The sequence below is a fragment of the Talpa europaea genome (assembly GCF_964194135.1).
Source record: "Talpa europaea genome assembly, chromosome: 15".
NCBI classification, from domain to species: Eukaryota; Metazoa; Chordata; class Mammalia; order Eulipotyphla; family Talpidae; genus Talpa; species Talpa europaea.
Genome location: NC_140083.1, coordinates 57,238,885 through 57,527,242, shown reverse-complemented (window position 1 = coordinate 57,527,242; position 288,358 = coordinate 57,238,885). Strand labels below are relative to the sequence as shown.

Here is a 288,358-nt window from a genome sequence, read left to right as displayed (position 1 = left end):
ATTGCCATTAATAGTCTATCTAGGTTGAAAGAAAGTAAATCCTCCTCTTAGGTCCTACTTGTTTTATGTCCTTAAATTAACTAACTCAGGATGAAGACCTAACAGAAATTTTCTTTTTTTTTTTTTTTTAAAGATTTATTTATTTATGCATACAAGAGCTGGGGACAGGCCAGAGATTCAGGGAGTGAGAGGACCCACTGGAGACAGAGTAGGGAACAGAACAGGCAGACTGACTGAAATACACTGCTGAAGGGAGCAGCGGGTGAGACAGGAAAGGTCTGCCTCGCCATGTGGGTTTCTCCCTGGCCAGCCGGGAATCAAACTCATACTGCAGAGGCTGTGGATTGCTTCATAGTGCAGTGCTTAACCCCTTGCGCCACCAGGGAGGCCCACCTAACAGAAATTTTCAAAGTCTATTCTGATGTGTAGGGCTCCAGTTCTCATCAAAGTATTTATTGATGTAATTTTTCGGATACACCAACATGTAGATACAATCAAGATCTGATTTGTCCAGTTTCAAAAAGAATAATCTTCGGGCCTCCCCTGGTGGCACAGCGGTTGAGCGCTGGGCTGCAAAGCTGCCAGCAGCCTCTGCAGCGCCGGTTCCATCCCCAGCCACCCACGAGGGTCCCACATGGCGCAACAGACCTCTCCTGCCATGCCCGCTGCTCCCCTCAGCAGTTTATTTCGTCAGTCTGCCTGTTCTGTTCCCCGCTCTGGCTCTGGTGAATTCTCTCACCCTTCCGTGCTTCTAACTGTACCCAGTGCTTGTATAAATAAATAAATAAATCTTTAAAAAAAAAAAAAAGAATAGTCTTCTACTCCCTTAAATCTATAAACGTATTACCTTCTTGGGCACACCTTACAAACGTTGTACCAAAACCTGAAGACAAGACAGTATCTAGTGTGTAGGAGATTTTAGGAAACTAGATATTGTAAATCGGTTCAGTATATCTAGAGGGCAATTTGTCTATAAATATTAAATTATGCACTTCTTTTAACTGAGCAATTTTATTTCTAGCTATTTAACTTAAAAAGCTGATCTCTATGTAATTTATCACAAATATGTTCACAACAATATGTTTTTAATATAACCAAATCAGCAACCACCAAATGTCCAAAATACCAAATGTGATATAAACTGTGTTAGGTGCACATGAGTCAGCAGATGATAATAATAGTGACTAAAATCTTAGTATTTGGAGCGACACAAATGTAGTTACATGTGTGATGGTGAGAAAATTAATGAAATTTCCAAGCCTCAGCTTCCTCATGTTAAGGGAATCTTGCTGAGTTGCTGGGAGGATAAAATAAACATTTACAGTTTATCTAGTTCCAGTACTTAGTAAGTGCTCAGTGGATCTTAGCAATTCATATGACTGCTATTTAATTGAATTATTGGTGGATCATTAAACATCATTTTATCAAAAAATCATGTTGAAACTAAACATTAAAAAATAGAATTGATATTATAATTCAAATTTGTGCAGGCATTCATTTTCACATGGAAAAATAGAAATAGTAAAAATAGAAAAAATTGGAATGTGATCATCAAAATGTTAACAATTATTGCCTCTAAATGCTCAAATTCCCAGTGATTTTCATTTTCTTCTTTTATATATAGTCCAAACTTTCTACAATGAAAGATTTTTTATTTTGTATGCAGAAACACAAAACCACTATTTAAAAACCCTTATTATCAGTTCACTACTCATACTGTTGCCTGAGTTTTTGCAGATCTGTTTTCACGTGAGGAGAAGTAGCCCCCACTGAGTCCCTATTGAATGGGACGTCTCCCTCCCGAGAAGAGATCCTCCACCCTCAGCATAAAACATGCTAAGGTCTTTTTATTTTTTATTACCCTTGGACTCTAGACAAACAAAGTTTGGGGACTCGGAAACCAGTATTTTAATAGTTTAATAAAATTTGAGTAGTCAAATAATTTCCAAGGACATAGGACAGAATTTTGTTCTGGCCCCCTTCCTCATTCTTTTTTTTTTTCTACTTTATTAATAAGCACATGTTGCTTGACTACTCCTGGTGGGGAGATGGCACCTTGGTTCTCAGAAATAAATTAAATGTAGTTTTTACTATTAAAGGACTTGTACTTTTTTCCTTTTATTAATTTTTTATTTTTTTTACATTGTTTTTTTCTTTTTAAAGATTTATTTATTTGTGCATACAAGAACTGGGGTACAGGCCAGAGGTGCAAGGATGAGAGGATTCACCAGAGACAGAGCAGGGAACAGAACAGGCAGACTGACTGAAATCACTACTCAGGGGAGCAGCAGGTGAGACAGGCTGGGGATCGAATTTGTGCTGCAGAGGTTGCGGATAGCTTCATAGTGTTGTGCTTAACCCCTTGTGCCACCAGGCAGGCCCTGTTCATTTTTGTACAGTGTTTGATTTCTCCCCTCTGGTGTAGCCCCTGTAGATATCCCATCATCACATCAGCTGTGAGCCATCACCACAATCCCTTGTGCTCTTCCCACCCCTGTTTTGATCCCTTTTCCTCTCCCTTCCCTGCTTTAAGCCTCAATCTATAGTTGTCTATAAGTTTTGTCTTTTTTTTTTACCCTTTATTCAGTTCCCTATATTCCTCCTACAAGTGATATCATCCAATATTTTTCTTTTTCCTTCTGCCTTCTTTCACTGAGCATATTCCCTTCCAGCTCCATCCACGCTGCTGTGAATGGCATGAGTTTATCTTTTTTGATTGCTGAGTAGTATTTCATTGCATACATATACACCATATTTTCTTGATCCACTCATCTGTTTTGGGGCATTTAGGTTGTTTTCATATCTTAGCTATTGTAAGTAGTACTGCAATGAACATAGGTGTACAGGTTTAAATGTATCATATTTTAGGGCCTCCCTGGTGGTGCAGTGGTTGAGCGCTGGGTTGCGAAGCTGCCCGCAGCCTCTGCAGCACCGGTTCGATCCCCAGCTGCTCCCCGGCCACCGGAGGAGGGTCCCACATGGCGCGCAGACCTCTCCTGCTGCCCGCTGCTCCCCTCAGCAGTGTACTTCAGTCCTTCTGCCTGCTCTGCTCCCCGCTCTGGCTCTGGTGAATTCTCTTACCCTCCCGCACTTTTGACTGTACCCAGTGCTTGCATAAATAAATAAATTTAAAAATAAATAAACAAATAAATAAATGTATCATATTTTAAACGAATAGCATTATGTAGCAATTTACAGTTTACCAAGCACTTTGCACGTCCAGCCTGTTAATTCTCATAGCAACACTGTTTGGGATGGGAGCTCATATTATATTGGTGACTGATTTATGGTTGAAAATACAAAGCAAAAGATATTTATTCAATTACTGGTGAACCTGGGACAGATCCTAGATCGCCTTATATTTCAAGTCCACTGTTTTTTCCCACTACTAAACTACCACTTAGTGTATCAGTTCTGTATATATGTATCTTTAGTTTTTGTCAGCTCCTGTTCTGTTTAAAATCAGCTCAGAGGCTTCACGAACAAATCAATATATCAGGGTGTATAAATTCACTACTATAAGTTGCTAAGGACATTGCCACCTGACTCACTGTCAATACAACAAATGCCATCGAAGCATTTTTCTATAAATTTAGTTCTAGACAAAGCTTTACTTTGCTAGAGGAAACTCTGTTTTTCCTACTATAGTAAGAATTGCATCATTGATGATATCTTCCTTGTTTACTTGGCTTCCCAAGAAACTCAAAGCCAAATCTGAACTCAGGGTATGCATAGTAATAGTAGGTAGCCACTAAATCATTGGTGACTAAATGAAAGAATGAATAATTGAATGCATAAAGCAACTATGTCTATCCTTATGATTTATACATCTATATCATTTTCCTTAGTCCTTTGATTTCTGTTTATCTGTTAATATTCTTTTATTATATGTGTTCTTATTATAGTCAGCTTCAAATTCTTGGTGAAATGAGCCAAGAAATAAATCAATAAACGTCTTTAGCCCATGCTGAATATTAAGTTCTTTACCCAAACTTCCAGTGAAGTGTTCAACACATTGTAGAAATGGGGCAGTCCCAAATAGCACCTAGACAATGACTCATAATGCTCCCACAAAATAATAAATCAGAGTTCAGTTTGATGCAGAGAAAGAGATGGCCATGTCAGTGGGTGCTAAAGACATTAAAGTTTATGCATATTTTAAAGGTTCATTTACTTCTGCTCTTAGTCTCCCCAAAGCAAAGATGTGGACTTGCCCTTCAACCCTTTACAATCACATACCTCAAACTGTCCTTCCTTCTTTCTGATTTCCACTAAAGGTTGTGCACACAGTTCCAGTGTGTGGGTACTCCCTACCTCATACACACAACATCAAGGAATTTTTGAGACACCAGCTGGGCATCTTACAATTCAATTCAATTTTGACACTATCTATCTGGAGCTAGCATCAGCTCCCACAGGGTAAGAGCTCAGCTCCACAAGTCTACTTCCTACTTCACATTCTAGTCGCAGGCCCAAGTTGTCACCTGTGCACCTCACCAAAAGGCTATGAATTGTATGTTCCAAGACCCCTTCCTTGGATTTAGTAAATTTGCTAAAGAGGCTCAGAGAACACAAGAAATGTTTATTCACTGTATTATCCATTTATTATAAAGGGATTTAACTTAGTATCAGCCAGGTGGAAGAGATGTATAGGGCCAAATATGGGGAAGGGCATATTCCACGCCCTCTGTAAACACGCCACTCTCCTTTGGTCTCCTTGTTCACTGACCCAGAAGCTCTTTGAACCTTTAGGTTTTTATGGGGCTTCATTACATGGTCACCGTTGATGAAATCATTGACCAGTGGTGATTGAACTCAGCTCCACAAGGCCTCCTCCCCCATCTACCCCCCCTCTTCACTGAGGTCAGGAAGATAGCACTGAAAGTTCCAAGCTTCTAATCACACTTAGGAAATTCCAAGAGCTTTAGAAGCTCTGTGCTAGGAATGGATGAAGACCAAATACATATTTTGTATTATAAATCACAATAACACATAGATACACTTTTCTTTGCCTGATTTCACTCATGAAAAAACTGTAATGGGAAATGTGGTCTTTAAATCAAGGAATGACTTGTCTAGATCTAAGATCCTCCCAGACACCTGACCACCCATTCACAATAACCTTCATCATGCATGTATCTCTCTGATTCCGTGCCACATGGCTTTATGACAAATCACTGTCAGCAAGGAGTTCACAATCTTGGTGTTCATGCTACTGAAGTGGAAAATGCAAAGAAACTATTTCTTCTATTTATGAGGCATAAAGTGTTTAGGGGCAGTGACAAGAAAATTTCCTAAAGGAATAGACACCCGAGCTGATTTTGAAGAACACAGAGAGGTTAGCCAGGTCGGGGTGAATGCAGGGCATGAGAATTATGTTGTCTGGAAACAGAACACTGTGTGCAGTGGCCACACCAGAACCATTGTACTGAAATGGCTAGCAGCCACTCCTCCAGCTGCTTGCTGGTGTCTCCAGGATCCTCAAATAAGAACTTAAGGCCAATGGACATGAAGCAGAAGACGGCATATTTGAGCATGTGCTTTAACAACTGACTGCTCCATGAAGGGCTGATGCAAGAAGAGAAAACTAAAAATAAGAAGAGGGATTGAGGGCTTTTCAGAATTTCAGATTATAGAGAAAGTAGGCCTATATTAAGTCAGTGATGGTGGCCAAAGAGAGGCACAGAAAAATTCAAAAATTTTGAAATTAAAATGAGTAGGGGGCCTCCCCTGGTGGTGCAGGCAGTTGAATGCAGCACTGTGAAGCTGTCTGCAGCCTCTGCAGCACTGGTTCGATCCCGGGCGGCCTGTGAGGGTCCCACATGGCAAGACAGACCTCTCCTGTCTCACCCGCTGCTCCCCTCAGCAGTGTATTTCATCAGTCTGCCTGTTCTGTTCCCCACTCTGTCTGGTGAATCCTCTCACCCTCCCGCACATCTGGCCTGTACCCCAGTTCTTGTATAAATAAATAAATAAATCTTAAAAAAAAAAGAGTAGGATTGGTAAATGCTCAGATGTAGGAAGAAATAAAGAATGAGTATTCATTCCTAGGTGACCCCCAAGCCTTTGGGGTGGGCACAGGAAGATTTTAGTATCACCAGCTGATGTGCAACATTGATGAGGTGATGGGACTTAATGTTAGACAGCGTGAGTTGACAGTGCCCATGGGGCCTAGGGCAAAGATGGCCATATTGATATACAGCTCAGAGGCTTGGAGGAGATAAGAGAAGGGCTAACTGCAGAAGTCACTCGGGGATAACCACCTAGGGAGGCTGGGGAAAAGTAAGAGTGACAAGATCCCTGGGTTCTGTTGGCCACCAGTATTTACCAGTGAAGAGGAGAGTTCATGATGGAAATGAAGACTGGTAAGGGATTGTAAGGAAAACTGAAAGACCAAAGGTTTCAAAAAGAAAGATTTCAGTATCAGTGTGAAAGCTAGCAGTGGATCCCAGCACAATAAAATCATCATAGGTTTTGTAGTTAAAAGGCCAGAAGTGAGTAGAAAACATAGTTTCAATAAGTAGCATGGTGGTGGATGGGGACTGCAGAAAGAGGAAAATGGGCACTTGCTATTCAGTAGATATAATTTCAGTCATGCAAGATGAGAAAGTTCTAGAAATCTGATGTGCAGCAATATGCATGTAGTTCACAATGCTGTACACTGAAAACTGGGTTGAGTTGAGATTTCATATTATGGGTTTTTACCATGATTTTGTGGAAAGAAAAAAATTTCTAAAATAAAGAGTAAAATATAATAATAATAAAATGTCATTTTTTAAAAAAAAAAAAGAAAAGCAGCTTCTCTTTCATTGTGATAGTTTAAGTCAGATTGAAGTGGACCAAAGGATCATGAAAGGATAGTGGAGATGTGGATGGCAATGGTGAGTCTTTTTGGAAAAGGTGTTGGAGAAGGGAAGATGTGAGGCTGGATGGCAGACAGAGTGGAAGCCTGACTGTCACTGCACTTTGTTGTCAGCATTTTCTTTCTTTTTTTTTTTTTTAAGATTTATTTATTTATGCATACAAGAACTAGGGTACAGGCCAGAGGTGCAGGGGCTAACAGGATTCACCAGAAACAGAGTGGGGAACAGAATAAACAGATTGACTGAAGTACACTGCTGAGGGGAGCAGAGGGCAAGACAGGCGAGGGTCTGCTGTGCCATGTGGGTAGCTCCCTGTCTGGGGATTGAACTCATACTCCAGTGGCTGCGGATAGCTTCATAGGTTGCTTCTTAACCCCTTTCACCACCAGGGAGGCCCGTCAGCATTTTCTTATAATCCAAATAATCCACTTTCTCATAGTCTAAACCCATGACAGGCAAATTGGTTTTGCTAGCAACAAGAGTTCCTCACTTGTCTCTTACAATGGCATCATGCAGCTGCTTAAGTCATTTTCAGCACATCGTTGAATTGCTCTGCTTATGGTCCACATTGTCAACTTGTCTGTCACTCACCTCCTCTCCAGTACTCTACCCAAAGATTGATGCTTGGTCTCTGTAGCCTACATTGCTAGGGAGTGGCCTTCTTTTGGAGATGATGTCTGATTTGTCCATGGCAAACTGGTATTTCTTGGCAGTTGTATTTATCATAGTACATTATCCTTATAACTATTTATGAACATCAATATTTATTTGAAAGATTTGAGAGCCCCACTTTGGTAAAAAGTTGTCAGCTCTATACTGACACTCTGTTATTTCTGAAAAAATAAATTGTATAATTAAAAAAAATTGTATAATTTTTCACTGAGCTAGCATAGGTTTACAATGCTGTATGTGATTTAAGAGAATAAGTTTTGGGTCATTCTTCAGAGTTTAAGTGATGTAGGTATGATAAAGTATGACTTATTTATTCAGCAGTGCAAACAAGTAGGAAAATATTCTTCAAAACTTTTAGAATAAAAACTACGTATCGGACGTGCTTTATAAATAATCCTTCAGTTAATTAAAACATTGATTGAATGTCTATGCCATAGGTATGCCCAATGTTGTACGGGAGTAAAGAAGGATTGACTACCTAGCTTCCCAGGGATTATCACAGAAGGCTTGATCAGAGATTGAAAGGGTAAATGGGAGTTTTCTAGGTAGACCATTTGGTGAAGGGTGTTTTTTAATGAGGCAGCAGCTTTGTGCAAGCTGTATCAGGATGGATAAACCCAATGTAGAGGGAAAAGGTAAAGGCAATAGATGACTGTCATCTTCACTAGTTCGGGGAAGACATGACTACTTTACTTTGTGACAGTCCTATACCAGGACTGGACAGCTCACAGTAATCACTGTAATCACTAATCTTAAGAAATTCATGATCTAGGAAAGAAAAAGAGACAAGTAAATGCTTCTATAGAAGATGAGACAAAAGAAAGAAAATAGCAGAAAGTAGGAATGGTGGGAAAACAATCTTCTCCTTTGAGGTGTGCTATGATGAGTTGAATTATGGTGCCGCCTACCCCCAATCCATATGTTGAAGTGCTAACCCCAAGACCTCATGTGACCTTATTCAGAAATACAGCCATTGCAAATGTTATTAGTAAAGTTAAAATGAAGTCATACTGAGTATAGTGGGGTCCTAATAAAGTAAGACTATTGTTCATATGAAAAGTGGAGATTTGGACCCATGCACAGGGATAATGCCTTGTGGATGTGAAGGCAGAGATTGATGTGTTACTTCTAAAGCTAAGGTAGGTCAAAGATTGCCAGAAAACACTGAAATCTAGTGGAGAAGCATGGAGCAGATTCTTCCCTCACAGAACTCAGGAGGAACCAACCCTGCTAACATCTTGATCTAGAACATTTTCCCTCCAAAACTGGGACAGTAAATTTCTGTTGCTTAAGCCACCCAGTTTGCAGACTTTGTTGAGGCAGCCCTACCAAACTAAGACACTCGCCATAAATGGTTTCATTTTGTCAAGTTGCATCAGATTCATAAAAGGTGCTATGAATGCAATTCCAAGTCCATTAAGGGAACTCTACACAGAATATTCTGCCAAGTACCTTAAAGTTTAATAACCATACCCATGTCACACCCATATTTTCTATTTTAGAGAGTTCACAAGTAGGCTATCAGTAGAAAATCTTTTTTTTAATGTCAGTTTCAAAATCCTATTTTTCCATGTCCTAGAGCCATACACCAAATCATTACATTAGTTTGTAATGATTCACTTCACTCCTTTCTGCTAGTCTTCCTATTTTGGGCCATTTGTGTTTGATCTATAAGTTCAACTTCACTCTAAACCTTAATATTATGGATATTCCTAGTCAGAGAATATTTAATAATGGTGGATTAAGCATCTAGTCATCTTGGACAATGGTCAAATATTGTTCTAATATATAAGCTCTCCTTTTGTTCTTTATGATCAACTCCAGTTTGGGGGCCTCTTTGGCCACCACTAAGTCTCTCTGACTAAGACTATGTTCCTTGACTTTCCTGGTGGCTCATTCTATAGCTGGCACCTCCCCTGACAGTCTACCAAGTTGGTAAAGCTGGTCAGTCCCTGGATTCTTGCTTTGTCTGGTCCAGCCTGTATAACCACTGAATAAGCTTTGATTTTGAACTAGATTTCTTTCTACTAAACAATGAAGATTTTATCTTCTGGTTTTAAAAATACAACTTACTCTTGACTGTTTGGCCCAGCTGTCCATGTTGATAACATTATTCTGTGATAAGAAACAACCCCATATCTCAGCAGCTTATAAGACCAAGTTTCTTTTTTATGCTTGCTTCCTTGCTTTTCTATATGTTCAATAAGATTCAGCTCGGAGAAGGGGGAGCTGCTCTTTAATCCCCTTTCTACTCTCCTTATCCTGGAGCCCAGACTGACATGGAGCCCCCACCTGAAATATGACCAAGAGTTGTCAAGAAAAAGAGAACTAAGGCAGTCTAAACTGTTATGGAAATGCCATAGCTTATAAGTGACTCACATCATGGCCACAAAATTCATTGACTAAATGGTTCAGTATTTGATATGCCAGGAAAGAGACAACTGGATAAATGGCACCAAGGGTTACACACTTGACACTGATGGTTAAGCTTGCATTTTATCTAGTCCCTCTTTTTTTTTCTTTTTAACCAAAAGATATTTTGAGATTTTACAGGTCCATTTTTCTTCTTTACAGACTTCTAAATAAAAATACCAAAATAGTTACATGCAGTGTGCATGGCACTAGACTTGAGAGCTATCATGAGAATAATGTTATATAATCAAATAAAATTTACTAGGAACTACACTTACCTCTTAGATATCCATTTAATATCTATCATAGTAAAATCTCTGCACTATTTAAAAAAAAATGACCCATTTAATTTTATTCAAACCAGAGTTCCCCTAAACTATTTAACATCTTCGGTCTGTCTGTCTGTCTGTCTGTCTGTCTCTCTCTCTCTCTTTATCTAGGCAAAACATTAGTAATCTGAGGAAAACACTTAGGTGAATGTAATATTATCTCAATTATATAACAACCTTGCAAAGTGAGAGAAAGTGTTATATAGAGTTTTTCCCTTCTTAATTGTTTTTCAAAAGGTTTCATAGGGAAGAATGCTAAAATTTTGGTTTTGATAATCTATAAATTCCAGTTACTTATCATTCATTACCTAAGGTTAATTCACTCTGTAGTGATCATTCTTTTGAAAAGACAAAAACATTTCTCTGCATAATGAATGATTTCCCACAAATTATGACATTGATTTAAATTGCCAATAATTTTTTGAAGAAGTTCTTTGTAAGAATGTTATCAATGGAGATGAAAAGTTGTGATGAATTTCAGCTTGGGACATTTATTTTTTCCTTGCCTTTCCTTTTTAATCCTATTTTAATCCTAAAATCAACTTCAAAGAATAGCTTTTATGGAAGAACATTTTATAAATTAACTGCATTTAGATTAACAATGTTTTTCTATTATTAGATATAATTATTGATTGTGATTTACTGCAACTTCACTTAAGATAAAAGCTTACATCTGGAAATAAAATTTATTGCTCACTGAAAATAAAAATAATAATAAGCTTTGAAACCTCTACCATATTTTTTGCAAGTAAAAAAAAAAAAAACCTGCCTTTTAAAATTACAAAGTTGGGGCCTCCCTGGTGGCACAGGAGTTAAGACACAACCTATGAAGCTTACCACAGCCAGTGCAGCATGAGTTCGATCCCTAGTCAGGGAGCAACCCACATGGCGCAGCAGACCTCTCCTGACTTGTCCACTGTTCCCCTCAGCAGTGTATTTCAGTCTGTCTGCCTGATCTGTTCCCCTCTGTCTCCAGTGAGTCCTCGCACCTCTGGCCTATACCCCTGTTCTTGTATGCATAAATAAATAAATCTTTTAAAAAGAAAAGAAAATTACACAGCTGGACAAAATCCCTTAGGCCATTCACTGAAAAAAAATCTAATTCATCATTCATGTAAGATGAACTCTGCTTTTATTGGCCTATTGTTTGCAGACTTTTTTCTTAAATGTGATACCACTTCCAAATCTCTGCTCTTTCTTAGTTCCTTTTCTATTTAGAAAAGATTAGGTCACATTTTTTTTAGCAAATTACACATTTCCAGTCTTAGACGTTTGTTTTTCTATATCTATTCTTCTATCTCAGGGTATTATTTTCTTCCAATATTCTTATTCCTCCCTTGTTTCCCTAGTCGAACTTCAGCCAGTGCATTTAATTTTATGTCACATGTTTGCTATCCAAGGGAACATTTCTATGACAGTAGCCCTGTTCTCCTTTTTGAAAAAGGGACATTGCCTATAAAATTCTTCCCTCTTCACTGGTTTACCTAAACACACACACCTATACAACCCCCAACAACAACAACAAAACCAACAACATTAAAAACCAGCTCTTCCAGACCATATTACGATTCTGGTGTCTGCAAAAGTCTGCCCGGGACTGGAGCAGAGCATGGCCCGTGTTTACCTGTAGTAACTAAGCTGATTGGCTGCTGATTTAGAACAGACCTAACCTGTGTTTCTGGAAAAATGAAACAAAGCTTCTGTAATTAACAGAAGGTGGTTGTTACACCCTAAACTTCATAAGGAAGGTAAAGGGCAGGTGCTATTGACGTAGTTCTTACTTTAACCAAGGGGTACTGTAGAATTTCAGATTTGCTAGACAAAATGAGATTTCTTTGAATTAATGAAACTGCAGTATGATAGGGCTGATCTGATACATCTCAGGAGAGCTAGTACCACTGCTTTCTCTTCACCTCCGTGAAATATGGCAAATTAAATTCCTCTGTGTGGGGACCTACCTTAGCAGAGATGGGATCCAGTATGAAGAAGTCCATTTGGTTCTTGAGTTAAGGTTTTGTTGGTAGTAATGGTGATGTCTGGGCCTTCTGTCTTATTCTTTTACTTTACTTCTTAAGTTATTAAGAATCCAGAAGAGGAAGAAGAGCACTCTATGGTGGACCTTCACCAAAAAAACCCAAATTTGGTAAATTGACAGCTAACATTGCAAAATAAAACAAAAGACGTGGCATTGGAAGGGAGAGTATATACACACACACACACACACACATAGAGGAATGACTTTGATAGGGTCAGGACAGGCAGCTTCGGACTTTAGATTTTATGGGAGGAAAAAAAGAAGGAAATTAAATGTAATGTAAATGCTATAATTTTAATAAAATATAGCTTTTTTAAAAAGGCAATTTAGGATCTCAAGGGAATTCATTTAGCTGTACAGAATACTGCTGTAAGGGGTATTATTATACCATTATGTTTCTATAAAGCTTTCCAATGAACAAGATAAGTTTCTGTATCATACTAGTTGGCACTCTTCACCCATTGCTTCCTTTACTGCTTAAAATTGCCAAGTCACTGAGAGCTGGGCTGTAGCAGGACATGCATAGTGACTACAGAAACAGTTCCGATGGCCCCACGAGTCTACAACCAACATATTTGCAGTTTATTATCCTGGAGATGCCCTCTGAACCTATCTGAATCCTAGATCTAGAATGTAATACACCTAACCTCAATTATAGGGATTGGTATCCACCTTCACTTAATTCCATAGCCCTCTGCCAAAATTAATCTTTATTTCCAAAATGAATGCACAGTATACAGAAACTAGTTGCCTTCCAGAATCAACTCATAAGAACTCGTCTAAGCCTAGGCAGAAATATTCAAATCAAGTCTTAACACATGACCTCTTTAATGATTCATCTAAACTGATTCTTATCCTGGAAAATAAGGTCACCCCCGGGGAGAAGTGGATGAGTGCAGTAACTTGCCTTAAGTAAGACCTCAAGAGGTACCGCTGTAAACATATGTCCTACGTCGGCTATCACACACCTGCCCCACTTCATCCTCCTCCTCTGCTGAGTACTGACAAACAGGAGTATCCCAATGATAACTAGACAATTCTGTAGATAACCCTGGCCTCTCCACTCCCTCTTCCTAAATCTGATCTCAAAGTAGTCACCATATTCTTGCCCTCCACTTTTTATTGTCTAGGGAGATATGTCCTGTTGGAGAAGTAAAATATGGGTTTCTGTACACACTTCCTTTGCTCTCCCATAGCATCTCTCTATTTGTAATGCAAATTAGACTTTATAATGGTGAACTTTTCCAGTTCAGGGTTATGTTTCTACCTTTTCTGCATATCCCATATCAGGCTGAACAGGGGCCTTTTGTAATTTTTATTAATGTGAATCTTAATGTGATTCTTTTGGTTCACAAAAGAATCACATTGTTTTTGCTTTCCTATGGTGTTGGTTTTTTGGTATATATCCATACAGTAGTAAAGACACCCTGTTTAGTGAAAAAAGGCATAGACTTTTATATTTAAAGCTTTCTCTGTATGCCTTCCAAGTTGTTCTGGGACTGAGTGACATGATCTGGTGATTTTACTGCCATATCTAGTATATCAGGGTAACATAGGATTTTATTTCTTTTATTCTTATTACATGAATTATATCATACACATTCTCTAGCTTTGCAAGGTCACCCTTCTCTTTAATCTCTAAATAAAGATCAGAACCTCCATCCAAGGGAAGGTAGAGAGCCCAGCTTCTCTCTGACTTTATGAAGATACTCCAAGTTCTTACATTTCACAAACTCATTCTGGGTGTTATGTGTCATCTCCCTCTGGGCTTCAGCTTCAGATTTCTCCCCTGATCACCCTGATGGTATCTCTTATTAGTTTTCCTGAGTGTGGACACAGATTCCCCCCAAGGCATAGAATTGGATTCACTCTACCTTGTATTAGGAAAACACAGCTAACACAATTTAGCATACTTTACTAAGGTTTGAAGAAGCTATAAGATATTGTAATAAGGCAAAAGAAGATTTGAATATTGTGATGCTCATCCTCGACCCCAGTCTGTTGTCATATCTTCTCGCGGGCATTTTCTCTTAGTAGACTTGCATATGGTGGCCCAGTCTGCTGGTGTGTTTGCAGAATTCACTAAATCCCTCTGATCAAAAGTTTCCTTTTTGATCTTTTCCTCTACCAAGTACCATATCCTGAGTCCCATGTCAGATTCAGGTAAAGGAAACAGAATCAGGTCATATACATAATCACATTTTCCTCTGAAAAAGCAATGAATGTGATTAGTTTAAGGATCTATCAATGGGCTTCCCCAAGAATAATGGTGGCACAACAATCAATTATAAGAAATTTTATTTACTTTTTTAATTTAATTTTAATTTAATGTTTAATTTAATTTTATTTAATTTACAATAACCTATGTCATAAATATCAGTCTTCCTAAGACAAAGGAGAATGATACCCTAAAACAAATTTATCTTCCACTGTTTGTGAAAGACATGTAGGTGGAAATGTTCCATGGTTTAAAACACTTTATGACTCTCCAGGCATAGACAATTTAGAGCTATCAGAATCTACATTTGATGAACTTGTTTTCTTTTAAGCATAGCTATTTCTATATGATTTTTCCCTTTCTATGCAGAAGAGCTTCATAAACTTGTATTTCCCTGGTTTCTTACATTTAAGATCTATCCTGTCATGGGCCTCCCCGGTGGCACAGCGGTTGAGCGCTGGGTTGCGAAGCTGCCCGCGGCCTCTACAGTGCCGGTTCGATCCCTGGCTGTTCCCCGGCTACCGGAGGAGGGTCCCGCATGGCGCGCAGACCTCTCCTGCCGCCCGCTGCTCCCCTCAGCAGTGTACTTCGGTCCTTCTGCCTGCTCTGCTCCCCGCTCTGGCTCTGGTGAATTCTCTCACCCTCCCACGCTTCTGACTGTACCCAGTGCTTGTATGTATAAATCAATCAATCAATCAATAAATAAATCTTTAAAAAAAAAAATAAGATCTATCCTGTCATGATGAAACTTTCTAGAAATTCCTAAGAGCTTCCATACTTGTATTTTTAGAGTACTGAACTGCTGGTAGCTTAAGATATATTAAGTTAGTAAAAGGATGGGCTTATGAACCACTTAAATAAACTTCAGAAAAAAGTACTTATTTAGAAGAAGGGAATGAGGTCTGTGGCGTTTGGTTGGCAAAAGAATCACTTTGGAAAAAAATATGAGCAACTACTCTCGGGGAAGTTTGTGCTTATCCATTCGCTGAACTTTGCCTTCTTCTCAAGGGTGTGGTAGGTTTAATCAAAAAGAAAGAAGGCTCCTAGAAGTTTCTCTACCCTCATTTTGAATTCAGGTGTTTCTGCGATACAGAGATAGTATTCAATTATCTTATCTACTTTCTGTGTGCCCTATAAATGCTGCAATATTAGAAACCTTAACTAATTCAGGAAGAGTTATATGTGTGTGTATACATGCACATGTGTGTGTATGCATGTATATTTGTGTTCCTTGAGAGATTGCAAGAAATGAAGACAAAATGTTTGAATACTATTTGTAGGGTAAAGAGAATGTCAGGCTTTTCTGCCCTTCCGCCATCAGGAGAGATGATGGATCCTTGTCCTGAATGCATGCCTGATGGCGGGCACCTGGAATAGGGTGTGGGCATAGGTAGATGGGATTCAGCTGAGCTAAGACTGTGCTTTTAAGGGCGGCGTCACGGGGGGACGCCAGCAGCACCAGCAGCAGCAGTAGCAGCCCCAGCCAGCAGCAGCAGAACCTGAAGGAGAAGCCGAAGCAGAAGCAGAGAACGCCGGAGAGCCCAGATAGAGTAAAGACTTGCTGGGGGCTGGGAGGCCTGCCAGCCTCCCAGCCCCCCAGCCAGCACCCTGCCTGCCATATGCCTGGTGAACCCCAAATAAAAGACCTGCAAAACCACTGAGGACTCTGACTCCTCCTTTACCCGGTCTGCATGGGATCAGAAAACCTGCACTGTGTCAAGCCCTGCCCTTACACTATTTCACAAGTTTATAATATTTGAAATGCTACCTAACAGTTTATGTGCAACAGTTGATAAATTCCTATATTTCTGATAAAACTTGATTACATAATTTATTTTAAATTTCAGCACTAGTGGGGGAAAAATAGACACCTATTGGCAGAGTTAATTTTTTCTTTTCAGCTAAAAATTAACACTTGAAAGCATAATCTAAGGAAGTGCCATTTGTTTTGTGTTCATATATGTAACGTTTAAACAAATCTTATTCTCATTTATCAAAAAGAAGTAATTATACAAAGACTAGATATATACAGTGCCAAGTGCTTAAAATCCTGCTTGTAATTATATCTGAATTTCTGATGAATACCCAGGGACAACCAAGACATGTCAGAACAGGTAAATCAGCACCTAATTAAATGACATCTGTGTCCTGTGTATTGCAATCTTATAAAGCTCTAACTATGATTACTTTCTATTGCACAATTTCTAGAGCAGTATTTTTTTTTAATGTTGCACAAACATGATAAGGACCCGAACGACTTATTATTCTTCCTGTGGTCACTGAACTTTCATGAGATTGTTATGAGAGCCTCATTTCTTACCACATTTACCACCACCCTTAACTGGATTGCCCAATAAAGACCGGATTTTCCAAATAATATGTACTAGCTGGGTTTGCAATAATCTTAAGTCGGTCATTAGGAATCCTCTGTACATGGCAAAGTTTATCTTAATAGTATTTTGAACTGAATATAAGCAAGCACATTTAATATTTTAATAACCAAAAATCATACCTCAATAGCTTGATTTTGTTTGCATGCTACACAGTGTAATTAACCCTTTTGGGGTGGACTGAGATTCTTTAAGAAAAAAGTTGGAGAGGGGAGGACACTTTATTCTCTGTGGGTATTTTTTTTTTTTTTTTGCTTCAAGTGGGAGAAAAGTGCTTCTAGAATGATTTTACACACCTCAATAACATGTTGACGTATAGAAAGCAAAAGATATATGCAATTATTGAGTCTGTGTATGCATGCAAACATGAAAAAAACAGCTATTATGTTATACATTATTCTAGTGTTTTGTCTTTATTTTCAATATCTGAAGACATCTTTGGCTAAAGTATTCCTTTTGTTACATAGTAAGAGAGATTGTTATTTTTAAAAAGGTTGTCTATTTCTCTGCTAAAGAATTTTTTTTTTTTTGCATTTTAAAAAGACAAGTTTTTAGGAAAAAAAGAAAAGGAGTAGAAGGCTCCTGCATAGACACAGCTAGACAGTCTTGGGACAAGAACTGGGAAAAATATTATTTTGGTAAAGGTGTTAATAATTGTAATAATTACAATCCAAAACTCAATTTATTAAAATTTTATAGGAAAAGTTTTGATGATGTCCAAAAGAAAAGATTTGAGTGATATCTGAATGATTGCTTATTACATAGATGCAAAAATATATTACATTCATTTTAACCAAGGCAAGACCACTGAGCTAAAGTATATGACTATGGCATTTCCCATTCAAGCATGGTAGATGTTCTCATCTACCCCCTAACATCTCCCATGTCCACACTAATTTCCAGACATTTTCCCAGCATGATTTCTTAGAGCAACATGTCCCCTACTCTGAGACAGGATGCTGTGGCTCCCTTAATGTTAAGTCTATTCTCTGGGGTGGCCAGACCTTAGCTGAGGGCAGATCATTCTCAGAATCAGCGCTCTGTTCCCATGACCTGGACCTGATTAAACAAATTACAGTGGCAAACCCAGAAGTAGTCCTCCAACCAGTTAGGCAGAAACTTGGGACCTAAGCAAGAGACAAGTCACAGAGGAAAGCAATAGAGATCATTTTTTTCAGGCATAAGAACAGAAAACCGACACTAGAAAGAAGGGATAAGCGTCTATAAGCATGGATGGTAATGGTGAACAACAACAGGAAAAAAATAAATCATCATTTCATGATGATTTCATGACAAGCATTTATAGACTCCGCAGTGTATAAGCAAACCTGATGTATTAACGGTCCAGTACAGAGTCTATGAACCTAACAAAAGTAATGGAATAATAGGGGGCCTCCCTGGTGGCACAAGGGGGTAAGTCTTAGCACCATGAAGCTATCAGCAGCCATTGCAGCACAGTTCAATCCCCACCCAGGGAGCTGACCCACATGACACAGCAGACCTCTCCTATCTCACCAGCTGGTTCCCTTAGCGGTGTATTTCAGTAGATCCACCTGTTTTGCTCCCCACTCTGTCTCTGGTGAATCTTCTCACCCCCCTGCACCTCTGGCCTACATCCCAGCTCTTATATGCATAAATAAATTAATATTTTTTAAAAAAAGGAATAATAACTAGTGCTTAAAATCCATATTAAAAATTGCCCTCCCATACAACTCTATCCTGCCTATGTTTTGTTTTCATAACTAATTTTCTGTGTTTATAGGTCAAATTGGCCATAGCCCATCTTGTTTAAAAAGTTCATCAACCCAGATCAATCTCACGGGTCAAAATAAGCAATCTTTCCACAAATTGTAAACATAAAAACTTTCTTGGAAATAGCCTGTTTGATTTTGCCTTGTAAAATCATTACTGTAGGGTAAAGAAAATGTCAGGCTTTTCTGCCCTTCCGCCATCAGGATAGATGATGGATCCTTGTCCTGAATGCATGCCTGATGGCGGGCACCTGGAATAGGGTGTGGGCATAGGTAGATGGGATTCAGCTGAGCTAAGACTGTGCTTTTAAGGGCGCGGTCACGGGGACGCCAGCAGCAGCAGCAGCAGCAGCAGCAGCAGCAGTAGAAGCCAAAGCCGAAGCCAAAGCCGAAGCGGAAGCCGAGAAGCAGCAGAACGAACTCCAGAGAGCTCAGATAGAGTGAAGACTTGCTGGGGGCTGGGAAGCTGGCAGGCCAGCACCCTTGCCTGCCATATGCCTGGTGAACCCCAAATAAAAAACCTGAAAAACTACTGAGGACTCTGACTCCTCCTTTACCTGGTCTGCATGGGATCAGAAAATCTGCACTGTGCCCATGTCCTGCCTTTACAATTACCAAGTTGGCAGCATAGGTTGAACTTAATTCAGTTTGCTTAGACATGAATTCAGTCAACTTTAAGATTAAAAATGCTAAAAGACATATTTTAATCATTAATACAAAAGCGGAGATGGACATGGTTTTATCTATATTCAAAGTGGATAAGTGTTCCCAAACAAAGCAAGTCACAAGTGTTTGATTTAATAGTATTATTCTATGCTGCAACTACTTTATATAGGGAGAATTGTATCCATAGACAATTTCAAGGTCAAAGTCTTTGTGATATCATTTTTATACAGCTAAGTGGATTACTTAACAAAAAGATATTTCTCTCTCTTCTTGATGATACACTAATTCAGTCAAGCTGCAGTCAATCAGCTTATCCACTCAATAGTCATTTATTGGGTACCAGGCCTCTGCTAGAGCCTGAAAATCAACATAGATGAATCCAACATTTTTTATTTCTTCATTTCCCGAAGAAATACTGTCAGCTGCAGAGAAACTTGTACTTTCCCACCACTTGGTGAGGAGTTAATTCTCATTTTCACTAAATGGCAGTACTTAAAATCATCATGGAGCGGGAGTGCACGATCAGCTATGTTCTTTCTTCTCTCGGAATTCTAACAAAATAAGAATAAGAGATGAAACAGTGGCACAGTTTGGAAATCAGACAGGGAAGCCTCAAAGATTCCTCGTCTTAATAAAATAATAACCATGGGGGCCCAAACTGGCACAAATACTTTTTCACATGATGACTCAAATTCCCCCGCCAGGCCTTGTGTGCTTTCTGTTCATCTTAAATGATCCATTAAAAAATAATAATAAGCAAGAAGAATAGTTTTGCCCTTAAAGGTGATATAAAAAAGCAATATTCGCTTCAGGAGGATTATATTTCTTTGAATAATTCTATCTTTTTATCCGGTACCTCTAGCTTACAGTCACCATCAATATAGCTTTGATATTCTTTTTTTACATATTAACTTGATTTAGATGCATCTTTTACCAGACAACAGCAAGAAGAATCTTGTATTTGTGGAGTGTTTCATAGTTTATAAACAATTTTGTATATATTGTCTCATTTGATTAACAATCCTGGAAGGTGGCCAGAACATACATTTCTTCTTGCTTTATAGAAACTGAGCCTTAGAGAACTTATGAAGTTACAAAAGGCATCACAATAAATAGAAGGGATTTAAACCTAGACCATATATGTCTTCAGGCTCACACAATCCAGACTGAATTTTTTTCTCCTCCATGCACATTATGAACAGGAGTGGATTGACAACATTCTCACAGTTAGACATCACTGCTAGGGCTATTGAAAATAATGATGATTTTATACCATACATAGTTAGCATCATATTAGTGATAGGTAATAAATTAAATCACTAACTACGACTGTGCATAAAGCAAACTGCAAAGATTAAATCAGCTTGTAAAGGGTATTTTTTTTTTTAAGATTTATTAATTTATTTATACAAGCACTAGGTACAGTCAGAAGCACGGGAGGGTGAGAGAATTCACCAGAGCCAGAGCGGGGAGCAGAGCAGGCAGAAGGACCGAAGTACACTGCTGAGGGGAGCAGCGGACGGCAGGAGGGGTCTGCGCGCCATGTGGGACCCTCCTCCGGTGGACGGCCGGGGAGCAACAGGGGATCGAACTGGCGCTGCACAGGCTGCGGGCAGCTTCGCAACCCAGCACTCAACCACTGTGCCACCGGGGAGGCCCTGTAAAGAGTATCTTGAAAGGCCTAAAGAGAAGCATGAAAATCAAAGGGTAATGGTGCTTTGTAAGAGGTTTTTAAATTTTTATTGTGCATTAGAAGAGAAGCATTTAATCAGAAATTTTATAAAAATAATCCCCCTCTCAGTGACTGGCTAATCTATTAGCCTTCCAGGGGTCATTTATGTATTTTTTTTTTTTTTAAGATTCACTCATTTATACAAGAACAGGGCATAGGCCTGATTCGCGGGAGGGTAAGAGGATTCACCAGAGACAGAGTGGGGAACAGAACAGGCAGACTGATGAAATACACTGCTGAGGGGAGCAGTGGGCAGGACAGGAGAGGTCTGCCATGCCATGTGGGACCCTCACTGTCCTGGCGCTGCAGAGGCTGCGGCCAGCTTCACAGCCCATGCTCAACCGCCTGCGCCACCAGGGGAGGCCCCACTTGTATATTTTTTTTTTAAATAATAAATTTTATTTTTATATTCCCCCATACAATTGCAAACCCCCCATTCTGACCCCAATCCCTCCCCTCCTGCCCCCCACCCCCCAAAAAGTGTCTCTGGTTCATAGTTTTTTGTTGATTTTGATTTTCACTTTCTTATAGTTACTCATTTTCCTGGTCCCTTATTTAAGTTTTCTAGATTCCTGCTATGAGTGAGACCATCCGGTATTTTTCTTTTTCTTTTTGGCTTATTTCGCTGAGCATGATCCCTTCCAGCGCCATCCATGTTGCTGCAAATTGCATGTGTTTATCTTTTTTGAATGCTGAGTAATATTCCATGGTGTATATGTACCACATCTTCTTGATCCAGTCATCTATTTTTGGGCATTTGGGTTGTTTCCAAAGCTTAGCTATTGTAAATAGTGCTGCTATAAACATAGGGGTGCAGGTGCTCTTTGGAATTGATGTTTCTGTGTCCTTTGGGTAAATACCTAGGAGTGGAATTGCTGGATCATATGGAAGCTCTATGTTTAGTAGGTCCAGAAATCTCCACACAGCTCTCCATAGTGGTTGGACCAGTTTGCACTCCCACCAACAGTGTAGAAGAGTTCCTTTTTCTCCACAACCTTGCCAACATTTGCTGTTGCTAGTTTTTTTAATATGTGCCATTCTCACTGGTGTAAGATGGTATCTCATGGTAGTTTTGATTTGCATTTCCCTGATTACATCCACTTGTATATTTTTTAAAGATATCTATTTGGGGCCTCCCTGGTGGCACAAGGGTTAAGACGCAGCGCTATGAAGCTATCTGCATCCACTGTAGCACGAGATCGATCCCCAGCAAGGAAGATAACCCACACGGCACAGCAGACCTCTCCTGTGTTGCCTGCTGCTCCCCTCAGCAGTTTATTTCAGTAGATCTGCCTGTTCTGCTCACCACTCAGTCTGTGGTGAAATCTCTCACCCCCACATCTCTGGCTTGCACCTAAGCTCTTGTATGCATAAATAAATAAATCTTTTTTAAAAAGGTATCTATTTGGTGAAACATGCTGAAGAGCAACTATGTAAGCTACTTTTAATTCACTGAGCTTTGGGGTGACCCTTGTCTATACTAAGTCAATGTCATTCACTGTCTGATTCCTTAGTACCACAAAATCCAAAGCGCAATAAAACTTGGTTTATGAACTCAAGAAATTTGCAAGAGCAAGTTGTATGTGCAGAGCAAAAGATCAATTTCTAGCCTAAATTTACACATTCTACCAGACTGATTATTTGGTTATATCCCCATAAGCCCATTGTGTGTCAAAATTACTGTAAGTGGAAAACACATTTGATACACCTAACCCAGCAAACGACATAGCTTAGCCTAGCCTGACTTAAATGTGCTTAGAACATTACGTTAGTCTACGGTTGGCTAGAATCATCTAACCCATGTGTATTTGTAATAAAGTGTTAAATATCTGTGTAATTTAATGAATACTGTGCTGAAAGTGAAAAACAAAATGCCTAAAATTTCAAGTAGAATTTCCACAGAATATGTATTGTTTTCACAACATTGAAAAGCAAAAAATCCTAAGTTGAAAAATCCAAAATTGAACCATTTAAGTGAGGACTATCTTGATTTGGTGGGCAACATTTGGGCTCACTCATCAGCACCTTCCCCGTTTCTCACAATGCTTCCCATCTATAGAGATGGACCAGAACTGACATCCATAATCATCCACAGGGACTGGCCAGCCATGCTGAACTAATTAGATTCTCCTGAGTTTTTAATAGGGTCACAGAAACTCCTGTAAATTTGTCCTAGTTATGGGTCAGGTAAACCCAGAAAATGAGAGCAGTGATTTGACCAGGCATGATATTAGGTTTGCCAGGTAAAATATAGGCATTCCATATTTGTATTGGTTAAATATAGTAGCCCAACATGCTGTGCCATGTAAAAGTGGATGAAGAAAGCTACTCTGGAAAAAGAAAAACATAAAGATAAAGAAAATCAAACACCAGGGCCTCCCTGGTGGCACAAGGTGTTAAGCACAGCACTGTGAAGCTATCTGCAGCCTCTGCAGTATGAGTTCAATCCCCGGCCAGCCAGGGAGCTACCCACATGGTTCAGCAGACCTCTCCTGTCTTGCCCGCGGCTCCCCTCAACAGTGTATTTCAGTCAGTCTGCCTGTTCTGCCCCCACCCTGTCTCTGGTGAATCCTCTCACCAACCCCCACACCTCTGTCCTGTACCCCAGTTCTTGTATGCATAAATAAATAAATCTTTAAAAAAAAAAGAAAATTAAACACCATGTGAATGTGCAGTGTGGGAAGGGATGAGATAGGGGGAAAGGAAAAATATGTCAAGAATTGTCTTGGTCACTGACAACTTTTCAGTCCTCAGTTCTAGTCCCTTGGGAGATCTGGCTGTATTTCATGCCTTTGAATTCTGTGAGATACCTTCCTTCTTTATAAGAGAATCTTCTTTTCTTCCAGTGGCTCAAAGGAAATGTTTCCTATACCAGATATGTCCTCAGGCATGTATAATACGCTCATGCTTTGAGAAAAAGGTTTTATTATTTCACAAACTTTAAAGAACTCGTGGGATTGATGAGAGATGTGAATAGAAAATGTGTTTCTTATTTATCAAGAGCAGGGAAGTTTGCCTCTCTGTAATAAATACCATGAAATGTCTAAATCAATACATATAAAAAATTCTGTATCTGGAAACAGGAGGTTCACAATCGATATCCTTGGGTTCCTTCAAAATATCAGAGTGAACTCTAAATGTGCTTCTGCAGATGTTATTCTAAAATGCCCCCAAAGTAAAAACTATGAAATGGCTAAATTGTGAGGTCCATAGGTATTATCACTTCTACTTATGCTCATTCCACCTCTTTCTTTTCAATGCCTCTTTCTCTCTACTTTACTTTTCCATCTATCTCCTTCCTCTCCCTTTCTCTAGCCTCCCTGCCTAAGTTCCTCCCCCAGGGGGTGGGGGGGGTGTTGGGGTAAGGCCATTTAAAAAAAAAACAAACACCTCACTAACACCTTAGTGTAAATTAGTCAAAAGTGCTATTGCACTTGAAGTATTTGCATTTTTAAAAGTCCTGAAGAGAAGGGAGCAAGAGGAATATTTCTGGGCTTGCTGTGAGCAACCAGCAATCTGGAAATTATATTAAAAAATATTAGTTCATAGGGCCTCCCTGGTGGTACAAGGGGTTAAGCACAGCACTATGAAGTGATCCACAGTCTCTGCAGCATGGGTTTGATCCTCAGCCAGCCAGGGAGATACCCACATGGCACAACAGACCTCTTCTCTTTCATCTGCTGCTCCCCTCAGCAGTGTATTTCAGTATAATCTGCCTGTTCTGCTCCCTACTCTGTCTCTAGTGAATCCTCTCACTCCCCATACCTCTGGCCTGTACCCCAGCTTTTGTATGCATAAAAAATAAATCTTTAAAAAATATTATTTATGGGTTGAGGATTCATGCTCAATGTTAAAGATAAACCACTTGGTCGGGTTAAATCTCCTAGCTGGGATTGGGGCTAGTGCTGGAGGATCTCTGGGGAGAATCTTGGAGGAGGACCCATGGGGAGATAAGCTAATAACGAGAAGGCAATAAATTCATTAGCTACTACCAGCGTCTGTCTGAAATGCAGTCTTTTTTTTTTTTTTAATAGAGGCATGCTTTTCTTATTTATTTATTTGTTTGTTTTGTTTATACATGCACTGGGTACAGTCAGAAGCGCGGGAGGGTGAGAGAATTCACCAGAGCCAGAGCGGGGAGCAGAGCAGGCAGAAGGACCGAAGTACACTGCTAAGGGGAGCAGCGGGCGGCAGGAGAGGTCTGTGCGCCATGCGGGACCCTCCTCCAGTGGCCGGGGAGCAGCCGGGGATCGAACCGGTGCTGCAGAGGCTGCAGGCAGCTTCCCAACCCAGCGCTCAACCGCTGCGCCACCGGGGAGGCCCTGAAATGCAGTCTTGATGACATTTAGTATCTAAGACAGTAATTGCAAGACCAGCACACACACAAAAAAAAAACCCTTTAAATCACGTTTTTAAATTTAAATTATAATTTAAACCTGATCCATCCCACAGAATTACTGCTAGAAACCAGAAAGAAAGAACAATATATAGTACCTTCGTACAAATTGCACCCTTTCCACCAGCTGCAGCTGGGTGCAGCCCCTCTCCAGAGTGATTAGCTCAGTGAGCAGGGAGGGTGTGGATTCCCACCCCCTTCTCATTTTCTGAGCTGGGGACTCTTGTGCACAACATATACAACTGCATGTGCAAAAATTCTCCCCAAACCACCACTCTACATCTACATCTACATGGTGATTATGCCAGCAAGGCACAGGGCAGGTTCTCTATGGATCCAGGCAGACAGGTAAAGGAAAGTCCTGGAGCCCTCAGTGGTTTTTTCAGACTTTTATTGACCTTTCTACACCATTAGTTTTTAAAGATTTATTTTTATTTATTTATGCATACAAAAACTGGGGTTTAGGCCAGAGGTGTGTGGGGTGAGAGGATTCACCAGAAACAGAGTAGGGGGCAGAACAGGCAGATCTACTGAGATACACTGCTGAGGGGAGCAGCAGGCAAGATGGGAGAGGTCTGCTGCACCATGTGGATCAGCTCCCTCTGTGCTGCAGTAGCTGCCAGATAGCTTGATAGTGCTGAGACATAACCCCTTGTGCCACCAGGGTGGCCCTCTCTACACCATTTCTACTGAGGCAACTAGGTATAGGGCAGGCAGAGGAGCAGGGGGGGACCGGGAGGGACCAGGAGGCTACAAGCCTTCCAGCCCCTTGCAAATCTTCACTCTCTCTGTGCCTGGTCTGACTTACTCTGGTAGTCTCTTCCTCTCGTGGCCATTCTTAACTGTTCTCTGCTGCACCTTCCTCTGTTGCTTATATCCTCAGCCTCCAGGCTCAGGTGTGCCCACTTACACATGCCCACACCACACTCCAGGCATCCACCAGGTACCCCGAGCCCACACTCCCAAGTGCCTCCCGTGTTCAAGGCCACAGGTGATAGCCACAGGGGCCAAAGCACAAAATTCTCTTCATTTACCTATAGTGGCACTCCTGAAACATGACTCATCAAAACCCAGCCCAAGTACCACTCCCATTGTGGTTTTCACAGAAGAATCCTCTCTACTGCCTTGAACTAATTCTAGAGAAGCATCACTGACTAGACATTAGCAGCTAGACAGTTCCCAGCTCTGAAATCAAAGTACCTGTATTCAAATCCCAAATCTACCCTTTATTAGTTGTGCAACTGTGGACTTGTTCCCTTATCTATAAAATGGGAGTTATTAAGTCACTAATTAATTCCTAAGGTTGTTCTGGATATAGAGCAAGTTAATATATGTAAAGTGCTTAGAACAATGTTCGGTACATAATGAACATTCAGTAGATATCTGGAATTGTTATAACTCAGCTGATGCTGCCTGTCTATCACTAATCCCATTGCATTTTTGTTAGATTCATATGTGTCTAGCTTTCCTAATCAAGGAACAAATTTTATTTATATTTGTATCCATAAGGCCCAGTAAAGGGTAGGTTTTATTTTTTATTTTTTTAAGATTTATTTATTTATTTATTTATACAAGCACTGGGTACAGTCAGAAGCGCAGGAGGGCGAGAGAATTCACCAGAGCCAGAGCGGGAAACAGAACAGGCAGACTGACAAAATACACTGAGGGGAGCAGCGGGCACAGCAGGAGAGGTCTGTCATGCCATGTGGGACCCTCGGTGGCGGCCGGGGAACGAACCGGCACTGCAGAGGCTGCGGGCAGCTCCGCAGCCCAGTTCCCAACTGCTGTGCCACCAGGGGAGGCACAAGGGTAGGTTTTGGAAGTTATTTCATCTAAATGTGATGAATTAATGAATAAACATCTGACACATGGAGGCCAAGGAGTTTCTTCCCCTAAGAAAACTGGATTGCAAAGAGAGAGGAGTCCCAAGGAACAGTGTACCCCATGTTTTCAACCTGGAAACCACTGATTCTCTTAAGAAAGGTAGAGATACCAAAGTGGAATCACCCTATGATATGAACCGGTGAGGCTGGAAGAGAAAGCAAACTTCCTATTGTTTAAGGGTGAAGGAGAAAATGTCCTTCAGATAGTAAGTGAACCCCCTCCTCCAATGCCTAGGCCCTGACCAGCCCAAATTGAAAATGTCCTCTTCTCTCATCTCTTTTGTATAACAAAGTGAGACTGAATCCACGTGAAGCTGAACAAGTCTTTGATTGAATAGATTCTGGGGTAATTGTAAACAAAACGTAGTTCAGATTATTCATATCTAGTCATAGAAAGTTTACCAGGGGCAATGAATGGCACTTGTCATACTGTTTGGCAATACTGGAACTCAATAAATCAGTGTTAAATTGACTTATTATAAAGACAGAAAGAATAAAATTATGAGTGAATGAATGACAAGGGAATAAATGAATCAGTCAATTGTGAAGTCAGTCCACAACTTACACTATATAGGTGAGTGGTTAAGTGTTCTCCAAATGGTATCCCAAGGAACACTGGGTGAGGACTTGAAGCTAACATGTTTTTGGTCATTTACATTTGAAAAGAGCAGCAAACTACATCACAGATTTTTTTTCTTCAATGAGCATTAGATTATTAAGGTCTTTCTAAGCTTTGTTTGGCTACAATATAAAACTTTTTTCCTTGCAGAGTGTCCAGTGGTCTGGCCCTGATTAGTGAGGAATTTGAAGAAGTGAATAATCTCAAAGTTTGAAGAACACATAAAGCTAAAATTGAATTATATGCTTAAGAATTTTAAATATTATGTATATGAAAAACAAGAGCCATATCTGATATTAGACATGGGCATTTTGCAAAATTTCTGTGGTGGTTAAATTCTGTTAGTGTTTGCCTTTTATTTTTCATTGAATAACAGTTGACACATAACATTCTATCAATTTCAGGCATGTTAGTTTGAGGTGTATGAACCAGTGATTTAATGTTTGTATGTACTGCAAACAGCCCACCACATTAAATCCACTCATTAACATCCATCAGTACACATTGTCACAAAATTTTTTTTCTTATGATGAGAACTTTTAAGATCTACTCTCTTAGCAATTTTAAAAGCTGTGATACACTATGATTAAGTAAGTCACCATACTGGACTTTCTATCCCCATGACTTAACCTATAACTGAAAACTTGTTCCTTTTATTGGCAGAGTGGGCAAAATGGGGGAAGGGGCTTATAAAAACAGCATTCTTGGGCCTCCTCTGTGGCGCAGCGGTTGAGCGCTGGGTTGCGAAGCTGCCCGCGGCCTCTGCGGCGCCGGTTCGATCCCCGGCTGCTCCCCGGCCACCGGAGGAGGGTCCCACATGGCGCACAGACCTCTCCTGCCGCCCGCTGCTCCCCTCAGCAGTGTACTTCGGTCCTTCTGCCTGCTCTGCTCCCCGCTCTGGCTCTGGTGAATTCTCTCACCCTCCCACGCTTCTGACTGTACCCAGTGCATGTACAAACAAACAAACAAATAAATAAAAATACATGCCTCTTTAAAAAAAAAAAATTTAAAAAAAAATAAATAAAAACAGCATTCTTAGTTTTTGTATGACCATATGGTAATTCTATCTTTTTGTATTTTGAGGAATTGCCATACTGTTTTCCATAGTGACTCTACCATTTTACATTCCACCAATAGTACACCAAGGCTCCAGTTTCTCCATGCTTTTGCCAACATGTGATTTTCTCTGCTCCAAAATCAAGTACTGTCACTGCCTATTTAATTTCTATAGCATCTAATACTTTTATGTCTTCTACCCTGCTTCCTGGATGCTGATCTCCTAGCCATGTGGGTGACTTTACAAACACCAATCTACACCGGGCACTGTACCTTGAGGAAATTCCTGGTGAGACTCAGCTCAATGATTTGCTGACAACCTCCATGGTTATGAGTACTTTTTCATCCTGGATTCCTCATAAATGATTCCTCCTGTCTTTCAGCCCACCTCTGGGAAATAAGCCCACCTTTCACTGCCTAGTGGACCGGCAGGTTTTCCATGATACTGTCTCTACTTCTGGGTACGGTCTAGTAGCTCAGTCCCCGTGATAGGGCCCCAGGTCAAGTGCTCTGAATTTTCTTATTTGTGCAGGGTCTCTGGTGAATGGTGACTAAACTCTCTAGACAAAAAGAACAGAGGTTACAAGTCAGCAATTCAATTGGGATGGATTTTTCACAGAGCATCTTATTCAGTGACAAACTCATTCCTTCCTTTACCAAACATGACTATACCTAAAGATCCATAGTGATGTTCTATTCCAGATGGGCTGCTCTTTGTTATCAGTTAGTTGAGATTCAATTTTCATGAATAAAAAGACTCTACCTCTAAATTCAGCAAGTTTAGTTCTTATGTCAAAGACATTTTCAATTTCTACTTGAGTTGGGATATTTGATTATACAGCCTATAAGAATTCTTTCAACTCTAAAGGGAATAAATATTTCAATTAGTCCAAGTTTGTAATATACATTTTGTTTATACTATCATGAACATTCATGTATGAGGCTTAATCATTAAATTTTTACAAAAGTAAAATGTAGAATTGCTGTTCTATAAGCATTGAAGAAAACATAAATTTTCAGTTTGATATGGTAGAATTTAAAATTTTGGTTTTTTATTAAAAAACACACTCAATAAAGAAATATTGATGTGAAATAAATATGATACTATATGTCAATAATAGCCCAATAAAAATATTGACAAATACAACTAAACACAAAAATTAATTACAAAAAAAATCACTGTTAATATTTGGGTAGGTGTACTTTCTACTTTCTTTTTTTTTTTAAAGATTTATTTATTTAGACTTCCGTCCAGGCCGGAACCCAAGATGGCTGCGCTCTTGTTGAGACATGTTGGCCGTCATTGCCTCCGTGCCCATCTTAGTCCTCAGCTCTGCATCAGAAATACTGTTCCTTTGGGAACCTCAGCGAAAGAAGAGATGGAGAGGTTCTGGAATAAGAACACTAGTTCAAACCGTCCTTTGTCTCCCCACATCACTATCTACAGTTGGTCTCTTCCGATGGCGATGTCTATCTGCCACCGTGGTACTGGCGTTGCTTTGAGTGCAGGGGTCTCTCTTTTTGGCTTGTCGGCCCTGTTGGTCCCTGGGAACTTTGAGTCTCATTTGGAATTTGTGAAGTGCCTGTATCTGGGACCAGCACTGATTCACTCAGCCAAGTTTGCACTGGCCTTCCCTCTCATGTATCACACCTGGAATGGGATCCGACACTTGATGTGGGACCTGGGAAAAGGCCTGAAGATTCCCCAGCTATACCAGTCTGGAGTGGTTGTCTTAGTTCTCACTGTGTTGTCCTCTGCCGGCCTGGCAGCCATGTGAAGAGTTGAAGCTTCCAGCATCATCTTCCCACAAATCACACAACCTAGCTTCCTGATTGTCACTTTCTCCAGCCAGGCCAACGCTCCCCTGATTTGTTTAGACCGCTTTGTGTTTGCGGAGGCCCCTAGAGCACAGTAGCTGTAGAGTAGCTTATGGAACAATAGTAGTAGAAATGGGTCCAATTTCTTCTGTTTCCAAAGATAAAATGACTGTAAAAACTCCCTTTTATTGCCCCCAGCTTTCAGCCTGCTCTGGCCTAGGAACCCTTATCCTCTCTCCATATTCAGCCTTAATTTGTGCTGAGGGTCAGCTTTTGGCTCTTTCTTCATGAGACAGTAGAAACAATGCCAGCTCTGTGGCCTGGCCTGGGTCTGGGAGTGAGGTTTTGGGTGCCTCTGCCTGTGGGTTGCTGGCTTAAAGGACAGTTCTGTTCATTGGTCAGAGCCTAGGGTCTTCAGCACCCACACAGTGTGACTAAAAGAAGAGGGTGGGGGTGGTGGGGAGATAGCCTGCTCTAGAGGGAAATGAGAGGGCAAGTTGGTTCTTGGAACAGGTGGTTTGGAGAGAAGATAAATAGCTTTTGATGTGAGGAGATGACCCAGAAAATCATCATCAGATCTAATAAAGGTTATTTTTTTTTCCATGCATTTCCAAAAAAACCTCTTAATGTCATGTTTTCTAATCTAAATTCATGTGATATCTTTTTTCTGAAACTGAATTAAAATACTCATTTTGACTTTGAAAAAAAAAAGATTTATTTATTTATACATACAAGAGCTGGTGTGTAAGCCAGAGGTGTGGGTGGTGAGAGGATTCACCAGAGAGAGTGGGGAGCAGAAAGGCACTGAAATCCACTGCTGAGAGGAGCAGCAGGCAAGACAGGAGAGGTCTGCTGCACCATGTGGGTTGCTCCCTGGCAGGGGATTGAACTCATGCTGCAGTGGCTGCTGATAGCTTGATAGCGCTGTCTTTACCCTGTGCCACCAGGAAGACCCAATTATTTCTACTTTCTTAACCAAAAAAAAAATTTTAAAGGTATCATGCTGTACACACTATTTTCAATCTTGATTTTCCACTAAATGTATATTACAAATATTTTGCCAAGTTATTAATAGTCCTTTTTTTTTTTAAAAGATTTATCTTTATTTATTTATACAAGCACTGGGTACAGTCAGAAGCGCAGGAGGGTGAGAGAACTCACCAGAGCCAGAGCAGGGAGCAGAGCAGGCAGAAAGACCGAAGTACACTGCTGAGGGGAGCAGCGGGCGGCAGGAGAGGTCTGCACGCCATGTGGGACCCTCCTCCAGTGGCCGGGGAGCAGCTGGGGATCGAACCGGCGCTGCAGAGGCTGTGGGCAGCTTCGCAACCCAGCGCTCAACCGCTGTGCCACCGGGGAGGCCCTATTAATAGTCCTTTGAAGCCACATTTTTACCGGCCATATGTTAACAGCATAGGTACATCAAAATATGCCTTTAAAAAAACCCACACTTTTTGGGAATTTATGAGAAAAAAATCACTATGATGAGCAACTGTGTACATATAACTTTCCCCACATTTCATGGTGTTATCTTAGGGTAAATCCCACGAGATCTTATTCTTGAGACTCTTTTGTCTCTTTGGCCAAGTGACCCTCCTGAAATTTAATCACCATTTATCTCTCACTAGCACCCATACCAAAGCTCTACTTTCCCCACACAGACCAGAGAAATGAATATTTTTTCCTGAGATCCTTTTTCTCCACCCAGCATTTAAGTAGTACTTATAGAAAGGGATTGTCTTATAATTGCTTTCTCAAGTCTTAATAGAGTACTTGCCGCATAGCCCGTGTTCAAAATAATAAAGAAAGAATAAATAAGTACATATTCTAAGCTAACCTTGAAGTAAATATGGAGAAATGATAGAATACAGACAGAAAAAGGAAAAACTGAACAGATTTGAGAGGCTAGCTCTGCTCCTAGCCAGTTTTGTCACCTGAGGCAAACAGTTCAACCTGCTGACCTCTTCTGGGAACTGGCTTCAGGGCTTGTAACCTGGACTGTCACTTGTTATGATTGGTTGACTGCTCTCCTCTCACCATCCTGAAATGCCTAATAATTTTTTTAACAAGGGCCCCATATTTTCAATTTTTATGTTTTATGTAGCTGGGCCAGGCTTTGCTTCTTCATCTTTGTATAAAAATAAGACTGAGAAGCTGAGCCCCAATCAAGTCACAGCAATTCTGACTCGATAGGTTTTTATTCCTAGCACTACACGGGAAGCTACTGTTGAGGCACATAAATATCTTGGAGCAATTTTCGGAGCCATTCTAATTGCTTGATGAACATCCTTTGTTTTGTGAGTCACTCAGCCATTTTCTCTAACCCATCTCCATCAGTGCTATCCTTCTGCCTCATAATTGCATTGGAATATATTTACTCCTGCAGCGCTACAACCATTAACCTTTAAGTATGAAGAGACTGGAAAAGAGAAAGTTACTTCTGATGATAAATTCTTCTGGTCTGAAAAGAAAGAATCATCCCGTTCAGTTTTCTAGAATAGGGACATTAACCCCTTCCCCCATACCCACAGAAAAGAAAGGCTGACTTTGAAATCTCAATTTTGGCTTCTAAGCAAGAATTCATATTGTCAAATCCTTCTGTAACATGGTTCCTTTTCCTTCTCCCTTCCTCCTATCCTTCCTTCTTTCCTCTGATGTTTTGGTTTTTTTTAACCATTTTTTTTTTTTTTTTAAGATTTATTTATTCATAGAAGAACTGGGATATAGGCCAGAGGTGCAGGGGGGGGTGAGAGGATTCACCAGAGACAGAATGGGGAGCAGAACAGGCAAATCTACTGCCATACACTGCTGAGGGGAGCAGTGGGCGAGACAGGAGAGGTCTGCTGCGCCATGTGGGTATCTCCCTGGCCGGGGATCAAACTCATGCTGCAGTGGCTGCGGATAGTTTCATAGGTTGCGTCTTAACCCCTTGCGGTAGCAGGGATGCCTGTTTTTTTTTTTTTACTCATTTCTAAAAGCCACTCCTCTCCATCTCCTAATTCAGTGTAACTACACAATCTCATACACGACTATTCAGAAGGGCACACAAATGCTGCCCTAGTTTTATTTTTGAGTTATCTTTTTGAAATAAGTGGTGGATTTAAAAGGAAAAATCACCCCCATTGCAATTGTATGGGGAATATAAAAATAAAATTTATTAATTAAAAAAAAAAAAAAAGGAAAAATCACAAGAAGCTACCAGAGGTGGGAACAGCATGCAAATTAGTACTAATTCAAGTTACCTTTCTTTTCTACGGGAGAAAAATGCCATCTTTAATTTAAAACCTTTAGTCTGATCAGTTATCTGCTTAAACAGATACATGTGGTGTATAATACATGTGGTGGGTAATACATGTGGTGGGTAAACATTCTACCATTTTACAGAGAGACTGAAAGTGAAAATAACCATGGCAAATTACACAAAGCTTCCATCTCTGAGTTGACTGCTCTTTGTAGTATCGCCAGATGTTAATATAAGTTCACTACCAAGTAATGGAATAGAACAATTTGGAAGTATTTTTTTTATGTATCCTAAAATATTTACTCTTTAGACTTCACTCATAGAACAAACTCTATGATATAAATCTTCTTAAGACCTTGTCTTGACCCTAATAAGTAGTGCTTCTCTACAGAGGTTGTGCTGGGCAGAATTTTGGCAATCATCCCCTGGGCCTCTTTCCCTGAAAGCTGGGTAGCGCAAACAGGCCACATGTTGGTCAGCGCATAGTAGATAAAAGTACCTATTATTTTTTAAAGATTTCTTTATTATGCATACAAGAACTGGGGTACAGGCCAGAGGTGTGGGAGGTGAGAGGATTCACCAGAGACAGAGTAAGAAACAAAACAGGCAGATTGACCGAAATATACTGAGGAGAGCAGTAGGCATGTCAGGAGAGGTCTGCACAATGTAGGTCACCTCCCTGGCCGGAGATCTAACTTGTACTGCAGTGGCTGCAGATAGCTTCATAGTGCTGTGTCTTAACCCCGTGCACCACCAGGGAGGCCCCACAGAGATGTATTTTGGTTCAAGTTTTCTGTCAATTTTGCTTTTTGTTTGCAAACATTTGATAATACATTGGCGTTGTCTAATCTATAAAAAGACCAAAGTAGTATGGCTATTTGGAAAGTCAACTAACTTTAGACTCTTATAATGGAAATTAAGATATCAAGGAAATGAATAGTCTAATTATCAGAATGAGTTAAAGTAGCTTTTGGACCTACCTTTCTCTCAGAAAATAGCAAGGTAGGCACTAAGAAAATCGGGTGCATCTAAAAGGATGATCAGAAATTATGGAGGCATGAAGTAAATCTGTATATGTGTTATTGATGTATGTGTGTAGATTTGTACATTTATTCAAGAAAGAATTGAGTGCTGACATGTAATAGGCATTGTGCTAAGTGCTGGTGAGTAAGACAGACACAATATGTCAAATAAAATTAGATTCAGCAGAGAGTAGCACAAGTTCTCCCTCCCCCGTTTGCATTAGTTTAATCAACATAGAATTTGATTCCTCCTTCACTTGTGTGAAGAAATCAGCTCAAGCCTATTATGCTGGCTCTGCTGCCTGATGTTCTCAGAGACCCCAGCCACATCCAGGTGTCTACTTTGCCATCTGTAGAGTGTAACCTTTGTCTTCTTCATCCAAGTTTGAGCCACCACTGTGCCATAAACATTCTAAAGCAGAAGGTTGAAAAAGGAAAGAAGCAAGACCAAGTAATCACCAAGTATCTTTAAGGAAATTTCCTGTAAGCTGTTATATATTTTTCTGTCTACATTCCATTTCCCAGAGCCCAAACCAAAGGCTCAAAGATAGGTAAAAGCCTAGGAAATATGTCTTTGTGAGAGATGTGTTCAGACACCCTCATGTCCAACAGAAAATTACCCTCTATTAGAGAAAAAATTTGGGGTAGACAACTATCACCACACATGACCCTGACCTCTTGCATCCTATATGCTTGCAGGACCATAGGAGGACAGAGTCTATTTTCAGCTGTAATTTACCAATTTCAAGAAATGCATCTCCAGTCTCCCTAGCCTAGCATATGACATACATTTGATCCATGAAAATATCTATTATCTAAATCGTATGAACCAAAAACCCTTGTACCTAAGGATCTCTCATCAAATACAATAAAGCTGGTAACACAGAGTAATAGTATAAAAACAACTTTTCCAGCTGTCAAAATATTTAGCACCAACTTTTTTCTTGTGAACACAAGTGATTCTTTTATTTTCATCAATATTTAGAATATCTTCTGATTTTTCTGAACATGTTAAAGATTGCTGACAAACAGAATTAATTGCATTTTGTCAATGATGAGTGTTATGATAATTATAAAAATTAAAATTACCCTTTTATTAAAATTGCCCCCCAAAAAGAGTCTTAAAATATGCTAGTGGAAAACATAAATAGCTAATTCACTCTCCTCTACTCAAATGGTAAAGTTGGGTTTGGAATGACATCATTGGAAATAGAATAACACACTTGAAGTTAACCACTATTGTCTCATTGGTTTAGATTCTTCCAGAGGATTAGATTTTCAGCGTCAACAAAGCTCCCAGTAGAAGGGGTTCTATCGATCATGCTCAGCGAAATAAGCCAAAAAGAAAAAGAAAAATACCGGATGGTCTCACTCATAGCAGGAATCTAGAAAACTTAAATAAGGGACCAGGAAAATGAATAACTATAAGAAAGTGAAAATCAAAATCAACAAAAAACTATGAACCAGAGACACTTTTAGGGGGGCAGGGGCGGGAGGGGAGGGATTGGGGTCAGAATGGGGGGCTGCAATTGTATGGGGAATATAACAATAAAATTTATAAAAAAAAAAAGAAGGGGTTCTATCTACATTTTCTCTCCATCCCTCTGCACCCACATACAACCTTGCAAAACAAGAGAAATTTAAGCTGATGTGATTCATTTCTTAGCTCTTTGCATCTGAAATCTGTTCATTTCCCATTGTAATTATTTATAACTTTTTCTTGATTTTCTTAGGCCAAACAGGCATGTTCTCCAGATCAAAATTCAATTGACGAGACACTTCTGAAATTACAATTGCTTGGTTTTAAGAAAAATGTGTCCAAAATAGAAGAACTTTGTTAAAAAGCCTCCAGTTTTTTTTCCCTAGCACTGTACACTGTTATTTTATGATTCATTGAATTACTAAACATTTGTTGAATACTAACTATATACAAGGCAGTGCCAATGATAATGCAAAAATTTGCATTCGCATTACATTTTCCTTAATTTGAACTATAGGATATATTACAATTAGAAACACTATTTTAGATTACTATTTATTTAATTCTATGTGTAACTGAATTATAAACAACAAACAAATTGGAAGCTGATGAAAACAGATATTTAAAATCAAATATATACATATACACATGTGTTTGTATATAAATTTCTATATAAAGATATGAATTGTCATATGGGAAACATTTCTTGTTTTAAACAAGTATGACTCAAAACAATCAAGGAAAATTGTCTATTCGGAGAGCACTGGTACACTGTGTACAATGCTAACGATGAGGGAGAAAATGATCCCCTCTTTCATTTGTTTATTCCCCTGGTTTAGGTCATGATATCTGATAACTTTTATTATTTAGAGTCATACATTCAGTTTATTTGTTTTAGTTTATTTACCGTTTTCTCCCAGTCCATCTAGCTACAGTATTTGATTTTCTAAATGCTACATATTCTTTTTACCAATATTACTTTCTCTAGGAAGAATTTATATTCAAGAGGCCCTGTAGATCACTTTAACAAGAGAAATATATCTCCCAAGTCCTTTGTGACCTTCAATATCTCACTAACTGAAACTACAACTCTTAGTATTCTTTAATACCACGTGAAAATTCTACAGAAAGTAACTATTTTTTAAACATTTATTTATTTATGCATACAATAACTGCGGTACAGGCCAGAGGTGTGTGTGTGGAGGTGAGCGGATACACCAAAGACAGAGTGGGGAACAGAACAGACAGATCTACTGAAATATACTGCTAAGGGGAGCAGCAGGCGAATCAGGAGAAGTCTGCTGCGCCATGTGTGTAGCTCCCTGGCTAGGGATCGAACTTGTGCTGCAGTGGCTGAGGATGGCTTCATAGGTTGCTTCTTAATCTCTTGCGCCACCAGGGAGGCCTGAAAGTAACTATTTTCATAGGATGCTATGCAGCTCCTGGGTCCATGCCATTTTTCCCTCTTCTATATAGACGGCCTGTAAAAAACTAAGGAGAATGTTAAATCTGGGAGAGGCTAGAAATATGAGTCACTGGCAAATTGTAGCAACACAAACAGAAATAAGTATGAACTAGGGAGTCCTTTGTAAAATATCAGGTATGATATGCATGTAAGTACAGTTATTCATTCACTTAAGTAGTGCCTATTGGATACCAGATGACAAAGATATATGTTTTCACTTAGGTAGTTTAGGAAAGAGAAAGAACAGCAGATTATCATAACACTTCAGTGAAGATACAGAGGTATGGGAGAAGGAACAACCGGGGTGGCCCAAAGGAATCAGGGCTGGGTGTTATAGCAGATGTAACTTTTGAGCTAAGATTTTAAACATAAGTAGGAGTTTGTTAGGTAAATAGGGAAGAGGGAGTTCTGGAGAGTGAGTAGTATGTACAGAAACTTCAAAGAGCCTGGTTTATTCGCAGAACAGTAGGCATTCCATATGGCTAATATGCAGGTGGGCAGGGCTCAGATTGAGCAGGCCCTTGAATGCCAGGCAACCAGCTTTGGATCTTTCTTATCCTCCAAGAGTTTTGAGCCATGAGAGGATTTTATGCAAGAAAAGAACATAATCAGATTTGCATTTTTAAAAGATCATTGTGGTAGCCATGATGAATGTCACATTAGGATATGGGAAATGAGGGAGAGATAACTGTGGTATATTTAATGGCCATTTAATATAATTTACAAATCAACTCGTTGGGGAGGATGATTCTGATGTTTCTGATGTGGATGTTGGTTTGCATCCCAGCACCCTTCAGGAAGAGGAAGACCATGGGTTATGGGGCAAGTATTTGGAGGAAAAGTGGTTTATTTTTGGAATGTTGAATGTGATTGGCTTGGGGAACATCCCCAAGGAATATGCCAGAAGGAACAGACCTAGGAGGAAACTTGTTATAGGGTGTGGAGCTAAGAAGAGAGGTGTAGGCCACAAATAAAGACTTAGGAATTATTGTTGTGTTGGGCAGTGTCTTCTGTTTAAGTGAATCACCCAAGTGCTTTTTCAATGCGTAGTCGTTGGCCTTATCCTCAGACATTCTGGCTGAATGGCTCTGGGGAGAAGCCCAGGAACCAATATTTAAATAAGTGACCCTAGTGAGTGGCTGTGTTGCAGATGGAGAACTTGAAAGCCATGTCATGAAACCAAAAAGCAGAACGTTTTGAGGAGAATGGACACTATGTGAATACTGCAGGGAGTTCAAGGAAGCTTGGAAACTGAGGTATCTCCTGGACTTTGCAGAGAACTTGGTGACCCTGGAGAGCAGATGAAATCTATTATCAGAAGGACCTAGTTTAGGCCCTAAGTCGGCCCCTGAATGGCTCACAGCGGACCCTCTGTGTCTGTGTATTTTGGATCCAGGGATTCAACCCACCTCAGATCAAAAATCTTCAGTGAAGTCAGGCCCATGAGGGTGTATCTGCACTGAACATGTTCAGATTTTATTTTATTTTTTGCCATAATTCCTAAACAATGCCATATAACAATTACTCATGTATTTACATTGTGTTAGGTATTATAAGTAAACTAGAGATGATTTGAAGTGTACAGGAGCATGTAGATAGGTATATGCTAATACTAATACACCATTCTATACAAGTGATTTTGGTATTCATAGGGGTCCTGGTGTTGTAGAGCAACCCCGATACAAAACGGGGTGCCTGACTGTGGGTCCTCACCCGCGCGCTTAAAAGGACTTATCAATGCTCTACTGCAGGCACATGTGAAAGGTTAATAAAAGGTTTATTTACAAGGAAAGGGGAAATGAGGAAATGTACAGCTCTGGGAGAAAAGCGGGAGACAAAGTTTTAAATGAGTCCTACCCGATCCGCCGATCAGGAATCCCAAAATGGCGCTCTGAGAGCTGGCCGCCAGCCAGGAGCGGTGAAGCCGGGAGGCGAGCGATCGCGAGCCAGAGAGAGAGCCCAAGGCCCACGTGTTTGGTTTTTTATATCCAATCTGGCTGCCCAACTCCACCCTCAGGTCCCAGCCACCCTCCCTTGGTGGTGATGGGATTTGTCTTCCCCAATGTCCTGATGGTTTTAGTCTGGAGTGGAGGTGGAGTCCACAAAGCCTGTATGGGATTAACTCAGGACATCACTTCCCCCTAACACTGGAACCTGGAATAGAGGGATAACTGTATTCTATAATATCCTCAGGCAACCCATTATCTTTTATATAATGTCTTAATGTCTATGTTACTGAGTCCTATGTATAAGTTACATATATCACATGTGAAAGAATGTTGTAAATTGCTCTTCTAAACTTTTCTATTAACAAACCATCTGTTTGGCAGTAAGTAAATCCAAAACTATTTCAGACAGCAGGCATCTTACTTGTGTCTGTCCACGGTAACAAAACATCCCCCGTTCAGCCAGTAGAGTGCTCACCTCATAAAAATAAAGGAATTTAGAAGGAAAAGGAATCTTAATTTAGTTATGTTTTAAATAGACTTTACTCCACAGGTGAGGATCCAGAGGTCTGAATGAGGGACGGAGGTTAAATGATTTGCTCAATTAGTTAAATAATTAAGTAAACCAAATAATTTGCTAATTAATGGCAAGCTCGAATATAAAATTCGGCCAGTCGATAGACTGAATGTGTCCCCACTCCCTCAGCCCCCCACTCTGTCCAGACCCTGCCCCTGCATAATAGCATGCTTCTTTTCTTAATTCTCTGCCATTTGAATTTTAGTCTTTTTCTTTTATAGTAAAGAGAAGTTGATGATCAGAGCTTTGTTTGTTGAGGCAAAGGAAGAGGTGTTTAATTTTAAGTTCAGGATTCAGAGGTAAGCGCCTTGAAGCCATGTTTGAAATGCTTCCCTCTTATTTTCCATGCCTCCAGGCACCATAAACCCAGTCTTGAATCCCAGCTGGGGAGTACAGGGATCAGCCAGCATCAGGGTAAGTAGTGCTGTCACATATTTCTTTCAATTATCCCTTTCATAACTGAAGCACTCTCCAAAACATCAACATTAAGACTGTAGTTTGAGGTAGGTCTGAGTGATTCACAGGACACCCTTGCAAAATAAATATCATAAAAGGTTTATTTCCATGACAAGGATAGAGATCCTCCTTCTCCACTACACTTAAATATTTCTATCTCCATCTCTTGTTTTAAGTTGCCCAAAGCAGGCCAGTTCTTTTAATCCTATCACTCAGCAGAAAAGCCACGTGAAGTAGGGACCCTACATATGTTTTTTGAAATAGTTTTATCCACACCTAGCTTATCAGTTTATTCCTTAGCAGAAAACAAACAAGCCCTAATTAATTGTTTTCCAAATATTATTTTTCTTCCTATTTAGCTTCTCAGTCTCCATCCTTTCTGACTAGATTTGCACTAAGCTAATTAGATTTTCACTTTTGCTCTTCCTGACAGCCTTTCAAGGTCAGTAAGACTCTACCGTTGACTACTGAAATGTTAAAGGAACTGCTTATAATAATCTTTATTTTGGGAATAAAAATCTAATAAAACATATTACCACTAATATATTTGGAAAGACTAATCAAAGTCACAAAAAACTTTGTGGGTAGATTTTATTTTTTTATTCTTTCTTTTTCTTGATAGATTTTAATAAACAGCAATGTCTACATATAAAAGAGGTTTCTGGACAGCAAACGGAATTTTTTTCCTCTCCTTCTAGAGCCTCTTTCTCCACTTTCTAGGCCTTTCAAAAGGGAAAGAACTGAATGGCTGTTTTCTAAGATGTCAGCTTGTTCTCCTTCCTTTCACCCATTTTTAAGAAACTTTCCTTTGAGCTTTCTTTGTCACCATGTGTAAATATTTTTCTGTTATATTTGAACTGGAAGCTCTTTGGAACACGGCTTGTCCTTTATGGATAGAGTGATGTTTATTTTTAGTGCTCCACACTTTCTAAACCTCTTCTTTCTTTCAGAGAAGTTGCAATAGTCATAGTGTTAGTGTGCAGACTGAAGGGTACCCTGGTACCCCCAAACTTCAGTGCTCTAAATGAGTCCTGTCATCCACCTAATAAAGACAAAGCATAAGCTTACTGTGAAACAACATTGATAGAATAGTGTGAATTGAGAGAAGGTAATAGTTTCCCAAAGAAGCACCCAAAGTTGCCCATCCCTTCTTGGGTAAATGCCCAGCCAAACAGGGTTGGTACAAAGCTGGGCCTGATGAGGCCTAAAAACTTGCCACAAGTCTCAGGCAACTTCTGGCTGCAGACCCCAGCTGAGAGGCAGAAGGAGCCAGGCCTGCCTGAGATGCAAGGAGCAAAATCAAAGTATAAATCTAGTTAAAGGCCCTATTGTTGGCCTCCCTACTTGTCTCTCTCCCTCATGTCTCTTCCAAGTGTCTTTACATGTCTTGACTCCATGTATCTCCTTGCATGTCCCCCAAGTTCCCGGTGCAAGTCCAATGCCAAGAAGCATATGTCTGCTCCTTGTGTCTTCTCCTTCAAGTCTTCTCCAAGTCTCCTTCTCACTACTCAGCTCCAACCTTCACTAGGTGGCACAGGGAACATGGAACCTCCCTTTTAATGGAAATTACATGCTAACAATAGGATAATATTCCTCTAAAAGATAATCAGGACATAAGAATTCAAATAGTCTCATAGGCTAGAAATATGGGGGGAGGAGATGCAATAGAAAACAAAGGTTAGGAAACAATTTAGGTCTGAGTTAGGTATTGAAGAGGTATGGGGACACAAATAGGGGACAGGTTATGGGAAATAACTGTTGAAAGGTGACAGCATTGGGAAGAAAATGAAATTCAATTATCATTCAAATGTCAGCTCAAGGTCGAGGAGGATTCGGTGATGGGAAGGACAGGATCCCTCACCTCCTATAGTGGAGGTGCCAGTGTACACAAAACTAGAAGGGAGAGCAGACCAGGAAAAGGCATTAAAATTACAGAGAGAGGGACTTCTTGAAAGACCTTAAGAAAATTACTATTTTATTCATTAAGGCTGAAAACTCTCCTGAGTGCTTGCCATCCATAAAGCTGGTTTTATTGGCTGCTGGAGGTGATGAGGGCTATTGTGTCCCCCAATCAGAAGCCTGCCTTTGCATGTATGTTTCTAAGCATTTTATTTAAAGTTTTTCATAAATTTTAGTATTTATTATAGGATTGTATCTAAAATTTGAGATTACCATTTAAGAACTGGGAATGTGATTTATTATATACATATTTTAAAAGTAAACTTGTATCATTTGTTGACATATGCCTTGCACTAGTGAGTCTTGTAAAATCAAGGCTGAAGGGGATCCCCATATAACACATGGCCAACTTAAAGACTTCTGACTAGGATGCAGTCAAAGAGTGAAATGGTACTAGATTTCTAGTTATTATCATAGTAAAAGGATTCACTTTAGATTTTTAATTTTTTTTTTAAGCTCTATCTATCTATGCACACAAGAACTGGGGCACAGGCCAGAGGCGTGGGGCGGGGGGGTGAGAGGACCCACCAGAGGCAGAGCGGGGAACAGAACAGGCAGACCGCCCAAAATACACTGCACAGGGGCGCAGGGAGCGAGCCAGCAGAGGTCTGCTGCACCACGTGGGTATCTCCCTGGCCGGGAATCGAACTCTCTCCTGGCCGGGAATCGAACTCGTGCCTTAGTGGCTGCGGACAGCTTCATAGGCTGTGCCTCAACCCCCGCGCCCCCCCCCCCAGGCCCTAAATAGTTAATGATAGTACAAGATAAAGTCATAGCTCTTGGTTTTCTTCCTGTTACATCCAGTGACCACCGATGGTAATGTAGAACATTTCCTGGTAGTTATTTATTGATTAAAAAAAGGCATTTTTTCCAGAGACTGGGCAGGAGATAAGATGTCAAGAGGTAATAAGTAGTGAAATGAAAGAGGAGAATGCGAAGGAACCAAAAAGAGAAAACATTAAAGTGATGTTATTTTTTTCCCCTTGTGTATGCAGATGGACAGGAAAATTATAGCAGTAATTGCAGACTCCTTTTCACCAAAGACAGAATGGCCTTGGGGAATTAGAGCCTGAGAGAAAATGTCCAATGAAACTGCATTCTCATGCAGGCCCCAGGGCTTGCTGGATACACTTGGGCCAAGGTCATTTACCTTTTCTTTGCCTTTGTTTCCTTAAATGTTGAAAAGGATTATATTCCTCTTTGAGCTACTGGGAAGATGAATGAAATACTGCTTCGGAGGCACCCAAAAGTGGTGGGGAAAAGGTGCTCTAAGAATACCAAGGAGTATTATTATTACTGAACTGTGCATCCTGTTGGAATGAGTCACTGACTGCAAAGATGCAGTAGCAATTCCATGTGTGGTGGAGGACCAGGACTCTCTTGAGGATGCTCTTTAGGGAGATGTCAGTCGCAGTGAAATCTGCCCTTTTATTGTTCAAAGATTAATAAAAAAAAATTTTAAAAAGTGTGCGTGCGGGCCTCCCTGGTGACACAGGGATTAAGAACCGCACTATGAAGCAATCCACAGCCTCTGCAGCAGGAGTTCGATCCCTGGCCGGCCAGGGAGCAACCCACATGGAAAGGCAGACCTCTCCTGTCTCGCCTGCTGCTCCCCTCAGCAGTGTATTTCAGTCAGTCTTGCCTGTTCGGTTCCCCACTCTGTCTCTGGTGGATCCTCCCACCCCCCTGCATCTCTGGCCTGTACCCCAGCTCTTGTATGCATAAATAAATAAATCTTAAAAAAAAAAGTGTGCGTGGGGGCAACTTTTCAAATAAATGTAGCAACGTGTTTACACAAATACTTTTGAAATACGAGAGCCAGTTTGAGGCCAGACTTTGCCACTCACTCCTGTGACCTTGGACAAACTGCTGTTTCTTTAAAGTTCCTTTTCCATCTGTAAAATGGGAAGTATAGCAGTATCTATAAGGTTGGTGTGGGGATTAAGAAATGCCCACCCTTGCAAGGGCTCTGTCCAGTGAGCTATTTTCTGTAATTTATGGGCGGGGGGGGGGGATTGGGGGGGGCAAAACTCTAGGTTGATAAGCAAATGTTTTTTCAAAAGGTTAGCGGGGACAGGCAAGTTTTTATGTTACAAAACATAAGATTTCAGGGGCCGAGGAAGAGGGAAAACTTGCTTTGTCAAGTGAACCCACTCATTTCACGGGTGCACGGTAACTAGTCAAACCTTTGATAATCTGGCACACCAAACACAAACAGGAAAAGCCTTCGGTGTGCTTTCAATAAAAGCAGCTTGCCATTTTAAAGCGAGATCTAGATTTCGGAAAAATCTCTTGGCTCTCCAGTCGCGCTTCTCAAACAAAGCTGAGACGCGGGGTTTCTGTTGTGTTGGAGCGAGGGCCGTCAGGGGCGCGGGGATCGCGCTCCCCGGGAAACGCGCCGGGGCGGGGAAGCCTCCGGGCAAAGCCCTGGGGGCCGGACGCGGGATCCGGCTCCGAGTCGCTCGGGTCGCTCCGCGCGGGCGGGGGGCGGGGGGCGCGAGGGAGGGGTCGGGCCGCGGGGCGCGGCGCGGCGCGCCCATCCCCCGAGCGCGCGGCGGGGCGGCCGGCGGCGGCCGCGGAGGATGCGGAGGGGCGGCGACGCGGGCCGGGCCAGGCGCGGCGGCGGGGCGGGCGGCGCCCGAGGGGGTAGGGCGCGCGCGGGGGCGCGCCGGGCCGGGGAGGCGCGCTCCGGCCGCGCTCGCTCCGCGCTCCCTGCGTTCGCTCGCTCGCTCGCGGGCTCCCTCCTCCCTCGGCAGCCGCGGCGGCAGCGGGAGAAGGCGGCGGCGGCTGGGGAGCAGACATGGCGGCGGATCTGAACCTGGAGTGGATCTGCTCCCTGCCCCGCGCCTGGACTTACGGGATCACCCGGGGCGGCCGCGTCTTCTTCATCAAGTAAAGAGCCGGGGCCGGCGGGGCCGGCGGGCGGCGGGCGGCGGGCGGGCGAGAGCGCTCGGGGCTGTGTCGCTGCAGCCCCCTCGGCGCCCCCGCGCCCCGCTCACGCTCCTCTCTGCCCCTTCTCTCCCCGCAGCGAGGAGGCCAAGAGCACCACCTGGCTGCACCCCGTCACCGGCGAGGCCGTGGTCACCGGGCACCGGCGGCACAGCACAGGTAACGCGGCGCCCGGCCGGGCCCGAGCGGAGCGGGGCTGCGCCGGGAGGCGGCGGAGCCGGGGCGCCGGGGGACCTGTCCCGGGCGGCGGGGGCCGGCGGGGCGGGGGCCGGCGCGGCGGCGCAGGTAGGGGGCTGCCGACCCGCCGCGGGAGTTGTCCGCGTGCCCGGGCGCCCGCGCGCTCAGCCTTTCTTCACCCCCTGGCCGCCGCACCCTCTCCCTGCGCCCTCACCCCCATCTCCACCTGGACACCCCCACGCCGCGCGGTGGACTCGGCCGAGCCCCCTTCTCTCTGGAGACCCAGAATCCCGGCTTTACCCTGCGCGACCGCACGCGAAGCCTCCCACCCCCCAGTCGCAGCTGCCGGCACCTCCACAAAGTCCTTCCCTGCTCCCCGCCCTGCAGCCCGGACCCCGCTCCTCGGCCGCCGGCTCCTGCGTCCTGCTCCTCGCCCTCCTTTCCCGGGAGCTGCCTCCGACCGCGCAGCTTCCTCCTCCTCCTCCTAGGTGGGACTGGCGGGTGGGTGGGCGGCTGAGGGAGGAGGCGGAGAGGAGTTTGGGGGTGCTCGGTGTGACAGAGGACGGCCCCGGAAACGCTCGGCGCCCGTCCTCCTGCGCCCGAGGAGCCCCTGCAGCTGCGGTGCGGGCCGGCCCGACCCAAAGTCCCCGGCCGCGGCGCGGGCTGCCCAGCCCGCCAGGAGGCGGTGGGCGTGCAAGGGGGTGGCCCGTGGGTGGGCATGAGCGGGGTTCGCCGAGGAAGGGGGGCTCTCGTGCCCTTGGTGGGCTGCTTAATGCTAAATGTGAGTGGAGCTGGACAAGGGCTGGTCTGGCACTCTTTTGTCATTCTTTGTTTACATTCGTGAAACTTGTTTGTCTTTGAAATGTAACATGTGTTCTCCGACTGGCCGGCCTCTCCCTCTGGAGGCTGGAGAGGCTCTGGCGCACTTTGGGTCGGAGGTGGTGAGGCCGCCTTTCAACAGGGCTGCCCTGCAGATAGTTTCTCTCCAACTCTGAAATGCTGTGAGCTTCTTAAATAAAGTTGCCAGGATTTTTGGACAGCCTGCCTTTTCTATTAAATCCTGGAGTTCAGCGAAGTGACTAATGCCTCCAAATTTGCAAAAAGGTGGAGGAGGTAAGGCAAGACTGGTGTAGCGAGCAGGATGAGGTTACATTTTTAAGGCATTTCTGACTAATGCACCGTCATATTTTGTAGCTCCCCAGTGCAGTCTTTGATTTCAGTATACCTTTCCAGTGTTTAACATGCTTGCTTCAACTCTGATCCTTGCCTTGATGGATAGTAACCGATCTCACGAAAGACAAGATGGCTTTGAAATTACTGAGCCTAATCATCTTGTGGAATTAGTTCACACTTATTTTGGTTTGTGTCCTGACTACCCCTACAGATTTGGTGACATACACATCATGGAAAATTTTTATTTTATTAAATGATTTCAAGTTAATTTTTTTTTTTTTTTTTTTACTGACATGGTCATGCTTTTTTTCTGCTTTGGTTACTTTGCTTTGACACTCTGGTTTTATACATGCCACATTTCAGAGAAGTATTATGACTAAATCCAAGCCACTGGTCATTTGTGAGTAAGATGTAGCACATAAAGTTAGCTACCATGGTTTACCTGAATCACTCCCAGGTTTGTTACTTGAAACGTCACATCTGCAAAAGTGAAGTGTGTAGAAATACACATGCATAGAATGTCAGATTTCTTTCTCCCTCCTTTAGTACTTAGGAAGTTTTTTCTCATCAGTGACACTTCTTAGGTGGATTCATTTCTGTAGCTGAAAGGCGTGGTAATACAGATACACTGTACCTAGATTAACTAGGCCTTGCCTTCTATGATCTGTTGGGTTCTTGTGTTTATGTTTTTACCCACACTGTTCATGGGTATTTTACCTAGCATTACAGGACATCCCTTTTTTTTTTTTTTTTTCCATGCCAGGGCCTCGTTCCTCTCTGATCCTTAAAGTGTATAGTCTTGTCAGATAATCTCTGGTTTTGTTGGTGCTTTTCTGATGGCTTTAAATTTGAATTGTCATTTTCCCAAAAATGATGTTTCCATGAATCTTACTAATAGTCCAACAGTGGGGGGGAGGGAGGGAGCTCCAAAACCTTAATAAATGAACATAGCTGATATGAAATGAATAATTAAAATGAATTAAAACTCACTTTGCTATCCCATTGATATGATACTAATTGTGAAATATGTTTTTTAGATTTGCCAACTGGTTGGGAAGAAGCGTATACTTTTGAAGGTGCAAGATACTATATAAAGTGAGTTTTTTTATTGTGATTTTTCCCCCCTTGGTAATTCCAATATTGTGGTTAATTTTCAGTCGGGTAGTGGTGTGTCTATGGTTTTTAAAGGTTTATCATGTAATGTTGACCTTATCCTGTATATACTGTTGGAATTTTAAGAGAAAACATGACATTTAGCTGCCTGTAGTATTTGCCTGGACATTTATTCATTTGGAAATTAGATAATTTGTCAGCACAGTTAAACTTTTGGGGTGTGTGTGTGTGTGTGTGTGTGTGTATGTGTGTATATATATATATGGTTTTTAAAGGTTTATCATATAATGTTGACTTTATGCTATATATAGTGTTGGAATTTTGAGAGAAAACTTGACGTTTAGCTGCCTGTAGTATTTGCCTGGACATTTATTCATTTGGAAATTAGATAATTTGTCAGCACAGTTAAACTTTTGGGGGGTGTGTGTGTGTAAATGTGTGTGTGTATATATATATATATGGTTTTTAAAGGTTTATCATATAATGTTGACTTTATGCTATATATAGTGTTGGAATTTTGAGAGAAAACATGACATATAGCTGCCTGTAGTATTTGCCTGGACATTCATTCATTTGGAAATTAGATAACTTGTCAGCACAATTAAACTTTTGGGGTGTGTGTGTGTGTATATATATAGTTATTCATTCTTGGGTGAAAGGACATTATAGTATTTGATCTTTAGCGCTATAGTTCTTGATTGTCAGTGCTAAGAAGAGAGAGCAAGCAAAAAAAAAAAAAACTTGACTTAGGTTGCCATCTTTTTTTCTTATTAAGTGAATTCTGTTCATGTATATTTTGACCAGAGCTGAATAAGGAGTGGCAAAAGTGAGGTAAGCTGGGTCACAGTTGGATGAACAATGACAAGGCTGAAAGTAAAACAAATACATATTGAATGTTTCTCGAACATCTATGGAAGCATTGTCTGTAATTTGCTTTTGGTTATTTAAATATATCTAGTTTTTTAAAGATGTATGGAGATGTTTTACTAGTGCTTGCATAAAAGGCTTTCAGTAGATCGGTCTGTTCTAACCATTAAACTAATTGTATAGCCTATTGAATTAATTTCTATTCAGAGTTAACTTGGTAATACTTGGAGACAAATACAATGCTTAGGGACAATATTTTGTGGAGAATTTTTTAGCTGCCTCTCCCATGGGAATAAAGGTGGTTTTAGCTTCATTTTAAAGTGGAAAATGTTTACTTACAAGGTTGTTCTTGTTGTTTCTAAAAATTTGTTCGCTATTGGGGAACCAAGGCTTGAAAGAGAGCGCTTTGGTCAACAAGATTTGGTTGAAATGTCAACAGTTTATCAATATAACATATCTTTAACCAAGAGTTCCTTTATTTCATAGGCCCCAGTCAGATCTTTTACTGAGTGGTGATTTTAATATCATACCATATTTCTATTAAATTACAATTACTTGCCTGATGTAAACATTTTTTAGAGTGGTATTTATAGAAAATATAAAGGAATCTTTGTAGACATTAGGAATGCCTGATTTTAGATGTAGAAATGGCGAAAACTGAAAACACAGGAATGGTTAGTTTCATAATGTGGCTCTTCTCTGGTTATTTTCCACTTTTTTTTTTAGATGCTACACATTAGAAGATGGCTAAAAGCTGGTGATGTGAGTACTAGGCAGAATCACTAAGTAGTTTTCTAGTGGTTGTTTTCATCCTGAATGAAAGGGAGCTTGCATTGCCATGAGTTTGGACATATTATTGCTGTGTCTGCAGAAAGAGTTTTTTGGTGGAATTCATTTATTTTTACCCAATATAATTTTAATTACTATACATTAAGCCTAGCTGGTTGTATACAAATAGTAATACTATAGTTCTTAATAATTTTATTATCTGTGATTGTGTACATTCTTAGATGAATGTTTATTTGACAGTGCAAAATGTTGTATATTTCTGTGTGGGTTGAATATGTATGTTTTAATTTAGAACTAAGCTGTTGCAAAGATTTTGAGTTTTGTTTGCCTGGCCATTTTGATGATTTTCTTTTATGTTGACTTAAACAAATTAGAATCTTACTTGAGTGTTATGACTAAGTAAGCTTCCCAGGAAACTGATGATAATATTATGAAATCTGTAATAATTTTATTTTAACTCTGAAGACACTTTTAAATTAGTGGGTTTTAATCATGGGGTATTAATAGACTATCAGTAATTTTGTCCACAAGTAGCAATAATTTATATTACGAAAGTAACTTGTCTTAAAATTGAGCATGTTATAGAAATATATTACTCATTCAACTTATTTTAGGTAAAATAACCATTGACAAACATGATTTGTTAGTTTTTAGGTGTTACTGCTTTTCCTTTGTGGGTTATATCAGAACATTAATTTCTTTAAAGATTAGTTAAATCCCTAATGTAGAGTGTATTTTCCTAGAACATTTTACTTGTATTGTTATGAGTCATTGGGAATGCTTTATCATTCTAATATGCTAAGGGCACCACTGTTATCCTAAACTTCACAAAGTGCTTTCACCTATATTATCACCCCTGAATCTCATTTTAGCCTTGAGAGTAGTCTATAGAATTATCATTTCCATTGTCTCACCACCACAGTAATAAAATAACAGAAACAAGCCTTTGGAACTTTTAGTCTGCAAAGACAGCAAGATGAGAAGCTGCAGGAACATGGACTATATTTAGAATGTTCAGCGTGGAAGGATAGGAGTCTGAAGTAGGAAAGTGATTCATGGTGATGAGCATATTTCTCACTGTGCTTTCAGAGAGTTGAAGAAAGGAGGTTATTGATCAAATCAAAAGAAGAAGAGGTGATAGAGTGAGCTGGGTGGATTTTGGTCACATGAGAAGAAGGAAGATAGAAAGGGCAATAAAAGTTGACCCTCTTGCTCTTCCTAATCCTGTTTTGCTGGGAGGCTCCCTTAGTAGGAAGGGAGACCTACAGAACTTGAGTTGTTTCTACTTCTGTTCCCAAGTGAGGTACATTTCACTCTTCAATTTCTTGAATGAATGTTGACACCGCAGATTGTCAAAGCAAGTTTGTCTTTGGATATTGTGGTGTTGATAATGCTGTGGTGATGGTGGCAGCTACGTCAGCCACAGGGAAAGGAGTGTTGGCCTGGGGAAGCAATGGAAGAGCTGGCCCCTGGGCTTGGCCTTTTTAAGAGACTTTGGAGTTCGGGCTTCACTTCTTGAAATTGGATTTACTCAAAAGGCATCTTCTGAATTCTACCCCATTTTCAAACTTCTTTGAAGTTTATACTCTTGGGTATTTTCTTTATTCTACAAAATAATGAACTCAGTGCTGAGAAGAGATGATGTGGGAACTATGGAAAGTAACTTAGCTTGCCTGTCCTGCTCAGCCATTAAATTTCTCTCTTTAGGCTTTGTGTAGATAGCCACAGAGACCAGTGTAGTAGATATGGATTCTCTTTGTGTTGTTGCTGCATTTTGTGTTTTGTGTTCATATCTCCCCAACACAGCTGCATGGAAACAGCAAATAATAACAATGTCAACAAAGCCCTGATGAGAGTAAGAGTTGTATAGATTTGAGTTACATCAGTTTACCTTATACACTGTTTGAAATTGGTTCTTTAATAACATATATCAGAAAGTATGACATTATATATCAGAAAATATAATGTAGAGATTGCATTTAAATCCACTTGACCAAAAATGTTAATATCTGAAAATTTATTCTTTATTTGAAACATAAATATTTAAGACTTTAATGTTTATCTGAGAAAAGTCATTTTTCTGTTCCTCATGCATCCATCCTCTAAATTACAGTATTGTGTGTGTATGTACATATGTGTGTGTGTGTGTGTATGTATATACACATATATAAATACTTACAAACAATTTGAATTTGATTATTGAGTTTCCATGTTGCTTTTTAAAACTTAATTCAGGCTGTTTGTCTTTGGGAAAGAATGCAGACAATTATCAGTGAATTTTATAATTTATAAAGTGTAGCTTTAAATATTTAAATGACTTAGCCCATACAGAAGATAATCATATATTTTTGGAAGTTATGAAGCTCTCTGCTTACGCCTTGAAAATACTGCTTAATGACTGTAATGATAGGTCACGGTAGCTGAAAATGGATGTGTCATTGACTCTTCCTCTGCTTCAAAGCTTGAAGATGGTTAACTTACGTGTCAAGTAAATCTTAAAGCAGTCCGCTCTGAAAATTCAGAAACTTTGTTCTGATTATTTAAAGGTCATTTTCATATGTGGCAGGATTGGGATCAAAGACAGTCTTCCCAGACTAAAGAAAGTAGTAATGTATATGCAATGAGGTTGTATTTTCATACTGCTTTTTTCTTGACTTACAGTTTTAAGTTCTGAAAAGTAAACTTTTTCTCAGATATGCAGATGGAGCAGTGTTTGATTTTGATGAATAGAGTTTCATGTCCCTATCTGTGATGGCTAGATCCTAAGAATTTCATACCCGCAGTGAGGGGATTTCTAGTGTGGAATGACCATTTCAGGTTGTAGGTGAAACGTTTCTTCATAGATGATCATCATTCAACATGTAGTAAAGATGGAGAATGTAACTACTCTGAGAATTTTGGAGTGTATTATAATGAATTTTTTTTTTTTTAAGATGCGTTGCTATGTTAGTTCTGGATATCATGACTGGATTTTGCTTACTACTGCAATATAATGCTTCCAAACAATTCATGGGGATTGTATTGCTTTTTCACTTTCATGTCAGAGAGACTGTAATATGTAATCCTTAAGCGTGGAAAACTCTTTCTGCTAATTCATTAGGTACAACTATGAACTACAGTCTAAACTTTCAAGGAGTTTATAATATATGGGAAGACACACATTGTTAAGGGAGATGGAGTTGGGCATATGGAGTCATTTAGTGCTAGGCACTTCAACATGGTGTGAAACTAATTTATCCTTCACAATAGCCTATTATTTATTTTCCAGAAAGAGGATAAAGACATCTTTAGTTGGTTGCTTGCAGCTAGAGATAATCATTTCATAAAAACAAGTAGGTCAGCCTACAAATAAAAGCTTGATCCACACCCTCAAACCCTGGTGACTGGTATTATATTAACTGCTTCTTGGCATTTGGTTATCCTCTTACATCCACTCAGGAGTGACTAGTAATTCCAGACACTGTTCTTGGTAATTCATCAGGAACTTGCCCAACAGGGACCCTGCCTTCCTGGAGCCTAGTAGGAAGAACAGACATTAAAACAAAAAATCGGGGCCTCCCCTGGTGGCGCAGCGGTTGAGCGCCGGGCTGCGAAGCTGCCTGCAGCCTCTGCAGGGCCAGTTCGATCCCCTGCCACCGGTGAGGGTCCCACATGGTGCAACAGACCTCTCCTGCTGCGCCTGCTGCTCCCCTCAGCAGTGTATTTCTTCGTCAGTGTGCCTGTTCTGTTCCCTGCTCTGGCTCTGGTGAATTCTCTTACCCTCCCGCGCTTCTGACTGTCCCCAGTGCTTGTATAAATAAATAAATCTTTAAAAAAAAAAACAAAACCCCCCCCCAAAAAAATCGAACATACCAATAATTAAAAAATGGCATCTTCCTAAAGGACAAGTGGGTGTTCTGTGACAGATTTGGAAAGTTGACCATAAATAAGTGTTTCAATAACAAAATGCCTTTAGTGTTTCATGATCAGAATGCCAGGTCTTGTCACCACAATGAATTTTATTGTGGCATCCCTTTCTTTGTCCTTTTTTTTTTTTTTTTTTTTTTTTTTTAAGCCCCAGGATCACTGCTCAGGACCAGGCCTGCTTTAAATTCCCTTGTTTAACCCAATGCCTGGCATCTAGTCAGCCTCTACATAGGTGGTGTCTGTGATGCTTCTGGCTCCTAGTCTTTGAAGGAACTAATTGGGTAGAACAAGGGGTCCCCACAACCTAAGTGGTTACATTTTGATTGACCCTTTCTGGATTTCTCAAAGATTTTTCTTCTACTCTTGATAGGCCTCTTTTTCCTTTTTTTAAAAAATTGTCAAAGCTAGCGTGTGTTTAGGAAGGGAAGAAATGAAGGCTAGACAAAGATGAAGTCGGGAGAATCAAGGAGTTGGAGCTGGCCCAGTGTCAACATCCCTGTCTTCCCAGCTGTGTCTACCCTGTGCAAGGCCCAGGTTTCTTTGCCTTCATTGGCAAGTGCTCTGATTCTATGGTCTTTTCATTTCTCTTGAGCCGAGAATTTATAAGGTGGGTTTAACAGTTATGTGCTACATGTACAAAATGTGTACATTGGGATTAATGGTGAAAACATGCTATTCGTTGTCTGTCAGGTGGGATCACAGAAACAAGGAAGAAGAGGCAAAATAGCTCAGACTGTTCTGGAAAGGCTTGAAGGGGGAGATGGGAAATGAGCTAGGCCTGGGGGGGTGTGCCTGGAATTCAGCTGGGTTGATATAAATTCATGGGGGTGGGCATGTATAGAATGTGTGTGATGAATAGTGGCAGCTGCCCAACTGGTAAGTGATGGCTAGGAAAATGCTGGGATAAAGGGAGGTAAATGCTATTTGGAGCTGTGTTGTGACTGGTCCCTGAATGTTGGGCTGAGGTTTTCATTTTCCAGGCAAACCGTTATAGATGCTCCTTGGTACTGTGTTGGTAGCCTCCAGTGAGGGTTACACAGGAGATTTTAATAGAGAATGCGTGGATTAGAAGTGGGCAGGCCTGCAATCAAGGGGGCGAATTTGGGGTGTGTTGCTGTAATTTGGGATTTAGCTGCTTGAACATAGTTAGGGGCCATGGGGATGAAAAGGAAGGATGTCATTGATCAAAATTGAAATAGGAGTTGACTGAGCAAAGAGGTTGGAGAAAAAGAAAAAAGCTACTCAGAGCCTTTGTGTTTGAGGGACTCCAAGAATGGTTGATGCCCTTAACCAGAATGAGGAGTTGGTGATAGGAGAGTACCTCTAGGTGGAGGTCTTCATGTTGGTTTGGTTTTTGAGCTGCTTGTCTCCAGAGGACATAACATTTTCGGTGGTGAAAACTTTCCAAAAGGCTTCCAATATTATCTTCTGTTCTTTCCTCACACTTACAAAGCATAGTGCTCTTCCCCCAAAATATCCTATGTCAGCTACCTAAGTGGCTATTTACATATATAGATCCAAGCTGGGGATAGCATCCTTATTCATGCGTCCAGTTATTCATTCAACAAATACTTACCATTTACTCACCAGTATGTTGGGTTTTGTGAAGGAAACAGACATGGACTTTACTCTTAAGGACATAGACTTTACTCTTGCAGTTAAAATAGTGAGAGCTAGTGATGAAAGGTAATCACACAGATTGCAGACCCTGATAAATGCTGTGAAGTATATCTGTGAAATTAGTGGGAGAGACAGTAATAAAATAATCACTCAAATTGTAGACTGTGATAAGCACAGTGAGGATTACATCATGCTTTGACCAGCACTGCCGGGCGGCCTTGCCCAGTAGGAGAGGTGCTGGGAGAACCCTTTCTCACAAATATAAGGAATAACAGAAAGAAGCCTGCCTCTGAAAGTTCAGGGTGGAATTCCCAGAGAAAGGATGGGAACAGAAGAACAGTCCGGTCACCTTAAAAGCAAAATCTAAACAACACCTGGAGCTTGAAACTGAGTGTTGCCACACCTGAAGACAGGGCTGGGCTGGTGTGGTGTGGAAATTAAGAACAAGGAGGAAACTGCCACCAGAGCTGTTCCATACCTATTCCTAGAGGAAGTTAGGCTTAGCCAACTGATTTTGATTTACCATGTCAGCCCTACTGGCTAAGACTTCCCTTTAGTCATTCATGGATGATGCATTCTGACTTAAGTGCTCTTCAACACTTTTATTTTTTAAATGGGATAACATGTATCCTATTTTATTTTTTTTAAAGATTTATTTTTGCGTAGAAGAACTGGGGTACAGACCAAATGTGTGGGGGTGAAAGGATTCACCAGAGACAGAGAGGGGAACAGAACAGGCAGACTGACTGATGTACACTGCTGAGGGGAGCAGCAGGCGAGACAGGAGAGGTCTGCTGCACCATGTGGGTTGCTCCCTGGCTGGGGATCAAACTTGTGCTGCAGTTGCTGGTTATAGCTTTATAGGTTGTGTCTTAACCCCTGCGCCAACAGGGAGGCCCCTCTTCAACACTTTTGAATGCATGTTTATGTGCCTCTGTGATTAGGAGACACAGGTCAACAAAATGGACCAGGAAATGCTTCCCTTCTGGGTGGGCTGGTGGGGGAGAGGATGTCAGGCAAAGTAACCCTGGTAAGTAAATGCCATCCTATGTAAAAATGTGTAAATGCTACAGGGGGCTAGAGGGCCAAGAAAGGAGTGCTGAGGAATAGGTGTGGGAGAAAAAGGGGGTGAAACCAGAGCAGGAATGGCCCTGTGGGCCTCACTGTTCATATGCAGCTGGCATTCAGGGAGATGCGGAGGCATCCAGGTCCGAGCAGAGACACATGAGCTGGCTTCACCCTTTGAGGCGTCCCTCTGACTGCTGTGCTGATACAATATTTTGGGGGCTAGCAGAATCCCTCTAAAGTAAATCTGTGCCCCCATGAGATTTTTCTCCTAATATTTTTCCTTAGCACTAACAGAATTGGGACGAAATATTTTAAATTGTATAATTACTGTATTTCTTTTAATCAGCCAGTGATTATTAGTTACCACTGATTTAATAATAGCTTTGCAGGGGGAAAGAGAACAACATGACCATATGAAGTCACCCCCTTAATCCTTAATCTCAGGGACATATTTAACCTGGAAACATTTGAGGTGCAGCCACACGTAGGACCCAGGCAGCACCGGGTTCCCCAGTGTGGGTGTGCTATGTGAAAGCACCTTATTCTTCCCGGCTGTGCTTTCAGTTCCTCGGCCTAAGCCTTTCTCATAGTAGTTCAATAAATGTATGTTTATTGAATGAATTTTGATGACAGTCAGCTTAATTCTGTGCTTACTCAGAGACCTTCTAATACGGCTCTCTCTGTGGGACTTTGCCCCAATGTGAATGCTCAGGTCGGCTGTTTGTGGACTTGGGTGTATGTGGTTCTCTGAGAGGAGGGACCTGCTCGGGGGAGGGGTGCAGGGCCTAATCCTCAGTAAAGCCAGGATAATGCAGGGCCCTGTCTGATGAGAAACAGTGACACCCAAGCTAGCTGATGACCAAGCCATGTCAATTTAGAGATTTTCACGGCTCACGTTACTGTGGTTTCAGGAGAACCTCTGTACTGTGATGAATTGTATGGCTAAAGCAAGTGTACACCAGATCTCTTTACACTGGGTGATAGAAAATCCTGAGAGGAGCAGAAAGTGGTCCTCGAGAGGTACAGCTGATAGAAGTTTCAGGGCCCCTTGGGGAGCTCCCTGGCCACTCGAGGTCGCTGCTGAGCTCCTTGGGAATTGTTCAGAAGTAGCCAGTCACTAAAGCAGCTTTAGAGAGTCCCTCCTACTGTTAAATCTCTAATGGCTGAAACAGCCTTCCTGCTGCCCGTGACCTGTACCATGCTGGGACTTCTCACTGACCTCCCTTAGCGGAGGCAGCTCTCCTCAATGCCCCCCACCTGCAACCATGCAGGCCTCTCTTAGCAAACCTGTCCCTTTTGGGGCAGCTCTTTTCTGCCTGCTTGGGTCTATGCAAGTGTCTTTTACTGTCCTATCCCTTTTCTAATAAACTTGCTCTTTAAAATTAAAAAAAAAAAATTTCTGATGGCTGAATAGTGTCAGGGTCATCTTCACGTTTGCAGCACCCAGTAGGATGTTTGAACTGAAAACCTGAAGCAGATTGTGAGAAAAGCAAGTGTTTACGCAGTTCTGAACCCCTGAGGACATTTTGCTGCTTCTAACTTGCCATCCACTCAGGACTCAGTGAATTCTTAAAGACTTTTCCTCACCCACCTTTCTTCACTATAGAAAGCCTCTCTCCACTTAACCACAGAAGTGGTGACCTGCAGCCCCAAATTACATCCATTTGGTTTTCTATCCAAAAGATAGGGTTACATCTCTGTTCCCAAGTGGAAGAATCTGGGACAGAATTTTATCCATTTTGGATGAGAAGCCCATTGCTGGATCAAGGACTGATGCAGTGATTTTCTGTGTTTGGCTAGAGCCAAGATTATTTCCAGATGCATAAGCCTTCCAGAAACCATGCGATTAGAGAGAAAGACCCAGTTTACTGCAGGAAATTGGGGTGTGAAAGATTAAATGATCAGAAAGCTACTGCCCCACCCTTGTAAAATAGTGCAGAGTGCCAAAGGCCACCAAAGACCTTGAACCTGCAGACTTGTAAGATATCACAGCATCAGTGGTCTTCAACAAAGCATTTTGCTTCACATCTCAAAGGGAGCACTTGAAGATATGCAGCAGGGGAGAAGAAAGAGGAAGTGCTGAATTCCGAGGCAGAATCTTTAGAAACCAGTCATATGCTGACCTTGGGGAGAAGGGAGGTTGAGGAAGCCTATATCACTGCTATTGAATTTCCACCCTGCCATGGTGGGGCAGGGATTCTTTTGAAGTTTCTGACCACATCAGAGAATAATTCTCAAATAGTATCAATGCTTGAATAATGCTACCAAACTTACCCCATTTACTCTTCCCATAGATGTTCTGTGCAGCCCCAGCCCCTCCCGATGACTTGGGTTCTTTACATGTATCATTTCTTTGCATAGTCATGGTCTTAGGGAGAGAATTTGCCTCTGAGATCAAAAATAGTGCTGGCTTTCATATTTAATTAATCCCAACAGCTTTTGCTGAACTTGGTTGAAGGTGCATATAATACCTGTTATATTAAATATTTATTATAAAGCTGTTCAGCCTAGAATTTGAAATGGCAGAGTCTTGAAAAGGAATAAGGAACTCCTTGCCTAAGTTTGATAGTACGAAGTAGACATTCATATAGGGAAAGGAACAAGTTAAACTTAGTTTTTTCCCTCTGTTGTACTACATTTATTTTTAAAAACTTGTTCCATCACAAAATATAGACGCATTCTAATAATGGCATTGAACATTTTGATGGTGGTGGGTGTACTGTGGCAACAACATCTGAAGGTGGGGTATGGGGGTTTCCTGCACCTATAATACAGGCAATGTGTAAACCAGTGTTAACTCATTAAAAATATTTAAAAAAATTTTTTTTGATAAAGAGAATTATTCTAAATCAAATAATGAGTTTTTTAAAGATTTGGGTCTTATTGCCAATGCAGTTCAATACTTTTTTCATTAAAGTTATATTGTAGGTCCTCATGTCATTATATATTCATTCAGTAGAAGATTTTTAATAATTGTATGATCTGTCTTATGAATATATAATAGTTAATCATTCTATTTTTAGATGGTTATGTTGTTTCTAACTTTGCCATGAGAAAAATGTTTAATATTTTTATATATACAGTGATCATATATAGACAGTTATATAGATAGTGATAGTATATATAAAGTGATAAATCAGAAAAGTATACCTTAGCTGTTTACTACTTAGCAATAACAGATCACTTTGACCGCCTTAACCTTCCCATCACACTATAATTAGGCTTCCTAAAGGTTTTACTTTATTCACTCATTTACTTATTAGCTAATATTTCAGCTCACATGTTAAAAACACTGCCTCTATAATTGTGTAGAGGTTTTGAACTCTCTAGTAGAGAGTTCAATTTAATTATTACAATAATAATAATTTCTTATATCCATATCTGTTTACTAGACTTGGAATATTGGGAAACAATATGCGCTTTTTAAAAGGTTCATCACCCAACATTTTGCCAAACTGTTAGAAGGAACAGATTTTTGTTCCTCCCTCTATTGAATGAGAATATTTGAAAGTGTCCCCTTTTTTCCATACCTGCAATAAATACTCTTGATTGGACAGAATATGTCCAGTGTTATGAGTGTTATGAGAATATTATGAGTGATTCAGATGGTTTGAAAATGGGGCTCAGTCTTTAAGTGATCTGTTACTTCTTCACCAACTACCCCGAAATTCAGTGGTTTAAAGCAACAGTTGTCTACAGTTTCTTACCTTTTTGGGAGTTGACTGGGTTCTGTGAGGTCATTTTTCTGTTTCATGTAGTTCAGTCAGATCCATTAACCTGGAACTTAGCTGAAACATCCAGCATTTCTCTCTGAGTAAGTGCCTAGCACTTAGTGGTCTATCTAGAGTTTCTTTATAACTTGGCAGCAGATTTCCAAGCAGGAACATTTCAAGAGGACGAGCCCTACTGTGCCAGTGCTTCTAAAGCCTCTGCTTTCATCATGCTTGCTTGTGTCCTGTTGAGCAAACAAGCCACGTGGCCAAGACCAGAATGTAAAGTGGGAGAGGACTACACAAGTCTGTGAGTACCAGGAGCTGTGGTTCATTGCAGACCACTGATGTAATGGACAGCCAGAGGTCGTAAATAAATTTCAACAAGTGTTGCAGCTAATTCATTAGCAGTAGCAACAGTTTAGAGGGATGTATTCAGGAGAATTTGGAAAGCTACTTCTGAATCAGTAGGCAAGCATATTATGGTAAGCCAGTGACTTTGCTAGGGCTTGGGTGAGGAGGTAGGTGTATTGGTATGCTAACCATCTTTACCTTAATACTTATGAATTTGTGTCATAAAATTGAAACACTCCAAAATAAAAGCAATCCGCAAGCTTGCGTGTAAGGCCAAATAGTTAAAAAACCTGCATGTGCTTGAGTAAACTAAGCTTTTCATCGTGGTTCTACAATGGCGATTCTATAATTGGTAGTGTACCAGTTACTGTAGACCTCCGGATAGATGGATAACTTGTGTGTGTGTGAGAGAGACACAGATTTTTAAATGCTTGATTGAATTGTTAACTTGGTCTTTGGATTAACCCATGCAAATTAAACGGTAATTGTCACAGGCAGTATTTACAAGTGGGCTCTGTACAACTCTGCATTCCCAGGGAGACTTGCGGGAAATGTTGTTCTTCCTGCTATCATGGTGTGGAATCTCCTTTCATGCATTCCCTCTCCAGCCCTTTCTTTGCATTACCTACCTTTCTTTGCCTCTGTGTGTGTGTTTAACAAAAACAAACTGTCCTATGTACTTCTTATTTAATAAAGATTTTAGGTCATTTTCATTTTAGTAATTAGAAGTCAACACTATTCTTTAGTAGCTACAAAAATAGGTTTTCATTACTTAGGACAACTACTGTTGTACGTTTAGTTTTTTTCTAATCTTCTAAAAGTGTGGTAGTGAACTTGTACATAAATTGTGGTCATATGCAGAGATTTAAAAACATTTGCTAGCTGGAATTGCTGTGTTTGACTGTGTGTACATTCTAGCTTTCCTTAAAGATAGTGAAGTTCAGCGAAACAGAAATATTGAAGTGATTAAATGCTGAAGTGATTAAATACTGAAGCAATAAATGAAAACAGTATTTTTTGGTAAGTCCCTGAAGTCATAAAAACATAGAAACGTGATAAAAAGTGGCACACTGCACAAAACTGTCTGCATAATGAGTCAGAAAGCCCCAGTGATAACGGGGTGCCTGCACTTCCTAAATTCCTGGGGAGCTGGGGTCGGGCCAGCTCTTGGGGCCATTTGACAGTCACATTCAGATTAATTTACAGCCTCGCTTTTTCTAGTTTACAGTCAGGCGGGCTTCCTTCCACAAAATCTTTTCCATTTCAGGCAGCCTTGCCAGTGTGCCAGCTCTTGGTGTTGCCAGGCTTCAGTTTTGGCTACTCTCACGGGCAGAAATGATACCTTGTTTGGACTTGTGCTCCTGGTCTCAGCCACGCTTGGTATCTTTTCCATTTCTGGTTGCCAGTTTGAATCTCTTCTGCAGATTGCCTCTTCCATATGTTTTAATATCTGGACCAGTTATCTTACTAGAGACCTCTAGAACATTTGGGTTGTACGTCCTTACAAGTAAAAAGTTCTTCTTGACTATGCACGTGTATATGTGTGTTTTAAAATTATGTACATGTATTGCTGTCAGTTCAAGTCTTATATATTAGTAAATGTTAATTTCCCTTATTCTAGGGTGATAAGTAGAAATAGAGGTGCTAACTATTGCTTCCCACAACCCAATGGGGAGTCTAGTGTGCATCCTCCTAGGAAACCAGTAGTTGAGAACACAACATGATTTAAGTCCGCCACAGACCCCTGAGGATTGCCAAGAGGAACATGCTCTGTCTTGGGTGACCACAAGGTGCTTATGTGTGAGCCTTTGGGCCTAAGCACTGCAGAGAAGGTAGTGGTCAGGCCTGGTAGCAGGCTCTGTTTACCTCTATTAACCATATCACTTCAAGGAAATTGTTTATCCCATTATATACCATTTCTTCCTGGATACAATGGAGATCATTCTTGTCCTGCTTGTTCTATAGGCCTGTGATGTTGTGGGTTAATATATGTGAAATAACATTGAGAAATTACATTTGTCAGTTATGAAATGCCTGGGTATTTGTTGTGTTCAATACAATGGCTCTATAGGAGGGCATGCTTCGGAGATGTTCATGCTGGGAAACAACTTAAAGTGCATGCTCTATTCACAGTGGTTCAGAGGTACTTTTAAGTCTTCATTTCAAATGAATATTAAACCTCTTGAAGGGCGGAACTGTTAATCAGAATAGCCAATATGATTTGTTGGTCATGGTGTCATACACTTTTAACAATATACATATTTTACTTCTAAAATGTTCCTTTTGAAGAAAGTCCTGTGGTTAAGGATTAGAATTTGTTTGTTTGTGAAATACTCAGTGGCACCAAGGAAGAGTCGGTCCCCCCCCCACCACTGCGTGGAGATTAGTGGCAACTGTATTATAATACAAATGATAAACTTGATTTGTATGTGAAAATACTGTAAACTGCTGTCCAAATCTGACATAATTAGCTTTCTCTGACATTCAGTATTCTGAATAGCCCATGCTTCTTTCTTTTTTTGCATCAAGATGGATTCAAAGCAAAGCAAGATGTACTCTTCTTTCTTTCCAAATGTTAAAACTTTTCAACCTAAATGAGTAATAAAAACAAATAGTAGTAATTGACAGGATAGGCTTAAATCCTTCACGTTCTCATTTTAGAATATTTTTAGGGAGATTTTCTTTAAAGAGTAAAATAGGTATTGTCTACGACTGCAGATAAAAGGCAGGACCTAGCTTGAATATATTCTCCCGGTTAGTGAAAAATTCAAGGCATTGTAGGATGAGGGTCTATTCTATAGGCGCTGGAGCTGAGTAAAGGAAGATGGTGGATAGTGTCAGGTACCCCAGGGTGACTATGAAAAGGCAGCTTGGGATGTAGGTGTTGCTCTTTTAAAAAAAAATATTTTATCCTTTTGTTGTTGTTGTTGCAATGAATGGATATCACTCTAGGATAAATTATCATTGTCCATGGAAAGAGGTCAATGGGGGGTAGGGGGAATAAAAGAACTGAATCCCTTATCATTGACAAAGAGGAAAATTGGAATGATGCTGTGTAAATACATAGGTTTGAAATATTTAAGATGATTTAATACTCAGCTTCTGTGGAGCTGCTAGAGAAGGCTCTCAGGCACATGCTTGGCTGGCATGGGCAGAACCCATGACCAGCAGCAGCTTGAGTGGGGGGGGGCTAACCCCGTGGGCTGAGGGCCGGGCAAGGTCACATTCCTCCTGAACGTACTCTCCTGCCTCTCCTCCTACTCTCAGAACTACCCTGAGGGGTAGAAGCAAGGCCCTTCAAGTTACTAAACCTTCTGTAGTCACTAAATCTATGCTTACCCAGATGAGTGGGGAGAGGATGATACATACTTCATCAACTTTCAAAAACATAGTCACTCAAAGTCTTCGATGAGGAAGAAGACTTTATGCAGGGGAAAAAGTGAAAGCCTTTTTTTTTTTTTTTTAAGCTTTATTTATTATTTATTTATACAAGCACAGGGTATAGTCAGAAGCACGGGAGGGTGAGAGAAATTCACCAGAGCCAGAGTGGAGAGCAGAACAGGCAGACTGACAAAGTACATTGCTGATGGGAGCAGCGGGCGCAGCAGGAGAGGTCTGCGCGCCATATGGGACCCTCGCCGGTGGCCGGGGATTGAACCAGTGCTGCAGAGGCTGTGGGCAGCTTCACAGCCCAGTGCTCAACCACTGCGCCACCAGGGAAGCCCAAAAGTGAAAGCCTTTTTGAACTTAGGGAAAAAAGGTGTTCCTCAAAAATACTTCACACTGAGAAAACTCCCTATTACAGAAGAGAATGATAGAAGGACATCAGCTACTTACTTTTTTCTTATACAAAGGAATCCCAGGTTCATTTTGAATGTTTACTAATGAATCCTACTTTTTAGCAGTATCAGGGCTGACCCTGTTATTCTTAAAGGAATGCTTTTCAGTCAAGCTGCTGCCCTTTTTCAATAGAGCTGCAAAAGAAACTAAATTGAAAGTATTACTGGTGGGTGACTAGCATCCTTTGGTGGGGTTCTAAATCCGTTCTGTATGTAGCAGTTCTTGCCTGGCCTGCTAGCAAAGCCTCATTGCAGAAGATCCTAAAATTAAAATATTTCACAATTTTTGCCTTCAATGCCTTGAAAACAGTTTTAAAGGAGCAGTGTAATAGGCAATCTGTGTTGAACAGATACGATTCATTGATCTTGCTGGATCTGTTGTTGCTGTGTAACAGAACACTCCAAAGCTTAGTGGCTTAAAGCAATATCTGTACACAGTTGCAGTTTTTGCAGTGGTAAAAAGAATTATTGCTCAGGTCCCAGGTTGGCTAGATGATTCCTCCAGTTTGGGTGGGTGGGGGGGAGTTCTTATCTGAGATGAGCTGTGGGTCAAGTAGGAGGCTGTGCTCGTCTTGGCTGTTCTGTAGTGGACCTGGCTGGGATGGGGAGAATGAATCGGCCCTCTTTCCTGTGGACTCTTATCTCCTGCTTGCATTATCCAGGCTCCTGTGGTGAAGGCAGGTGTCCAGCGAGTGAGCAGAAGAGTTGCAGGTCTCTGGGGGCCTCAGACCTGGAGCTCAGACCTGGACAGTTCTTCCTGGGCTTCCAGAGCTTCCTTTTGTCCAAAGAGACTGCCAGGGCATTGGAAACTCACATTGTAAAGGTTGTGTACACGGTGGAGAATCAGATCTTTTCTGTAATCCGAATCACATACTTGCCCACCCTCCATGACTGAACCCAGGTTAAGCTTATGTTCCTCTGTGTCACGTATGGAATTAACACTTAATCATGGTCACACAGCTGAATCGGGAACTCCCTAAACAACGAAAATTAAGTGGACAGATATGAGCGTTTCTTTCCTTTATTGGTTTGTTCTTAACTCCTGGCACAGAGGGTTGTTTTTCTCTTTGATGATATGTTTAGTTGGTTTGGTAGTCTCATTGGGGCTTTGTCAGTTAATGGTTCAGATGGAGCCCTCCTCCTTCTGCTGTGAGGGTGGAGTAGGTTTCAGTGTGTTTCTAAGGCTTTGAAGTAGGTGATCTGCCCCCTGTACTCTATACCCCTGTGGGCCAGGCACTTACTGTCATGCTACCATGTTTTTTTTTCCTCGCATGGCCCATCTCATAATCTCCATTAGAATTCTTGTCCATTTACTCCCAATGGGAGGTCAAGAAGGGACCTTCTCAGACCCATCCATTCCTGAATCATCAGGGCTGGGAATAATGTCTTCCTCTTCTTAGGAAATGCTCAGTAAGTAGTTGGCGAGCATTCATAGTAAAAACTTTGTGATGAATCAGCAGCTCATTAGAACACACATTGTTACATGCAATGTCCCTGTACATTGTGGACACTCATGAAGTATTTATGGAATCTTTAGGGAGGATCGTGGGCAGTGCGAGCTAAGAGAAAATGAATAGTTGGAGCCACCAAGAGTTTTTTCCAGTAAATGCCGTGAAAGGCAAATGAGCAGCAGAGTGTAGGGTGTGAAAAATTTGTTGAAATTCAGACCATTCGACTTCTGGCTGAGAAGCATGCAAGTGGAGCAAGAAGAAATCTGATGGTTTGGGATGGGACATGTCCCAGGACCAGAGGATGAACAGGGGCAGAGTAGCTTGTATTGATGCAATGTGATCATGAAGCAGCGCTTTGAGGCGTGCCAGGTTGCAGGCATGGCTGGGTCCTGGGCAGAGTGGGAATGAATGGCTCAGGTGCCTGAAGGACCTGAAGGGGCAGGGATTACAGAGCTGATGTGTGAGAGAGCACAGCAGAACAGCATATGTTCCCAGAGGAAAGTTCTAAACAGTGCTTTGAGATGAGGTTGAAGATGTAGGGGACTTTGCTACTTATGGAGGAACCCTCCCAGAGGCAGTTTAGTTCACAAGATAGGGATTGAGGCAGGCAGGTCTGGGGCAGAAAGAACACAGCCTTGCAGGGCTAATGCCTGGCCAAGGGATGGACTGGGGATGGGGGTGGGATGCAGTGTGTGTGTGGGGGTGGGGGGGGAATTATTGACAGCTTTGGTGGCTTTAGTTTCAGTAGATCTTAGAGGACAGTGACCATGGGTCTAAAGCCCAGAGGCCATGACTTGTTTGGCCAAAGAGTGATCAGTCCAGGAATTTCTGGGCTCTGCCTTTGTGAAGATTAAATCCCCTTTAAACATACTGTGAACACTATTTTTTTTAAAGATTTTTATTTATTTATTTATACAAGCACTGGGTACAGTCAGAAGCGCGGGAGGGTGAGAGAATTCACCAGAGCCAGAATGGGGAACAGAACAGGCAGACTGACAATACACTGCTGAGGGGAGCAGCGGGCTGCAGGAGAGGTATGTTGTGCCATGTGGGACCCTCGCAGGTGGCCAGGGATCGAACCAGTGCTGCAGAGGCTTCAGGCAGCTTCGCAGCCCAGCGCTCAACCGCTGTGCCACCAGGGGAGGCCCACTGTGAACATACTTTAAACATACTTTAAATATACTGTGAACTCTAGGAGTTTGCTTACTAAACAGGTATCTACTCAGTTGATAGCTACATTATTTTCACTGTAGGTTTTTCAGAATATTTTAAGAAATATTTAATAGAAATATTTAATAGAAATGACATTTTTTAAATGTAAACTATTTAGAAATGTGAGACATTAATATATGCAAATACTAGCATCACAGAAGTAGATATTTTAGATGTGAATATTTAATCTCTGCATTTTGCTGTTATTCACTTTGAAAGTTCAAATGGTGTGGTGAACCAGAACAAAATTTCATGATCTTTAAACTGCAAAGTTGCCTAATAGGCAACAAAGTAGGAATGACAGTAGTGGGAGAGTTTACAAATTCCCAGAACCACCTGGAAGTAATTTCAGGAAAAGCACTTGACTGTAAGCTCATAAACAGGGACTCTGACACATGATGAATAATTAATAGTAATTACTTTCTTGCCTTTAATCCTTCCGTCACACTTGTTCCCTGGAAGGGGCAGGGCAAGTTACTATACTTTCTGTGATTGCTCATGCAAATACAGGTGAGTTTATTTCATGCAGCCAGCAACAGTCTTCAATCTGAGTCAAAGAGTATTTATTTTTTGGGCCTCCTTGGTGGTGTAGCAGGTTGAGTGACACGCTGCAAAGCTGTCCGCAGCCTCTGCAGCACTGGTTTGATTCCCTGCTGGCCAGGGAGAAACCCAAATGGCACGGCAGACCTCAACTGCCTCGCCCGCTGCTCCTCTAAGCAGTGTCTTCTGTCCGTCCACCTGTTCTGCTCCCCGCTCTGTCTCTGGCCTATACCCAGTTCTTGAATAAATAAATAAATAGATCTTTTTTAAAAAAGATCTATTTATTTATTTTTGCTACTACTTAACATCTGATCCTAAGAATGTTTTAAACCTGTGTTTTGAGTATGTGTTCTATTTCCTTAGGAAAAACCGAATACATAGCAAATGAATATAACCTTTGTCAGACATAAAACGAATGAGAATGACCACTGCATGTGGCCCTCAGCTTTAGAGATAGAACCTGTCTGGGACCTTTGGCTCCTGTCTTTCCTTGACACCCCCACCCCCCTTTTCCCCAGGCTACCAGTATTTTATACCAAAATACAGGCATCCTGTATTTTGTGTTTATGATATTCTTATGGTTTGCTTTATAATCTTGCTGTCTGTGTCTGAACTCATGTCATTCATGCTTCAATTGCTTATTTTGATAAAGGTAATTATTTGTGAGATCCATCCAAAGCTGGTGGAATTTCCTTTTATGAGTGTGTAGTATTTCTAGTGTTAGTTTTTCTACTTCAGTGTCCTGGGTTTGGATATTTTGTTTCCTATTTTATCTTCAGGCTGTTAGCAGAAGTGGATTGGATGTCTCCTCAGGCACAACTGCAGGAATTCTCTAAAATATATGAAGAGTTGTGGTTTATAGTTACAATTGTAAGGTATTGGCATTTCTAGCTTATTGAAGAAATGTAAATTATTTTCTGAAGTGGCTATGCTAGTAACACAGAGAGTAGCTGAAATCTCATTTTAAATCTTTCCCCTCATTTAATAGTCCTACTTTTATGTTTTTGTCAATCTGCTAGTTGTCAAATACGTTTCCATTGTGGTTTTTACTTTGAATTTCCCAGATTAATAAAATTAAGTGCCTTTCACTAGGTTTACTGTGTATTTTTGTTTCTGCCTCTGTGAAACACTTGTCTTTTGTCCATTTTCTTATGAATTATTAATAGGGAATAATAGATATTTATTATTGTAAATATTTATAATTACATTTGTTTATTAATTATAGAGATTTGTCTTTTGCAAGCCCACTTTCATAGTTTATAGCTTGCTTTCACTTTCTGAAAGATCTTTTGATGAACAATTCTTAAAATTTTAAAGTAATTATTTAGTAATCTTATACAAGTTGTGATAGCCTTTTCCCCTTTCTGGTCCGGAATCTTTTTCCATTCTAGGCCTGTATTTCTTTATGTTGTTGATCAGTGTCTCCAGTATTGTGGTAAATAGAAGTAGCTAAAGCTCTGACTTTAAAATGACTGCTTCTAATTTTTCTTGTCAAGGGTGATACTTGATGAAGATTTTTGGAATGTATCCTTTCCAGGTTAAAAAAATATTCCCTGCTTTACCTGGTTTGGGAAGAACTTTTAACAGTTTTATCAATATTTTTTCTGCATCCATTGAGATGATTTTTTCCCGTTAACTTTGCTAACTCAGTGAATTACTATAAATTATGTTAATACACTTGTTAATAATAAACCAACCTTGCACTTAACTTGATCGACTTAACTTGATCATGATGTACTTTCTTTTTTTAGACTTTTCTCCATTGGGTTTCTTATACTTTGTTAAGGACTGTGCCATTATTATAATAAGACAAAATGTATAATAGACTGTCTCGTTATCATCGCCAGCCTTTGACATCAAGGTTATTGTAACCTCAGAAAGTGAAATGGAAGATATCCCACTTTTCATATTCTGGAAGAGTTTGCATGAGATTGGAGTCAATTACTGAGAAAGGTGTATTAAAATTTTTGACTATGGTGATGACTTTGCTTTGTGAGGGTACTGTCTTTAACATTTTTAAAAATGATGCATTTAAGTTAAAATGTTTTGTTTACTGTAGAATATGTTGGTAGAATGAATTCCAACTTTTATCATTAGGAGAGGACTTCTGTCTCCTTTCATACTCGTGATTTTGCCTGTTTTGTCTGATTTTAATATATCATTCCAACTTTCTTCTATTTAATGCTTGTCTGGCTTAACTTTTCCAACTCTTTCTTTAAAAAAACAAAAACAAAAACAAAAACCCACCAAACTTTTGTTTACCCATATACCTTGGATATTTCTCTCTTAAATATCATATTCTGGATTTACATGTAGTATGACAAAATTTTTTAAAATTTAGTCAGCTTGCAGTTCTTGTGATTTCTGGTAATAGAATCACTTATGCCTTTTTATTTTGTGCATTCCTCTTTCTTACTTCTCTTGCCTTCCTTGGTTTGTGATAGGGTAGGGTAATCTGTATAATCATTGATTGTATAGCTTCTCAATACTTACAAACAGTAAATTTTACTTTCTGTAAGTAAGTTGACTTGCAGGAAATATAGATTTCAATACATACCATGAGTTTACTAAGAAATTATTAGAAGAAATGTCTGATAAAAGACCTTCGTAATTTTCGAAGCAGTAATTCTAAGGAAAATAACTGATTTGTTTGGATGTTGCATGAATGGCGAGATATGCTGCTTAAACCCTTCTCACTTTTTGTTTGTATTCATCAATGGAAGAATGTTTGGTTTGGCTTTTAGACTTAGAAAGCTAAAATCTTCTAATAGTTTGGTAGTCTAACTTACATTTACTTCTAGTGATTTAAAATAAAATGTCTTTTTTCAAGGAAGCAGCCCATACCAAGTGCCTCTATATTATGGTCTTTAGCTTGTGGACATAGAGAAAAACTGTGGGCTTTGCTCTGAAGGGGCGTGTGTATGCCAGTGTTACTTGGTGAGGCTAAGTTAACACCAGCCAGGAGTCAGTATTGGGGCGAGCCTCTGTGTTCATGCTGACCTGTCTCAGGCTTCCAGAGGAAAATGAGGCCTAGGGAGATGTGAGAAGCGATAAAGGAGTCACAAAAGCTGGAAGGAGAACCACTGAGGTTTGCAGGTGGGATCAAGTGGCCTGACAGTGTCCTTCAATCCTTCAGTCTTTTGATAGGTTTTTTTAAAACATCTACCTGGGAGCTCTTAGTTCTTACCTGAAAGCTCACATACTAGGAAGACCTCACAAGTTCTGTGTAAAATAACTTAGGTCTATTTCTATAATTTCAGCTGTATTACCTAGCAAGAAGGAAATCCAGACAATCCTAACCCGTTTTGATCAGGAGATTAAATAAAAACACTTACTAGCTGGTTCTAAATAATGAATCTAACTCTGTCTAGTAAAGGCACCCTGCTGGGAATGGAAAAAGCAAAATTCTTTCCTGTTAAGTCCCTAACCCTTAGTTTTTCTTCAAATCCCATTTGCATGTTCTCTGACATCTGCATGATCTAGTGCAGTTAGAAACTTGTAGGTTTTTAAATAAGCTCTCACATGCCAGCATGCTACCTACTTAGGATCAAATGAAATATGTTTTCTTCTGCAAAAGTAGATAATGATTTAAAGGTGTAAATCATAGTCTTGAGCATACAATATTATTACCTTTATCTAAAATTTGTTACTGCTCAGCACTCAAGATTGCAGCAGCCTTCAGCTAGGTGACAAGATCCTATCAGAGATAGAATAACCTTCCTGTAATCCTAATAATAAATCAAAAGCTTGGAGTGATGGTTTTTGGCCTCCGTGGAACTGGGCTCAGTGACACCTGACTCAGAAATTCTGATGTCCCCTGAAACAACAGAGGTCACTCTGAAAGTATCTCATCTCTGATTGAAGATCTTATTTCTCTTCAGAGACATTCCTTAAAAGTACATACTGAATGAACTGTCTGATCCTTTTCTTAGTTAAAGTTTATATAGGCAGACCCAAATGTACAGAAAAGATCGCTTTTACAATTGCTAAATGTTATTTTGTTTTGCTTTTCTAGAGAATTGTTTGAAAACAGTTCTGTAATCTTGGTTTTTAGGGTTCCTGTATAGTTATTATCTCTCAAAGTTAGCAGTGCAGGGATTGGCAGAGGGTCAACAAGGTTGCATAGGACCATTTCCTTGTTTTATTCTTTTCCTTTAGGCAGTAGAGTCCAGCCAGGCATTACAACTTCTGTGAAACGGAAGAGGAAATAGAGATTTTTTATAGAGCAAAGTGAAAGTTGACTTTTAACTTTAGACAGTTGATTGTATGGAGTTTCTCTGGTTTAAAAAAAAAAGCAAAAAACCAACATATATTAGTGGTGAAACAATGTGTGACACCGAATTTTTGTGTTTTAGTTTTGGAAAGAAAGCACATTCACGTTCAGGATGCCCTGGAGAGTACCCGTTCATGTGACCCCAGTGCTAACCTGTCCCTGGCTGTGGCCATCCCGACACTTGTGAGACTTCTTTTCTCCTTGTTTCCAACTTCATTGAGTGTAATTGACATCTACCAACACTGCTTGGTAATTCTTTCATAATGTCGTCTTCTCATGTTTTGTTTGGTGTGCACTCTGGTGAGGAATTACAGTTTAGTTTCTCTCGTTCTAGAGAACACGAAAAATTCCTTATCTTTTTCTCATACGTTTGAGTGCATGAACTCATGCATTGTCTATTGGGAATAGTGTAGTGATCCAGAAAGATGTGTCCCTTGCTCTTGTGTATGTTATAGTCCAAACACAAGATCTTACACTGAGTTTAAAATTAGAGGTGAAAAGTTTTAATCCAAATGCATTCAATTTTTTACAATTGAGAAAAGATGAATACTCTTAGGTTACACAGCCTACCAAACACCGGGATGCAAAGATGAAATAGGTGAGGTCTGTAAACTCATAATTCTCAGACCTTCATAATTGATTTTCATGGTTATTATTTAGTAATGAAGTAACATTTTTATCGTCCCTGTTTGTTTGCTAAGTATGCTGCTAAAAGTGAGGGATAGCATATTGCATACTAATGGTCATTTTGGGGCTAAATTTTGAGCAAACAATTACTTGAATTAGGAACTACTTTCAGTTTTATTGGTTAAGTTCGTATCTACTTGTTTTCTGTCCTGCCTGCTATTTGTGGCACATTTCACTGTGTTCAGGCTCCCTGCTGAACGTTTTGTATATGCTTTGTCACTTGCTGCTTATGCCATAGAGACCTCTCCAGCAATGGTCAGGCATTTACATGTCACTTCATAAGTATCCATCTGCTTACAAATAAGGGACTTAAATCTTGGAGAACTGGCGGAGCTGGGATTCAAACTTAGCAAAGGTTAATAATCATGGGTCTGTCCTCTGCTTGAAAAGATCTAGCAGTTGAGCTTCATAGTGAAACTTGTACCTACTCCCTGTAAGTAACAGGGAGTCAGATTATTTAAACTTCACCAAATCCAGAAACAGAGGCAACAGATTTGAGTGATACCCAAGTATGGCAATTGTTCTTCATTTTATGTAAATTATTTCTATTATGACTAGCTTCCATAAACCTCGAATCAAGTTTATAATGAAATTAAAAAATAAATCTGTTAGGACCACCCCTGGTGGTGCAGGCAGTTGAACGCAGCGCTGTGAAGCTGTTCGCAGCCTCTGCAGTACCCGTTGGATCCCAGCCAGCCGGTGAGGGTCCCACATGGCGCAGCAGACCTCTCCTGTCGTGCCCGCTGCTCCCCTCAGTGTATTTCGTCAGTCTGCCTATTCTGTTCCGGCTCTGTCTCTGGTGAATCCTCTCACCCTCCTGCGCATCTGGCCTGTACCCCTGTTCTTGTATAAAATAAATAAATCAATCTTTAAAAAAAAAATCCGTTAGGTTGAAAATTACTTTTTTTTTTTTTTACAGTTAAGTGTCCTCTGTAAAAGTATACTGATGGCATTAAAAATTGGTGTCTTGAAGAATGTCTGTGTTTGAATTCCCCCTTCCCAATTTCTTATGTGTTCTGAGCGTCAGTTGATTTGACAGGTGTTGTCTCCATTTAAAACAGAGGGAAAAAAGCAACAACGTCTAAAGTAGTTATAATAAAGTAGTTATAATAAAGTAGTTATAATAAAGACATTGATTTGCTGTATAACTGCCTCAGCTCCCTCTGAACATACCTGGTTTCTGTGGCTTTAGTAGAAATAATGATACAGTTATGAAGTCTACAGAACAGGACTATTTGCTGTTAACTCACTGGTATGCAATGGGACACATTTCTATCATCTCCAATTATAAATGGCATTAAATCAGAATTAACCCCTGAGTAATTCAACTGAAATTGTACAACTTAGAATATAGACAAGACAGTAAGTTACGGAGCCTGACATTCCAAGTATTTTCCAGTTTGCCCCTCGCTCGGAACACATATGGGACTTCTCAGCCACTGACTCTCATAAAAAGGGTTTGTAACTATTTAGTAACACAAATTAAAACACAGCTGGGAACTAAGTCATTAGCCCAATCTCACAGACATTAGCCTCCCTCTGTTTATTTCCTCCTGTTTGTATTCCTAGAAGCAAACAGCTGTGCATTCAATTTTATATGTTACTCCTTTACTTAAAATCTGGATCTTAAAAGAAACAAACTAGGCATTCATGACTAGAAGAATTGCCTAACCTCTAAGTTTTATAGTCTTTTTCCAGTTCCCACGATGATATATCAGTAGTATTAAAATATTTTTTGAAGAAGAGTTACCCACAGTTTTACCATCTCCCACTGTCATAGCTGGTCTGTCTTTTTTCTAGGCGGGTGCTATGGCCTTTTCTCACACAGGTCCACAGTCGTGATTTTAACCTCTGCCCAGCATTACATGGTTAAGCATTTCTTTTAAAACTCGACTGGATTATTTACTTTGTTTTCGTTGAGTCTCATCAGCTCTTTGTAGATTTTTGTGACAGTCCTTTATCATTAGTGTTGTATGCAAAAATTTTCTCCCAATCGGTGGGGTTTCTCTTTGTTTTGGTTACTGTCTCTTGCTGTACAGAAGCTCTTTAATTTGATGTAGTCCCAGCTGTTTATCTTTGCCTTCACTATCACTGCTTTGGGTGATGTGTCTTTAAAGATGTTACTGAGGTATGTGTAGTGTTTTGCCTATATTTCCTTCTATATATTTTATGGATTCAGGTTGGTACATATACATAATGGAATATTACTCAGCAATCAAAAAAAGATAAACTCGTGCAATTTGCAGCAACATGGATGGAGCTAGAAAGATTATGCTCAGCGAAATAAGCCAGAAAGAAAAAGAAAAATACCAGATGGTCTCACTCATAGCAGGAATTTAGAAAACCTAAATAAGGGCCCAGGAAAAAGACTAATTATAATAAAGTAAAAATCAAAATCAACAAGCAACTATAAACCAGAGACACGCAATGGGGGGGTGGGGTGGGGGTAGGATCAAAACAAGGGGGGTGGGAATTTGGGAATTGTATGGGGACTATAACCAAGAAGAAAATGCACACATTGTGCAAAAATGAAATATGGTGTAAATATATAAAATAAAATAAAAATGCTCATACATAGAAAAAATAAAACTTGACACTTCATTTAGTTCCAAAGCAGCATCACTTTGAGTCCTGAAAAATGTCCATTTTAAACTTTACTTTTAAAACATTTTTTCTGGACATTGTACCAATTAAATGTTAGTGTTCTCCTAAAGCCGCTTATGCTGTGCAGATTCGAGTAGGACACAAGTTTCAGTTCAAAGAACAGCAGGTATGGATCAATGAGAACTTTACTATGAATTTGAAATTACCACCTGAAGTACTTGACATATTTCTCAATCTCAAATCTTGGCCAAACCTTGAGGGATGCGTCAGAGGTCTTAGTGAGCTCCTTTTTGATGTGTATCTGGAAGTTCATCTTCATACACAGTGGCTTACATACAGTTGGTAATAGGAAGCTGTCGAGTATAACAGGCAGATGTGGCTTCCTCCAGATGACAATCCGTTTGTAGTGGCATTAGGGCCACCTTCTGGTAGGTGTGTGACATCCAGGGGCTATTTTTACTGCCTTATGTGTCAAGTCAACTTTTTGTAATGTGTTTTCTTCTAAATTTTCTTATTATGAGACATAGAAGTAAGTCACAATTCTACTGCTGTGGATTTTATTTTAAGATAAAGTCCTGGTTATTGAACTCCATTAATCATCTCCCAGTTCCTAACATTGTCATTATCATTTACTTACAGTATTTATATGACTTTTTAGGCTTAGTTTATAAGTGACGCCTTCTTTTTCAAACCAAGGAATGTTAAACTTGTTATATGGCAGCCGTAAGGGGAATAACAATATCTTCTGTAAAATATTTTTTTTCCTTGAATATAAGGGAAATATACATGCTTCTACTGGAACATATGAAAATTACACCAAAAATACCTATGTTCTCACCCATGGTATAAACTATTGACATAAATTCTTTGAGCTTTCTTCCTATACCTTTATATACATAAGCACATTGGGAACCCAGTATGTATGCTCATAACTCAACTCACTAATGTATTGGAACATTTTCTATCAAATAGCTTTTTGCATCTTTCTAGTTATTACTAAGGACATATATATAATATGCTGATGATAAATTCAGGCCGAAGACGGCACGTGAGTGGATGAAGAGAGGCTTGGCTATCCTCACCTACTCTTTCAGCTCCCTTGTTTCCCCGTACTACTGGTCACTGCTTTTTGTTCTGTGGTGACTATGCAGTATTGTATTATATAAATATATCATAATATAGTCCACTAATCTCCCACTTAGAATGGTTACTTTCTCTAATGCTTTTGGTTCCTAAAATTATATTTTGTGAAAAATGTCCTAGAACTTTCCTTAAGGATTTTCTTCAGATAATTCTGTCCACAATTACAGAATTGCTGGTTCAATTAATATGATTTTTAAATTTTTGATGCTGTAGAGTGAGGTATTTTTAAATAAAACTTTAATTTGAGGGGAGCACGAAAGCTTTATAAGGTTAATATTGCCCTAAGAATGGTTTTTTTTTACTACTAAAAAATGATATGTATAAATATGCAAATGAAATCAGCAGTTACAGTATTAATAATCGTAGCTCACATTTATAAAACAGCAGTAAGATTTTTTTAGTTCATTTAAATCAAAGGATTTCTTACAGAAACACTTATCTGGCACTCAGTTTTCTTGTTTTCTTGTTTTTTTTTTTTTTTTAAATTCTCACACTTTTAGAAGCCCAAATCCCTTCTTGGGAGGCACATACTAATGTTTTTTATTAAAAATGTTCAGCTCATTCCCTGAGGAGAGTAGGAGAACTTAAGTATTTTTATTCAATTTTTTTCTTTCACTCAACCCCCATTTTTTTTTAAAGAAAGAAAAAGCAAAACCTCCCTCTTCTCTCCTCACATAGCTTATTTGAATCAATCATTGGGTTTTCACTGGAAAAATGTTTCAGTGAGTGTCATAAAACTTCCATCTGAATTACTCAGAATGTGTTTCCCTGTCTTTCCAAAGACTGAAATGTTATTGCCTCATTTGTAAGGAAATCCTCTATGTATTAAAAGCTGGCAGGTCTAGTAGTTAGCAACATGTTAAAACACACACGTGCCTCCCCATCTCCCAGTCTGTGGTGCTTACGTGTATACAGTATCAAAACTACTATTTTAACTTCTCAGATTTAGCAGATAGGAGCTCGCTCAAAGAAAGAGTCTGCCTTTTATGGATTTAAAGTGGAACCTTTACTTACGTGTGTTGGCTGCTCCTGTCTCTGGGATTAGCAGGTATTGAGACACTGATATGTTGTGATTGTGCCAGTAAAACAATTTCTAGGAGCAAAAACTTTCTGGCACTGAAAGAAGAGGATTTACTATAACATATGTGCTTTTGGAAATTAACCAAGATTTCCTCAGTGGGTGCCAGCTTCGAAACAGAATTGAAAATGTTCTTTCCTTCAGGGCAAAGGAAAGAAATATAATCTTGATTATTTAAATTAGATATTCCTTTTAAAAATAAAATGAGTAGATTTTTCTGGGGTCATAAAGCAGTCTTACTTTTCTTCCCACAATACGAATTTGCACACATCAGTTAAGCAAAAAGCCAAAAAAAATATTTGTTATCTAATGTAAATCAGACGTCTTTTAACTTCTGAAAAGCAATTATACTATGATGCAATCATTTTTGGGAAAATGGAGGAAGTTCACGATTGGGTTTATTGCTTTAACAATTGCTTTGTGGAACTCTTCTGCACTGTTGGTGGGAGTGCAAACTGGTCCAACCACTGTGGAAAGCTGTGTGGAGATTTCTGGACCTACTAAACATAGAGCTTCCATATGACCCAGCAATTCCACTCCTAGGTATTTACCCAAAGGACACAGAAACATCAATTCCAAAGAACACCTGCACCCCTATGTTTATAGCAGCACTGTTTACAATAGCTAAGCTTTGGAAACAACCCAAATGCCCAAAAATAGATGACTGGATCAAGAAGATGTGGTACATATATACCATGGAATATTACTCAGCATTCAAAAAAGATAAACACATGCAATTTGCTGCAACATGGATGGCGCTGGAAGGGATCATGCTCAGCGAAATAAGCCAAAAAGAAAAAGAAAAATACCGGATGGTCTCACTCATAGCAGGAATCTAGAAAACTTAAATAAGGGACCAGGAAAATGAATAACTATAAGAAAGTGAAAATCAAAATCAACAAAAAACTATGAACCAGAGACACTTTTAGGGGGGCGGGGGCGGGAGGGGAGGGATTGGGGTTAGAATGGGGGGCTGCAATTGTATGGGGAATATAACAATAAAATTTATAAAAAAAAAAAAAAACAATTGCTTTGTATTTATGTTTGAAATATAAGTTTGTTTTAATATAAAATGGAATTTTTATGCAATTGTCTTAGCTTAATAAGTTCTTATTACAGAATTTAAGTGATTGAATGCGAGGGACAAGTTGCTGTTCCAGCCTTTATTACCACTGAAACATTTTCACATTAAATTACTTTATTCAACAGATAGATGTTGAGTGCCTAACTGTGCCAGGCAAACTCTGTTTTTTTAATTCCTTGTTAACATGTTGGTCGGTGATTTGAAAAACAATGGCCACTAGTTTTTTCCATTATTCTTTCACTAGAAATGGGTTTCTATTTAATTTAAATTCTTTCCTCCATATAAGTGTTAAATGAACATTTCTGGGGAAAATATTTTCTGTTAAGGCAAATAGGCAGAGAAGATGGGTTATTTATGAGTAAAACCAGTTTTTCTTGAACTTGAAATTGCTATATGTAATTCATGCCTTTTGGCTCATTTCCATGAAGCCAGGGCTTTTTCCTTGTAACATTTTAAGATTTAAAGATGCCTATGTCATAAGAATCTTTTCTATATGCACTTCCTAGTCCAGCCTTTCATTTTTAGGATATTTATATATCCCTTGTCAGATTGCTTTGAAGAATGAAGAACAAAGCACTTAAACATCTCATCTTATAAGTAAACATCTCATCTTATAAGTATGTGGCCCGTACAAACAAATTCAGATAGAAGTTTTACTTGAAATGTTGTCTTGCAAGGTGGTGATGAGATAATACTTGAAATCACGAAGGAAGTAGAAATTAGTATAATTTAGATAAGTTACAATGTGGACAGCATAGCAGAGTCCAGATTCAGTTAACTTTGGAAAAATGGAGTTGGCTTTTTTGATTTTCTTCAGGTGTTTTCAGTCTTGCTGTGTCACTTCATCCCGGCCTGTTCAAGCAGCAGCAGGGCACTGCACCTTAACTTGAGTTTTAGATATTCTTCTTTGAACATCGATTGCTAGAATAATAAAATGTTTTTCTTCAGCTAATTTTTATTCACAAGTCAGAAGCAAAAATTTTTTTATCTTTTTCTTTGTAAGACTTGTAACTGCACAATTTTTGTTTCAAAGGATAACATTTTTTTATAGCATGCAAATATTAGCCCTTGTATGGAGACTTTTATGTAGGCATTTTATTGAAGGGCTTTAAAAATGAATAGCATAAAAAAATAGCCCATTTGTATGTGTTCTAAACCTGATTTAAACATTGGAATTTATGGGGCATCCCTGGTGGCACAGGGGTTACAGTCTTAGCACTATCAAGCTATAGCGGTCACTGCAGCATGAGTTCGATCCTCTGCCAGGGAGGTGACCCTCTTGGCGCAGCAGACCTCTCTTACCTGTCCTGCTGCTCCCCTCAACAGTGTATTTCAGTAGATCTGCCTGTTCTGCTCCCCACACTATCTCTGGTGAATCCCCTCATCCGCCCACACCTCTGGCCTGTACCCCAGTTCTTGTATACATAAATTAATAAAAAAAAATCTTTAAAAAAATTAAAAAATAAAGATTTGCATTTATATACTGAGTTTAAGCTTGACTTCTGCTATATGCATCCTAAGTTTTGGTATCTAACCATGTCGTCAACTAAAATTAGTATAAAACAGGGAAGTAATCCCTATTAATTTTTTTGAATGGTATTTACCACTTTCTAGTGTTTTCATCATTGCTTAAGCTTTGACTTTCTTATTTCCTATAACCATATTTGTCATTTGTTTGGTGTTTGGGAGGATAATTAATAAAAGTAGCTCTCACTCATGAGTTAGGTTCAGATTTTTTTTTGTATCTTTTTTATTGTGTTAACTTTAATTTATAACACATGCTCAGAGTTTATATAAATCATTTGCTTAGAACTTGCAGTACATTTTCACATGGGAATAGTAGTGTGTAGGTAAATCTGTCCTTCAGCCAGCTCATGATATGTATAGTACTGGAAAGCTTAAATTCAGCCACATGCTTCTGTGGATAGAACATGCCTCTTCTTCAATCTTGTAAAGACTCTTTTTGCCTTCCCCTTGACTTTTTAAACAAGTGTGATGGAAATTTTTCTCTCTCTAAGCTCTAGGGCCTGCCTGGAGATTTCCTTCTGAGGATTGGAAACTGGGGAGAGGAGCTGAATCTCCAAGCATGTACTACAGTGAACTAGTCAGCCATTTGTCCACTGACCGCTCAGCTCAGCCCATTTGTCTCTTCTTCCTGGCCCACTTCCTCTGCCCTCCCCAAAGCCATTTCACATCGCTTGTGTGCTCTCTACTGGTGTGAATGTGTGTATGCTTTTCTTTATTCAGTTTTCTTGTAGTTGCTAGCAGGTGAGAAATACAAACATTTTCTCCAGGTCAGTTCCCTTCCCCACCCCACCCTGCACCTCCTCACCCTGCACCCTCAGTCCTGGCCGATAACCTTTTTTTAATTTTCAGACCATTTTCTATAGATTGTATAGCCACACAGATGGCGGGTCTTATAATAATCGTTGCACCCATATTTGAGGGAAGAGAAGAAAAGGGTTGCAGAATTGGCCATAAGTCTTAGTCTTCACCCTCTTTCTTTTTCTGAGCTCTTTGCATTTGAAGTCAGGCTGGGTGGAAGAAGGAGGTGAAGAGTGCAGCCTAGGAAAGGGGAGAGAAGGGGAGGAAATCAGATGGAAAATTGCAGTGCTAACACACAATTGCAAAGCAGACCAATTATATTGAAATATAGGTATGATAATTTAGAAGCTAATTTGTGATAGAGTCATATCTGCTGCTTTATTAACACATGTAATAAAGTCTAGAAGTGAGTCTAACAACTATGGTAATTTTGAAGTGATGAGTGTTTAAGTGGTATTTCAGGATATTTCTAATAATTAAATATGATATAAAATATCTGAATCCTGTTGGTGATAAAAGTTAGAGGCACTGCTAATACAAATGTGGCTTGTCTGCCTTCGTAATTGAAGGAAATAATAAATTTCAGTTAGAGATCAGTAAAGAAAGAATTTTTTCCCCATCTAATTTAATGGATTTTCTGAATTCCGATCTTAGACCCTTCTTTCTTCCCCCTGATTCTTTGGAGCACCATTTTGTAGAGGGGATAAAAGTAAATTAGGGGCTGTCTTTATGCAAAAGTTGTAGCCACTCCCAGGGAATTATATTGTACTTGTAAAATAGAGTGCTGAGGTGGATTGTCACATGTAGTGAATTATTAAGGGACTTTTAAGCTTCTGTCAGAAACTGTTTTGCTTATCACCAAACATCTGTTGGGTCCCTACTAAGCCAGATACTGATCTAGGTACTTTTATATGATAAGCTGGTTTTGGAGATTTTCTGTTATTTATGGGTAGCATTTAACGTGTGCTCTCTAAAAAAAGACTTCAGAAATGATTGGCAAATTAAAGCACAATATGAAAGAAGATGTAAAATGAAGTCATTTATCTTATTTTGATAAACAAATTGCCAAATTATATTGTAAAGCATATGGAACCGATTTTAATAGAGGAACAGATTATCTTTCTTTTTAATGTACTTTAGCAGTCCTATGGAACAAAGATAACCAAGTGAACAGTAAATTGACCCACAAGGAGTCATTTAATCTCCTTGTCTCTCAGTTTCCTCATATACAAATTGATGACAGTTAACTTTTCTGTCTAACTCAAGGGGTAGTTGTCAGGACTAATGAGATCATGAAAGCAAAATCTTTTTAAACTTCAGAGTACCTTGCACAGATGTAAGATGATGTCATTCTCTTTTGTGGTCTTGATGTGGATGGTAATGCACAAATTCAAGAGTATAGCCAGCACAGCTAAATCTAAGAGGAAATTTTTTTTTTAAGATTTATTTATGCATACAAGAACTGGGGTACAGGCCAGAGGTGCCTGGGGAGTGAGAGGATTCACCAGAAAGAGTAGGGAGCAGAACAGGCAGATCTGCTGAAATACACTGCTGAGGGGAGTAGCGGGCCTACAAAGCACCTGTCTCTTCTCTCACTCGAGATGGGAGGCAGCCTCTCCTGAGAACTTTTTTCTCCCCCCAGCCGTCAACATCAATATATAGTTTAATCACGTCTGTACCTCCATTTTCTCTGTCAAAGGAGTGACTGTTCTTTGCAGCCAAGAGAAAATTGTCATCCTCTTGTGCTGTAGATCCCTCCACCACCCTAAAGTCCCTTTGGGATGTTGCTTAAGTGACCACTTTTTTCTGCCTTCTGTTTCATTTCTTCAAATCAGAAAGGACTCCCTTCCCTTGCTTTTCCTACTTGGTATTTCTTGCTCCTATGTCCCAAGTTGTTTTTTTTTTTTTTTTTTTTTAAGATTTATTTATTTATGCATACAAGAGCTGGGGTACAGGCCAGAGGCATGGGGGGTGAGAGGATTCACCAGAGACAGAGCAGGGAACAGAACAGGCAGACTAACTGAAACATACTGCTGAGGGGAGCAGCGGGCGAGTCAGGAGAGGTCTGCCGTGCCATGTGGGTAGCTCCCTGGCTGGCCGGAAATCGAACTCATACTGCAGTGGCTGTGGATCACTTCATAGGTTGTGTGTTAACCCTTGCGCCACCAGGGAGGCCCCCAAAGTTTTTTTTTTTAAATAGTGAGATTCATCCGCTCTTTGTCAGTGTGTCTGCTCTGTCATCATTCTTCCTGGGCACCATTTCCCACTTTTAAACTCCCTTATTTGCCAGCCTGGGGCTGTTCTCACTGGCCGTTGGTCCCGTGGCCCCGCTGGCTTGTATACTTCACATCCGTTTTCTCTGTGTGTCTGCTCTCCCCTGGGATCTTCTCCTGTCACTGGACCATCCATAGCCACAGTTGATACCTCTGAAGTTTTTATCTCTGGGTAACTTCTCAGAAGTGTCAGAATCCACTAACAGAAACAAGTGACCTTGCTGCGTCCTCAGGAAGCCCTTGGTCTTTGAACACATCCACTTAAACACCTTATAGGTTGAAGTTTGGGGTTGCTGAAAATTCCTGCCTTGGTGTGGGTGACCATGATGTTCCTGTCTGGGAATATATTGCAGGTCTTGTAAGACGTATCATAAGAGCTTCCATTTTCCTGTCTCATAACCTGTCTGTGGCACACGTGATGTCACACTATTTAGGTCAAGCTCACACATGTGTATCTTTGTAGTACGTTGTTCAAGCCTGATGCACAGTAAATGTTTATTGTTTTAATTAGAAGCCTGGGATGGGAATGCTCACTTCTTTCTTCTTTAACCCTCACTTCCTTTCTGTTCATATAGTAAATTTTTGATCAAAAGTATCTTATTTCTGGATGGGAACCTTTTATGTCAGCATCATCTTCACAGATTTTGGAAGACTGTTTAATTTGCCCACATCCTTAATCAGTTTTAAGTGGACTGGGTTGGAATCTCTGACCTTCAGAAGTGAGGTTTGGAGTATAGAGTCTAAAGAAGAGTTAAGCTGTAAACCAGTAATACCTGTTCAGCCCAGGCCTGCAAGGCCTGCACCTCAACTGGGCAGATTCTCTGCAGGATCCACTGTGTAGACTCAGTGGTTCATAATGTCTTTTATCCTGCAATACTCCTGTTCAGACACACCGGCCACTTCAGGGGGGTGTGGTTGCACCCTAGTCATACTGTGAGCACAAAGGGGAAAGTAAATCAGTACTGTGCCAAGTATCATTTAACTTGCTTTCAGTTTGTTAAAAAGTGTGTGTGTAAGATTTAATGACTTTTCACAGAAGCAGGAAGATTTGTTCAGTCTCACTCTGCGGGCGCTGTGTGATGGGTAACGTCAGGGAGAACAGCACAAGGAAAAAAGTCCCTTTTAGTCCTTAGGGAGTGAGCTTGTGCTGGAAGAGTTGACAGAGTAGAAAATGGGAGGCAACTCCAAAGGGATTTCATTCTGAACTATCAGTAGTGGTTAACCAGAATGACCTGGTGTGAATGCAAACAAGCCTGCCTGTTAGTTCCTGGAAATTCCCGAAGTTGCTCTGCCACTGTCCCCCTAACCCTTGAATTGCCCTCCCATCTCTCACTTTCTTTAAAAGAGGAAGAGTATTGGGCCTCCCCTGGTGGTGCAGCGGTTGAGTGCTGGGCTGAGCGCTGGGCTGCTGCCCGCAGCCTCTGCAGCTCTGGTTCAATCCCAGGCCACCAGCAAGGGTCCCACATGGCGCAGCAGACCTCTCCTGCTGCGCCCGCTGTTCCCCTCAGTGTTTCCTTGGTCTGCCTGTTCTGTTCCCCGCTCTGGCTCTGGTGAATTCTCTCACCCTCCCACGCTTCTGACTGCTCAGTACTTGTATAAATAAATAAATAAATCTAATAAAAAAAAAAAAGAGGAAGAGTATTGGCCATGACATTTAATGTAATGTAATTATTCTCCAGTTATAATTATTCTCACATTATATTTTAATGAATGCCCATATGAACATAAAAATAGGATGCAGAAACTAGGCATTTTGGTTCCAGCTTTTTGCTTAGTATTGCTTAGTTTTGACATCCACTAAATGAATATTTCGCCTGTATGAATGGATGCCTCTTAGTTATAGAGAGGAAACCCATTAGTGGGCCCTGGGTATCCTAGTCTGGATGAAGAATTCCCTTCTACCCTTTTCAGAAATAATATTCTGAAATGATGGTGTCCAGCTTTTTAAACTTTCTGTTGGATTACTTGTTAGTACAATGATTTTTCAGCTGGTCAGTTTGATTTTGCAGCTACTTAGGAGATGCAAAACTGCTGTGTCAAACCTATTTACTATTTAAAAACCCAGCTTTTAAGATCCAATTTCAAAAAACAAGTTAGATCTGTATTTAAGCTAAGTATTTAAAGGCCGTTGTTCCTAGCAAAGCCATTTTTATATACAGGACTTTGTGGTTAAGAAGACAAACTTTGAAATCAGAAAGCCCTACATTTGAATTTCAGCTCTGACCATATTAGCTCTTTCTTGGGTTGAACCTGAGTCTCCTTATCCGTAAAATGGAGATAGTATCATCGAGAATTTGTAGGATCATTGTAAGGGCTGGGTAACATAAAGTAAGTACTTAATAAGTGATAGCTGTATTTCTTGGCCATTTCTTAAGCTGAATCAAGATAACAGATGGACATCTTTCTTTTGATAGCATTTATTTGTGAAGGTATGAATAATTCTCTTAAAAGTATGCGGTTATATTGCTTCATGTGTTTTGCAACACGGAGTTTCAGAAAGCTACTTAAACTAGAGGACCCAAAGAAATGTGCATAGTATTTAACAGATATTTATATAAGCCCTAGGATGCTGTACTTTTATAAACACGAATTCATTCAATCCTTGTCAATGTGCAGTAGATGCTATTGCTTTTGACCTTTACACATGGAAACTGAGGCAAAAGAGAACAAAAAGTATCTGCCCCAGGTCACACAGGCAAAGTGGTGGAGTTGGAATGTGGCTCCAGGGTAGGGTTCAGCCCTGCCCTACAGCAGCCCCCAGTATGCTGTATGTAAACTGTGTGTACTTAAAAAACATCATAATATTAACAACAGTTCTTCGCTAATGCAAAGACTTGAGAGTCCCAAATTAATATAGAACTGAAGAAAGTTCAACCTAAATGTAACAACTGACTAAACTTCCTCTAACTTATTTGTGAGATCTTTAACCTCATTGAGACATTGCAGCTGCACGAGCAAGCAAGTCCCCCACCCTCTCTTCCCACCCCCACTCTTATCTCCCCCAAACTGAATGTCTCACACCCAGTGTTTCGTACCTCGGAGTCCACCAAAGATTAGAATGTTACCTCATTGCCCCGCTTCCATTTGAGTTGTCTGACATCTTGTCCTGGGTAGGATCTCTATCTGTAGTCAGCTTTCACACATTATCATCACCTCGAAATGATCTTCTATTTCCCAGATTTCGCTTTCTGTACCCAGGCTGTGTAGATTGTGACTGTGGCTCCAGAACCTTCCTCCCCAGTGCCTGTGCAGCAGCCACCAGCTGTCCAGAATTTCCCATGGTGATTTCTGTAATCTCTGCAATTAACTAGTCAATTATTAAGTTTCCATGCGTGTAGCTATTATATGTAGGTAGCGATAAACGGAACTTAAACTAAATGGAGCCTTTCTTTCCTTCCTTTTGAAAATAGTAGTGATCACATCAACATAAATTTAGTTTTTCTTAATTACATGGATCATTTAACCTTTGATTTGTCACTCTTTGCAGCTCTTGTCTGCTAACTGTGACCCACCTTATATTTTGTCTAATTGAGTGAACAAATTTATCAAATAAGCCATTGGCTTTAAAACCTCTTTTCTATGTATTATTTTTCTAGCACTTAAAAATTTAAAAAGTGAAAGAAGTTAGCCTGTATTCATCCAGACAAAACATCTACACCCTGTTTTTATTAACAAACTGATACTATTCACACACCCCAGCCCCACCTGTCCCACTCCTTTGCTTGCCCAATTGTTCTATCTGTTTAGGATTGTTTCCCTTTTTGCAATTTGCACTTTGCATAGATATCTCTAGGGTTACTTTCCAGCAGTAATCTGATCACAGATTCTTCTGGGAGCCAAGAAGAGTAGAACCAGGGAGCTTGAAAGAAAGTGTCTTTCAAAAGGAGGAACCGAATGTCACTTAGAAGATGGATAAAAGTGGCAGCAAATGTAATAGCTTTTTTGATTTACTCTGCAGAAAGAATTCCTGATTTTGGTGTTGGCATCAGGCTTACCTAAGACTGCAAATCTCCCGAGGCCTCTTTTTGCTTGGGTAACATGGCTGTGGGCAGATTCTCAATCTTGATGCCGAGATCTTTTTTTTTTTTTTTTTTTTTTTTTGTAGCTGTGCTGACAGCTCTCAGGTTTTGAAATTCTATCTTCCCCACACTGGTTTGATCTGTGTTAACTTACTCCCTTATTTTTCTTTTCACATCTTCCATTCCTTTTATTCATTCACTCAACCAGAAGATGTCCATTCAGCCTCTGCTTTCCCTCAGGTGGTGTGTTCTTCACCAGTTTTACTGCAGTGAGCAAACAGAGGTCTTAGAAGGGGTCATTAGGCCATTTGTCACAAATCAGTGTGATGTTACAGCAGTGATAAAGCTGCGTGAAGGAGAGGTGCACAGTGTCCTCAAGCTTAGACTAAGTGGAAGCTAATAGGATGAGCGGGAATTGCCCAGAGTGCCGCGGACCAGCACAGCAGTAGACGATGAGGCCACCTCAGGGTTGAGAGAAGCGTGCAGGGTGGTCAGGGCGTAGGCGAAAGAAATGACAAACACACTTCAAGAGTGAAAATCTGAGTGAATTTTCTTTAAGTTTGTGACCAGTATATATATGTTTTCCAAAAGCACAGGAATGAATATCAATGAAATCAGCTTGCTCTTGGGCTCAGTCTATCACCATCAGGGAGGTGATCTACATAACAAACAATGACCATTATAGAAGAAAGAAGGAAGTTTAGAAAGACAGATAAGGGATTAAAGTTTGTAGTTCTAGAAAGAGGGGATAAGATTTTTAGCATTCTTGTAGTGGTTCTTGGTGGTCGTTATCTTTTGATAAGCTTCTGCCTTTTCAGGGAACTTCCGCTGAACTTCCTCTGCTTCAGGCTGCTTCCCCCCCCCCCCCCCCGCGCGCGCTCGCGCGCGCGCTGGTTGCCCAGCCGGATCTAGGGACTGTGGCAAAAGCCATTCCTAAAGATCACTGCTGGGGGAGGTACAGCAGGTATGTAGGGTTTTGCTGTTCTCCCCCTGCGCGCTGGTTGCCCAGCCGGACCTAGGGACGGTTAGCCCTAAAGGGCACTGCAGGGGGAGGTGCAGCACCAGAGAACAAGGAGGGGAAAGCTCAGGGGATTTTTGGAAGTCCAGGAAGCCCTGTGTGTCTGGAGCATGTAGACAGTAAAGTTTGGGCAAGCTAAAGCAGGAGAAGTGGGCTCCAGGTCAGGTCAAACAGGACCATGGAGATCAGCTTAAAGTTTCTTGTGTTTATCCTCAGCCTAAATCACAGTTGTGTTTTTGAAAACTTGCTCCCATGAGAGGAGAATGGAGAGAGGTATGAATGGGTGTGGGGAGGTCAGTTGGAGGCCACTGCAAATGTTATTTTAATGAATTTCTATCTACATTCGTCTCCATTTCAAAAACATCGTCATACTTTGTACTTGGGATTTGCAGGGTGGAAGCTTGTCTCTCCTTCTGCCTTTCCAAGGACCTCAAGTCTCCTTGGAAGTGACGACCCCTAGCTCTCTGGCCACGTGTCTCAGATGTTCAGCTGTCCCTCTGGGAGAGCACACCCAGGGGAGCTGAGATCCACATGCTCACTTGGCACCTGGCAATTTCAGTAACTTTTCGCCCTTGTGTTGCTGTGAGGCTGGAGGTGACAGCAGCAGCAGTGACAACAGCAAATGCACAGCTCTGAGTCACACACCATCCCGAGTGCTCTGCATGTGCTCTCATTCACTTATGTCTCAGACGGTCTTGGGACTTTGATATTCTCTGCTTGTAAATGAGGATGAGTCCCAGAGAGACTTGTGAAATCACAGAGCAAGGCTGTTTAAACTCAGGCAGTTTGCATCTAGAGTCCAAACTCTTCCCCATTGCATTCAGTGGGGAAAGGTCGAAAGTGGCAGGTTAGAGAATTAAATTTTCCATCATTGAGAACATGGTGTAGATAGTTTTGAAATCATATTATTCTACAGTTGGGAAACACTGTCATTCACTCAGCTTCTTTCATTGTTAGATGAGAAAGTATTTCATGTGACGAGAGAGTCATTGAAAGTCCATGGTACTCACTAAGTGTGAAAGGAAACAGCGGCTCTTGGTGAGGACGCAGAGCTGCTAGTGCTCATGGACTGCTGCTGGGAGCGTGTATCGCTACCGTCACGTTAAAACTAACCCACATGCATATGCTGTAACCCAGTGATTCCTCTTTTGAGTACCAGACAGAAAGACATGTCTCCGAAAGACATGATCAGAACTGTTCATGGTAACCATATTCACAGCTGCAAAAACCTGGAAGCCATGCAGGTGCCCATCAGTAGTAGGCATACATGGTAGTCACTTCACGCTAATGGAAGTCTGCAGTGGCATGCACCGTATGATTGAATGTCATCAACTTAAGTTTTGATGCATATCTTTTCAGATCCTTTAAACCATTGTTAGGCATATATAGATTTCCTTAAAAGGAAAAACTGTGGTGTGAAGGACATAATTGAACTTCTAGTAGTTAACTCACTGTTGACTTACAACAACAGGCACCTTAAATAGTGTTGGGAGGCAGTATCAATTCAATAAAAGAAGTTTTTTAAGAAGTAAAATTGCTGGTACCCTACTGTAGGCATTAGGGTACGCCAAGTCACTAATGGCACAGACACTGCAAATAAATTTTTCTCTCACAATACACTCTAGCATAGATGTTCCATACTGGGGTCAGGTGGTGACAGTTCCCACCCCTGACAGTCTTTCAAGGTCATGCTTCAAGGTCATCTCTGCTACCTCAACCTGCAGCTCCCAGGTGACACCTGCTCACATTCCATTGCAGGGGACAGACTCTACAAGCACCCCAAATGGAGAGTGTGGCAGACTGAGTGAGAGGGGCTGCACATACAGTCTGCAGGGTGCCCAGGAAGAGCTTGCCTTGATCCAGGCAGCAGTTGTTGCCATGTGTGTGATTTTTGCTGTTTTATGATTTGACTTTTCCACTCCCCCACCCAAGCGTACTAGAACATTGTGACCATCTTCTCATGTCAATGAATATAGATCTCATTCTGTCTTTTAATGGCAGAAGATTATTTCGTTGAACAGATGGGATAAATTATAATTTAATGTGCTCAAGTTGGTGGTTTGGTTTTCCCTCCTGCTATTATTAACAATGCTAAAGTGAATATCTCTGATTAAAAAAAAAAAAATTGTTTCCATAGGGTAAATTATTCTACAGAGAACTGATGGGCCAAAAAAGGGAAGCCCATTTTTAAAAGTCTTGATACAGATTCCCATATTGGTCTCCATATTATTGACTTTCAGTATCCGAATTTTGGGTTGGTTTGTTTGTCATTTTCTTACAGATCTTAAATAAGTTTTCAGTGAAATTTTGACTGATTTCCTTACTGTTGAAAATAGTTTTTGTTTTGTTGTAATTAAATCTATTGGTCTTGCTCTCTTTTTTTGAGATCTGCTTTTGGTATCATACATGGATTTACCCTTAGAATATAAAAATAGCTATCTTCTGGATGTTTGTGTTTCTAGTCTCCATCTTGCATTGCTAGTCCATCTGGAAATGATTTTGCATATAGAGTATCATTTTATTTTTTGCCAAGTGGTTGGTTGGTTGTCCCAGTAGCATTAAATTTTTTTAAAAAATACATAGGATTGTATGAGCATATATAAAACTATTACTAAATGCCTTAAAATAGCCTTATCGTGATTACAGTGGTGGAAGGTACAGTGTCTCTCCTGGCCCATGCTGACTCAAAGAGCAGCTGCACTAAGTACTAACCACTATCCTGGAGAAGGTGAAGTCCTTGTTATTGGCTCTGAGGGTACGTATGCTCTTAGATTTGAAACATCCTCTTGCATCCTCCTCACTGGTCCCCACTAAAGGTGTGCACTCTAATTTACACTATTTGGCTGCCGTTTCCTGAGCTCTTTGTGCCTCTCACATAGAGTCATGAGGGACGGAAATATAATTGCCTGGCTGAATGTTGATTGAAGTTAAAATAGGTTCATTTTAGTGGAAATTGAGATCTTGCTAACTTTAGGGACTATGTTTTTTTAATGAGCACTATCATTTTATTTCATAGGTCCGACTATAAAAACTACTATTAAAAATCACAAATGTTTGACCCTCACTAGACATTTCATTAACACAATTTCCCCCATGGGTTTTTATAATGTGTTCTGAGCTACCTGTCTATGTGTGACCATTTTAAGGTGTGGTGGTGAGAGAAGAAAGAAGAACACTTACTGCTTGCTGGCTGTGCTTTGTTTAATCAGCAGTCATGCTCAGATTTTGTGAACAACAGAAAGAAAACCCAAATTTGGGTGTTGGCAGTGACTGGACTCAGGGGGTCCAGTTATGTTCCTTGCATTGTAGAGTGAGGACCAAATCTAAGTTTATCATAAGAAGTGACCTGTTAAAATCAGTTATTGAAAGGATTCTTGGGGAGTGGACTCTTGAAGGTATTTTGCCCTGCAGCTAACTTTTGGGCAGAAATCTAGGACTTTGGGCAGTGGGAGCTTCTGAGCCCCCGGGATACTTTGGTCAGATGGCAAAGCTCTGGCTATCCATCTCTGCACTTGTGTCTCAGGTTCCCAAGAGAGTCTCTGATCTGCTAGATGGGTAGGAGGATAGAGCCATAATTGATGGGTTCATATTCATTTGCTAGTGCTGGTGTGATTTTGACCTGCAGAATTGAACAGCACAGACATGGCTTTCGGGCTTTTGAGGAGGTATGCCTTTCCGGGTAATACCTACTCACCCGCCTTTGATCTGAATTCCATGAGTCTTGATTTCCCCTTTTTTTTTTTAAAAAAAAAAAATCCATTTTGCTACACACTCAATTCCCCAGCCCCCCAGTGGTGGATAAGCTACTTTATACTGGGGGCAGTGACACAGCTCTTCACATTGCCTCTTCTCCTGGACATTGGATAGTAGGATATCTTCTCAGTCATTAGCTTCCCCTCAGTCTCCATGGTCATTTGAATTCTTTCTGGTCACTGATAATTCCCTGTCTCGCCACAGGCTGTTACCACTCCAGTCTTAAAGTGGGGCACAGGTAGTGAGGAGAGAGAAGACTACTTCAAGCTCGTTGAAAGTTCCTCTTTGTTGTCCCACCTCTACCTGACCCTGGAGTTCTTGATTACTTTTGAACCTTACAGTCCTCTCCATTAAAGCCTTGTATTGTGAAAAGAGACAGCCTTCAGATTGGATTCGGTACAGAAGTCGTTTCAGATAAAGAGAGGAACCATCTCCTGGCTGCCATTTTGCTTCATTTCTTTTGAAGTATTCTCCTTGGCTGACTTAATGGTGTTTGAGATTTACTTTTCATAGAAATTGTGCATTTGGATTCCGTCATTGGGGGAAAAAATTCTGTTTTATGTGTAAATAGGCCACTCTAGTACAAAATAAACCTCAGAGTGTGTACAGCCAAAGTGAGTTATACCTTATTTATGCCACAGATGAAACAAATCAATTGTGGCAAGTACATTTGTGGAAGCCACAAGACTGAATTGAAGGCAGTTTATTGCAGTGATTTACAAAGAAATAGCTATCTAGCAATTTCTTTTGGGTGGGAGAAGTAAAAATTTGATACCAATAACTTTGCCTTTGTTCAGATATTAAATTTACTTAAAATTCAGCATTTTTCCATGCATTCCCCTGCCCCTGTACGCTCACTCACAAGCACACATATATACACACACATTCAAATTCTTTCATAATGTTTTGTTACAAATAACAACATCAAACAGAAAGCGCTTTAAATGAGGAAAAGTATAATAGTAGTGGGTAGTACTAAATTTTGAGATTTCTTGTAAAAATGTGTTATATTCAGAAACACAGTTCAAAGTCATTGAGTAATGGTGAAGTAAGTCCACCTGCTGGAGGCAACTTGAAATAGAAGGAACTGGGTTTTGGGTCCCAGATCTGGTTCTAGCCATAGAAGTTCTGAACCTGCAGCTCTTTTTCTGTAAAGTGAAATTCACAGCTGCCATACAGGGTTGAAGTAATGTACTTTAAGTTCCTAGCACATGGGAAATAAGCAATTAATAAGATGCCATATCCCTTTGAAGTAATTTATCACAGATCAAGCAAACTGCTTTGGTTTATGTTATTCTGATAGTCTTGGAAAGCTAGTGTCCTCTTTGCCTTGTTTTTGCAACCTTTAAGAAAAGTGACATTCAGCAACCTTGCTAACATTGTGCAGATAGTTTAGAACCAGCTCGTTAACTTAGGCCAGTGTTCATTTGTCTGTGGACCTAAATCAAGTTCTGTTAATTGCTCTTCAAAGATTATCAAGTTTTTTTTTTTAAGATTTATTTATTTATGCATACAAGAGCTGGGGTATAGGGGGGGTGAGAGGATACACCAGAGACAGATTGGGGAACAGAACAGGCAGATTGACCAAAGTACACTGCTGAGGGAGCAGAAGCGAGCCAAGAGAGGTCTGCTGCGCCATGTGGATTGCTCCCTGGCTGGCCGGGGATCAAACTCGTGCTCAGAGGCTGCGGATTGCTTCATATTATGGTGCTTAACCCCTTGCACCACCAGGGAGGCCCAGGGTTATCAAGTTTTTAAAAAAGAAAGGATGGTTGTAACTGAGGCCATCAGAAATGAATGAAGGTAGTATTCTTGCCCAGGTGGTTTCTGCCGCCACTGCATGGAAGGGAATTGGAGCCCACCAGGAGGGGCTCAGGACCCTCTGGACTCCAGTCTACTCTTTAGTGATGCGTGTCAGTGCTGAGGCTGCCGACCAGTCAGAGGCTTAAGTTTTACCTTCCTTTCTGGGACACTGAGTTTGAGAGGCACCAGTGGTTTAATAATGACTTTTCTAGGGAAGAAACAAGCTACTACATTAAATGCACAGCTTGTATCTTAGGTGAGCCTTATTTCCTAAATATTCAAATTGTCCAAATCCAGGATCTAAATGATTTGAAGAACACATTATTGAGTCTTTTTTGTAAGTGTTGACCTTGTAAGTGTTGAAATAATTAAGGTTTCCCCCAAATTTGTTTCCTGTATCCCACAGAACCACCAGTGGCTCCCAGGACAGGGCTGGGGTGAGATCCGGGTCAGGGCGACTTGGGCCACAGCCTATCAGACAGTTTGGATCATGTTTCTGGCCCATGATGGATAACTTGCAGTTCCTTTTCTTTTACTTTGTTGAACTCTGTCAGCTTTCTTCTTAAGACTTGATTTTTTGGGCCTCTCCCATGGCGCAGCGGTTTAGGGCTGGGCTGCAAAGCTGCCTGCAGCCTCTGCAGTGCCGGTTCAATCCCCAATCCCTGGCCCCCGGCAAGGGTCCCACATGATGCGCAGACCTCTACTGCCGCGCCCGCTGCTCCCCTCAGCAGTGTACTTCATCAGTCTGCCTGTTCTGCTCCCCGCTCTGGCTCTGGTGGATTCTCTCACCCTCCTGCGCTTCTGACTGTACCCAGTGCTGGTATAAATAAAGAAAGAAATCTTAAAAAAAAAAAAAAAAAAAGAAAGAAAAGAAAGAAACTTAAAAGACTTGATTTTTATAGAGCAGTTTCAGGTGTACAAGAAAATTCAAAGGATGGTGTGGAGACTTTCCATATGCCCCACTCCTTTCTGCATAGCTGCCCCTTAACCCAGATCCCCCACCATATCCCCATCCACTCTTTCTTATAGGCTGTTTTCTGTCATTCTCTTATCGTTCCCTGCTCAGTGGAGAGTGGGGGTAAGAAATGAATATTAAGCACTACATGTAAGGAAAAAGCAACATGTAAAAAAAAGAAATTAGTATTTTATCATCATTTATTATGCATTGCTAATCCTATTCGTGCTGGGGCTGCCTGTTCACCTCCAGCCCCAGTGGACCATCTAAAGAGGCAGTTTCTACCTAAAACCTGTTCCAAAGTGTGAAACAGCCCGATGGGAGCTTGTCTGGGGTTGTTGGGCTCCTCCCTCCCACCCCTGCCCATTTCTTTTCCTTGGTAGAATTCACATTCATGATTTTCTGCTGGATAATCAAAAACTCTTATTGAGTTTGGCTGGCCTGAAATGTTTCTTTATTCCCCCTTAAATTAAAAAATAATCCCTGTTCAGCACCTGTATTTGGGTATAGGAGTTCCTGCAGGTGAATTTGTTTCTAGATTATAAGAGTTGAAAAGGGGTGAGATAGAAGCTTCATTGTATGAGGGAGCCTTGTGAGGTGGCAGTTCATAAGGTTTCTAGTGACAGTGTTTTTATTTTTGTCTTGACTTTAGCTTAATTAAATTGTAGGAAACTCTGGTCATAAATTGAGTGATCACCCACTTTCAGTGAGGCTTGTTCTTAATCTCTGAAGCAGAGGTGGAAGATGGATAGCCGTGCTGCCCTAGGTGGGTTTGCTTATATTCATAGAGGCTAATTTTGAAGCCTGGCCCTAAAGACTGCAGATGAATAATTTATTGGCTTTCTTTTGTGTATTAAGTTTTGATTTATCCATTGTATGTATTTTCAGCACTCCCCTCTTCTCCAGTAACCCATAAAGGGGAAAAAAGGTGTCAGTGCCTATGATTATCTAGGGTTTTATTGTTGGGCATTGAAACCCAGTTAATGCACATCAATCAGTGACTTACTTTTTTTTTTTAAGATGTATTTATTCATGCATACAAGAACCGGGATATAGGCCAGATGTGCAGGAGGGTGAAAGGATTCACCAGAGACAGTGGGGAACAGAACAGGCGGATCGACTGAAATACACTGCTGAGGGGAGCATCAGGCGAGACAGGAGAGGTCTGCCATAACATGTGCGTATCTCTGCGGCCGTCCAGGATTGAACCCACACTGCAGAGGCCATGGACAGCTTCATAGTGCTGCTCTCAACTGACTGTGCCACTGGGGAGGCCCAGTATCTGTCTTTTTTAAAGATTCATTTTATTTATGCATATAAGAGCTGGGGTATAGGTCGGAGATGCCGGGATGGGGGCGGGGGCGTGGTTGTGAGAGGATTCACCAGAGACAGAGTCGGGAGCAGAACAGACAGATCTAGTGAAATACACTGCTGAGGGGCGCAGCGGGAAAGATAGGAAGGTCTGCTGCGCCATGTAGGTTAGCTCCCTGGCTGGGGATCGAACTCATTCTATAGTGGCTGTGGATAGCTTCATAATGCTGAGACTTAACCCCTTGCGCCACCAGGGAGGCCCCTAGTCAGTAACTTTCTTAGCACAAAATATGATTAAATTCTCTCTGATGTTATAGTAAGTAGTTTGTCATTTTTCGTTTCTGGATGTTTCTACGAATTGACTGTCTTTCGTAGGTGCTTCAGTTGAAAGCAAGAGGCCTGCCTGTCTAGGAGGGGAACAGAATTACTTGAGAGAATGACTCTGCCATAGCCCAAAAGCTTTTTAAAACCACAGTTGTAGGGCCTCCCCGGTGGCGCAGCGGTTAAGTGCTGGGTTGCGAAGCTGCCCGAGGCCTCTGCGGCGCTGGTTCGATCCCCGGCTGCTCCCAGGCCACCGGAGGAGGGTCCCACATGGCGCGCAGACCTCTCCTGCCGCCCGCTGCTCCCCTCAGCAGTGTACTTCGGTCCTTCTGCCTGCTCTGCTCCCCGCTCTGGCTCTGGTGAATTCTCTCACCCTCCCGCGCTTCTGACTGTACCCAGTGCATGTATAAACAAAACAAACAAACAAGCAAATAAATAAATAAATAAAACATGCCTCTATAGAAAAAAAAAAAAAAAACCACAGTTGTAAAACTGTTCTTTATAGTTACAGTGTTACTGTTGCTGGTTTCTGATGACTTTTGGTGTTTGGCTGATAATTTGCTAGAAGTTCATAAAATCTTAAATCAAGTGAGCATATTTCCGCGATTTTAGATGTAAAATGACAATAGTGGCTAGAATAAAGACAGAGATATTCCTGCTAGCCTTCCATTTCCTTTGCTCCAAAGAGAAACCCTGACAGCTTAGATTGATCTGAGCAGAAGGGAACATGCTAGGGGGAAAAAGCAGCTTTATTTATAGTTTGAGGTCTATGATATCAAATAATGCCTGAAAAGACTGAGATTATTAAGAAAAAAATGTATGGGGCCTCCCCTGTTGGCGCAGCGGTTGAGCGCTGGGCTGCGAAGCTGCCTGCAGCCTCTGCAGCGCCTTTTCGATCCCAGGTTGCCAGCGAGGGTCCCACATGGCGAGCAGACCTCTCCTGCCGCGCCTGCTGCTCCCCTCAGCAGTGTATTTCGTTAGTCTTCCTGTTCTGTTCCCCGCTCTGGCTCTGGTGAATTCTCTCACTCTCCTGCACTTTTGGCTGTACCCAGTGCTTGCATAAATAAATCTTTAAAAAAAAAAAAAAAAAAGAGCTTCGTTGGTTATTCAAAAATTTTGTGATTGTTTATTTAGAACAATTTTTAAAATCTTTTTATTCTTTTGGCTTATTTATTTATTTATGTATGTATGTATGTATGTATGTATGTATTTTTTCATAGAAGAACTGGGGCGTAGGCCAGAGGTGTGGGAAATGAGATGATTTGCCAAAGACAGAGTGGGGAGCATAATAGGCAGATTTACTGAAATATACTGCTAAGGGGAGCAGCAGGCAAGACAAGCCAGGTCTCCTGTGCCATGTGTGGGTTGGCTCCCTGCCAGGGATTGAACTCAGGCCATTGGGGTGATAGCACTGTGACTTTAATCCTTAGGCCACCAGGGAGACCCAATAATTTTTATTTATTTATTTATTTTATTATTTTTTTTTAAAAGATTTATTTTATTTATTTATACAAGCACTGGGTACAGTCAGAAGTGCGGGAGGGTGAGAGAATTCACCAGAGCCAGAGCGGGGAGCAGAGCAGGCAGAAGGACCGAAGTACGCTGCTGAGGGGAGCAGCGGGCGGCAGGAGAGGTCTGCAGGACCCTCCTCCGGTGGTCGGGGAGCAACCAGGGATCGAACCTGCAGAGGCTGCAGGCCGCTTCGCAACCCAGCGCTCAACCGCTGCGCCACCGGGGAGGCCCCCCAATAATTTTTAGTAAGAAGAATAAAGTTGGAGAACTCAGTTCTGCCTGATTTCAGAGCTCACTATGAAGCCATCTCATCAAGACATCATAGCACCTAGAAATATTTGGCAAATAGAACAGTGGGATAAAGTAGAGTCTAGAAAAAGACCTACACAAATATGGTAAGAAACTTTTGTGTGTGTGTGTGTGGCAAAGGTATGCATGAAGAAAGGTTCTTTTAAACATGGTACTGGGAGAATGGGACATTCATATGCAAAAACAAAACAACTTTCTTCCTGTGTCTTATGCTTTATGTACAAACCAAAATAGATCATAGACCTAATTTTATAACTATAAAACTTCCAGGAGAAAACAGGAAATGATCTTAATTAGCAAAGACTTCTTATAAACAACACTGAAAGCACTACACACACACACACACACACACACACGAATAACATAAACAATAAATATTAGACATATTTAAAAAAGAAAAGAAAATGATAAATTGGACTTTATCAGAATTGAGACCCTTTGGATCTGTGAAGGACTGTTAATAGAAAGAAAAGACAAATGAATATATATTTACAAATCATATATCTGACAAAGAAATTGTATCCAAAGAGCATAACTCCTTAAAACTCAACAGCAGGAAAACAAACCATCCCTTGGATAAAAGATTTGGAAAGTCACTTCCCAAGAAACAAGATGTAGGGATTGCGATGATATGTTTAAAAATGCTCAGCATTGACTGTCTTTAGGGAAATACCAATGAAAACTACCAATAGGCACCTTTGCGTCATACCTTTCCTGTTACACTGCATACCTGTTACAGTGACTCAAATCAGGACAGTGAAGAGAATCCTTCAGTTTATTAAGTGCTTATACCAAGTGCCAGTGGCAGGTCTTGTGTGTCCCTTGTATTAACTTACTTTGCGTCCCTTGTATTGACTCTCTTGATATTTTTAAGACCCCACCAGTGCTGTTATTACCCATGTTTCCATGACAGACCTGAGGCTTAGATCCTTGGCCGTAGTTACTGGGCTGGTGCCTGGCAGAGCCAAGGAAACAGCATCACAGATTCCCTTGAACACTGCCACCTGCCACCTGTGGGGTGGGCGAGGCGCCGTGTGCTGTTGGGTGGTTCCATTTGTTGTCTTCCCCCTTGGCTCCTGGCAACAGAATGGAAGAACAGTCTTTTTTTTTTTTAAACTGCTAGGGTCTCCATTTCTTACAGGCCTACACTTTTAGGAACACACAAAAATGTTGTTTTTAATTTCTATCTATTGATTGTATTCAACCTCTCCCCATCAGAATAGTAAGGAAAGGACCCTCAGAAACTGATCAGCTCCAGTTCTGGGAGAGTCACAGGTGAGGGTAGGGTTGCACTGCTGGGGTGGGGATGCACTGGTGGGGCGGGGATGCACTGGTGGGGTGAGGATGCCAGGACCAGCAGGTGCTTTTCCCCCCAGACTAAGTGGTAACCTGGTGCTACTGCTTTTTATTAGCAGTAAGACTTCAAAATGCATGCATCACCTACTGTTCAAGGCTGTCACTATCCCAACAACTCCTTTGACTGCCTGAAAGGCAGAGAAGAATAGATTGGGGGTGGCCTAAAGTGTCATATTTGATTTATAGTAGTTAATCTTACCATCAAAAATGTCACCATATATTTTTATCTTTGAGGGTTTTGAGTTTGTCCAGGTCTCCCTGAGATCCGTGCTAAAAGGTCAGGAGCCCTGCCGGGTGCCCTCCACCACCAGGAATCAAACAGTTCCGTTTCAAATGTTGGAAATGTGAATTTTCACCTTTCAAGTTCTCATAAACTGAAGCTGCTGTTGCTATAGCAATGATTTTCCACCTACATAAAATTTGTGTTTGAGACAATTTTTTTCTTAAACACGGTTTTTAAAAACTATAAAATGAATACGCGTAGGCCTCCTAGCCCTGAAATAATTCTTCAGATGGGAGAAAGGTGATTTGTTCTTAATGAGTGGAAACATATAAAAAAATCACAAATCTCAATTGATTTTATGGGTGGGAACATAAAACACCTGAACACAAGTCTAATTTTATCTGTAGATTAATAATACAGTAGCCCTCGCCCCTCTCTTTTATTTTGATTTCCATACTTTCAGTTTACCCTCATTCAACTTCAGTAGGAAAATATTGCAAACAATAAGATATGTTGAGAGAGAAAAACCACTTGTAACTTTTATTATAGCATATTGTAATTACTATTAATTACTGTTGTAAACCTCTTGTCGCACCTACTTGATCCATTAAACTTGATCATAGGTGTGTGTATGGAAAAACAGTACATGTGGGTTTGGTTTCATTCACTCAAGGTCTTGGATGTGTCCCCTGGTATAAAGGGGGAACTATTGCCTATCTCATTTAAGGCAGGAACTGAAATATAAAAATAACATAAATGCCAGTGAGTAGCATGAAAACATTCCAGCAAAGCTTTTCATAACATGGGCTCTTAAATAAGTTTTTTTTTTTTTGTAGTTTTTTTTTTTTTATTCTTACCAACTTACTCATAAACTCATTATCAGAAAATCTCATTGTGGGATTAAGTTCAGGCTTTGAATATATTCATATATATGGGGATTTTCCTAAGTTGCTGATACACTGAGGGTTTTTAAATATACAAACACTGAAGAAACTGAACATGATGTTGTCAATCTTGTTATATTGTGATTTAGTTTTTTAAAATATATTTTAATTCTTTTTTTTTTTTTTTTAAGTTTAAGAATGTTCACATTCTTGTACTACCTCATGGTGTCTCATGATCCTAAAAAAAAAATCGATATCTCTCAGGCTCTTGGAGGCAGGCTTGGGGCTCAGTCTGCTCCTCTTTCCAATTTATTGATGAGGAGCTTATATTCTGAGGCTGAGGTGACACCTATGGGTTCTAAAGCAGGTTGTGGCAGAATTGAGATCAAAATTAGGTTGACCCTGGTCTCCTGGCCTCCTGGCTTGTCACCTCTAGGATCCTATGTCCTTGTTAGCACCTTCCACACCAGAATGGCACCTGGTTGGATTTTTATTGATCTTTGCAATGGAGTTACGCATGTAAAAACCAGCTTCAGGGCCTCCCCGGTGGCGCAGCGGTTGAGCGCTGTGTTGCAAGGCTGCCCGCAGCCTCTGCATAGCCGGTTAGTTCCCCAGCTACCTGGTGAGGGTCCCACATGGTGCACAGACCTCTCCTGCCGCCCACTGCTCCCCTCAGCAGTGTACTTTGTCAGTCTACCTGCTCTGCTCCCCACTCTGGCTCTGGTGAATCCTCTCACCCTCCCGTGCTTCTGACTATACCCAGTGCTTGTATAAATAAATAAATCTTTAAAAAAAAAAAGAAAAAAAACAGCTTCATGCAATTAGCTCAGTTAAGCTAGGAAGAGTAAGTACAAGAATTGTGCATAAGTAATTCCGATAACACAAGGAAACTGTAGCCAGTTTTCAGAAATACTTTTGCAATGAGAGAAATTTTAGTAAATGACCTTACACACATAGCACTTAAAATTGTTTGATTTCCAGTAAGAAAACAACGAGCGAGCTGATAAAAAATATGGATGAAAGTCAGGAAATGCAAAGGGCCCCTAAAAAATGCTGGTGGAACAAGCTATCTTATCCACTGTCAGTCCGATTGGCAGAGATTTTAGTCCTGCGCTTCTTCATCTCAGGCGAAGGGAAATGGCCGCTCTTCCACTATTGTGGGATGCAAACTGGTGAAAATAATCAAATACAAAATGTCTGCCCCCCCCCCCCAACTTACCAGTAATCTAACTGCAACTTTGTCCTACAAATATAGTAGTATTAATACAATAACACAGGGCTGACCTTTAATATAAAGACACACAAGGTGGTTGCTGAAGTTTTGCTTTTATACACAAACAGAAATAGCAAACCCTGGGAAGTATTTTTTAATCATGAGCTAGTTATATAAATTACAGAACATACAAAGTAATAGAATACATGTAGCAGTAGATCTGGATGTGTTGAAGTCCAAGATTTATTAAAAGGAAAAGCAGGCAAGTTTTAGAGTAGTTTGTACATTAATAAGGATAAACATTTAGGCTTTTTCTGTTTAATAAGATATAAATGAAAATGTTATGTGATACTGGGATTTATTGAGTTTTGAAGAGTTTGGAAGGTGGAGCAGAGTAGACTTTTCACTTTAAATGAATATATATTGTGATAAAAAATAAATATGCACACACTGAATTTTTGTTAAAAAGTCATTGTTAAAATTATTTTACTTAGTATCTGTGACTGGGGAAATCTTTCCTTATTTTGAAATAATTTTGAAAAGCCTGTTCATGTTGTCTTTTTTGATTTAATTTCTCTTAAAGAAAAAGCATATTCAGTTCTGAGATTCAGTGAAAGTATAATGAGAGCCAGTCAAACCAATAGTGGAAGTGTCAAAACAAATAGGATTCTGCTCCACTCTCAGTCTTCTTCCAGGAAGATGGGTGTCTATGAAATATATCTACCAGTGGCCTGAAAAGTTATCATATTTTTTGACTCTGATTCCATTTCTGCATTTAGCTATTAAAGAAACTCAACAAAGCATCTTCCCAGTAGTAGAAAGTGAATGTAATACGAATGTCTGGTGGTTGACTCCCGTTGACTTACCATGGGATGATAAGGCAGGACATTACAGCCATTAACGTGCTGAACACAGATACTGTGAAGATATTTGTTAAGAAAACGTGAAGTGGTATTAGGTAAACAAAAATGCCCTTAAAATAGTATCAGTGGTTTGAATAATGCTTCTTGAGTACAGTTGAGTCCTAGCATATATTATCTCTAGTGCACACAAAAACCTGACAAGGGAGTTGATACTTACCTGCATGTGCTAGAAAAGAACACACGGGTGAAGGGAGGTAACTTGTCATGTAGATGAGCTTTGTTTTGAACCCCCGAGTCGGAGCCCACAGCCCCCTTCCAGCATGACTTGGCTATCCCCCACGAAGACATTTTGCATCTTCTTTTGGTGATAATGCTTAAATAGTCATTAGAAATGATTTTAATGACCCCTCCCCTCCCCCAGGAGTGCACCTGGAGCCTGTCTGAACTCCAGGTCCCAAATGGTGGCTCCCTCCTTTTCTCATTTCCAATTTGTATTTGAGAATAACCAAACTGTTCTCTCCTATTTATGTATTTTATACCTTGGATTTATAAATACATTGGTAAGTCTAAGGATAATTAATAATAAATGAGTCTCCTACTCAAACATGCTTGACTTGTCTTTTGGTGGCAGAAATACTTGTCCTTGTTATTTGCTACATCTTGGCTGACTGACGTCCAGTTCAGGGTGATGAATTGCATACCTTTGTGCATTACCTGTCAAGGTCCCAGCCCAGCCTGGACAGCGAGCACAGCCCTCCTGGTGGCGCTGGACCTGAGATGGTGCCTCACGGTCTCCAGACTCCAGTGCTCAGCTTCTGTGGCCCCTGTTCCTGGCGCTCTCAGGCCGCAGGAGCCACCCAGCTGCCACGCCAACCACCCCTGCTGTCTCCTCAATACCTCACTCCCTGTGCTGCCTCGTCCTATCATTTGCTGTCATTGCTGTGACATGAATGAAGAGAGTTAGGCAGCCCTGCTAGCAAACCACATATTTGTTTCAGAATTCATTTTCCTTGGCAAGTGCAGCTGAGATGGCCACACCATCAGACTGATGCCATCATCGGTGGAAGACACTTACCACAGCCAGGGATGATTTTTTCTTTTTTTATTAATTTTCTTTCTTACCCTGTTGTAGTCCCCATAGCTCTCCATCCATGAACCATCACCATATTCCCTTGTATTCTTATCTGGGGATTATTGAACACTCGGCCAGCACCCTCAGTTTACAGGAAACATGGGGATCAAGAACTGGAGATGCAGGTCACCACTGGAGGTGAAGTGGGTCAAGCAGTAGGATGCTTTGGCCACGTTAATTTTATCAGTTTTCACAAGTGAATTTATAAAAACCATATAATGGAATGAATTGTGGCAGTGACAGTTGCTTTTGATGCCTGCTGACCTCTGGTGAGATGGTGATAGGGTTTCTGTCCTGTGCAGAGACTCAGGCTTCCACACTCGACTATAGGGGTGTCATTCTTGGGCCCCACTGGGTTTTATCTCCCTCATCTCCACAAGACAGACTGCACTGTGGTGATGAGTGCCAGTGGCTTTCTTTTAAAAGGTTAAAAAAAAAAAAAAGAGGGAGAGGGAGGGGTTTAAGACGGGAGAGAAGACAAGGGAATATGATGATGGTTCATGGGTGGTATGGTGGCTGGAGAACTATGGGAACTACAACGATATAAGAAAAAAATTTTTGTTAATAAAAAAAAAATGAAGGAAAGGGACAGGACAGGGAAAGGAATAAAGGACTTAGGAGAAAAAGGGAAACTTCACCTTTGTGTTTTTTATTTATTTATTTTATTAATTTTTTTTTTTAGAGGCATGTTTTATTTATTTATTTGTTTGTTTTTTTGTTTTGTTTATACATGCACTGGGTACAGTCAGAAGCGCGGGAGGGTGAGAGAATTCACCAGAGCCAGAGCGGGGAGCAGAGCAGGCAGAAGGACTGAAGTACACTGCTGAGGGGAGCAGCGAGCGGCAGGAGAGGTCTGCGCGCCGTGTGGGACCCTCCTCCGGTGGCCGGGGAGCAGCCGGGGATCGAACCGGCGCTGCAGAGGCCGCGGGCAGCTTCGCAACCCAGCGCTCAACCGCTGCGCCATCGGGGAGGCCTACCTTTGTGTTTTTAAATTGCAGCACATGGGCCTCCCCGGTGGCGCAGTGGTTGAGCGCTGGGTTGTGAAGCTGCACGCAGTCTCTACAGCGCCGGTTCGATCCCCGGCTGCTCCCCGGCCACCGGAGGAGGGTCCCACATGGCGCGCAGACCTCTCCTGCCGCCCGCTGCTCCCCTCAGCAGTGTGCTTCGGTCCTTCTGCGTGCTCTGCTCCCCACTCTGGCTCTGGTGAATTCTCTCACGCTCCTGTGCTTCTGACTGTACCCAGTGCTTGTATAAATAAATAAATAAATAAATGTTTAAATAAATAAATAAATTTGAAAATATTTAAAAATAAATTGCAGCACATGTTGCCCCTTTCAGAAATTCTTATGCCTCTTCCATGATTACATTACTTTTTATTTAGTTTTTTAAAGATGTATTTATGCATACAAGAACTGGGGTACAGGCCAGAGGTGTGGGGGGTGAGAGGATTCACCAAAGACAGAGTGGGGAACAGAACAGGCGGATTGACTGAAATACACTGCTGAGGGGAGCAGTGGGCGAGACAGGAGAGGTCTGCCACGTCATGTGGGTATCTCCCTGGCCGGCCAGGAATGGAACCCGCACTGCAGAGGCTGTGGACAGCTTCACAGCGCTGTGCTCAAACACTGCGCCACTGGGGAGGCCCTCCTTTTTTTTTTTTTTTTTTTTTTTTTACGATTTACTTATTTATGCGTACAAGACCTGGGTTATAGGCCAGAGATGTGGGGAGGGGGGTGTGAGAGGATTCACCATAGACAGAGTGGAGAGCAGAATAAGCAGACTGACTGAAATTCACTGCTGAGGGGAGCAGCGGGCAAGTCAGGAGAGTAGAGGTTTGTTGCGCCATATGGGTTGCTCCCTGGCTGGGGATAGCTTCATAGGTTGCATCTTAACCCCTTGCACCACCAGGGAGGCCCTACATTACTTTTTAAAACAATGTATTTAAGTCCTTGGCCCCAGGAAATCTGTTATGGGATATGATTTTTTTTTTTCCTAACATGAAATTGACTCTTGTATATGTCTCTTCTCTAAACCTTTTCCATTCCTTTTTTTGGCCCCGTATGTTTATTGTTAAGGCCTCCTTTTAACAATTTCTATTGAAACAAAAGAAACAGTTGTGATACAGTGAAATTTATATGTATATGCCTAAATACTGGAGGGAGACCTGAAAAACAATGGAAATTGCAAAAGAATGAGGTTTTTAGTTCAACATTGATTTGGGGGCATTTAGGTTTTTCCCTGGTGTAGGGGTGAGGATGGTCTTGTAGTAGTAGGCAAAATTAATTTCAGTGTAGTTGCAGGTTAGCTTCATATTTGTAACAGAATAGCTTTTTGCATAAGAGATTCAGGGAAAAAATTAAAATGAGGTAGGATGTAATTTGATAAATTTAACTGAAAAATGAGGCATTTATTTAACCAAAAGTCCTTCAGAGCCTCTTACCTCCCCTGTATAGTGAATGTTATACTTAGTTATGATTTTTTTTAGAGCATGGAAGTGTCAGAGGTAGTAAGCAAATCTCAAACTGTCAGCTTTGAGATTTATTATGTGTGTCTGCTGTTTGAGTCCAAAAGGGTTTAACAGCCAAATATAGACTTTATATCACTGTTGGGATTTAAATTTTACTCTGAAAGACTAGGTCACTTGACAGTAATCAAGGGCATTCACCTTCTCAGAACTGTTCTGCAGGCCCAGCAGAAAGCACCCCCATCAGCCCATGGGGGTACCAGTTCTTAGGGCTTAGAAATCTGGGGTGCTTCACAGAATTTAATGGAATACTGAATGATTGGTTTTGTAGACTCATCCATAAAGTGAGTTATAACTTGGCAACAAGCAGATAGGGAACAGTTTTGCCAGATACCAAAGATTAATGGTATTTAGAATGCACGTTGTTTCTACTTTTGATATGTAATAAAAAAATTGACCCGAGAGTTTATTTTAGGAAATCACTGATATGAGGATTGGTCATTTGAGATACAGTACACATACTTTCAGTACTTAACCTGTGTCTGTATATAGCTTCAAAATATGGTGGTTTCTTTTAAGAGAAGATTCTTTAGACCATGCTTCTTTGTCACATATTCCTCAAAAAGCATCAGCATCAACATTCAAACTTGGACTCACCGGAGACCCCAAGCAAGCCCCCTTTGATTTGGGCCAGTGACCAATTTTAAAAAGGCATGGTATTCTGATCACCTGAACTGCCCCCCACCAAAACCACCACCCATTCTGAAGGGGTGTGTGTGTGTGTGTGTGTCTCACATGCAAAGGTGGCAGACATCTGGTGGTCATCTTGCACTAATTATAAAAAGAACAAAAATCAGCTTTAGTTCTTTAATATTCTGCTGGATGTCAGATTAAAAAGACCCCCACCCCCTCATAAAACTTCACTGTTTACTTGAGATGACTTGAACATACCGTGATGGAAGACAGCTGGACATTTGATAGCCACAGACCAGGCCTGGTGTGAATTAGAATTGAATTACTCTGGAACATCAGGCAGCTTATTACACATAGCACTAAGCTGAGCCTAAAGAGGCAGCATGTGATTTCGTGAAGTAGAACAATGGTTCTTTTAAAGGTATTTGAAATCTCTGTTGAAGGCAGGTCAGTAATTTCATAGTGTGCAAGTATAGACTCTGAAGGCTGAAGGTCCTACTAACCAGTGTCATAAAAGGTGCTATTGAAGGGCATGGTGAGGCTATACTGATTATATATTTTGATATTTGGAAATGCCCTTTTAAGAACAAATCGGTATATTAATCTAAGGTAAATTAGTCAATGTAATGTCACTGAAAACCAGAGAGAACTGGGATGGAACGGGTCATTTCATAGCTCTGTAATTATAAGCAGGGAAAAATATGCATGTGTTTTAGTACCAGTAGTTGGAGGAGGTGTGTTAAATGAAGATATTTTTTGCTGTTTGTACTTAGAGACGAGTCAGATATGACTCATTTGGCCCGTTAGCTTTATCAAAAATAAAACAGAGGATGTGTGTTTTGATTTGGGGGAACATAAAGCTGATCAGCTCACATACCATCCTTACCCTTGAGAACGGGAGCTGTGCTGGCAGAGGGCCCCATGGAAGTCATGTTACCCGGCGCCCATGTTACCCGGACCCTTTTTGTTGCTGGAGAGACAGTGTTGAAAGACTGACTTAGCTGCAGTCACTGGAGTCCCAGTGGCTGTAGGAAATCTGTGTTTAAGAAAACCCTTGAGTGCCTCCCTGGTGGCCTAGGTTTTAAGGCTCGGTGCTGTCAGGGATGGCCTGAGTTACATCCCTGGCCAGGTTGCTGGCCCACATGGCACGGCAGACCTCTCGCCCGCTGCTCCCCTCCGCAGTGTATTTCAGCATATCTGCCTGTTGTGCTCCTCACTCTGTCTGTGGTGAATCCTCTAACCCCTGCACCTCTGGCCTACACCCCAATTCTCATATGCAAAAAAAAGAACAAGAGAGAAATGCTTTTGAGTCTGACCCGAGGTTGGGGACAGTGGGGCGGCTTCCAAAGGGATGGTGGGGGAGATAATCTGAGGAGATGCTGCTGGTCACCTAGGAGGTGGTCTCCTTGTTATAGTATCAGGGGTTGCCGTTGCCCCCCCCCCCATCTGGTGGACCTAGAGGTGCAGCTTGGCTCTATGGAATGGACCCCAAGATCCACCCTTCTGGCATGAAGGAGCAGGAAAGATGTGACATGTTATTTGAGTACAAACCAAGTGGACTGAGATCAAGGTGCCAGAAGCTGCTCCTTGAGGGGAACTGCTGTAAAAATCAAGAATCTGTGTACCAGCTACTCTACCTACATGTAGTGACCCACTTATTCCTTCAGAGAGTCCACGAGAAGGGAGGGTACTATTTTCCCCATATTTCGAGTAAGGAAAAAAGTGAGATCATTGCCCTAGATGACAAAACCAGGACTTGAAGCTTGGCTGTGGCAGCAGGGAGACAGCAGTGGTGTCGACCTCCTCGTTAGCCTGACTGGGTCTTCAACTTCTTGAGCTCAGTGGGGTGGGTAAAGGCAGGAGCGAGTGAATGCCAGAAGCTCTGCTAGCTTTGTGGCTGGGGCGCTATTTCTTAGGGCGGATGTGATTTTTGATCATCCACATTCCACGTGAAGCTCATGAGCAAACAGAGGACGCGGAAGGGAGGGTGGCGTGTATGGGCCCGGAGAGGTCGCAAGATTGAAAGATTAGTTGGGATGGCTTTGAGGCAGCCACTTTCCTAAAGGAACTTAGGTCTCACTTGACTATTGATAATGGGGAGCTAGTGAAAACGTTGAGTGGAACGCGCAAGCGTGGAACTGATAGTAGGAAGGCACTCGGGATAATGTCTTTATCCAGGTGATGTGTGCCTGCTTCAGTCAAAGGCAGGTATGAGAGTAGTGATTGCAAGGTTGCTTCAGCGCAGGGAGAGAAGAGGTAAAGATCTCCGATCAGGTGAGGGTGGGAGAGACCATTGCTGCCCCCCCCCCCCCCCCCCCCGAGAATTCACTCGGTGCTTACAGGTTGAAAGCTGTGAGCCCAGAGGCGGCCCCTGACAGGATGCTGATGCCAGGCAGATCCAGGCCTGAAGCTGATCTAACTTGTGGCCTCAGTCTGTTACCATCGTCCCTTTTTTAAGTCTCAGTGCCGTCTGCTGACACAGGACTAATAATAGTACCTGCCTGAGTAGCAGGAGGAGTAACCGAGCGTAACACCACCAATTTCTTTTCTTTCGCTGCTGTAAAAATAACCACAGATGCTGTATCTTAAAACAACACACATTTGCTCCCTTAGAGTTTGTAGGTCAAGGGCTGCGTCCGTGTGCACTCCATCTCCTTGCCTTTTCCAGCCTCTGAGGGCTGCCCGAGTTCCCAGGCTGATGGTCTCCTTCCTCCCTCTTCCATGCCAGGAGCCTTGCATCTCCCCACCCGTTTCTTCCCTCACCACCCCGCCCCACTCTTCTGCCACCCCAATACCTGAGCAATCTCTACATCTTATCTCCTCCTCTTAGTTAGCCATATCTGCAAAGTGCCTCTCCCATGCTGGGTAAAGTCATCACAGGGCCCAGGAGTAAGACATTTCTTGGGGGTGCAAATCAAGCGTGGGGTTCTGCCTGCTGCCCCCAGTGCTGGCAAATACCTGCCATTTGAGTGACTTTTATTACTAGGAGTATTATCGCTGTCCCTTAGTGATGGACACCCCCCCTAGCATCTCACTTGTGGCACCAGCATCTCAGGGCTGCTGGAAGTCTTATTTCCACTCTGGCCTTCACTGGGCCTGGGTGGGAGAAATGCCAGTCCTGGAAGGTATGTGAGTTACCAACATTTAACTTCAAACGGTACATTTTATTTCAAAAGTACTCTGGAAGGAAAAAAAATACGAACTCTCAGCCTTACAAAGATATTTTCCCACATAATGGCAAATGACATTCATAAGTCAGTCTTGTCATTAGCCCATAAAGTTATTTATACCATTTTATAATTAATAGTTTGCCATTAAGAGAACCGGTGACAATTTATGTTCTTCCTAATATACTTATGGTATAGCTGCTTGGGGAAAGATTATGTGTTATAAAATTTGCTTTATTGTTTGTGGTTAAAATAGTTGGTTTTGGTAGTTCTTGTAAAAGGCAGCAAAAAACCAAATTTATACTGTTGGATTGCCACTTTTTTTTTTTAAACCTTCAGTTTTATTTATATACCAATTAAAGCCCTGAAAATTACGTTTGAGCAGGAGTTAATATGTGCACTTAGAATGTTGAGTTTTTTGTTTGACCAGATGAGGGCACTTTTTCTTTACATTTCTGGAGCTTGAGCTGCGAAACAGATTTGTTTTTACCCAATCCAAGCTGTTCCTGACTTTCTGTTATTATTGCCAGTGAGAGAAATAGTTCTGACATTTTTAATGTTTTGATTGCTGTATTCACATAGGTCAGTTTTTCCCCTGAAGGAAAAACTTAAGTTCAAACTGTGTGTGTATGGAAAACTTTAAAACGAATAACAAAATTTCTGTGGAATAAGGTAGTTTTGAGAAAATAAATGAATATGTGATTTGTGATTTTGCTTATAATTTTTATTTTATTTATGTATTTATTTTAAAGTTTTATTTATTTATTCACACAAGAACCGGGGTACAGGCCAGATGTGCGGGAGGGTGAGAGGATTCACCAGAGACAGAGCGGGGAACACAACAGGCAGACTGACGAATTACACTGCTGAGGGGAGCAGCGGGCACGACAGGAGAGGTCTGCCACATCATGTGGGACCCTCCCCGGCCAGCCGGGATCGAACGGGCGCTGCAGAGGCTGCGGACAGCTTCACAGCGCAGTGCTCACCCGCCTGCGCCACCAAGGGAGGCCCTTATAATTTTTAAATGGGAGTTGAAGCTTATGTTTAAAATAGTCAGAATTTTCTTAGTTTGTCCACAGCAAGGTTCCCGCCTTACCAATTGTCTGTTTCTTTTTTAATTATTATTATCCCTTAATTTCTAATGTCTGCATTAGATTGAATTTTTGTCACTTTGCATCCTCATCAAAATCATTTACAAGTAATGGAGAGGAAATAAAAATACCAGAAGTATTTTGTCTTCAATTTTTATTGCCAGAAAGGTTTGGTCATCATGAAATTTACTCAGCAGTTTATTACACTGGGAAAAAAAAAAATCTTTGAAACTGAACTGTGTGTGCCCAGCTTATTTTCAAGCTTTTTGTAAGTGTTCGTGTATTTAATACTTACATGGCAGATTTTTGAAATAAATGATATGGTCTTACAAAAAATATTTTTTCCTAGAACAAGTGAAAAAAAAAGTAGATAAATGTAAGAACTCTAATTTTACACTTCTACATAAAATTTTAGAATGGGGGTGCGTGTGACTTTATTTGAAGGGGTGGCAGTCAGGGGGTGGATGGAGGAGGATGTGATTTCTGGGGTGATGTGTAGTGGCACAAACAACAACGCCCACCCCAGCTGCTCTGTGCTGATCAGAGGGATCTTAGGGGACTGAATCAGTGATGACAGTGCTGAGATTATTTCAAAGCGCTCACATTAACAAAACTCTTGTTTCCCTATCAATGGACAAAACTAATGACTTTTTTCCTTTTCTTCTCTTTTTTAAAGATTTCTTTATTTATGTATACAAGAACTGGGGTACAGGCCAGAGGTATGGGGAGTGGGTGAGAGGATTTACCAGAGACAGAGTGGGGAACAAAGTACACTGCTGAGGGGAGCAGCGGGTGAGACAGGATAGGTCTGCTGTACCATGTGGGTTGCTCCCTGGCTGGCTGGGGAATCGAACTCATGCAGAAGAGCCTGCGGACAGCTTTATAGGTTGCATCTTAACCCCTTGCACCACCAGGGAGGCCCTTTTCTTTTTTATTTAATATGTATTTTTGTTTTCATATATATATATATATTATATATATATATATACACACACACACACACACACACACATCAGTCTTCCTTTTTGTACAATGTATGCTTTTTCTCCTCTCAGGTATAGTCCCCATAAAATTCCCACCACCAATTCACCTGTGCACCATCACCATAGTCCCTTGTGCTCTTCCCTCCCTTGTTCTGATCCTTCTGCCTCCCCATCCCCTGCAAAATGTCTCTAATTTATAGTTGCCTGTTAATTGTGTTTTTTTAATTTATTATAATTTTTTTTTCCTGATCCCTTATTTGGTTCTCCTACATTTCTCCTATAAGTGAAACCATCCTTTTAAAGTTAAGGCTCCCAACTACGACGAAAGAGAGCTGTTGGTAAAGTTTTAAAACCTAATCAGAATGAATGTCACCAAGATCCAGTAGATTTGAAGGAGAGTAAGAAGCAAGGGGATGGCAAGGATGGTTCATGGGGCACATCTGTTTAAAAGTTTATAAATTCTGGGAGTTATGTGAAGGAACGAAGTGTTTTTTCTTAATGTGTGTAACGAGAGGAGTATGAGTAGGTTGACACAGCACCAGACTGCTGTCTGTCCCGTCAGTCTGCACCCTCAGTGCTTTGGGATCCTATCCTCTCACCTGAGCTGGGCTGGGTAACCCCTGTGATCAGAAATTATTCCCATTGTATAGATAAGGAAACTTAGAGGCTGAGACGTTGTCTTCAGTATCACAGAAACTAGTAAACCATGATGGCTCAGATGAGAATTCAGGCCTCAAGGGCCAGAGCACTTTGAAGTTGGTAGTGTCAGGGAGACGCAGGGCTGTGGTTGGGGGGTTGGGGTCTTCCCCTCAGTCAGCTGTGTCTGAGGCAGCAGGTGTGGCACCCATTGCATCTGGGCTCTGAAGGAGATATGTTCTCGTGCCTTCTGAGGGGTTGCTATTTTTTCCTAAATCCAGGATGTTGTTAAGAAAAAGAAAGAAGTGGGCCTCCCCTGGTGGTGCAGCGGTTGAGCGCTGGGTTGCGAGGCTGCCCGCAGCCTCTGCAGCGCCAGTTTGATCCCCGGCCACCAGCGAGGGTCCCACAAAAAAAAAAAAAGAAAGAAAGAAAGAAGAAAGCAGTGCTTTTTCATGTTAATCCTGCCCGGACTCCGTGTGACACACTTTGGTGGCAGACTTCTTAACCAGACCTCGCAAGACACAGTGTATTTGAATAGTAAATCAAACATCTTATTTGGGGGATTGGGGGAGAGGGCAGACATTCTCTTAGCAAATAGTATGTTAAGCCAGGGAAAGTTTGGGTCTTTAATAAGAATAAAAATTTCCCTGTGAGCTGTGTGTCTGTCAGCTGTGCTGCCGAGCCTGTTGGATTCGCATTGGGGCAGCCTGGGCCCTGGCTGAGAACAACTCTCTCTGAGAGCTCAAGAAGCACCAGCCCATCTGGGGTCAGTGCCTGCTGGTGTGACCTGGGGCTGGGGTGGGGGTGCAGTGAGGGGTGCCATCTTCAAGAAGGAGGACAGGCTGTTTTCTTGAAGAGAAGATGTCTACATTGACTATTTTGGGTGTAGTGGCCTAGGCTTGAAGTACATGGTTTTCAGAAATGTTGGGACTGAAATTTTATAAGGTTTTTGTTTTGTTTTGTTTTGTTTTAATCTGGAGATGTGTGTTGGAGAGTCACTGAAGTACAAGTGATAGAATAAGACAGAAAAAGAAGAGAGAAAAGTGGGTATGCCTGAAAAGGTCAGAAGGAGCAGGGTAGACCGTGACTAACATTATTTCCTCAAAGCCAAAGTCAGCAAACCACACTTTCAAGAGCGCACAATTGCAGCAGTCAGTGGAGGGAAGTGCAGTGCTTTTCAGTTGACAAAACCAAGTAAGGACCTGATTAGGAGACGGGCATCTGAAACATCAGCCATGTGGGACAGCGTAGGATTCAAGGCCATGTTCTGGCAGAGTCTCTTAACATTTCTGGCCCCTAACTCTGGAGAGGGCATTCAGGACCTATTTGGAACCACAGACATAAAGGATGCTGTACATCTGCTTTGTTCCCTGCCTATCATCTCCTCTTTGTTCTGAGACTGTAATTTGTGTCTTCCTTGGAGAGATTCCTTCCTCATTCTCAGGCTGGCCCTGACCCCACTGATAGGACATTTGTGCGGGTATACCCCACCATGTGACTTCACCCTGAGCTCTCCTTCAACTCTGGGGATCTCTTGCTGGATGTAAAGCTGTGAAGTGTCAGCTTTAGGCTATGTTTGAGACAGAGGGAAGGGGCTGGACCCAGCTATTCCTGAATCTGCCCTGGACTTTTCAATCACTCGAGCCATTGCATTTCCTTATTTTGCTTCAGTGATTTGAATTAGGTTTTCAGTCATTTGAGGCTGACAGCCTCATCCCCCTGAAGACCGCCTATGTGCATATATTTAAAGCACAGGAATAATTCAGGGGCTTACAGATCAGCAGGAAGTTCTGAACCTGGTTACCTACCTCTGCTTTATTCTGTTCTGTATTGTCATCAGCAAGATTTGCACCACAGATCTAGATCCAGAACTGTTGTCGTTAACTATTGGCCATCTTTACTGTAAACATGCATGTAGCATCTTGCTATTTATCCTGGTTGAAGGGGCAGCGACACTTTTACCAATGCTTTGTAGTTTAATCCAGAGTTAACCCTTTCATCTCCCTGAGCTTCTTTTAGTGGTGATATTCACTTGATCATTTACTTTTAATGTCTTATTTCTTCCTCTGAGGAAAACCTCATGTTTGACTAGACTCCGACTTAAAGGGGAAGATCACAGGGAAGACTGATCTCATTTCCACTAGAGGTGGAGATGATGCCAGCCTCACCACCCTGCTGTTCTTCACGAGACCAGCAGCTCCTGTGGCCCCACCCTTCACCTAAAAGGTCCAGAGTTGGCCTTCATTGTCTACCTCCCTGAGCTTCTGGTAGCCAGTGGTTTATCTTGAAGCTCTGATCGACGCAGAGGCGCCACAGGAGAGGGAAAAAATCCTCTGAAATGTTGGGATTCTTTTGTTATCTGTCTCTATAGACTTACAAATATCCTTGCTAACCACAGTTCTAGGAATCAAGCCATAAACCATAAAACAACATAATTTGCCAAAGGCCCCATAAAATGCAAATATGGAGCTCTCCCTGACTCTAGCTAATAAGTTAAGTAACTTGAAGAGGAGGAAAAGGGGTTTTGCTAATTTTGTCATGAGGAGTATGCTTCCCAATTCAATAGAAGAGTCAGAAAGTGCTTGCTATGATGATGAGATTTCAGAGTGACCCTGGGGTCACTTAATAAGTTTGCCTTGGTGAGACTGGCCAGTGGGGGGCGATCTCTTTCTTTCTGGGCACTGCACCTGCAGTGGATGTAGCTCCGACCCCATACACAGGTGCATAGTCTGCGTATGTGGAACAAGAAAGCTAGCTCATAATTACCTGCAGGTAAGTGCAAATGTGCCTGGATTTAATATACTCCATTTTATTTATTTACTTTCTACAGAAGCAGCCATTCCATTTAGTCACTAGAAGAAAAGGACTAAAATTAAAAAGCTGGGCTTGAAATCGAGTCCTAGTTCATGCTATGCTCTGGTCAGACGTTCTTTGAAATGGACCTACCCGTCCTCAGCCTTGGTGCTTTACTCTTTCTAGAATTACTACCACTTAGAATTTAGGAAGGTCCTCTCTTATAACTCAGCTCACACTCCAAGAAACTCTTGGAGGTGGTGGTATAGTCCGACCTATTCTCTTCCCGGGTATCAGCCAGCCTGCTGCGCTTCTCCTTCCTTCATGTCAGTGCAGCATCTTTCTTTTAGTTTCACCACATGCTTTAAGCATCTTAGTACCAGAAGGTCAAAGAACAACAGTATGCCACTCCTGCCCTCTGGTGGTTGAAAGAGACATTGCAGACAATTAATTACAAAGTTGCGTGCTGTTGAGCCTTCCCAGCCTGGAATTGGTGCCTTTGGTTTATTCCTGCGGCCTCTATTGCCTCACTCATTTATTCACACAGGTAATGAGAAGCTTCTGTATGAGAGTCTTAATCAGCACTCTAAGGCTGCCTTGTCTTTTGGAGTAGCATTCTGGCCTTCGGTGACAATAGTTCACACAGCAGCGGTCTTCAGATGGGATTCCCAAGGGCATGCTTTTTGATATGTCTAGATAGGACTTTTTAGATCCAAACCCATGTTTGGGATGCAGAGGGTGTTGTGTCCTACCTACATTTAATATTTCTCAGCCCTTTGAGCTTTACTGTGCTTGTGCATCTGTTTGTCAACACCTCTAAGGAATGCGGACCGTCATAAAGAAGACATAAGTAAATCTTCACGTGGAAGTATTTTAGATTGAATTTAGGGGATTGAAACATTAGACCGGCTCATCGTCACTTTAACTTTGGTTCATTCTTCCCCCTGGAAGAATACAGATAGGTTCTCAGTCTCCCAAGCTGGTTTGTTTTTTTTAAAGATTTACTTATACAAGAACTGGGGTACAGGCCAGATGGGCAGGAGGGTGAGAGGATTCACCAGAGACAGAGCGGGGAACAGAACAGGCAGACTGGCGAAAGACACTGGACACTGCTGAGGGGAGCAGCGGGCAAGACAGGAGAGATCTGCTGTGCCATGTGGGTATCTCCCTGGCTGGCTGGGCTCGAACCTGCGCTGCATAGGCTGCAGACAGCTTGACAGTGCGGTGCTCAACCGCCTACACCACCAGGGAGGCCTCTAGCTGGTATTTTTAAATGGAAAAGAAAGAAAAGAAGGGCAACGGAAACGAGGCTTAGGAGAACATATTTTTATCAAAGTGAGACTAGAACATCTAATATTTTAAAAAATGTGATCTATTTCAATTTATATTTCTCTGCCACTCAGTGGCAGAGAAATAGATCTGCAGAGAGGATGCTGAGGAAATATGGCTGACAATATTTACAGAAACTCTTGCATATTTTACTTTTGTAAGATTCTGTGTCATATTGCTTCCCTATTTTCCTTCAAGCAGTGAGCACCATTTTGGTGCACAGCCTACCTCACCAAGGTCCTGATGAAAAGTGGCACAAATGCAGCTGATTGGGTGTTGAGGAGAGAGGCCATCTTGAGCAAACGCAGGTTTAAACATTGCTAGGTTGCAACCAGATGTGAATAGAGCAGAGAGTAATGTCCTAGACCCAGATTTTACCGTAACATCAAAACACCAGGAATTTGAAGTAGAATCAGAAAGTGAAAGCTGCAATGCCTCTCTGCCACCTTTCCCCCTACCCCCATTATTTTCCACTCTATCTGAATTTTTTTTTTTTCCATGAATAACATCTGTTTTCAGGCCGGTTATGTTCATTTGGAAAATACACCAGTGATGCTTTCAGTATTATGAATGAGTGAGAAAGAAAAATATAGGAGGAGGGCCTCCCTGGTGGCACAGGGGTTAAAGACAGCATTATCAAGCTATTACCAGCCTCCGCAGCATGGGTTCCATCCTCGAGTTCTATCCCTGGCCAGTCAGGGAGCAACCCACATGGCGCAGCAGACCTCTCCTGTCTCTCCCACTGTTCCCCACGGCAGTGCATTTCAGTGCATCTACCTGTTCTGCTCCCCACTCTGGTGAATCCTCTCACCCCCTGCACCTCTGGCTTATACCACAGTTCTTGTATGCATAAATAAAAAAATCTTTAAAAAAAAAAAAGAAAGAAAGGAAAATACAGGAGGATATAAAAAATTTAAAATATTAAAACTCTATTGATCTATTTTTCATATAATGACTTCAGTTTCGTTTGGAAACAAATCATGCTAGAAATGATGCTCCTGCCTCTGCAGTTTTATTGATGCTCCCAGTAACAGCCGGCCTATAGGAAGTGTGTCCATGGAGGGACTGTAAGAGCTCATCATCTTTAAAGTCTTTTTGCAGGTTTGATTTGTGAAATTAATATATTAATCAACCCAAAAGCAAAAAGATACACTTAGTATAATGCATTCTACATTGAGATGGTATCTTTCAGAATTTTCCATTTTCATTCAGACTGTGTATTTTGGCGGGGGGGGGGGGGGGGGTTTAATGTTCATCTCTTATTTTGCCTTATGATTATTTATTTCCATGTATAACTTATGTGTACTGGCTTTATACTTAATGTGAGATATATTTTTATTTTTTAAAGATTCATTTTTCTATTTATACACTTATTTATACAAAATTTATTTTTTATTTATACAGGCCAGCGGCATGGGAGGGTGAGAGGATTCACCAGAGACAGGGTGGGGAGCAGAACAGGCAGACTGACGAGATACACTGCTAAGGGGAGCAGCAGGCGAGACAGGAGAGGTCTGCCGCACCATGTGGGAATCTCCCTGGCCAGCCGGGAATTGAACCAGCGCTGCGGCCTCAAAGTGCTGTGCTCAACCCGCTGCACCGCTGGGGAGGCCTGTGAGAGATATATTTTTAAAAAGTCTATTTACAACACAAGTATTTTTTGATTTTCTATTACATACCAAGGCCTCTGCTGACTTCCAGGCTCACAGCAATGAACAGAACAGGGACTCACTGAAATTTTTTTTTTTCTGTCTTAACCATTATAATTTTTTATGAATTATTTTATTTTATATAATTCTTACATCTTTTTTCATTTTTGCATAATGTATGCATTTTCATTTTGGTTATATTCCCCATACCATTCCCACCCCCTTTTTCTGACCCTAATCCCTCTTCTCCTCCACTCGCCCCCCACTGTAGTGTGTCTCTGGTCTATAGTCACTGAATTTTTATGGCTGCCAACACAGAAGAGAAGTGGTTATCAGGCCAATAACCACAGAGGCCGATACATGTTTAGAAATATTTAAGCTGACTTAAGCCAAGGCTAGATGGATGAGTAGGTACAATTAGTTTGCCAGGGAAAGCCTTCCAGGCTGAAGACACCCCCAGTGTCTGAAGGCAGCTGGGGTGCCTGGGGGTAGGGGGAGTGTGAGCTGGAACCTTGCTGGCCACAGGGGAACCTGGGCCACACTGCACGGCTTTGCAGCCCATCGAAGGTCTTGGCATTTTACGGAGGAAAAGCACTGAAGGTTTTAAACAGGATACTGACATTTTATGTTACTCAGCTGTGGATGTAAGACTTAGTGTCGAAAAAAGGAGACTAGTTAAGAAGCTTTTGCATTTCTCCAAATGAGAAATGCCAAGGATGGATTTGGGAGTGTCAGCAGAGAGTGGAAGGTGCACTAATTGGAGAGGGATGTCTTGCTGGATTAATTTGGGAGGAATAATTTCCAGCCTTGTTTCTCAGGCAGCTGGATGGAAGAACCCTATTTTGCAGGAGGAAAATGGTTCTTTGTGGGGCAAGGTGAGGTGAGGAAGAGGGAGAGTAACAGAGGATTGAAGATGGGCGATGGATGGAGAGTATAATTTTTGATAGGGTAGGTTTGAGGTTGTTGTTGGAAGCCAGGTCGACCTAGCAAGTGTCCACAAAATCCTGCTATTTAGGCCCATAAACAGGCTGTGTGATATCCATGTTCTTAAGTCTTGTTTGGACCCCAGTGACAGGAAAAAGATGATATAACTGTAATAAAATTTTATTGACATGGAAAATAACTGCTTTTGAATAATTAATAAAAATCAGGCATGTCGCTTAGAAAAAAGACTTTTAAAAAGAGCCAGAACTGTCCTTTCATTAGAGTTTTTTTTGTGATTTAGTGCTTCCTCCCCCTTGATCTCATTCTAGAGGAATTTGATTCCTTGCTTTTCTAAAAGCTTCAGTCTATTTTCTTATTAATTGTTGAGATCTGGTCACAACATGTGGATTCCCCATTTCTCCCTTGTGGCATGTTCCTTAGAAATTATTCATCAGCTGGAGTCTTGCTCTTAGTTTCCATTTTTTCCACTGCCTTTCTTAAACTTCATTGTGTCCTTTTGATAGAAAACCTTCAGTGAGCAACAGAACCATCACCCTGGCCTTTTTCATATATATATGTTCTGTCTCATTCCAGAAGTTTTAGGAAACCTTTAGCCGTTTTTACTAGTATTCATATTTACAGTGGTGGAAATGCAAGTTTAAAAGTATCCTGTAATGTATTTGTGATGAAATTAGTTGATTGGGTGAATATTTGTTTCTTTACAAATTTTTTAATTCCAAATATACCTTTTCCATAATATTCGTTCATTCATCCATCTGTCAGCCTCATGCACAGCCTGTGCCAGGCACTACAAAAGAAACAGCTAGGAGATACTTCTGTTAACGGGCGAATGAAGGGCACCCCAGAGCCCCCAATCTTGCACACTCTGTAAAGGGTTTCATCCATCCAGTAATGTGAAGGAGCTTTAGTAGAATGGATATGCATAAAGAGGGAAGCGAAGAGATTTTCCCCAATAAATCAGTTTTCTCAATAAAATACCCCAAAGTCTCTATCCCCTTGTGGGCAAGTGCCCAACCAACCAGGGTTGGCCCAGAGCAGGGCTACTGAGGCCGGAAAGATTGCCACAAGTCCAAGGCACCTTCTGGGGGGGAACCCTAGGAAAGGGGTATAGAAGCAGGTACCAGATTGCTGGGGCAGTACAGACAGCATCAAGACGATGGCTTCCACTGTCCCTCACCCATGTGTCTCCTTTCCCTCAGAACCAGGATGCAAGTCTGGCTGCAAGAACAAGACCTCTTCTCTATCCTCTCCCAGAGCCCAGCTGCCGGCATATTACATAGCTCACCTGGCCACTGAGCCCTGCCCCTGGTTAGGTAGCTAATCCAGGGCATCTGCCTGTAAGTGGGGGCAGGGAAGATGGCGTCTCCTCCCCCTTTTTTTCGGAGACGCCTCTTTAACACTTATTACATCTATAGCCCTGGTCATCAAAGCAAAATACTTTACCTACTATGTATGAGTAATTTAACAATCAGAAAGCCAACTGACTGGAGAACAAAGGTGTGGGCAGGATATCGTAGAGTCAAAAACCAGCCTTTATAAATAAGCCCAGCAGATCTAATGGTTTCTAGCATGAGGCTTCATGTAGCTAGAAATTTCCATCATCTCCGGGCCATCTCAAGTTTCCCATGTGATCTTCTTCTTTCTGCATGCCTGACTCTGGCAAGACAGTCACTAAGCGTGTTTACAAGGGGGCATCCCCAAGGGGAAGGGATGTCCCTGTTTTCAGCCCTTAAGATAGACAGGATTGCAATGAGGGGGAAAAAGCAACTGGACCGGGGCCAGTTTCTACGGGGATTAAAAAATGTCGGTGTGAGGGGCCTCCCCGGTGGCGCAGCGGTTGAGCGCTGGGTTGCGAAACTGCGCGCGGCCTCTGCGGCGCCGGTTCGATCCCCGGCTGCTCCCCGGCCACCGGAGGAGGGTCCCACATGGCGCGCAGACCCCTCCTGCCGCCCGCTGCTCCCCTCAGCAGTGTCCTTCGGTCCTTCTGCCTGCTCTGCTCCCCGCTCTGGCTCTGGTGAATTCTCTCACCCTCCCGTGCTTCTGACTGTACCCAGTGCATGTATAAACAAAACAAACAAACAAACCAGCAAACAAATAAATAAAGCATGCCTCTATAAAAAAAAAAAAAAAAAAATGTCGGTGTGGAAACAAAATGAGCAGTGAAGCCTGGTTGTTTGACAAACAGATGGAAGAGGGGACAAGGAGTACAAGGTGGGCGGGGATCAGAGAGTGTGGGGACTCATTCCTATCATAGGATGTTGGCACACTCAGTATTCTGCGTTGCGTATTACTCTTCTGGCCATGAGCAATGATAAGAGATACATACTATATTACATGACCCATTATCCACCGGAAAATGCATTTCCTGATATAAAATGGAAATGAAGAAATAGTTTTGCCTGGTTCCCCAAACCACCCCTTCTGCTTCTTTCCTTGGAAGTGGTAGAAAGCATCCCACTAACTGCACAATGTGACTGACCACATCCTGGTTTCAAAAATAAGCCCTTTGAGACAGCGAGATTGACACGGGCAAGGACAGAGGTGGGTAAGGATTGGGTTTTGCTTGGGGCTGTGCCTATGTGTCACATGCTAGTATGTAAAAGCCAGACTCGCCCTTGTAGCCTGACACACAGCTCTCCGTCCAGCAGGCGTCTGTTAATGCTGAGTGTGCGTGAACAAACACTATCGAACCACCTAGTAGGTGGTCACTAAGTCAGTCTCATCCCCTAAACCCATCTTATTGCAGCTGCAGCTGCCAAGAACCAAATGTTCAGCTACACAAATCAAGCTAAATTGTATTCTAATCAGATAAAGAGCAGCCGCTGTGGCTTCAAATTGCTTTAAAACTTAGTGCAAGATCATTTATTATTCCTGTTTTCTACCGGGCAGGATACAGGGAGCTGCTTTTTCCTGGTAGTCCTGGCTGGGGTGGGGGTCTTGCCAAGTTGTAGGCTGATATTGGCGGCGGCTTTCGTTTCTGGAAGCTTGAAAGCTGGAACTGGAGGATTAGGTGGCTGGGGAGTTGGGGCTGGCTGGTTTCTCTCCATGCAGGCCCCTCCACAGGCTCATGTGCCCTGGTAATGTGGCAGCGGATGTAGTCCAGAGGCCAAGAGACCAGACAGAAGCTGCAGCAAAGGGGAGTACACAAAGATGAGAACAGGAGGAGGTGAGGATTGAGGGCTACTTAGAGGTGGGCTACCATACCTTCAGAAGTCAGCTTTTAATGAAGAGTAAAAGGAAACATGCGGATTTCTGTGGGTTTTGTTTTTTTTTTTTAATTTTATAAAGCATTTAATTTGCAGACAAGTACTGGCATTCCTACTTTTCATTGGCAATTTGGACAGAATTCAAAATGCATTTGAATGTATTAAAATGATAAATTTCAGAAAATGGGATTATGAAAGGATTAAACAAGTTCTGTTTAGTCAGTTAATTGCAGAATTATTAAAAAAAAAACTAGTGCAATATTGGAAAGAACCTAAGTGAAATTAATTTTATTCTTGGTCGAATCAATAATACTGATCATTAGTAAATAAAATGACCTATTTGGTAGTTGGTCAGAGACATATGTGATGAAACTTTTAAGGAGTAGATAGAAGGCTCCTTTGTTAATTGGCTAGGAATTGGCACCAGTGTCTGGGGAACATATTCAGCCAACTGTTTTTATAAATAAAGTTTTATTGGAACCCCGCCATGCATGTCTTGGCTGTGATTCTTCATTCCATCCCATTCATTATGACAGACTGCCAACAAAGCTTGAGGTCTCTGCTGTCCTCTGCAAAGTAAGCTTGTTGATCCCTGCTATAGATTTTAGACTTTCAAATATAAAATTGGAGTGAGACTTGTACATCCAAGGACAGTGACACGTAAGTGACCTTCTAGACCTAAAGCAAAGAGGGTGCAATGATAACGGTGTTTTAAATTTTTTTAGAAATCTTCTAAGAAGTGGGAAATGGGCCTCCCCAGTGGCGCAGTGGTTGAGCGCTGGGTTGCAGGGCTGCCAGCAGCCTCTGCAGTGCCGGTTCGATCCCCGGCTGCTCCCTGGCCACCAGAGGAGGGTCCCACATGGTGCGCAGACCTCTCCTGCCGCCTGCTGCTCCCCTCAGCAGTGTACTTCGGTCCTTCTGCCTGCTCTGCTCCCTGCTCTGGCTCTGGTGAATTCTCTCACCCTCCCGCGCTTCTGACTGTACCCAGTGCTTATATAAATAAATAAATCTTTAAAAAAAAGAAAAAGAAGAAGTAGTGGGAAATGACATAGTAGTAGGATTCACAAGAATAAGGCTTCACTATGCAAGACTTTGTTTATTAAAATAATTCATGAGCTTAGAACAGGGCCCTTATGGAAAGACATGAAGCTAGCAATTGAAAGGTAAATGTGAATGTTACATAGACTGAATTGAGTTATTATAAAAATGCAATTAAAACATTTTAATTAGTTTGTCACTTCAAATTGCAAAGTAGGAGTTTTACTATTTACCTTGAAATTTATTCTGGTTTATGGTTAGAGGTGTGTGTGTGTGTGTGTGTGTGTTTAAAACATGGAAGTAATGTTAAAAATATATCCCCAAGTAATATCCAGTTTCTCCCTGTCTACTGCAGAATGACTTGAAGAGGTACTTACCAGCTTAGGATATCTTGAACAAATTGAACAATTAAATTTCTGGGTAAAAACACAAACTTAAGGGCTATGGGTGAGAACAAGTTTCTAGGCACAAGTTTCTAGACTAGGAAATCCCAGATGAAATGTATTTCTAAAAATACCACCAGCAAAAATTCAACCTTGGGGTTATTATTAAAACCTACTTTTGGGCACTTCCTCAAAGAAGAAATGCAAATGGCCAATATGAAAAAATGTTCAGTATCACTATCATCAGGGAAATGCAAATCAAAACCACCATGGGACACTACTTCACTCCAGTGGGAATGGCCCACATTAAAAAAAAAAACAACAAACAAACTGGAAACAGCAAATGCTGGAGAGGAAGTGGAGAAAAAGGAACCCTCTTACACTATTGGTAGGATTGTAAACTGGCCCAGCCACTATGGAAAGCTGTGTGGCGATTCCTCAAAACACAAAAAATGGACCTGCCATGTGATCCAGCAGTTCCACTGCTAGGTCTCTACCCATAGAACATAGAAACACTAATTCGAAAGGAAACTTGAACTTCTGCTTATCGCAGCACAGTTTACAATAGCTAAGCTATGGAAACAACCTAAATGCCCCCAAATGAATGGACCAAGAAGATATGGTACATATACACAATGAAATACTACTCAGCAATCAAAAAAAAAATAAACTCATGCCATTTGCAGCAGCATGGATGGAGCTAAAAGAGATTATGCTCAGGGAATAAATCAGGAGGAAAAAATGATAAATATCAGGTGGTTTCATTTATGTGTGGAATATAGAGAAACCAAAGTATAAGGGGGGGGGGAGGGGAGACAAAACTTGCAACTGACCATAGATAAGAGGCATACAACCGGGCAGGAAAGAGAAAGAGGGATCATTACATGGGGAGGGAAGAGCACAAGGGACTGGGGTGGAACACGGGTGCTAAGATAATGGGAGATCTACAGGGACTACACCAAACGGGAAAATCAAATACGATCCAAAATTAACAAAGATGTAAGAAAATAAATACAACATTTTAAATAAATAAAATTTTAAAAATCCTATTTTTGTTAACCTAGTGAAAAGGATTTATGCATAAAGAGAGGAAAACTTAGAAGTGAAGATATTTTAGCATTTTAATTTCTGAAAATTAAAGTAGCTACTGTTAATTGGGTACTTACCCTGTTCCAGGCCCTGTGCTAGGCATATTTCAAAAATTCATTTAATGCCCTGATAACTCTAGGATAAGAAATAATGTCAACCTCACTCAACACATAAGTGAAACTGAACCGTTGAGAGTTTCACTCATTCACATTTAGTAACTGGCTTGACTCTGGAGACATCTCACCTCAGATCTCTCCCCACCTCACTGCTGTTCCCAAAACTTGTGCTCTTGCTCTTGGTCCCCTCTCACACTAGTTTCCTTTCAGTTTTCTTTTTCCCAGCCCTTTTTCCCTTTCCCATCCCCCCATCCAGCTCAGTTATTTGCACAATGAATAACACGCTGTCAAAACAAAAGGTGTAGCAGAAAAGTACAGAACAGATCTGCCTTTGTTCATCCATTCACATTCACTCTTCTCCCACCTGCTTCTTTTACTCAAGGCAGTGTCCATATGTCACCAGTATCTTCCATGACAGGACCTGTGGTCTGCCTTTTCATTTTTAACATCTTTTTCATGTGCCCCACAGCAAAGAACTGTAGTTCAAATAGCTGTTTCTATGGATTATTCTTAAGACTACTGGCCTCTTGTTTTCCCGTCACGGGTGTAAACTTTCCCTGGTGCACGTTGATGTTTGCCTTGCCTCCATTAATTGAGATGACAAGTGTATCTTTCAGTCTAGATAACTTTAAAAAGCAATGGCTATTATGCTCTTTCCATGACCTTGAATGGTATCTTGTTGAGTCTCACTTCTTGAATATGATTTTATTTCTGTATCACCACGTCTTTTGATCCTTTATTAATAAACTCCTTGAAAAATCTGTCTTTTTTTCTCAATTACCAACAGATTATATTTTATATGTCAATACTTTTTGAAAAATGTTAGAAGGATCCGCTATTTCAATCAAATGTTTTAAATCACTTACATAAAGATGACCAAAGAGTTGATTCTCCATAGGTCTTTTGTGGGTCTGCTAGGCTTAATCGGCTGCTAGACTTAAGCGGCCTGCTCAGCCACCATTGTGGTTACCTGCAGTTCTGCATTCCTATACAAGGTCAGAACTGCCCTTCAGAACTGGTCAATCAGCCATCGGAGCCAAACCTTGCAAGGCGCCTTTCAGATCAATCAAGAGCAGAAAGCTTGATCAATCTGGGAAGGGTATGCATCAAGAGGTATGACCAGGAATGCCCGGGGCGGGGTGGGGGGGGGTGAGGATGGATGCATAAACTTACTCCCGACTCATACATCAGGAGGTATGACCGGGAATGCCCAGGGGGCTGAGGATTGATGTATGACAAGGGACCCCAGAAGCAGATCACTGGAACGCCTTGTTGATAAGATTAGGACTGTGGTCTGGGGTGTAATTTCAATGACAACACTTGGTCATCAAGCAGATAACATGGTCAGCAGACTCATGTCCCCCCAAGCCCTAGATGTCCTTCCTGAGTTTCACCCATCCTTTTCTCCTTGTCCTCCTAACACACGTAGCTGATGCTCTGATTATTCTATCAGTAAAAACGGCCAGGATCTTGCTCTCAGCAGCATCCTGCCTTGTGCAGCCTGCTCCATGACTCCCATGTCTTTGTATCAATGTGGTGTTACTCGAAGCAGCAGTCTTTAAACTGTAAGATCTTGTATGTTGTTAAGTATATATAGTGAAAAATTTGAACCAAAAATGGTCAGAAGTCATTTTTCCAAAAGGGCATTAATATAACCAACCTAATTCCTGGTATCATTGTAGCGATGAATTTAAATAAATAACACAATTCGCTACCATTGCTGCTAAGTTGGTTAATTATTATTATTACTATTTTTACAGCAGTGAGGCTTATTTTAGAAGATGTGTGTCTGCTTTGTGTATGTGTATTAGCAAACTAACTTTTCTTAAAATGCTCTAGGACTGGTATACAGAGTGTCTGCTTATGTGTAGTAGACTATATACAGGTCATAATAGCCTATAAAGAACAAAAGTGACCACATCTAGCCAGCAAGAGCCTGCTCCTGTCTGAAATAGGTAGGCAGGAATAGAAGAGTGACATTATGGGCAGACTAGAAAAAAAATGAGGATCCTTCGAATCCCATCCCTCAATTTCCTAGCAGTAAAACCCGACAGCCTCTCCTGGACTAAAGGTGTATAGTAAATCCTGCCTGACAGCATTCTTGTGCCAATGAAGAGCAGTCACGTCTCCCCATACCTGGAATGACTCTCAGCACCTGCTGCTAACCTGCTGCTCTGCCTGAGGAGTGTTTAGCTTTTCCCCTTCTGTGTTGTTTTTTGGTTTGTTTGTTTGTTTGTTTGTTTTGAGAATCACTAGTTTCTAATGAACGGAGTGAGAAAATAAGCACAATGAGCCCTCTGGATTCTAAAATTGATGGATGAGGTTGACATCACTAAAATTTCCAGATCCCTTGTTTTTTGGCTTGCAGCAGATGGAGAATTTAGTGTCGAGAGCCAGCTTGTCTGGTCACCTTTCAAAGTGAATTCCGCCTGCTGCCAGTGGACTGCCTCCCCTGGAGATTACTCCCTCCCTCCCTGACTCCACGTTGTTCTTCCGTCATTAAGAACCTCTTGGTTCTGAATGTCCCCATCCGCTTGGCAGCTTTCAGCAGAGTGGGTCCGAATGGTTGTTGCCTGATCCCTTAACCCCCCCCCCCCCTTTTCCCTTTGGAGTTGGTGACATCATGTGCTTCTGGGTTTGCTGCAGTTTTTCTGACCACTCCTTGCTGGCTGTTATTCTTCGGCTATAGCCACCCTGGTCCCCTTGCCATTTTTCCTCCACGAGGCCAGAGATCCTTATTTCAGAGGACCTTGCTTATTCCTGCCTCAGGGCTTTCCTGGCTCCTTGGCCATATCTCAGCTTTTGCAGGAGGCCAACCCTGACTGCCATCTAGATAGTTCCATCTCCCTAGCCATACCCCTGCTGCTGCCACTTACTCTTTTTTCCATAGCACTGTCTCCTCCTCTCATACTACAGTTGACTTATTTCTCATGCTTGAGTTGGTCTTCTCTAGGTAAGTGTAAGCTCCATGAGGGCAAGGAGCTGGTGTTTTCACAGACATTACAGGTCTCGCAGTTAACCTCACTCACCTCCGGGCTTCCCTGCTTTCTTCTGCAGTCACCCATAGATCTACTTCTCCAGCTTAGACCTTTCGCCCTTCCTCCACTCACTGCCCTCCACATGGTGGCTAATGCCCATGAGCACAAGGAACAGCCAAGCTGCTGCCCTTCAGCTCTTATCTTCAGCCCTCTACATACCAGTCTGTCAGTTGCTCCTGTGGACACATGCTTTGTCCCATCCACACGTTCCTTTGATTTTGCTCTTTTCCTTCCATCAGGAACCCATATCTGCCCACATTTCACCTCCATATTGTGCCAGCACCACCTCTCCCCCAAGCAGTTGCAGCAGCCTCCTTCCTGCTCTTGATCCTTTATAGTCCATTCACATCACTGTAGCCAGAGCTGCTTTTAAAATGTAAAAATATAAATCACATCCTGTCCCAGCCTTCTAGTGCCTTTCTGTGGCTGCTGAACTAAAATCCAAAGTCCCTTCTGTAGCTAACAAACCTGTTGCCCTTCAGACTTCCTTCCCTAACCATTTCCTCCTCAAACCCACGTCCTTCTCTCAACAGGGGGCTTCTCTGTTCTTCCTCCATGGGCTGACCATAAGCCCTGTCTCAGCCGCTGCCGTCTGGATTCTTTCTCCCCCTTATACACCATTGGGGGCTTACATGTGCCCCCATGACAGTGTATTCCTTGGGGCAAGGGAAGGCTCCAGTTCCCTGCCCCACCCTAAGGGAAAGTGGAGCTGGGCAGGGAAATGAAGCTAGGAAAGACTGGGGCAAGAACTGAGAAAGGAAGAAGCAGCAAGAGAGAGAGAGATGAGGAAAGAAGACTAGAAGAGGCACATGAAGTCATTTGAAGAAGCGGTGCTTGCTTCTCGGCCTTGGACTTGTGCCAGGGAGTTGGAGGACATGGAAGGAGACACTTGAAAGAGACAGAAACATAGATGAGAGAGCCATGGGGAAACTGATAATGGCAACCTTTATCTTGACTTGTACTTTGATTTTCCTCTTTTCCTTTTATTTGTCTGGCCCTTTCTGTCCATTTCCTGGGGGTCCTCACCAGAAGGTGCCTTAGATTTGTAGCCCCGCTTTGGGCCAATCCTTTTTGGCTGGGCATGTACCCACGAGGGGATGGGTAACTTGGGTGTTCAATTGGAAATGATTTTCTCTTCTCTCTGTTGCACACTAACTGTATTGAAGTTCTTTTCCATTGAAGGTCTTACACACTGTGAGTATATTTGTCTTTATGCAGTGGATGGAAGAACCTATTGGGAGCATGCAAGCTTTGGGGCCCTCGGGGTGCCCCTCATTCTGCCCACTAACACCTCCTCAGCAACTCCTATGACTGCTCTCGCCATTTCTCAGCCAGTCTTCGTCCTTTGCAGCCCCCTTTGCCGCTGTCTCATATATTCTTTGTTTATTGGTTTCTTCCTGGGGAGAATGTAAGCCCTAGGAGGGCACAGGCTTTGTGCAGCAGTGTCCCCAGAATGGGCAACGGGTCTGCTGCAGAGCTGACCCATCTCCCGAAGCACTTGTGGGCTCAATGAACAAAGGGAACTCACTGCTTTTAAAAAGCTGCAAATTCCTGTAATACTTAAATTATTATTTTAATTAGTTGAGTAAGACTATCCTAAGGCAGAATGGGAAAAAGAAATGAACTATTCAGGTTTTGGCAGATTAAGAAATACTGTACTGTGTCTTAGTAAAAAGCAGAAAACAGCTCCACCCCGCCCTCCTTGTTTCTTGTCATTTATACAACACAGTATTTTTAAATGTCTTCTTCTTTGTAATATCTTTATTCAGAAGCAAAAATTGTTTTGCATTTGCTTTTGTTTTTTTTTTTAATAAAGCACTAGAGATTTTCTAATAGTCAAGCATTGCCGATAGCAGGAGACAGCCTGAATGCCAAAATAATGTATAATTAGGTCTATTCATTATCTTGCCACATGCTTAGTAAATGCCAAGGGTTTATTGCTGCAGTAAAAATCACTGAGATATTTAAGTTTATTTTATGAAAATATTTTTTAAAATTTACAGGTTTGGGTGGTGGTATTGTTTTTTTATCTTGGCCAGACAGTGGCAAGTTATTATACAGAATTTATTCCTTTGCCCGGGAATCTTGGAGATGAAAACCTCAGATTTTGTAGGATCTCTTTATTTTACTGTTTCTTTTTCACTGTACACTCCTGGGGACTTGCTTTATTATACACTTGGAAGAAAAAAATCCTAATTTTGTTAGTTAATAAGATTGAATTATTTTTTAAAAATGAAAAATGATTCTTCCATCTTCTTGAAAAAAAAAAAAGTGAGAAAGCAGTGAAAGTGGAATCTTCTGCCAGCAAAATCTGTGGTGTCCTCCTTGGACTTATGACTGATTGTCACTGGGTTGTATTTGTCACTTGTCCCAAAGAAGGAAATGGTGACAGGGGTGGCAATGGCAGCTTCTAAATTGTGGTTTATTTTTCCTCCTCCAGACCCTGTTAGTTGGGCCTGGGGGTGGTCTTGGGAATTGACTGCAGATGGGACATGAGGGGATTTTTAGGGTTGATGGAAATGTCCTAAAACTGGGTGTGGTGGTGGTTGTACAACCTGTAAAATAAAGTGAGCAACATTGAATTCTGGAGTTAAGCAGATGTTGTAAACTTAACTCCATAAAATTAAATGGAATTTTTTTTTTTTTTAAAGAAGCTGGTTTAATCCCCCTTGCCTTGGCTTCATGGCTGCTACTGCTACTTCTCTCTCTCTCTTTTTTAATATTTATTTATTTATTTATTTATACAAGAACCAGGGTACAGGCCAGATGTGCGGGAGGGTGGGAGGATTCACCAGAGACAGAGTGGGGAACAGAACAGGCAGCCTGACGAAATACACTGCGGAGGGGAGCAGCAGGTGAAACAGGAGAGGTCTGCTGCACCATGTGGGATTCTTGCTAGCCGGCCGGGATCAAACCGGCAATGCAGAGGCTGCAGACAGCTTCACAGAGCTGCGCTCAACCGCCTGTGCCACCAGGGGAGGCTCTTCATGGCTTCTTCTATAAGTTCTCTTCACAGTTGCTCTCTCCTCATTCCCTACCTCTTTCCACATTTCCTTAATTTCAGTGATTCTACTTCCTATATAAACTTAATGCCCTTTTTTAAAATTAAATTAAATTTTTTCTTATTTTTTACATCATTGTTCATTTTTAAACAATATTTGCTTCCTCCCCACTCCCTCAGCTGTAGTCCCCATAGAATTTACTTTACCAGTGCACCCATGCACCATCACCACTTAATGTCCTTTTGATCTCATTTAAAACCTGAGCTTAGACTCCAAAATCTGTTTTCGGTATGACACAGGTAACATCCCGCCGTGGTCTCCAGATCCATAAAACAAACAAACAAACAGAATAATAGGGACTGTTGCACTGGGATGTTGTGAATAGTGAACAAAATCACATAAGTCACTCTGTTAACGTTTGCTTTACTTTACTGCTAATTTTCTTTAAGAAGAATCTTAATAGTTGGGGGAATACAGCAAGGAACCACGGCCCCACACAGACGGGAGCCAGACTGTGAGCTCACGGCTCCTCCACTCCCAGCTGTGTGACAATTTGGGTGACACAGTTAACAAAGCTCTGCCTTCATTTTCTCATCTGGATTTGAGATTTTAAATAAAGTTAGGAGATAAGGTGGTTATAAGGGTAAATGATACTAGCTCATGTATTTTATAACCTGACCAAAGGAAGCGCTCAATAAATTCTTGTTGTTTTTTAAGTTTGTCTTCATCACTCAGACTCCCCTAAGCCTTTTCTCAGCTGACTTTTGATTCCACTGTGCTGTTAAGACAGTTTTCACCAGGGTTGTAGAGGTACCACTGGGGGAACCTCTGGCCTCTGTTGCGCATCCTCTGACCATTCTGCCCTTGACGTGACCTCCTTGCCATTTCCTGGCTATGGCTCCTGGCAGGTGTTTTTACCTGGCTAAGCTTTATCCACTTTCTTTTCTTCTAATGTGAATTTTGTGTTTTTAACCCTAATCTCTTTTTTGAGATTAGGGTTAAATCTAATCTCTTTTTTGAGATTAGGGTTAAACCCAGAATGATTATTTCCTTCTACCTGTACTAGGTATCCCCAGGTGGCTGTTAAGACCCTAAACTCCAACTGATTGAAACTGTGCTTCCTTTCTTCTTTCCTCTCCTTGTGTGAACTCAGCGCTCCCCCTTCTGAAGTGCATCCCCTCCACCGGCCCTTTGTATCTGTGCTCTCTGGCTTGGTTAGTAGCGAAATGCTCCCCGGGTCTGAACCAGCCCCTTGTGGTTGTGTGCACACCTTTCCACCTGTGGGACCCCTCCTGCCCATCCTTCAGCAATGTGTGGAAAACCTCACAGTGCATTTAACAAATTTCTTGTGCTATTTAAAAATACTTAGTCTCTGAAATGCTTGCAGTGGTACATTTGTTAATTCATGTATTCAGTTACTTGAAGTCTCCTATAGGCTGTCCATGAACTTGTCCCAGCTTCATGCTTTGTCTCCTGTTCCTTTGTTTCCTCTTACTGAAGTGTCTGTCCTCCTTTTTGTAGCTGAACATCTTATTCATTCCTCCTGGCAGTCCTGATCAAATATCTCCTGATCTGTGGTCAGACAGAGTCACTGCATCCTTACCACACTTCCTCCCCAGGTCTCTCTGTGTGGGTTGTTCCTGTGTCTGCCTCGCCCTGCCCTTCGGGAGTACCCAGAGCAGTCCTCTCAGCCTGAGAAACTGCACAATCACTTAGAAAGCTTTGAAATTCTGGCCCCGCACTAAAAGGTCACTGAGTGATTTCTGGACCCTGAGTGTGTGTGCTTTTGTGTCTTTTCAGCTACCCAAATGATTACCATAATGACCCTATAGTTAAAAAACAAAACAACTGCAGGTTGTAATATAAGGCATATTCTCTTCTCCCTCCTCACCTTCCCCTCTGTGGTTAAATGCCAGATATGTTTGGCTCATGGAATGACCCGTTCATCCTTGTGTGTGAGCATGCAGGGGGAACCCCAAAGCTGACTCACTTGTCATAGAAATAGGTTATGTCTTTCATTCCTATCAGAGTCACATTGGGAGAACATTTTACCAGGTTTTGTAGGTAGAGAATGTTGGTAAGCAAGTGAACTAAAAAATGAGTGATGACACAGATTTTTCTAAAAAACAAAGCCTTTAGTTGAGATCAAGCAATCTATGTAATTACAAGATAACCTCAATTTCAAATCAGAATGCTGCCGCTGAATGTATAGGAGAGAGGCAGTTCACATTAAAGAGCAATTAATTGATACCGAAGAATTCAAAAAGTGAATTTGAAAAGGGAGACACTTTGTCAATATGCTGAAATGAATGCCTGGTGGCCTGTTTTTCCAAAGCTGTCTCTTTCATTCTGTTTAACACATGACCCGGATCCTCCCATTATCCAGGGCAGAAAATGCTGCTTGTCATCTGCTTCCAAATTTCTGCCAGAATCCCTGTCCCGGAACAATGGCCGCCTTTTTCTCTTCTCCAACACCCCCCCCCAACCCCACCCCGGGTGGGCAGGCTATGCTTTCTGATGTTCACCTCACCCATGCCACTGTCCTCTGGTCCCCATACCAGATCCTGTGTCCTTGCTGGCCTGGTCCACTTGCCGCCTGGCTTCCCTGTCCTTTCTGTTCCAGAGCCTCAGTGTCCACCTGGACTTTCAGAGACCTTGCCCCTCACACACTTTCCTAATTCCCCTAATCAGAATGCTTTCGCCTCCCCTCTCAGCTCTGCAGGATGCCAGACCACTTGTCTTTTGCCACCAATGTCAGCTGTCTGCCTCACACGTACCATCTATAGACCTTTATGCATCAGAAGCAGATGTGATGCATTTCTGGAGAGAATTTGCAGTTCTCACTGGGGCATCTTTGGGCTTTCCTTGAGTTCTTGAGCTTGCTCTCCCTTCAGAGTGCTCAGGCTGATGCACATACCACACAAAACACATTCGCGTGGCTCTGGTGCTGCATGAGAGCAGCACAGACTTGTCGGTGTGTTGTGCCTCTGGGTAATTACTTTCATTCTGTGCTCCTGTTTAGGGGGAAAGGATGTCCTGAGCAAATTCTGTACAGTCTTTGTGGACTCCACCCCCACTTCATCAAGACACTGGGAACTACAAAATCCCATGAGCACCAAAGGGAGGGTTGCGAGGACCTGAGGGCGGAGTTAAGCAGCCATGTTTTCTGTTTGGGTATATAACCAGCCATGTGAGCTGGGGTTGCGCTCTTGGCCCCACGGCACTTGGCTTTTCGCCAGCTCTCGGTGGGTCATTTGCATTCCAGGTGAGTGGACTGGGTAGGACACATTTATGAATTCATCTCCCTCTTTTTCTCCTTGAGTTATTCATTTCCTTATTTCCCCTTCCCTTGTAAATAAACCTTTTATTAACCTTTTGTGTGCACCTGCAGTTTAACATTAAATAAGTCCCCTTTAAGTGCATGTGTGAGGACCCACAGTCAGGCAACCCATTTCATATCAGGGTTGCTCTGTAACACTCCCTCTTTCCTGGGCTTTTTTTTTTTTTTTTTTTTTTTTTCTCCTAAGAGATGGAATGTGTATGTAGCAGACAGCACCCACAGACCTTGCAGTTGCACCGAATGCCCCCTTGGCAATAGGAATGAGTTGCTTTGGCAGAATGCTAAAGAAAATTGTGTCTCAGTAATTTTCTTTAAACTTAACACTTTTTTGGCAAAAGGTGTTGAAATTAAATGTGCTTCCATAAATGGCTGTCTGTGGTTTATGAAAAAAAAAAAATGTTCTTTAACATTTTTTTTTTACAACTTTTCTGAACTTTTCAATGATCTTTTCGCACCATCTCTGAGACTCTGCCTTACTGCTGCCATGGAATTTGTCCTTATTGTCCTATGCCTTCTTACTTTCCCAGGCTTTTTTGGTTCGTTGAGGGGATAGAAGGGGAAGCTAGGCAAAAGTAAGTCATCTGTGTAGGGGGATAGGTCGTTCACAACAGGGAAGCAACAAAGGTAGCCAAGAGGGTTCTGAAAAAAGGGAAAATGAGCATGTGGTCCCATTTAGAAGTGGGTCAGCCCCTTTCTGCTGTGTGTCCAGTGTTCAGACACTTTTTCTTTTTGTTTGTCTGCCCACCTGAAACTGGGACGTGGCTGCTGAAGAAGAGTTGTCTGGTTGGTTTGGCTGAGTGTCTGCAACACCAGGTTTCTATTTCTGGAAGATTGAAATGGTCTTAGGGAGCATATTCCCATCAGGTAAAACTCTAGGGCCCTTGTATATCTTACTCCACAAACCAGGCAAATTAGTTATTTCATAACATAAACATACATATGCAAACTTACATGGTTGATTTTTGTAAAATTGTTCTTGAAAATACAAAAATGTTTTAAAAATCCTATTTTTAGCTTTATCATCATTTGGGTGAGGTCTGTAGTTATATAAGCATACATTCTATTATATAATGTGTCATCTATACATCAGAAAAATCCCATTTCTATAGTTTGAAGATAGCAGACATTTTAAATAAAAATAATGTTTCAGTTTATTAATATTTCCAAAGGAGAAATGAAAACACTACTAGTTTATAGATTGCTTTCGTTTTGTTTTGTTTTGAACAGGCACATGGGCAGAATAAGGGGTTAAAAAGTGAAATATGAATGGTTTATGGTTTACTTAATTTCTCAGTGGTCACATTTCCTTTTGGGGGGAAGTCCTGGATGTCTTGAAATTGTTGATATAGAAAATCCTGAAACCAGTTGAAGGATTTATTTCCATAAAAATATAGTAAAGAAGCCATCATTTCCAATCACATCAAGTTAAGTGAACCACAAAATCGTGACTTTAAAAACAAATCAGTTGCTTGATGGTTCCATCCAATTTACTAGCTGCTGATCTTCGATGGAACGTGCAGCTCTCTGAGTTTGTGTGGAAGTAGGCCATCACACGCCGAGATGAAAGACCAAGTTATTTAAATCTGACACTGAGCATGCTCACACCAAGTTCTTACTCTTGGAGACTGCAGTGTGTTCAGCTGGGGTGAGCGCTGGAGAGAGCGTGGTATTGCCCTTTGTCATCATCCTGTCGGAGAGCATGTAATTGTCTTTGGAAGCCAGAACCCTGGGACAAAGAAGAGTGCAGATTTTTTAGCCAGAGGCTATTTGGTGAGTTAATTAGCTGCTTTAGTCTATTTTTTCCTGATCTATCAGTTATTCCTGCAAGGCTATGTCTTCACTTACATCTGCTGCTGGTTTGGTACTAAGCTGGAGCTTTCTCTAGCAAGTAACTTAGCTGAGATGGGGAGAAAATTGTTCCTTCCGTCCGAATCTCGTTCCTTTGAAGTATTTTAAGTGCATTTCTTAGGTGACAAGTTCATAAATTTCTATGATGATACTCCTTCATGTTCCCCCTCCACAGATTTCACTTGCTCGGCAGTGCTGAATAATGCTGGCAGTTCTGCGTGCAAAGGGGGTTCAGGATCTGTGTCTGTGGCATTTAGCATATTTGTCCTATATGTTCATGAAATTGTAATTTTGCCTTTACATTTCTATACCACATTGTAAACAGTATTAGGTAAGATCCCTGTAGTATACACGTAAGAATTATTTAAAGAACATGAGAAGAGGGATCTTGTGGTGATCTGTGCATGCTGTTAACAGGGTGGTTCGGAAGTAAGTTGGCTTTGTGATAAATTGGTCACTTAAAATACTCAGAAATAAAATGAGATCAAGAACACTTTATAAAGTATTTATAAAAACATTTTATAAAATGTGTGTTACAATTATTCTGTATTCATTTTTAGAATTTGTTCCATTTTTTGTTACTGAATTAGCTACAGAAAGTGTTTGTCATTTGGGACTTTTCTTCATTCCCTCAAGCTTGAAACGGGGTGATTGCTAGGAAGATCATCTTATTTAAACATTTTATGATTATTCTTGTTACCAACATGTTTGTGTTTTACCATGAACTTAAAGAGGGAGGTTTTTCTTTCATAATGAACATGACTTTGACTATCGCTAGTAAATGAACTTGGCAACCAAATCTTCAGGGTGTTCTCTTGGAAATTAAAATTGCATACTCTGCTCGAAATCATTGGTGGTATATTTTGAAAATTTGAAGAAAAACATGAATTTACCATAGTATTTATTTCCTCAGGGGAAAATCATGCTTATTAGTAAAGGTAAATGTTGGGTAGGGAATTTGAGTTATAGAAGATACTTTAAAGACTTCTAGAAGATGATGGGGGTGGGGTGGGAGGAACAGGAAGAGAATGCTGAAAGCTTAGTGCCTTCAAATGCCAGGCAATTATGTGACGCTTTCCTGAAATATCTTTATTTTGGGAGCTGCCCCCACTGTGCCATTTTCCAGGATTGGCACATGAGAAGGAGGTGGGTGTATACTTGAACTTAGATATTCATGAAAAGGGAGAGTCAGCAGTTAGGAGGACTCAGGTGGCAATGTTCAAGAAGCCATTCCCACTTGTATCTGACGCGGTTTTGTGACCTTGGGCAGTGTGTGAATGCTGTTTGTTTCCACTATTTTTAGTATAATTCTTTGCCATGGTAATAGGAAGTTCATTCAAGGTTTCCACAGTAATAAGATTATTTCTTGGACTGTTGCAAAGATTCCTGAGGACTGTAAATCATTCACAGATAGATTCTGTGGGAGAAAACAAGTATTGCTTTCACAGAATCCTATCAACTGTTTACTTTCTTAAAAATATTTCAGAGGTGTGAAATGTGTGAATCCTTCCTCTGTGATCTTTGAAGCTGTTTTTTTGCGAGAAACACATGTTATCTAGTATATCATGTAATTAAAAGATGACAGATTTTCATTTTTTTCCCTGTATTTAAGACTGTGAATCATCATGAAAATTTCATGGCAGAATTATACTTTACACTATTTTCTCTTAGGCACTTAGTCCCATTTAACGCTAATCATAGATCTGCAAGAGAAGATAAATAACCAATAGAAGATCTATTGAAAAAAGCATTTTGAGAAATATAGGGGTAAAGAAAGGGGAAGAAAAATTATCAATGACATGATTTCTTTGGCAGATTTCTCAAGATTAAGCACACATCTGTATATTTCATTCATTTCCAAATCATTCAGTTTGTTTACTCCCTTATTTAACTTGTGCCAAGGAAGGAACATTTTTCCCTGCCTTTTATGAAGTTCAGCAGTGCTTAAAGCTCCCAAGTGGTGGTACTTGAAAATGGGGTCTGAGCCATAAAGGCTTGTTTATAACAGAAATGACCTTCCCCATCTTGCTCAGAACGTCATTCTAGGACTTAATTTCTTCTGGAATATGATTTACTTTAAGAAAAACAAAAACGAATGCATGATATTAAACATTTTGCAAGCATTTTAATAATTTTGAATATGAACCCTTGTATTGAAATATTTGGATAAGTGAGAGGAATATTACAGGTTATCTTTTATCTTCCAGAAAATTGCCTCAGTTCTTTGCTTATTTTGCACTGAAATGAAGAATCTTAGAATTACCATGCAAACGGGATACAAAATATTTGCTTAGATGAAGTGATAGTCATAGTGGCATAAGCTAAAACTACTTTTTCAAAGACCCCCACATTCTTTTTTTTTAAATTTATAAATGAGTATATTTGAAGATGATTTAAGAGATTTTCAAAAGTGATTTTGACAATGTACAATTTTTACTTTCTTTTATTTTTGATAGTAATTTTTTATTTTTATATTCCCCATACAGTTACACCCCCCCTTATTTTGACCCCAATCCCTCCTTTCCCTGACCCCCCCCCCCCAATAGTGTATCTCTGGCTTATAGTTGTTTGTTGATTTTGATTTTTTCTTTCTTGTTTTTTGTTTTTTTTATAGAGGCATGTTTTTCATTTATTTGTTTGTTTGTTTTGTTTATACATGCACTGGGTACAGTCAGAAGCGCGGGAGGGTGAGAGAATTCACCAGAGCCAGAGCGGGGAGCAGAGCAGGCAGAGGAACAGAAGTACACTGCTGAGGGGAGCAGCGGGCGGCAGGAGAGGTCTGCGCGCCATGTGGGACCCTCTGCTGGTGGCCTGGGAGCAGCCGGGGATCGAACCGGCGCTGCAGAGGCTGCAGGCAGCTTCGCAACCCAGCGCTCAACCGCTGCGCCACCGGGGAGGCCCCTGATTTTTTTTTTCTTATAGTTATTCTTTTTCCTGGTCCCTTATTTAGGTTTTCTAGATTCCTGCTATGAGTGAGACCATCCGGTATTTTTCTCTTTCTTTCTGGCTTATTTTGCTGAGCATGATCCCTTCCAGCTCCATCCATGTTGCTGCAAATTGCATGAGTTTATCTTTTTTGATGGCTGAGTAATATTCCATTGTATATATGTACCACATCTTCTTGATCCAGTCATCTATTTTTGGGCATCTGGGTTGTTTCCAAAGCTTAGCTATTATAAATAGTGCTGCTATAAACATAGGGGTGTAGGTGCTCCTTGGAGTTAATGTTTCTGTGTCCCTTGGGTAAATACCTAGGAGTGGAATTGCTGGATCATATGGAAGCTCTATCTTTAGTAGGTTGAGCCATCTCCACACAGCTTTCCATAGTGGTTGGACTAGTTTGCACTTCCACCAGCAGTGCAGGAGAGTTCCTTTTTCTCCACACCCTCGCCAACATTTGTTGTTGCTAGTTTTTTTGGTATGTGCCATTCTCACTGGTATGAGATGGTATCTCATTGTAGTTTTGTTTTGCATTTCCCTCATTACAACTGTTGTTGAACATTTTTTCATACGCCTGTTGGCCATTGCATTTCTTCTTGGGAGAAGTTTCTTTTTTAGCTCTTCTGCCCATTTTTTGACTGGATTATTTTCTTTGTTTTTGTTGAATCTCATCAGCTCTTTGTTTTTGTTGAATCTCATCAGCTCTTTGCAGATTTTTGTGATCAGTCCTTTATCATTAGTGTTGTGTGCAAAAATTTTCTCCCAGTCAGTGGGGTTTCTCTTTGTTTTTGTTATTGTCTCTTTTGCTGTGCAGAAGCTCTTTAATTTGATGTGGTCAAATTTGTGGTCCCAGCTGTTTATCTTTGCCTTCACTATCACTGCTTTGGGTGATGTGTCTGTAAAGAATGTCTTTGAGATGCATGTCGTGTAGTGTTTCACCTATATTTCCTTCTATATATTTTATGGTTTCAGGTCAAAGACTCCACATTCTATGAATATAGTCAGTGAAACCTTCTGAGGGGCTTGGGACACCAAAAGAACAAGTGAAGCTTTTTCTCTTCAAGTTACTCCCAGATTACTTCTGTAGAGAGACAAATGAATTTTTTTTTTTAAAGTATGGTTTGGGGTGGAATTCATCTAATTCAGGGTTCTAATTCATCTTTTGCCACATGTAGCAATAGCAGGTAGCTACCTTCATTTCTCTAATGTCTGTTTTTTGACAATAAACAAAAATGTCAGGATTTTTCTATTGCTTTTAGGGGAATTGGATTTTATATAAAGAACCTAACTCAGTCACAAGGCTCAATACATATTTCTCTCCTTAATTTTCTTTCCAAACATTTATTCACATGTTCTGTATTAAATTTTTTCCAAAATGCTACCCATCTTGTTTAAAATACCAAACTAACAGAAGTATACTCGTTTATAAATGATAATATACATGGAATCTCTTTATAGTAGTATGTTTTTAAAATAAAATATGTGCATAATACTCAAGTCTCAGTTGCTTATACTACTTTTATAGAGTAATTGCTGGCAGCTGTGTTTGACATGGTTGACAAAGTAATAAAAATTTTGGCTAAAAATCAATCTCAAATTTGTTTTTATTATTAGACAACTATAGTAAAATAAATAAAATTATATTTAGGAAAATACAAACTCTGAAATTGTGGAGACTCAACAACAGTGCCTACATTCACTAAACAAATTATTTTTTTCCCTTTTCATCTTTTTTCAGTTCATATCAGTGAATAACACTAGAAGAGTTCATGAAAATTTCCATTTTTTAAGTACAAAACCTTTTCCATACATTTGTTAAGAAATATGTTAAAATTGTTAGGCTTTCTAGTCTCCATAAGTGAGCAGGTAATGTGAATTGACAGGTACTTCTTTTACTGTAAATAATTATGTGTTGAATGTTATAAAATTTTGTAATTACTTGTACCCAACAATTCTGGAGCTCCATGGCCCATCCATTGAAAATTTAATTTATTAGCCCTTCAGTGGGACATTGATTCAGCTGTCAGAGCTCGAATGGGTACATGGGGTTTAGCATTGGAAAGCATCTCAAATGCCATGTCTGTAAGGTCATGGCCATTGTACTGGGGCTTCCCTCTAGTACTTTCCTTCTCACCCAGACTTTTGGCCAAATTCAAGGTCATTTAGTTGATATGATATAAAAATACTGCACTGAATGGAGAAACGAGTTGCTGTATCTTTGTAACATGGACTATTTATTTAGTAATGATAATGAACCAGCAATGGATATATGCACCAACACGGATGAATCTCAGAATAATTTTGCTGTGTGAAATGGCCACAAATAAATAAAGAATACCTGTTTTATGATTTTTTTTATATAAAATTGTATAGAACGTTAGCTAATCTACAGTGACACAAACATGTTAATGGTTGTCTGGGGATGGGGTTGGAGATTGAAGGGGGAAGAGATTGTAAAGAGAAACTGGTGTAAAGGGAGACTGGTGTTTCATCAGTGCATTTATGTCAAATGTATCAAATTGTTTGCTTTTAAATATGTGCAGTTCATTAAATGTCAATTATACCTTTTGAAATAGTGTACTGAGATCATAGGAATATAAATGATTTAAGATAGGTATATCCAGTATCCACAGGGTCTTGTGTTGCTTAATGAGTGGGATACTTCTGGATGTTACTGAGATGGGAATCAGTAGGCATTTCCTGATTGTGTGAATGCCATAGAGTGTAATTACACATATCTAGGTGGTGTGCCTACTACACGCCCATGCACAGCCTGTCAGGACCACGTTGTAGACGTGGCTCATTGGCTCATTGACCAAATGTCATTGAGCAGCACAGGCTGTCTAATCTCATTATTTAAACTAAGTTGTTGGCTCGACTTTTGACTCTTTCAAGGCCTTGCTAGAAGCTTGCTGAACTGCCAGCAATTCACGAGTTTAGCCTCCATCTGTCATTTCCTTCATTTTGTGTCAGTGGTACCCAGACTCATCTCTTCTGTTTCAAGTTGTCCCTCTCTCTCCAGTGGAGCTCCTGACTCAGTAGTTTTCTCACCTGAACTCTGCTTCAGCCACCTTTTGTATGAACAGCTCAAAAGCTGAGTTTTGGAATCCTGTTCAGGGATTTATGTTCTTTGGTTTGTTTTGATATTTCTGTATGTGCTCCTGGCCTCGCACCCTCAATGCCCAGGTCCAGCCTGCCTCACCCACCCATACACATTCTCAGTTTTGTGTAACCGATATTTAGTTGCCGTGGGCCCAAGGATTAAAAAGTAAGGACTGCAGTTCAGAATAAAAGCCAAAACAATAACAGCAGCAGTAGCTTTACATCATTTCCAAACAGAAATAGCTTCCTCCCACCATCTTACACTTAATATTAGAATGCACACAGGACACCTTCTGCTGTGCGGTTTTTAGAATGTCTTTGTTTCTTTTGATTGACTAATTGTTCACATTGCTCTCTTTGCCATGTCTGTCACAGATTTTCAGGGTGGGGGAGTGGGCTGAGGGGGTGAGCCTTGAATTACCATGTAATGTAATAACCTCAGGATGACTCTTCACCAAGTCCTCAGCCCACTGGTTTGTAAACTTTCTCTTCTTTCACAAAGTGTTGACTCCTCCCCATTTGCCTGAGCACTGCCAGGGTGGCTGGGGGTGGCCGTTGATCCTCAGTTTACTTGAGCGGCACGTCTTCTGCCTCCGCGTGGGAGTGAAATGCCAGTGGACTGCTCCACGCCCACATTCCCACTTTAGGAACTTAACAGTTTTGATTTGATTTTGAAAATTTGGTTTGATTTTGTTACCAGTTTGGGCTCTTGTTCTGGCATCTCTGTTAAATTTAAAACTAAGTTAAACTGTGGCCCTCCTTGCTTTTAATTTAATGAAGACATATATATGCTCTCAACTCCTCATTCATTCTAACAAGAGGAGTACAGATGTCACAGCTGCTTGGAAGCCCAAAATGGGCTTGGTTGTCAGGCCACGGCGCCCTCTGCATTTGAGTGTTGCTCTTGTTTGGCCTCTGAGAACGGAGATACAGACCACTTTCTTAGTGAGCCTAGAATTGGTACTTAGGTGATTTAGAAGCCATTTTACCTAAAATGTAAAGGACTACATGTGGAATATGCCACTTAAAGAACCTTTAATGAGGGCCTCCCCTGTGGCGCAGTGGTTGAGCACTGGGTTGCGAAGCTGCTCGCAGCCTCTGCAGCGTGGGTTTGATCCCCAGTTGCTCCCCAGCCACCGAAGGAGGGTCCCACATGGCGTGCAGACCTCTCCTGCCGCCCGCTGCTCCCTTCAGCAGTGTACTGCGGTCCTTCTGCCTGCTCTGCTCCCCGCTCTGGCTCTGGTGAATTCACTCACCCTCCTGCACTTCTGACTGCACCCAGTGCTTGTATAAATAAATAAATAAATAAATAAATAAATAAATAAATAAATAAATAAATAAATAAATAAATAAATAAAAATAATAAAAAAAAAAAGAACCTTTAATGAAAAAGATCTTTGTAAGATCCTATATATAAGATTTTTATTTGGTGCTTTCAACAATAAGTCTAAAATCTACCTTGTAAAAGTTGGTGACCACATATCTAGAACATAGGATCTGTGTGGCTCAATACAGGTGGAAACTCCCCCCTCCCTCTGCCCACCCATCTCCCCAGTCACTTAGTGGGGATGCTTTTCCAGGGAAGAGGTTCTGGATCAGAAATCAGGATCAGCTCCCAGTCTCTTCGTGCCTGGTCAGTAGCTTGTCTGCTGTCAAGCATACTTTTGGGGTTTTTTCTTCCCAATTCTGATGAATTATGGTGGAGGTTTTTATTCCCCTTGTCTATCAGAAAGTATGTTTGGGGTGCAAGCATACATTTTCCTTGAAGGTATACTTTTTCTTAAGAATAAATCTCTGAAATTACAGTTTAAGTCAATGAAGAAGTGTGATTTATTGAGTAAAAGCAATTTTATAAGTATTTCAGAAATACATCTTTCCTTTGAGGTTAAGTTGCTTGTGGCAAGGAAAGAAGAATTGCAGTGTTAACATCTAGCCGGCAGAATTCATCCTGAGACGAATGCCTTAATCTTAGCATGTAGTGCAATATCTTTTTATATAAACAAGTTGAAGTTTTAGGGCCAAGGATGTGAACATTGGTAGCTTGATCAGCTGTTCCTGGTTAGTTAAAGTTGTTCTCATTTTCACTACCTTTTTTTCACTTCCCTAAGGAGTTAATAAGGAAGCATGCACTTTTTTTTCAAAACCAGACATTTGATGACCTGTGTATAGATTTTAGCAAAAGACAGTTGATAACATTACTGATGTGAATCTAGACATTAACCCAATGCTTAGATTGTAGAATGCTTTCTAGGCTATGTGGAACAAGATTGCATTGCACCCATTTTCTCTATTAATACTTGAAAAGTATAAAATAATGTGCAAATATTACAGACATAAAAAGGATATGAATAAGAACACCAATTATTAGCATAAGAAAAAAATTGCCAGTAAATTGAAAAACTTGTACTGTATGTCAATTATTTATTTTACCCTACTGTGCATTTCAATTATTTTTAGGTAGCCTAGAAGTGATTTAACATTAAATATCTAACTCCTTTAGTGGTAGATTCAAAGCACGTATCTGTAATTTTAAGAGAAAATGATAGGATAAGTTTCTCCATTTTTCCTTCCATAAACTACGTTTTTGGTTATCATGAATTTACATCTTCTGTATAAAATTGTTAAAATTAATAGAAGATACTGTGTAACTAACGTAGTGACTTTTAGCAGTACTTGGGAATAATGTCAGGGCCGGTACAGGAAGAATACAGCTGTTGGAACAGCTTTTGTACTTAAATCAACCAGATCATGAATTTAAAAAAAAGAAGATAATGGAGCATTGCCCCCTGACACTTTGTTCTTGGGTCTTAAATGACTCCTCCCACACACACCTTTTATTTTCAAGCCAACCTGAAAGGAGGTAGTCCTGGGTGGTAGAGGCAGAAACTGAGTGCAGTCAGAAGTATCCTTAACAGGGAGGTGGGCAGGGGCAGATTTCAAGCACCAGAGGAGAGGGACTGTGACCCAGGAGTGTGAGGTGGAGTGATGGATCCACAAGCAAAGGAATGCCAGCAACCTCCAGAAGCCGGGGGGGCTGAGAAACCTCCCTTGCTCCACAGCCTGCAGAGGGACGTGGTTCTGCCCACTGAAAATGATTTCTGACCTGTAGAAGCATGAGGGGATAAACTTGTGTTGTTTTGAGCCACCAGTGCTGTGGTAATTTGTTAGAGTGGTCATAGGACGCTCATATAGTGTGAGCCTGAGTTCATCAAGATCAAGATCACTTGCCTTCCACCCTTCTCAGTCTTCACAGACCTCAGCCAGGGTAAATACCGTTCCTCTGTCACACCTGTCATGCCATCAGCGTACATAACCTCGAAGCACTGACACCAGCACCTGCATACCTGGTATTATTCATCCACCTCGTTGTGAGACTTTGAGAAATTTCTGTGTAAACGTACTGGACTTGTTCTCAAAAGGATTTACGATATCTTGCTTGCAAATTTGAACAGGGAAAGAACATTAATCTGAAACAAGTAGGAAAGATGAGGCATAGAAAAGTAATGATAGAGAAATAATGGAGTCAGGGAGTCACTTGGAATAAATCACTTTACGTCTGCAGGCCTTCATTTCTTGGCCTCAGGAACAGGCCTGATACTTGCAGTCCATGTGAGGATTGGTTGAAAATTAGAAAGTGCTATTTACATATTTTTAGTTGTTTTATAAATATCATTACCATGTTATACACCATGACCACAGCATTTAAACTGAATATTTGCGAATTGAGTTTTTGGAGGAGATGGAGTTCTTTTTCTTCGTTAGAATTATAATACTAAAAGCCTTGCAGGGCCTCCCTGGTGATGCAGGCAGTTGAGGGCTGCACTGTGGAGCTGTCCGCAGCCTGTACAGCGTGGGTTTGATCCCGGCCGGCCGGCGAGAATCCCACATGGTGAAGCAGACCTCTCCTGTCTCTCCCGCTGCTCCCCTCAGCAGTGTATTTAGTCAGTCTGCCTATTCCCCGCTCTGTCTCCAGTGAATCCTCTCACCCTCCCGCGCATATGGCCTGTACCCCAGTTCTTGTATAAAAATAAATATATCTTTGGGCCTCCCTGGTGGCGCAGCGGTTGAACGCTGGGTTGCGAAGCTGCCCACAGCCTCTGCAGCGCTGGTTCGATCCCTGGCTGCTCCCTGGCCACCGGAGGAGGGTCCCACATGGCGCACAGACTTCTTCTGCCGCCCGCTGCTCCCCTCAGCAGTGTACTTCTGTTCCTCTGCCTGCTCTGCTCCCCGCTCTGGCTCTGGTGAATTCTCTCACCCTCCCGCTCTTCTGACTATACCCAGTGATTGTATGTATAAATAAACAAACAAACAAATAAATAAATAAATCTTTAAAAAAAAGATTGAAATAAAGCTTTGCAAACTGTGTATCTGATGAGAGAGACTTGTGTCTAGATTATATTTTTTAAAGGCTCCTACAATTCAATTATTAAAAGACAACCCAGCTTTGAAAGAGGAACCAATGATCTGAATAAACACTTTACCAAAGAAGATCAAATACCTGAGAAAATGCTAATAAGTATCATTGACCCTCAGAAAAGTGCAGATCAGTCTGCCTATTCTGTTCCCTGCTTTGGCTCTGGTGAATCCTCTCAATCTCCCGCGCTTCTGACTGTACCCAGTGCTTGTATATATAAATAAATAAATCTTTACCAAAAAAAAAAAAAAAAAAAAAGGTGAGCCGTGACATGCTTTGGCAGTGATTTGTGGAAAAGGCACAGGTCCCCTCCACTGCTGTTGGGACTGTGATGATGCCAGCTAGTACTTCAGAAAACAGCTTGGTAGTTCCCCAAAGAGCCAAGCATCGGGTTTTCAAGTGACCCAGCAGTCCTACACCCAGGTTTATACCAAAGAGATATGAGTACACGTGTGCACGAAGCATATTCACAGACGTTGGTGGCGGCATTGGCCACAAAAGCCAGACAGGGGGAACCGCCCAAGCAACTCAAATCGGGTAATAAATGGAAAACTAAAGTGCTGTAGATCAGCACAATGAAACATCACTCTAACAATACTCTAGGTGAAAAGGAGGTGAAGCAGGTCCTGCCACTACCTGCATGTCCTCGAAAGCATAATCCTAAATAAAAGAAGCCACTCGTTCACAAAGGACCATGTACTAGATGAGCCCATTCATGTGAAGTGTCCAGAACCGGCAGCTAAACAAAGACAGCTAACGTGGCCAGGGGCAGGGCGATGTGTGAGGAGTGATGGAATATTCTCAAACTAGTTGTGGCAAGCATTGACTAGACTAAAAAACACTACCTTTGTGATCCAAAAACTTCTTTACATTATCCAATAGCTTCTTTTAAAAAGCAGTGCTAGATGGTTACCAAAAAATTGGAAAATAACAGAAAACTGCAGGTAAGATCATAGAAACAACTGGAAATTTCACCAACTGGAGAAAGCAAGGACATTTTTGATAGCTTGCCTTCTAGTGTTCCCCCATCCCCAATGTAATCCCATGTATACAGGTTTTCTGCCCTAATTGGGATCATGAGGAGTAGGAGGTAGTAGAATCCTACCTTTTTCCCCTGACAGTTCATTTTAAGCATCTTCAAGAATTTTTTGGTAATTTTTTTTACTGTACAAAGTGATACATTTATTGTAGAAAATGTTTAAAACTGTGAACAAATAAAGTAGAGAAAATAAAACTCACTCATGACCCTACTGTTTTAATACTGGTAAGTTAGTGTCTCTTGGCTTTTCTGTGCTCCTCGTTAACCTCATGCTTGTGAGTAACAGCTGTCTCTTATCCAAGTGACTCTCATGGCTGACCCATATGGGTTTTCTCTTAATTTTCTGTTATCTGTTAATTCAGTCTGTCTTCGGTCACTTTTAAATGTTATTTTTTAAGCACAGAGTTCCTGAATGTGGTCAGGTGCAGGAAGTAACTCAGTCATGTTGGGTTTGAGAAAAGGAGTTAGCAATGTTATGGTTCTTCCAATACGGGATTCTAAGGATTTTAATGTGGAATATAAGAAGATTTAATGAATTATAAACAATATACACGCTATAACAGGAGCCAAACATTGTCTGTTTATTGAGTGTTCAGTGCTCGATTGCTTGCAGGGATGGCCCCAAAATTGGACAGTGACATATTAACATGTGGGTTGCACATAAGTAGTTTGAAAAACAAAATTCACAGTATGCCACTTCAAGTTTTCAGGTTTTTTTCTTTTAAAAAAAAAATTAGTAATTTATTGTGTCAATTATTTATATAGCAACATATTTACAATTCTTTTTTTTTTTTTCTTTTAAGATTATTTATTCACACAAGCACTGGGTACAGTCAGAAGCACGGGAGGATGAGAGAATTCACCAGAGCCAGAGCGGGGAAAAGAATAGGCAGAGTGATGCAATACACTGCTGAGGGGAGTAGTGGGTGCGGCAGGAGAGGTCAGTCGCACCATGTGGGACCCTCCCCAGTGGCCAGGGATCGAACTGTCGCTGCAGAGGCTGCGGGAGCTTCGCAGCCCAGCACTCAACTGCTGCGCCACCAGGGGAGACCCAAGTTTTCAGATTTTGAAAGCATTTTTCTGTTTGAAAATGTCTGAAAACCTATCATGAGCCATACAAAGGAGCCATTGATACTCTCTGAAACGCCTTTCTGAAATGTATCGAGCAACTTTAAAGAAATCTCATGATTTAGCAGGTGTAAAGCACCTAAGCAGTTGGTGCCGGAGATTTGGTTGATCTAGCAAGTCTCCGGTAGGTCAGAGTGCTGGCTTTGTCTTTCTGACTAAATGTGTGTGTCCAGAGGCAGAAGGGACTAATTTAACTTCTTAATGAGATGTATTAGAAAAGATTGTGTAATACTGGGTGCAGTATAAATTAAATTATTTTGTTTTTCCTAGAAAACTTGCAACAAAAGATAAGACAGTGCAGTCTGAGAGATAGAAAGAGTTCACAAATAAATGAAAAGTTTGCTGAACATAAGCCAAAAAGAGTTGCTGTGGCTGAGCTCTAGAGTAAGAGGGACACATAAACTGGGTGCTGTAAGGAGGCTGATGAGCATTAGTTTATCCAGGATGGTTTTTTTTTTTCTTGCATAGTCGTTCTCATGTGGTTTTTTTATTTAGGAGCACTTAAGTAGTTTACTAGACAGTTTACTCAGCAAAATGGTTATAGCAAAACAGGTGGACTTCCTATAGCTTATAGCTTTTTATTACAGCTGCCTTTGGAAAGAGCTGAGAGAATGACATTGCACGCAGGTACCATTGTTAACTTATAGAGAGGCCTGCACTGTGGGCCCAGCCTGGTAGGTTCATGGTCTAGTTGGCTGTGGCCCAGGGACAATGGCTGGAATGTGGAGGAGCTGGGGTGGGGGGTGGATGCTTAGCTTGCCCACAGATTTGCTGCAGCTGTCTGCCTTCTGTGTTTCCTTTTTACTATCTCCCCATAACCTGGGGTCCTTACAGGTGCTCTCCCCTCTTCCCTTTTTTCTCCTCCCACGAAGTGTCCCTCAAGACTTCTCAATATTGTCCTTGCATGTTACTACCAATGGGATTATTTTGATAGTGTATTACAGTCATAGCAGAGAAACCCTGTCAAAAATATTGCCTAAATTAACTACAAACTCTTACAAAAATATTATTATCTAATTCAGTTGCCATACTTGATTGCTTTTGACTTACCAAACTGGCAGTGTCATATGATTCACCCCTGTTAAGTTTTTAAACCTAGGGTACTTGGTAAATATAGTAGCTGAACACTTGTGAGTATTTAAAAGTAGACTTGGTTTCTCTGGGAAACCAAGACTCTTTAACATGGCGATGGCTTGTTTATAGAACGTTCAAGGACCACAGTTTTAGGTGATCATCATGATTATTCCTTCCTGCAGCCACTTTACCTCAAGTTTGAGGTAGAGCATACATTAAAGCGTGCAGGTCTTGAGCAGAGTAGAAGTGACCTGAAGAAGTATCACCCAGTGAGCACCCCTGTGCACTTGGCCTTGTGTGGAGAGGGCAAAGCCTTACTAGCCTCTCAGGACACCAGCACCTGTCTCTACCGGCCACTTCCCACTAGCACTACCCCCAAAGCTCCTCTGCTTTGTAACACATAGATAAGGTTAGTTGTACCTCTTTTTAAACTTTATATAAAAATGCAGATGGGCTAAGCATAAGGGATAATGGAATATGGTGTAGCATCTGTAAGGCTCATCCAGGTTGCAGGTAGCAGGAGTTTCCTTATTTTCATTGCTGTGGACTATTTATATAAGGATTTATATAGCATTCCATTTATATAAATATGCCCCTATCCATGGTAGCCATCCTGCAGGGGGGATGTTGGATTATTTCCAGTTTGTAACTATCACAGATGATACTACTTATTAGCATGTCTCTGGCAGTTTATATTTACACTTCTCTTTAAATTTACTCTCAAAAAGAGAATTGCCAGGATGTGTATGTTCAACTTCAGAAAGTAATTCCAGGGCCTCCCTGGTGGTGCAAGAGGTTAAAATGCAATCTATGAAGCTATTTGCAGCCGCTGCAGCATGGGTTCAATCCCTTGCCAGGAAGCCACCCACATGGCCAGCATACCTCTCCTGACTCACCTGCTACTTCCCTCAAAAGTGTGTTTTGGTCAGTCTGTCTGTTCTGTTCCCCACTCTGTCTCTGGTGAGTCCTCTCGCCCCCCCACACCTCTGGCCTGTACCTCAGTTCTTGTATGCATACATAAATAAATAAATCTTTTTTAAAAAGAAAAGAAAATAATTCCAGCCACTGTTTTGGAGGAGTTTATACCAACTTCAGCTTCCAAAAGCCTTGTGAGAAAGCTCTAGTTATCCCACATCCTCACCGAAACAGTGTTGTCAATCATCTTTTTAAAAGATGGTTATTCTGCTTGGGTCCCCTATGTTTCCATGTAAGTTATTGAATGACTTTTAATTCCCACAAAAATATCTTGATGGGATTTTGCCCAGGGTTGCTCTGAAGCTGTAGATCAACTTGGAAAGAATTGACGTCTTCAGAGTATTGCGTGTTCTTGATAGAACAGTTAGTAGCCCTCCAGTTCTGAAACATTTATAACTTCACAAAGCTAAGTACTTCATGGTTTTCTAGAGCGGTCCTTTACCACTTTTGAAATATTGGTGCTCTGTAACAGTGTACATTGAATGAGGTAATACATGTTTTAAAAATGGGATAAGCAGGTTGGATTCCTAATTGTTATAGAAACAGCTCTAAGCCAGCAGTCTGTTTTGTTTGTTTGTTTGTTTTAATTGCAGTCCACCTCATCTCAAAGACAATAGGGTTATGTGGGAGCTTGCCAGTCATTTATGCAACAAATACCCTGCTGTGTGCTCCAACAACACCTATGATAGGTCAAGCATTGTTCTAAATCCTGGGTGGTGATGGTAAATGAGAGATAAGGCTTTGGACTGCAGTTTACTCCTGGAAGAGAAAAGAAAACTTGACTAAAGTGATAGATTACCCAGGATTGCAGGGTCTGTGTAGGCACTGAGGTGTTCTGGGAAAGGCTGCATCTCCATATGGGATGCACATATGGTATAGCTAGAGGTCGGCATGACATTAGTGCTCTTATATCTCAGTTGTGCTGGTTGCTGCTGTCACTGCCCCCTTACCTGTTGTAGAAAAAGATAGGGCTGAAATCAGAACTTTGGAGAAATCCCTGTGTTTAAAGGCTATTAATAAATATATAGCACATGAAGAAAGTGAGGAAATCAGGCCAGGGAGCCTGGGTCATAACTAAGGAGGATCCAGTGTCATGGATGCCAAGGATGTAAAGATTTCCAATTGTCAGAAGCTGCACAGGCATCAAAGGGATGAGAAAGAAACAGCCCATTGATGTAGCAATTACGAGCCTATCGATTGGCCTTTGAGAAAGCAGTTTTAGTAGAGTGATTAGTCTGGGCTCTATAGAAAAATTTGGCAGAAAGAAAGATGGAAAAACAGAGGCAAGAGTGCTTTTTGCCTTTGGGAAAACTTGGATAATATTTGCAAGCTTTAGGAAAAATTGATTAAGCTACATTAATTTCTGTGACTGCATAACAGATGATCCCAAGTGTAGTGCATAGAACAACCACAAGCATTTCTGTGGAGCAAAAAATTGCTCCGATGAGGTGGATGGTTCTAGCTCCTGGTTTTCCAAGCTGCTTGGACACTGACTCCGAGCTGCTGGACACTGGCTGATGTAGTGATGGAGAGGACGCCTGTCAGATGACTTCAGTTATCTCAGTAAATTTGAGAGTAAGATTATCTGCTGCTTGTTGGGAATCCTGAGATGAGTAGAAAGGTAGCCTCTCTGAGACTTGGGGCCATAGCTCAGGCTGATATTGGAGCCTTGTTTGAGGTGGGTCAGAGACAGCGCTCCAGGAGCATTGAAGGGAAGTCACCAGTCATTTTTGCTCAGTGTATCACATGATAGTCTGAGCTATTTTTGTCAAGATCCCAGCCCTTAAACATCTTATTTTTTTAATCATACCAAACATTTAATTTATTTGTCAAGAACACTACAGTATGAGGATTTGTGTGCTCAACGCCAAAATCAATGTTTTGTTTTCACTTGGGAAAGGAATCTTCCTTTCTTTAGCACCAATAAAGAACAAAAAATAACATATTCTTTTGTACTTAAAAATCCATTATCTCAGAATACAAAAACTAATTCAAGGAAAGCATGTGCTCCTATGTTCCTTGCAGCCCTGTTTACAGCCAAGTTATGGAAACACCCTCAGTGTCCAGCAACAGAGGAGTACATTGGGAAAAATGTAGTATGCATATATACACGGTGGAATATTACTCAGCAATAAAAAAGAAGATGGACTAACACTTGGAAAACACAATAGGACTGGAAGGAATAATGCTAAGAGATAAAAGTCAGAAGGAGAAAGACAAAAACCGGATGGTATCACTTATATGTGGAGTATAGAGAAACCATGCAAAGGGTCAGTCAAAACCAAACCAATAACAAACTCTTATTATCTGACTGCAAAACTGAGGTAACAAGAGGGGGAGGAGATGGGAGAGGAGCAGGGGAGGAAAGGGGCCTATAGGAACGTGGCAGAGGATTATTGGGGCGCTGGTAGTGGGCAGGGAGTGAAAACACATTTATAGAGGTTTGAACCCATATCTCCTGGAGCAGATAACGAAGATGTAAACCTATTTAATCTCAATAAACGTAATTTGGAAAATAAATATTCATGATCTTAGCAGCAGCTATAGAATAGAAATGTTTCTAGATAAACTATCTTCCCTGGGTTTTTTTGGTTTTTGTTTTTTTTTTAAAGATTTATATATTACGCATACAAGAACTGGGGTACAGGCCAGAGGTGCAGGAGGTGAGAGGATTCACCAGAGACAGAGCGGGGAGCAGAACAGGCAGACTGACTGAAACACTGCTGAGGGGAGCAGTAAGTGAGACAGTAGGGGTCTGCCATGCCATGTGGGAATCTCCCTGGCCGGCCGGGGATTGAACCCACGCTGCAGAGGCTGCAGATAGCTTCACAACACTGCACTCAACACCCTGAGCCACCAGGGAGGCCCTGTTCTCTGTTTTTTGTTTTGTTTTTTATTTTTTAAAAAATGACCTACCTTGTATGGTTGCTTTTGCTCTGATGAAAGGGAAAAGGGGATTCCAGCCATTTGTCTATTTGAAACACACAGCCTGGATGGGATTCTGAACCAGAAAAAGGACATTAGGTAAAAACCAGGGAAATCTGAATTAATTATGGACTTCACCTCAATTCATAAAAAAATTTTTTTTAACTGCCCAGATGCATTTTTTATTTTTTGAAATTGCAGATGAATTGAGTTTCGACATGTTTATGCTCATTTTTTAGTTAATCCTAAAACGGGAAAGGGATGAACACAAGGGAATGTGATATGTTGGCGGGAGAACTATGGGGGACTAAAATGATATAAGAAAAAATTTAAATGCCCTGAAGTTTTAGAGAGTTTTAATGAAATGCCCCTATTAACCATGACTAAGTTAGGGGGATTTTAGACATTAGACCTCAGTGACTTTCTGCCTAAAGCATTTCAGTAATTGTCAGTCTTCTGATGAAGCAAAAGTAATGTGCTAATAATACAAGTATGCAGCTTTCAACATACATGTATAGTCTAAGAGTAAAATTCTTGTCATTAACTTGTGAACTATGTAGTTTGTACTTTTTGTTTTATACTTTTTAAATTGTATTAGCGCCTGTCCACGTGGACTAGTGCTCCTTTAGCCACAGCGGGACAGAGACATCGGGGCGTTAAGGACAGGCACCAGCAGCATGTGCGCTTAGCCCCTCCATTCCATAGGGTCTGGAGTGCCAGGCAGCGCCTGCTGCTGCCTGTTGTCCTGATTCCAACTTGCTTGCCTGTGGATAATGAGCTCAACATCTAAATATTCTAGGGCCCCAAAGCACAGTGTTGGCTCCATCTCCAAGGAGAGATGGGAGAGGGAAGCCTGCTGCCTGCCCAGAGCCCCTGGCCAGCTCCATTCCTCAGAGAAGTATGTGCAGGCCTTCTTTCTTCCCCTGGAGCAGATATTCTGGTCCAGGGCAGAATTTTCCTGCCACGTGTAAAACATTTGTGAACAAGTGAAATTTCTAGATGCAGATGGAATTTTCATTACAGAATTGGTAGAGTTTTAATACAAAATTGCAGCTGTTGTTTGGGTCTTTTCCTTTGATACATTAAAGAGTCCGGTCAGCCTTCTGGAAGGTCTACTCTAGCTAGCCCTTGTAGAACCTTGCTTTGAAATAGCAGCAAGGAGTAAGCAAGCTGTTGGTCCATCTTTCTGTGGAGAAAGAAAAACCACCTTATAAAATAATGTTAGAGGGATTTCCCCAGGGGTCTCCTTATCAGTCAATATGCAACTAGGGGTCTGTTTTACTTGTGATGCAGATCACATACTTTTTTTTTTTTTTAAATAGAGGCATGTTTTATTTATTTAGTTATTTGCTTGCTTGTTTGTTTTGTTTATACACGACTGGGTACAGTCAGAAGCGGGGGAGGGTGAGAGAATTCACCAGAGCCAGAACGGGGAGCAGAAAAGGCAGAAGGATGGAATACACTGCTGAGGGGAGCAGCGGTCCTCCGGTGGCTGGGGAGCAGCTGGGGATCGAACTAGCGCCGCAGAGGCCGCGGGCAGCTTCGCAACCCAGCACTCAACTGCTGCGCCACCAGGGAGGCCCAGATCACATACTTTTCAATTTAGCTTTCTCCCAAACAAGTTGGGTAGGCAGTTCCATTTGTAGACATTGTAAATCTCATACACTGGTTATAATGAAGCAGCTCTCAGATGATATCCAATCAGAGAGAAAATAGTAGAATACTTACAGCAAGTTGAAATACTATTGACCAGGATTAAGTGAACTACAGTGCACAGCTTTCTTCAGAGCTTTAGATCGTTCAGATCACAGCTTATATCCATTGTCTTATAATGCCTATACAATTCATATATCATAAAATAAGCCATTTTAAAGTGTAACATTTAGTGGCATTTAATGAATTCACAGTGGTCAGCAGCCATCTCCTCTGTTTAGTTCCAAAACATTTTATCACCCAAAAGTGACTGACTGCTCATTAAGCAGTCACTCCCTGTTTCTTTCCCCCTAGCTTGTGGCAACCACTAATCTGCTGCCTTTCTTTCTGGATTTATCTATTCTAGGTATTTTTTATAGATGAAGTGTTATGGCATGAGGCCTTTTGTGACTGCCTTCTTTCACAAAATAGTGGTTTTGAGGTTCATTCATGTTGTAGTATCTTATCAGTATATACTTTTTATAATTGAATAATACTCTATGAATATATATATATATATATATATTACATTCTCCCATTGATGGGCATTTGGGTTGTTTCCACTTTTGGTTATGGTACTGCTAGAAATATTTGTGTACATATATTTATGTGAAGACTTGTTTTCAGTCTTTCTAATTTACCTCCTACCAACACAAGATATTAACACAGGATCCTAACTCTTTGCCTTCCAGATTAAATTCTAAACTATCAGGAAGAGGGGGGTGTGTGTGCGTGTGTGTGTGTCTGTGAGAGAGAGAGAGAGAGAGAGAAAGAGAGAATACTTGTGTATATTGTCTTATGAAAATTTTCAGAGAGCCCATAAACCAGATCCACTTCTAAAGTTTGTGCTTGAGTGTGTCCTCACATATCTGAGTAGAATTTTGAAGAATAGTGCTTAAGAAGTGAATTTGCTCTGTTATTAATTATATCTACTTCTTTCTTATTTTGTCTTTTATATGTTATACTTATAACATATAAGTAACATTTGAATTATTTATCGGATTTAAGAATCAGGGATTAGTGGGTACAGGAGAACATTACTAAGTGGTAATTTTCAAGATGGTTTTTATTTGATTGACAGTAATTTTACTGTACAGGGAAGTGGGTTTATCCAGTTTCCAGTCATGCTTTTGTTGTGCATTGTTAATGATTCTAGTCTCTTAATGCACTGAACTGAGTTTTTCATGTGCAGTCATGTTTTGATAGGTTCAAGTGTGGTTTCTTAATTTGTCACATAATGTAATGGCCCCGTGTTGGTGCCTAACAAACTCCTCTCCACACTTCCCTCCAACTTTCTCCCCTTTGGAAAGAGTACAGTTTTTGTTGCAGTGGTTTTTCCTACCATGTCAGTTGGGAAGGTGAGCCTCCCGAGTCCCCAGGGTACAGATAATAATTATCATAGGAAGGTAGCCCAATTCTCCGTACTAGTGATTGGTTTAAGCTGAAAAACGTCTGTGAACTGGACCTCCCCTGGTGGCGCAGCAGTTGAGCGTTGCGAGGCTGCCCGCAGCCTCTGCAGGGCCAGTTCGATCCCCAGCCACCGGCGAGGGTCCCACAAAAAAAAAAGTCTGTGAAAGTTTTCTTCCTTTTCTTTTAAAAAGAACATGACCCCCCACAAAAGAAAAAAATTTTTAAGCTCATGATTTAATTAAAAAAAAAAAAGAAGATAAAATAAAGCATGGTACTTGGAGCTGCCTAGGCAATTGTAGAACCATAACAGAGAATTAAGAAGGACCTGTCCCCACTCCCCCAAGCCCTGAATCTTGTATTTTTGAGACTCTGAATTTGTCTACCCAGATATTGTGCCTCTTCTTGTTGAATGAATACTGAATTCTTGATTGCTTTGGTCACTTTAAATTTGGGTGTTCTATTATTGAAGGCATCCTGACTCACAGCAAAGGAAAGACAAAAAGTATGCTAAAATGTGAAAAATAAATTATATACTTCATAATTCCTACCTGAGATATTCAGGAATTTTTTAGGGAGAAAAGAGCTGAGACATTTTATTTAAACCCTTCCCATTTACTGTCAAGGTAACTGTAGTCCATGATATAAATTATAAATAAAGATGGCATTACCTAAGGGAAGAAGCTGGTAGCTGTTTTCACTAGTTTGGTTCACAATATATATCAGCTACTCAAGTGGGCTTTCACCTGAAAGTGGTTTTATGACCTAGAATGTAATGCCCAAACCAAATCTGCTGAATCAGAATCTCCAGGGGTTTGGTTTTATAATTCCCCCGTGATTGTAAAGCAGCCAGGATGTCAGTTTAAGAACCACTAACCTTAGGCAAATGTCTAATTTTCTTGGTGTGTTAGAACTGTAAGTACTGCTGCCTTGTTTTGCTAGCAATAAAAAAAAATATTGAATTTCACATCTCAGGAGCCAAATATATACTGAAATTGACCATCACAAATATGAGATACATGTAAATTTGTTCTCTGCATTACTTATTTATTTAGTTGTTATGTCAGCTTTATTTAGAGAGGCAGATTTGCTCTTGCTACTCTCTAAGATGTTGTTTTTATAATAGACTCATCTGTGGGGTAAATTTCTTCTTTTGTGAATTTTTTTTTCCTAATAGGTGATAGTGCCCGGACACTATCACCTCCTATCCCCTTATTGTCTTTTCTTATTCTCTCCTCCCACCTTCTGCATCCTCTCTAGTAACCAATATATTTTTCACAGTCTACAGATTATTTTTGTTGTACTTTGCCAGTTTGTTTTCTTTGCTTATGTGCATTCCCCAGATGATTGACACCATCCTGTAGACACTTCTCCAAAGACACCCACATTGCCTAGATGAAAAAAATGCTCAAAATCTCTTATCAGGAAAATGCACATCAAAGCCACAGTGAGATACCACCTTACCCCCAGAAGACTGACCCATGTCAAAAAAAAAAACAGGAACAACAACCAGTTGTTTTCTACTCCTACACCTAGGAGATCCTTGACAAATATTTGATAATTTAGAAAAGGAATTTTTTCTTTTTTTTCTTTTTGAAGATTTATTTATTTATACATACAAGATCTGGGGTACAGGCCAGAGGTGGGGGATGGGGGGGGTGAGAGGATTCACCAGAGACAGAGTGGGGAACAGAGCAGGCAGATCAAGTGAAATACACTGCTGAGGGGAGCAGCGAGCGAGTCAGGAGAGGTCTGCTGCACCATGTGGGTAGCTCCCTGGCTGGGGATAGAACTTGTGCTGCAATGGCTGCCGAGAGCTTCATAGGTAGCATCTTAACCCCTTGCGCCACCGGGGAGGCCCCAAAAGGAATTTTTTCATTCGCACTACAGTGGGGAGGGAGGGAAGGATCAAAACAAGGTGGGGTGGGAATTGTGTGGGGACTATAACCAAGATGAAAATGCATACATTGTGAAAAAATGAAAAATGATGTAAAAATATATAAAATAGAAAATAATAATAAAAGGATTTTTTTCTTAACTATGGTCTCTTATAGACCTAATAAGCTACTTAACTTTTCCTGGATATGCTGTCCTACTCAGGACTCTTATCATGGAGACTGAACTCAAGATTGGTTTATGTGCCGCTGGACCTGGAACCACACTGATCCTTAGCTCCCTGCTTCCCACGTGAGCCAGTGTCTTCATCTCAGACCTACTTCCTCTACAGGGGCTTCCTCACGGGTCCCAGGCCCCAGCCCCCCAGTTCTGTCACCCCACAGGGCCCTCTCTTGAATGACTTCTTTGTAACAAGGCATTGCCAGGTTCTGGGAACACGACAAGGAGCTAGCAGGAACACCTTTGAAATTACAGTCTAGGCAGAGTGCCTGAGCTCCGTGCAGCCTACGTTGAGGGCCGTGCAGCTTACGTTGAGGGGCACTGCTGTGCTACTCAGGTGTAGTTTACAACATGTAGTAACTAGGTGTGTTCGTTGGGAAATCTGGTAGGAATGACCAGCTACGGAGTTGTTTAAACAGAGTTCTTCCCCCAAGTAAAGAAGTCTCACACATGGACCTTCTCAGATGTAGAGGTTGGGGTCCTAGACCCCTTTTCTTTTCCTGTTCTGCCAGCCAAGGATGATACTTGCTTTCTCATGATTTCTGCATGGTGCAACATGACTATTTTTTTGTCCAGCAGGAATAAAATCAGAAAAGCAAAAGTGTTAGTTTTCCAGCCAAGTTGACTCCCTTTAAGCGTCCTTTCCTGCAGCTCCTCCTAGTGACTCAGCCTCCTAACCGTGGCCTTACCTGGTTGCAAGGGAAGTGAGGACACAGAGGGTGTGTCACTGCCTGAATGAAGCTGAGCCAGAGGACTAATGGGGGGAGGGTGGCAGTGAGCAGCGTCTGCCACAGCAGCAGTTGTAAGTTCATTAGCAAATTTTCACTCAGAATCTAAACAATAGTACGATCTGAGTCAAACTTGTTTTCAAGTCTCATATTCTTCTTATATCCTTACTTAGCTCCTCATCTCCAGAGAGTAGACCCCACCTAGAGGTCAGCCGCGTAGTGCTTTTATTTTAGTCATACCTGCTTCATAGTAAGCAGCACTGCTTTTTGAGAAAAATCAATGTTCTCAGGGGCATTTGTGAAAACTCCAGACTCTCAGCAACCCTCTGTTGACATGAAACTGCGATGAATTTCCTCTGAACAATCCCCTGCTTTCACTACCAGCCTTGCTGACCAGCTCTCCCTAACCTCGAGGAGACACCCACCCCCTTGTGTAATAGCACAGCCTTCAGCCCGGCTCTTCATGTGCTTCTACACCACTGCAGTAGCCAAGCCTCACTAATCTCATTTCACTAGCATATGTTTTCATCACGACCTTCCTATTTCTACTCCCTACTCCTATTATGTGGATCTCTGCTAGTTGACCCACACATCTTTCAGAACAATACTAGTCACTGCTTAATGAGTCCAGTGATGTTCTGTTTAAATGTTTATTCTGTTTAAATTAAATGTTTATTCATTTAATCTCCCGTAACTGTGTTCTACGATGGGGAAGATGTGCTGTTGTTCTTCCCATTTTAGAGATGAAGAACTGAGTTAGAGTCCAGTATTTTTCAGAAAGCTTGATCCAGGACTCAGACCTAAGCAGTCTGCTCCCAGTATCCACTTACAACATCTCATATTCTTCATTTGTGTTTTAAATTATGTGCTTATCTAGTCACAAATAATTTGGACAGTTCTTTCTCTCTCTTTTTTTTAATTCTTCCACAGGATTTAGCAAATGCTTCTACTACAGAAGAAGTAATATACTTGATAAATATTTGTTGAATAAATTTTAAGAGCTTATTAATACTAGTGGAAGAAATGAAATCTCAGTTTGGTTGTCTGAGTTTCCTTTTTATCACTTCATCGCAATATGTATGACATCTCCAATAAACTTTCAAAATAAAGTATCTTCATTTAAAAGATGAAAAAAAACTGTGAGTCAAGTAATATGTACAGTGAGGTGTGAAAACAAAGTATGCCTCCAGCACCAGAAATGTGACTGTGCAGGTGTGGCAAGTTAAAACCTGACTTACTTTTGCTTTTCAGAGAGAATGCCCACACCTCAGTGAGACTTGACTGTGGCAGGCAAAGTGTCTTGGTTGGAGTTGCTGCTACCTGGCCCCCTAATTACGTGTGATCTTGATGGGAAAGGGGCCATTTATGAAGTCAGTTACTTCCTCAAGACCTTCCATTCAGACGTCTGAAGAGACAAAAGGATCTCTGTGTTCAGCAGCTCCATCCGGGTCATGAGTCTCCACAGTCTGTCCTGTCCTGTCCTGTGGTAGTATAGTGTTTTAAAACACACATTTTCCTGCTTCCTCTCAAGACAGTAAGCAGGAGTTTCAAGCCAACACACAAAGCAGCCATAGAGTGTCTTTGGGGCTTATTTTTGGCCAGTCATGAAATTGGTAACACTGTCATATGTTTGATTCTATTCCCGCATCAAAGCAGACCCTGGATCTTCCAGGCAGATGGTACAAGAGTAGAATTGACTTAGTACTTAAATAATAGATGTTTTGTTGGTAAGTCAGGCTCTTTAGGAAGGAAGATAGTTAGGTTGTATGATTTCTCCCCTACATAGAAATCACTGGATATATAGATAAGAGTTCAAGTCACCAACTGTCATTCAAAAAATTACATCCATTCCAAAGAACTGAAGTTAGGACCTAGCCAGGAAAACTGGAACCACATTTGTGTTTGTTTTCTTACTTGTATGGCTTGGTGGTTGATTTATTATATCATATCCATCAACATCTTCTTGAGTATGAATTTCCTTATTGTGCTGGAATTTGTAGGTTATCTTTCATAAAACACATAGGTTTCCCAATCTCCTTTTATTTTAAGCATTGCACATTTAGTAAATTTAAAATTCCTCACACTATACTGGTTGTATAACACATATAGTCTTTGACTTGAAATTTTTCTAGAACTGTAATGGTTAGGGTGAAATGTAATTACAGATTCTGGAGCCTATTAAAAGATTTACCACTCAGAAGCTATTTTTTTTTTTCCTATCAAATGAAATTACCTTCAGGTATCCAGACATGGAGTTCAAATATTCAAAGGAGATGTAAATGTAACCAGACATTTCACCTATAGCTCGGTCATTTAGATGTCATGATAACAGGGAAAGGGAGAAAAGATGATCGATTTTTTTTTCTTTTTCTTTTTTTAATTATATTTTTTACATTGTTCTTCATATGCTTCTCATCTCGGTTATAGTCCCGGTGAAATTCCCACCACCAATTAATTCCCCCGTGCACCATCACCATAGTCCCTTGTCCTCTTCCCACCCCTGTTTTGATCCTACTCCCCCCTTCTCCCCCCCTACAGAATGGCTCTGGTTTACAGTTGCTTGTTGACTTTGATTTTTCACTTTATTATAATTACTCTTTTCCCCTGGATCCCTTATTTTGATCCTCTTCATTCTTCCTATAAGTGAAACCATCTGGTATTTTTCTTTTTCTTTCTGGCTTACTTCACTGAGCATTAAGGATAATCAATTTAGATGCCTAGGTAATGGCTGCCCTTTAAATTGTATCTCTCACTTTGGCTTGCATTGGTTGTACAAAATGATTTATAGATCTAGTGGCAGATTCTTTGATATGTAAATGTATGTGTGACTTAAAATTTTACTGTGCACACTAATTGTTCCTTAGTGTAGTACTGGAAATACCCAAGATGGAGATTGGGGGAGAGCTCCCTGAGGAGATAATATTTGAGCTTGCCCTAAATCCTGTAAATTGGTGAGATACACAAGTTATTACAGAGCTCACAAGGAGGGAGTCAGGCTACCAATCTCACATAAAGTGGCATGAATTCAGAAAGAATTGGAAGAAATAAATGAGAGGGAATGCTAAGTGTCTGAGTCAGTGTCTTATTAAACTGACCTTAAAAGGCCATCCTGTTCATTGGTGACCTGAAAACTGGGTGTTCTCAAATTAGAAGGTTCTGAATCCTGTCAGCAAGCACAAGCATATTTCATAGCTGGCACCCTCTGGGGAAGAAGGTTCTAGTGGTTTGAAGGACTTTTTCGTCATAATTGGTCCCTTCCTAAGCAGGTGTTTATGGATTAATTTGACTCTTAAATCAGTCAGCTCTTCCCATTATTTTTTCTAAGAGTTTGCTGTGTTGTGAAATTTTAACCCTAAGTGAACACCAAGAGGATAGCACGCAGTCCCTGGGATATTTCTCTGGCAAGACCATATGAATGTTAGGTCAGTGTCAGCTCTTGGCACGGCTAACAACAGTGTCGGCCCATGTCCCACCCAAGGTGCTTCTGCGTGGTGAGCTTCACCTGGGGGAGTGGTGACCTGTGCAGTGAGTATGCAGGGCATCTGGAATCTGTCTCATGTTGTTATTGACTGCAACAGCTTCCTTTCTGTGACTTGATGTCCTCCTTACCTGCTCACCACCTTTAATAGAAGAAGATCATGAGTATGCAGGAGACACCGGATTTTTTGGTTATTTTAAACTTTTTACAAGTTGTCACTTGTGCTGCCTTGGTCCTTCTATTTAAATCATAAGGGACATGATATGCCAAGATAAATGAACTCGCAAGAAAGGAAGAGGAGGCTGTCATCAGTGTCTTCCCTTACCTCTGGTCACCTGTGGTTGTTAGAATAAATGTTTTTAGTTTTTGTCCCTGGTTCCTGTCCCAGAACTCCCTGCAAAGCCTCAGCATCTCCTGAGAGTTGTTTCTGTCCTTCCTGGGAGCCTCCTTGAGCTTATGCTGATGAGGGAACTTAACAATGGGGGTGGATGCTAGAGAGCCTGAGGACATCCCAGCCACCAAAAAGACCAACAATGAGAGAGTTGGCACTTTTGGTCCCACCCTCTGACCTCTGGATGGGAATGGGGATGGGGGTGTGTAGATTTTGCCTGTACAGACTCTTGAATAACAGGATTTGACTGACTGCAGCTTGGTGAATGCATCCCCTTGCTGACAGTTTCAATTCCACCGGGACAGAAACTCCGGCGCTCAGGACCCTTCCAGGCCCCACCCGCTCCGCCTGGCTGTTATTCACCTGTGTCCTTTATAATCTCCTTTATAATAAATTGGTAGGTGTTAGTGAATATTTTTCTGAGATCTGTGAGCCGCTTCAGTACATTTAGTTTCTTCTGACCCGAGGAGTGATTCCATCAGGATTATGCTAGACTTGTGATTGGTGTCTTGTGGGACTGAGTCCTTAACTTGTGGATCCTCACACTATTTAAGGTAGTTGGTTTAAGAATTTAAATTAACTGCTTGGTGAGGTTGGAATAAACACACAGGAAATAAGCGATGGTGTTCTTCTCGTGGTGCTAGTATTTTTCTGATCTGACCAAGGAGATATAAAATCAGTGATCAGCTGATGAAAGCTTGGTGTTTCACATTATACAGCACTTCTAGACACCGTATGGAAAAGAGATTGGGAAGCGATCTTACCCACTTAAAGAGCTTGTACTTTGTGTATTAGTGACGAATAAACTGGCAGCAAATTAAGCAATTACTAGGGTGTTGTGTTGACTTGTTTGGAAATAAGGCTGTGTTGCAGAATGAAGGCTGGAGAACTAGGTCACTTAAGTCAAAGTCACTGGTGGCATTTTTCAAGAAGTGAGTGGTTCAGTTTTAAATGCCACTGAGAAGTAAAGTAAAACAAGAACTGAAAAATGACAGTTTTCGTGGCTGAATCTTGGGTCACTATCACAGACATACCAAGTAATGCACCGAAGAAACACACGCCTTAAAAACCCTCACTGGACTCTCCTCTGAACAGGCTCTTCTTTTTAATGAGGCGTGGCTCCTGCCCTGCAGCTTAGAGATAACTGAGAAGAGAACCAGGATTAACTGAAATTTAGGATTATTTTCTGTTGATTTGGAATAGTTGATTAGCTCCAACAGAGTAGAGGAGCACACCTCCTTTCCGAAAACGTGATTTGGGCTGAAGAGAGAAAGCTGAGTTCTCCATCACTGATACTTGGAAAAGCTGGGCAGAATTTTACAAGGGACTTTTGACAATTGCCCTATTAGTATGCATCTTTTCCTTTAAATGAATAACTTCTCTGTTAATTGGGCACCTTTTGTAGGTGTAAAATTTAGATTGCATCTTCAGTTTGTGCTTTTACAACTACTGCGACCTCTAACTGAAATCTCATCCTGAAATAGTCCAGTCAGCTGTCATTTACTATGTTAAGCCTTTTCCAGATTCCTGCAGGCATTTAGCCACTTCCTCTTCTGTGCTCTGCAAATCAGGTTATGTTATAATGATCTGTTTACAGCTCTCTCTTCCCTATTAAACTGTCAGTTCTAGGCTGTTGAGGCCTTGAGAGATGGGACTTACCTTGTTCCCTCTCTCGTGTCGTGCATGCGTGCCATGTACAGTGTTCCCCCGTGGAAGTCTTTTCTGTTAAGTGTGGTGATTGGGTGATGAGGGGGCCTGAGCCTGGCAAGCCTTAGAGAAATAGTGCTGAATGCTGGTGACTTCCTAAACCAAATTCTTGGTCATCTTGTTATAGGACAGGGAGAGGGGCAGCCCAAACCCCACAAACCTGCCTATTCTAAATGGGTTCTGCCATCCGCCGCATTAACACAAAACATATGAGACTTTAATGGGAAGGAACTTTAATAAAACTAGGAAACAATACAGATAAGGCAGAGTCTAGTTTCTAAATGAAGCACCCAAAGTTACCCGTCCCCTCGTGGGTAAAAGTCCATCCAAATGGGACTGGCTCAGAGCAAGGCCCCAAAGCCTGCCACAAGTCTAAAGCATCTTCCAGTGGGGGCCCACAGAAAAGGGCCAGAAACAACCAGACAAGCCCGGAAGGAAAAGAGCAAAATCAACATCAAGATAAAAGCTGCCATTGTCACCTCCCCACGGGTCTCACCCACATCTGTGTCACCCAGTCCACAACCAAAAGACAAGCGCAGTTTGTTAGGGGGAAGTGATGTCCTAAGTTAATCCCATACAGGCTTTGTGGACTCCACCCCCACTCCAGACTAAAGCCATCAAGACTCTGGGAAAGACAAATCCCATCACCACCAAGGGAGGGTGGCTGGGACCTGAGGGTGGAGTTGGGCAGCCAGGTTGGATATAAAAAACCAAACACGTGGGCCTTGGGCTCTCTGGCTCGCGATCGCTCACCTCCTGGCTTCACCGCTCCTGGCTGGCGGCCAACTCTGAGAGCGCCATTTTGGGATTCCTAATCGGCAGATCGGGTAGGACTCATTTAAAACTTTGTCTCCCACTTTTCTCCCAGAGCTGGACATTTCCTCATTTCCCCTTCCCTTTGTAAGTAAACCTTTTATTAACCTTTCACGTGTGCCTGCAGTAGAGCATTGATAAGTCCTTTTAAGCGCGCGGGTGAGGACCCACAGTCAGGCACCCCGTTTTGTATCGGGGTTGCTCTACAACAATCTTATTAGTTCTCGGTATTTCTGGTGATCTTCCAGAGTCTCCTGTCAGATCTCTGCTGCTTCATTATTATTTTTCTCCTGGCTACCATATGCAGAGCCACAGTATGATTCTGCAAACATATTATGCTGCAGTTTTATTGCAGACACGTCTGCCTTCAGATGGGATGATTTTATGTCATATAAAAAAGTGAATATACCTAACCCCATAGTGCTAGAATAACATAAAATTTCCTTTTTAGTACCTTTTTATAGGTATTTCATTATAACTATCCTGATAGTGAGAACATTTGAAGACATTATTATAGACTGTCATGTTGTTTTGGGGGTAGGGATAATAATCTTACACAATTTAACCTTCATATATTCTGTTTATGTCCTTTAGGTGGGGCTGTCCTTTGCTTTTCAAACTGGAAAAAAAGTTCTTTTGTTGACTTCATTTTGATGGTTTGAAGTATGGGCTTTATTGGTGGTGGTGGTGGGGTGTGTGCTGTGTGAAGCTTAAACTGAACTTAATCGAAACTAGCAAAATCTTCACTTTGGAAAAAAATGGGAAAATCATGCATCACTGCTTCTCTAAAACATATGCAAACCCTTCTGGTTACAGCAAACTGTGCTGGCTTCCTTGCTATATTTCAGACCACATGATGAAACAATTTTGTTTTCTCAACTTGAGATGCTATTTTTAATTTCTGTTATAGCAGTTTCATATGAACGGAGTGTTTTAGCGCCAGTTATGTTTCATGCTAGATTTAGTTGTAAGACAACTCAGATTGAGGTATCTGAACATTTTATGTCCTTACTGTTGCATTAAGAAATTTGCAATGTGTTTTATACCACGGTGTGTCCTTACTGTTACGAATCTCTACTTGGGACAAAGGGTGTGAACTGTGGAAGGAATATAGTCAACCATTAAATATGTTAACATTTAATTAAACACTTATTTTGTGGTAGGCAACTGTCCCTATGGCCTATGTGTTATTTCTCTTATCATTCTCATCCAAATCCCATGAGACATAAATCACCACCTTTATTTTCCATGTAAGGAAATTGAGGCTAAGTAACTTCTCTGTGGTCAAAAACTAGAGAGAAGAGCAGCAGGACTTACCTATGTGACCTGTAAGGTGGACCCCTTCTGTGTGAGCAGGTATATGAAGAAAGACGTACTCTCACTGACAATTAACATACATTCACACACACAAGTGGGACGTATGGTGTCATGCACTTCCTATTAGTTTTGCAAAGAAGCAAAATAATTGTTAAGGCCTGGTATATGGGGAAGGGAGAAACCTAATGCACTGAGGTATTATTATAAAGTACTATCTCTCTTTGGAGGGCAAAGTTGGTAAATATTCTGCACACACTTTCACCAGTCCATCCCACTTCTAAGAGCTGTGGTACCTAGCTCAATACAGAAAGGCCCAGAGATGTCTGGACAGTGAAATATATAAGTTTTGTTTATAAAATACCAAAATACCTTGAAATGAAGTATCCAGTGGGAAACAGGTTTTGTAGTTACACTGGGCAGCCATTAAAAAAAGAAAAGCTAGGAATATGATCAGTGACGTGGAAAGCTGGCCCTGGCATCTTATGGAATGAAAAAAGCAGATTGTACAACAAGGTACACAGTTTGATTTCCTTATGTGGAGTAAATATATTTCTATATACAAACTCTGTGCCAAAAGGATGCTCATCAAAGTGTTAACAGCTGTTTCCTTTACTGCTAGACACTCAAACTTAGTGATCAAATGAATGGGAAGTAGAGATGCTCACCCTGGATTTAAATCTTGCTCATTTGCTTGTTAGCATTTTGACCATGCTCAAGTTCCCTCTCTCCTCCATGCCTGTTTCAATATAATGAAGTATAATTACAGAATGTTGTATTATCATTTCTGGGTAGTGCAACTTCAGGCAATTTTAACTTTCTTTTTGCCTTTTTTTTTAATTGGTGGAATTTTTGTAATAAGTATGTCCACTTGGAAACCACCACAGAAAATGTCCTCAAAAGAGTCATTGACATTGGTACGCATACAGTTTTAACAGGAAACCTCTGTCTATTTAGAAAGCCAAGGTTACTTAAAATTTCTCACTGGACATTTCCTTCAAGAGCTATTAGCAGCCACAGATACTGCTACCTTACTGTGTGCTGTGTGCCAACTGAAAGGGGATGTAAATCTTATTCTACCCTTCTGGCTGGAAGGCATGCATAATCACAGCAGATTCTTCCTGGAGAAGCTTCCTTACTTTGCTGCTGCACTGACATGTTGTGCGTGACGTCAGTGGTGTCAGGCTCACTTGCAGAGTGGCAGGCCAGCCTGACTGCCAGGGAGCTTTTCCTGGTGCTTCGTCCCCACAGAGCTCATTTGGGAGCAGCTCAGAGACAAAGGAGTTGAGTCTCATTTTCATCACCATATCCCTTTTGCCAGTCGTTGAATGTCTGTTTACGAGTGTGATTTTGATGAAGGCTGGTGAGTAATTCTTGTAACTTTGATGTATTAATAATAAATAGCTCATAGCTAAAGGAGTAGTAGTCCTTTTTTCTCAGTTAGTGATCCTTTGGTGAATAATCTTTCTAGTCCAGGGCAGGGCGTGGTGACTAGTGCCTAGTGCAAAAGACTTACAAATAATAAATGTTTCTGAAAGTGGAGTATTGTACGATTGTAGCAGTTAACGCCATCATTTAGGTTTTCAAATGACCTCGGTATATTTTAAGATGTGGGAATTGGATGCCTTCCTCTTTCTCCTCAACTTTAAGCTGCATAAATGCATCGTGGTTGCAAATTGCTATAACAATTTAAAGATTATCACTTAAAAATTGTGATTAATCTTGTTTATTTTTTAGCTTATTTAGAGGAGAAACTTGCTTCCTCTCCCCCATACCCTCACCCCTTAAAGAGACTAAATGAGTAATTCCCAGAAGTTCCTATGGAGTTGCTAACAATGTTCGATGCTAGTCTAAACTAATTAACAGTCACTTGGAGTAGCTGGTAATTTTTAATTCTTTAATTATTTGAACTGTTTCAGTGATGTGATTCAAAAATAGTAATCCTTAGCCTAAAAGTCAAGTGCAGTATAATGGCAAAAGATTATTATAAGGAAGTTACTGTTGTTATTGATTGTAAAGGCTAGGCAGCATGTCTTTAAAGATTTATTTCTTATTAAAAAATTAATTCATGTCTCTTGGACTTGTACCACCATGTAAATTGATTTAGTTGTTTTGAAAGCATTTAGAGAAGTAGATTATTTTAGGTAAGATTTATTTTTGCATTAACTGTTTTTGCTAACTTCTTTTTCTCTGTTTTGAGTGGATGAATATTATTCTAATTTTATACTATTATGGTGCAAATTGAAGCCTTGTAAAATCATACAATTTTGCCGTTTCTAGCATAATTATTTTCATGAAGGTTCAGTAGCAGCCTTGTGATTTCAAGGTCTTTTAGAGGAATTTTCAGTGTTATCTTTTTAAAACAGGTACTTCCTACTTTTTCAGTTTAGTTGAGGAAAAGGTGATATGGAAATTCTTAACAAGTATGTTAAATATTTTCACTTCAATTTTCTGAAGCAGTTTAAGGGTAAGACTTGTTATACATTTTTATGTGAGTAAGATAGATACTGAAGGAAAATGATCTCAGTTTCTTATACATGAATGTGCAAAGATACCAGATCTGAGTAATAATTACTGCCTCATATTTTGAGTCTCAGTGCATTATACTTCTATATTTAGAAGTATTGAAATCAAGAAATGGAAGGCAGAAACAAAATAAAGGTCAGACAAAACCAAACCAATAACAAACCCTAGACCTCTAACTGTAGAATTGAGGCTCCAGGAGGCTGTGGGGGAGCCAAATGTGGAGGGGCCAGTGGTTGTGTGAGGACTAGGGGTGCTGAGGTGATGGGTTTGGTGTGATGACACATCTGAAGGGTGTGGTCCTATACCTCTGAATCATATACAGTGTTGTAAACCAGTGTTCCCTCAAAAAACAATTTATATACATAAGTCAAAAAAGCCAAAGTAGTGTTCAAGTTCATTTTATTTGATTTAACTGCGTTAATTCAAAACCCATAGTTTTCTCTTAAATTGCAGAGATTTCTGCCCAAAGCTAGAAAATTTAAGTATATGGAGAACTCATGAATTCATGTTTTCATTCCCTTTCAAAGTTTGCCTTGAATGCATTTAAAATATTTTAACAGGGTGTTAAAATAGCTTCTATTTTGAACCCAGCCTGTAAGTTGCTGTAGCAATGATGAGTTGAAATATATTTCATATATATCTTCAACAAAGAAGTTTTTGAGGCGTTATAGCATCAGAGGTCATTGCCCGAAATTCTGCTAAAGTTCAAGTGAGAAGCTACTTAAACTTTTTTGTACGAGCAGGAAATTAATCTGACCTAAGGGGAGGTGGGGAGGGGGAGAAATGAGCAGGGCTGGGGGGGGGAGGGGACGGGCAGGAAAAGGGGTTGGATAACCTGTAATTGATAGAACTGCATTACTCAAGTCTAAGCTGCAGAGAATACAGTGCTTGTCTGCTCTTATCTAACAAATAAGCTAGAAGCTAGGCTTTGAGGAACCCTTTCCACCAGCACAGAAGCCTGATGGAAACGTGCTTTTGTGCTGTTCAAGTTTGAAATCTGGCCTGGTAAAGTCCCATGAGATAGTATCTTTTAAGCCCCACATAATTTTGAACTGAATTTCCCCCCAAGTTGTGCACAGTACAGGACCTTTAATATTCAAGCATAGACAAGTGACATGACTCAGCAAGTTAAATGAATGAGGGAAGTCTTTATGGCTGTATTGGAGAGGTTGTCTTCACTTTGATGACGGAATCCTGGGAGTCTCTAACCAGCTACTCCTGCATCTTGACCTTGTGCTCTGCAGGAAGGGGGTGTGTGTGTCTGGAGGGTGGACAGTGTCCTGCAGCGGCTGGCCAGCTCTGCTCGCCCTCTCTGTGCCTCTGCTGTGGGAGGCAGCCTCACCCTGCTATTCTGGGTCAGATTCAGGCCCTCTCTTGCTGCATCTGTAAGTGAGAATTTTCTCAGCGCTTGGAGGTAATGATTTGTTGACTAAACCAAGCCTTAATTAAGTGCTGTTTGCATCACGTAAGTACATTACTATTTTGCCTTTTCTGTTAATTTTTTTAAAAAAAGCAACATTATTTTGAAATTGAAGTAACAAAATTTAGGAGTAAAGCAAATACCATGTTTTTCAAAACTTATGAAATAAATTTTATGTTCTTAAATACCTAGTTAAAGTCTCAAATTATCAACCCTATTTCTGTGCCCTTGTGTTCAGTCTGTACCAAACTCTGGCCACATCTGGTTATCCCTGCTGATCCTAAGAGAGAATTCAAATGGCAGCCACTTCTGGGACAACTTGCGGCTCTTCTCTCTAAGCGAACCTAGTCTCTAATTGGCTTCTAATTGCCCTCTCCTTTATATTACTCTTCCTGTTTATTTATACTGTTATTAAGGCTGTGCCACCGGTGCCTACCTCATTGAATGAACGGAAGTATTTACGTTACACTACAGGAGAGCTGTTTTGAAAGAAAAGTCTACTTTTTAAAAATAAAATCCTTATTGGTTTCATAGAGATAGCATTTGGCTTATCAATAACTATCTTTTTGTTCTTGAAGTAATTTAGAGACAGCTCATGCTATATTAAAATCCTTGAATACTGTGCAGTGAAGAATAGCAAAATGACATGATGGCTGATTTTTATCTAATTGAATTGAGCTTTTGGTTCTATCAGTTTTACTATTAGAATAATTGGATGTTTTTTGAAATTGTGAGTTTATTTATGTGTAGATTAGAATTATGTGAAATTTTTAAAGTATTGTAGGACCACAAACAAAAGTAACTGCTTAAATTTAATTTTTTCTGATTTGTTGTTTGCTTCCTTCCCAGTGGTGCAGTAAACTTCCATTTAATTCATGTTATAATAAAACATTACTAATTAGCACTCGTTAGGGTACAGTAGAGTTGTTGGAAGTAATGGAATTGTAGGTTATATATAAATATTTAAATGCCACATTATTACTTTTAAAACGCCAAAAAGAACACTTCTGATGATTTACATGTTTCTGAATTTTAGGGTTCTGCACAGTTTTATTTTAAAACTCTATTAGACTTTTGTAATTAGAAATTTTCATACAGGTGCTTGTAATTTTTCAAATACATATTCTTTTAAATCACTAAAATATAACCGGGTTTTTTTTCCTGTTACGAGACCACTACATATGTTTTTTGCATGGTGTTCCATGGTAAATTCTAACCTTTGGTGGAATGATCACATTCCTCATCCATTAAATTATAGTTATAATGTAAGCCTTTGTACTTCATGTTAAACTAGGATAGAGGCAGCAACTCTTTAAACTAGGAAGTGACATAATTTAACTTAAAGAATTCTGATTCTGCTTGCATATTCAGGGTTAGCTAATGGAAGGCTTTGTTTAATCCTGGGAATGTACCTTGGTACTATCAGCTTTATCCTTCCCAAACCCCTGTGGGCTAGGTGTTGTTTTTGGTTCCCATTTTGCAGAAGGAAGTTGAGGTTCTGGGTGGAGGATGATATGATGAGAGAGAGACTGGTTACAATGAGGTGGATTAGGGTGCTGTTAACAGTCCTGGGGGTGCCAGTACTTCTCTGATCATGTGGAATGATTTCCCTGTGACAACCAGAAATGTGTATCTGATTCTGGAATGCGTGGCAAACATTCAAAAATTATATTTCTGTTTTAACCACAAAGTGCCCTTGAACCCTCCCATTTAAAGGCTTCTTAAGAATCACTCAGATGACTTGCCAGTGAAAGAATTATGTAAATTACTTCAGGCATTTGTGCTTATATTATAATTTATCAAGTGATCTAAAATGTAACCGTGACTTAACACTCAGGGTGGATAACAGTTATTAATGTGATGGGTGCATTTTGTACCGTGGTAACTAGCCTGGTGTTAATTGAATTGCATTTGTGTCAACTTTCAAATTATTTAAAAATCTATTAAAAGGTGCTTGTTTTGTAGATTCTAAATGTTGGTTTTATTTAAGAAGGATTTTTTTTCCCCCAAAGATGATTTTGAAATAATCTGTAAATAGCCAAAACTAAAACGGGTGAGTTTGTTTATGAGCCTAGTGCTTTGAACTTTTGATATTTCTTTTATTGTTCCGAGTCTATAATAATGCTCTCAGTTTGTGCTCGTAGCATGACATCACACTCACATCTTCCAGTGGGAAAAGTACGATTTTCATTGACGCCCATGCTTTACAATGGTTATTTGTAGTTAAAGCCTTTGGTACTTGTAACTGGGGAAATGCAAGGTAACACTGATAAATAGGTTCTGATAATTTTGTGTGGGAGCGGCTGATTCAAAGTGGGAAATTATTGTGAAGCCTTAGAGACTAGCAAGGATGGGAAAGAGCTCTGAGATTAAAATTAAATTGAAAATGGGAGAGGTTTCATTCCTGTGCTTCAGCTAGAAGTGGCCTTGGGTAATGCTCAGCAGTGAGAGAAATGAGAGAAGTAGAGGAGCCTTGAGAAGACAGCATGTTCACCATCGGCGAAAAGGGCATGACTCCAAAGAACAGTGCAGCGACCCTTGAACAGCCGCCCCATCTCCTTCCACAGGGATTGTTTTCTGCGCTGTTTCTCATTCACCAACACAGCCATCCTCAGATGTCTGTTGATTAAATCAGGGACACCAAGCCCACTCATAGGACAGACCAACTATAAATTGTAGATAAATTTTGACTGCATGGAAGTTGGCATCGCCGACGCAGTGTGGTCCAAGGGATAGCTCTTTGGAGTTTGGTGTGGCTTGAGTGTCTTTGAACAGAGAAGTGAGGGGAGACAGGGCAGAACTGAAAAGTTTCAGTGATGAGGATTGTGGATGGGGGCGTCTGAAGTGGGCATGGCTATGTCTTAGTTGTACCTGTCTCTCCCAAAGCCACCGAGTGACTTCCTTCCACGTTGTCAATGCTCTGAGCCTCAGTTTACTTATTTGTAAGGTAAAGCTAGTAATACCTCAACGGTCCGTGAATGAATGTCTAGTTTCAAGTGCCGCATGTAACATCGAGTGTGATGGGCACAATGGCCCTTTTTGTTAATCAGATTATGGTATTTACTGCTGGCAGTGAGGACCACTGAGGTGCCCATACCTGGTGACTCCTTTCTTTCCCCACTAAAATCTAAGAATACTCACTTTCTAAATGAGGCGACGAGAAAGGAGAGAAGGTAAATGGTTAAAGTCTGAAGGGGGATGTGTAGATGGTGGGTCAGTGAATCACTGAGGTTGAGGATGTCTGGAAGCAGTTAGTTCTGAGTTAAAGGCAAATGATATTTAGAACTAAATGTGGGAAGAGGAAATATATACTTCTCATGTTTTGCAAAAAAAAAAAGTTACAGTTTTTGGGACCGCTAACTCAGTGGTTATTTGTTCCCATAACTGAGGCCCAGGAATTTAGCTTCTCTTAAGGACAGGCAAGGAGCTTTCAGTGTTTCCCTTTTGTTCTTCAAACACTGCCTTTAACTGTAAGCACAGTTTTTCAAGCCAGCTTATTCTCAGTTTAAAAATAAATTGCAGAAACAGACATTGTGGTAAGTCAGATTTCATCATAACATTCTCCTTTTCTGTTAAGATGAAAATAAATTAAAAACAGCTGTCCACATAAAACTGGTGAACCTTTACACTTAACAGTATTTTAAAAATTACTTTGGAGCACCATAGAACCATCTGATCTAACAACTAAGAAATAAGATAACTTCATAACCAAGTCACTGGTACAAACTGATTTTAAAACCCATTTCAAGACTGAGTCTCAGAGTGGTGAGGATTTATGATTTCTACAAAAGTTCTCCTTCAAAAGAATTGGGAGGTTGTCATCTTCTGATAGTGTCATGAAACCAAGGCCAAGCTGAGCATGCATAATACTTTTTGGGTTTGAGTAGGATAGTAAAACTGTGCCTACAGGTACCCATCTGAGCTGTGGGCTCTATAGTTTTCTATATACATTTGAGAAATGACAAAGGTGCCTTTGTTTCCAGTCCTCTTCTGCTCAGCTCCTGTCTATCTCCACCATGGGCCTGTGGCAACTTTTCTGGGCTGAACCTTTTTAAAAAGTCCACTCATAATACTGGCTTGAGAACCAGGAATGGCAGAACAATCACCAACCCACTATGCTATCCTATACATCTTATACTAAATGAAATCCTTCTTTCTTTCCCATAAAGGGAATTACGTGATTCAAAGCAAATCTTGTACCTGAGCTTAATAAGAGACTATGGAAATACATTTTCAACCTCATTGCCAAGGCTACACACATAAAACACTAGCTAATAAAGCTTCCTTCATCTTAGTATCACTCAGTAGAATTATATTGACTGCTAGTGACAATATGGTAATAATAATTTCCATATTACTTTTTAAATTTAAAAACTATGTGGATTTTGCATTAAACAGTCTCTGGAGTTACCCATGAAATACAGATGTTTAACACACACACGCATACACACTCAGACATGTGCGCGTACACAAGCACATACTCCCACAGGAGAGAATCCAGTATTAAACAGTAGCCAGTATGTGGTTATTAACCGGCCAAAACATTAACAATTTTTTTTTTCTGTGAATGGAAATAAAAGCCCTTAGAGTTTCCAAATTCGGGGTTAAATCACCCACTCCACCTTTCCAGAGCATCCTGAAGGAAGGAATTGGTAAAACCATTTCCTCTCCTCCTGGGTTGAACTTTTTACCAGGTGGAATTTTGAACATGGTTGTGGGAATACCTACTTTGGAACATATGTGAGTTGCTTTCTCTGAGAAAAGCAAGATGAAGCCTTAGCTAATAGCCTTTCCCTTCTCCTTCTGCCTTGTTACTAGAATATATATGCATTTTATGCGTGTTCTTTTAAGTGAGCTACAGAATTGTCACTTGTTTGTGCTGAGTTCAGTTACTGTTGACTGAATTAGATGTCCACTCTCTTGGCTTGCTAATGAGATTCTAGAGAAAGATGGCCAGGGAGCTTTGGGGAAACTTCAGGGAAAAGGATGTAAAGAGAAGCTTTCCTTTCAACTCTGGACTTATTGGTATGCTTGCGATACTTAGGATGAAGGCAGCCATTGGTTGCTGAGAATAAGAAAGCTCAGTCATTGCCACTGTACTGAACAATCGCGAGTGGCCATAGCTCCTTGAAACCATAAATGTTCTTATTTTAAAATCAGGAATAGGGCCTCCCCGGTGGCGCAACGGTTGAGCGCTGGGTTGCGAAGCTGCCCGCAGCCTCTGCAGCGCCGGTTCAATCCCCGGCTGCTCCCCGGCCACCGGAGGAGGGTCCCACATGGCGCGCAGACCTCTCCTGCCGCCCGCTGCTCCCTGCTCTGGCTCTGGTGAATTCTCTCACCCTCCCGCGCTTCTGACTGTACCCAGTGCTTGTATACATAAATAAAATAAATAAATAATAAATAAATAAATAAATAAATAAATAAATAAATAAATAAAAATAAAATCAGGAATAGCTGGTTTCCATTCTTGATTCAGAGAATAAGGTATGTCCTGGGCCTTCCTGGTGGCCTAGGGGTTCAGTCTAAGCACTATCAAAGTGACAGCCTGAGTTTGATCCCCAGTCAGGGAGCTGACCCACATATGGCACAACAGACTTCTCCTACTTTGCCCACTACTCCCCTTAGCAGTGTATTTCAGTAGATCTGCCTGTTCTGCTCCTCCTTCCGACTCTGGTGAATCTTTGCACCCCCGTTGTACCTCTGGCCTGCACCCCAATTCTTCTACACAAAAATAAATAAAATTTTAAAAGTCTTTTAAAATGAAAAGGTTATGTCCTGAGATATATATATATATATATATATTATTTTAGTTTTCCATTTAAATTTTTCAGTTTAGAACTCAGGGCTATATTCATTTTTGCAAAAATCAAGGCATATTCCACTATTTTAAAGAACTTCTAATGAGGGTATTTTGCCTGTATGCATATAAGAGATATAAAATGGACATTTTGCACTCAACCGTGGCCACAGAATTTTGACCTTAGAGTTGGGTAATAGGAGTTTTGAGACCAGATTTCATTTGTCACAACGTAGTTAACTATGTTTAATGCTTTTATTTTTTTCCTTGTGCAGTTTGAAGCAGAACACTATTAAAAGAAGTTTCAGTTTTACTTACTTTTGTCATCTTAGAAAGAAAAAAAACTAAAGCTCCATATTAGCAAATAAATTGGTTTTCCCCTCCCTGTTCTTAAACCCAGGGAATTATTGGGGTTTATACTTGAAATGCACATTTTGTGCTTTGTATGCATCTATGTGGTTGTTGTGCATTTGCAATGGGAAGGTTTCCTAAGGATTGTCATTGGTATTATCTTTCATATGTCTCCTGCAGAGTGAAATTATATCAATGAGCACTGCACAAGAAATGCCTTGTTCTGATGATCCTGTAAAGGGACACAAACACCAGCTTTCTCTATCTTCAGAGTGCTGCCATACAGTTTAAATTACTCATATAAAAAACAGCTGCCACTCAGAGTTGACTCAAGCCTGCTAAGTTGCTCAGTTTCCCTAAACAGGTTATAGGAGCTGTGGCAGTTTTCCCTTTTTGCATGGGCTACTAGGAAGCTCAGAAGATCATTAGAGTAGTACAACTCCTCCTGGGTTTCTGGCCCAGAACCTACATGATTCGTTATTTGTTTCATAAATATATAAGATGTGAAAAGGAATTAGGTAGATTAATGAATTTCGATTCCATCTCTGATAGACATGTCCTTTTGTTATTATGTAATTTAATGGAAATAGTGCCATTTTATATATACACTTTTATTCATCTTAGGAATCCTAAAATCAAATTTTTATTGAATGAAATAGTTGCACTGAGGCTTTAAATAAACAAGATTTTTCCCCTTTGATCTTTAGTTATAGCAATTGATCAGATGTCTGGTAATAAATAGTGAAGAGGGCATAACGCCAAAGAACAAGCAATTTGTGTTGCTGTTGGTCAGTGTCTTAATATCTTTTCTAAAAATGGTATTGATTCAGCTCTTGTCTCTGGGCCTTTGAAGGAACTCGACCCTCAGATTCAGCTTGTGAACATGACCTATTTTCTTAATTCCTGCATGCTCTGGAATAGTGGAATCCACCTTGTTTTGTGTCCAAGTGTTGTCACTACTTAGGGAACCTTCTCCCATGCTGCCTTGTTACATTAAAACAGAGTTAGCCTTTCTCTACATATTAAAATTACTTTTGGGGCCTCGCTGGTGGCGCAAGGGTTAAGCACAGCAATGAGAAGCTATCGGAAGCCTCTGCAGCACAAGTTCGATCCCTAGCCCACCAAGGAGCTACCCACATGGTGCGGCAGACCTCTTCTGTGTTGCCCCCTGCTCCCCTCAGCAGTGTATTTCAGTCAATCTGCCTGTTCTGCTCCCCACTCTGTCTCTGGTGAATCCTCTCATCCCCCAGACCTCTGGCCTGTACCTCAGTTCTTGTATGCATAAATAAATAAAATATATTTTTTTAAAAAATTACTTTTGGCTTCTGCCTTTTTACACATAGGAAGCAGGTATCTTTGCCAAAAATTTGAAGACCAAGAGAGATGATAGCTTTATTCTTTCACAATAAAAACTGAGTAGTAGAATAACATAAGTATTTTTTTTTTTTAAGATTTATTTATTTATTTAATTATACAAGCACTGGGTACAGTCAGAAGCACGGGAGGGTGAGAGAATTCACCAGAGCCAGAGCAGGGAGCAGAGCAGGCAGAAGGACCGAAGTACACTGCTGAGGGGAGCAGCGGGCGGCAGGAGCGGTCTGCTTGCCATGTGGGACCCTCCTCCAGTGGCCTGGGAGCAGCCAGGGATCGAACTGGCGCTGCAGAGGCTGCGGGCAGCTTCGCAACCCAGCGCTTAACCGCTGCACCACCTGGGAGGCCCTACGGCTAGAATTTTTATGTCTTGTTCACCGCTATCCCCAGTACCTAGAACAGTTCTAGATAAAACAAATCAACAGTGACATAACTTCTGCTACTAAGTCGCGGAAATTGAGACATACAGAGGCCAAGTGACTTGCCTAATATGAACTCCCAGCCAGGAAGTGCAGGATATAAACCTAAGTGGTCTAATTACAGAATCTGTGTTCCAAATGGACGTGACTTCCTGCTGCATCTGTTGTCTCTTGAGAAAGACTGGACACGAATGTGGTTTCTTCTGGAAATCATTGGAAAGCTAGTGATCTGGGCAGGATTTCTCGGCCTCAGCCTGCTGACAACTAGGGCTGGGATTGCTTCCCCCCATGAGGTAGGGTGTCTGGAGGCAGCCTGGCCTCCATCCCTGACCTACAATTAGCGACTTCCCAGTGTGATATTCCAGAGTATTCCCAAACATTTCCAAATGTCCCCTGGGAGATAAAGTCATGCCACGTTGTTCTCCACACTTAAGATACCACAGTTCGTGCATATGCAAGATGGGGATTGCTTTGTCCAGTGACCTTATGTATGCATTATATTAGGACCTGAATTTTTGTGTTTCTAAATTTTGATTCCTCTAGAAATGCAAAACACATAATACCCTTCCAGTTTTTCCTTTTCATTCACAAAAATCATAAAATCGCTGGCACCTTGCCTATTAAACCTTCAAAATGCACTTTTGATAGCAGAGAGGTATATTTGTAATTTAATTATACAGTTTTGCTTTAATGCAGCACATGTGCACCTAAAATAAATCACTTCTCCCTGGGCAGTGAAAAGGGGGTGCTTGTGAAAATGGATTTAGGAGCATACCCCTCAAAAACTTCATTAGTGGCACATAAATAAAAATGGGAACCTGACGCAAGTAGTTGCAGTTTCACATGAGATAAATGGATGAAATACAAAAATAATACAAAAGCATTCTTCTCAGAAAAGACCTACAGTTTGCTTGTAGAAATGATCTTGGAAGGGTTTCATTTTGGCTTATGAGTTCTTAGTAAGTGTTGGAAGTAGTGAGTCTCTGAAAATAGACAAGTCTGTCACTCCTTGTCGGGGGATGTGTTTCATACACAGGCAATGAACTGAGGTGGCTGGTTGGTGTTTGAGGTGTACAGAGCCTGCCTGGGTTGTTAGGTGCAGCTTTCTGCATTCAACTAAGTTTTCTAAAGACATGATTGTGTTTAAACAAATGCAAAATTTACGTACCTCCCAAGTTGTCCCCTGGTCTGTGAATCGCATTGGAACGTACTTCTGCATAAGGATTGTGGCAAAACTGATGGTCTTCTTGATCTGAATTTTGTGGCCCTTCAAAGAAAAACCACTGTGGACTTTAGAAAGGATGGCAAGTGTGTTGTGAAGCTTGTGTCTCTGCCCTCCCCATGGCCCAGGGCCCAGCGGCTAGGCAGAGTAGCAGAGTTCTGTACATTAACTGACATGGCTTATGGAAATGGGTCTTTTTTTTTTTTTTAAAGCTTTTTGGAGATTCATTTACATTGCTTTCATTCACTGGCACTCAGTGTTTAACTGGTATTTTTAGTTTTAGTGACTGATTTCTCCTTTACCATCACAGTGATGGAGCATGCAACATTGGTATAAAAAGCAAGCATCAATGCTGACAAATATATTAACCTGTTCTAGGAGTTAGTAATAAGCCAAATGCTTTTAGGAGTAGCAGAAAATCACGGCGGGGGAGCACAGGTTTGGGTTAGAAAACCCAAAACATGTCCTAAAGAGGGACCCAGGGTGTGGGCTTCTTACAGAGGTGAAAAGGTTGGGGTAATGGTCAGGTGAAAAGTCACAGAGTGAAGTGGTCAGTGAAGTGGGGGGGGGGGCTCCACAGTAAAAGCAGGTGGAAGTTCCTTTCAAACAGGAGATCCTTTTTTGTTGGTTTCTTAGGATGTTGGCAGTTTCACCCTGCCCAAAACTACATCCACATTAAAGAGGACAGTATAGTAACCAAGACCAAGATTTTGGGAGTGTTGTCTAATGTTGGGATAAGTGAATGAAAATTTGAGAGGACTTGATTTTTCTGCCTTGGCTTTCTTAGACCCATTTTGTTATAACTCCAGTGATGTCACTTGTCATGTAAGGAATGGTTTTTAAATTCATCTATACATGTTTAATTTTTCTAAGTATTTAAAGATGCCTTTGTATAAGAGCAGAGAGGTTAACAGTCCTAGGAGGTAGTCAAAAATTACCACATTCAAACATTTAAGGCTGGAGTTGATATTTTAGTTTGTCACACTTGTAACTTACTTTAATCTGGTTTTGATGAAATGGTTAGAAAACATTACACTGAATATTCTATTTGATAATAAGTAAGCTATTTTGTAGATGACTTTTTTTTTTTCCCTCATTACCTCTAAAATCTCCATCATGATTGACTACATAGTTTAAATACATCATTGTACAGATTTTGGATTGTGGTGTTTTTGAAAATCCACTGTATGGTTTTTTTGTTTTTGTTTTTCTTTTTAATTTAGTCACCAAGACCCATTTCAGGAGTGTTAAGATTTGAGTCATTTATTGTTACAATTAGATATATGTCGTGGGAAAAGTGTTCCTTTCATTAAAAAATAGTAAAAGACTTTTCCTTGTAAATATCATAAGAATTTTCACATCAGTTTAACATAACATCATATATAACATTGGCTACTTTGAAGAAGTAAAGGAAGAATACAAATATATTCCATAGTGGTAGTAATCATGGTGTCTTAAATTAGATGGAATGCTATGGTTTTCATTTAGTTTTACTTTAAGACACTAATCTTCTTAAAGATTAGGCCATCTTAAATGTCTTAATGATGATAAAAATGCCAATCTCATTGAATTGGCATCCACTTTGTGGGAAAAGAATATTTGGATTTTTTTCCCCCTAGGTATTCGTTGATTAAATATCATTGCCTAGTGTTCTCGTAGAGTAGACACTCAAATCTGCTCAGTGTTGAGGTCAGCATGGTCTCTTACCCCGTAATCACTGCAGAACCGTGTTATAATTTAGAGCTTCAGGAACGCTAAGATTGGAGTCTTATCTTCCTCCCTGGCAAGATGACACAGCATAGGGGAATAATACCGTTATTTAGAAGACTGCAGATTTTGCAATTTTTTTTTTATATGAAGAATTTATATGTTTCTCTTCTATCTACCACTTAACCAACTCTAGCTTTTTAATGTTCCTTCCCCAGGAGAGAATGAAAAAAAGATCTCATTCTCCTTTGTTTTTTACTAAAGTGTTTAAGAGTTGTGACAGGTCACTTCAAACCTCCCCTCCAGCTCCCACATCTCCCCACAGTGTTGTGTTCTGCTAGAACATAGGCATCCAGATACCTGACACCTTGTTGATATCATCCCATTAGGGTACTTCAATGCCTGCCACTTGCCTTCAGAGGCCATACATCTTAGTAGTTCTGTTAATGTGTTTATTACTTATTACATCAATTCATATCCCACGAGACCTTAGATTTCCATTATTATCTTTTTTAAATCAAAAGGGAAAATAATCACTTGTATATTCACTGTGTAGTGTCTAGTATACAAATAAATGTGTCAACCCACCAAATCTAACAGCCATGGAATGTGCTTATGTAAAGACAAATTCACCCCAGGAAGCTGATAATTTCTCAGTACTGGGTACCTGCTAGACCATTATTAAAATAATAGAAGTACATTGTATTCCATCAGTCATTCTGTTACCACAGCAGTTAGTGTGTAATTTTTTAAAAACTGTATTATTGGTACCTTTTCTTTTATACAGTTTGACATAGTGGAATAAGAGTTTTGAGTACTGAGTTGCCAATAAATACAATATTAGTGAAAGTTAGGATTTGGAAAAGGAACCGAAAGCTTTTGGCAGAAAGTTTGTGATTTGTGGATACAGACATTCCTCAGTACAGAGATTATAATAATCTTTTAAGATAAACAGCACAATACTCAAAACGAACGACTGATCTTTTCCCCATAATGAAAGTAAATTTTCTAAGGTCAGACACACCGATAGTCTCCTCACGGGTAACTTTATGTTATGCAACCCAATTGAGAAAAATACTAATTTACAAATGATGATTTATATTATTTAATATTTTAATGTATATTCCATATTATTGGGGGCATCTGATACTTTTAGCTTTTCTCTCTCATTTCCAGAAAATGGTAAAAGACTTACTCTCATCATCCAACCTAGCCAGAAGAGTATTTCTTAGGCAAAGCACTTATTCTCCAAAAACAGTCATCCTTTAATTAAACATTTTTTCAGTAAATATGGCAAATTAGTTTATTTTCTATTATCATTTGTACATTTAAGATTTTAGTTTTCCCTTCAGATTCTTTTTTCTGTGGGATGTCTTCCAGAGCATTTCTAAAGTCAATCCCATTACATTATTGATATGAAAGTTCTTTTGTAAAAACAGAAGCATCATAACTTACTACTCTTCCAGGCATACTGCTTAGTTTGTAATGTGTTATGCCTATATAGTAGTACCGCTAGGTTTCTCTCCCATATGTAAATTTGGCAGTTAGACCTCTGTAATTTGCCTAAATTGGACTACAGAGTAATGGTAGATACTCATACTTACTTATTGTAACCCGCCTATCAAATGTAAAATGCAGTATCATGGAGCCAGATCAACTTACCTTTGTCTATGAAATAGTGAGAAGAAAGGATTGAGATCATTCTGTGTGCTGTGCTTTAGCACTGTAAGTAGCATTGACACACAGTAGGTAGTCCAAAGGTGTTTTCAGAAGTTGCAATACCTAGCGGTTTGAATTTCATCACTAGTGTTCTGACTTCAGTGTTATAATAAAGAAATGTGGTAAAAACCAGTACCTACATTTTATTTCTCTCTCTTTTTTTTCAGCCATAATGAAAGGAAAGTGACCTGTAAACATCCAGTCACTGGACAGCCCTCCCAGGACAATTGCATTTTCGTAGTGAATGAACAGTAAGTAAGGAGTTTCCTGCAGTCACCTCCATTCCAGGGAACCTAAGTGTTGAGATAATAGAACGCCATCTGTTTACTACATGTGGTTTAGAAACATGACTTAAACTTTTTTCATGAATGATAAACTTTTTTCATGAATAATAAACTTTCAGGAGCCTATTTCTATACTAGTTCAAACACAAAGAGCCTAGAATGTAGGGTCAGAGAAACTTTGTAAGCTTGATCAAAGTACCCAACTAATTTGAGCTCCGTTTTCTTCCCCTTAAATGGGATAATGGTAATTTACCATTTCTTGAGATGTTTATAAGCCTCAAGAGAAGTACTTGTAAAGATATTTTAATACTATAAATCTATTCATAGACTTTAGCTATTGATGTTATTGTTACTGAGTACTGGAATATTACAATAGTTATAATATATATAGTTATATATACTATATAGTTACAATATGTATATAATATTGGAATATTATAATAGTTAATCTTGGGAATAAATTTTTAATTTTCTGGTTAGATGATCAAGTATCTGCAGTAATACTTAATAAAATAAACATGATATTAACTTATGTTGTGCTTAGAAGTGTTAGTTATACGTAAGGTCACTGTAAATATTAAGCTGTGACTCTAGGGTTTTGTTGAGCTCTAACTAGTATCCAGCTGCTTTGAAAAAGTAGGACACCAGCTTTATTAACTCTAGGAAAGCTTTATTATAAAGCAGTGCACACATAGCAAATTCTAGTTTTTTGACATATATTTTCAGGACCGTTGCAGCCATGACATCTGAAGAAAAAAAGGAACGACCTCTAAGTATGATAAATGAAGCTTCAAATTATAATATGACTTCAGATTATGCAGTGCATCCTATGAGCCCTGTGGGCAGAGTAAGTTATTTTGCTTATTATTAATCACTGGTTACTGGTATAATTGATAATCTGCATTTATTATTGTTACTCATGTTTTTTAATAAGAGAAAAAGCAAAAAAGAAGTTTAATGCTAGCATGTATACCTCCTGTATGACCAAGGAACTTGCCACGTGGCTTCAGACACCAACTTGAATAACAGCTAAAACAAATGACTTGGGGGCACATGGGGAAGAGAAAGGAGAGGTCATTTAGGGTGGTTACCACAGTAGATTTAAAAAAAAAAATGCAGACCATAGATTTGAAGCATCTAGGAGGACAGGGGAAAGGGTGAAAGGGGGGTGGGGGGGACACTCAGGACAGGGATTTAAATGCAGGGTTATATGTGTTCTCGTGGTGGGAGAGCTAAGGTCACCACACCTAAGGGAAGAAATACTGTATTGGGGAAAAGATTTGAAAGAATCTAAAATAAGAGTACCTCACTAAAAAAATAATTAATTAAAAAATAAATATGCAGATTTAAAGTCTATGTTCACCTTTGAAAAAGCAATAATGTCTTCCTGGGACAATGAGAGAGATGCCCTTAAGGGAGAGTCTTCCTTTGTTCTTGTCTTTCACCAACGCTCCATCTCTACCCAGACATCAGAGCCTCCCTCCCCGCACCCCCCCACCCCAGTGAAAATTAAACAGTTGTGTTCAGTTTCTGGAGGCAGTCCTATAGGTACTATGTCCCAAAGTTAGGTCTACATTGTGCAAGCTAAAGCATTCCTGTGGACACTAAAAAAAAACAAAGGATTGGAGCAAACCTCAAGTCTATTGGGCCTGATGGAAGCCTGTCAAGATTTCTAAATATTAGGGGTTGAAGCATCTTCACATGGAGAGAGGGCAGGCAGTGATTTTTGTATTTGCAGTCGAATTTCATCAAGAATTTAGGAGCATTGCCCACAGCGCTTGTGGTAAAAGCTTTCTGAAGTTGATAACAAGTTCCATTTCCAGCTTGTGTGGTTTTAGAAAAAGTTAGTTTTAGTTTCAGTCAATCCAGGCCAAAAACATTGGGAGAAAAGCTGAAAACGTTGGCTTGGAATATCACAGCCAGACATTAGAGAAAGGTTCAGAATCCCTTCGAATTCACAGATATGAAGTAAAAACCTCAAAAATCATTAAGCAGATTGGGACCTAATGTCCACAAAAATCATGTTATTAAAACATATTTTTCTCTCCACCTTCATTCCAATTCCACCGAGTCGTCACAATAAAATTCATCTGTAAGTTTTCTTGTTACTGTTAAAAGCTTAAAATTACAGAATTCTCATTTCATTTTTAATATTACATGAACTCAGTTAGATCCAAGGTAAGTGACAAAAGAAGCAGTGGCATGGAATATAAAGTAATAAGATTATATTTTAATAATTTAATGACTTGCAGCTGTTAAGGGACTGATCACAAAGATATACAAAGAACTCACAAGACTCAACAAAAACAAAATAAACAATCCAGTCAAGAAATGGGCAGAAGAACTTAAAAGACATTTCTCCAAAGAGGAAATGCAAATGGCCAACAGGCATATGAAAAAATGTTCAGCATCCCTTATAATCAGAGAAATGTATATTAAAACCACATTGAGATACCACCTTACACTAGTAAGAATGGTACATACCAGAAAAACAAGCAACAACAAATGTTGGCGAGGATGTGGTGATAAAGGAACTCTCCTACATGGCTGGTGGGAGTGCAAACTGGTCCAACCACTATGGGAAGCTGTCTGGAGGTTCTTCGTCTACTAAAAATGGAGCTACCATACATCCCGGCAATTCCATTCCTAGGCATCGACCCAAAGGACACAAAAACATTGATTCAAAAGAACACCTGTACCCCTATGTTTATTGCAGCACTATTTACAATAGGCAAAACCTGGAAACAACCCAAATGCCCAGAAATAGATGACTGGATCAAAAAGATGTGGCATATATACACAATGGTATTTTATATATTATTCAGCAATCAAAAAAGATAAACTCCATGACATTCACAGCAACGTGGATGGAGCTAGAAGGAATCATGCTCAGTGAAATAAGCCAGAAGGAAAAAGAAAAACATCGGCTGGTTTCTCTTATAGCAGGAATATAGGGGAACCAAATAAGACATCAGTGTAAAAAAAAAAAATAACAGTACAAAACACAACAAAGCAAAAATGGACAATTATAAATCAGAGACATACTGCAGGGGAGGCGGAGGGAGAGGGATCAGAGGGAGGGAGGGAGGAGCACAGGGGACTGAGGTGATGGTGCAAGGAGTGCATTGGTGAAGGAAACTATGGGGACTACACCTGTAGGGGTAGGGGGAAGCAAATACTGTTTAAAAATGAACGATGATGTGAAAAAAATTAAAAAGTTAATATTAAAAAAAATAATGCTGCTAAAAAAAGAATAATACTTAGAGTAATCACTTTTTTTTTTTTGGTTCTTTAAATTGAAATTTATAAAATTAAAGTAACTTAAAAGGCCAATGCCAGTTTGTGCTAATGGACAATAAACAATTGTAAGCATTGAAAAAAAATTTAATGACTTACATTTAAGAATTATTGTGGAAAAAAAAGAATTATTGTGGAGTTCAGATTTTGAATAGTTTTATAAATTACTGGATGTTTGTGTAAGAGAATGGTCAGGTTAGTGAATCAACTGAAGGTTTAAAGGTGAAAATTCTAGGCGAGTCTAGAAATTCCATTTTATAGTATTATGTATGCTTAGTTCAAAAAGACTTAATGTAGTTTATAATCGAGCTATGATTGACTTACGGTGTAATTTGTATTATTTAAAAATAAATGTAAAATCCCTACTACAAAAGGAAAGCCCTAGGCTAGTGAGCTGGATGACTGTGAAGTGATGTGAAAAGTGCCACACCCACATGGAAACTGGAGCAGATGATTTTTCTTCATAATCAATAACAAGCATGTTAATTGTTTCCCCTAAAATCCAAGATTTGTTTGTTTATAAAAAGTGTATTGCTATTGCTTCTTATATTTTAAGCCATAACATTCATGTTTTAAATTTAGAATCTTGATATAAAAATTTCTCTGCGCTCTTAGAATGTTTACTACTAAATCTAAATAAATAAATGTTTGCCATAAAGTTACTCAGTTCTTGATTTAATAGAGACAGAATCAAGGGATGATAAAAGAATGATCTGTTCCTTTGAAATATATTTTATAACAGTAAAACAGTTGTTTTGGTAAATTATGGTTATTTTAAAGGAAGGGATAATAGACAACTCTGTATTCTAAATGCCTGGAGTTTTGTGGAATGGTACAAGTAAATATAAATTTTCAAGTAATATAAATCATTTCCAGTTCTTGGACAGCACAGATTGTTAGTAGGGTCACTGAGCATTGTAATGTGCTGCATTGATATATTTTCATTGATATGTAGGAAAATAATTAGTAGATTGAGGCCCATTAGGTAATTATCTGAAAAGAAAGCTGAATCCTTGCCTCATACTTTACAGCAGAAAATTTCCAGATCAGGTGCTGAATTGCTAAAAACAAAAATTATGTAAGATTTAAACACAATGCAAGAAAAGATTTAAGGGAGGGGGGAACCTCAGAATGCAGATGAGCTTCTAAAATATGATGTAAACCCAGAAGTAATGATAGAAAATAATGAGAAAGTCAGACACATTTAATTAATTATCATGCATGCATAATATCTGCAATTCATAACAGTTATGGAGTACTTCCTTTGTAATTAGGAAAGTGCTGTAAATCAACAAGAAAAAGGGATACAACCCAACTTTTAATGGACAAATTATGTAAAATCACTTCTCAGGAAGAAAGTTTTACTCTTAAGTATATGAAAAAGATACTTAATCATAGCATGAAAAATGCTCAATAAAAAGAAATACCATCTCCCCCTTACTGGATTTGCAAAGATTAAGAAATACAATTCAGGCTAAAAGCACAGTATGTTGAGGAGAGTTTGTAAAAATGTTGGTGCTGGGCCTTAAAATTCTACTATGAGCTAATTACTACAAGCTTCACAAAACAAAATTATTCTGTTAACATGTGCTCGATTTCCAAAGATTGCAGCTGACGCTAAAATATAAAGATAATGTGTTACTGCTTTACTGCACAGAGAAATTAAAGTTCAGCTTTACACTTTTATGTCCGTTTGTTGCTACTGCCGTTCCCGCCAAAATGAATCTTCACAATAAACATAGCGGTACTTCAAAAGATTGTATGTCCCTGTGTGTGCTTTGAAAAGTACAGTAAACACCATCTGCCTCGTATCATTCAAGTTCAGTTACCCAGAAAGAAGAAAACAGAACATGACGTGAAGCAGATCCTTCAAGTCTTGTTTTAACTTGATGTGATACATGTTTATATTTTATATTAGTATTTCTCTTCTCACATGACACTATTAACTTTCCTTCATTGAAACACTACTAAATGCAGATATAAAGTAAAATTAAAACCTGTCATTTGACTGATTATTAAAGATTTATGATTTTCACTGAGGTTCATTTCATTTAAATAACTGATGGGGCCAAACACTGTCACTAAGAAAGTGCCTTGAATCAACAAGAAAAAGTCATTCAACCCAATTATATATTTTTTTTTAATTTTTAAAATTTTTTAAAGATTTATTTATTTATACAAGAACTGGGGTACAGGCCAGATATGTGGGAGGGTGAGAGGATTCACCAGAGACAGAGCGGGGAACATGTTGAAGAGGCAGACTGACTGAAATACACTGCTGAGGGAAGCAGCGGGCAAGACAGGAGAGGTCTGCTGCGCCATGTGGGACCCTCGCCAGCCGACCAGTATCAAACCTGCGCTGCAGAGGCTTCGGACAGCTTCACAGTGCAGCGCTCAACTGCCTGCGCCATCAGGGGAGGCCCTCAACCCAATTTTAAATGAACAAAGTTGTCAAATGGACACACAGTAGTGTGTCCAGATTTTAAAGGAGAGGCTGTAAAACGTGTGGTCCTTTCCAATATCCTGGGGGTGAAAAGTCCTTATGTAGAATTCTTAGGTGTAAAACAGCAAAAGAGTCACTTCTCTGAAAGGATTGGGTCCTGTGTGTCTTGGAGAAATCTGAAAAGGGGTTAAAATCATGACGATGAAAATAGACTCAAATATCTATGCATTAATATCACATTTCCTGTTGTGTCCTTTTCTGTTTAGTCTTCACGGGCTTCCAAAAAAGTTCATAATTTTGGAAAGAGATCAAATTCTATTAAGAGGAATCCAAATGCACCTGTGGTCAGACGGGGCTGGCTTTATAAACAGGTATTATTTTTTTCTATTTGGTATGTTTTATTTTTCTGAGGTCAGAATCAAAAGGAACAATTTCAGCTGAATATGGCTAAGAGAATGGATGCTACCTAGAACAGAGAGGGGGCAAGAGAGAAAGGTATTTCTAGATTTTAAAATGAAAGGTACACTGTATGAAAAATGTTAGTAATAACATGCTAAAATGATCCAGGCAGAAATATTTTTTTAAATGTGGAAAAAGCTACCATACAGAAGTACTCATTTTTCTATGCATCTGAAAATCATTAGAGAAATGTACAATTATATACTTCACTGCTTTCATTTATATAGAAATCAGATCATAATTTGAGGTTTTTCTGATTTTTTCCAGATTTTTGCTTCTAAGTCCTTATTAACTACTATATAAAGTATCTATTCCATTTTGTCTGTTTACTCAATCATGGTTCACTCCCAGACAATCTGATAAGTTGTATTTATATTATTACATCTAAGCTCTTTTGGAACTTTGTCCTTAGTTTTGGCCTTAGCAAGGTTGCAAGTAATGTTACCCTCTTGGGCTTCCTCACCTCTTTTTTGACTACTTAGACACTGCTGTTTTCTTTTTTACTTTCTCCTTTACAGCAGGGTTTCATGTAATTGAGATCATATATTCAGCCTTTAAAGTTTTTAGCTGCCTTTGCCCTGTCTCTAATGGTACATGTGTATACAGGTGACATGGAGCAAGTTTAACATTACTTCCTTGATGGTGCTAATTTTTTCTGTTAAGTATTGCTAACTGTATTCAGATGACCTAATAATTTTATTCATTGACTTGCACAATGAATTTTTTATGAAGCACTCATTAGAAATTGTTCCATTTGAAAATTGGACTGCATCTGAAAGTCCAGAGCATTTCTAATCATTCAGATAAAATTAGTTTTACCAATCTCTCACTGAGTTGATGGGGTATGTAACATGTATACCAAGTTTAATTTTTTATTTCAGGATCACTTGCTGTATTTTAGCAGTCTGATATTTAAACTTATCCAAGTTAAAAAACTTTTTGAACTAATCTCTCTTATAAGTGCAAATGATGCTCAAATAGCTTAGTGCAGTTGAACCTAGTTGAGAAGGTGGGGCTCCTAATTTAAAATGATTCTTGCTTCTATTTTGATGCCTTGGTTAATTTAGATGTGCAAAAATGTTACCGGCTGGTCTGTCTACCAAGAATGTTACTTTGTAATAGGTGTGTGACCAAAAGACTTTATTTGTTCTCTAGAACCACTTGAAAATGTAAACATTTTAATTGTCTATACAAGAGAGAATAGCCCTGGGAAATTGAAACTGCCATATACCATTGCATTTGGGATGGGGGTGGGGGCAGGGGGGAGTCCTTTCCTTGGTATAGTTATCAATCTTAAGGATGAATCTTGTACAAAGATACATATTTTTTCACCACATTTCTTTAGTTTTCAAGTCAACTAAAATAAATTAAGAAATACTAATTAACACATATCCAAACTGGCCTCTTTGCTTTTTTCCTGGGGGCGGGGGGGTGGATAGATGTTTTTCATTTTGCTTTACAGTTTTGCTTTATTACAAGTTTGAAGAAAATTTTTATTAGAATAGCAATTTTGTTGGAACTTGGCATTTTTATGAACTGAATTACTTAGGCAGAGCTGCCAAATGGGCACTCTTTCTGCAGCATGAGCAAAACCCAAACTGTAGATGTAAGAAGAAAGAAATGTTTATGAAATGTATTTGTATGCTAAGGTTCCTTTCTTCACAGTCATTTTAAATTGCATTAGCTTTGGAATAGTTTCAGTTCACATATTTTTCTTCTTGTTGAAGATTAACATATTTATTAAATCTGGTTTACCAGATGCACACGCCGTTGGTTACCTCAGCCTCAGACGGGTGTGTTCACTGGAGTGAATTTCAAATCACTTACGAATGTGAAACCTAACCACATGCTTCAACGGTATTCCTCTTACATGATGATATTACTCTTTAGAAACCAGTGTAATAGGAATACCTTATTAGGATACATTTTGATTTTTTTTAAGTTAGGTTTCTGTGTAGCACACATCAAATGCAGCTTGTTTTGAAAACTTAGTTTAAATAAATGTACCCTAAATGAATTTTAATTGTATGAAATAAATATGTCCTTGAACACAGGACAGTACTGGCATGAAGCTGTGGAAGAAACGCTGGTTCGTGCTTTCTGACCTTTGCCTGTTTTATTACAGAGGTGAGTTTACCATAAACTGTCTTAGCGTAGAGATCTGTAATTGCAGTGTATTGTATGGTAGTTATTGGGTACATTTTTTAAAACTCTTTATTATTCCTATTTTATTATCAAAAAAGAATATCAAGAAAATCTTTTCTTTGTGGACATGTGGGCCGCTAAAGTCATTGACCAAAGACAATATAGAGCTTCTACCTGATTCTTTGGGAGTTTTGGTCTTGTTTCTGTAATTTATTTGTGTTAGAAGGATTTGTTTTCTATAAAGAGCATGTGAATCTGTACACTATAGTAGGATCCTTGAATTTGGTGCCTCGAGATAATAATCATTGGTTTGTTGATTCTTTTTACGTGTCAGCTTTGTCAGACCCCCTTAACGCTAGGTCCATTGAACACCTAGTCTTCCCCAGTAAATGATCTTACAATATTGGAGATTATTGTGATACATTCTGAAATAACAGAAGATCCAAAGAATTTATTACGATTCTCCATACACACCCTTTTTTAAAACAACAGTTACCTCCAGGAGACGTGGGAAACGCTGCTAGCAGAACACTAAAATCATCCTTTGAATTTTGTAAAAACCCCACATTTTTTGGACTCCCCATCTATTTTTTCAGGTGCGAGCTTCACACTTCAATAAGTGTATATACCCACACAGCACACTCACCCCAGAAGCTATAACATCATCTCCCACCATCCAGTTGACCCCTGTACTGTTCCTCCAACCCCATGCCCTGTATATTCCACAAATAAGTGAATGTGTGTCTCTCTCTCTGACTTCTTTCACTTTAGCATAATTCCCACAAGATCTGTCCAGGTTGTTGCAAACGATAATATTTCATCTTTTTTTGATAGCTTTATAAACACACATTTTTGTGTTTCGTGGTTATTAAGTTCACAATTAGTAGTTTTAAGTGAAAGCCTGGACTCTTTTGCTGTGCCACTTGCATCTGTTAGATATTACAGTTAGTACCTGACAAGCACAGGTGCACGTCGGTCGTTCTCTCTGTGGGACCTGCCTTCAGCTATTACAGAAAATCTTGAGAACTTTGATCCCATCTTCTCCCTACTTGAAATTCTGGTTGGAAACAATCACTCAAGAGTCAGATGGTCTAGGATTAACAATTTATAGCTTTTTTAGCTAGTGTACCCCCATGTGTAACAGGATTTTAGAACAAATTAGCAGTTTTTTAAATTTATTTTGTGATGCCACAAAAAAAGTGTGACAAAGTTCTATGGCTAAAGCAATGTAATAATGTCCTATATTTAAAGCAATAGAATGCATATTGATGTTCAAAATTTGAAATTACTAGCATTACATTCATCTTTTTTTCCACTACTGCAAGCTGTGGTTGAGAAGTAGTGCTGAGTCGGAATTAACCAAATCTATAAAGTTTCATTTGGTTGCAGAGATGGTGTTCAGGCTGCAGTTGTGGTATTATCTTTTGTCAAGTGCCAAGCTGCTTTTACAATTTTCCTTCGAGGTTTGCTGGCTTTTTCAGAAACTCAGGAGTTGTAACTCAGGCATTATTCCCAAGCTCCTGCTTTTTCAGTGTACTTATAGACTATTTACAGCTTTAACTGAGAACTGGAGAATGTTTGTTACTGCTTATATAAAAAATTCTTAATGTTAATTGGCAGCAGAAAGAACACATTTTAAGAACCTTGTAATTCACTGTTATTGCTTATGCAAAGGTGCCTCTCATCACTTTCATTATAATAGGAAAACCTAATTTGAAAAAAGTAAGTTCCAAGGCCATGCTGAGGATGAGATTTTGTATTATTACCCATCAGCATTTCACATCCAGTATACTTACTCATTTTAGTACAATTCCCCAGACTGGAGGAAAGTGAAAAAGAAGAAACTATAGAATCATCATTTAACTCACTTCTGCTCTTCAGATGGTTGTAAAGAAGTATTTAATTAGACATTTTCCCTCTTTTACCAACAATAAATGTCAAATTTAAAATAAAAACCATCAATTTTAGTGACTCAATCCTATATAGTTTGCCTTTTTGAGTGTTTACTGTATGCTGAACACATTGCATAGAATATCTGTGTCTTTTGCCCTCACAGCCACCTGTTGATAAGGTGGGAGATATGATTTTGTTCATTTCACGCAGAGATAAAGGGGCAGCGCAGATTCAAGTAGATTCGCCAGACCATGATGGGCTTTTCGAATGACATGGTTATGATATGAGAAAGATCTATTTGGAGCAAAGGTTATAGACAGCAAGATCCAAATGACAATGAGCCAGAGCCAGGAGAGCATTCCAGGCTGGGAGAGCAAAGTTTGAAATGTCTGAAATGTTACAAATGCAGAATGAGGCCAGTTTACTGAGCTGGGGGGCTAACAGCAGGGAAGTAGAGGGTGGGAAAAATGGAGACCTCTGTAGAATTTCAATTCTACCAAACATGCCATAGGGAGACCATCAGAATTTCAGCCCAAGAGTGAGATGCTTGGGTTGATACCAGCCAGCTGCTGGTGGAGAGTGGATTACAAAGATGGAAAGTAGCAGAGACTTGTTAGGAGTTACCTGACAGTGGTGATGAGTGCTTAGACTAAGGGGTAACAAGCAGTGAATGCTTTTCACATCTGTTTAAGTGGAGTGTGGAACTCACTGGTGAGTTGAAGGGGAAGGAAGACCAGCATTCTGTTGTGTTGTATGAATGGTGACCAGGCCTGTATAAGGAAAGCATTAGGGAGAGAGGTGATGGGGGCCAAATGCCTAGCACATGCCGAGTGTGAGTGAGTATACTGTCTGTAAAATAGGCCATTGTTGCAAACAGAGAAATTATTCTGAAGACCTCAGAGGAAGAAAGGCTTAAAAAAGGCATGCAAAGCATTTGTTTGCCATCCTGATTAATTTAATCTCTATCTTGTATGCAAGAATAGTGACAGGATCAAGTGTACTTGTAGGAAAAGCACCCTACCAGTTGAACAAGAAGCCTAGAAACCATTTAACAAAGTCTAGCTGTGCCTTCCAGTTGAAAAATGACAGTGAATAATAATACTCCAGTCTGAGATTTATTTACCCAGCCACAGTTGTATGTATTTCTTGTCTTATTCCCACGTATCTTTATGGCAGAAGTGGAAGTGAGAAATCTAAAGTGTCCCTTGAGTTCTATGTTAAGATTCTTATGGTTTCCACAGGAATGCAAATCAAAACTACAATGAGATATCATCTTACACCCGTGAGAATGACACATATTGAAAAAACTAGCAACAAATGTTGGCGAGGTTGTGGGGAAAAAGGAACTCTCCTGCACTGCTGGTGGGAGTGCAAACTGGTCCAACCACTATGGAGAGCTGTGTGGAGATTCCTCAACCTGCTAAAGATAGAGCTTCCATATGATCCAGCAATCCCACTCCTGGGTATTTACCCAAATGACACAGAAACATTAATTCCAAAGGGCACCTGCACCCCTATGTTTATATTAGCACTCTTTACAATAGCTAAGCTATGGAAACAACCCAAATGCCCAAAAATAGATGATTGGATCAAGAAGATGTGGTACATACACACCATGGAATATTACTCAGCATTCAAAAAAGATAAACACATGCAGTTTGCAGCAACATGGATGGAGCTAGAAGGGATCATGCTCAGTGAAATAAGTCAGAAAGAAAAAGAAAAATACCGGATGGTCTCACTCATAGCAGGAATTAGAAAAGCTAAATAAGGGACCAGGAAAAAGACTAATTGTAATAAAGTAAAAATCAAAATCAACAAGCAACTATAAATTAGAGACACACTATGGCGGGGAGAGGAAGGATTAAGGTCAAAATAAGGGGGGTGCAATTGTGTGGGGAATATAACCAAAATGAAAATGCATACATTGTGCAAAAATGAAAAATGATGTAAGAATTATATAAAATAAAATATTTTAAAAAAAATTCTTACTGTTTCCATCCCAGGTTGTGTTCCCCAGAAAGCCGACTCTATGATGGAGATGAATGTGCAAGAGGCTTATAGGGGATGTTCTTGGGACCACTCCCTTTGGGGAGGAGAGGGGACAGGGGAGAATAGGACGGGGGAGAAGCTGAATGGCCATGCCATCTAAAAAAGACCTGGCCTGGCCATCAGATGGAAGCAGCCCAAATGCCCAAAAACAGATGACTGGATCAAGAAGATGTAGTATATAAACACAATGGAATACTCCCCAGCAATGAAAATAGATAAATTCATAACATTTGCAGCAACATGGATGGAGCTAGAAGTGATTATGCTCAGTGAAATAAGTCAGAAGGAAAAAGAAAGCTATTAGGTGGTTTCACTTATATGAGGCGTATAGGGGAGCCAAATAAGGGATTGGGAGAAAGTTATAACAATAAATTTTTAAAAATCAACAGGCAACTATAAATCAGACATTTTGCAGGGGAGGAGGAGGGAAGAAGATCAAAACAGGAGAGGGAAGAGCACAAGGGACTCTGGTGATGGTGCACAGGTGAACTGGTGGTGGGAATTTTATGGGGACAACACCTGAGAGGAGAAAGCAAGTGTACAAAATTGAACAGTGATGTAAAATATATATATATATATATATAAATAAATTATTTTTAAAAATCAAACTAAAGAGGACTTTATAATGAGGAAAAAAGAGAACTCTCAGGATGGTCATTTGTAGGAAAATTAAGATTTTTATGTGAGCACCTTGAGCCATAACATAAATAATGTGAGTGTGGGTTGAACATTAACTGTGGGCCGGGGTGATTGTTGAGTTCCCTAGGACGGTGAACTCATTTAACGCTCACAACAACTTGGAGGTTAAGTTCTGTTTTCCCCGTTGATGATGAAACCGAGATACCTGCCCAAGATCTCTCAGTATCGGTTGGGACACAGCCCGTGATAGCCCAGGAGAGTCACCCTGCCCTTGGTTTTCTCCTTGTATGCTGAAGTCACTGGGAAAGTTAATTTTTCCAATTATGCCACATAGAATTACAAATTATTTGATAAAAATGATTTTTAGCAGAGATGATCTCATAAACTGTTTCTGATTATGTGCTTTACATAAACATAACATTGGATTAGAAATTAGAACATGACATCTTTTTAAATTACCTTAAGTCTCTGTCATCTGTGATTAAAAACTGATTTCTATCCTTTTTTAAGCTTTAGCCTAAATTTGTGCTTTGTTCATTCTTTCTTGCATTAGTGAGCTGCATAGAATGAGCACAGTAGGGTACAAGCAAAATTTTGTTCCATCGTTAAGAAAAATGATAAGGAAGCTGCATCTATTTAATGCAACTTTTTCTTTTGGAATGTTCATCATGTATTCTAGAAAAGAGGGGAAATAAATAAAATCCCTCATTAAGTTTATGATAATAAAAAAAAAAAACACACACACATGGCAAGCATACCAAGAATTACTTCTCATGTGTGGTTCTTTTCATTGGTGAGTTCACCAACCTGGTGCACAGCTCTATTAACTGGTCTTCTGCATCTCTTACAATGAACGCTGTGTTTCAAGTTTCATAAAACATCTCTGCCTCCAAGCAGCAAGTCAGTAATGTGAGTGTGTCCGGTGCCAAGATCAATGTGCTGTCATTTGCCCGTGTGTATTTTATGTGCCTGTCTTGTAAGGCTGTGATTTATTTCCCATAATTTTACTGTGTATTAGAATGACTGGTTGAAGCAAACCTTTAAGACTATTTGTTTTTACAAGCATGTCATTTTTAAAGTGTCGTTAAAGGATGTATTTGTGTGTATACTCTGAGATTTTCTGAGCCCCTACTGCCATTGTTCTGAATGTCTTTGCGGAGTTTACATTCTATTGGGAAGAGCGAAGTGATGGACACATACGTAAATCACTAAAACATTTATAATTCTCAGAGGTATTGACAGTGGATGGATGGGGCCTAGGGTAGCTTAATGTGGGAAAGTTAAGGAAAATCTCATCAGTGAGACACTGAGCCCAGATGGAGAGTTGTGAGCGAGCATTTAAATCCTACCATAAATGTGGGTTGGAATCACATTTTAGTTTCTCTGTCGTTACTGATATGCTAATGCATTTCCAGTGAACCACATGTTAAAGGGCTTCATAGGCTGCAGGCATATGCCAAACAAATATAGGCTATTTGGGGGTCTAATTGACACTTTCCCCAACTGTGGGACCAATTTCTGATGTGCTTAGAATAGGGAAACTTGTTGAAAATAAATAAGTGTATACATTTCCACTATTTAGTTTTCCCCTGAGACCTTAAAAAGAACTGCCTAAATAATAAGTGAATTCAGTTCATTTATAATAAGAATGTTAAATAAGTTTTGAGAAAATTTATTCTGCTTCATGGGGACATTTAATATTCTAATCAGATATTAAATTATCTCACAGATGAGAAAGAGGAAGGTATCCTGGGAAGCATACTATTACCCAGTTTTCAGATAGCTATGCTTACCTCTGAGGATCACATTAACCGCAAATACGCTTTTAAGGTAAGGAAATCATATATTTTTATTCTGTTTTGATTACTGTCAATATGTGAATAGTGTTATAAGTTTCTTTTACAGTCATTTTTCTATTTAAAATGTATTAATGCTGTGGTCTCATAGGAGAATGCCTCTTCAACTAAGAGGCATGTGTGCAAATATTTAGAGGTCCAGGTGTCTTTATGTCTATACTTTCAGATAGTTCTAGATAAAGCAAATGTGTCAGAATGCTAATAATGGTGAATATAGCTGTGAGTGTCTTGGTTATCACTGTAATATTTTTAAAGGCTCCTGTATGGACTTATACATAATAAATTTGGGAGAGAGAGTTTTTATAAGAGTCAAGCACTTGTTTTTTAACACAGTTAATATACACTCAGAATTTTATAGGCTATTGCAGAGATATTCTTGGTTTGAAGTACGTCATTCACATCAGGTACTATAGAGAAAATATTGAAGTTGAAATGTTAATTTTTAATAAATCCTAGCAGGCCTGAGCCCCACTCGCCTGACTGACACTACCTGTCATCTCTGTGATGTGCTTATTTATGGGACACCCTCAAGTGAGAGGCCATTGTTATGTTCATTTGTTTTTTTAAAAGATTTATTTTATTTATTTATGCATACAAGAACTGGGGTACAGGCCAAAGGTGGGGGGTGGGTGAAAGGATTCACCAGAGACAGCATGGAGAGCAGAACAGGCAGATCTACTGAAATACACTGTTGAGGGGAGCAGCGGATAAGACAGGAGAGGTCTGCTGGGCCTTGTGGGTCAGCTCCCAGGCCAGGGATGGAACTCATGCGCAGTGGCTGGTGATAGCTTGGTAGCGCTGAGACTTTTAACCCCTGCACCACCAGGGAGGCCCCACTTGATTGTTTTATGTTTTCAAAAACAGTGCTTTGCTGTTTACTTGCTTATGACTGAGATAAGTTTGAGAGGTTATCTATTCTGTAAGTCAATTTTAAATTAAGGACTCTAAAGGGTTTAAGTAGAGATAACATGTTAAGGGAAAAGAGAAAAGTGAGGGTAATAATGCCATTATTTAACTGTTTATACGACTGTGACTGATATACAACTTTTGCTAATTAATGTGTTAGACTATTAACTGTGAGGAAAGAAGGGCAGGCAAGGTATAGTGGAGGGGACAGTGATAGATAGCCAGCCTCATGAGAATACCTGCAAAGACCTGTAGGTAACTTCATATTCAATAAACTTTATTAACAGTGTGACCCAGGTAAACAAATATTTTGAGATGTCATAGCAAAGTTTAATACTGACAAAATAATAACTTTATAAAATCTACATGTAGAACTGTGTGATATTATCGCTTATTAGGCCGGGGGTTAATGTTTTTGTTTTTGTTTTTTCATCAATTTGGCAAATACAGAATCAGAACTGTTTGTTCTGATTTTGCTAGGTTTTCAGACTCATTAAAAATGCTAGACTGTTAAAATAGCAATAAAAGTGACTTGCTAAATGCATTTCCTTAGTATTTATTTAATTTTTGTTTTGTTCTATATATAATAAGAATAGTAATTTCTGTTTCAAATTCTCTCTTCTGTGGTGGTGTTTCCTCTGAATTTGTGAGCCACTTTTATTACTAAGTCTGTTGATGTTGGTGCTACTGCTTATCAAAATGGTAAGTAGAAACTTCATAGAAAACAGCTAAACACAGTGATGGTAACTTGAATCTAGGTAGTGAACTTAGCCATTAGGTAGTAAGTGTTTCCTTCTGACAGATGACAGGCATGGGTATGATTTGTTCAGGTCAAAGTTATGGCTACAGCTGAATCTCTGAGCCCCCAGCCCATTGTCCTTCCATTAATCACAAAAGTGCACCATGGCTTTTATTCCTTTATCCAAAACCCACACAGACAGACATTGATGGTTTTGTATCTCTTACGTGTGCCAGGGAGATTTGTTGCTTATGGAGTTATTTTTATTATAGTGCGCATTGAATTTATTTATATCCTGATTCTTCAAGGGAAAAAAAAACTTGGAGAAGCTAATTTGACATCAGTCAGGCAGATAGTTGCAATCTTAGAGTAAAGCGTGAGGCTCCAGATTTATTCCTCTCATCTTTTTATTTTTAGCAGACTAACTTACATACTTAGTACTTTGCATTTACCTCATTCTATATTGAAATAGCCTTTGTTTATTTTCCCTTGTCTTTGAGTATCTAATTGGAAATCATAACAGCACTTTAAAATGGAATTTGAGATTGTTTCCCCCACAAAACTCCCTGCTTCATCCTCTCTTCCTGACACAGCTGCCCCTGCTGTGAGGTCTCTGTCGGCTCAGGGTCCAAGCTGAGCCTTCAGTGCCCATGTCTTGGTTCACAGACTCTCACCAGCTTCATCTTTACTTTGTTTTCCTTCTGTTTCACCATAAAACATAAAGTCTACTTAACGGTTGTCTCCATTGGCCTTCTTCCTCATGAACCCAAAATAAATACATTTTAACTCTTTAAACTCAAAAGAAAGCTCACGAAAAATACCATCGTGAATCACTTATAAACCTTTTATGTTTAGGTAGAGATGTCTATACATATTAGACAAAATACTGCAACAGCAGCACCTTTTAAGGACTAAAGGAATTGCTAACACATGCTACCATGTGTACTTTGCAATTTGTTGCTGGTACTGCCAGAATGTTCTTGAAAAAAGAGGTTGAAATTGATGTGGATATTGTTCATGGAACAGGCACAGGCTGCTGCTTCACTTCTTAACCTCTTTTCCTTCCCATGTACCTTTTGGTTTTAATTTTGAAAGAAAAATGGTGAAGGTAGAATAAAAGTTAATATTTCTCTATTTTTTAAGATTGAGTTATCTTTTTCTTTTCTCTTAAAGATTTATTTATTTATGCATACAAGAGCTGGGGTGTAGGCCAGAGGTGTGGGGATGGGGTTGGTGAGAGGATTCACCAGGGATAGAGTGGGGAGCCAATAGGCAGACTAACTGAAATATACTACTGGGGGAGCAGTAGGCGAGACAGGAGAGGTCTGCTGCACCATGTGGGTCACCTCCCTGTCCGGGGATCGAACTCATGCTGCAGTGGCTCCTGATAGCTTCATTGTGCTGAGACTTAACCCCTTGTGCCACCAGGGAGGCTCTAAGTTATCTTTTTCTTAAGTCATTCATTCTCATATCCGTATATATAAGGCAAGTTGGCTTTATTTGAAAGTTGATAGTGGTGATTTATGTAGGGAGCCACTTAACTTTCTTTCTTTTCCTCCTACAGATCCTGTATTTTTATTTAAAGTGATCGTGTCCTTTTCAATCAGGCAGCCCACCCAAATATGCGGACCTATTATTTCTGCACCGATACAGGAAAGGAAATGGAATTGTGGATGAAAGCCATGTTAGATGCTGCCCTTGTACAGACAGAACCTGTGAAAAGGTACAGGCTTGTAGGGGAAACAGTGGTGATTTCCACCTACATTTTATTCCATGCCTTGCAGGGATGTCATTATCATAGCACATATCATTTTAGTAGTCATTATATGAAATCATTTTCCCTCAGAGAGCACAAATTAATTCATGTTCTATATTAAATTAATGCACCTTTGGTTAGTTTGAGACCCACCTACATCTTTACCCTACCTTTCCTCTTCACTCATTTTCACCTATGAGTATACCGGGGTGAATCCAGAATCCTAAAATTCAAACTGAATGTTCTTTCTTCTTACAGAATTACCTTTAATTTCCGGTAAGTACATTTTTTTGATTGTTGTCTTAAACCTACACAAGACAGTATTTCTTAAGGTCCTAAATTTTAGAGGAAAGTTTATACTTATGAAGTAATTTCATTGTGTTTTATATTATAATGTTGTAATTTTTTTTTCAAGAATTATTTATTTATGCATACAAGAGCTAGGGTATAGGCCAGAGATGCAGAGGGGTGAGGGGATTTACCAGAGACAGAGTGAGAAAAGAACAGGCAGACTGACTGAAATACACTGCTAAGGGGAGCAGCGGGCGAGACAGGAGAGGTCTGCCTCCCCATGTGGGTTGCTCCCTGGCTGGCTGGGGATTGAACTTGTGCTGCAGAGGCTGCGGATTGCTTCATGGTGTGGTGCTTAATCCCTTGCACCACCAGGGAGGCCTTATGTTGTAATTTTTTTGAAGTTTAGTAAGTTGCAATAGAAAATGTTGATGAGTTTCATTTCTTCAGCATTTCTGGGTTCACTCTGATTGTTTTGTAATAAAGATTTTCAGAAAATAGTTCATCAAGCATTTAGATTTCTAAGTATATCTACTTTTTTGGTGGATCCTATCTCCTCTCTTTTGAAACACCCACACTCAGAGTCCTTGGTAATATAATATATAAATATGTACTGTTAAAATTAATCTGTTATTTTCCTTCTGTTTGAACATATGAATCATTTTAATATTCAACTATATTAAGAACTAGTGAGAGGAAATCTGTTTCTAAGACTATGTAAATAGCAGCTGAATGATACTCTTTAAAAAAATTATTTTCCTATAATGGGAAGAGAGAGCTGTGATACAACTAAATTTTTTTTCAGTCAATGACAACTGAGTATGTATCTTATATAGGAAGATGCTAAGTGGCAGATTTGGGCATTTTCCCCTCTTTTCAAGTCTGAATCAGCTAAACCAAAGAGCTAAGGGACACTCGAGAGAGGAAAGGAAGATGCCCAGGCTTGAACTCAGGGGCCCTAATTTTAAGAAAGAGTACCCTTATATATATTCTAGGTTAGGGGCTAATAAGAGGCAAATCCGCTTTTGAAATTCCATGTGTAAAAAAGACCTGAGTGGGCATAAAGATGAGCACTGATAACTAGGGGAAATGTGTAGGTGAAAACAATTGAGACTCTTATATATTCTATCTATAGAGTCAAAAATTCCAGAGAGTAGTTTAGAATAACAGAAGACAATATAGTAACTAAAATATGTAATTTCCAGATTTTTTCAGTGTTGTATATTATACTTATTTTAGAATTTCAACTTCCATTTTCTTGTAAGTTTCATTTTAAAAAAGAGTAAATACTCATAATTTAAGGTGATTAAAAATGACAATCCATTTTTTGGTTTCACTTCTGGCAACCTATTACTTAGATGATTTTGTACCCATAACAATTTTTAACCGATTGTATTAATGTAATTTGCTCAGTTTTCCCAGGAATTACTGAAATCCACTTATCCTGGTGGTGTTCGCCATTATATGGTAGAAATTAACTCTTGTTAGCTCTTGACATTTTTTCCTGTCCTATTAGCTTTAATTATTCAAATAAAATGTACCTAGTCGTTATGATAATGAATATAGGAGCTTTTGTTTCCTTGGTTTTAAGGTAATAGGCTCTGTTTCCTGTATGGCCAGAATACTTAGAAATATTTATCAGGGCATGTCACCTAAGAGATAAAACATCGTTTTTACCTAGAGAGCTCATTTCTTCTTTAAATTTATACACTTTAACCTGTGAATTTCAATGTCATAGTCCCTTAGTGTGGGAGCACTGATGACATTAAAAAACACAAGCACAGTTTATAGCCGCTGAGTAATTTTCATCTCCAAGCCCATTCTTTTCATTTTTTGTTTTTCCATGTATCCTCTGCAATAACTAATATGTCACTTTCTCTAATTAGATCACAAGTTCCACATTATTTATATTATCCTGGCATACATTTCTGAATCAGTTTTGTTCCATTTAGAGAAAAGTCATCATGTGTCTTTGGAATGACAGGTCTTTGGAAAGCATAGAGAGAATAAAAAGCAACACAGTTCTAATTTAAAATAATAGCTTCAGATAAAACTAGAAGTAACTAAGTTTAAAATATCTTTTCATATATTTGATAGTCAATGTCAATTTTAGTATATGTGCTGCAGAAGCAAACATGATACTCAGTGTCAAAACCACCACCCCTGCTGAACTTAACAAGGACTAATGGGTGTTTAGTGTAAATCTTCACGACTTACTCAAAGGAACATCACTTCATAGCCCTGTCCTAGTGTCTAATATTAATATTGCCCCACACCTAAATGTAGAGATAGTCCATAACTTTACTCCAAGAAAAATAACCCCATTTCTTTTCAATTTTTTCCTCACTGATCATACTCCCAGCTCTTACGATGTAGCTGTCTCTGTGTGGCTTACGTAATTTCTACACATCACTAAGTTGGCATTGGGGCCTCACCTAGGGTCCTCTTGCAGCCTTCCGTAGTGAAACGTGGAAGGTTGGCAGATCCGGCAAGGCTCCCAGGGATGCATTATCTTGACAGTTTCATGCAGGTTTAGACTCAGCTTGATCTTGTCAGAGCCTAGAAGTGATTTGTCTCAGAAAAGCTGGGTCTCATCAAAAGTCCTCGATATTGAAGCTGGGATGGTGAGCACTGAAACTGTTGGATACCCAGGCATGCCCTGTGAGCCAGTGGAGTTGGTTCTGCTCTGGAATTACTTGGTGAGATGGAATGATACTGGCAGTCAATTTGGTGGCCACCAGTGACTTGCTGGTCTGGCCCTCACCTCAATCCAATGAGCTTGTGCAACAGTTACCCCATTTACTGCAGAGGAGGTCGAGGCACTTGGAAATAGAGGCCATGCTGCAGGTTACCTCTGAGAACTTGAACCCAGGCTCAGGCATCAACCATAGGGTTCAGATCTCGAGGGCCCCACACTCATTTCCTGGCCATGCTGCTTATCTCTAGTGACTGGTGCTGATCACACTGTGTGATCTTGTGGTTTCACTGTCAGAGGATGGTCTTACTTATTTCCACATTTCTAATGGTAGGGTACATGTCACTTTGAATCCTCCAGTACTTCATACACTGTATATTTTGTTTTCTTCCCCTCCGCCCCCTTCCCCTTTTCTATTCCTACATTTTGGTGTTGTGCTTGAGTTTTCATACCACAACCCTGGATCTGTGCAGACTTGTTCTCTGGGCCCTCTTAGGTCCTTGGTAAAGTCAAAGGTAATTTTTCACTTTTCCAAGATTGAATCCGGGAAAGAACATGTGTATTAATTCCTCTGATATACTATGATCTCCTTCTCTAATTTCAGAGTGGACAAGGTTACCTCTGAAAATGCACCAGCTAAAGAAATCAATAACATTCCCAACCATAGAGTACTAATTAGACCAGAGGTCCAGAACAACCAGAAAAACAAGGAAATGAGCAAAAATGAAGAAAAGAAGGCACTAGAGGCCGAAAAATACGGGTTTCAGAAGGATGGTCAAGATAGACCTTTAACAAAAATTAATAGCGTGAAGTTGAACTCTCTGCCATCTGAATATGACGGTGGCTCCACATGCCCAGCGCCGGCTGGACACTACAGGCCTGTCCACATGAACAGTTCAGAAAACAGGACAGTCAACATCAGCCTGGCAGATCTTCGAGGCGGCATTCACTCCAGTGCAGGCCCTGTCCACGCAGAGGCTGACCGGGTCATACAGCGAACGAACTCCATGCAGCAGCTGGAACAGTGGATTAAAATCCAGAAGGGCAGGGGCCTTGAGGAAGAAACCAGGGGGTAAGTGTCTTGTCTCTATGGCTCATGAGCCAAGTGTCTCCATGCGGTGTTGGTGGGGATTGGTTCCAGAGATGCACACTTGTTTGGTCATCAAACCTTATGTGACAAGGAGTCTTCCACCCTGGTCCAGCCCAAGGGGAAGAAACTGAGCTTATGGGTAGAGACAGTGCTTGTCTGGGAGGCCTGTCTCCACCCCTTTTTCCCCTATCTTTTCCCAGCCTGCACCCCTGTGTAATCCTGTCCTCACACTCCCTGCCCTGTAGGGACTTGGAGCCACACCAAGAGGCAGAGGCGGGTCCTCTGTGGACATGCTGGAGAAAGGCTTGTGATCTCTAGTTCTCAGCCTCGTTCCTCATCTCTCTCAAACTCAACATGACTCATGATAGTTACCCATTCTCGCATCTATTCATTCATGCGCCTGCTCGTCCTGTCATATATTTATTGTGTAACTACTATATGCTAATTGTGGGGCCAGAAGGTAAAATTATGAGAAGAGAAAGTCCATACTTCTCATAGAGCCTCGTTCTTCTCTAATAGAGGAGAGTTAAATAAGCAAATGCAATGTGTTGACAGATCCAGCAAGGAGCAGCAAGTGCTGTTTGTCCCATTGCAGGGACCAGCAGTGCCCTCCAATAGTTCAGGCAGTCTTAGTGGAGGAAGAGATCTGCAGTCTGAGAGATGGGTCTAGAGAACAGGAAAAAGAATCCAAAGACATGCTGCACGGCTCAGAGGTGGCTGCTGTGATGAGGGATGAGAAGCTGGTAGTGTGCAGACCAGTGTTTTATGAAAACCACTCTGGCCATGGAATCCAGAGAATTAAGTGGCAAAGCTCAATAGTTACTGGAGAAATTGAAGTGGAGGAAGAGGGGTGCATTCAAGATACAGTCGGCCAACTAGTTGGTTGTCCAACTGTGCTTGATTGCCACTAGTCTCTCAGTATTAGCTTGAGATATTGGGGGAGATGATGAAGGACGCCCTGACTTTTGGCCTGATTATCAAAGGGGTACCTTTCACTGCATACACAAGATTTGGGAGGACAAGAAGGGTAAGGGGCTTAACTTTGAGGTGATTGTAGTCTGCATTTCCAAAGAGAGAGCTGGACACAGCTAAGGAATTGGACGTCATCATTACTTGAAAGTACTTAAAGGTAAGGAGGAAAGTAGGTGAAATAAAGACTCAGAGGAAAAACCAGCGTACCCTTGCCCTAAAGGAGGAGAAAGGATGGGCGGTGTGGGCATGAACTGTAAAGGAGACCAGAAATAAAGGCAAGAGGACATGGAAGGAAAAGCCCTTGAGTGGGTGAGAAAAAGGCAGGACAGTGGTCAAAAAAAATTGTTTAGAAGTGTCTTCATACGCAGGTGTATGTAGAGGTAAACTGAGCAGTCATAGTCACTCTTACTTCACAGAAGTAGAAACCCATACAACAGTGACGCCAGTACTGCTTTGATGGCAAGAAAAGTCATTTCTGTGACGAGGCTTCGTTTAATTGGGAAGCTTCTGGGGTGTGGCAGAGTTCTTGCCCTGGCTCAGCGGCCACTTGCATGGTGTGACAAGCAGCCGTGGTGGATGGCGCCTAAGCCCGGTGCAGTGTTTATTTCTTAAGCTTGCACTTGAAAGTAAATCACATTTTGCTTCATTTGAATTCCTTTGAGGAAAGAAAACCACTGAAGGAAACTGTGCTTTCTGAAAAACAAGTCTCAAAATGCTAGAAAGCAAGTTGGATAAACATAAACTTGCTGATAGTAACCTAACTTCCCATTCAACTTCCCCAAAAGTGGTTCCAGAGATGGCAGAAGAGCCTGTTAAACTTCCTGATCAGTAACTGGTCAAGCTGAGTAGAACAGGAGCCCACTGTTCATGACCATGTGGTGCTGCAACTCCAGTAAATACCTGTGCAACGGGGGTGAGCTCACACATTACGAATGCTTCAGAGCACTAACAGAGGTGTTCGGTGGAATTAGATTTTCTAAACTGGAACTTAAGCATTAGCTTAAGCAGTTTATGTGTGTGTGTTTTAGATTGAGAATGTATGTCCCTTCCCTATATGGGTTTAAGCGGTTTGTTTTTGTTTTCTTTTTCACTTATTTCCAAACAGGGTATGAAGTTACCATTATTTATATTTTATTTATATCACCTCTATAATATAGGTGAGTGTCTAATCCTGAATCTTTTGCATAGGAACAACTCTGTGATAGTTCTGAAGTTAGGAATGACCATGGAAGCCCAGGATACTGGGGTGAATTGCCCCAGTGCCAGTGCAGAGCTGCCTGGATGGAATTAAGTTCCCCGGCTCACACACTTCCTCAGCAGATGGCTGAGTGGTTACAGATTCTGGGTTCTTTCCAGCTTCTGGTTTCTGTGTTAAGAGAGAAGGTGGGCGTAGGAAGGGAGATCAAGCAGAGAAAAGGTATTAAGAGTCCCAGATCAGTAACTTCACATCAAGTCAAAACCTCCTGATCCATGTGATCATCAACATCTTTGACATTTTAACACCCAATAGGAGGTGACAAAATGTTGTGTAATTAGGCATGCACAATTGAAAAATATGCTCTATGGTGAAAATAAAGCAAGTAGGAGAAAGGTGTTGACTGAACATTGAAAGAAGTCAAGAGACCCCATTAATGGGGTCCCATCGCTCCCACGTTTGGTCCACTGAACTACACTTGATATTTAGAATACAAAATGCTAACATTTTGGATAAGGATACATAATGGGATATTGCTAAACATATAAACTTATGCCAATGGAGGTCTCTATAGCATAAATGAATGCTTATAATTTATTGCCTTTTTGTATCGATTTCATTATAGTTATTATTATTGAAAGTGTTACTGTGTTTGCATTTATAATCGGAATCATAACTATATGTATCTCTGAAGATAATAGGGAAGCAAAAATGCTAGCTTTATTTAGAATTTTTATTTGACTTTTTAAAATCCTTTTCACATAATGTAGCTAGCCTAGCCACAAAGGTACTAATGTACCTCTTCCCACAAATAGTCATGCATTTGAAGGAAATGAAAGAACCTATCACTTAACACCTGCAGAGACTGAAGCCCTGCCCTCTGTGGCACACTCGGCAGCTGACTCCTGCCCATACTTGTCAACTGTCCCCGCTGACCTAGTGAGATTTATGGAATGAGATTCTAGAAGTTTACTTACATAAAATCACAAACAAGCTATGGAGACAGACTTGAGATTCCATCTTAAATGTCCTTACTGCTAAAAGAAATACAGTATTCTTCATACTTTTTTTTAAAGATTTATTTATTTATACATATAAGAACTGGTGTATAGGCCAAAGGTGCAGGAGGTGAGAGGATTCACCAGAGACATTGTGGGGAGCAGAACAGGCAGATACACTGAAATACACTGCAGAGGGGAGCAGCGGGTGAGACAGGCGAGGTCTGCTGCGCCATGTGGGTCAGCTCCCTGAGCAGGGATCAAATTCTTGTCGCAGTGGCTAACTTGATAGCGCTGAGACTTTAACACCGGCCCCACTAGGGAGGCCCCAATATTCTTCATATTTTAAACCACACTATATTTTGTGTGGATTTGGAATTTAGTGTCAGCCACTTAGATATGGTTTGCTGCATGAATCCATACAGTTGAATTTCTTTCTTTTTCTTTTTTCTTTTTTATGGTTTGTACCATCCAGTTGAGTTTCATAAAAGGATGAAAATCTGCTCATTAATTTACACCTCATGTAATAATTAGATCTCATAAAATAAGAGTTCTGGTATATATGTTTTACTCAACAGACGAAAAAGAATGTACTCTTAGAATCAGGAAAGTAACTCCTCTCTGCTTCAGTTTTACAAGTCCATTTTTCTTCCCTTTTAGAGTCATTTCTTACCAAACGTTACCAAGGAACATGCCCAGCCACCGAGCCCAGCCTGTGGCCCGCTACCCTGAAGGTTACAGGACACTCCCTAGAAACAGCAAGACCCGGCCCGAAAGCATCTGCAGCGTGACCCCGTCCACCCAGGACAGAGCGCCGGGGGCGGAGGACAAGCGGCGGTCCATGCGCGGGGACACCATGTGGCAGCTCTACGAGTGGCAGCAGCGACAGTTTTATAACAAGCAGAGCACCCTTCCTCGACACGGGACCTTAACCAGTCCCAAAACCATGGTCAATATTTCCGACCAGACCATGCACTCCATTCCCACCTCCCCTTCCCACGGCTCCATCGCCGCCTACCAGGGCTACTCACCCCAGCGGACATACAGGTCGGAAGTGTCCTCCCCGATTCAGAGAGGAGACGTGACGATAGACCGCAGACTCAGGGCACACCCCTCCAAGGTAACCACAGCCCCTCCGTGTCTACTTTGCTCTGTGCAATGAGCCTTTTGTTTCTAGCACGCCCATCTTTTTCTCCCAAGATGAGAGACAAGAAAATGGGGAGAAGATGGTAAACACGGCAGCGTTCTTCTTGTTTTAAAAATTGAAGGAAGGCGACTCCAAGGGTCAGTGTCCCACATGTAAAACCTAAGTTTGTGCCACTTTCTCTTGGGAGCACAGAACCTCAGAGCAGACAGTCCTGCTCCTCCTCTGCTCGATGGTGCATCTCATTAGCTTTCCCTGCAGGTGAAGGCCACGTGCCTTTGCATAGGCTCTTCACAACATGCCATCTGACAATTGCCCTCTTCTGGCACACCTGCAGTCTGGCCTCAGGCTCTGCTCTTTGCTAAGATAAAAGTGCCCATGTCATGCCCTAACCAGCTGACTCTACAACATATTGAAACATTCAAGCATCTCCGTAGCTGCACCAATTAATATTCGAATGACAGTGTTGCCTGGTGGAGATTGCTTTCTAAAAATTAACCTGAAAGTAGAGATCACATTTCAATTTGTCTCTTATGTTGGCTTCAGCATCACTTCAAAAATTATCTGAAGTGAATTCAATGAGCACTTTGCATCAATGAGCAATAGTTTTTATCAGTTGACCAGTTCCCTAATGTCTTATCCTAGAACTAGAATTCAAAGGAATTTTTCTGGCTTTTTCTTTTCTTTTTCTTTCTTTCTTTCTTTTTTTTTTTTTAAAGATTTTATTTATTCATTTATTTATTTATACAAGCACTGGGTAGAGTCAGAGCGCGGAAGGGTGAGAGAATTCACCAGAGCCAGAGCGGGGAGCAGAGCAGGCAGAAGGACCGAAGTACACTGCTCAGGGGAGCAGTGGGAGGCAGGAGAGGTCTGCGAGCCATGTGGGACCCTCCTCCGGTGGCCGGGGAGCAGCCGGGGATCGAACTGGCGCCGCAGAGGCTGCAGGCAGCTTTGCAACCCAGAACTCAACTGCTGCGCTGCCGGGGAGGCCCGGCTTTTTCTTTTCAATTCTAAATTATTGCTTGCCTTACACCATTTTAAAATGGAACTTTTCTTACCCTTCTGACAGGCTGAAGCCTTCATTTGCATTATTGCATAAAGCATGTGCTTGATAGTTCTGTAAAGAAGCATTCAGTAGTGATTAATAGGTTCATCAGTAGTTTGTTTCGGAGGACGCTTTAGTTCACCTCACTGAAAAAGGGCTCACCTTGAGCGCCATTGTAATAAAATTCAATGTTCTGTCACTTTATATATCCAAAGGTTTAAATCACATTTGATAAAAATGAAGACAGTAGTCAAGAGAAATCTGATCCAATACAGCTTATTTGTGTGTGATTGAAAAGTGACTGAATTACATAGTCTCATTGTTTTTAATATGTTTCATATTCTTGACCAAAATTTCTCACCTGTTTGAACAACTAAGAAATATGTGTGCTCTAACCAGCTCGTCAACTGACTGTCTCTTCCTCTTCCTCCTCCCAAAACTGTTTTCCAACTTGGTGCTTTTTATTTTTATTTATTTATTTATTTATTTTTGCTATGTTTTCCTTTTTCTCTTTTCTTTTTTTAGTATGTCTTTATTTAGTAGAAGAGCTGGGATGTAAGCCAGAGATACGTACGGGGTAAAGGGAAAGTAAGAGGATTCACCAGAGACAGAGTGGGGAGCAGACCAGGGGGATTGACTGAAATACACTGCTGAAGGGAGTAGAGGGGAGACAGAAGAGGTCTGCTGCACCATGTGGGTCAGCTCCCTGGCTGGGATTGACTCAGGCCATAGGGATGATAGTGCTGAGACTTAACCCCTAGGCCTCCAGGGAAGCCCAACATACCATTTCATTTGAAAAACAAATGACAAACTATAGTTGTCGAGACTTGGTATCTCAAAGTGAAATGTGAGTCTGTCACTTCATGACAACATTTGAACTTTGAAGCAAAAATTAGAATGTTGGAGCTCTTGTGTCCGCCCCTGCGTGGGTCCCAGCTCCCCAGTACTTCCACATTGGGGGTGGTGTTAACAAATGTGAGTTACTGATAGTGTATACTGAAATGCATCAATGCAGCACACCAGTGCATAAGTCACAGTTCTGGCATTTTCCAGTGATGTTGATATTACAGAAGTCACTTGAAGTGCAGCTAGACCAAGGTTAATGCGACAGAGTATGAGTCACTGATTGGGTTCAGATGCCACTAACCTTTAAAAGAGCAACACACATCAGGCTTCTGTGTGGTATCAAAGAAGAATCTCTGCTGTTACAAAAAAAAAAAAAAATTCAAACTCTCCTCCCTTTCCTCATCACACATAATGAGTGGAGATTTCCATACACACTTCCACTTAGCACTTTCCACTAAGATGGACCATCACAACAGAATGAAACCAGAAGCAAATGTGAGAATCCAGCAGACGTGAGGTTTTCCAAACTGTCAGACAATGCCACGCTAGTCACTAAATTTCCTCTTTAAGAATGTAAAGGAGTCATGAGACCAGAGAGCTTGAGAACACTGAGCTAAACTGTGGATTCACTCTGCTCACCAGCAGTGTCAAGAGAGTTTAGTAGTACCTATTTATAAGCACTATGGCTGTTTTAATGGTATTTTATAATATGAATTAAAGATTTCTCATCACTGATGTTGACAAGACTGAGACTTCACCACAGAATTCATGTTGTGCCTTTATTTCCTAGCATGTCTATGTGCCTGAAAGACGGTCAATGCCAGCCGGCCTGACTTTACAGTCTGTTAGTCCCCAGACCCTCCAAGGCAAGACGGTGAGTATGGCTCCTTCTTTACCAGCTGCTCTCCCTGCACCTGATAGCATTTATCTGACTTAGCTTTCAAGTCAGGGAGGCACCTCCCAAAGAAAAACCATTACTGCTTTTGTAGAAGAGACACTTACCATGAGAATTTGGAATCGCATAGCCATTTCAGTGTCTCAATGCATGTATCTGGTTGTCTGACTATAGGATTGTATTTTCAAGGTGTATTGTCTAACCTGAGTGGGTTTCTTTACTTTGCTGTTAATTCCCTCATCCTTTGAATAAGTGGATCAGATCCAGCAAGCAAGCGTGTGTAGTCAAACTACAGGCCTACCAAGAAGTTTCTCATGTGGGTTTTTATATAGATTAATTTAGAGAGTCAAACAAGCTGGTTTTTCTATTTATGCAGAAAAGACTAAAAATACTAGGTTCAGCCAATATTTGTCCTTCCTTACCTTTTTCATTGTCAGTGTCACAATCACAAAGGAATTAAATTACCAGAACACTATTACTCTTCATTTTAAAGAGAAAGGAGGACTTTGCATTATCTTATTTTAATCCATCCTTTACCAGGGAAACTATGCTTTATTATCAGTAGGTAGTGTCCATTTTACTGAAGATGTGATTTGAGGACCTAATATCAGTTCTCTATTTAAAATTCTCTTCTTGCAGTGATCAAAACAATTTGTTCCTATGTGTGTTTTGCAGACATTCCTTTATTTCTTTTTTCATCTCTTACAAACTTAGATTTAAGGAAATATTTCTTAAATATTTTTTAATATTTCTTAAATATTAAACAACTTGTGGTTTATTGATTAAGTGTTATATAGACATTGCTTGACTAAAACTAAAAAACTTTTCAGTGTTGGAATTTTGAATTACTTCTAGGTCTGACGCAAACAGGTAAATCATAAGATAATACTAAATGTTGTATTATAAAATTTTGTACTTGCTCCCTCTAGTGGATATTTGGGTAAAATGTACTTAACCACCTCTCCTACTTTTGGTGGTAGTTAAATGTGCGTCATTATTTCACCTCAAAATGTACAGGTCTAGTAAACTTCCTAGAACCTTCTATCCCTTTTAAAAACTATTTTTTTAACTCCATAAATAATAAATGGGAGTTTTAAGAGTTCTCCTTTTAGGTTTCTGTCAAATACCATTCTGAGTTGTAGGCTATCCTAATTTCTGACTCCACCCTACCTTTCTTTCTGGCAATACCTCAAGAGCTTAATGTGATCCTAAAACATGAACTGCTCTGCCCTCAGTAGGTCAGAGGGTTACCCAGCCTGACAGCAGAAGCTAATTTTTGCCATGCTATTTCTCCTTTAAAGTCTCTCACACACATTCTTTGACGGTTTAATATAAAAGACCAGTGTCTGATGTATATAGTCAGTTTCACCTAAAGGATGCAGTAGTAAGTGTGGTTTACTATGGACATCTTATCTCATATTGAAGGCAATGATCTCAATAGAACTTCAAGTAACAATTAAAAATTCTTTCCAGCCCTTAAAAATTGTATAAAAACAAAGCAACAGGCAGTGAGCAAGAGAGCGCTAGGGAGGTGTTGTGGTGGAGGCAAAACAAATCAGCCTCAAGGGCACGTTCCAGTCTAGAAGCTTGAAGAGCAGGGCAGCCCTTACTGAGGAGCAGCTCCCTCTGGCCTGTCTGCAGCCTTGAATCATAGCAGGGTCCACAGAAGCACCAGTGGTGTTTTATGGCCTGTAAAACTGCCTGTGACCATACTTTACTGCGTTTCTAGCAAAGAAAAATATATCAGATTGGCCTGTTGAGGAATTTCCCCTGCCTTTGAAAATGTGTTTCCCTTAGCGATCATAGTAACTGGTCAGGAAACAAAAGGCTCTCTCTTCTCCCCCCAGAGTGAGGAACGATGTGAACTTTCTGTGTATTCAATACAGTTGCTCCTTAAAAAATAACAACTCATCTCTCGGTCATATACAATATCCCAGGGAAGCACCATCAGTGGCATTTAAAAGTACAAGTGAGCAGCTCTTGTCCCCAAACTGCCCATCTGTATCTATGCATGTCTCTCTCTCTCTCTCTCTCTCTCTCTCTCTCCCCCCCCCCCCACCTCCTCCTTTCTTTCTCCTTTTGGTAATAAACCTGTCCTTTTAAAATGTTAAAAATAAAGTAAAAGTAGAACCGGGAAGCAATGAATAGGCCCCAGGCTCTGAGCTCCCTAATTTGAAGAAGTTGTCCATGAACTTGAGTCCTCTCTACCTACCTTCTGTCCCCTGACAGCGCGGGGCTTGCAGGTGTTGTTCCCTTGCTGTAGAAGTCTTAGGTGTCATATTTAAGCATCTCTTTTAATCATCTTTTCAGTAGGGTTTAGGGACAAACCTTTACAGTGGTGTGTTGCATTGTGCTTTTTAGACTTAACTTTTGAATACCCACTCGCAAGTTCTGAGAACATGCTGTGGTATGCTGTGGTTTTGCAGTGTCCTTAAAGTAACAGTGTTCCTTCTGTCTCCCTAGATGTCTTTGCATTTATATAGACCTATCAGCATAGTGCTTGAGCACTGTGCTTGATGTCAACAATAAGAGCAAACTTGCCAAGACATCTTGGTTTAATATCTGTCACTTAAGACAACAATTAATCTGTTTTCCACTGTTTGGATTCTTAAATTGCACTGCTTCAGCCAGAGGAGCTTACACTGCTGCTGATAAAGCTGAGACGGCAGCAGGCTGAGCTGAGTAGTATCCGGGAGCACACCTTAGCGCAGCTCATGCAGCTGAAACTTGAGGCCCACAGCCCAAAGGTCAGCTATGAAGACGCTTGTCTGTGTGTATGCCATTAATTTTCAGCCACTCATTAATGCGTCCAGTTGGTGTCATTAGTGCTGAGCATGCCCCATACTATCCCTGCCGGAGCCCTGATTGCCTACTGACCCTTTGAGAATTCACTGGTTTACTCAGGCTGGACAGAAGATACAGGGATGATGCATTTCCTCTTAGCCTCCCACTCACCCACTTGGGGTTGTGAGGAAGGAAATGCATGCAATTTCTCACCAATTGCTGTAAATTCCACATCTGGTAAAACAGACACTGCAAAATCCTGTAAGTGCCAGTAAAGTAATACGTTGAAAATTGATTATAGTTTTAAAATTAATGACGTTTTCATGTCAACATCTAGTTTGCAGATATTTCTTTTGTCCTTGATTAAAAGAAGGAACATGTAAACATTTCTCAAAGGGTTTAATGGCCTCTCGTATATGGGAAAACTCAGAGTCATACCTTATTGCAGAACAGAATGAACTTGTAAAGCTTCTAACATGAAACTGCTAAAGCCATTTGAAGGGATTTTTTTTTTTTTTTTGCTTAATATTCCAGCTTATTTGCATGTCTATTTAATTTCTTACAAAGCTAAGTTTAATTTTGCAATAATTTGACACATCATTTGTACCCCTTTGCAGGGAGCATGTGTGTGAGAGTTGTCATGTACTATGACATAAAAACTTGGGTGAACTACCTGTTTTTCTTATTCTAAAATGACCTTTTCATGAATTCTGCACCCTCTCTCTACCCCATTGTTTCTTGATGCCTACTAGAATGAAATTCTTTCACATCATCTTCAAAGGAACACCATATATTTGGATCATCAGGTGGGATTTGTGGAATTTTCTTACTTAATACGTAGTACAACCTTTAGATATAGGACAGTTTTTCAGGCCATTCAGATTTTTCAGTCATTTTGAATTAGTTTGATGGTTATAAGTGACAGACTAAGAAATACCCAAGGGGGGATGTGGGGAGGAGGTCTCAGGAACAGCATAATAGCAGGTGGAAGAGCAGTTGTGGAGGTGAGAGGTTGGGTGCAAAGGCTGAGTCAGCTGCAACTCCCCTATGTTTTTTCTTATCCCAAGGAAACTCTTCCCTGTTAAGGCTCATCTAAGCTTGGAGTTGACCTAATGAAGGAAACTGTCCCCACAATGCAAATGCCTTGTTAGGAGGTCAATGTGTAGACCCAGTGGCTGTCCCCAAGATGAAATGTGCCACGGGCATCTTTTTTAACAGTGCCCCTGTTCCCTGTTCCCCCTCTCCTCCTAGGGGTGGGTCCTTCCTCAGCTCTAGTCCTAGTGGTGCCAGTGAGTGTGGTTGATTAAGGTGAATGTTAAAAATTTGTGAACAGGAACTGACATGCCCATATTTTAGTTCTGATGAAATTCTTATATATAGAATTTTTCCCATGAATGTGCTATTTTTATGCAAATTAATTTTTTATATATCAGTTGTAATGTTCAAACTTAAATATTTTATCAAATGAAAAAGATTACTGTGGAAAATGCTGTAAGACAAATGTTTACATATTTATATTTGCTGCTTGTAACAGGATAATGTAGTACTTTAAATTAGTTATGTTTAAAGAGGGATTTTTGCATTAGGACAACCCTTTAAAAGATGGCAAGTCACTTTTATTTTAATCTTGAAAAGAAATATACACTTGTCAACATATAATTCATTTTCCCACAAAATGTTTTCATCATGATTTTGCTTGTTGCAAGGCTTTAGAAGTCAGCATTTCCTGAATCAAATTCATATCTTCTCTCCAGAGACTGCTGCTGTTGACATGGGACCATGTCAACATGAAAGCTATCTAGTAAAAACACATTAGCCAATAAAATAGTGACATAGTTTTCCCACAATTCCATACTGCCACGGAGCTTCTGAGATTGCATGGGGAACAGCTTTCTTACAAGCTCCTTTGTCAGTAGCTCAAAAAGCAATGAGATATTACAAAAGTTGGACTTAAGTGATATTAAGTGTGAATCTGAAGTTATGCAGAATTTCTGGGAATAAACCTAGTTTATTGTGGTTTATTACACTCCTCAACAAATCATGATGGGCATGGAAGACATAGAACTTTAGAAAATCTTACGAAAGAACAGGTAACTATGTCAGAAATACCACACTTTGTGAAGATGCTTCTCGCCAGCTGCCTTGCTCATGCCCACAGATCCTGCCAACGGAACGGGCTGTGACTCCCCCACACACATATGTGCTGCTGGGTCTGTCCCGCTGCTGTACGCCAGTGGTTCCACAGGTGACTTCCAGAATATCCCAACTTCTTAACGATCCTCTAGTCTCTTGATCTGGCAACAGAGTTTCCAGAAAGTCACCTTTTTTTAATTTGCGTTCTCAAAAAATGTGATATTATTCCAATTTTTAAATTTTGTGACAATGACAATTACAGAATTCGCCTGTTTTCAATGTATATGTACCTTGTAATTAGACTATTTCTGATGTCAAAAATTGGGGCCATTTTTAGATAATAATTAGATATGGTGTCAAAACATGGTGGGAACTTTGTCTAGAAATTCAAGTATGCCAATCTATAATACACATAACATACATATATCCTTGAGGTTTCCTAAAGAAAAATCTCTCTTTAAATAAATCAGAATTTTTTGTGGTTTCAAATAATTGCATTTATGATAAATGAAATATTTACTTTTGAACTACCCTATATTTTATTTCCATAGTTCGATTATTAAGCTATATTTTAAATTGTTCATAAGTTTAAATTGTAAAATGACATTTTTTTATTTGAATTTTATTTCATGACATTTTTAATGTCAATTTTTCAGTAAGTTTAAAGCTCAAACATTTCCAGCTTTTAATCTTGTTACTGCCAGTAACCTAGATTAGATTACCAGGTCTGTTGTGTTCATAGGCATGATTGGTTGCCTGGGTTTATCAATTGAATTAATCAATTTTATATAACTAAAATGGGAAGGTAGATTTTAAAAACTTAAAGTCAGAGGAAAAGGCTCTGGTCTTTTTTTTTTTTTTACCATATATCACAATAAATGTGAATGTGTACTGGTTGATACTTTCAATACTTATTTTGCTTGCTCAAATAAATCATCCTAATAGCCTAAGGCCAGCAACCAAATACAGTCCCGCTCCATGTCACATACCACAGTTGTCAAAAGAAAATTTTTAATTGATTTAAATTCTCTTAATACCTTTCATTGTTCATGAAAAATTGAACCTAAGGGTAGCCTCTGAGTTGCTTCAGAGGCAAATTCATTTCTTTTTATTTTTTACCATACTACTTATAACAAGAAAATGCCTTATCTGAAATTCTAAACATTTACATATTACGCAGTCCATTCAAAAATCATGACTTCTGGTGCCTACAGCAAAATAATTTGATGTCTTAGTGTCACCATTATGAGAGTGAATTGTGTAGTCATTTTATAAAATAATAAAAGCTAGACTGATTATATAGTAGGGATTTCTGCTTTTTGTTTCAATTTTGAAGCACACTATTACGGTCTGTTTATGCTTTTTTTCCTAATTAGTAAACCATTCAAAGTCAACATTTATTAAGGCAAACCTGGGTTTATCATTTCTGAGAGTTTTAAGACAAGATAGTCCCAAAGTATTGCCTGTGGACAGACAATAATCCTAGCGGATATCTTATATACCTCTTACAGGTTCTCTGCAGAAAATGAACTAATCTAATACATTGTGTCAATAGCTCATTTCTTCTTACTCAGTTTACTTACTTATCACTGAATATTAGAGAAAGTTTTGATTGAAAATCAAAAACTGAAAGTTTTTGAACTTGCAACCTAAAACATAGCTGCAGAGTGGATTGGACATTTATTAGCTCTTTCCTTATTTACTCCTCTGTTGAACAGAATATAGAAAAGAGAGGAGGAGAAAACAGCAGTAAAATCTTCAGTGACTCTGACTTGCCAGAGAAGTAAATTCAAGAGTATTAGCAATTACGGTGTTATCTTCCCCTCTCAAGAATAGTGTCCTATTGCAGTTCTTTGAAAAGAGAGTATCTTAATGCATTCTGTTCTCTTTTCAGAACAGAGTAGGTTAAGTATGAGTTTTGAACAACATGGCCCTGCTGAAAAACTTTTTGATGATTAAAACTTCCAGATGTTTCCATAGAACCAATTGTAAACCATTTGTGTAAAATTGCAGTAACAGGTTCCCATGAAGCCTTCTGGATTTCACTCTAAGACACAAACAGGGCATACTGGTTGTTTTGGTTCCTGAACCCTTAGCTAGCTAATAAGTGTTGTTAAATCCCAAACCAGACCACGAAAGACTGTATTTAGCAGAGCAGTAAACTTACAAACTGGACTAACAGGATCAGACACCCTCAGTCTACATTAAAGAAAACATCTCTGAGGAACTATGTTAAGGCAGCCAGGCTGGTATCTGAGGGACATGAATTTCTTCTTCAGCAAGGCTAGCCCTGGGAGTGGGGACTTCATCTTGTCACACAGCTTCTTCCCAATATGTAGTTGTTGATCCAGCAACAGAATAAAGTTGGGATTGTAGCAGCTAGGCCAGGAGCTAGAGAGGAACTAGTAACAAAAGCTAGAGCTTTGCTGATCAGTCATGAAGGGAAGATTAATAGAATTGGGGAAACTGGAACTTGATCCCGTCCCTATTTTAGTTCTTCCCTCCATTTGTTGCTTTCTTCCTCATTTGCTTTTTCTCTAACTTTCCCTAATAGTGATTGAAGAAGTGTTATGAGGGAATTTAGATGATGTCCCCTTTTCCTTCTTCCTGAGACCTGCCTGCCGGCTCTCCATGTAGGCAGTGATGACAGAAGATGAGATGAGAAGAACTAAGGGATAAGTAGGTAGGTAGGGATGAACAGAGGCTCTTGAGACTTAGAGTTAGAGCAGTGCTTCCCAGTCTTTTGTAGGCATGCCGCCCCCTTGTGGGCAAACTGAGCACATACCAAGCCTCTTCCCCTTCACCCCCCCCCCCCCCCCCCCATTATACCATGTCAGTCTTAGCCACCTCCTGTGAGAAGACTGCTACAAAAATGGCTTTGGTCTTCCACAAGTTCGAGTTTTATTTTCACTGGCGCTGCAGCAGGTTGTTTGTTTGCATCTTTTAAATTAAAATTGTACTCTAATATTAAATGTGATTTCACAGACTGCTCTTAAAATTATGAGTCTGCCTTTACCCTTCTCCCTTCAAAAGTCACTGTGTTTAATTGCATCAGAAACATCTGTGTGAGAATGGAAAGGAGGGACATAGTTCTATCAACTACAATTCAGGTCGGGGTTGCCTATTCCCAGTGTGCTCAGAAGTCCTTTGTAAAAAGAATCTGCCTCTGCTACAGTAATTTAATGAAATTCATTTGCTTTTACCCAGCTGGAGCTATCTCCCCCCAGCTAGAACATACTTAAGTCATTTCTAAATATAGCTTCAGATAGAATATTCTTTAATACCAGATGTCTAAAGGAACTTACCCTCAAATTCTCATTGAAAAGCTAGAGGTTTCCCATGACAAGCCAGTTTGCTATCCTACAGTAAAAGAAAAATACAGCTCAGGCATCTCTGTGGTATTCTTGTTTGCATGAAAATGTTTAAGGTTTGTAAGAATCAATAGCTAAACCTCTCATATTATTAGTGCATTTTAAATGCTTATAGGGAGGATTAAAAAATCATTTTTGTTTAATGCTTCAAAAACATCTTAAAGAATAAACCAAACTCTCTAACATACAAATGTTTTATGGTAGCATTCAGATTTTATGATGCAATTCTTTTTATAAAAGTATTTCATGAACTCTGTGCTAAAAGTACTACTGACTTGTGGAAGAATTCTGGGTTTCTGTCATGGACTGCTGTGGACCTTTCTCACCAGTGTGTTTTCTATATCCTTTCAAGAAACCACAAAGAAAAAACTATGCAGACAGGAACTCTGACCACTTTTAAACATAAGTATGCCATGGAAAATGCAAAAAAGGAACAATTAACTGGGTGTATATAATTGGTACTGAAACCATTCAAGGTAAAAATCCAAGAGTACTTTTTTGCAGTTTGTTCTTTGTGTTCTTGAAAGACAGCTTCCCTATAAGGGAAGAAATGCTAACAAGATGATTGAAAAGATTCTTGATGGCTTTCATTGTTCATGTCAATTCAGCAACTTCATTCTATTGAACTATAAAGCAAGATCCCATTTTCTCTAATATTTCAAGGGGTCCTGGAGCTTCTATTTTAGGGATGATTGAGAGTTAGAAGAAGTAATGTTTCTGGGGCGCTGTAGAATAGGCATTTGGAAAAAAGCAAACTAAGGAAACTGGAAGATTGAAAGTCTGGTATTTAACACTTAACTAACCCAAACTAGTTACATGGTGCAGAATTTCTGTTTTCTTATGCCAGGCTATTATAAACCAATCCTGTTTCTTATGTCTCTCACCCCCTACTTTCTTTCTTTCCCTCCCTCTGAATATTTCATCATAAAAGTGGGGAGAGGTGAGTGAAACTCAGAAAATTCTCAAGCAGCATATGAGATTGCAATGACAAGACTCTAAGAAACTTAAATGGACAATGGGTAAATTAGAATTTAGAATGTGCAAAGGCTCAATATATGTGTGTCAGTACTCTGACCTTTTGGCCTGTGTAGTGCTTATACATTATTACCATGATTCTCATGTTTGTCCTAGAAAGCACAGCCTGTAGTGTGGGCTTCCCTGGTGTCAGCTTGTTAGTAGGATATTTACTTGGGAAAGTAATACTGTAGGGTCAGAGGGGAAATTTTACCCAACCCCTCTAGGTTCTTCTTGGGCTGATCAAATAATACAGCAGCATCAAACAGATTAGCAGGAGAAAAACAGTCAAGTTCATAACAAATGTACAGGAAATCTATATGGAAGGTGAGGATTCTGCTTTGGGAGGAAGCAAGGAGTTTGAAGATCTATATCCTGAGATAAGGAATGGACTAATGCCCTGGTACTTCATTGAGAGAAGGCGGGGGTGGGGATGTCTTCCCAAGTTGAACAGATCACATGTTCTAGTGATTAGATGTTTGCCCTGCTGAATATAGAGATAGTTTCCCTCTGATAGCTTATTTCTGGATGGTAAAACACAACAAAAATAACTCTGAGACTTTGTGAAGGTGATAGTAGTAATCTGGAGTGATAGGGTGTTGACACTAAAGCTCTGGTGGAGGACAAGTGAATCCTGTGCCCTGTTGACGTGTAAAGTGACTTGTAAACAAGTGCAAATATATAAAATGTTTGAAGGCAAGAAAGGTTATTTCTGGAGATAATCCTAAATCTGGTTAATAATCCCAATTTTATTCTTCATACCACATTGACCTCAGCTCAAAATAGTCCTCATGCCATAATGGCAGGTCTTTAGGAGACCTGTTCTGAGCACCTTCAATACCAAGGTGTCAATATAGGAGTGAAGAGAGAGCTGGGAGGGAGAGAATGTGTTGTCAGCTGTCACAGACAGCTCAGGCCTCATCTGAGCAATGCTTATTGAGAAATGAATAGAAATATGGCAGAATCACTCAACCAAACAGCAGAAAAGAAAAGAGTTTGTCATGACTCATCTTCCATTAACAGAGGGTTGGCCCTTGAAGCTAGTTCTCTAGTCATGCAAGGTCATGCAAACTTTTGTCCCATGTACAAAGTGACTGACCAGAAAACTAAAGGCAAAAATGGTTTGAAGTCTTGGTCTCCTTCCACCTCACTGATGTAGCAAATAGTTGTTGAACACCACGTCATCCATGAGGGAGCCCATGGAAGGAGGGGCTCTAGTTTTTTGCTTACACCTAGAACTTGAAGTGCTTTAAACCCCAAAGAGAAAATAGGAAGGTGAAACCCAGTCTCTTTCTCCACCTCTGGCTGGGACAGCCTGAGATCAGGTTCTCACAGTCAAATCGCTTGGTGGATGGAAAGAAAAGCAAACAGCCACTAAGAGGGCCCATGGTGTGACAGTCATTGGCATCTTGCCTGCTGCTCCCCCGTGCTGGGGATGAGATTGCCCAAATTTATAAAAGTGGTAGCATTAAGCCTCCTGGAATTGAATTATACTCTAAAATTTTGCCCATCACTAGCACATATTAGTTAATAATAACTTAAAAGTAGAGTTAAAGTTACTCTTAACTGAAAAATGGGAAATTTGTGAGATAATATTGAACAAGCTGAGCAGTTTTTTTAAAGCATTGATATTATACTTGCATGGGGTTTAGTCAATGTAATTTGACTAAAATTAAGTTCCTCATTACTGTTTATGCACCAAATCTGAAAGCACGTGCCAAATTATGTCTTTCAACTATCTCAGGAAATTTCACAAATTCCCTGTTTCCTGCAAAATAAGGTGCCTTCTGGGTTTGTCACTCAAGCCCACACTCCCCACACTCCCCTGTGTGCCACTCCTCCCCTGCATGCTCATCCCTCCAGCCAGTGATTCACTGTTTCTCAGATACTTTAGACACATGTCATTCTCTGCTTAGTGCACCTGTCCAGTGCCCATCCACGCCAACAGCTTATGTAGTGCTTTACAGTTTACAAATTGCTGTCATATGGGTTATCCCTGGTGCTTCTGTACACAGGCTCACAGCATGTGAGTCAGAAATTCTAACAGGTTACACGACTTACCCCCAATCGCAAGGCTGGATTGAATATTTGTATTCATGAATTTTCCTTCCTTTAAATACACACGTGCATGCACACACACACACACGCATATATATAATTTCCTTCATAGATTAGTTTTGTTTCAGGTTGCTGATCTTTATAACCTGAGGAACATCAGCTCCTGGTTAGGTACTAGTTGTTTTCCTAGCTAACAGACAGGTAAATGAAAACAAAATTTCCCCAGTCCTCCTAAAAGGCTTAATATTTATACCATTCTATTTTGTATTTACAAGTCAATTTTTTTTTTTTTTAAGATTTATTCATACGAGAACTGGGGTACAGGCCAAAGGTGCAGGAGGTGAGAGGATTCACCAGAGGAAAAGTAGAGTGCAGAGCAAGCAGATCTACTGAAATACACTGCTGCGGGGAGCAGCCAGTGAGACAGGAGAGGTCTGCTGCACCATGTGGGTTGACTCTCTGGCTGGGGATCAAACTCTTGCTGCAGTGGCTAGCAATAGCTTGATAGCGCTGTCTTTAACCTCTGTGCCACCAAGGAGGCCCAAAAGTCAATCTTTTGTAGTGCAGTTGTTATAGTTTTTTTTTTTCCTTCTTATAATTTTTTTCATAAAGTTCATTCAGCAAAGATTTATGGAGCTCAGTGTAAGACCAGTATTACAAAGTAGACTCCTTTAAATGATTTTCAAAGCCCAGGAAGGAAATAAAGTTGAGCATAAATGCCAAAAAACATTTTTAGGATTGACCTAAGGGTGTTATTATGTAGCTAAAACAAGCTGATGAATCTTTGTGTTGGTTTTTTTTCCCCCTAAAGATTTTTTATTTATTTATTTAAAGATTTATTAATTTATTTATATAAGCACTGGGTACAATCAGAAATACGGGGGGTTGGGGGGTGGTGAGAGAATTCACCAGAGCCAGAGCGGGGAGCAGAGCAGGCAGAAGGACCGAAGTACACTGCTGAGGGGAGCAGCGGGCGGCAGGAGAGGTCTGCGCGCCATGCGGGACCCTCCTCCGGTGGCCAGGGAGCAGCTGGGGATGGAACAAGGGAGCAGCTGGGGATGGAACCGGCACTGCAGAGGCTGCGGGCAGCTTCGCAACCCAGCGCTCAACCGCTGCGCCACTGGGGAGGCCCCAAGCTGATGAATCTTTGAATTCATGGTAATAATTCTGCTGCTTGATGCCAATAATAACTCAATTAGAATACAGTTATTATTATTATTAAAACCCAGATTCTTGTGTCTAGAAAGAATCTTAGTTTTGATTTAAACTCACATATACTTTAGAGTAGATTTAGCCATAACAAGAATAAGTGTCTTTTACTAACAGGGATGTGAGGTTTCCCCTTTTGGAATGTTCTGTACTTTAAAATGATGACAAAGCATTATCACAAATGGATTTGAGTTTTTTAAATATTCAGTATTTCTGTTGCCCGTGAGCGCCAGGAAAACAGACGGCAGCAGCGTTAGACAAGAAAGGGTCATCAAACAAGGAAAACATATTAAGCCACTAAGGTAAAAATCAGATCTGTCAAATTTGTCCTATAGCCAAGAGAATTTTAATTTCAAAAAATACTTAAAGGACACTCAGATGAAAAGAGGTGACCGGGCCTTCCAAGTCAGCTTCCAGGGAAACCACAGGCCTCTGTTCCAAAATGGCAGCTCTAAAAACTGAGCAGTTTAAGCGAGGTTGTGAGTCTAGAGATTGATTACCTTCCCTTTGTTCTGCTGCGTCCAGGGATTTTTCACATTTCCACCATGTTTCAAAAATGGGTCTCATCTTAAATTTTTTTCCTGAAGCCTATACTCACTGCATCAACCCATTTAGAAATGTTTTCCTTTTAAAGGAATGTCAAATACAATTCACTTCTGTGTTGTCCTAATTTGTTGTTGTTGTTGTTTAAATCTACCTTTCTCTGCGAAAAGGGGTTGGGAGGGATGAGGCATGGTATATAGACTTCCTACATCTTTTAAACTACCATTGATTCTACTGAATAAATTACAATACTTTCCCAAAGCTTTACTTTTAGGAAAAGCATACAGCAGGGGTGATTTATTCACACTGCTTTAAAATTTCAAAAGTAATAGACCTCCATACTTCGGCTCATCTATTGTAAAGAGACTTATTTACATCTTTCTATTAAAAAAGTCACTTCAGATTTCCCAGATTCCTATTAAACAATGAGAAGTTTCAATAGGTAGTCATACCCTTCAATCTCAGGTCCTTGGACTTCAAGCAGAATCTCAAGTGAGCTGGAAGGCATTTACATTGTCAAGAGCTAAATGACCAGCTTCTAAAGACCCTGGCATTCCTCAAAGCTTCGCCCTGGGCATGTCCAATTCTTTAGCTTTTACATTTTTCCACACGTCTTAGAGCTTATTGATCTAGGCACAGGAGGACATTCTTGAGAAATAGATTCTTCAGTGATCAGACTAGCAAGGTTTTTGGTGGATGTTTTTGCTTTTTTTTTTCTCTCCTATTGTTAAAGACAGATTCCCAACTTAAAATCCTTTTCCTAAGAAGTCATTAAGAACTCTGGAAAAGTCCATTTTCCATTTAAATGGAAAATGACAGCACAGAGATGGGTCTTACATTGACTATCCGTGAAGGACAAAAGCTCTGTAGGGTGTTTAGAAATCACCCAGCTTGCCTGCTGGGGACTTGGGGATGCTGCCGACAGCTCTCACATGCAAGGAAGTGCAGTTTCTTGGTGACAAGTTTCTAAATTGATATTTCTGACAGTGACATCAAGGGATGCTCAGTATTCATATCAGTCTAGTGTACCTCAAAACTGAGGAGATTTCAATATCAGATTTTCTGGGCAGTTTTTCTAAATATTTGGATTCACAAATATCAACTAAAAATGAATGCTTTGATTAAAAACAGAAATACATTGGCAGTACTTAGGTGTCTTTCAAGGTGTTCCAAGTTACTTTCATTTGTTGCTGAATTATGAAAATAGTGTATGGCCTGAATCATGCATTCTCTTCTTTATTTTTATAAAATTATGGTCCTGCCATCATCATCTGATAATTTAGCAATTAACTAAAATCTAAGCCTATGTTAATTGTTACTTCAAAAAAGGATTTAGGCAGGAAGTAAAGCATTGAACTCATTTTCAGGTACACTATTAAACATTCTCCATGTACTAATCAGTCCTTCTCTTGCTCTGATTCCTTAAAATAAATCATGTCAACTGCTTACACCACTGTCATAGTGCTGATGCCATAATGTCAGGAACGGATCCCAGGCTGAGGTGGTAGTGCTGAGTCCCAGCCACTAGACCACCATGGGTTGGTGTCTCACGAAGCAGCAACAGGAACTTTACTGGCGCTCAGGCAAGCAAGCAAACAGGCAGATTTGTTTGGAGAAAGAAAAGGTTTATTAAGGAGAAAAGGAACAAAAATAAAGTGGGCTCCCAGGCTGGTGGAACCAGGCCAGGGAGGGGCAAGGGAGCCATGCCTAGGGAATATATGCCTGTTTTCCCTAATTACTCTAAAGCTCCACCAGTCTCTTTGTGATTGGTTAGTCTTGGTGGTCTCGTCCACTGCCTAAATATCTCTGTGCTCAGAAATAAGTCTCTGTGTTCCAACCCTTATCTTGGCATACTTTTCTTAACATGCTGGAAGGTCCTGTTGCCCCTAGAACTGGGGTGTTTGATTAGTCCCTTTGGAATTTGTTGCCCTTATATCTCCAGAGCCTTCCCTATTCCTCCGAGGCTTTTCCTATTCTGTTGTGACCCTAAGGGCTCTCCGCTTGCTCTAGGCCTCAGTGCTGTCTAGCCTTCTTATAATCAAACTTGGCGAGAATTGCTTAGATGTGCTTTGTCTTTCTTTTTTTTGTTGAGATTTTTTTTTTATTTATGCCTACAAGAGCTGGAGTACAGGCCATAGGTGCAGGGGGTGAGAAGATTTACCAGAGACAGTGGGTGGTGCAAGGGGTTGAGACACAACCTATGAGGCAGTCCACAGCCTCTGCAGCACAAGTTCGATCCCCGGCCAGCCAGGGAGCTACCCACATGGCGCAGCAGACCTCTCCTGGCTCGCCCACAGCTCCCCTCAGCAGTGTATGTCGGTCAATCTGCCTGTTCTGTGCTTTGTCTTTCTTAAGAACTTGGGGTTTTTTTTTTTTGTTTGTTTTTTTTGTTGTTGTTTTTTTTAAGATTTATTTCGTTATACAAGAACTGGGGTACAGGCCAGAGGCGCGGGAGGGTGAGAGAATTCACCAGAGACAGAGCAGGGAGCAGAACAGGCAGACTGACTGAAATACACTGCTGAGGGGAGCAGTGGGCGAGACAGGAGCGGTCTGCCACTCCCTGTGGTTATCTCCCTGGCCATTCAGGAATCAAACCTGCGCTGCAGAGGCTGCGGACAGCTTCACAGCACTGCGCTCAACCCGCTGTGCCACCGAGGAGGCCCTCTTAAGAACTTGTGCATGAACTTCCATGGTGCCCATAGAGCATTACATTTAGATTACGCTTTAGTCATTGGATTCACTTTATTATAGTTTCCATAGCAAACGCCAGAGAGAATGTGCCTTTTTTTTTTTTTTTTTTTTTTTTGTAAGTCACAGAGAAGTTTCTCAGGTTTAAAATATAGATGATTTCAGCTGTAGTTTAGTGCAACAGCCTATTTTCTAGAACATATTTAGAGGTAAAGCAGATCTAGTATTTCCAACTGAGTAAATCTGGAAGGAGTGAAAGTTCAGCCAGAATTTTTTTTTTATATATACAAGAACTGGGGTACAGGCCAGAGGCACGGGCAGGTGAAAGGATTCACCAGAGACAGAGCGGGGAACAGAACAGGCAGACTGACAAAATACACTGCTGAGGGGAGCAGCAGGCGAGACGGGAGAGGTCTGCCCTCCATGTGGGTTGCTCTGAGGCCGGCCAGGATCGAACTGGTGCTGCAGAGGCTGCATACAGCTTCACAGTGCTGCATTCAACCACCTGCACCACCAGGGAGGCCCTCAGCCAGAATTTTTTAGCAGAAACCAGAGGCCACCATGTGGGGTCCTGGCTTTTGTGTTGAGTCGGCCTCAGCGGAGCCAGCACTGTGCCTGTGCCGTGTATGTGTAGCGTCACCACGTACAGGGCCACTGTCAGGCAGGTCAGGCTCAGTTGTGGAGTGCCCTGGACATGATGCCAGGCAGGTTCTGAACTGGCCCAGTGTCTTTCCATGGAGTCTTTTTGTTCCCACTTTTCAATTAATGTTTCAGTTTTTATTTTTATTTTTTCTTCTTACATCATTGTTCATTTTTGTACAATATTTGATTTCTCCCCTCAGGTGTAGTTCCCATAATTCTCCCACCACCACATGACCTGTGGTTCATCACCAGTGCCTTGGGCTCTTCCCTCCCATTTTATTTTGACCCCTCCCCTCCCCTGCTGTGTGCTTCTGAAATACATTGCTGAGGGGAGCAGCAGGCGAGTCAGAAGAGGTCTGCTGCACCATGTGTCAGCTCCCTGGCTGGAATAGAATTCAGGCCGCAGTGGCTGGCAATAGCTTGCTAGCCATAAGACTTAACCCCTGCACCAGCAGGGAGGCCCTGTTTTTTTTTTTTTCCATAGAAGAACTAGCGTGTCAGCCAGAGGTGTGGAGGGTAAGAGGATTCACCAGAGAGAGGAAACAGAACAGGCAGATCTACTGAAAAGCACTGCTGTGTGGAGCAGCAGGCCAGTCAGGAGAGGTCTGTTGTGTCATGTGGGTCAGCTCCCTGGCCAGCCGGGGGCCAGGGATCGAACTGTGCTGCGGTGGCTGGCGACAGCTTGCCAGTGCTGAGTCTTTAACCCCTAGGCCACCAGGGAGTCCCCCATAGAGAGTCTTATCTCATCTCTCCAGCTGGGGTCCTAAGGAATATTCGAACTAAGGAACATGAGTGTATTATCAAATTACACTGCCCTTGACACCTTAAGAAGAGCAGAGTTACCTTTGCCTAAGGACGCGTCTACATCAAAAATTCTCATGTTGCACATTGGAAATATCTGAAAACCAGGATGTCTGTATTCTTTGCAAGCCCTGCAAGTGACTCTAGTGTGGGTGAAGAACCACTGGTCTAAATAAGCATGAACTTTGATTTTTAGTCATAGAAAGCAGGGGAAAGGTGTTACAAGACAGTCACATGTATTTATAAATGCATTAGGTAGCTTACTTTTAAAAATGAGTTAAGGGTCCTCCCCAATGGTGCAGCAGGTTGAGTGCAGTGCTGTGAAGCTGTCCGCATCCTCTGCTGCGCAGGTTCAATTCCCAGCTGGCCAGGGAGAAACCCAAATGGCACGGCAGACCTCTCCTGTCTTGCCCACTGCTCCCCTCAGCAATGTCTTCGGTCCATTTGCCTGTTCTGCTCTCCGCTCTGTCTCTGGTAAATTCTCTCACCCTCCCGCGCCCCTGACCTATACCCTAGTTCTTGTATAAATAAATAAAATCTTTTTTAAAAAATGAGTTAAGATTTCTTCTAATACATTTTTGATGTGGATACAGGTAAGCAATATCTGATACTCAGTGGAGAAAACTTGGAAATGGAGAAAAGCTTAGAGAATGCAGAAAATAACAACCCAGGGCCTCCCCGGTGGCGCAGCGGTTGAGCGCTGGGTTGCGAAGCTGCCCGCAGCGTCTGCGGCGCCGGTTCGATCCCCCGGCTGCTCCCCGGCCACCGGAGGAGGATCCCACATGGTGCGCAGACCTCTCCTGCCGCCCGCTGCTCCCCTCAGCAGTGTACTTCGGTCCTTCTGCCTGCTCTGCTCCCCGCTCTGGCTCTGGTGAATTCTCTCACCCTCCCGCGCTTCTGACTGTACCCAGTGCATGTATAAACAAAAACAAACAAATAAATAAATAAATAAGTAAAAAAGCATGCCTCTATAAAAAAAAAATAAATAAAAATAACAACCCACAGTTGCACTCTTCAAAATTATTGCTGCAACTTAACTGTCAACTTCCAGGATGCCTTCTAATTTTAATATTCTAGGACTTGACATGTATGCTTGAAATTTTTCATAATGAAAAATAGTTTCAGAAGTGACATCTTAGACACTCAGCAGTTTGTACTCTTTAAGCATTATTTTGCTTTCAGTTTTTCTGTTCCTACATGAATTTCTCCTTACAAAAATCCCTTCTCTGTGACCTAGTATTTAATGATCTTTGACATATAAAGAGGCATTTTTAAATCATCGACATGGCTTCCCTGTGTGCACATGCATAGAACAGCCTTGATTACCCTTCTGTAGAAGCCATGTCATCCCTTATCCCTTTTCAAATGCATTTTTAAGTAAATTTCTCATGCCTTGAGTATGAACATTAATCACTCACCTATACCCTATTGAAGCACCACTTCCAGTTCTGAGCCATATTGACAGACCTAGCCCTTGACACCAAGTCCCCATTTGTATAACTGGATTTCCAATGCTATTTGACCTTGAGTATCCTTTACATTTGAAGATTGTCTGATCCTCATTAAGTCTTAAACATCTTTGCTCCTGCACCACTCAGCCCCCATAATCTCTCAGTCAGATACTCTTCTAATTTCCATGGCATGCTATTTATTGAAAAAAATATGAATGAGATTGCTTTGAAAATTGAAATCAAATAATAATAATAAAAAAATACAGGGCCTCCCCTGGTGGTGCAGGCAGTTGAGCGCCGCGATGTGAAGCTGTCCACAGCCTCTGCAGTGCTGGTTTGATCCCGGCCGGCCGGCGAGGGTCCCACATGGCGCGGCAGACCTCTCCTGTCATGCCCGCTGCTCCCCTCAGCAGTATATTTTGTCACTCTGCCTGTTCTGTTCCCTTATTGTCTCCTGTGAATCCTCTCACCCCCCGCACATCTGGCCTGTACCCCGGTTCTTGTATAAATAAATAAATCTTTAAAAAAAAAATACAGACTTAGGGTATTTTTATTATACAGAAGGAGTGACAATGCACTTAAAATGTTTAAGCCAAAACTGAAAGTTGTTATAGTTTATTCTAAGACCAACATTTGATTAAGGTAAAATAACTGGCATCCCCTTAAAACATGTAGGGTACTTGGAAATCTAAAGATGTCTTTGATTTCTATAATAGAAGTTTTTTTCTCCCAAAGAAAAACATAACTGTAGTTGTCTATAATCAGTTTCCTTCTAATACTGTGAAGACTTGATCCCTGGCTACATTTGAACACCTCTGTTTCCATGCACATGAGTTATCACTTATAAACATCTTGGCCCTGTGAATAACATTGGAGTGTCTGGGAGAGATTTGAGTTTGACTGATGAGTGGTTTCAAGTACTTTAAAAATTAATTAACAAAAATTCAATTAACAAATTATTTTAGTGAGAAAATGAATTTATAGTTAGAGAAACCAGTTCCCGTGATACCTGGGAGAGAGGAAAGTGAAGACTGGTGGTAAAGGGACCCAAGAGAACTCTGTAGGTAGATGGCAATATCCAGTGTCATGAAGATGGTGGTGGTTTTCGAGGTTGTAGACTTTTCTCAAAGCCTTTCACCTGTACAACTAAAGATGTATTAATTTCAGTAAAATTACCCTTTTTTAAAGATACTCAAAAATTGACACAGGTTTAAAAATATTTAGCCTGAATAAAACTTTTTAAAAGTAGGTTAAACCAGTCAAAGGTGGTTTGTGATTTGACAACTAAAACAGGTTTTATTGACATGAAACATTGATAATTTGGCCAAAAATAATTTTTTTACACTCTTCATTGGTTTATTTTGCACCTTGTTTATTAACCTTAAGATTAATAAACTTTTATAGATTTAGCCAGATCTGCAACGCAGAGGCTGAAAATTATGTGAAATAAATGCCACAAATTGCAAATATAAAAGACTTGTCTGCTTACAAATGAAACAGACTTGGTTGGCCTTTTACATACTGCATCTCAGGATGCTTGTCTTTTGACTGCCTTAACTCTTGAGTCCAGAGCCTACTAAAGCAAATATTTCCCTTGAGGCAGTAATGAAGTACAACACAGCTGGAAATGTGAAGCCCAGGTTCTACCTTTCAGAAGCTAGGGAGGTTCAGAGTCTTTGCTCAATAAGTTCTAGCGTGCATGTCCAAAAAGAGTTCTACCTGTGGTGTCATCTGTGAGAAAAGCCACTATAGGATGTATAAAAATGTCTTGAGATTAACTTTAATAACGTGATGATCTAAGTGGCAAGATACATTGATGATTATTATAAAAAACGTTAATATGTGTAGAGAACTCAGTTTTTCTAACCTTATAAAGAGCTGGATATCACTTAAAGTTTTTTTACTAATTAAGTAATCAGTTAAATGATGCTTGCTTTCTTTGTTTGCATAGTTTCTCCTTGACTCATTCTAGTACGTATGTGTAGGAATATTCATTCATCGACTGTGCTAATTATTTCTATCAAGTAAACCCTAGCGGCAGTAGTTGCCACCAGTACGTTTTATTCATAACCTTGCCCGTGTTTTGCAGCATCTAGGGCTTGTTTGGAATGCTTTAATATAAATTAAGTCTGTACAACCTTGGGTAAAATGTAAACAACTGCACTGTTAGGAAGATATTAAAGTAGAGGCTATATTTACAGTGTCGTCTTTCAAATCTAGCTATGCTGTAAACTGATGTTTGCTGTATGCTCCTCCTGATTTGAAATAGATGAAAGAAAATGAACCTATTATCACCATGGTTCACACAATGATTGAGAACTCGGCGCTAAGACCCCAACTGTACCAGCAAGTAAGGTCTTGGACAGTGAATGATACTGCTTTATCATCTGCAAATTCCCTCAGTGACAGTTTTGGTTTATCCTCAGAGTTACTCATAACATTAGTGTTTTTCTTATTTCATTTTTTGTTTCTGTCTCTTTGGAGAAACGCAATTCATCCATGCTTTTCAAGATGCTGCAGAGTATCCTTCGCATGGCTTCGCTGAACATTTTGCTGTTGAATATTAAGTGTGCCATTTTCCTGAAGTTTTTGTGGAGAGTATTTGATTGATATGTACTTGGAGGTCTGCAGTACATTTGCAAAATTTTCACTAGATTGCCATTTTTGGATTAATTCAATGCAGTCATCAAGATAGTCAGATCTTAACCCATCTTTTGCCCCAATTCAAAATATGTGCCATTGAGTTGTCTGGCTTTTGTTTAGAAACCTTGGTAATCTGCAGATCTGCAAAAGAAGTCATTTTATACATTCCTACCCAACTTTTTTGTAATTCATGGTTTAAATGTTCTTAGCTGTGTGTTTTGCAACATCAGCTTCTTCCACTCCAGCACCCTCAAATTACTGTGGCCTATGACCTGTTATACTATTTTAAAATTCATACAGAAGAAGAAAGTTAAGTAACATGAAAAATGAATGTGTATTTTGATGAGCACACATAAAAGCACCTGGTAAGAAGCACCTTGAGCTCATGCTGGCCCCAGGCCTATGACTTGGTGTAGACACCTTGGGGCCACAGGCCTTACAACTGGGAGGGTGACTCATTCCCAAGTGGTCTTCAAAACTTTTAAAGGGTGTGATATGATGACGCATAGCTTTTAATTTGCAATAAGAGATCAACTAAATATGAAATATTTAAAGTTAAACAGCTTTACTTTTTTTAAAAATGGCATCTTTCAGTCCTTAGAGTGACCAGATTATAAAACCTTGCCCCAGTCCAGAATGCCATGCTGAGAACCTGAGCACCTGTTCTGGGATTGATACCTTTTCCTTATCTGAAGCTGTCAATCTGTCATCTCACATACTGCTGAATGAACACGAGCTCAGAGGCATTTTGTTGTAATAGCTCGTTTTCCCCATTTTGCAGATTTCCCATAATATTAGGTTGTAGGAAAAATTAAGAAAAACAGAGAAAAAATACATCATGACTTATGCACCAACCCAATAGTTACAGCCTGGGCTTTCTCTTCGCTCAAGTTTGATTTTTCTTTTTTATAATTGATCAGTAATCAAGGTTGATGATGCTGAAGTTATCAGTGACCATTCAGACACATTTCTTCAGCTCTGTAAATTTGCATGAGTTCAAATTTGATCTTATATTTCCCCCGTGGTTTCCCATATATTATTCAGAGAAAGTCTTTATGAAAGCTTATATTGTGTACTCTTCTGGCTTTGTGTTTCTCTCATTGCATTACAATATTATGTTGCTAGATTCCTGAAATGTGGCTGAAAATACAGTGGCAAAATAACATTTTATGACTTATTATCCTGAATCACAGTCATTGCAACTTGCTCTCAGGAGGACCTTTGTGTTTTCATTTTCTTAGAAGAAAGAGGATCCCTGAGAAACTACCTGGACAGTAATTTCATTAAAATTAGTCCAAAAAAGATTGTACAACTAAACGAAAACAAATGCAAAATAAATAGCAGAGCATTAAATTGAAAAATTCCTCTGCATTAATTAAACCTTTCACAATTGCATTTTTGTTTTTACAACATAATGTCAGTGAAATTAATCACCTGATAAATAATTGCTTTAAAAAATAAGACTAATATTGGCAAATATAGCCTATAAGAAATTTTTAGTCCCATACACTATATTGTGTAATTTTTCATTTATTTTCCTGGAATCCTTTTAGCATTTGGTTTATGTATTCAGATACTCTAAAATATGTGTATCATTCACATATTTAAAAGGGATATTGTAGAAAGTTGGATTTTAAAATATCATGAGATAAATAATACCTTATTAAATAAAACAAAGCACATGTCCTCATAACAGCTTCTCAGATTAGAGTTTGAACAAGGCTCAGGTTTATGTAATACACCATAATTCATAATCCCTTCTCCTTTGCTTTCCTATGCAAAGTGTATGCAAAGGTATTCAAACCCAGAACTTTTTTGTTTTGCTAAGGATAAATTTTTAAATTGTTAGAAGTATTACCATTAATATTTTTTGCAAAGATTTAGTTAGCCAGAATATTCACAAATTAGTAGATTTTCATATTAATAACTAAATAGAAAACTTCTTTTAATAAGCTACATGCATTTTTTTCTTAAGAAAAACCTCAGTAATTTTTTTTATCAGTAATGGGAAATAGGCCATGCTTAAAAGTTAATTTTTTAAGGAATAATCTTGATTTTAGGGGTGTTTTTCTGACAGGTATAAGCAATATATAGGAATGGATTGATTTAAGATTTGCTAGTTGGAATCTAATGAATAACTTGATTAAAAAGTTTCAATTTTCCAGAGATACAAAAAATAAATCTTTCATATGTGTTTATATGGCTATGGGTATATCACACTAAAATTATACCTCGGTAGTACATGTTTTACTTTTTATAATATGCCAACTGGTAATGAAAATGAGTATGCAATAGGATTCCCTAAATAAAAATAGTTTTCAGTGTCCTAAATATTCAGATTACCATTTCTACTTTTAAAATTCTAGTCTTTTTTCTGTGTGCCCTGGTATATAGGATACAATTCATGTTTTTGTCTAGATGTAGCATTATCCACTAATGATTTTCATATCATACATTTAGTAAAGCTGTATTGCATTTAACTTTAAATATTAAGTAAAGTAAATATTTAATAGTATCTTAAAAGCTTTACATCTTTAATTTTTTATAAATGAGAAATTTTCAATTTGGGCATTGTCTCAAATTTTTGATCATGGATCAAAGTATTTTAAACTTTTACTTTTCTCAGGCAGGAATATAAATTCTTTCGGGTCTAGGTGCTTTAATTTAGAATGACAATTGACACTTCTCAGTACAGATTCGCCGATATTTATTTAGAAGTGTTCTGACTTGTCATTAAATTCATTTTTCATGTAATACTCATTTCTATGAAATTCTTGTGGTTTAGTAATCACAGTGCATAGCCTTAAAGAGTCACAGGTTCATTTGCATGAGATATGTGAAAATAATGTCTTGAATTGAACAGCGTAAATCCAGGATTTATTGTTGTATGTTTGGAATGCTTACATTTTTAACCTCCTGATCCCACATTCCTAGATCCATTCAAATTTATCTGTTATTTAATTTATGATTCTTTGTAAAGATGCAGCGATTGAGTCATTATTTGCAGAGAGGGAATATAAAGTTATCACTTACACATTTGTATGCATTTGTATAAAAGAAATTTGATTTTCCAGTGCAGTTAGGACACATCACTTTCATCCCCACCTTGAGTGATGGTATATGCCATTTAGTAAAACATGCATGCAGTAAGCCCCAGTTAATTTTTCTTGCTATGTTTTTGTTACTGCCTCACAAGTAAATATAAAGTCAAAAGACAGGAAAGATAGTGTGATATTGCCTGCAGAGGCTCTGATGTGACCTGTGGTGTAACTGACCTGGGATGGCTATTGAAATCTTGGTCAGCACTCTCAGAAGTGAAAATTTGACCAAATGATATTTCAAAGGAGCTGAGGAAAGGATATTTAAATACAGCAAATGATGATTCCTTACAATATGATCAAATAAGTGGTGTCGAACACATCAACGTTATGAGACTTAGCTATCCCTCGTTTATAACATAGACTTTCAGTTTTAGGAGGTTTGAATGATTTTCCTCTTTTCAATTAAATCCGTCCTTTTCCTTCATTATCTTTTAGTTCTTAAGACAGAAGAACCAGATAAGTCTTTATTGTGTATGTGTGTTTATATATTCTCTATATGTATATATTATGTTTTAGGTTTTGTTAATCAAGCTGGACTAAGATGTGTTGGCATTTGAGTGTCCGCATACACAGCTGTATGGTCGTGTGCATTGCTCGCTGGAGGGCTGTTTTGACTGTTGAAATATGCCTGATTTGAATATTTGATTCAATCCAGTTGCTATGATTGTATTTGTCAATTTTTCTTTGAGATACTGTGTGTCTTACAAATGGACAATATAAGGAACTGTATAATTTTGTTTGACCAGCTTAATATTTTTTTTTACAAGCTTAACATCCTTCTCAATGTATTTGCACATTGCATCACTGTTCAGTATTTCCCTACTTTTGTAAGAATCTGTGTTTGAATTAAACTTCTAAAAGTATTAGAACCATTAAAATTCCATTTTTGTTACTCTATAAATGTGAACTATTAACTATAGGCTGCATAAATGTATCTTTTAATATCAGTTTTTTTAACTTACTGTATGGCATTTTTCCTTATAGCTGTCCCAAGATGAATGTAGAGGCACGTTGTACAAATACAGACCCGAGGAAGTAGATATTGATGTAAGTATTCATGTGATATGTACTGTCAGTGTTCTGTCATGTTCTCTGCCAAAACATTTGAGATAAGTATACCAGAAAATTTCCTCATCCTGCCCTTCCTTCCAAAATGACAAGGGCCTCTCTGGTGGCACAGGGGGTTGAGCACAGTGCTGTGGAGTTGCCACAGCCTCTGCAGCATGGGTTCCATCCCCAGCCAGCCAAGGAGCTACCCACATGGCACAGCAGACCTCTCCTGTCTCGCCCGCTGCTCCCCTCAGCAGTGTATTTCAGTAGTCAGTCTGCCTGCTCTGTTCCCTGCTCTGTCTCTGGTGAATCCTCTCACCCTCCTGCACCTCTGGCCTGTACCTGAGTTCTTGTATGCATAAATAAATAAGTCTTTTAAAAAAATGACATGAAATAAATTTGCATGTCATCCTTTTTGCACTCTGGTTCAATTAAATCATTTACTCCCCAACCTGTTCTTTTCTGTCCGTCATCCCAGAGTTATTCAATTTCAGAATCACTTCAATGAAAATGGTTTCCAGTGAAATATTAACGAGGATTGGAGACAAAGAAAATTGTCTCTGTCATCTAAAGAAAGTATCAGCCTCCAGAAATTCTGCCACTCCTTCCTTTTTTAAATTTTATCTAGTTGTTTTTAATCCTTATTTTAGATAGCTACCTTGTGTACTTTCTTCCTTATTTAGATCTCATTGTACCCTCCCTTCCCCTGATATTACTCCACTGAGTTGTACCTCCTCGTTTCAATGCATTCCATTTGGTGTACTTTAACTTTTGTTGTCTAACAAAGATAAACTGTTTATTTTAATAGCCAAATGGCAAACAAAGTCTTAATTTTTTTCTTCTCTGTCATTATACCATAAATGTTGGGACTTATTTACAGTGTGTCTAGGGTTTTTATTTTCAGACATGTGAGAATTGCTTTTTTATGGCATTGAAATGTGAGGGTACTGGTACCTTTCATATTTTCATAATTAAAAAATTAGCATAGTGCCAAGAATTTTAAATAGTATAAACATTGAAAGTGATTTTTCTCCATTTGTTGTTACTCTTTTCTAAGAATATAAGAGCATAATTTTAAAAATATATAAAAATAGTTGGGTTGGCTTATTAATAAGCACTGCATATCTCTCTTAACTTGTCCAGTAGCTTGTAAGAAAAAAATCTTAACCATCTTGAAATGATTTGTTAAAAGTCATTTGAAAATGCTTGATTACTAAGACTATTTTGAACTACATGGATTAAGTAGTCTGATTGAACTGTGTTTTCACTTTATATGCATTTTTTTTTAAGCATTCTGTCTTTTTTTTTTTTTTAAAGATTCATTTTTATTTGTGCAAGAACTGGGGCACAGGCCAGAGGCAGGAGAGGGTGAGAGACTTCACCGGAGACAGATCAGGCAGATTGACCGAAATACACTGCTGAGGGGAGCAGCGGGCGAGGCAGGAAAGGTCTGCCACGCCATGTGGGTTTCTCTCTGGCCAGCCGGGAATCGAACCCACGCTGCAGAGGCTGCAGACTGCTTCACATCACTGCGCTCAACCCGCTGCACCACAGGGGAGGCCCCTAAGCAGACTGTCTTTATAAGCTACTAATAGAAATAAAGATTGACCTTACTAGGTATTCCATGGTTGTTGTAAAGTATTTTCTTACGATACCTGCCTCTTAACTATGGGAAAAATTAAAAATGGCTAACAAAAGACATCTCCTCTTATCACCCAGGCCAAGCTAAGCCGGTTATGTGAACAAGATAAAGTGGTGCATGCTCTGGAGGAGAAACTTCAGCAACTCCACAAGGAGAAAGTAGGATAATTATGCTTGTTATCTACAACTGACTTGACTGTATATGATTATTATCAAGACACTGATAACTAAAGTTAAAAAAGAATTAATTTGATGATGCAGAACAGTAAGTGTAATTCTTTCTATTATAATAGTACACGCTTGAGCAAGCTTTGCTGTCAGCCAGCCAGGAAATAGAAATGAATGCAGATAACCCAGCAGCCATTCAGACGGTGGTGTTACAGAGGGATGATCTGCAAAACGGACTTCTTAGCACGTGTCGAGAACTGTCTCGAGCCACTGCTGTGAGTAGACCTATTTTTTTCTAGTAAGGGTCACTGAACTGTTACACGGTTTTTTCCTTTTCTTTTTTTCTATTTAACTTATATCTCTATTTTAATGGACTGTCTTTAGGATTGTCCTTTATTACAACTAGAGACATTATTAACTAATAATAACAAAGTTAACAGATGAGTATTAGTTCTCTAATTAGTAAGCATTTGTGCATGGTGAAATAGTTTCTTTATGGGGAAAGTAAATACTCTGTTTTTATGTCATGCAAATTTAAAGTGTTTAAGCATGTTAAAATATATTGCAGTCAGAAAATATTTTATGGATTTCAAGGAAGTTATGATAATTTGGGGAAGGTGGTCACTGAATTTTTTTAAACCAACTCTTTCAATAAAAAGCACCTGTGAAAGATACTTACAAAGACATCATCATTACCATTTTGTAGCAGTGGTGTCATCTAAGCTTAGAAGGTAGGTTTGAGTAAGAAATGTAATTAGCGGGGCCTTTTAACCTATAGTCATGTTACTTTATAAAGATTTGGGACTACCAAATCTAAATGTGTTACTTAGAGGTTTAAACTGAGTGTCTTGTGAGTTTAAGCACTCTGATTTTGAGCTGAAGATACAGTCACGTCTCAGCACCATAAGAACACCTGTGCAAGCAACCCTCAGAGGGATCAGTCGCAGCAATATGCCACCCGTTCCAGAGAACTGCTGGCACCTCCTTGTCCATACTTTCCATGGACTTTTCCGGAGCAACTAACTTTTTTTTTAAAAAAAATTTATTTATTTATGCATACTGGGGTACAGGCCAGAGGTGCAGGGAGGTGAGAGGTTTCATCAGAGACAGAGTGGGGAGAAGATCAGGCAGACTGACGGAAATACACAGCAGAGGGGAGCAGCGGGCAAGAGAAGAGAGGTTTGCTGTGCCATGTGGCCTGCCAGGGATCGAACTCATGCTGCAGAGACTTCATAGGGCTTTATGCTCTTCTAAGGCTTGTCTTACCAGGTAGAATATAACTGTGTTGCCTGTGCCTTTATATAAACTTTTTTTTGTAGTTGCTGCTATTAGTATGTGTGTAAAGTCACACTGGGCCTATGGTTGGCATTCAGTGGTTTTATAGATTCTGGTTTGGACTGCACTTGTGCCAGTAGAATTCCAAAGAATCCTTCCAATTGTTTCACAGTTGATACTGAACATTGGTTCAAATCTGTGTCCTGAGGTATGGAAGGTGAACATAGGAGGTAGAGATAGCATTAAGAGTGTCATTTCTGCAAACACCTGCTTCTTACCTGGTTGGCCACCAAGATGCATACAACTAGAATGAACGTGAGACAACCTTGTAAAACAGTGTCTCCTTGATGCGTTATATTTGATCCTTGATGCACATCTCCTCTCTCAGCCTCATTCACACACACACTCATACATTCATATTTTAAGCTCCTGGTACCTTTGTGTTCTCTCATTGCCTCTGCTCCTTGTTATCCAAACCTGATCAGTGAGAAAAAATCATTGTGACCCATCAGTTACACCTGGAATTTTTCCATGCGTCACTGTCTCCATTTGACTTCTCTTCTAATAGAAAACAGAGCTCGAACTGAGGACTGAGTTCAGATGGTTTATTTGAGAGACAGTCCTAGGAAGCAGAAATGGGGGAATGTGGAGAATGAGAGAGGTAGGGAGAAAAGCCTATAAGGGTTTCTTTTTTCTTTTTCTTTTTTTTTTTTCCATTTATTTATTTATTCAAGCACTGGATACAGTCAGAGGTGCGGGAGGGTGAGAGAATTCACCAGAGCCAGAGAGGAGAGTAGAACAAGCAGAGTGACGATGAGGGGAGCAGCGGGCGGCAGGAGAAGTCTGCACGCCATGTGGGACCCTCACCCAGCAGCCGGGAATCGAACTGGTGCTGCAGAGACTGCGGGCAGCTTCGCAACCCAGCGCTCAACCGCTGCGCCACCGGGGAGGCCCTATAAGGGTTTCACTACTGAGTTGATGGCCACCGTGGGCATCAAGCCCTAGCTTGATCCCAATGGGGAGCTTTTTGAAAATGAGCAGAACAGTTTAATAATTTCCTGCTGGGAGGTCGTGGGGGGTGAAGAAGTGCTGGGGGGAGGGATCTGTGGCGCATTGTCAAGATTGCTCCAGGGTCTTTAATTCCCCCACACTGCCTGACCACCTTAACTAGCTTGCTTCAAGGCACTGGCATGATGGGGTGACACTCCAGGACCTCACTGCAGACCCCTCTCTACACGTGGGCTGTATCTGTTAATGTACAAAAAATATTCTTGTGCTTCATCTCAGCTTAGTGAGTACTTAATTTATTTTTCCCAGTAACTCAGGAAGCAGATCAAGCAGTTATCAGTCACGTATCATGGAGGAGGCTTAGAGAATTTGTGACTCACCCCATTATGGGAGCCAAATATACTTGTAGTTCTGCTTTTCACATATATTATCTCACTTGATCCTTAAGAAAATCCTGTGCCAAATAAATGCAACTACTACATTCATTTTATTTTCCTTTTCTTTATCTCCACTGCACAGATGAAGAAACTGAGGTTCATGGACATTAAATGGTGGGCCAGGTGTTCATAAATAATAAGGAATAGAGTTAACACCTAAATCAAGGGCTTTTAAGGATTAGAACATTTGTACTTCCTGCTCCACTGTCTCCATGGTTGAATATCTTGTACTTTCTGGAACTTAGAATCAAATCTAGATTGCCTTACTCAAAAATTAAAATTGGAATTTTAAGCACCAGAAAGCAAGTCTAAAGGCAACAGTCATCCTGAGTCACACTGATAGGAGATTTAAGTTTTCATCTACTGCAGTAACACCATTGTGAAGTAGCAATAATTATCATGGGTATTTCTGGGGTAGTTATTGGGTGCAGGGTTCCATCGTAAGTGTCCACATGTCCCTAATCTACACAGTAACCCTTGACCACTGAACTAGTGTTACTACATTAAAAATAGGAAGCTGACCCACAGAGATTGCCCGGGGTTACACAGTGAATGAGCTATGTGTATGGTCTCCCACCAGACTGACTTGTGCTCTAAATTCGATTCTGATGGGCGGGCCATGCCTAAACAGAGATTTTAGACATTTTAGCCGTGGACATCCTAGGGATTAGAGACTAAAAAGGATCAGGACGCCAGGATGGGTGAGCTACCTTGGGAAGAAGCGGACACATTAAGTGTCTTCATATGTTCATTCTCAGTATAATAAAAAGGCACTGAGACTTACGGTTACAGCAAAGTGTAACATCTTCTTGGTTATTTTGCAAGGACAATAAAACATCCCCCCAAAAAAGAGCCATCCACAGGCGCTGTGCCTCCCGCATACTGACAAAGTGCCTGGCAGAACTACAGAGCATTCTTACCACAATACCAAGTGTGCACCTCGACCTGCCTCAGTCCCTAGCTATGAGTTTATAGGAAATATAACAGCAAAGAAATACCACAGGAATTCACATACCATCAGAATGGGGGAAGTTCTGCAGCACAGGTGACCTATTCTCCACAAACAAGGAACGGGGAATAGAAAGAGGGGTGCTGAAGTTGTTAAAATTTAATGTATTTATTGAGAAATGTGGATATATAAATGGCTTAAAAAAGAATTTTCCTTGTCTGTTTTTCATTCTGTTTCTTTTCTAAGTAATGCATAGTGAAGTAGTTGTAGATGAACTAATACCTGATGTTTACTTTATAATAATAATCTGACACAGTGGGTTGGGCATAATGCATGAAGTTTTCTGGCTATAAAATAAATAAGTGGTGGAGCTGTGATGCTCAGCACTGTCACTACAGTGAACAGTGTAATAAAAAGGTCTGTGCAGTGACGGATGGTAACTGTCCTTGTGACAGTTCTACCCCATATGCAGATGTGTGTACGGTGTGGATTGATGTGGTTCTGTGTTAAGGAAAAAGACTAATTGTAATAAAGTAAAAACAAGCAACTATAAACCAGAGACACACTAGGGATGGGAGGGAGTAGGATCAAAACAGGGTGGTGGGAATTGTATGGGGACTGTAACTAAGATGAAAATGCACACATTGTGCAAAAATGAAAAATGATGTAAAATATATATATTTTTTTTATTTTTAAAAAATAAATAAATAAACATCAATCATGGGGGTCGAGGTGGGAGCTAAAGCTGACCCCAGACGGACTACACCCTGCTAACTGTTGAGTTGGGGTGCTAGCGGACACCACTTTTATGTATGTTTGAAAATTTCTATTGCTGACAGAAGTGTGGCACAATTTTAATACCTGGTATAAGCTAGTTGCAGGATTATGCAAAATAATATCACTTTAAAAGCAGACTTTTAGAACTAGAGGTGAATTCCTGAGTGGCTGTGTTTTTAAAAAAAAAAAAAATAGTTGGGATTGTTTCAGGTGACCTCTCTACACTCTGCACCTACTTTTCTTATCCCAAGATGCTTGATGTTGTTAAACTGACATTTCCCGGGGACGGTTCATTCAGGGCTGGTTAAGGCAGAAATCCCTGTTTGTGGGAGATGGGAAATTCTCAGATAGGAGTCAGTAATTCATTTCACAACAGTGTTCAGGAAATATCTGTCACTTGTGTTACGTGTGCAAACAGCTCGCTGGATGTTGTTGATAAAGAGGCATCAAATGCCAACCCTGATGATAGTTTATCAGTGTGTTGACCTCCTGCCGCTCTCCTAAATGTCGGAAGAGTAACTACAGCATGCAGAAGAGAACCTCCACCCCATGGAATAACATCCCAGGAACAGAATGACATGATGATGTATCTCTGAGCAGAATCATTTTATATTCACTTGATGGTGATAAATGGTTAAGGAGCAAGTGTGAAAAACCTCTCTATGATTCGAGGAGTTTGGGTGGCTTTTTTTCCAAAGGAGGAAAGTATAGATGGGTGATTTGTATATTGAGTCTCCATGAGCAAGGATTCACTGACTTGTTCATTTAACTGAATTAGGTTTATTACATTACTATAAATTTATTCTAAGCAAAGTCACATCAGCCTTCTGGTTTATTGTGACATCCAATAAGCTAAAATACAACCTATTTAGTGTTTTTATTCCTACAGACACTTTAATCAGGACAGCTAAGAAAATAAATAGCAAAGAAACATGAATTGTAAAAATATTTATTTTGCTGCTTTCTGAAATTTGGAAAGGTTATGATTACAGTGATACGATCATGAAAGCAAATTTTTCTCATTAAATTAATTGAAGTCTTTTGATTTTAGGAACTGGAGCGAGCATGGCGAGAATACGATAAGTTAGAATATGACGTAACTGTCACCAGGAGCCAGATGCAAGAGCAGCTGGATCGCCTGGGTGAAGTTCAGGTACAAAAGTATATTGTGTTTTTTACATTATTTTTACTGATATTGTACAACCCACCTTGTTAGGTTAATGGAGATATATATATATATCTTGGATTTGGATACCGCCAGTGGCAGGAATCCTGCCATCTTACAGAGTAGCCATGTCTCATGTTCACAGGTCTCCATTGACTGGGCACGTGGTGTGAGCCCTGGAGTCCTCTGTATTCCAGCTGTGCCACGTGGTATTGAGATGTTAAATTATATGGGTTTATCACATAATGGGTACATCATCTTCTTTATAAAATGCTGCATCAAATGCCTCACTTACTAAGCTATATTTTAGCCTGTGATCTTGATGGCTCATTAGAAAAAGGGAAATGCAGTATCATTTGGCATAAAGAATCCAGTTTTGTAAACAGGCAGGTCTAGAATCAAATTCCAGGGGTTTCCTATCTGTGGAATAGAAACAGTATTATTTCTTATCTGTGAAATAGAAATAGCTACCTTAAAGTATTTTATTGAGGAATAGAGGACCCAGAGGTCCTCTGTTGGAAACCCAGAGGACTCAACACAAATCATGACAACAAATAAAAGGGGACACTAGAACATCAGCTGTTCCCTCTCCGCATTGTCCATTATTGTAGCCAGTCACCATGTGTAGCTGTTGAACACTTGAAATGTTGGCTAGTGTATTGTATTCCACACTAATTTTCTAAATTTAAATTACCTCAATTTAACCACAATATGTGGTTGTGACTGATGTTACACGTTTAAGTTACATCTAAGATACAACCTAGAAATCAGCAGATTTTTTTCTATATAAGATCAGGTATTAAATACTCCAGGTGTCGTAACTATATTCTATATACTTGGCGTTTTAGTTTTTTTTAATAACCCCTTAAAAATGTAAAAACCCAGGCTTAACTCGTAAACCATACAAAAGCAGACATAGGCCAGAACAGTTTGCCATCCCTGGTTTAACCTGACAAAACATACCTTCATTGTGAAAATTTAATTGCTAGCTTGCAGGATTTAAGAGACTTGACTGGTATAACATGTTCATAAATGACCTGGCTTAACATCATAGTGAAAATTTTTCCCATAATCTCAATTCCGTTTCATTCGCATTTCCAGTGGAATTTTCTGAAAGAAAAATAAATAAATAACAAAGTAGAGTTAATATTTTTAAGGTGAAATAAAGATCACAAGTAGTGGAGACATTTTTTGGAAAAAAAAATAAAGGACTGGAAGGCATGCTCTAAGAAGAGGTAGCATTGACCTTAGCAGTGACATAACTACTCTGCATGTCACAATTCTAACTACTGTAAGGTGAAAATAGTAAGTAAGAGTACCTGTCCTGTTGGGTTACTGTAATGGTCTAATGTGTCAATATTTTTGAAGCAATTAAAAGAACATCAGGCACATAAAATAGGCTATTAAATACGCAAATATACAGTAAAAGCAAGGTAAACGTACTTTAAAGATGACTTTCTGGGGGAAAATACCTTTAACCTCTAAAATTCAACAAGAGTCACCACCTGGATCTGTTTGTTTTTCTTTTTGACTTAGAAAAGCAGTAACTTAGAAAAATGGACAAAGAATTTGAGTTTTACTTCATAGAAAGTATAAGTCTGATTGTTTGCAAGTGTTTGGAAATTGTTGAGATCAACCAGAGAAAGGGAAAATAAAAAAAGAGGGAGATTTTCATTATATTCTTTCAGATAGGCAAAAGTATGCATATTTATTTTTGACTATTGCCCAAGTAATGTACATTCTGTTTAAAACATGCAGATGTCTGGCTTATACATCTGTGTCTGTAGTCACATCTCCAGGCTGGAATTAGGTAGGTTAATGTCTAAGGACTTCCTTCTTTCACTTTGCTTCTAGCCTGTGGTTTGAAAAACTGGATAATGAATGTCATGTGCCTTTCTGAGGCCCATGAGTGCACCATCTTTGGGCTAATGGACTTTGAAAACACCTTTGAACTCCTCAGAGGACTTTTTAGCTTACTGATGAAATATTGATTGTATTCTAATGCCTGCAATTGTCCAAGACTGATATTCAGTGAAGAAAAACTTTTTTTTCTAGATGATGTAACAGCTTTGTACTTCATTATCTATATTTTTAATAAAATGACAGTCCCACCTAATAACAGTTACTGTTATCCTGAGTATTTATCAACAATAGTCATAGAATTCTAGTAGAATCTTAAAGAAAATCAATATGATCTTTTTTTTTTCCAGTTAGAGTTTTTAGCCTGCAGGCACGAAATGGACTAATGGAAGTAAGAAAGTGGGTATACCTGAGAATAAAATAAAAATGAAAATTTCTACTAGTTCTTTTTTTTTTTTTTTTCCCCTTTTTTGGTCATGTCTTTTTCTAGAACTGAGAAGGCTAGTATACTTTCCATTTCTTCTTTCTTTTTACCCCATCTAAATTTTTTTGACATTAAGAGTTTCTATTTTGGTGTTTTTTGTGTGTTTTTTTTTTTTTTGGTTTGTTTTTATTTTTAATACTTCCCGATTAGCATTCCTTCCCAAGACATAAATGATACAAGAAAAGTTTAATGAAGAGGTGTGAAATATAGTACACTTAAGTTTGAAAAATTAAATTTCTTTTCTGATTTACCATTTTTCTTTCCCACTGAAGTTGCAAAATTAGGAGTCACATACATCATATTAAATATCCTCAAAATTTAATCTACTGCAATCACCATTTTGAATGTATAATTAGCAGAGTTTATAACATCATTTCATTTTTTTTTTTTCCTATATGTGGTCTGTCCATTGTTATGGTTAGACTGAATCAGCAGGTATTCAGCGTGCACAGATTCAGAAAGAACTTTGGAGAATTCAAGATGTCATGGAGGGACTGAGCAAACACAAACAGCAGAGAGGTACTACAGAAATAGGTAAACCAGCTTGGGACTTTCTTCCAGGATGATTGACCATGTGTTATATCTAGATGGAGTGACATGGAGATCCAGACTTCTTTTGTTACTATAACAGGTCTTCCCTTTTTTTTTTTTTTTTTTTTTTTGTGCATACAAGAACTGGGGTGTAGGCCAGCGGTGTGGGGTGTGTTAAGAGAACTCACCAGAGACAGAGTGGAGAGCAGAGCAGGATCCACCAAAAAACAATGCCAAGGGGAACAGCAGGCAAGACAGGCAAGACAGGGGAGGTCTGCTGCACCATGTGGGTTAGCTCCCTGGCTGGGGATCAAACTCATGCCACAGTGGCTGGTGATAGCCTGATAGCATTGAGCCTTTAACTCCTGTGCCACCAAGGAGCCCTGTTATAACAGGTTTTCGATATCAAAATATAAGACTTTTTTCACTGAATCAATACACAAACAAGTTTATAAAGTAAAAAAAAACAAAAAACACACAAAAGTTCCTCCAGCCTTACCCACACAAAAATAGATCATGCTTTGAATGCATGATTATAAACACACACAGAATCACACATGATCTTTTTTTTTCTATAGTTTAATTTTTCTTCTTAACAACATAGTGAAGTGGGCCTTCCTGGTGGCGCAAGGGGTTAAGCATAGCACTGGGAAGCTATCTGAAGCCTCTGCAGCACAAGTTCGATCCCTGGCCGGCCAGGGAGCTATCCACATGGTGCAGCAGACTTCTCCGGACTCACCCACCACTCCCCTCAGCAGTCTATTTCAGTCAGTCTGCCTGTTCTAGTCCCCACTCTGTCTCTGGTAATCCTCTCACCCCCTGCACCTCTGGCCTGTACCCCGGTTCTTGTATGCATAAATAAATAAATCTTTAAAAAAATAAATAAACACACATGCCAGTACTCACTGGAACCCAAGAGTGAGAAATCAGCATACATTTTCCACTTGGATTGACACAGCCATATTAATTTATATATTAAATTATAATCATACCAATAACATTTGAGAAAATCCATGTTCCCATACTCATGTTTAAACTAGATACTTTCTGAAAAATAAAATAATTTATATTATTTAATGTAATTGGTTTCAAATTCTGAAAATATTTCCAACAATGCAAGCTTAGAAATTGCAAGCTTCACTTAAAATAAGTAAAATTAAATTATTCCTTTTTTTTCTGTAGAATTAGAAAGATATCGTTAATGCAAGTATTTATGTTTTATAATTTTTTAACTAGGTATGGCAGGATCAAAGCCTTTCTCAACAGTTAAGTACAAAAATGAGGTAAGTTTGAATTGTTTTTCTAACTAAATTATTCAAAAGTTTAAACATGTATTGGAATTGTCTACTCTTAAAAAAATGTTTTTCAAATATATTTAAGAATTGCTATTTTAATCTTGAAATTTCACTGACTCAGTAAAATGGTACTTCTAACGTGATTTTTTTTCTTTCCTTAATACAAAATAATTGAATCATTGCTATTCATCTGCGTTGAGACTTTAATGTGTCATACTTTTTCTAACCTCAGTAATTTGAGTATTTGTGATTATTTCTTATACTTCATAAAATTTGTAGGTGGATTTATAGATAAGCTGACTATGTATCATGCATACCATAAAGAAATTACAATTACAAAGAGATACTGTCAACCTAATTGAAGGCATATATAGTATTGAATTTTGTATAATTTTTTCACTTAAAAAAGTTGCAATAAACAGTAAGTTTTTTATTAAATTTTTTCTCTTTTTAAAATGAAAAATAGTAATTTCATGCAGGATTCTCTTGATGCTGAGCTTTATAACCTGCATGTTATGGAAAATTACATACAATCATATTTAAAACCTGGCTATGGACAATCAGAACATTTTTTGTCTTGCTTTTCAATATGACATCTTTGGCTTGGCAGTGTCCCTTTACTATTTTATAGTGAATTTAAGTTAAGTACCGTTGCAAAGAATTTAGATATACTTAATTCAATATGCTTGTCTAAATAAGGTGACTATTCTACAATCTTTAGGAAGAGGAAGTAGTCCCACCTCGTCCTCCACTTCCTCGGTCCTATGACTTTACAGAGCAGCCTCCCATAATCCCCCCTCTGCCCAGTGATAGCAGCTCCTTGCTCTGTTATAGCAGGGGCCCAGTCCATCTGCCTGAAGACAAGAAGATTCATCAAGTTCAAGGATATCCAAGAAATGGATCTCACTGTGTAAGTGGCTAAAGTAGCCACAGGATGATGACATCATGTACACCCTCTTGTTTTTGAAAATTATTTTGCACTCAAATTTGCTTTTATTGTAACACTCATTTTGACCAGTGCTTTTTTTGTGTATAGATAATATCATTTGTGTTTCTTCTATTTTGGTTTTACCATTCTCATTTTTTAATATTTTCACAATTTCAGTGTTTCATAATTTTCATAAATATTGTCATCTATAGTGTTTACTTTGCATGTGTTTAAGGGGCAGTGTTTGAAATACACCATTTCAGAACATTAGAGGCCAAATTCTATCTTCAGGTCAGAAAGAAGACAAAAAGGAAAGGATTGTTACAAGAATGACAAAAAGGGTGGGATGTGGGTGTTGACATTACTTCTTGGAAGCTGCAAATAAGAGATTTGGAGTTAAGCAAATAAATCTGAAGTCTGGTAAGAAAGGAGATGAGAATAAATAGAGGAATGGGACTTAGAAGGAATGTTTTTAATTTTAAATCCAAAATTTTACTGGTTAAAAATCTCTGATTGTTTTTCCTACCTTACTTATAAAATAATTATTAATTGTATTAGCTAAGATAGCTCTCTGAGGCTTTTAATTTTTAGAGTTTCAGCCTTTAGAGATAAACGTTTAAAAGAAACATAGCTTTTCTTTTTTTTGTAATTGTATGTCTTTTTTCAAGGGTCCAGATTATAGACTCTACAAGAGTGAACCAGAGTTAACAACAGTGGCAGAAGTTGATGAATCTAATGGAGAAGAAAAATCAGAACCTGTTTCAGAAATAGAAACTTCAGTAAAAGGTTAGCATTTGGACTATGTTTTATTTTCTGAGTTTTTCAAACATTTGAGCAATAAATGTCCCATTGACATGTTGACTCAGTCCATACAAAAGTCTGTAATCTGACACCTCTGGAATCTGATGAGTTTCTTAATTCAGGAGTTTTTATGTATGTAGTATATAACATGAATATAATGTGACAGTATATCATGACAGTAAACGCATATCTCCTGTCACCTCGACCAGTATTTCCAGAACATTCGTCCTAGTTCAGATGAAGCCTAGGAAGCTTCCTATCACTTCAGGTTAAGTTTCTCTGAGAAGTAAGTTTATACCAAACTTTAATGAAGCTTTCCATTACCTGAGATTTTATTTTTTTATCTGGTATTCTTTATTTAAAAATTGTACATAAGAGGGTCTCCCCGGTGGCGCAGCGGTTGAGCGCTGGGTTGCGAAGCTGCCCGCAGCCTCTGCAGCACGGTTCAATCCCCGGCTGCTCCCCGGCCACTGGAGGAGGGTCCCACATGGCGCGCAGACCTCTCCTGCCGCCCGCTGCTCCCCTCAGCAGTGTACTTCGGTCCTTCTGCCTGCTCTGCTCCCCGCTCTGGCTCTGGTGAATTCTCTCACCCTCCCCGCGCTTCTGACTGTACCCAGTGCTTGTATAAATAAATAAAAATAAATCTTTGGAAAAAAATAGTCTAAAAAAAAATTGTGCGTAAGAGATTATTAAGAGCCAAGGCAAATTTTCATACAATCTCCATAAAATAAATAAGTACCATGATCTAATATTATAATCTTATTGTGAGTACTCGTGGTTTTCTTTTTAAATCCTGGCCATTGTTTGAAAGGTCAATATTGTAAAGAAAAAAGAGGTGATCAGACCTCCCAGGTGGCGCAAGGGGTTAAGATGCAACCTATACAGCTGTCCACAGCCACTGCAGCATGAGTTTGATCCCGACCAGGGTACTACCCACATGGTGCAACAAACCTCTCCTGACTCACCTGCTGCTCCCCTCAGCAGTGTACTTCAGTCAATTTGCCTGTTCTGTTCCCCACTCTGTCTCTGGTGACTCCTCTCACCCTCCCCCCTACACACACACCTCTGGCCTGTACCCCAGTTCTTGTATGCATAAATAAATAAATCTTTAAAAGAAAAAAGAGGGGGAGGGGTCTACTCAGGATTAAAATCTTAGGGAAAGCCAGATACAGTTCGGGGAAATAAGAGCATGTTCTAGATGCTACCTGCTGTGATATTGTGCTTACATGGGAGAATGTGTGATGTGAACTCTGAAACGCATGAGAGCCACAATTTCATTTGTTTTTTCACCAAATAGAGAGAGAGAGAAGGTGTGTGTTTGTGTGCACACAAGCATGCAAGCACAAAATGTAAAGAAATCACAGCAAAATATAACTTTAAGAAAAAAATTGCTGATTTCTTATAACCTGCTCAAGAGTCACAAAGTGTGAAAAATATTAGGTGTTAATATTCACATAACTTTTTCCCTGGTTGGAATAATTTTCTAGGTTTGCTAATGTCAGTATTTTTTTCTCATTGGCAAAATACCACCACCTTGGAAAACTTAATGTGGCTTTCTCATTATCATCCAAATTCTCTTATCTCTTCATTGGAAGTCTTTATTAACTTTACCTTTTCATACACAAATGTAGGACTAAGCTTTAGCCTTAGTCCTCACTGTATTGGTGCATATTTTGTGAATATGCAGGAACTGTCATTCTAGGAACAAAAGCAAATATTTTTGGCGGTATAGTTAACTAGATACCTTGGCCCATCCTCCCACAGAAAGTGATCACAAAATGCTAGTTAATAGCACTTAAAATATCTTTGAGAAGCTTCAGTAGGTTGAGGGAAAGTAAAGAAAGAAATGCTCCATCAAGCCAAAAACCATGGAACCGGTGGTCTGCTGGCATCTGCTCAGGCTGCCAGAACAAAACAGCAGTCCAGCTGGCTTAAGCAACAGCAGGGGTTCTCACAGTGCTGGGGGCTGGAAGTCTCACATGGAGATAAGCAGCCTTCAGTTTCAGCCTCTTCCTGGCTTGTAGGTGCTGCCTCCTGCTGCTCCTTCACACAGCCTTTCCCCAAAGTGTGAGCAGAGTGCGTGCACTGGCCCATGTGTCTTTTCATTAAGGCCTCAACGTGAGCTTCACAATTCAGTGCATCACAGGAAGGTGCCTAGGCATTGAGAGGATTGCCAAAGCCAACTTTCACCTTGTGGCAAGACAAAGGTCAGAGCCTGAACAAACTAGGAGATGCCTTCAAATAAAACTGGGTCCTTCTAAGGGTTATACTCTCAGAGGAAACTGATTAATTCGATTTCACTAAAATTTAACACTCCTCCCTATCAGAATGGGAAGAACTATCATCAATCCCATATCTAACAGAGGCATGATATCAAAGCATGATATCACACTTGCAAATTGATCAAGACAAATCACCAGATTAAAAAGTAGGCAAAATATTTGGACACTTAACAGAAAAGATATACACATAGCCAACAATCTTCAGAAATGGGCATTATAAAGGTTTGTATCAACTTACTTCTCAGTGAAACCTTATCTGAGCTAACAGGAAGCTTCCTAAGCTTCATCTGCACTAGGATGGATGTTCCAGAAATTCTGGTCAAGGTGACGCAGGCTTTGCGGTCAAAAAATGTATGACTTATAAATTATAAAAGGGAACTTTAATGCAAATTAAAATCACAGCGCTATCCAAATCAAGTACTATCCAAAAATTAACAAAGATGTAAGAAATTTTTTTATTTAAAACTAGTGAATTAATTAAAATTAAAATAAAGTCACAATCCATATGTTCTAGACAGCAAGACCTAGAAAGGTGACTGCCAGGTGTCAGTTCAGGTGTGGAGCGATTGGAACTCACACACAGGTCCGATGATGGCAGCAGATGAAGTGACCATCTGGCTCTTTCAAAGTTAAACATGTCATTATATCCAGCATATCTGCTCACCTGAAAAAAAGGAAAAATGCAGTTCATCCAAAGGATTTTCATAGCCACCTGAATTCAAAATAGCCAAAAACTGGAAACAACCCATATTTCTATGAAAAGTATGCATGATGGGCCTCCCCAGTGGCGCAGCGGTTGAGCGCTGGGTTGCGAAGCTGCCGGCGACCTCTGCGGCGCCTGTTCGATCCCCGGCTGCTCCCCGGTCACCGGAGGAGGGTCCCACTTGGCGCGCAGACCTCTCCTGCCGCCCGCTGTTCCCCTCAGCAGTGTACTTCAGTCCTTCTGCCTGCTCTGCTCCCCGCTCTGGCTCTGGTGAATTCTCTCACCCTCCCGCGCTTCTGACTGTACCCAGTGCATGTATAAACAAAAACGAACGAACAAACAAACAAATAAATAAAAAACATGCCTCTATAAAAAAAAAAAAAAAGAAGAGTATGCATGATAAGTTATGTTACCTTCATACATGGGAATGCTCCTCAGCAGTATTTTTTTTTTTTTAAAGATTTATTTATACAAGCACTGGGTATAGTCAGAAGCGCGGAGGGCGAGAGAATTCACCAGAGCCAGAGCAGGGAATAGACCAGACAGACTGATGAAATACACTCTCAGCAGTATTTTTTTTTTATTTTTTTTTATTTATTTATTTAAAATAATAAATTTTATTTTTATATTCCTCCATACAACTGCACATGCCCCATTCTGACCCCAATCCCTCCCCTCCCGGCCCCCACCCCCCAAAAAGTGTCTCTGGTTCATAGTTTTTTGTTGATTTTGATTTTCACTTTCTTATAGTTATTCATTTTCCTGATCCCTTATTTAAGTTTTCTAGATTCCTGCTATGAGTGAGACCATCCGGTATTTTTCTTTTTCTTTTTGGCTTATTTCGCTGAGCATGATCCCTTCCAGCGCCATCCATGTTGCTGCAAATTGCATGTGTTTATCTTTTTTGAATTCAGCGGTATTTTTAAACTCATAAATGTATAACATGTTTAAGTCGCCAAAACTTGTATAAATAAGAAAAATCAGGTTGTGTGGAAGAAAGCCAGTACAGGAAGACTCACGGTGTATGATTCCCTTCCTGTGAAGCTGTAATGGGAGGTTGTATTTATCTTGATTGAGGTGATCACACGGGGCATATACATTTGTCGGCCCCACCAGTTGTACACTTAAAACTGCATGTCAGTAAGCATTTTGCCTCAGTAAAACTTAAGGAATAGTACAAACAAAAACTTGGAGGTTTTGCCAATTGCTGCCATTTAAGAGTTCTACAACTCCTCAGGCAGAAGTGAAGTGGTCAGATGTGGAAGGTCCAAGAAGCATAGAACGAAAATATTTTTTTCCATTTTCCTATTTATAGATTTTTACATCGTTGTTTATTTTTGTAGAATGTTGGATATCTCCTTTCAGGTGTTGTCCCCATAAAACTACCACCCCTGAAGCCGTACCTTAACCTCCTGTGCTCTTCCCTCCCATACTGATCCCTTTCCCTCCCCCTCCCCTGATGAATGTTTCCAATTTATAGTTTGCCTGATAGTTTTGTCTTTTTTTTTTCCTGATCTCTTGTATGGTTTCCCTATAGGACAAAAATATTTTTTGATAGCAACTGCATAACAATAGGATGTTTATCAGCATTAACATGTTCTAAGGTCATTGTAGTGCTTTAGAGGACACTAATTGTCTTGATTCCACTTTGATAATTTGAATATGCGTGTTGGAGTATATGATAAAGAAATAGATTATATGCCTTCCAAACAAGCAGGAAGACAAACTGAACAAAAATCCAAAAAAAAGGCAGGGGCAGGTGTTGGAAGCAGTGGAGAGGAAGTAGGAATAATGCAGAAGAACATAAATTGGTAATAAGTATAAGCATATCAGTAATTACAGCAAATATAGTTGGATTAAAGATTTCACTTGAAAGAGATTGTTGAACTGGATTAAAACGAGAAGTATAATGTTTATAGTTAAATAATGTTTATAGTGTAAACATCTGAAACTGTAGGCAATAGAAAAATGGAACCTAATGACTGATAACATCAGATTATAGAAAATGACATAATATAGATTCCACATTTATAAATAAGTATATTAAAATAAGGAAAACTAAAATAGCATTTTTTAGGAATTTACATGTGCAGCACTATAAAGAAAGCAGAGGAAAGATAAATTTTTAATCCAGCCAGAGACACATGCAAGAGATAGGATGAAGGGAGGCTGAACAAAGGCTATTATTAAAGGTAATGCTATTTCTTAATGACTGAATAAATGGTGAGATCCTTTTTCTTTATACACCCACATATTTTATACTTATTCCTTTTATCTGCTCTAGTTAATAAAAACAGTAGAGAGGAGTAAATCTTTCTCATCTAACCATTCAATTATGTCGAAGGTGGTACTGAAAATTTGGGTAGTATGGAAGTTAATGAGGCATCAGGCATATAGTCGTGCGCTGGAGAAACTGAAAGGAGAGGTTCACAACTTGCCACCCACAAGCGAGGATCTTTGTTTCTATTCTTGTTGGTGAATACATAATACAGGGCCACAGTATAAAATTCCAGCGTATACAGCACTGGAGCAGACACTTTATAAAGAGTAGATTCACACAGCAAATAAGCATATGAAAGGGAGCTCAGTCCTTTCAGTCATAGGGAAATGCAAATTAAAACCACTAGGAGATACCACTGCACACACCAGAAGGGCTGCGGCTGACATTACCTTTCTGGTTCATCTGTTTTTAGTCCTAGTTTAATTTTGCGAGGATTTTCCAGATACGTGGGTGCGTTGTAATTATATAATTTACCTTTTTCCTTCCTAAATTTTATACCTCTTCCTTCTCTGGAGCTAGTAGCTCCACATTAGTTTCAGGAGACAGAGCAGATAGTGGACTTCCTAATTCTGGTGTTGACTTTTGTGGAGACACGTTCCATTTTCTCCCATGTACCCTGGTTCTGGCTTTGGTTTTGACTACCTATATATTGTCACGTGACAGAGATAACTATCCCTCTTCATCTTAGCAAAGTGATTCTTTTTTATGAAAAGACATGAAATTTCATTTAGATGCCTTTCCTAATGATGGTATTTTTCTCTTTCTGTAGTAATATGTTGAGTTGCATTTATAGATTTTCTGGTGCTGCTACATTTTATTCCGTTAACACTGTTCAGATATTGGTGTTCATGCTTCTAAATAAGATTGATGATCTGTGACTTTTTATCCCTGGCTCCTCCAAAAAAAAAAAAAATGTTGGTTACCAACATTTAATGTTGGAACTTTGTAGCTTTTCTTAAAAGCTCAGTAGATTTAGCCAGACTGCCCCTGTTGTCTGCAGCCCTTGTTGCTGCACCTGAGTGGAATCTGCTCCCTTCAGACAGAGTGTGGGGAAAGGAATTGCCATTTATCATGTGTGACATTTGTAATCCCAGTGGATAAAGTGTTTCAAATATATCTAAAATAAGAACTGTGTTTTATTCTTGATTTTGTAAATCCTACTCTATTATTTTGCCCGGTTGTATATGGGGTAAGTAGGATTGGGCAGGCTAACAGAATGTGGGCTTTCCTTAATTAGTGATCAGGTAACTAACTCACCAGTTGGGTTTTAAATTATTTGGAATAAGTGAAGAAATAATCATTCTTTCTACCAAGGTGTGTCTTTACTCATAAAAAAATGTATCTCTGAAATATGTTCTCTAATATAGTTTGACATTTTGCTAGAAGAAATTTGGGGAGTTTTTTAAAATTTGTAATCATAAGTTTTCTAAATAAATGCTCTGAAGTACACAGGTAAATTACATTATAAATATAATGAGAAGGGCCTCCCTGGTGTGGCACAAGGGGTTAAGTCTGTTAAGTCTCAGCACTATGAAGCATTCCGCAGCCACTGCAGCATGAGTTCCATCCCTGGCCAGGGAACTAATCCACATGGCACAGCAGACCTCTCCTGTCTCTCCCGCTGCTCCCCTTAGCAGTGTATTTAGGTCAGTCCACCAGTTCTGCTCCCTACTCTGTCTCTGGTGAATCCTCTCACACACACCCTCCCCCTGCACATCTGGCCTATACTCCAACTCTTGTACGCACAAATAAATAAAATATACCTTTATTAAAAATAAATAAATGCAGCGTGATTTATTTTGTACCAAGTGTCTTAAAAGTAGGGTTTTTAAAAACAAGATACTAACTAGCATAACTGAGACTTCTTGCATTCCCAAATATATAACACTAGTCAATTCACAGCATTCCTAAAGAGTGTTAAAACTTAATTCAGCTATAGAGTGTTTGGTGTATAATCAAAAAGGATCCTGAAATGATTGTCCTACCATTTGCTGAAATTGTTTTTTTCCTAGTTACTGGTTGTAATTTTAAAATGAGTCTGTTTTGCTTTGTTTTGTTTTTTTACTTTTTAAACAAACCAAAAAGATTTTAATAATTTTTTCTTTTACAGGTGTCCCCAGTGGACAATAGTGTGTATACTCTGCTAGCACACACGATGACTACAATGTAAATGCATAGGTTTTATGTGTTCACTTACTATTAACTTTTGTTGCTGTGTTAATGATTTTGTGTGTTTTGTTTCCTAATGATAAAAGTCTAAGTTCATTTTAGAAACGTGTAAGAGAGAAAGCAACAGCGATTACCAAGTGTTAGCTGTTGTTAACCTGTTACTGCAGATTGTTTATGGAGGGAAGTACAGCGTGACAGCAGGCGACCAAATGGAAATAAACTGCATTTCAGCAAATCACTTAACCCTTTGGGGCTGTAACTTTCCCAATCTGACATGTGCAAAGGTGTTAGGTTAAGGAGCTTTCAACCTCTGTCGATGTTGTGACTGCTTCGTTAAGAAGCAGAACTACAAAGAGCTGAAGACAGGCTCCCTCCAGGCCCTGAGCTGCTTAGACTGCAGGGGTCACTTACCCTTTTACGGTTTACCTTGTCTTTACAGAGTGATTTGAAGATACATGACCCCTTCAGTACTACTGAGTTTTATGATTCGTTGTTTTCATCTCATCGGTTAACCTATAGAACTTTTTTTCTAAATCTAACCTACATCTGTCTGGTGGTCTCATTAGTTGACTTACTAGGTAGAATAGCGAGTGGAGGCCACTCCATTGTCTCTGACTCTGCAAACAATAAATTTGCCTTCTAATTTCAAAAGCCTCAAAAACTGAAGCTGTCAAATGACAGTGTTGTATGAGAGAAATTTTAGAGAATTTACTGCTGTTTTAATTTTCAGGTTCCCACTTTCCTGTTGGAGTAGTCCCTCCAAGAACAAAGTCACCAACACCTGAATCCTCTACAATTGCCTCATATGTAACCTTGAGGAAAACTAAGAAGATGATGGATTCAAGAACGGTATTTAACTAGAAATTAATTTCTAGGAGGGTATTTTCATACCAATGTATTATTTTCTGTGTGGGTTTTCATTCTTAGTGTTTAAAAAAAAAATTTTTGTAACTTCTCTTAGAAAAATAGCATAATCTTAACTTTTTTAATCACATTCTGAGAATGGTCACCTTAGAGGACAGACCTACCCAATACCTAATCTAGTTTTCCCTTGATCAGACTTGACATGGGTCTTGTCCCACACTTTGTGGGTTCTAATCTCAGATAGCTGCCCTGTGTTACTCTTTGACAACCCCAAGAATTTCCTTGGTAAGAGGGATAGATATGTCCTCAGGTCACCCAACTCAATGCATTTCCAAGCCGTTCCAACTCTGTAGGGTCTTTAGCTGTGGGAGACTTTACCAATCCTGTGGTTTCTCTAAGAAACATGAATGAGGATTGTGAGAATAAACCCTGTACATCCCACTTTCATCTTAGATTCTTTTACTTCTGTCTCTAACCCAGTCTAATCTTGATTTTCAGGTGATTTAACTCCCTTTTCACAAGTCTAAAAATTTGGACTATAAATGCACTTTTCCTTTTCATCTATAGAAATTCTTAATAGTGTGAAATAAGTTTGAGCTAGTGAGAAAACTGGCAGGTACAGCAGATGATAAAATTTGTGTTTATTCTTGAAATACTTTAAGGTGCAGGTACAAAGTATAGGCCCAAAACTGACAGATCTCAATGAAGAAATAAAATTTTTTTTAAGATTTTTATTTATTTATGCATACAGGAACAGGGGTACAGGCCAGAGATGCAGGGGTAAGAGGATTCACCAGCAACAGAGGGGAGCAGTGGGCAAGTCAGGAGAGGTCTGCTGCAGCATGTGGGTTGCTCCCTGGCCGGGGATCGAACTGTGCTGCAGTGGCTGTGGTTAGCTTCATAGGTTGTATCTTAACCCCTTGTGCCACCAGGGAGGCCCAAGAAACATAATATTTTTAATTAGTACAAAATTATAAAGACCTGTTAAAATTATCGTCATGGCATAAAAATAATGAATAGCTACACCCCATTGTTAACATCAGTGGTCTTGACTCTGCAACACTATTGTTAGAGCATATGCTACAGATTGAAGGGATATTTTCTCTGGAAATTGTAATGCTAAAATAAATGGACTAAAAAAAGTGCATTGTTGAGATCAAGCAGAATATTAGTGGTTATTTCTATTGTACAACCACCTTAAATTCTAAAGAAGGACTTCTAAATAAGTACTGGAGGAAGAAGTATCAGACTATATAAAATTAAGACAGAAAACTTCTTTATTAGTATCTATGTCAGAAGAAATAGGCTTACAGTGGAAGTATGTGTGGATCAGACAAGAGCCATAGTATACAAGGAATGACTGTAAATCAATTATTTTAGTGGAAAATAGGTAAATGTACCTGTAGCACAAATAATAATTTTTAAATGCTAACTATACCCCTATGAGATACTCTTTCTAATTATATCGAAGAAAAGATCTAAAAATTAATAATATCTGGCATTAAAGTAGATTTCTACAACATGGTAACTTGGAAAAGGAGGTTATAGTTTGCCTTTTTTTTTTTTTTTTTTTTTTGCATAGAAAATTAAAAAGCTGGGCCTCCCTGGTGGCACAAGGGGTTAAGAGGCAACCTGTGAAGCTATCCACAGCCACTGCAGCACAAGTTCGATCCCTGGCCAGGGAGCTACCCACATGGCACAGCAGACCTCTCCTGACTCACCCGCTGCTCCCCTCTGTCTCTAGTGAGCCCTCTCACCCCCCACACCTCTGGCCTATACCCAGTTCTTGTATGCATAAATAAATAAATCTTTTAAAAAAAAATTTTAAAAGCTTTGGGAAAGACACATGTTTGTCATTACTGAAAATAAAAGGAAAGGGTATTAGAGTACCCTGCTTCCTAAAGAGTACCTAGAATTTACTTTTTTAGATTTTTTTTAATAAAGGCAAGTATTTTTTATCTTACAAATAAGATCTTACAAATAAGATCATTTCTGCACATGAAGTCCTTTCATTTCCCTTTTTCTTTTAGTTTCCACTTGAGCTTTTTATGATACTTATTTTGTACAGCAGAAAGTTGTCCTGTAGCCATAGCTCCATCCTGTAGACTTTTTTCAGATTGCATTGGAGAGAAAAGGATGTCAGCACTGAATCTGAAAGAACACCTTCCGCCCTGAGTTCTTTCAGAAACTCCAGCAGCACACCAGTGTCTCGGTCACTTCCCAATGCTCCAGGCCCAAGGACACGAAGAAACATACCAATTCGATCGTAAATCCTGGAATATCTTTTCAAATTGCCTTGATAGAAAATAAGCTAAAATTAGGCGTTAGCTTATGACTGATTATGGAAATACTTATTTTGAATGTTATACCAGTATTTTACATTTTCAGTAAGAAAGTGAGAAGGAACAGTTGGTTGGTGAGTGTAGGGTCCAGTGTTTTCAGACCCTTCAGTAGCTCAGAAAAACAAGCCATTTACTTACAGAAAATAGATATTGCCACAGTTCTGTTATTGATCATAAAACGAGGGTGTTTCCTCTATCACAGTAAATGTGTGACTTAAAACATTACATTTTCCTTACAAGAAGTTTCTGCTAGTAAGAAGCTGCTGCCTCTTACTCTTGAGTTTTGTACGGTTTCCTTTTTTGGGGCTATGGGGAAGGCCTTGACCCTTTTGTCTTTTTCTTAAAAACAAGAAAATACCCTTGTTAAGTTCCTTTTCTCTCTCCTCCCTCCTTTCTTGGCTTCTTTCTTTCCATCATTAATTACCAGGGAAGGGTAAATAATTCACCATTCTGGTGTTCTCTAAATCTCCACTTTTGATTTTCAAAACAAAGTAAATGCATTTTAGATCATTTTTTATTCCAACATATTTCTCAGAAGTTACTCTCTGTTGATACATCCATACGTTTGTTTTTAATTTGAAGGAAAGACCACGAAGTGCAGTGGAACAGCTGTGTTTGGCTGAAAGCACTCGACCTAGAATGACTGTGGAAGAGCAAATGGAAAGAATAAGGAGACACCAGCAGGCATGCCTGCGGGAAAAGAAGAAAGGACTAAATGTTCTTGGTGCTTTAGACCAGTCACCCTTACAGAGTCCTTCAAATTTAAGGGATCATCCATTCAGGCTTAGCCAGGTATATCATTTGCTTCTAATCATTCTGTGTAAATCAAATACCATTTGAGTCTTATAGTCATAGTTACATGATGGATGGGTTTTTTGAGTGTCTACACTATGGAGAGTTGTTTTATACTATGTAAGCGTATAATAAAATGCTAAGACTGCTTGGTAAAGGGGATCAAAATACCTGGGCTAAATTATATGTTGGCTGCCTTTGCACCGGCTGTGTACTTAATTCCCTCTGCTATAAATCAAGAATGACGCAAACTGCCCTGTCTGTTGTACAGAGATACTAAGCAAACAAAAGGGCTCTCAGCAAATGGAAAAATGCCTTGTAGTTCCCAGATGGTCCCAGCTCCCCTCCCAATAAAATGCATGTTACTCTGAGTGTCCTGACTTAACATGACCGAAATTGTCGCTAAGGAGAGATTCTAAGTCAAAATTCTAGGTCTGCTGCTCATCACATCTCAATTTCAGCCTTGCAAAGCGACGTCAATCCATTTCTTCTTTGTTTCCTGGATTCGTAACTACAGGGCAGACTCGCAAACTTTGATATGGTCTCTCCCTGTTTGTAGCCACACTTCAGCTGAAAGTACTTCCCCGTCTTCCTAGAAATCCCCTTTCCATCTAATCAGGAGCAGGCATTGCTTTGGGACATTCAACAGATTGAATCTGTAATGTGCAGTTACTCAATTCATCGGTTGAGTAACTGCACGTTCTACACGTTACAGAATGAATAAATTTCCTCGGTTGGTTTTCATAAGGAAGCCTCCTTGTGAGTGAAGATGCAGCTTTTTTCCAAAATGACCAGGTGCTATCTAAAAATTAAACCTACTATAGAGCGTGGATCTAAAAACACCGTGTATCTCTTGAGCAGACTCGAAGGAGGGATGATAAAGAACCTGACGCTGTCATTAGAGAAAATGATGGAAAGCCAGACCACGAGACTCCTGCAGCAGAAATTGTTCGACTAAAAACAGATGAACCTGAAAGTACGGATTTTAACAGAGAGGTAGATTGCTTTATACAGTCTAGATTCCAAAAGGGTAGATTTTTAAAGATTAGATAAAGTTGGGAAAGTTGAAAATAAAGTTGTGATTCATTCCATCACAGGGGCCATTGATTTAAGTGAACTGTGGGGTTTTGTTTAACATGATGAATATATTCAGCCACATCCCCTACAATGGGGTACCTGGAAATTTAAAATAATGATCAACCAAAGCCAGAATGACTGTTAACTCTGCTAAAGAATCTTAATGTCCCACAGCAGCTGGCTATTAGCCATGTGCCTTTGGATAAATAATTCTTCTTGTCCTAATAGTAAAGAATGTTAATATTTTTAATGATTTGAATCTCGATTTATATTTCAGTAACTACTGAACCCAGGGTACGATTTTTAAAGAAAGTTTTATTTCAGAATTATTTTAGATTTACTACTAAATATGATATATAAAACTGCTTTGAAAAAGAGATTTTCTTCTTCCTCTTCTTCTTCTATAGTTTAAAAAAACTGAGGATGTTTTTTGTGAAACATTTCTCAAACCTGAGCCAAATGGAGTAAATTCTGAGGAAGTGGTGGATATAGAGAAAAACCAAGAAAAAGTGCCCGAGGCTATTGCAAACAGGTAATAATTCATCTGTTACAGAGAAAACAAGTAACAGAAGACATTCCCAAAATGGTGTGACTGGTCAAAAATGGGGAACTTCAGAGTCAGAAAGTCTTGGATTCCAGTCCCAGCTTAGCTACTTAGGAGCTGTAGGATCTGGAATAGGTTCATAGCTTTCAAAGGCTGCTGGTTCTTCTACTTGTGAAAATGGGGATAGTTTTAATGTTTATCTCACAAGTATGTCATAGGATTAAATAAGAAAATACACATGCAACACTTATCACTGTGCTGGGATAATAGTCAATATCAGTATATGCCTTATATAGGGCCTCCCTGGTGGCGCAAGGGGTTAAGTCTCAGCGCTATGAAGCTATTGGCAGCCACTGCAGCACTAGTTCGAGTTCGATCCCCAGCCAGGGATCTGACCCAGTGGTGCAGCAGACCTCTCCTGTCTTGCTTGCTGCTCCCCTCAGCAGTATATTTCAGTAGATCTGCCTGTTCTGTTCCACACTCTGTCTCTGGTGAATCCTCTCATCACCACCCCCACCCCACACCTCTGGCCTGTACCCCAGTTCTTATATGCATAAATAAATAAATCTTTAAAATAAATATATAAATACTTTATAGAACATGCAAGCAGCACATAAGCACAGCCTCCTTGCCTGTGTGACAGTCATTGATCAGAAGCCGAAGTTGTCTGATAAGAACTCTGGCAGGTTTGCTATTTATGTTTTGGCTATATTTCTTAATTAGCCTTCTTACGTGTATTCTCTATCTCACCCTCCATAAAAGAAAATTACCAGTGCTGGAAAGAGAAATGCCATGATTTCGTGTTATTAGGAATGCCTTTATCTCTTCAATGAATAGCAAGATTAAACTTGGTAAAGTGTTTGGCAGTAGCTGATAAGAAAAAAAAAATGCTGAATTTTTGTAGGGCATAGATTAAGACTTAACCAGTATATAAAGAATCGGTGAGTTCACAATGATTAACAGCAACAAAAAATAATTTGGCCATTTTAGAAGATGCTAGGGAATTGATTTATTTTTCTCAAACCTGGAAGATAAAAAGAGAATTAAATATCTAACCTTTCCAAACAAACTCAGCCAAAGAGTTTATGAGGATATTTTGTTATTTTTAGAAGAATTTCTTTCAGTAAGAAATGAGAGAACAGTGCTGCTTTGCTAACCCTGATGATATAATGGATTTAAACAGTATTTCTCAATAGCTGCTAAAGCTGTCAGCTGAAAATCTGACAGGGTACTTTATAATGAATAGATCAAGTTGATAACCTCTGAACTCACTCATCATTTTTAACATCACAAAAAGAGGCAAGCTGTTAATGCAGTAGTGCAGACAAAACCTAATAATGTACCTCTTACCCTGTGTCTGTTCCCCCCCCCACACACACACACCAAATCTGATCAAGCCTCATGTCATATTAGTTTACTAATAATTTAAGGGGTATGATTATCAAAATCCAAATTGTGGGGAACTACATAGGATAGATGATCCAGATTCCCAGAGCAAAGGAAAAAAGGACTGGTATTTTAGATTAAAGTAGCCTCAGAGATTTGTCAGGCGTATGTGTGGTGTGTGGACTTTGTGTGAACTAACTGAAACAGCTGACTTCAGGGTGATACAGTGGGGTGATCAGAGAACCCTTAGCACTAGCTGGATATTTGATGATATTAAAGTATTACAAATGCAAATTGAAGTATTTACAGGTTACAGATTTGCAGATTAAATGCTATGTCCGGAATCTACTTTAAAATAATCTGGGGAACAGGGGACTAGATGACGCAAGGTGGGTGAAATGTGGATAATTATTAAAGCTGAGTCTGTAGCTTTCATGTATTCACTTTAATTTTTTGTGTGTGCTTGAAGTTTCCATACCATAGGAGAAAAAAAATTAATTGCAAGCAAAATGTCATATTTTCTGTATGGTCAATTTTTTTATGTCAGTACAATGGAAGGAAAAAATTGCATTCTATAATAACAGATTTTCATATATTAACCTGTTTTCATTAGTTCTCAAAATGAGGCACAGCTCACAAATCATAAACCAGAAGGCCACCTGGAAGAAAATACAAAGGACAATATTCATGAGCAGGAAGAAACTGTTACATCTTACGAGCAAACACCTGAGGCTTCGAGAGGAAATCAAACAATGGCAGGTAGGTATTGCACATTTCATCATCATCTCACCGGCACTCCCTCTGAACTGCTGACTCTCTTCCCTCTGTGTGATCCACATGTGGATTTTTCTTTAATAATGGAAGATTATGATCCATAATGTGTTAAAAAAAAAAAAAATAGAATTGTCAGTGCTCTTCTGGCATTTCATAAATCTTTTTTTCTCTTAACTTTTTTTTTTTTTTTGAAGATTTATTGATTTATGCATACAAGAACTGGGGTACAGGCCAAAGTTGCAGGGGCTGGGAGGATTCACCAGAGACAGAGTGGGGAACAGAACAGGCAGACTGACTGAAATACACTGCTGAGGGGAGCAGCGGGTGAGACAGGAGAGGTCTGCCAGGCCATGTGGGTTGCTCGCTGGCCAGCTGGGGATTGAACTCGTATTTCAGAGGCTGTGGATTGCTTCATAGTGCAGTGTTTAACCCCTTGTGCTACCAGGGAGGCCCTCTCTTATTATCAGTTTTTCTTCTCATAGTCCTTGAACAAAAAATAATAATAATAATTTCTCATAATCCCTTCCTCACTCCTGTCATTTTGCAGAAAGATAAGTTCACTTAAAATCAATTTTTCAGGTCTGTTCATGGGAAGAACATTCTCTGTATTTAATCGAACCGTAGCTTGCAAATTTATATCATTCGTCACGTTGCCTTTTAACTCTCACTAAGCACTGTCTTGGCCCTTCACTTCATCACTTACAAGGCAGTGTACATAGGAATTCTCACATTTCTTTTCATTGTCACTGACCACTGTGGTTATTGTTATGGCAGGTCTGGGTCAAGGTGGTGGGTAGATATGTTAAAACCACCACGGTTAAACTGTCTGTATAATTTGGTTTTATAGAACTAGAAAGAATTTTAGAAGTGAGACCCAATGGCAGTGATAGACACCTGAAAATTAATCTCAAAGAGGAATTTAAATTTGTTTTTGCAGCTTTATCAAAATGTAACTGACATAACATCAGCAAAGTTGAAACTGTACAAGGAGAAAGAATTTTTTAAAAAATCTTCAAGGGGGCCTCCCCTGGTGGCGCAGAGGTTGAGCGCTGGGCTGCAAGGCAGCCCGCAGCCTCTGCAGCACCAGTTCGTTCCCCGGCCACCGGCGAGGGTCCCACAAAAAAAAAAAATCTTCAAGGGACATTTCCTCCCCAATGATCAGTGGTCAGATTAAAGAATAACAGCACCCCAATAAGCAAGAAATGATTGAATGGGGTCATAGCATCAAGATTTCCTTCTCAAATGTGTCCTGAAGATGTTTACCCTCTTGTGTTTCCTTGGTGTGTTTCAGTGAAGAGTCTGTCCCCTCCTCCTGAGTCCTCGGCATCATCAGTCCCCTCTGCTCAGCCGCAACTCACAGAAGGATCCCATTTCATGTGTGTGTAGTCTCGGAAAAAGTACGTCCTTGCCCTTTGCGCTTGTGCTTGCTTTAAGAGTTTGGCAGTTGAATTCAATTCATTTGTTGGCTCAGTGCATAACATCTGAGCTGAGCTCTGGGAGTGTGCAGGGGAGCTGGAGAGCCCCGGGTAAAGTAAAGTAAAGTAAAGAAAAGACCAGCAGACTGTGATGGTGTACCGGTGCCAGCCTCGCGGTCCCAGGCAGCTATGCTCCCACGCGGTCCTCCCCGAGTCAGAGCTGACACTTCTGTTTAAGTCATTACATGTCAATGGACAACTGCTCTTTTCACAGTTGTCAAGACATCTCCACCACATGGGGAGTTTGTCAACTATTTTAATGGACAAAGAAATGCTTGTGGTACAGCCAACAAAAGAAATATTAAGAAATTTATAATCTCTCAGAGATTGTTTCTAATTTTTTTTTTAAACAGGCAGTTAATTACTAATAAAGTCATGGGTGGGATCAGGGGAGCAGGAACATTTCTTGGACAGGGTACCTTACAACCATTTTTGAACTGAGACAGCTTTCCTAAGTCTCGCTTTTAACCTTTGTGAACAGTTGCTCAATTTTTCCTGCCAGTGTGTATTTATAGACATCGACTTTATTTTTTTCTTTTCAGAAAAACCCATGAGGCTTAGAGTGAGCATTTTACACCTTCTGCATTTTTTTCTCTCATGGAATCTACCAGATCCACTGATGTCTGGTGCCTTAGGATTACCACTCTGTTAAACAGTTGCATGCAGGAGAAATACCTGGAGACATTATAAACCTAGTTACTGACATTATTCTTTGCTTTTGGAGTCTCAAAATGCCTGAGTACAAGTACTGACATGACTGAGCTTAGCAAGTGGTGTTTATTTTGTAGAATGTACTTCTGTTCATACTTTCTTGAAGCAGATATAATCTGCATCCTTTCTTCCAGCCAGTAGGATTTATGTTTAGCTGTCTTGTCAGATTTGTGACTCTTACTTGAGATTCTCTCTTCCTAGAACCTGAAGAGGCCTTTGTTTGTTGTCATTCCACTTCTATGCAGAATTGACATCCTCTCCAAAGTTACAAATAGCCTATTTGTTGAAATTTCTTACCTATGTCTTGCCTCTGTCACTTGTGTATTTAAACTTCTAACATCATATCGACAGAAGTGACCGTGCCCGCTTGTGACGGAACAGCAAACAGGAATAATAACCTGCTGCTTGTTCAGTCCCTGCTCCTCCAGGAGCTGGCAGGTGGCTTCTGTCTTTGTGGAGAAATGGACCTGAAGAGCCACTCAGGTTCCCTTGCGGCTCCATAAAAAGAGTAGACATGACTGTGCACGGCTCGATCCGATAATAAAAGACAAGTGCAGTTACAAACTCAAGTACAGTTCTAGATCCCTTGCATCGCTGGATTTTGCCCTGTTCTCATGTGAGAGCTGGTGGCATTACACAATGGAATGAGGCACAGTTATTGCTGGATATTTTCTCGTTTTGGGCACACAGCCACCACAAACAACTAGTGGCAGTAAAGCTCAAGTATTTTCTCTTTTTGCACTGTGCAGATGCCGTCCTGACTAGTCATTTAGACGGGACTTAGGAAAGTTGTCCCAGCGACACTACATGGGCAGCTCAATATATCCTAAGAGATTTTTGTAAAGTAATGCAATCAAACTTTGCTTACTTTGTTGATCTTTTGGATTTGGAACTTGGGGACTTTTTTTTTTTTTTTTGAGATTGCTATTTAACTGTATCTGTGTTTCTCTGCCTTGTACATTTCATCATATGGACACGAAACAAAAATGTCCTTTCATTGTATTATGCTCTGGGTTTTTCCTAGCTATACCTGTCAGTTCTGTATGACAGTCTGACACCTTCCATCACCTTAGGAATGGTCATCCACTACATTCACAGGTGTCAAAGTCACTTTTCCCCCTCTCTTTATTTTTCAGCTATCCTGAATTCTCTTGAAACCATTCAAAGCTAAGGACATGGACCTTCAGCGATGTGAGGAGATATTGTACAGTATATTTTAAATCTATGAAATTCATAGTTCTGATGCTTTTGGCCACAGAGCATCATTTTATCACTTCTGGAAAATGTTTATTCCAAAACAGCTTTAATGACCCCACACGTGCACTCCGTCAGCTCCAGGTCGTTGTTTGGACACAGCTTGCTGCTAGGATTTCAGAGCACACACGTGAAGGTGCTTTTTCATGTGCGGTCTGCAGCCACAGCTGACTTAGTTGCTGATTTCCAGATTTGGATGTCTCTAAAGTCTAGGTAGATTTATATTTCCTTTTGCTTTACAAGACATTTGTTCAGTTATTTCCAAGGAAACTTGTTTTCCTTTTTCTTCTTTTTCTTCCTGTTTCAGCTACTGCAATGCTTTGTTTCACACTTGATTTGTAAAAATTTTATATAAATATTTAAAATGTGCCATTTTATTATCGCTAAGTGAAGTATGTCCCGTTCCTGCTATAATTATTTCTCAGTCAGATTGCAACGTCAGCAGTTACTGCCACACACACTCGTCCGCTTAACCGCAAATGTTATCGCTTACTTTTTCTTACAAACAATTAAAAATGTAGGTATTTTGAAGTACTGGGCTTATCCTTCATTGGAATAGATGTGTACAGCAATAAGCAGGTTTTCAAATCCAGTACTTAGTCTGTGTACAAATGTAATTATGTTCATTGTGTATATATTATACAATGAACACATGTAATGTAAGTATTAAAGGCTACTTACTATTGTTTAAATGCAAATGTTCATATCTCATTTCTTTTTTATCATGTTAAATAAATGTTGATGTTCTTAAATCACTTGTTTTAGAAGTTTTTCTCTTGCCATCTGAAATGCAAAGTCTGACACTCAGAGACTTGTGAAAGAAAAAGCCGTCTGCTGCCTTATTGTGGACAGCATCAGAAAAGGCCCTTTTCTGACCTCTGGCCCAGTGTCCCCGTGTCAGAGAGGAGGAGTTGAACCTCAAGGATAAACCACCTTGGCTGTGAGCACACGGCGTGTAAGCACAGAAGTAAAGTGCATATCATGTTTACTTTTTCTCTCAGGCCATCAGCTTAACTCTGCTGAAAAATGTAGGTTTGTCAAGTCTTCTGTTTATTTCCATGTTTTAGAAAAGCTCCCAGGGCCTGCAGCCTCCTGTGCTCATCACAAGGGGTGCGTAGGCTGGAAAGGGTTATTTCTCCGACGTGGGTAACATAAGCAGGACCCTCAGAGATTGTTCCCTCCTACAACACATTCTTTACACATGTTCACGCTCTTCAGAATCAATTACATTTTCTTCCCTCTATAACCTTTTGTTCATGCTATATTGTTCCCAGAGTGCCAGGAAATTTGATGCTTTTGGATTCCTGTATAAAATGACTGAAACTGCATTGGCCCTGGTCGGTTTCCCCTCTCCCCCACCCCGTGCTATATTAAAGAGGATTTAGACTTAATTCAAATTGCAGATGTACAAAAACTCGTCTGCTCCAAACAGAAACACACAAAATAAAATGCAAATAAAGACAGTCTGTGTCACAGGAAGTGAATGAAAAGGGGTTCACTTGGAAGAAGAGAGTTTAGTTCCTTGTATCCATATTAACATGTTTACACATATGCCTTTATCTATGTCACAGGCAAGTCCTCTCAAAGAAATAGTCAGCAGATTACTTTTTTCTTTGGTCAGGATACAGAGGTTGTTACAGATCCTTTCTGAGTCTGTTTTGGGGTCACTGTCGGTCTTTGGGTTTTGTTTGGGGGCTTTTTGTTTGTGTGTGTGTGTGATCTTGATTTATTAAGCATGATTTTTTAAAAGATTTATTTATTTATGCATACTAGAGCTGGGGTGTGGACCAGAGGTGCAAAGACAGGGTTGGGGGGAGTTCAGAGGATTCACCAGAGACAGTGGGGAACAGAACAGGCAAATCACTGAGACACTGCCGAGGGGAGCAACGGGCGAGACAGAAGAGGTCTGCTGCGCCATGCGGGTTAGCCCCCTAGCCAGGGATCAAACTCATGCTGCAGTGGCTGCTGATAGCTTCATAGCGCTGAGACTTAACCCCTTGCGCCACTAGGGAGGCCCTAAGCATGTTAATTTTTTTTTAACTATTTTTTTAAGACATATTTATTTATGCATACAAGAGCTGGGCTGCAGACCAGAGATGTGGTGGGTGAGAGGATTTACCAAAGACAGAGTGGGGAGCAGAACAGGTGGATCTACTGAAATACACTGCTGAGGGGAGCAGGAGAGGAGGTAGGAGAGGTCTGCTGCTCTCTGTGGGTCACCTCTGGCCGGTGATCAAACTCATGCTGCAGTGGCTGCGGATAGCTTTGTAATGCTGTGTTTTAACCCCTTGCACCACCAGGGAGGCCCTTTTTTAACTATTTCAAGAAGAGAAGATGTCTTGTACTGGGGTGTCTGCAAGACTACTAGGGAGTGGAGAGAGCCTTATAAAGTAGTTGTAACTTGTCAGCATTTCAGGAAGCCAGATGAACATCACCTATTTACAAACAAAAAGTCAGCAGTTACTTGTTAACAGAATAGAACAAAAAGGAATACTAAATTCTTTAAATTCAAGCCGGACCCATATTTTCTATCTCACCTAAAGCTCACCTTCCAAACTTCCCAGTCTCCTTGGGGCAGTGCACATAGAACCGAGGAGTACAGAGCTGGGGGTCAAGCGGGCAGACAGTCTGGCCAGGTCTTTGGTCCACAGGGCAGATGACCATGGGCCAGTTTTTTGGGGCATTGGAAGTGGACTTCAAAGTTTTTGGGGTGTGCCTTACTGGATTGGTTTCTCAGTCACACAGTCAAGTCCCCCCACTCACCTACTCCCAGTTTATAGAAAGTTAACTGTCATACCATCCTAGAGTGGTAAAAATAATACAGAATACCATAAACAAGGGATCTGCAAATTTCTTTGTTTGCATACCACAAAAGTATTTTTTTAATTGTGTAACTCTTCCCCTTTCAAAACACAGCTCTTTGCCCCCAGGTCTGTGCAGACATCTTTTTCTTTAATAACCCTGACCTTTTAAAAGCACAGTTCATGCCATTTAAGAACTGCCCATTTGTGTCTATGCAAATGTCTTTTTTTAAAAAAAAATCAGTTTGCCGCTGGGGGGGGGAGAAAATAACCACATACCCCTTTGCATATATATTTTTTTTAAGATTTATTTATTTATTTATACAAGCACTGGGTACAGTCAGAAGCGCGGGAGGGTGAGAGAATTTTGCAGAGCCAGAGCAGGGAGCAGAGCAGGCAGAAGGACCGAGGTACACTGCTGAGGGGAGCAGCGGGCGGCAGGAGAGGTCTGCACGCCATGTGGGACCCTCCTCCATTGCCCGGGAAGCAGCCGGGGATCGAACCGGCACTGCAGAGGCTGCGGGCAGCTTCGCAACCCAGCGCTCAACCGCTGCGCCACTGGGGAGGCCCACCCCTTTGTATATTTTCAATTTGACATTTAAAGTTAAATGTCATAAGTTAAAATTGTTGAAAAGGATGTATTTCTTAGCATACTGTATCCATGCTGTATCATACTATATCAGTTTTCTTAATGTTTCCAACAGAATTTAATACTGTTTTAATAATTACCCATTTACAAAGATGCAAACCAGCTTTTACATAATAGGAAATATAAAGCATTTCTTTTTCTTATCAGACTTCTATTTTCATTTTATTTCCCCATCATACTTTGTCATAGCAAATTACCATAATACATTAAATTTAATTTTAATTACTTCTAATTCCATCCATGTCTGTGAAATCTTACTACTCAGCTATTACAGTCATTTACTTTCTCACCTCTGTGGAGGATTTTATACCCTGAGGTATAAGCGTAAAATTCCGAAAATTACCTTTTCTTCTGTGAAGGAGAAGAGAGCTAACAGGAAAAGGTGCTTTGACTTCAGCTGGCTTAGAGGTCATCTCTTTGAGACAGGAGCTCATATGAAAGGTAATAGTCTAGATAAAATCATCCTTGTCCATATATCCTTGAAATGTTTTGGTGTACAGATTAGAAGAATACTCTTTGACCTATCACATGTTTGTAACCTTGTTGATTTATGGTGCTTTTTGCGTCTAAGCATTTTATTCATATAAAGGTTTTATATAGATTTAGCATGTGACTAAGAAACTTGCTCTTTGACAACTTGGAACAACTGTATGAATCTGTGAGTAATAAATTGATTCACATAATGTGGAAACTTTTTTATACTAGTTTAAAAAGAGTTTCCTAGAATTCTTCCAGAAAAGAAGTGGATCACATCATTCAAAGGTTGAAAATAAATCTTTGATGTGTACGGTTTGGATTGTAAAAGCAGAAACTTTAACTTTTGATATTTAACTTTTAAATTTAATGTAAAATTTTGAAATTTGATTTGAAAATGATTTACAGTGAAAAGTCAGCCTGAAACATCAGGTAGAAGGCAGTCAGACGCCTGGGGAGCTACAACAGAACTGATTCTTGTTCAATTCTGGGACACACATATATAAGTATGGCTAGAAGCCTGGAGCCATACCCCTCACAAGCTTGCTGGAATCCCTTCCGTCCTCTATTAACTAACTTCAGAAAGGCCTGTCCAGAAAGACACCCATCCCAGCTCTTTCCTATAAGGGCTCATTAGCTTTGTTCTGCTGGTGCTAGGAAACAGTATGGGCAACCCCCCTAGGTGGGCAGGAGAACCAAAGGGACCCTCCACTAACCATGATGCTGGGAAACCTGAGTACCCTTGGCACTGCTGGGGAGCTCTATTGTGTCCTGGTTGGGAGGACAGCCTGGCACTGGGTTGCCTGGGTTGAGACCTAGCTCTGCCCTTCTTGCTCACTATGTGTCCTCAGACCAAGGTAGGTGTCCTTTGTGCCTATGCTAACAGAACTACTGTCGTTATCACTATGACTATTACAGAGAGGAAATGGGTGACATGTTTCAAGTGTTTGGAACAGTGTCTTGCACCAAATAAGTGCATGCACCATTAGCTATTATTGAATGAGAGCCAACCACATCTAACCAGATAATTTTTAAACTTGTTAATCAAACAAGGGTTTGAACAGTGTTTTCAAGCTGGCTCATAATTTAACCTGCATTGACATCACCTGAAAGACTTAAGTTTTAATGAGACAAAGCCCATCTCAGTGTGGGCAACCCTATGGAAATGGAACCAAGAGAATACTCTGATAGTGTTAGAAATAACCTCCATAGAGGGAAGGTGCTATTGTGCTTCCTCACTCCACTTAACTAACAGTGGAGCCAAGCAGCTGGAGGAAGCTATAGAACAAGAAAGTCTGGTGGGCTTGGAAGAAGAGAGGAAAAAAAGGGAACACAGCCTGACTTGCACCCTGGCACTGCCGGGAAGGAGACAGCTGGAGGAAAGATGTGCAGAGACACTTTAAAAGGAACACATGGTAAGAGACTGGAAGCTCACAATGGCAGCCTTTATCTTGACTTTGATTTCGACTGTGCTCTCTTCCTTCCTGACTTGCCTGGCCCCTTCTACCCCTTCCCTATGGGTCCCCACCAGTAGGTACCTTGGACTTGTGGCAGACTTTCAAACCTCAGTGGCCCTGCTTTGGGATAGCCCTGTTTGGCTGGGCCTTTACCCATGAGGGGATGGGTCACTAGGTGTTTTATTGAGAAACTATTATCCTTCCCTCTCGATGTACACTAACCCTATTTAAGTTCTTTCACACTAAGAGTCTCCTTTGCCTTCATGCACATGGATGACTGAACCCCTTTAGATTGCACTAGTTTGGGGCTCCTGGGGTGCCCCTCAGTCACACTAACTATGGCAATCAGCATACCAGTTTTGGGCTGGGGAGCACCCAATGATTGAAGTCAATGGAATTTGGAGTCAGGCCTTCTGTTGGGTGTGATTGGGAACTTGTGGACATTCCCAAGACCTCCTTAAGATGTTTTGACAGATTGGGGCCTCCACTGGTGGCGCAGGGGTTGAGTGCTGGGCTGCGAAGCTGCCCGCAGCCTCTGCAGCGCCGGTTCGATACCCAGCCACCGGCGAGGGTCCCACAGACCTCTCCTGCCGCGCCCGCTGCTCCCCTCAGCAGTGTATTTCTTCATCAGTCTGCCTTTTCTATTCCCCGCTCTGACTCTGGTGAATTCTCTCACCCTCCCATGCTTCTGACTGTACCCAGTGCTTAAATAAATAAATAAATAAATAAATAAAATCTTTAAAAAAATAATTTAAGAGTGAAGATCCCACTGTCCACCTCCATCTGTATATCTCTTCTCCTACAAAATACTGTTCTTTAAGTAGAAAAAAAAATGTTTTGGCAGATTGAATGCAGATGAGGGAATCCAGCTATGAATACAGATAGATAGTCACGATTATGGAAATGGAAAGCAATATTTTCATCAAAAAGTATGTTATTTGTATGAACAGGTAGTGAAGATGATTATTACTGTTATTTTAGATGAATGAAGAAATATTTTAAACACTTCTCAGCTTTAATTTCTACAACAATAAATACCAATAGATGTAAACCACAGAAACCAGCTACTTAGAACCCCCAACAGTTGACAAGCACATGAGAATGCGGAGACCCAAACTTTAAGCTGCACTCAAATTTAGCCTGTACAGATCAGCCTCTTGTGACAGGGTGGAGCCCAAAAAGGTAAGATCCGGAGGGCAAACAGAAGATGGCAGCCGCCTTCTCTAGCAAGATGCTGCTTGCCCTTGCCACTTGGAGATCATCTGTCACCTCCTTGACGGAAACTGCAGTGGGAATGAGTGTAGCCCAGAGTATGCTTTTCCATTTGTGGAAAATATCTGGGAAAGGCAGGCAAGCAAGGGTCTAGAAGGTCTGCAGTCTCCCTAGCTCGCTCTTTTCCTGTGTCAGCTTCCACATACTGTATTGGCCACCCTCCCTGCCAAAATGCCTGTTCAAACTATCTTTCTCATTAGCCCTGAGTGATTATGAAAACAATTAAAATTGGGTCAGTGAGACATATTATCCATAAAGATAACATTTATTTTTTTAAAGATTTTATTTATTTTTGTGTAGAAGAATTGGGGTGCAGACCAGAGGTATGAGAGGATTCACCAGAGACAGAGTGGGGAGCAGAACAGGCAGAGGGACTGAAATACACTGCTGAGGGGAGCAGCGGACGAACAGGAGAGGTCTGCTACGCTGTGTGGGTAGCTCCCTGGCCAAGGATCCAACTCAAGCCCTGTGGCAGCAGCGCTGAGACTTAATCCCTAGGCCACCAAAGATGCCCCAAGGATAACATTTAATAATATTACTAAATAATAGAGGAGCACCTTGGAAAAAACATCCATGTAATTGTTCAAATTATACTACTTGAAATATCTGTCTCCATTTATATGGAGACATTTGTGTCACTTAGAAGAAATCACCATTCTCTTCCTGTTAGGCTTTTTGGTTCAACCTGAGATGGAAAATAAATGAATCATGCCTTTGTATTTGGAGTAGCAACAAAACTACCCAGAAATGTGTTCAGTATCTCTCTTAAGTAGCAGATGCTAAGATCTCCATCTTTTGTTTTTCTTAAGTAATAACATGTCTCCCTCAGATCCTTGCCTATTTTAGGGTTCTGGACCCCTCTGGAAACTGCCAAATAGCTGCACAGAGATGACATGCCTGAAAAATCTTACTGGAAAGACAGAGACATTACCGAGGCGCCAGCATTTTCAACCAATTGAAATGCTTAGCCATACCCCCCAAAACTACCCATCAGCAGATGAGAGAAAACTAATAAAGCCCTTGGTTGAACTTGAAATTTACAAAAAAAAAAAAGTCAGGCATGTTTATGGTAAACAGGAACAGATGATCAACCTCCCTGGTAACCAATGATAAGCAAATTAAAGTATGAGATAATTCTTCTACCCATTGGAAAAGATTAGAAAGCAATAATGCAACATGATTTTGCACACTTCAAAATTTGTTAAGAGAGGGACTCCCTAGTGGCCTCGGGGTTAACTCTCAGCATTACTACCTCCTGTGTTTGCTCCAGGCCAGGATGCTAGCCCACATGGCGCAGCAGACCTCTCCTGTCTCTCCTGCTGCTCTCCTCAGCAGTGTATTTCAGTAGCTCTGCCTGTTCTGCTCCCCACTCTGTCTCTCGTGAACCCTCTCACCCCCCGCACCTCTGGCCTACACCCTAGTTCTACGCAAAAATAAAGTAATTAAATCTAAAAATAAATAAAATAGAACATAGATAAAAGCTTATGAATAAAGATATTTTAAAAATTTGTGGAGAAACCTACACCGTGGTATATGTCAATGATATCTCAAAGCTGGAATAAACACTGAGGTTAGATCTGTTAAATGTTCTTATCCCTTCTTCCTCCCACAAAAAAAACCAGAAAGGGACAGAAAGACCGCCTAGGAGGTGTTGGATGTCTGTTACTTCAGCTGTGGTGATGGTATCGTGAGTGTTTGCAGGCACCCTGCATGCCTCATGGAGATGCAAGCATGAGCAGAATAGAAGCCCCTTTGCAAACTTCTATTTTAGGGACAAACACTAGTGTTTATTAAATCGTGATAATTTGTTCTCGCAAGTACTATCAAGGAATGACGGCTGTGTTGTGAAAGCATGCAAGAGGAGTGAGCTAGTGGGCGTGGTGGAGATAGTGGGGAAGACTCTCAAGTAAATTTGAGCTGAGATCTGAAGAATGAGTGGGAGTTAATTAATAGAAGGGGAAGAGCAAGGGCTTAAGATGAGACTTGGCAGAAGAAGGAGTCTGAAATCAAGCCAGGCCTGATTGTAGTGTTTAATCTCAGAGCAGTGGGAACTGCTGGGGTATTTTAAGCAGGAGATTGACATGATCAGATTTGCCTTTTGAATGGAAAACTGTCATTTCTGTATACGTACACAATGAAAAGTTTCCACCACGCTCAAAACAGATGGATTCAGACAACACGTTTGGGCATGAAAACTTCACACGAATTTGAGATTAACTGGGGTGGGGTGGGGTGGGGAACAAGTAACAGGATACATACAAGGTGATTTCATCTGTAATGAAGCATTAAAAATGTGCAAGAAAATCTACAGACACACATGGACACATAAGTTTAGAAGTATACAGATCTGAGGTAAATGATAAACACAAAAATCAGGATGTAGTTCCCTCCACCTATACTATTTCATGGCAGCTGGAATGAGGGGAAGAGATGAATGAAAAGGGTCTAGGAGGGTCAATAAAACCATGGGTAAAACCTGGTGGTGCAGGCGGATGAGCACAATGCTGTGAAGCTGCCTGCAGCCTCTGCAACAAGATTTCCATCCCTGACCTGGGAGCTGATCGACATAGAGCAGCAGACATCTCCTGTCTCACCCGCTGCTCCCCTCAGCAGTGTATTTCGTCAGTCTGCCTGTTCTGCTCCCTGCTCTGTCGCTGGTGAATCCTCTCACCCTCCCGCACATCTGGCCTGTACCCCAGTTCTTGCATGCGTGAATAAATAAATCTTTTAAAAATAAATAAATAAATAAAATAAAACCATGGGTAGTTTTATTTTTAATAGATTAGTTGGAATCGTGGCTACGTATAATTATTAACATTAATGTTTTAATATCACTTTGCAATGTGGAGAATGGATAGAAATAATCAGGAATACATATTCAATGAACACTAACAGGGAAAGGCTAAGACTGAGAGATATTAGTAACTTGGACTGGTGAAGTAATAACAGAGAAAACTGGGTATGTTTGAGTAATATTTATATTTAAGAGAGAAAATCAGTAATCAGCATGTGCTCACATCTTTCCTGAATTAATACGACTCTCCTGTCTACTGTTATTTCCACCTGGGTTACCTCTCCAGTCTTAACAACCTAATAGGAGTTAACCTCTTATTTTCAATCCATTTCCATATGTCAACATGTCATTGCCCTATTTGAAATCCCTTAATGAGAGCTCTATTAATCTTAGACAAAAGATAAATTATACTTGCCTGGCCCTTACCTAATTAAAACAAATGGTTATAAAATATTAGGTTGAGTCATAAAATTACCTTTTCTGCACACCACTAACAGCCCATCTCATGTGATTGAACCTCATGCCAGACACAGTCCTACCTCTCTTAACTAAACATGCACTTACAAACTAAATCTAACCCCACCACCTGGTAAAGAAGGCATTATTTTAATCATTTTACACCTGAGGAAACTGAGGAACAAAGAAGTTAAGGACTTGCCAAGGTTTTACAACTGCTGAGTGGCCAGGGCAGGATTCAAAAGTAAGCATGGAGAGAAATGGGAACTCCCCTTACATTGTTGGTGGGTATGTAGAATGGTGCATCGGTTATAGGCCAGGATGAGGGGCACCTAGAGACCCCCAAACTTGCCTGCTCTATATAGGTTCTGCCATCTGCCACATCGACAGAACATATTCTAGTGCGTAAGACCTTCCAACGGAAAGGAATCTTAAGCAGTGTGCAATGAAAAGAGAAAGAATATAGTTTAAAATAGTTTCACTGGGCCTCCCTGGTGGTGCAAGGGGTTAAGATGCAACCTATGAAGCTGTCCACAGCCACTGCAACACAAGTTCGATCCCTGGCCAGGAAGCTACCCACATGGTGCAGCAGACCTCTCTTGTCTCACCTGCTGCTCCCCTCAGCAGTGTCTTTCAATCAATCTGCCTGTTCTGTTCCCCACTCTGTCTCTGGTGAATCCTCTCATGCCCCACACCTTTGACCTATACTCCAGTTCTTGTATGCATAAATAAATAAATCTTTAAAAACTAATAAATAATAAATAAATAAGATAGTTTCCAAAGAAACACCCAAAGTTACCCATCTCCTCATGGGAAAATGCCCAACAAGGTTGACCCAAATCAGGACCACAGAGATCTGAAACCTTGTTGTAAATTTAAGGCACCTACTGGTGGGGACCCATAGGAAAGGGGCAGAAGGGGCCAGGCAATTCTGGAAGGAGAAGAGCAAAATCGAAATCCAAGTCAAGATATAGGCTGCCATTGTCAGCCTCCCCACTCATCTCTCACCCACGTCTGTTTCAAGATATAGGCTGCCATTGTCAGCCTCCCCACTCATCTCTCACCCACGTCTTCATCTCTCCATGTCTCTCCACTTCCCATTCTGTCTTTCTCCCAGTCTTTTCTAGCTTCACCTCCCTACCAGTCTCCACCCTTCTTTAGAGTGGGCAGAACCAGGAAGCGCCCTTTCCCTAGAGATTACCCTGTTTCACAGCCATTTTGGAAAAACAGTTTAACTCAGCAAATTAAACATGACCCAATAATTCTAGGTATATGCTCAAGATAATTGAGAATGGGTGTTCAAACAAAAATTTGGACACAAATGTTCATAGCACAATCCAAACATTTACCAATGGTTGAATGAGTAAACAAACATGGTATAGCCATAGCCATACAAAGGAATATTACTTAGTCATATAAAGGAATGAAGTATTGATAGATGCTTAAGGTTCAATCATGAACCTTAAGACATAATGCTGAGTTAAAGAAGTCAGACACAAAAGACCACATACCACAAAAGACTAGTGATTTCCAGACTGAAAATCAGATTAGGGGCCTCCCTCATGGCACAAGGGGTTAAGTCTCAGCACTCTGAAGATATTAGCAGCCACTACAGCATCAGGGAGCTAACCCACATGGCACGGTAGACCTCTCCTGTCTCATCCACTGCTCCCCTCAGCAGTGCATTTCTTTTTTTTTTTTTTTTTTTTAATTTTTTTTTAAAGATTTATTTTTATTTATTTATACAAGCACTGGGTACAGTCAGAAGCGCGGGAGGGTGAGAGAATTCACCAGAGCCAGAGCAGGGAGCAGAGCAGGCAGAAGGACCGAAGTACACTGCTGAGGGGAGCAGCGGGCGGCAGGAGAGGTCTGCGCGCCATGTGGGACCCTCCTCTGGTGACTGGGGAGCAGCCGGGGATCGAACCGGCACTGCAGAGGCTGCGGGCAGCTTCGCAACCCAGCGCTCAACCGCTGCGCCACCGGGGAGGCCCCTCAGCAGTGCATTTCAATAGACCCACCTGTTCTGCTCCCACAGTCAGAGTGGAGCAGAACAGGCAGATCGACTGAAATATACTACTGAGAGGAGCCACAGGCGAGACAGGAGAGGTCTGCTGTGCCATGTTGGTTAGCTCCTTGACCGGGCATCGAACTTGGGCTGCAGAGGCTGCAGATAGCTTCATAGTGCTGAGGCTAACCCCTTGCGCCATCAGGGAGGCCCTGAATCTGGTTTTAAAAGATGAAGACATTCAAGTGAGAAAGTGAGTCTGTGATAGGCAAGAGGACAGTCTAGTAAGGCTCAGGAAACTCCATGATACTGGACATGAATTCAGGCTGAGGCTGACCAAGACATTATAAAGTAGAAAATAGCGTTTCCTCCACTGGAGATGTGAGGCCAGGTCACCAACCACACTCTGATAGTGACTGTCCCTGTCTCTTAGAAAACCCCTGCCCAGTAAATACTTTAGATGAAATAAGGTTTTCACCATGAGCAAACCCTTTAGGCTAACCACCCTCTAGGCGAGTGACATGGCCTCCATTGTGAGGAGGTCACAGGCACGAAGGGGTCAGAGATCAGAGATGGAATGACTTCATGGAAAGAGAGAGAAAGGACCCGGCCCCTTAGTGATGTGGAGTTAAAGCTGCTTCAGTAGAGCCTCCATCTGTTCAGCCCATCGACCCCAGACCCTCCCTGTTGCTGACTCCCTGTGCTGAATTGCAGAAGCCAGAATGAATTCTTGCTTGATACCTGCAGGACTAGAATGTCCATTATTTCTATTTCTTGAAGAGTTCAAGGAATCAGAATCTGGTAACAAGACCTCCAAGCTCCTCATGCACCAGGTGGAACACTATTCAGTGCCATCAAGGTGGTAGCATTTTCCAAGCATAGATAATTCTGTCAACTTTAGAAAACAAGCCATACATTTGCAATCCTCTCAACGAGAAAGCTGGAAGGGATGTCCTGAACAGATGCCCTTCAGAGGGTGCCTGACGATGTCTTTCCTTTACCATCTCTTGAAGAGGCTTTGAGACTTGGCAGAGGTAGAATTCTAAGAGCAATCCCCAATGAACCTCAGTCTTATGGGAACCCGTCCCCTTTGAGTGTGTGTGTGTAAGCTGTGAATGCGGTGAGCCACCACCTTGGTGAACAGGTTATATGCTAGAAAAGAGGAGGTGATCCAGAGGGGCCTGATTTCCCTAAATAGTGCCTTAAAGTCAAGGTGCTTCACAGATCTGGGAACTGAAAGCCTCAGATCTCTCTGTGGCTGGGGTCAAGATGGCAAGGGCCTCTTGAGAAGGCCAACAAGGGCCTCTGGGCCCACAGAGTAGCTGCTGGTGGGCCACCAGTCAGGACATGGGCCCTCCATGCTACAACAAAGCCCTGAATTCTGCCTATGAGCTGAATGAGCTCAGAAGAGATTCTTCCTCCAAGCCTCCAGGTAAGAAGGCTGAGCCCTGGGGAGAATTGAAGCAGCCAATCCAGCCCACCCCGCCTTCCCCACGGTGGGATGTTTTATGGTTGTTTTTTTAAAGATTTATGTTATTTATTTATGCTTACAAGAGCTGGGATGTAGGCCAGAGGTGCCAGGCAGTGGGGGGGTGGGTGAGTGGGGAGCAGAACAGGCAGATCTACTGAAATATACTGCTGAGGGGAGCAGCGGACTAGACAGGAGAGGTCTGTTGCACCATGTGAGCTAGCTCCCAACCGGGGATCAAACTCATGCTGCAGTGGCTGGCGATAGCTCCATAATGCTGAGACTTATCCCTTTGCCCCACCAGGAAGGCCCTCCCTTTTAAGCCACTCATTTGTTACCTATGAAATTCAGTCTAAAACTGCGAGAAAGAAAAACTTTCTTGGGCCTCCCCAGGGGCACAGGCTTGTACCCCAGCTCTTGTATAAAAATAAATTAATCTTAAAAAAAAAAAAGAAAAACGTTCTTCCCCCACACCTCCTCTTAAAAGGAGAGTGAATGGAAGAGCATGTTTCTAAGCTTATATGGTTGTGCTGATTTCAGAAAACCACTTAGACATTTGGCCCCAGAGGCGGGCTGCCTGCCTGGCACGCTGCAGTGCTTGGGCAGTGCCCTGCAAGTTCCTCACACTCAGTATATTCTTCCATTGTTCATCTTCAAATTAGCAGGGGGCTTAAGATCCTTTCACCGGATGCCCACAGGGCCCCTGAGATTAATCAGAGGACGCTGCTAAGAGATTCTCCAACAGGTATTCCAGCACCTTATTTGGTCCTATTTGGGTCAGCTTGTCCTTAATACCTGGTGCCTCTTCATTAAAAGATTAACCACTTCTGAGCTGTTAATGTGATATTCATAATAGATTTTTCACTAGAATTCCAGTGGGAACCCGCACCCCAACTAGCTCATATCATGCTACTGTGTTTTTCAGTCCCCCAGAATGGACCAAAATGGTGACTAAAATCTGTTTCTAGTAGTAACAACAACTAACATTAAAAACCTATGATTTTTTTTTTTTTGAGGGAAGGAAGTTTAACAAGCGAAAATGCCAAAAGAAGTTTAATAATAACAGGTCTACCTCCCATCTGCATGGAAGAGGCCCAGTAGGACTGTGGCTCACCCACACAGCTTCAGCCTCCCTTTCAAACAGCCGAGTGGAGACACATTCTTTTGTTGACGGTGCCTGGCAGGTAGGATGGGAAGGATTTCAGTAGAATTAGCTCGGGAAACGATGGAGGTGCTACATGTTAGAAATTGGCTCTAAAGCTCCATAGGGGGTGCATCCATGAGGGCCATGTGTATATCTCAATTAAATAAACAGGTAAATGGACAATTAAATCTCTGTGAATATTTGGAGGTTCCCAGTGATGACCTTTAATTTTAACAAGAAGACAGACTTGGCACTGTGGAGACAAATTCAGAAATTAGGGGAGACACACAGGATTGCTTTTCTACCCCTCATCCCACTTTAAACTGTTCAGATATGAAATAATTGTGTTTCTTTTTTTTTTAAAAGATTTATTTATTTATACATACAAGAACCAGGGTACAAGCCAGAGCTTTGAGAGGGTGAGAGGATTCACCAGAGACAGAGTGGGGAACAGAACAGGCAGATGGACTGAAATACACTGCTGAGGGGAGCAGCAAGCAAGTCAGGAGAGGTCTGCTGTGCCATGTGGGTCACCTCCCTGGCTGGGGATTGAACTTGTGCTGTAGTGGCTGCAGTGGGCTTCATAGGTTGCGTCTTAACCCCTTGCTCCACAAGAAAGGCCCCAGAAATAATTGTGTTTCAATGAAGAACCTAAGCCAATTCACTCAGCTTGTAGAACTCTGGTGCCAAAAGGAAACTGAATGAATGAATGACAAAAAAGATACAAAAGAAGAAAAAAATAAAAAGAAGTCTAGTACCAGTGAGGCCAGTGTCTTGCCCCCAAAGAATCAGGGGAGTCAAATACAAGTAAATTTTCTTCCATCACCCAACCCTGCTTCGCCATCCCCCAAATGGTGCTGTAAATTCCCAAGGGATTTTAAGGGGGCAGTGCAGACAGAACCTTTTCAACACTTTGGGGAAATGTGTTTATAATTTCTTTCATGTATCAGTAGCATTGTCTTCATATCCAAGGGACTGCCCTATCTTAAAAAAGTAAACTCAAACTTAGTTTAAGTGAATAATATTGAAGTTCACGTTCAAAGAACATGCTTCTTGACAAAGGAGACTTGGGCGGAGAAGAGCCTCACATTTATAAGTGCTTTAGATCCTCATTTCCTTCTGGGGTCACAGATCCCTCTTTCCTTGCCAACCTCATACATAATGCAATGGCATCCGCTTTTGGTGAAAGCTTGATTGATTCCTTCTCTTTCCAAAGCAATCAGGAGAATGAAGCAATTAAATTTAATAACACACTGTAGAAAGAAAACAGCTCTGTTTGTGCTTCAGTCCTACCTCAGAAAGATCATTTTGGCTTTTGCATAATTTTAGAGAATTTTATGACAATAGTTATATGCTTTTTTTTCTTTTGTATACTCTTAATTGAATCCACCTGTCCAAACAGCTCACGATTTATGAAGTTGAAGTGTTCTTAAGTAATTGAATAGGAGGATATTTAAGGGCATTTCAAGTGAATAAGGACAGCATTATAGACATAACTTATGACTAGGGCTCATCTTACAAATAGGCAAACATTAACTACCTAATGTCCTATTTCTTCCCAAATGATATAGAGCAACAAATTATTGTCATTCATTTTAATCAGCCAAGATTAATAAACTTCCCGAAATGTTCCTTTAAATTTTTAATTAACTTCCTCATTTAGATTTCCTTACTAATCAACCTGCATGTCTACTTAATACTTAGTTCTCCCTTGTCCTTATTATTCTGCCAGTGTTATGATTGTTATATGACTGTAAAGAATCCTTTTTTCTAATCTGCTTTTTTTTTTTTAATTTTTGCTTTATCTTTAGAAAATATACTCTCTCTGCTAAGGGAAGCCAAAAAAATCTATGTGTTTTTTTTTTTTTTTCCTAGCTTTAATTTTTCACCAAGTTTTGAAAGTTTGAATTGGGGTGTTTTCCTACAAAGGAAAACCTTAAAAAATTCATTTTTCCCCTAAGTAATTCTTACTTTTGAGCTACTTCACATAATTTTACTAATCAATATAATCCATTCATATAGGTCAGAAAAAATTGTTTTAAAAGTATTTTGGGGGCCTACCTAGTGGTGCAAGGGGTTAAGACTATGAAGCTATCTGCAACCACTGCAGCACCAGTTCAACCCCCTCCAGGGAGGTGACCCACATGGCGCAGCAGACCCCTCCTGACTCACCCGCTGCTCCCCTCAGCAATGCGTTTCGGTTGATCTGCCTGTTCTGTTCCCCGCTCTGTCTCTGGTGAATCCTCTCACCCCCTACACCTCT

The 288,358-nt window shown here is 40.3% G+C and overlaps 2 protein-coding genes across 5 annotated transcripts; both read left to right on the top strand.

The window, feature by feature from the left end:
- Positions 1-30,290: 30,290 nt before the first annotated feature.
- Positions 30,291-30,800, top strand: LOC311184568 (succinate dehydrogenase cytochrome b560 subunit, mitochondrial; the record flags this gene model as incomplete). The annotated part of the gene is made up of 1 exon (XM_084254678.1): positions 30,291-30,800. The coding sequence occupies one exon, from the start codon at positions 30,291-30,293 to the stop codon at positions 30,798-30,800; it is 510 nt and encodes a 169-aa protein (XP_084110804.1).
- A 14,929-nt stretch (positions 30,801-45,729) lies between these two features.
- Positions 45,730-269,521, top strand: PLEKHA5 (pleckstrin homology domain containing A5; the record flags this gene model as incomplete). Of its 4 annotated transcripts, XM_084256206.1 has the most annotated exons (31): positions 45,730-45,875; positions 46,012-46,091; positions 48,320-48,377; positions 184,642-184,725; positions 185,485-185,605; positions 190,765-190,869; positions 193,012-193,084; positions 199,416-199,516; positions 202,795-202,910; positions 203,202-203,219; positions 206,534-207,001; positions 210,845-211,304; positions 214,010-214,093; positions 216,742-216,861; positions 217,651-217,704; positions 235,078-235,158; positions 238,988-239,023; positions 239,537-239,599; positions 241,322-241,402; positions 241,537-241,686; positions 246,909-247,010; positions 249,789-249,900; positions 251,134-251,180; positions 251,914-252,102; positions 252,789-252,906; positions 261,087-261,205; positions 264,145-264,354; positions 265,216-265,350; positions 265,839-265,963; positions 267,975-268,120; positions 269,427-269,521. In XM_084256206.1, exons 1-31 carry the CDS (start codon positions 45,784-45,786, stop codon positions 269,519-269,521), a joined length of 3,843 nt encoding a protein of 1,280 aa, XP_084112332.1. In that variant the 5' UTR covers positions 45,730-45,783. The 4 variants fall into 4 exon arrangements, with proteins under 4 accessions (XP_084112332.1, XP_084112331.1, XP_084112333.1 ...); XM_084256205.1 differs by lacking the exon at positions 203,202-203,219; XM_084256207.1 differs by lacking the exon at positions 216,742-216,861.
- Positions 269,522-288,358: the final 18,837 nt, after the last annotated feature.